This window comes from Amphiura filiformis, chromosome 12, assembly GCF_039555335.1.
Source record: "Amphiura filiformis chromosome 12, Afil_fr2py, whole genome shotgun sequence".
Classification (NCBI taxonomy): Eukaryota; Metazoa; Echinodermata; class Ophiuroidea; order Amphilepidida; family Amphiuridae; genus Amphiura; species Amphiura filiformis.
The window spans coordinates 17,434,229-17,655,077 of record NC_092639.1 but is presented as its reverse complement, the minus strand read 5'-3'; the positions used below and the strand labels follow the sequence as shown (position 1 = coordinate 17,655,077).

Below are 220,849 nucleotides of genomic sequence, written 5' to 3'. Positions count from 1 at the left end.
ATTTAAGTGAAGCCACAATACAGGGGAAGTATGAGTTTCAAAATTATTAATCCCTACCAATTACATTTGAAAAACTTACTCCTCCTGTGGAAAATATTTCCACAATCTTCCACAGGGGGGGAGTGGATTTTAGTTGGAATAGTCCAATATATTGCTATAATGTAAACTTCCTGATATCTTATATTGCTTCCTTTGTAAATAAAAAAGTGCATATTATTTGCTCAAGTATATTGAGATCAATTTATTATTTACAATATCGAATGATCATGTTTCCCCTACTACTTTTCTTCAAAATGCTCCGTTAACACATTATAATACGTTCCAGCTACGATGGCACCTTGTGACGTCACGCTGAACACATTCCATTCACTGTCAGAGGAGCATTGTGTATGTGTGTGACGGCAATGGAGCAAAGAAATCTGCAATCAATACAGCATTGATTTGCTAGGAATTGAACAGAGCACCTGTCTCATACATTTTTGAAAGTGACAGAGGTGTCATTGAAGTTGGGACAGATAATGGATTTCTTTGGACAGTATGTATAAGTTTGAGCTAACATCCTGGTTTTGTATTGTTTTATGAAAGGAACAAGGGCCATGGGCACAAAATGAATTGGGCAAAAAGTATACGAATCCGATTGTACAGAACTAAGGTTGGTCTTAACTCTAGAATTATGCAAAATTTTTGGGCCTCAACTGCTAAATTGTTGGGCTAAAGTATATAAAAGTGTACATATTTAGAATGGCAAAAACTTCACAAATCCATCTGTGAGGTCAAATTTGGGCAAAAATGGTCAGTTTTTAATTTTTTTTTAAATTTTGATCAACTTCACCAAAAATATTTGAAATTTGGCAAAAATCAGGGTTTTTTTATGATTTATGAGTAAAATTTATCATTTTTCAACCATTTTTTGGTAAAAACTTCTCAAAGTTGGTAAAAAAACAAAAACAAAACAGGTCCTACAGTTTGATCAGTTCCTAATCGGTGGGCCTTATAACATCGCGGATTAATATCAATATATTTTATTTTGAGAATTGTCTTGTGACATCTTACCAGAAGCACCATAAGTTATTATTTGAAGTCTTACACTTTGTCTACTTTATTAACACGCAAAATAAAGACCATACAGGTCAACTATGATCACTCTTAATGTCGGTCTACTTTTCGGCGCAGTGGCAAAAGCCTAACAATTCCCTCCGATAACGAGCTGATCAAAGTATAGATATTTTCCATGGTTAAGACCACCCTTAACATATCTTAGGGAAAACAAAGGAACAATGAGGTCCTAAATATATAAATGAAACTAGTTTATTAGTAAGCAGACCCCTCCCTCCCTGTAAAAGGTAATCTTGGAAAGTTGCAAATTCATCATTTTTGACATGGATATTTTACATTCCTTTTTACCCCCCACGAAACCAGTTTTATAGGATGTCATTGACCTTTTGACCTGTTTTTCCTTATTGTATCCACCTTTTTCATAATTTACCACTTCTCTGCCGTTGGCGGTGTTTGGCTCTGCTAACTCCAATTAGGCTGGAGTTAGCGAAGCAGAAAACTGAAAGCGAGGCCAAATATGTAAATTACATACTCCCAATTATGCAAAGTTAATTTGCCAAGTAACTATAAGGACTTGGTATATATGTAGTGCAAGTAAAATAGAAGTATATTATTTATATTATGTTTAGCATTTTGCTGATTTTAATCTGCATAATTAATTATATGCTATTTGAGTTCTTTTTATTATTTTTTTTCAAGAAATTAACCCTAATTAATTATACAGGTTAAAATTAGCAAAATGATAAATACATTGTACTTCTATTGTGCTTGTACAATGTACTACATTTGTACCCAGTCTCAGCTAGATAGTTACTTGGCTAATATACTTTGCATAATTGGGTGTATGTAATTTATATCTTTAATTAGCCTCACTTTCAGTTTTCCGCTCTGCTAACTCCGGCCTAATTGGAGTTAGCAGAGCCAAACGCCACCAACAGCAATGAAGTGGTCAATTACGAGAAAGGGGGATTGCCTGTGTGTTTATCATGGTTTAATAGTGATGTGAAATCTTATCATTGAATTTGTTAGGTATGTGTGTTAAGGGCTTTGGTATGAACGTTTGGACAGTATTTTTTCTGGGACATGAGAGCACATCAGACATTATCATCAAATTGCATTCTGAATATGAGAAATGTCCTGATGATATCAAATAATTTTGATTTTTTGAAATTCGCGATATAATACAAATTTTATGACAAATTATTTAAAAAATTTATTTTTAATTTTTTTAAATATTTAACAGTCCTTAAAGTAAACTTTATAAATCTAATGATATGTACTTAAAGTGTATATAGCTGGGATGAAAAGCCGATGATCTATTGAAAATTTTGACCTTTCATATTGAAGATATACATTTTGTCCAAAAAAAGACCTAATTTTTTTTGGTGTTTGGGAAAAAAAATCCATATCTTCAATACGAAAGGTCAAAATCATCGCAGCTACATACTCTTTAAGCACATATCATTAGTTTTATAAAGTTTACTTTGAGGACTGTTAAACATCAGTTTTTAATCATTTGCCATAAAATGTGTATTATATCGCAAATATCAAAAAGTCGAAATGATTTGATTCGAAGGACAGTCCTCATATTCAGAATTCAATTCAATATGTCTGATCATAGACTGTAAAAAGTTTTTACAGTCTATGGTCTGATATGCTCTCATGTCCCACAAAAGATACTGTGGAAAGTTCATACCAGAGCCCTTAAGAGAAGCTAAGAGACAAGGATAAGAAGTAATAAATAACTGAAATATACAAATAAATGCAAAAAAAAAGGAAATGTAGTTTGGTCAGTTTGTTTTATTACAAATATTGACAAATGCTATTGTCATAGAAATGCAAAAAAAAATGAAATTTAGTTTGGACAGTTTGTTTTAATACAAATGTTGACAAATGCTTTTGTAAAGCGTAGAATACAAATTCACCTGTTTCCTTACGATTTTCTTAGAACATTATTACAGCAATAACATAAACATTCGCCTAATGGCGATATGGGCTCCCTTAACATCACTGGAATTTTAGACACAAACTAAAAGTGCCCTCCCATAAAAATCCCACCAGCAAAGGAGGAGCTCACTATTTGTACATGCAAGTTACTCCAAGGCAAAGGAGCCCAGGTGCGCCATTCGTGCATTAGGCGAACATTTACATTATGTTAGAAATACAAAACAAAATGCTTTTCACAAAGATCTCATTTTTTCAGTTGTAGCAAATTTTATATTCTAAAGAAGTGCATCTGAGCATTACAAAATTGCACAAGGAAACTTATGCTTATAAAAAGTCCTCATTTGATGACATTTTCAAATACATACACACCCCTGAAAGGCAAGACAAGTAAATATCCATGGTCCTGGTTAGAAAGGAAACAGAGTTTTTAAAGTGGTTGATTTGATTTGACATAATAATGTCATTCTTAACTAAAAATATTTATCCGAGAGGGCACTCGGCATTCGTTACTCTGGTCTTAGGGAACGTTCACAAATACTTTGGTAGGGGGGGGGGTGGCTGGAAAATTTAGATTTTGGTATGTCAAAACTGTTTGACCCCCCTGTCTGTATGTCAAAAACTTTTAGGAACCCTCCCCCCTCTTCATGGACTGAAAACTTTTTTGACCCCCTTTTGTATCCACCGAAACTTTTTACCCCCCCCCCCCCCACACACACCCCCACCCCCCATACACACACATAATGAAGGTATATTTAAGTGGGAACTCAGTGGTGCAAGGCGAGGGAACTACTGTAGAGGGCAGATGTTGTGATCTTAACTAAAAAATTTGACAATGATGTTTTCTGCTTTTGCATCTGAACAAGTGCATGGTCTTTTTAAATATTGTTTACCTATCTCCCTATCTTGAACTACCACTACAAGTAATTAAATGTTGAAATGAGGGATTTTGTGTACATTTTTGATGACACATATAGTTTAATTAATGGTACTGCAAAGCATAATGGGATACTCCTTTCAACTGCTGTGCCTTCATACTGCTTCCTGTTCCTCAACTGAATTACAGCAATAGCGCCCTCATATTCATATAAAAGTTGTCCAGTGCAAGCTCTAATGTGGAGAATTATATTGAAAGGTTTCACAGAGTGAAGAGAGATGAAATCATCATAATTATCATATCTAAAAAAACACTGGATTAAAAACACAACCATTTGAAAATTGGTATAAAAAATAAAAAATATTATTAGTAAAGCCCATTTTTTGGAAGCTGAAGTGTATACGACGTAAATCTCTCAAAGTCTAAAATATCTAAAATCATTAAAAACTAAAACTACATTGCTAGCAACTGGCAAATATTAATGAGAGTACTAACTAAACAAACAAGTTTCAAGTGACTACTAGTATTTACAATAATATCACAATGTTGAAAAAAAAAATAGAAAATGTTGCCTTTCACATGATTTGGTGTCGCTTTAACGCCAGACTTCCTGTCTACAAGCTTTATGGCAATTATGCTCATGTGCGTATTTAATATAAATACTTTTATTAATATAGTCAAATCTAACTGGTAGGGGCAAGTTATACCTAGTGGGGTGAGGAGAGGAATCTGTAAATTTGACTAAAAAGATGTCTTTCATTTTTGCCCATAATTGGAAATTTCCCTGATTTCTTACTTTGATTGGTTGAGGGAATGTCCAAGATAGGGGAGTGGGACTTCTCCACTAGCTTCCACTGGTACCACTACTGCTAATGTAGTACTAGCAGAAACTCAAAGGGGGTATAAATGACAATATTCGGGGATGTGCTGCAAACATTGGTCACATTTTGGCCATATGGTACATCAATAACCCCTTTTGAAAGCCAATGTTGGGTTACTCCGTCATGTAATTATACACGAAATTAGGGTTAGGGTTAGTTTAGGGTTAGGATTAGGGTTAGGATTAGCTTACACAAAATAATTACATGAAGGATCGACCACTGTCGGTACATGGATGAGTCATTTTTTTCAAAATTGTCCAAATTTGACAAAAATTTTGCGAAAAATTGTAAAAACTTTAGTAATTTGCATAAAATTTGGCTGAAAATTTCAATAGTTAGCGATGGGTTCAAATTTCTTGGAAAATTGGTATATGAATAAGTCCCATTTTCAAATTCTCAGCGGCACATTACTACCCAAACAAAACTTTGAGTACACCCCCTCCTGCAGAAACCAATAAATTTGATTGAACCCTATTTTCCAGGCATGAGAATTTTCAGGCTTTTGCCTGAATTCAGGCAGTTTTGTTGTCCAAATTTATGCATTTTTATATTTTTTCAGCCTGTTTTGGACCTTTTAAGTACGAATTCATACGCCTTTTCAGGCAGCTTTCAAAAAAGTCATTCTCATGCCTGTATTTACCAAGTCTTATTTTTCTGTTAAAATACCATGTGTAGATAGAAAACATACAAGCCAAGCTTAGCCATCCAATGAGAGGAAGCAAGAGATAACCTGCTGTTTCATCTATCTCCCAGAATGTATACACTGTAGCACCTGCAGTTGCCAGGTAGGATAGGATCACAACACAAGCCTGCAAGGATGAGAAAAGAAAAGGAATATTTTAAAAGAGAACATAACAAATTGTAGGGTCTTTTTTCACACTTGTCTTGCAAAACAAAGTCCACAATTCTGGCTGATTATGCAGTGAGCATAAATACCATGACAAAACGGCCGGATGTTTCATGGAAATAAATTTCTACACATTCACACTGGACCACCTTAACCAGGGTATTAGCAAGGGGGATGGCTGGGGAGTCCATGGGCGGCATTTTTGGCTGCCTCACTTTTTGATAAATTTGTTATGTTTTTCTTTATTTCAATTTGAGTATATATTAGGCAAGAATTTGTAATGAATAAACTTTGATTTTGTAGGACAAATAGCTTCCATTGCTTAATCAGTTACTTTTTAGTATCACTTTCAGTGGCAGCACTAGAATTTTTTTTCGGGGGGAGGTGGCATGGGAGGGGCAAAGTGAATTTCAGGAGGGCCAAATTGCTGCAAAAAGTGGAAATATATGTAATTTTTGGGGTTTTGCCTCAAAAGTGGGGGGGGGGGGAGGGGGGTCAAGAGAAAAACATGGGGGGGCTATAGTGCAGCCACTGATTACTTTAGATTCACTTACCAATCCTAATTTATGATATCCAAAGAAGATTGGTCCCCATATCCAGTTGAATAGCAATGATAGCACATACAGTCCAAGAGGTAACATAGCACCATCAAAACCACCTGTAATGAAGCAAATGAAAATCCTGAGTAAATGTAAGAAAATACAGGGGACGGGAGGGTTGGGGGCAGGGGTGGTGTGAGGGCAGTAGTGAGGCTTTCCCAGGTGTGTGACCTGACCACCCAGGGCAAATAAATTGTGTTTGAAGAAAAATTTGAAAAGGAGGATGAACAAATTGAATAGGAAAATGAATAAGATATTTTTGAGGAAATTTACAAGATCTATGGCTATGTACACCCCTGAATGACATAGGCGTAGATCCCGGGGGGATGGGGGGATTTATCCCCCCCCCAATATTTTACCAGGGGGATGCTCCATACAATCATCCCCCCAATGTTGACGCCTGAATATGGGTTTCTGATCAAATTAACCTCATATTTGCCCATTTTAGCCCCAAAAGTGCAAATGTTCGCGCACTTCGCGAGCATTTATTCTGCTTTTGCACCATATTTCATCAGTTTAGCTTCAAAATAGCAAAATATTTCGCGCGCATTTGCACCATGAACTTATTCTGTCGCAAAAAAAGTACTGCATTCATTACATTTCCAAAATTTTTTCCAATCCCATGTCAAAAAGAAATCTACGCCACTGCTGAATGAGGGACAGCAATGATGATATGGGTGAGAGACTGTGTGTGTATTGCAACAGGCCCGGTCCATTGGCTCCAGAACCAGAGGATGCATGGGTGAGCCCCCTCTATAATTTAGGTGTGGGTCAGAAGCCAGAATGCCCTTCAGCCCTCCCCCCAATAATTCCAGGCGAGATAAAAAAATGGATCAGAAACCACAAAATGGATGTTTTTAACATATTTTTTGCCCCTCGGACAAACCCAGAACAGGTCATTAACAAAACACTCAGTAAGGGGCTTTGGGCCTTTGAAGCGGGGGGTGTGTGCAAGGGCAACCCCCTCCCTCGTGAGAAGTCTTGCCCCCCCCCTCTGAGAGGCCTTTTTTGTCATTTTTAGCCCATTTTTGTCAAAGTTTGCACCCTGGAAATTTGCCTTGCACCACACCCTCTGAAAAGTCCTTGGCTACACCACCGGATGACTGGCCTAGTTTTTTTGCTTCATGTGCTTACTACTTACCACCATGTCTCCAAACCAAATATGATGCGTAGCCCATACTAATATATAGATATGTCCACATAGGTCCTAATACCCAGCTTGGAGGTAGTATACAAGGTTTGCGTAACGACTGATACCACCCTGGACTGCTTGATTTACTTGGTATAAAAAAACTACTGAGAACTCCGCCAATATAGGGAAGACATATAGCTGCTATTATTTTGAGGTATTCTGTAAAATCAAGAGATGTCTCATCATCTGGGGAAAAACACAATAGACCATGATTAATAGAAGATTGAGCATACAGGTTATATGAAATATTAAATTTATACAAGGTACTGTTGGTCGAAGCAGCAAAAAAAAAAAATCGATTTTCTTTATCTAAATCAATATATATATTATTGAAAAATAACACTTAGGTGTCTTGCAAAAGTTCATTCTACAAATCATATATTTTGAAAACATGCTTAATTTATTGTTGTTAATGAGTTATGTATGTTTTACAAAAGTGTTGTTGTTTCAGCCCTCTTTACAACATAACTCAAGAACTACAGGACCTACAAAAGTATATCTGTGATATTTGAATTTTTCTACACGCTCGCTATGAATTGAGCAATGCAATTTTTACTAAAGCTCACTACCATTCGCAAGATGCTGTGAACTACATTTTTTGTTGCTGCTTCGACCAACAATACATTGTATACCCTTAATGCTAGAAGTAGTGGCACCAATTGGGTTTTTGTTTTTTATTTAACTCATGTGTGAACATTTTGGGTGGGGCACAAGTGGACCTTTTTTTGATCTTTGCTGGAGGAAACTTGTAGTCACCTGCTCCGCAGCCGATGGATGATGATGCACATTTATGTAATGGTGCGCAGGTTTTCAAAAGTGGAGGGAGGGGTAACTGGTCTTGATAAGTTGATTTCCTTGACTGCTCAAATTTTTTTGCTCACCTCACTCACTATAAATAATTGGTAGTCCCATACAGGAGTGTTGCAAGCGTAGGGCCTTTTTTAAACAAACATATACTCCAAGACACCATCATGAGAACTGAAAAACCCAGTGACAGCTCACAACCCAGTGACCGCTCACCCTGAAAAAAATTCTTGGGGTGAGCAGTCACTGGGTTTAGCAATTCTCATGATTTTGCATGGTGTCTTGGAGTATAGTTTGTTTGAAAAAAGGCCCTGTGGTAGTATCATGCATAGTTTTCCCCTGACTGGATGCATTTCGTCTGACTGACTGACACAAGTGGGGGCGCCTAAGAGTATCTAAGCATGCACATATATTGGGGGGCTTTGGGTATGAGCCCCAGGGGTAAAAGCAGGGGCGGTAAAAAGGAAGGGGCATCAAAAAGAATTATTCAAGAGAAAGGGGAGTAAAAATTGTCAAAAATGTTAAAAAATTGTGAAACAAATGGAATTATACACAAAAATGTGACACTTTTGCTGTTATAAGGGGGTACTACACACCTGGCCAATTTTATGCCTATTTTTGCATTTTTCTCAAAAATTATAGCACATTGGTGACAAGTAAGATATGTATATTATAGGGCAAGGACTACAACTATTGTACTGAAAATTTAACAACTCAAAGTAAGTAATTATTGATTTATTGATCAAATATTGGTTTTCCCTCATTTTTGACTGTAACCCAACAATTGTTGTCTGTGCTGAAATCAAATTTACAGTGCAGTAGATGTAGTCCTTGCCCCTATAATATACATATCTTACTTGTCCCCAATGTGCTATAATTTTTTAGAAAAATTTATGCAAAAATAGGCACAAATTTGGGCAGGGGTGTAGTACCCCCTTAAGTTAAAAAAAGAATGTCAATAAATGCAACAGGAAATACCTCATTCCCAATTAATCAATAATATTGATTGATTTACAGAATGGCAATTTGGTTATGGGATGGTTGCACAAAGTTTTCTTTGTTGATGAAACCTTGCTTCATGACTTGTTCATTTAAAACACTGCTAACAAACAAACAAATGGCAATAAATAGCTATAAATGTCACATACCTAAAATGTTTAAATGACACACGTCACTAGGGAACCCAACATGACAATAATCCCAACGCTGATATGAATCAGTTGTGTAGCACCATGGAGTGGAATGACCATCAGGATTACGGCAGTAATTATGCTCTCCGATACCGGTTGCCGGATACAGGGATGGAAGGCGAAGATGAAGATGAGGAGTCTGTGATGTCCATATTTGGCATGTCAAGCCTGAGATGGTTTGGGAAACAAATCCACGGTAGTCTTTACCGTCAACGTCTGTATAACACTCAACATCTGAAAACAAAGAAAATAATTTTAACTTTTTTTAAAACGAATATGCTTGGTCAGAATTTGGGAGGAGGCATTTAAGTGTATTAAACAAGAACACATTTGCTTAAAAAGTTACCTTTTTCAGAGTCTTGGTTAGCAGCGACGTAGCTTGCGACACCATCACGGGCGTCTTCATTCAGCGTGAGACGCCAGTGATGGTGTCGCAAGCTTACGCCGCTGCTAACCAAGACTCTGAACAGGGTAACTGTTTAAGCAAATCTCAAGAATGACAGAGTCCAATATCAGTATCCATGCTGCTAAGAACACATTTATTGATAAAAACTTAAAACTAAATCCTTATAAACACAAAGTGTTTGTTTTGGTCAAAAAGGTTTTTTTATTTGGGTTTTATCAAGGTCAAGGGCTTGTTTTAAATGTTGTAATGTAAAATGTTTTTAGCAAATGTTTAAAAATAGTTGCCAACATTATGTTTGGATGTTTTACTGCAATTTTTTTATGATTTTAAAATGTTATTAATCATTGGCGTAGGGGGGCACCGAACATGATTGGGGGGCACCGGGTCTGAGGGGGGGGGGCACAAGCCTTTTTTGGCAATTTTCCAATGGGATTTCTAAAAATTTCAGATCGATTGGGGGGGGAACATGCACGCTGTGCCCCTATGCTACTGTTATTAATAAATGTTCTATACCCTTTAATTTAATGTGTCCTGCTCCTGAATTTAACTAAATTTGAAGGACACTTCGATACAGTCCATTAAAAGTCCAAATTCAATAGAAAACAAAACAAAGTCTAGAAAACATTGATTTTTAAACAAATAAAAGTAATAAAACCAGACAGTTTCTAAAATAAATTTAACTTACCTGCGTATTCAAGCACTGGTTTACTGTCGGGCTGGTATGAAAGAAAACCTAAAGCCATGAATACTACAAAGGTTATTGGGTCCCTTGCACAAACTATCTCAATCAATGAGAACAGTAGTAGGCCCATGCAGAACAAAATACCGTGACGGCTTGCCATGATTCTTCTGACTTCGGATGTTGTGTCCCTTTTTTCCTTCAATTCAGGCTCTTTTTAAAGATTGACCCATGGCCTTCGTTTTCATTCACATTTCCTTCTAAAGCTGTTGAAAAGTGTTCGCAAGTTTTACGCTATAATTTTGTTATCATCAATCACAAATATTTTACGAACGTAGGTAGGCCCTGTTGCATGCACTTGTTGTTACGGACGCTTTAATAGGCGACAGGCTTTGTTGCAGACGAGCTTAATTTACCTACTCCAAATGAGCTTCTCTGATTGGCCAATGGGAAGTTCATGAGGTTTGGAGAGGGCCTGAGGGATGGAGAGAGTGGTGGGTGGATTCTTGGATTATCAGTTTTGCTCCATATACAAAATCTATCCTCTCAACAGGCTCCCAAAGTCCGTTTTGCAACTTACAAATTGGCCGATCAATATCTTATAAACCTATATCATCGAACTACAACAGAATTTTGAGCTGTTTTGTAGGCCTACTGAGCAAAGAATACAGGGTGTATCAAAATGATTGGTACTGATCAGTTTCTATGATTATGGGGATTATGGACTGGACAAGACTGCCACATCAAAATACAACATATTAAAAGATCCATCTCATTTGTAGATAAATATTATTAAGAGTCCTAAAACGGCAATTTGTGGTCATATCAAGATCTATAATTATATAAACTCTTTATGACCATGTTACTATTGAACAATTTAATTAACATCGGTATAATTTTGAGTTCAACAGAATGCGTTCATCATAACATATTTTTATCAAAATTAAACTATGACATAGTCTGCATTTTCAAAAGGTTTTAATCTTGATTTAAAAAAAGCTGCTGATTTACCTTTCAGCCTATTTTAGGCTATTCTTGCCACTGTGCACCCCAGGGCCCGCTGACTTTGGGGTCTAAGGTTTCTGCCGTTGTTTCTGCATGTACGCCCCCCTGGTCGCCTAAGATAACACTATCAGATTAAAACACAAACGATGTTTCAAAGATACCTTTTTCTGTAAACGCATAGCCTGGCCGCGATTATTTTTTACGTACATCATATTTGTAAATTTTGATTTTTTTTTCCGTTTTTCATAATCAAACACGGAATAAAGCAAAACACACTGAAAAAATAAGATTTTCTGAAAAATCAACTGATTTTACCACATATGTTACAAATCAAATACAAAAAACATAATCGCAGCCTGGCCTACACCTGACCAAGTCCCCGCTGATAAGGTTGCACATTGCCAATGATCATTTCAACGAATGTTATGAGAATTATGAATAATTGAATTATTTTAAAGATGAATGTGTTTTGCGAATTTCTTCAGCATTTCTTCACCCCATACTTCCCCAAATTTTCGACGCCATGAGTACCCGCAGATACACAGAGATTGCAGATCTGAGAGTCAGCAAAATAAGGTAAAAAACAAATTATTTTTTAAAATTTATTTCATTAATTTTTTTGAGAGGGGGGGGTTCTAGACTTCTCCGTAGTCCACTTGCCCATTTTACATACTCTGGCCATTACATTTAAGCATAAAACTCTGATTTATATTGATTTGTGTGCAACTGATAGATTTTCACATCTGTATCTGATCTTTTCAGTCACCGCACTCCCTCTGTTTGTTAATAGCTTCCCAAGTGGATTTTCGGGGTTCGCTATCAATAAACTCAGGTAGATTCCAAAATTAGAATTGTTCAGTATTAAAGTGAGCCATTATAATTATGCAAGATAATGTTGCATTCAGTTACTTTTATTGTCACTAATTATCTGATATTTTTAACTCTTTATGACCATTTTACTATTGAATACTTTAATTTTAATAAACATGAGTATAATTTTGAGTTCAACGAAATGGGTTCATCATGACTAATAATAACATATTTTTAATAAAATTCGACTCTGGCATAGTCTAGGGGGGTTCAGGAAAGCGGGAGGGAAACAGGTCACACCCTTATACCAGAATACTTTAAACTCATGAGCCTCCGGCACTATTGATTGCATTTGGATCACCCTGATCTGACCCTGATCATACTTCACTTTTAGCATTATGGACGTGTCAATCAAAAAAGATCATTCTAAAGTTTTATAGGGGTGAGCTGAAAAACAACAAACAGTAAAAGCGCCCAGGGAAAAGCGCACAAATTGACAATAGCCTATTTAGTGGTACAATTGTGCAATTCCTTTTACAGAACATTTCCTCATAAAATTTACATCCAGCAAAACTATCCCAGGAAATCGACTATATTTATTATGTGAACAATCGATATGGTTTACCACTTTTCCCTCCTTCAATTCTTTGGTATAGTTCGGGAAACCCTGCGGGGGATTTAACGCACAAAAGAATGTCTTGTTTAGTAGACAGAAGTCAAATTTTAGTACACAGGTGATAGAGAGCTGTGAACTTCTATCAGTGTTATGAGGCTATTCAGCTTAGCCCACGGCGAGATTCATGCTTGACTTCGCGTTTTGATTAGTAGACTAGATTCCAGTCGTCAACACTGGGAATGATAACGAACTCTGTGCGCAGGGCTGTGTGGTTACTCGTAAGTCTTGAAATAAGTCTATTCTAAATAAACTTCTCAACAGAAGTTTTCGGCAACCAGTTTCATCAGGTTTCATAAATAGGAAAGATGGCGGGTCTGAAGGAGTTCTGTATCTTGCTCCTTCCCGCAATAATTTTATACTCACAGACCGCATCTGCACAAATTTTAACGCCAACTTATTTCAATGTAGCTTACGGTAAAGATATTACGGCATCTGCAACATGCGGTGAAGGAATTCCCGAGCCCGAAAGAGGCGAAAGATATTGCAAATTGACAGGGAACACGGGTGATGTTTTCCGCCCGGCCGAGACCGACATTATCCAGGGACAATACTGTGACCAGTGCAACATTTACAACCCAAGTAAAGCTCATCCTATTGAGTTTGCTATTGATGGGACGGAGAAGTGGTGGCAAAGTCCTCCAATTTCACGTGGATTGGAGTACAATGAGGTCAACATTACCCTAGATTTAGGACAGGTAAGCAAATTTTATGAATGTAAAATGTGTCTAGATACAAAATTCCAAAACTTTCAATCATCATCATCATGATCACCTGGCACCCGGGCCTGCACCTAGATGTTGAAAACTATTAGGCAAAATAAAAAAATAAACATGTTTCACGTCCCCTCCCGCTTCCTTTTTTGAGGTTTCCTCAAATATTTTTTTATTTTTTGAAATTCAGTTATAACTTTTCAAAAAATATGTCTAGGAAGTTGGAATGCTTTCTATGCCTTGGAAAGATATGACAAACATTTTAGGAAGGTTTTGTGATCATTGGAGGGGGTGTATCTCTCAGAACAACAAATAAAAAAGGGCCTCCTTCTTTTTCCAGGCATTTATTGTATACGCTAAAACAGCTCTAAGTATGGGTATTTACACCAATTTTGCAATAAAAAATAGAAAATAAAAAGCCCCCTCCTCCTCCTTATTTTCGAAAACCCGGACGTGAAACATGTTTTATTTTTTACTTGGCCTTATACTTTTATTGTAGGACTCATAATTCTCAATCTCATATTCCATCCCTACAAAGGCTACAATGTTCGAAATACTTTTTTTGACATGTTTGAAAAGACATTTTTTTTATAACTTATTGTAAATGTAATTTCATGCCTGGGCAATGAAAATGGGCATCATAAAATAGGCCTATGACTGTAGTGTAGGCCTATGTCGCTCATTCTACAAAATCCGGTGCCAATAGCCTTTTTTCCGTTCTTTGGTTCACAAACACTTTGTCGAGCATTTAGGGCATCAAATATGTTGTTTTTCTGGTAGAACTCAACGAGATCTACACGGACATATATAATATAGTTTCCCATACTTTAAATGCTTTCTTCAGCCTGATTAACCCTTGCAAAGGCTCAAAAATCGCTCAAAATGCGTTTCCACTGCTCAAGTGTCACATCTAACCCTGAATATTTTCTTTGAATAAATGCGATTTCTTTACATATTTGTTGTTTTTTAATTAGATAACGTACCATCATATTGTTTATCAACATTATTTTTTAGTGAGTAAAACGCCTTTGTGTAATTCTAAAATAAATTGCACTTTCCACCAAAACGCTGTGAGCTACGTTACCCTTTTTAACACACGTTATTGGAAAGAAGTAAAACAGAGGTATCAATGTAATTTGCGGTTTTTGAAAGGAAACACTCATAGGTTTTTAAAAATCACAGTAAAAATCGTGATGCTGTAGCATTTTGGCATAGAAATGTTGTAAACATTGAAATTTCGACCGACCATGTTAAGATTGGTGAGCTACGTTACCAGGATTCTATAGTATGCACTTGTATTAGATGTACTTCCTAATAATATGTGAAAGCTACCAGTGGTCAAACCCCATTTATATTATAATTAACCGACATAACGTTCTAACGTTCGCAGATCACACAAAAAACATTAAAAACCAGTGAACTACGTTACATGTGAGCTACGTTACACACTCATTTACGCATCTTCAAAACTTCTATGAAATGGTGAAATCTGTTTTACATTTCACTCAAGTGATCTTTAGATTGCTTTTTATGACCTTGGATTGAGTAAAACCAGCCCATTTTGTAGTCGGTAACGTAGCTCACATTACATTGAGTTTTAGTGTTAAAAAACATCATGACTTCCTGAAAGAAAAATATGCAAGTGGTGTTGGCAATTTTTTACATCTGAAAGTAGTGATACAGACTCAGTACACCGGTCGATCTTACCGCTTCCGATGTTGATTAAGATACTTCTTGCATCGATCCCGAGATGCGGAAAAACCAATAGTCATTTTGTCCCACATAAATGAATAAATAACAAAACCCCGATCCCCGGTGGACTCACCCAAAAGGTGACGCCACACCATATGATCGCCCTTATTCTCCTTGGTCTCCGACTGACACAGACGCGCCTATCGATTGTTCATAGCACTGTGTATCAATTTCTCGACCGAGGCGAGATATACGGTTGTAGTTTCACACCTTAGGTAAAACCAAACCGGTATTGTTCGGCTGAGGATAGTTTTGACGGCATTTTCTGGCGAAAAAGTGACAAAAAACGATCCAAAACTTAGCTACATATCGTGCCTCCGTTTGTATACGGGACACACGAGCAATTCAAAATGGCCGCTCTTTGACGCCATTCATTTTGTTTCCCACGTAAAACAACCATTGCAGCCTGTAAGTTACAATAGATGTTTGTACATACACATTGTATTTCATGTACGGTAGGTTATTGTTGCTATGTTAGGGTGATTACTCTATCGTTATGTCTTCATTACCGTCCAATAAAGACGAGTTAATCAGATATTCATACGGTGGGGATTGGTAGGGACCCGTCGGACATTTTAGTAATAAAGTTAGCCAGTCCTTACTTTACCACTAACGTTAGCGACCAGCCTCCGTGCTCAGGTTTGCTTACTGGGCTTGAGTCGCTGCGTTTGGGGGGTAGTGCCCCTCCCTTTCTCCTCGCTCGCCTCGCCCTGTCGGGCTTGCCCTTCCCTGGTGACGGAGCGGGACCCACACCCGCTCTGTTTCACCCACAGGAGTGCTCACGATCTTCTAGATGTCTTTCTTTTGCTTAGGACTCTCCGAGTTCCAGCTTGACGATTGGGATAGGCTCCGTCCATCGCCATAAGACGAAGAAGAATTCTACCAAGGGCACTGGTAAGGTCGATACGTCAGTGGATTCTGCTGTGACAGCCCCTATGGGTCATGGCAGGTCTGCTTAAGGGGCTCCGGTCCCGGACAAGCAGGCGGTTCCTTCGGGGACTGCGAGCGCGTCCAAAGGCTCAGCAGCCAGCGAAAGCACTGACTATCCGTCGGAGCAAAGTAGCAGGCAGCAGAGCGGTAACCACCAGCGAAAACCCTAGCGGGTTTTGCAGCAGGAGGATACCAGTCGATATGGTAGATTCTGCTGTGACAGCCTCTATGGGTCATGGCAGGTCTGCTTAAGGGGGCTCCGGTCCCGGACAAGCAGGCGGTTCCTTCGGGACTGCTAAGCGCGTCCAAAGGCTCAGCAGCCAGCGAAAGCACTGACTATACGCCGGAGCAAAGTAGCAGGCAGCAGAGCGGTAACCACCAGCGAAAACCCTAGCGGGTTTTGTAGCAGGAGGATACCAGCCCTCTAGCTTAAAATCCTCACGGGTTTTTAGCAGGAGGACACCCGCCTGTTGCAGGCATGTCTCACGGGCTCAAACAGCCACAGTAGTAGCCAGCGACGGGCAGCATGCAAGGGTACCCGGGCTTGCCTGGGTTGAACCCTAGCATGCATGGGTTCAGCAGAGACGATACCGCTGCTAACGCTGTGGGTGTAGTCTTAGCAGAACCAACTGGGGTTGTCACACGGCAGCGTTCCATGGCGGGACCGCCGAGTGATACCCTGGGCCCTAGAATAGCTGCTGGCTGTCCACAGGGACTGGCTGGCGATTATTCAGGGGTTGGGCTCGCAGTCTCTCACGGGCAGCGACCCAGGTGCATTCGTGGCAGCTACAAAGACGAGCTACGGCTTGACTTCAGTGGTAGCCGCTATGCACCCGCCCATAGCTGCCGTGAGTGGTCCGCCACACACAGCGACCTTGGGCGAAGCTCTAGAGGGTACAGTGAGTAGCTTGAACAGCCTAGCTGATCAACAACCCACTTATGTCCTCGAGAGCCAGCGGAGCGTGGGTGATCCATTACCGTTAATGGGTCAATTACCCTCTCTTGATCGATCACTGTCAAATCAACAGGGCATAGCTCCATTGATTGACGCTGCCTATTCAGGTGGCGAGGTGATTGATCGGGGTATGCACGCTCAGCTACCCGTGGTACTAGGCAAGCTCCCTCTAGCCAAGGGACAGCCGGTATAGCGGGGTACCCATACACACGGCTTGATCCCCTTGCGGGGAACGCAGTGAGGCATGGGTACAGTGGTACACAGCCGGGAGCCCTCACGGGCACCTACGCTAGTACCGCGCCGGTACCACGCCAGCACACAGCTTGATCCCCCAAACAGGGAACGCAGTGTGGCGAGGGTACAGCGGTCCACAGTTGTGAACCCTCACGGGTACCCACGCTGATACCGCACCGGTACCGCAGCTCCCGCCTTAGTCGCCACAGTCTCTGTGGCAACAAGGGCGGGCGGTGCTGGTACTGCAGTACCATGGGGTTACCCTGGTGGCGGATCCTTTCAGGGTCAGCTGCCGGCGGGGTATGCCTCGTGGTACCCGCCGCAGGGTGTTTCTTCCACGGCCTAGCACCGTGGCAAGTGTCGCCAGCGATGGCCACGCAGTACCAACATCAGCTGTTGACCAGGCCAGCCGGCATGGGGCTAACCCAGATCTTGATCAGGGTAGGCCCCGTGCTGCTAGCGCTAGGACGACGGCTGCGAGAGCATGCGGACCCAGTGGTGCCATGGCGGATACCTCAGGGTCTTGCGGGAGTACTCCCTCTTCTGCTGGCAGGTAGTCGGCGAGCCACACAGTGGTTATGCCTTCTTACCCGCTTTCAGATGCCCGTCCTCAGTTACCGTCATCATCGGAGCATGATACGGATACTGTGGGCGAGGGAAAGGAGTCGGAAGCTGAGTACGGTAGTGACATCACTACAGTCTCCTTCCCCCGCTGCCCCGCGAGGGGAGCAACAGCACTGATCTTCCTCCGGACACCCCCTAAGGGGGAGCCCATGGAGGAGGACCAGGGGCTCCTTTCAGTAGGATGCTCAGCTGCTGCTTCCTCACAGGGGACGCCTGCACTCTCATTCCCGGCAAACCTCACGGGTAGATATCGTGGGGCTGTCGAGCTCAGTAGAGCTATGACGCCAAGCGTGCTTGCACGCTTCCTCTGCGCGTAACGCGGGAGGACCACGGACCTACCTGAGGGGATCCGAGAGGGACCCAGATGTCGCCAAGCGTATCACGCCAGACAACATCTGAGCTCTTCCGCGAGGTGAGCCTATTAGCGGTGCTAACAGCTAGCCTCAACGAGAGCTCCATGGGCCTAGCCCATAGGGTGTCCACTCAGCGCCCGGGGAGGGGCCTGCCACTCCAATCGCTCAACGCGATGGAAAGGCAGGGTCCTTTTTCTCTTTGGATGCTTCTGCGCCACGGTGGAGGACCGTGCAAAGAAGCTACCAACGGGAGCACTCTGAAGAGGTCGGAAACTGCCCTTACCATGGGTAGGAGCTCCGACTTCAGCAGGCCGTGCACCACCAACAGTACCCGAGCCCACTACCTCTGCAGCACCCATTTCTGGGAGGAGCAAGGGTAGCACAGGAACAGCTGGCAAGCCCCGAAGAAGAGCAAGCGCTCTTCCAAGGGAAGCTAGGCAGAGCATTCCTGGGGGCTCAGCGGTTTTTCCACAGGGGATCTCCCAGTGGACGACCGCTTATGGCTTTCACCCAGAGGTGGGAAACCATCTCTTTGAGCGCCTGGGTATGGTCAGTGGTGAGTGGGGTTACAGACTGGCAACCCAGTCTCCCCACATCTGCCTGCACATTTCAGAGGTCCACAGTAGTGCCGTCAGACGGCCCCAGCGTCGGGCACTACTGACAGGGATCACACAGCTTCTCTGAAGCGGGCGATTGTCCCGGTCTACCCCGTTCTACGGGTGATCTTGGAGCCATTGGCTCCAAGGAAGACCAAGACGGGCCCCATCCGGAACCGCAGGCTGTTGAACACGTTCTTCAGGCCCAAGAGGTTCAGTATGGGGACTCTCGCCGGTGCTAGCCTGCTCCATCAGGGGCATGGGAACAGCATCGCTAGATCTCTCGGACACCTATCTGCATATGCCAATCGCCTCTCAAGATCGGAGGCATCTGCGCTTCTAGGTACAGAATCAAAATTACCAGTTTTGATACCGCCATCCGCCTGCCCATCTCTCCCAGGGTGTTTAACACTCTTGGTCAGAGCGGTGGCAGCGTATCTGAAGCACAGGGGTGTCAACATCAGTTGCTACCTGGACGTTTGGCTCATATCACGGACGCACTCCACTGAAGACTACGGGTCTCATGGGGTTGATAGTCCGTAGGGTGCGGATCCTGGATTTTTTTTGATCAGCTCAAAAAGTCCAGCGTGGTCCCGACGCAGACACCACTATTTGTAGGGGCCCAGATCACCCTCACGGAGGGGTTCGCGGTGCTCTCACCCGAAGCGGGTGACGAACATGGTGCGGTGCCTGACTCTTGGCCGAGTCTCGGGCAAAACCCGCTGTGGCATGGATGAAGGTGGTAGGCCTAATGGCCAGTATGGTAGACCTCGTGACTGTACTGCCGCTTTCTCGTTAGGCTTACCCAACTACACCTTCTAGCCTGCTTGCAGGCCCAGTGTCACCCAATATCCCACGCGGTTCCGTTGTCGGAGATCGCGCGAGAGGAACTCTGGTGGTGGACCCATCAGCCCAATTTGACCCAGGGTGTCAGGTTTCCTGCACCCCGGTATGTCACGTAGTGACGACCATAGCGCCAAAAGCGGGGCTGGGGGTCCACATCCACGGAGACTCCGCCTCGGCCTATGGGGCCATAGAGACAGAGTTTCACATCAACCTCCCTCGCCACGAGGAGGTGATCGTGGAATCACATACCGTTGTCCTGACGGATAACACAACCGTGGTAGCCTACCCCAACAGACAAGGGGACTCCGGGCCACCACGATTGAGCCTGCATGCACAACACCTGATAGGGTGGTGCAAGTTCAGGCAGATTACGATGAGAGCGATACACATCGCTGGGCGTCCACCAGCATCCTCGCGCACAATCTGTCACGAGGAAGGGTGTCAGGACCAGCAGAATGGTCCCTTGCTCGCAGGTCGCTCAGACGATCTTCAAGGGATGTACCACCCTCGAAAGATCTGTTCGCATCTCATCGCAATCATCCACTGCCGGTGTACTGCTCAAGGGTCGCGGACCCCCAAGCATTCACCGTGGACGCTCTGTCCATAGACTGGGGAGGGGTGACAGCTTATGCAGTCCCTCCGATCTCACTACTCATGAGGGTGGTGGCCAAGATCGGGTGGGAAGACTGCATTGTCATTCTGCTAGCGGCAAGGCCGCTGGCACTCCCCGAGGTACCAGATCTACTCCGGATGCCCGGAGCGGAGGTACCCAGTCTATCACTAGAGCACCTGCAGTTAGCTGCATGACCCTTACCAGGGAACACGCAGCGGAGGGATACTTTTCATCAGAAGCTGTTTTTCTCATCGCCGGGGCTAGACGGAAGTCTACCCTCCGTACGTATAGCCAGAGTCTGGCTCCATACCACGCTTGGTGCAATGAGACAAATAGCTCTCCCGCTAGAGCCTCTGTGCTGCTAGTTCCGGAGTTTCTGACAGAAAAGTTCCAAGCAAGACTTCAGCGGGCCACTGGGGCCAACTATAAGTCAGCTGTCCTCTCCATTCACCGAGGTTTCGAGACGGGTCGACTATCATAGCGGATGGTTACCTTATTAGTCTACGCCTCGACGGTATGTTCAACGAGTGTCTACCAAAAAGGAAAGTGATCCTCCTAAGGGATCCCAACACAGTCTTAGATTACTTTAAGGGTCACCCTTTTGACCTTCCGTCCAAAAGCGGCGCTTAAATACGTAACTCTCAAGATGGCTTTCCGGTTTGGCGTTGGCTTCGGACGGCGGTGCTGAGTTGCACACGGTCTCGAGGTTAGCTTCCGTGTTCACAAACACTGGAGCGACACTGTTTCGGGCGCTCTGTTCTCGTGACTACTGAACGGCGCGGTGCATACCGACATTCGTCCCTCTCCAATCCCCAGGGTTGGGCAAGGTTCGCTGAAGCCAAAGATAGGCTGGGGTGTCCGATAAGGCGCTGCAGCACTATTTCTTCCGACACAAGCCTTGCGAGGGACTCACGACCGCATTCATCACCCTTACAGAGCCTTTCGGTCCAGCCGCTGTCGCGATGGCTGGTCCAGGTGTTGGTGGGGTCCGGGGATCGCGAAGGTTTCGCGTCCCGACCCACTCGACACGCAATGCTATCTCATCATCTTGGGTATACCGTTCGGTTGTCCCTTGAGGAGATCTAGCAGGCGGTGTCCCGAAGCCACCTTCGCCTTCTCTACGATACTTCCGCTTACGTTAGTAATCAGAGACGGGCGGAGGTTTACCGGGACATTGTTCGGCGATCATAATATTGGTGGTGTACGGGTACCAGGTTTTCAGACTATACAGAATACTCAGCATGGTAAGAACCAGTGTCGCTTATTCTTAACCACCAAACTTTTTAAGTAAGGAGGTTTATGTCTGTGATCGCTGGTCTTTTTTTGTTTCCCGACCGTTGGGGGAAAATATTTTCTGACCTCGCGAAAACCATCGTGACCCGCTCCCGATCCCTGATCAGATGCTGACCAATCTTGTACCTCCATCCGCCGGTTACTTGCTAGATCGATCTTTCAGATGTTGATGCAAGAAGTATCTTAATCAACATCGAACGGTAAGATCGACCGGTGTACTGAGTCTAGTCCCAAACAAAAATGTTTGGTAGACTCATAACCGTGCGATCTTACCTTTCCGATGTTGATTATCCCGACCTCGCCACCCCTACAAGTTTGGTCCGGTAGGGATCCCAAGTCGGATAAGGGATTTATCATATGGTGTGACGTCACCTTTTGGGTGAGTCCACCGGGGATCGGGGTTTTGTTATTTATTCATTTATGTGGGACAAAATGACTATTGGTTTTTTCCGCATCTCGGGATCGATGCAAGAAGTATCTTAATCAACATCGGAAAGGTAAGATCGCACCGGTTATGAGTCTACCAAACATTTTTGTTTGGGACTATTTACTCTTAATAAACAAAAAAGCAGGTATTTTTGAACAACTTTTATTTTTTCAATTTTTTTAGTGGATTGGCACCGGATTTTGTAGTATTAGCGATGTATGATGTGTATCAGTGGTATGAATGGGGGGGGTAGTCTGAATAATTCAGTCCCAGAACAAACTATTCACCTAATTGATAAGGGAGCTGGGAAGATTTGGTGCTATAAAAAGTATAAAATAACAAATTCAGGACCATTTTCTCAGAATATGTCCCATGAAGTTTATGAAGCAGGCCTCAAAATAACGGATGGCATCGAGGCGAGTTGACCGTTTATTTACAGGTTTGTTTACCTTTTGATGAGAGAAAAATGAACATAAAAATTAGACTGTCCGAGCACTTTGAATGGGAATTTTTTTGCACTTTTTGCATGTGTATGGAGCACAGTTTTGAAGTTGATGTAAATGTTCTATATTGTTTATCTTTTGTCCATAGTAGCCTACTTCCAAACTTACAATTTTGTGTTTTTGTTGATCGCAAAAATATCTTCACCCACCTGGAGTTTTCACAAAGTTGGCGCAGAAGGTGTTCGATCGTTGATTTGTTTCAATTGAGTCTTTTATTAGCAAGTATACAATCAGATGGGTACCAAAGTTGCAAAATTGTAAAGAAATTTTCTGATCTGCGTGAAGTGTGTAGGCCTAATATAGACATGCAAAATACAGTGTGCCAGTCCTAAATAAACATAGGCGCAGCGTGTACTATAGGTCTAGCAGCGAGTCTAGAAGAAATTGAACTGGATGACATTTCTTTAGGTTGTGGACTAAAAAGTAAAAAAAAACCAATACTTGTTGGTTCCCCCATCACACTGAAATTTTGTGAGAGAATTATTCCAAATTTTGGTGAATGAGCAGTATTGAGCAGTGGGTAGTTTCAAGTTTTCAAGTTTTTATTTGGAATTCACTTTTACATCAGCGGCACTCATCTATCTGATGGTGCATCCAAGACATTAAATATACAAACAAAGCTTAATAATTATCAACAATTATATAACAAAGTAAAAATATACTCAAGCAAAGGGTACATATAAATAATCTAAAGTGAGGAAGAGGGCTAAAGAAAGAGAACGGATGAAAGAAAGAAAGAAAGAAAGAAAGAAAGAAAGAAAGAAGAAAAACGAAAGAAAGAAATAACTTAATCAATTGTTACAAAAAAGACACGTACAGTGTCATACAGATATACTTATACTATATAATACATGTTTGTATGAGCTTCATAAATCAATACATTAATATGGGTTATAATTATGAGATCATAAGTCTTTCAACATATTACTCCTTTCTTTCCACTCATCAGTGAGAAACATTTTACTACATTTATCAAGTATAGACCCTAGATCATAGCTATCTTCAAGATGTTATCTAAGAGGAGATGGTGTCTAATATTTGCATCCCCAACCGAGAACATATGCCAAATTACTTCCCACCCTTTAGAACATAGATCTTTTCAAGTCTTTTGAAGTGGTCATTCCTTATGTAGTCCAAACTTGTACAATTGAATAGAAAGTGATCAACTGATTCCTCCTGGTTTAAATTGCATAACTTACAAAGACCCGTGTTTATATCTGACCATGACTTTTTCCTTCCTTCCAAATCTAAAGAATTAGAGCGGGCTTTGAATTTTAAGCTTGACCCATAAAAATTCAGTTTATCAAGTAGGTATGGTTCTAGTGATGGTCGCTCTTTGTACCTAACATAGTCGTCAAGAGAAGATTTATTCAAGGCTTTGATTCTCCAATTGTCATGATCAAGCTCTTTATTTACATTCTTAAAGGTGTTTGACCAATCTGCATTGCTTGATTGGTCGGTGAACCCGTAATTGTAAAACATACTCATATTACATTTTTCTAGAGAACTTTCCATATCACAAAGCCAGCCCCATTTCAATTTGTCTTTGACTTGGAAGATTGCTTTAAACAATAGTTTTGGTAACCTGTTTTCATCCATATCCTGAAGCCTCTTAAAGTACTTGGCACGAATATTATTTTGGATAGAGGCAATAGTTTGCATGAGTGAGGGTGGATAAATAACAGCACCATTGTCCCTTTGTGGTTTATGGTGCAGTCTAGGGAAGGATTTGGGGTTATGCATTCTGCTTCAATCCATTTCAGACAGAATTATTATTTTTATGTGGGTTTCTGCATTTCCACATTCTGGTTTATGGAGTCCACAGGGTTCAAATTTGGCTGTATCACATAGAAGTTTGCTCCATATTTTGAAGTAACTGTTACCCAACTTTGCATAAATATAGCACTTTTTGTAGTAGTGCTTTAGTATATCAATGGAAGTATCCAGATTATGATGAATTAGCCAAAAACTGCTACGCAAAAGTTTTAAACAAATTCGAACCCTGTCTGTGGTGGGTATGATTTTTGATGGTTTTCTGTTTTTACATTGAAATATTGATATCGCAATTTCAAACCAAACTAAGTGATTGAATTAGTTAATGGAATTTTCTCACTTTGTTTTTACCCATTAGTATTAAAGAAGGATAAATTATCAAAATTCAAAAGTAGAAATTCTGAAATTAGTATTCAACATTTTTAAAAAGGTTAATATTGGGGAATTTCCATAACCTGACCACCTTTTAGTTTTCTGACCAAGGTCTTAGCCAGCCATGCGTCCACCTGTCTTTAAGACGGGCTAATCTAATTTTAGACGCGTGGATTTAATGAATTTTACAGATGTGATAGCTCTAAAACAGATGATTTTAAGGTTATATGAACTTGAGGCTAATTCAGAGTGACATGTAAAGGCCAAATCAGGACATATTTGACCCCAGTGACCCTTCCATGGGTGTAGACAAGTTGTTTTAGATTTGAGGGTCAAATTTTGGTATCTGCTTGGACGGGTGGTTTCTGATTTCTGGCTAAGACTCTGTTTCTGACCATCATGTACCCTTGAAAACATTTATTCTAAAGTCCCATCAGAGCAAAGCTAAATTTATTGTTATCGCCCAGCATTCATTCCATGGTGTAAGAATCAAATACCACAGGGCTCACAGCAAAAGCTGATCAATCAGTAAAAGGTGGTCAGGTTATGGAATTTAAAATATTGATGTTCTTGTTGCCAAAACTTTTCAGCGTCAAGGCGCGCGGCGCATTGACTTTCCAGGCCGCTGTAAAGGATTCTCAAGTAGCCAAATTTTATAAGCTTCCAAAATAGTGCCCAATACCGGATATTTGGGCGGATTTACCCGAATTTAGAATGCAAAACACCCAATTGGGTGGAAAAGCAGTTGACTTTAAAACTTCCGGTACCGTACTTACTGGGAAGTTACTGACCGATCAATAAATGGTCACAAAACCCATTGTAATTTCAATTTGGAGCTTCAAAGACTCAAAACCTTTATAAATCGGCTAATTGAAAGGAAAAAAACATCAAATTACTGCCATGCCTGAGACTGGCAAAAGTAGCCCAATTTTAGACAAGTAGCGGCATGCTTTTTTGAGTAGCGGCAAGTGATCGCGAAGTAGCCCAATTGTGTGCCTAAGGCGCAATGTTGGCATCACTGGTAAGAAAACACTTGAAATGGGCAATAATGTTATATAATTCATATTCAGCATTTTTATTATTGGAAGACCTGTGAAAACCAAAAACCAATACCTTAGTCAAAAGTAGCCCAATTTTGACAAAGGGGTGAGCCTTTAGAATTGTACAAAATGCAAGAGCATGTAAAGGTGCCATGTGGCATAACTGATTATAAAATAGCCCCTTGAAGCAAGGTAGGTTATTAGACCAGCAAACTGGACTATTGTGTGGGTTTTTGTTGACCATTGTGTTTTGTGTGTACAGAGTGGAACCAATCTTTTGTTATAAATCCAGGTACTCCACAAGAGTCCACACTCAACACAAATGTTTTCTCCCAACTATTCTACAATTCAATAGACTGTCAAGTAGGGGTCCAACCAAGATGTATGTAGGCCTACCTATAGACAGAGTTGCTAGACCTGCAATTTGGTCACCAACAGGGTTGCCAAACCTGTGATTTGGTAGCCCAATTAGGTGGCTTATGGAGATTTTCCCCGCAACTTTTGACAATTTCCTGTCTTATACACATGTCACTTGTATGACCCACCCTAGGACCCCCGGGGGATGTGCGTCATGGTTGGGTCATTTACCAACCAAGTAGTGACACAGGGTACGGTCATTTACTCAATATAAAAGGTCTACAACATACCCCGAGGGTGCGCCAGTGTCAGTCACTTTACCTAGGTGCGTCAATGGTTAGGTGCATCAGTGTCAGTCAAAATACCTAATGGTGAGACAAATGTGCGTCATGAGGACAGTCATAATCCTTAACATGTGCGTCACAATTTTGACCAGGGGCTCAGTCATTGTCGGCAAATGTCAGTCATTGTTTAGACGCACATGTGGGTCATGGTATAGTTAAATCCCAGGCACCTATGTAAAGTGACTCACCACTCCCGGGGGTCATAGGGTGGGTCATACAAGTGACATGTGTATTATAGAAACGAATGGTTAAGAAAAAAGTTGGGTTCACGACTTTCAACATTAGCTCCCGCGACTTCCGATAGTGATACTTTTCTGTCCCATAGAAACAAATGGTTACGAGAAAAATTAGGCGACTTTCCAATTCAGGCTGAAATTTTTTGGTAACCCTACTGGATACAATTTTGCAACTTTTGGCCGATTTTGTTTTGAGCATAGAGCTTTTCAGTGAAGCAATTTAATGAAGTTTTTTGAGACAAATGCGGGATACAATTCACTGAAAATAATACTATTTTTAATCAAATTTGTCTCAAAATGCCCTCTAAATTTGAATTATAAAATTTTATTTTAGGTGAATTTTTGTCATCTGTAGAGAGCTTTGTCCATGATGTTCTGGTCCCACCCCAATATTTTTATCTTTGGTCACCCACATTCTAAAATGTTTAGGCCTATAATTTTTTATTCTATTGCAACAGTCCAGCAAGAAGGAGAAGCAGAGAAAATATTTCCCTAAATGCCCCCATGCCCTGGTTTACATAGATCATGCAGGCATGTACTTCTTCTTTTAGTCATGAGTAATGGTCTGTGGATCTGCCAGCTTCAGTTTCAGTTTTGGACCACAGACAATATTTGTCATATTTTAAACAGTGAGCTGAATCACCACAGATATTGGCATAGATTCATATTGGAACATATCAGTGGTATCAAGAGAAACTAGATGGGGCTGAACGTTCACTACTAGCTAGCTACTGACACAAACATTACACCGCAGGGCTAAAAAATACCTTTTTAAAAAAACAATTCTTACATTGCCCCTCCAGGCCTCAAAATACTAAAATAACCAAAGGCACCAAAGACAATTGCCTTTGGTGCCCCACTTCATGCAGGGTTCGGTTTTTGCTGGCAAAAACTTGTTTTTGACGTTGCTGGTGGTAAAAACCTGTTTTTGCCTGGTTTAAACCCATTTTGCAGATGCGAACCCATTTTGCAGATATTTTACATGATGTTTTTGCAGATATTTTACATGATGTTTTTGGATGGATTTTATTATGTAGGGCAGTAAGGGACATTTGTGTTCAAACTTCAAAGTAACTTTCAATTATGTAGTTGAGAATCAGTTTAAAAAATGATACACAACATTTTTGTTGGCAAATGGCAAGATGATACTTGAAGTACTTTAAAATGAAATACCAATCATCCTGGATGATGCTATTAAATTGCCTACATCATTTAAAAGTGGTATATCGGACTGGGTGTGGTCTTGGCTAAGTTTAGAACATGTACAAAACCAAGACTAGTTCAAGATGACGCCAGTGTAAACCAAAAGTCTAATTTTTCCCCTGCAGTAAAAGAAAACTGGGAAATTAACCTCAGCTATTTGGTAGTGGAACTGTGCTTCACTACACCTGAATTAAGACCTTTGTTTCAGAGTGAACAGTGGGTTTTTGTCAAGTTTTGACTCCTGAACTTGGCATGTGAACTTGGTGCACACCATGATTATACCAGCCCTGAGGACATGGATACAGACTGATATGCTATACCACTGCTGTATTACATGCATAGGTAGCAAGTCATGAGACTCAGTGCCTCCCTGTTTAAATCCATAATAACAGATTATGTTTGAAGGCAGTCATAGAGGTGCAGGACATGACTGTGGCATATTATACCAATGCCCTTTCCCTACACCATGTACACCACAGTGAAATAATTATGATAATCTTCTGGAGACTTTTCAAGTTCAACTTTGTGATGAGGTCAACTGGTATTACTTGTGTAGCTCCATGACTGGGACTTCAATGGTGTCATACATTCCTGGTATAACCTTTCTGATTGGTATCGGTGGAAAATATTATTGGTGTACATGTAGCTACATTGTATGGTGTACATTTATAACGAGCCAAAAGAGTGACAAAAATACCATGTTTATTTCTACAGTCTATGATGTTAGGTGGGAGGGGTTCAGTTCAACTGAAGCTAATAATACCATAAATTATAGGGCCCTAAGGGGCGCACCATTAGATTTCCAGGGGGGGCATGGGAGTTTTTTGAAAAAAAAAAAACTTTGCCCACTAGTGAGACGAAAAAAAAATTTTGCCTCACTGATAAGTAAAAAAAAAAAAAATGTCCCCCACTAAGGCTGGCATTTTCGGTCGGGTAAACGGGTACCACCGAGATTACATTACCCGGTAGGAAATACCTCCCCGGTACCAAATTCAAAAAAAAAAAAAAAAAAAAATTCAAGATATTTTGTTATTTTTAATATGAAAATTGATAATTTGTATTCATGTCATAGTCTATTAATGATTTCAAAATGCATTCAAATTCAATACATTTTGAAATCATTAATAGACTATGACATGAATACAAATTATCAATTTTCATATAAAAAATAACAAAATATCTTGAAATTTTTTTTTTTTTATTTTTTTTTTAGGTCAACCATGAATGATCCTGGCATTTAGGTCTAGGTCCAGAGACACTACAAAACCGAAAAAATAAAAAACTTAAAAAATTTTTTTTTTTTTTTTTGCAATTTCGGTACCGTTACCCGCCGAAAATTGCGGGTAGGTACCCGGGTACAAAATTACCCGAAAATGCCAGGCCTATCCCCCACCCAACTTTGTATAAAAATTTACATTAAAATTGAAAAAAAAATACTTTGCCGCCAAAGGTGGCGAAAAATAAAAAATTTGGTGCTCTCGGAGGCGAAAAAATTTTTTTTTTGCCTGACCCAAACTCCCATGTTCCCCTCTGAGAATCTAATGGTGCGTCCCTAAGTCTTGGTTTGTTTTTAGTTTGGTTTGTGGATAGAAGGGGGCAAACTAATATTTATAAATCATGATATCAAATTAATGTTTAGGGCCTATATTTTTATTTCTTGGCCTTTGTATAGAGGATACATTATTAGGATGTCTCGGACTCATAAGGCCTAAAAAAAAAAATTGTTGTGTTGCCCTCAACCGCCCGGCCCTAAATCCTGAAAAATCAGGGTCGGCATTTAAATTTTTTTTTTTTTTAATGATGATTTTTACAGATTTGTTCAAAAAATCTATGTTTTTCACTTAAAATTAATATTTTATTGAAAGACTAGTCTTTATTTGATGTCTAACAGGTATCCAGAAGTCAGAATTGACAAATATCCCCAAGTTGAAGAAGCATTATTTAATATTTGAGGAGATTTTTAAGAACTGAAGGTTTGAAAAAAAAAAAAGAAAAAAAAAAAAAAAGAAAAGAAATCCGACCGTCCGCCCCAGCTTTCCCATTTTCTCACTTGAGGGCAACACAACAATTTTTTTTTTTTTGGCCTAAGTAGGCCTACAGTGTACTGGCACAAACCACAACTTTTTCAAAGACCTTGCAAAATAAAATAGAAGTTCAAATGTTTGGTTTTTTTTCTGCCTAAAAAATTCTTGAATGAATCATATGTAATGAATTAAGTAAACCATTGAAAAAAACCCATGTTTTCCTTTGAATATCATTTGGCCAGATACGGCCAGACGCAGAGAGATTTGTGTAAAAGCATAGACAGACAATACAAGATAATGTTCTATGTTGCAAGATAGAGATCCGGATTTAGGAAGTTTGGACTTTGACTGTAAGGACTGGACTAATTTATTCCTTCTCCCAAAAATGATCAGTTCTTGTATTGTAACAATTTCTTTCAGAATATAGGATTAGGATAAATGTGATTGTGCATGTGCAAGCTCAAAAACACAAGTTTACAATGTATGTAGGCCAGGTCCGGATTTACCTTTTGGGGGGCCCTGGGCCAGGCGAAAATTTGGAGGCCCCAAACGCACTGTGAGGAAGGCATACAAAGGACGCAAGTGGCCAAGTTTGTAGATTTTACTAGGAAAAAATTTGAATTTTAGACTATTTTAGCCCAAAATGAAGCTGAATTTTGCTATGTAGCAGGCCAGTGTGTGCAAAATTTTTACAATTTTTACCCTGTTTTGGCCCCAAACATGGTGTTTTTTGGGCTAAAATGGAAGATGCACAGGGCAATTTTGGGGGCCCTGGGCCCGGGCCCATCTGGCCCTATGGTAAATCTGGCCCTGATGTAGGCCCATCCATCACTACCATCTTTGCACATTTGATCTTTGCATTATATATTAATACATTACATACATAAAAGTGGAAAGCAAATTATGCATTCCAATAAATAGGCCTAGTATGATATCTAGGGGCATACAATACACATATTTGGAACTTTTAATTTTGACCCATTAAATATTTTTTGGAATATTATCTTGAAGTAGGTTTTGAAACATTGAAGTTGATGTAGTGGTAGGATTTTTGTTTTGACATTTTAAATTGTTTAGTTCCAGTTTGGCTAATTTTTCCTTTTTTCAGCTTTTTCAATAAAATTTTCCAATTATACTGTCAAGCTGTGTGTGTGCAAACTAAAACACAATTGCAGTTTCTTTTGTGTTTACCAGGTCTTGCCTTAAAAATGACCTTGTCACTAAGTTGATGCAGAATAAATAAACAAAGCATAGATTTGTGGTTTCCACTTTTGGTGAACTTGGACTTGGTAGAAATAATTGAGCTGTAACATTTTTGAAGTGGCAAACAATTTAATTTCAATGGATTGTGACTTGTGAGAAAATTTTATTTTTACAAAAATGTGATTGCTGATGTAAAATATTTACTGGTTGAGATATTCAGCTGGTGGTGGAGTAACAACCCGGGGCGGGGGTCACTCCCATTGTGGCCTGTACACCATCCGCGATAATAAAAACGTGTAAAAAGGGTAGTTTTTCATGAGTAGGCATGATACGCGCGTATCGTGTTTAGGGTGTCAAAAACATGAAAAATTGGACAAAATGGTAGCAAAATTGCAATGGCAAATATGCGGGAATGAAATTTAGGATATGAAATTTGATGCAAGGAATGAAATTCCTGTTTAGGGTGTGAAAACAGATGCATGTTACCTGTTTAGGGTATCGTTTTAGCCAAGGGTTCAATCCTTGTTTAGGGTGCTTTTCAAATGTTGATTATCGCAGATGGTGTACAGGCCACAATGGGAGTGACCCCCCCGAGTAACAATTAGTAAATGCTAAGTGTCACAGGACAATGGCCTTCTTGCCATTTGCAATAATCGCAAATATAGATGCCACAAAAATATGTGCTGCACCATGAATAATAGGCCTAGGGTGAAGTATGTGATGTCATGCAGAATATAGTGACAATGTGGTGGGTTGTACCTACATTGTAAAGTGTACAAATCTAACTTTGCTAACACTATTTGTCAAGCAAGTGTGTTTGGCAATTTAGTTGAATTGACATTACCAAATTATTTTGACAACATTTTAAAACTTAAAGTGAATTCATAATAATTTGACAAGTTAGTTGAATTGATGTTTACACGCATTTACTTTGACATCAAATTATTCATTTAAGTGATAAATGATAGGTCCCTATTCTTTACAATATTAGTTAATTTTATGTTCTGCAAAGTTGCAACAAAACTCAATCCCTGTATACACCCTGTACACTACAGGCATAATAAATATTTCTTAGTATTAAAATCTGTTTTAGTGTTGATTTATATTATTGTCTCTGTGTATCCCCATATGTACAAAATGGATGCACAGATCAGATTAGGCCCAAACTAAAATTCTAAATCGGCCCCTCTAAAATAGCAATCGGAAGGTGTTTCATGACAGCATATTTAATGTAGGTGGTTTCATCGGCAGGTTTAAACTGGTGATCCTTGTTTGCCATCACTCAGTTTTAATTAATTTACCAAGGATGTAGGACATGTTATTTTGGGGATCAGGATCAGATTGGCCGATTTAGAATGGTTACTGGTCAGTGATGGGTTGATTCAGATCTAGGTTGGATCGGGATAGGGATGGGGCATGTACACCCAAACAAAAAGGAATAAAAAATATGAATGCGAAGAAAGCGATAACCTGAATCTTTTCCAATGTACTAATCGGGGCTAAGTTACTCTCCTTGGTCTCCGATCATGGAAGTCTCTTACTTCCAGCACAGAACCTGCTTCCATGCTCGAATTGAGTGCAAGGACTGACTTTTAGATGTGGATTTGACTTAGTGCAAGGTGTGGCAGCACCAACCAATTAACCATCACCATCCGCACACATGTGTTTCTGATATCATACTGAGTCTTCAAGTCCAATTAGCACAAATTTGAGAGCATTGAACTTCATGCACCTTTGGGCACCTTTCGATTGATAACATTGTATTTCTTGGAAATTATTTTTTTTTTTCTAATAAAATATTACAAACTACCGGAATCAGCTTTACCAATTGTGAAATTGGGAGACTAGAGTATTACTGTGAGTCTTTAAGTTTACTGTCTCCATGTTATATGTATAGGCACAATAATAAAACAGGAATCAAGTGGAATTTTAGGTCAGACATTTTCCCCTTATAGCCGAGTATTGGTCTATGTATTAGACATACATCTATCTACCTATTGCATCTAGGATTAGCTCAGGATTTGCCAGAAGTGGTGCAAAGCCTCCTATGAAGTTAAAGAAAAAAAGAGGCTTTTAGAGGGAAGTTTTAGTCCAACTTGACCATTTATTGAGATATTTGGCCGAAGCCTTTAGAGCCAAAAATCTCAAAAAATGGCCAAATTGCAACAATGAACAGAATCCTTAGAGGGAACACTGACCTACGTGCAAGACTTTTATACTAGTCTGGAATGGATCAACACCACTCATTGGCGTGGGGGGGGCATGTGGTCATTTGGGGGAAATTCGGGAGAAAACGCTAAGACCGCACCTTACACACCTAAATCAGACTCCATTCAGGGGAACTGAACAACCTGGCCCCCCACATTCAATATGCTGCGCACGCCACTGACACCACTTAAGAATGTTACCACAAATACTCAACTAATGATTGAACATTGTATACATATTCGTACCATCTTAGGCTATAGAAACATATAAGTTCGATCTTTCGATCGACCATCGATGCTTGGTCGATCCTTATTATTTATGAAATCAATTAATTTACTATTGTTAATTGTGATAAAATAGTAATTTGTGCCTGTAGGGATATTGGCCAATATAAATTTAGCGTTAATACTGATAAACTAGTTGATAGTTCATTAATAACAAACATCGAAGCAGCATCGTAGCTCGATCCAAAGATCGAACATATTTGTTTCTGGTGCCTTACCATATCTGAATTTTTTTTTGTTCATAGCTCTACCATGTTGCCTATATCATCCTCAAATCAGCCAACTCACCTCGTCCAGGCCAGTGGATCTTGGAGCGGTCAACCGATTACGGCCAGACCTACAAGGCGTGGCAATACTTTGCTGAGACGGCTAGCGATTGTAACGATGTATTTGGCATGGCTTCATTGGATGAGATCCAGAATGACGATGATGTCATTTGCACTGATGAATACTCTGATATTGTGCCCCTAGAAGATGGAGAGGTTAGTAACTATTCGGCAAATAAAATCCAATTTTTCATGCCAACAGTACTGTGTAGTGTTGGGCGACATGCACTTTGCTGGAGTCGACTAGTTGGTGTCTTAAAAGTAGTGACGTCGACCAAGTTGCTGACTTTTGGCAGATCAATTTCACAAATTGGGTTTCACACCAACACTCTTGAAAATAATAGATGAAAACAACGCTTATGCCGTGTAAACCAATTTGTCTCAAGCCTTGAGAACTATTACCCAATACTAAATAAGATGATTCTGGACTCTTTTCTTTAGTATTTTGTAATGGTATTGGACAAATTTACGGAATAATATAGACATGAAACCTGGAAAAAAGTGAACAAAAGTTGTCAATAGCAAAGAGTCAGAGTCAATAAAAGTTGTCAGTCCAAGTGAAGATTAGTGATACTAGTCGCAACTAGCGGCAGATACTAGTCGCTATTGTACGAGTAGCGATACTAGATTATTCTTTTACCCTGAGACTAGCGTTACTAGTTGCAACTCAGACTTAAGTCAACTAAGTTACTCAAGCCTACTATCAACAAAGAGTAACAGACTGTTTGCATTTTTCCTTTCAGATTGTGGTTTCCTTAGTGAACGGACGACCAGGTGCCAATAACTTCTCCTACTCCGAGACCCTTCAGGACTGGACAAAAGCTACCAACATCCGTCTGCGTCTTCTTAGGACCAACACCCTGCTCGGCCATCTTATGGCTATAGCCAGAGAGGATCCTACCGTTACTCGCAGGGTAAATATTGAAAATTAATTTTGTGAGTTCAAGGTGATCTTATGTGCACACAGGGATGGGTCAGGGGCCCCCTTAAGTCCGCCTCTGGCACAGACAAGCAATAGATGCTACTTCGGATTATTACAATTTATTTACAAGTCAATTTATGATAGACCAAGAATATGTGGAGGAAAGTTTGTACCCCTAACACCAGTAAATATCACAGATTTAATTTAATTCCGTAGATAATCGATTTGTTATCAATCAATATATGAATGGGTTTGTGTTCACAGTACTTCTACAGTATCAAGGATATTTCCATCGGTGGACGTTGTTTCTGTAACGGCCATGCCAGTTCCTGCGACACATTGGATTCACGTGGTCGTTTGCAGTGTACATGCGAGCATAACACCTGCGGAGCAGCCTGCGATACGTGTTGTCCTGGGTTTGTACAGAAGAAATGGAAACCCGCTACGCTACAAAGTTCCAATGAATGTGAACGTAAGTTATGAAAAAATATAAAAGAAAACCCCTAAACATAATAGGGTCGGTTGCTTTTTGTTCTTGATCTTAATTTGTTTTCACCTCCATCTTTCTCAGTCTTCTTACTTAATTATGAAATGTTTCAAGCCCAAGGCCCAAGAAAGGAAAATATACTAAGGATGAAAAAGCATCATGGGTCAGTCAGATGATGATTTTTTGTCATATTTTCTGACTGGTTACGGCAAAAACATTTTTATGTCTCACTCTCTTTTGTTGAAGTGGTTTTTTTTTTTTATCTTATTTATTTAAAATAATGCCAAATTGTGATGGAAACAAACCAAATATTTTTTTCCAATTCTTCATTCAACATATTACACATTAGCTGAAATACTTGCTGATATACGACTCTTTTTGCGTTCTTAAACAAAATTTAAAAATATCACAGATTAAGCTCAGTTTAAGCAACAAACAAAATTATTTTGCATTTTTGATTTGAAACACATACAAAATGTGTACCAAATTATGTACATATGTGGTGTGATCAAGCAAAATCAGTCTGAAGCCGGTCATACAATTTTCATTTTAATTTGGATTCTAACAGGCATTTGCAAAGCTACATTTGGCTGAAAACCCCATTTAAATTATTGTACAATCAGTTTCAAAGATATCAGTTAAAAAGTTTCCAAACAATAGGAAACAAATGGAAATATTTCCTTTGTTTGGCTATATCTTAAAATCAATATTTCCGACTTCCGACTGATTTTGCTTGATCATATTAAATTATATTGTATCACTAGTTATTTAAGGATGTCATATTTTTGAAATCCTGTTGGTATTCGATTAGGCCTATATTAGATCGATCAGTCAAGAAATATATTTCTATCGCTGTTTGAATGCTATATCAAATGATTGTCAAATTTTAAGTGTCATGTGTCAACTTTATCCTTCCAGCTTGTAACTGTTTTGGCCATTCCACGGAGTGCTACTATGATGAAGAAGTGGCCTACCAGAGGCGTTCCATTGACATTTACGGTGCTTACGAAGGTGGTGGCGTGTGTCAGAATTGCCAGCATAACACGGCGGGCATCAACTGCAACCAGTGCGAGAATGGCTACTACAGGCCTGATGGAAGGCAACTGGATTCTCCATATGTGTGCGAGAGTAAGTGTTTTCACTATGGACCATAATGACCTCTCCTCAATGGCATAGTTCAATAACGTCAATTAAACAATCATAGTGCAAAATTTGCAGAGTATGAGTTTTAGTACATAAATTTTCAAAGGTCATAGTAAAGTGGCAGTTGAAACTCTGGCGATAACAATTTTGCAATGCATGATGGGAAGTACTTAAATCATCCTCTGAGATTGTATGAAACAACCTCTTGTAGTAAATGGATTAGTTGATATCAGATTTCTGGTAAATGTGGCATTTAAGACAAATGACCTCTAAATCTAACCCCTAACCTTTAACCCCTAAATCCTGACCCTAATTAGCATATGGTGATGTTTAAATGTCACATCCATGGACGAAAGAGTAACAGACCGCGGACAACCAGTCAAAGTCCCCGTGCATTGTATGTTGTGAGTTCTCGCATATTCATGAGGGCCGATTGTTCGATCTTGCTGTGTCTGACAATCACACCATTGTTGTGTGCCTAACGCCATAGAGCGTTGCGTGCCTTTGCGATTACACAATAGGCCTTAAAAATATGCAGTAAGTGCACAGCAGTCTTGCCTGTCGCATTTCATGGACCAATCGGCCCTCATTATCGGGTGATGCTGAGACTTTTGATTGGTTGTACACGGTCTGTTATCTCTTTCGCCCCATGGTCACATCTACCAGATTTTAGTATAGTGTTTGTGGAAATTTTTATCATGCAGTATTAAAATTTGTCAAATCACAAGAGTGTTGCCATATATTGGCAGATGTTCGAAAAATGTTACAAAGATGGGAGAAATTGTTATGTAGTCTGAATTCTTTGATCATCTTCCAACAAGGTCCATGGATGTGACATCCCGCCTTGACTATTGCAATAGTCTGTTGGTGGGAATAAGTAAAAAACTGCAAAACAAACTCCAAAATGTCCAGCGAACATCAGCAAGGCTGATTTTCAAAAAACGCAAGTTTGACTCCATCACCCCAGAACTCATAAACGAACTCCACTGGCTTCCCATCAAACAACGCATTGACTTCAAAATTCTCTCTCTTGTTTATAAAGCACTTCACGGTCAAACTCCATCAGACATCATTGATATGCTTCAAATTCGTATTACGCAAAGGCAGCTTAGATCATCATGCTCAGATGGTACCTCTCTTTTTGAACCAAGAACGCAATGTGTTTCTTTTGGTGACCGAGCTTTTGCTGCCTATGCTCCCAGATTGTGGAACAAACTACCGGGTCAAATCAAAAATTGTACTGTTGAACAGTTTAAGAAGCTCCTGAAGAGCCACCTTTTTCAGGATGCTTATCAGCAGTAGTTCTTTTGAGCTAATGAGCGCCGTTGAACATTTTGTAATGATTTTGGCGCAAGGACATAAATGTAACTGATTGATTGATTGATTGAAGGTACTGTAAGATACAAAAATTTACGTCTTGTTTTAGAAAGTAATAGATTTAAATGAACTCATTCTTTTCAGGATGCCAATGTGATCCATTCTTCTCTACTGGCAATTGTGCTGACATCACTGGTGAATGCGAGTGTAGACCCGAGTATGCTGGACCTGGATGCAGTCAATGTAATGAAGGGTATTATGGATATCCAAGCTGTAGACGTAAGTGGAATTTATTATGAAGACATACAGTGTAGGTTTTTTATAGGTCTTGGGAATAGAAGGGTTTCATTTACACATCATAGGCAGGCCTTAAAATAAGCTAGGACTTTTTGAGGGCCATTCGGGTCCTTGATCTAAAATTTTTGTAGGCCCGAATATATAATCCACATTTAAGCTATAGAAGGGTGTACTTCAGGCCTTAATATAAGTGTGAATTTCTTAGGGCGATTCAGGCCCTTGCTCTTAAATTAATGAAGCCCTCGCAAATTTTTGAGTGCCGTGGCCACCTCGGGCCACCTTATTTCGAGCCCTGATCATATTCAATACCGTAAAGTTTGATATTTTTACGGTATTAATTTTGCATGATTTTAAATTCCCGCCGATTGCAAGCTGTCAAACTATAGTTAACCTGTAGGAATGTTAATATTTTTTTAAATTATGTGCAGATATCCTGATACAGTTACATCATGGAAATTATACAGATACACATATTTGCCCATTTATTCAACCTCATTTAAAATTTCTCATTGTGGACTTCCGACATATTTATTTGTTGTTTCTTGGCTTAGCTGAATGCTAATACTCTGTCATGTAAGACTATTTTTTCATTGCCAGCTGCATGTATTTATTGTTTCATATATATGCTAGTATTGGGGCCAAATGTATGCTGCACTTGGCAACAGTAGGACAGTTTAGGTTTGCTGCCAAGTTTGTTTACCCTGAGTGATGGGATCATGGCACTACTCCCTATTCCAGAAAAATACAGCACTAATTTTTTTGGGATTAAAAAAATATTATCCTGTTTTGCCAAATAAATAAATCCTTATCCTTTAGTTAGTCCTAACTAACAATAAAAGTCAATTTTTAATATTTGGCAAATTTTTAGAAATAAGGGCCAAAAACATGCGTTTTAGGGCATTTTTTTTTTTGCATGCTTTGCCAATCAAGCGCACAGACTTGTACTAAGACTAATTTCAGTTTATGCATTCTAATTTTTGGAAAAGACATGTTTCAATCTTATTATAACCAATCACTTAATTTAAAAAGTAACAAAAAAGTGAAAATTAGAGCAAAATTTCATCATATACTCAAGATTTTGAGTGCTTAGATGTCGGAAAACATGCCAAAAATGCATGTTTTCGGCTCTATTTTCAAGACTTTTTCTTTTATTTTCAATTATAATATATAACAAAATTAATGATAAGGATTGAGCTATGTTTCATTTGGCAAAACAGGATAATATTTTTTAATCCCAAAAAATTAGTTCTGTATTTTTCTGGAATGGGGAGTAATCCTCTACATTAAGTTTGATTTCACCCATATGATGAGACCTATTGCTGTGCCTGCCTGTCTCTGTGATTTCCTTGCCACTGATATAGTGGTATCTCATTCCACACAATGCAAGGAAGGAACTAATTGACCATATCCTCTCCTTCTTAATCTGTATACTCTTGTTAGTGTTATGGGAACTGTACACTATGAACAGGTGTCAAATCCATTAGTGAGGTAACACAAAAGTTATTCAATGAAAATAATTGCAACTTGAAAAGAATAGCATTATTTTGAGATAGTTTGCCATACTTCCCCATAATTATGTAAAAAATGTTTATAGTGGTATTGAGAGTGCAGGCCTTCGATTTATATTGCACAGTAAATTGTGGCTTCTTTTATTTAATTGTTGTTGTTGTTGTTGTTGTTGTTGTTGTTGTTGTTGTTTAATTGTTGTTGTTGTTATTCTTGTTCTTATTATTTTTATTAATTTTATTTTTTTGAATTTTTTTTGATGATTAAAAGTATAATTAAATTTTTTTTTTCACCAATTATTGTTTTCATTTTAATTTTAAGAATTTTTTAAATTATTTCCAGCATGTGACTGTAACTTCAATGGCACACTTAACAAGATCTGTCAAGTCAGCGGAGGGCAATGTCCATGCAAACCATCCTTCACAGGAAGGAACTGTGAACGCTGTGCATTGGGCTACTTCAACTTCCCAGCTTGTGAACGTAAGTTTACCCTGTGCAAAAGTGAACTTTAATTATCTTATATCAGAAATATATCAACCAAAGTTTACTAAAGTTACCTTTGTTTGTAGTATAACAAAAAGGCAACAAAATAGGGGAAAACTGGGGTGAAATTAAATATTAGATTAAATTTGTAAAACTTTTCAACTGAACTCTCGTTTTTTATTGGATGAAAAATTAATTCTTGTATTTAATTTTGGGCCCAATTTAGTACTTTGCAGCATCAATTTATCATGTTGTTTCTGTCCCTTCCTCTCCATTTCAGCATGTGCATGTGATGGTCTTGGCTCACGTGATACTATCTGTGAAGCCAGCACAGGACAGTGCCCATGTCATGATGTATACGACGGCAGGACTTGCAGTGAGTGTAAAGATGGTTATTATGGCTACCCAACATGCAATGGTAAGTGTTTTGTTTGCTTTGCTGCAAGACTTTTACGTATGACCAGGGCCAGTGTGGCTTTTAAACCCCTGCTATGAACTTTACAGGCAAAGAGTATTTGAACTGCAAAAGCGCCAAATTGACCTCAGGGAGTAGGTTATTGTGTGATTTCATTAGGCCATTCAATTAGTTTAAACATCAGGCAAAAACATGTATGACAGAGACATTTTACCAAATTTTGCACTTGCAAGAATCAAGTGGTTGAAATGTGCAAAGGTGGTTTTAAAATCAGTTTGTCCCAAATTAGTTGTTGATTTGCCTTTATTCAAATGTGTATATCCTTCACACTAGATTTGCTATGGCGAATTTGCTTTTTGCTGATTGCTGTGAACAAAAAACAATGAAAAGCGCTGCGCACAGGCACAACGCCTAGACCTTTATCCGTTGATCCGCAAGCCTTAGCACACTTTACACACTTGAAAGGCCACAACCAGTTGTATGCAAAGTCTGGAGGGTTTCTCAACAGATGAAAGAAACATTTTATGATATGTTGCATGATAATGATAATTTTATGATAATTTTGATCACAACTCAAATATTTGAAATTCTGAAAAAAGCTGAAAAGTGGTATAAGTTCAATTAAAGACCACCCAGTCTGAGCCTGGACCTGCAACAGGAAGTATAGGGTTGAAGGCTGCAGGAAAAGGAAAGAATCTGGGTCCCTAAATGTCTATTACAGAAGTGATTATGAAGGTTGATTGGTTTCAGTTTACATAATGACAGGTTATACTAACAAACTACCAGAAACATTTGTCATTGGGCAGGGAAAACCTCCTTTGTGATTGTTCCCCTGAACATGTTTAAAAGGAATTTTTGCTTTAAGGGGGTACTACACCCCTGCCCAATTATGCGCCTATTTTCAGTGCAGTAGTTGTAGTCCTTGCTTGTCACCATTGCCCTATAATAGGCATAAAATTGGCCAGGGGTGTAGTACCCCCTTAAACGTTTTCAGGTTGCAATGACACATACAAGGTTTTTCCTGCCTAACAACGTTGTAACAAGTATTTTATCAAACATATTACATAATTATGCAAAAAATGCCCAAGATTATGGTATTCCAAAACAAGAAAGACCTCAAACCGATCGATCAGTAAAACAGGTCTGTCACAATGGAATTCACTTGAATCAGAATGAAATATTAAGCAATCAAAAGCTATAAAAATCTTATGTAAACAATTCAAGAATAAATTAATTTAATAATAGGAAACATACTTCTGTACCTTTATACCTCTGTACCTCCGGATGCTGTTGATTGTTGATTTTAAATAGATAAGCAGGCTGACTTCGGATATTATAGGATAGGTATCCTCTGGCTACTTTTTTAAACATCTCATTTGCATATTTGTTATGATAATGAGCTAATTTGCATATTTTTTTTTTTCAAAAAATTTGTCAAAAATGTGGAGGCATATCAATACTTTGCATCATCTCAAACTAATATATATCTCCTAAGATGTGAAGAAATATTTCACAAAGAAAAAAAGATGTTCCTTGTGTTGAAGTCATGACAATATATTTAACACACAAGTAAGTTTTTAAGAAAAAAAATTTCTGCTAAACATTGTCTAACCTATTTCTCTTCTGCCCAGATTGTCGTTGTAATCCTATCGGAACAACTGAGGAGATTTGTGACAAAGATTTTGGCTCCTGTTTGTGTAAAGACAATTTTGGACAACCTCGCTGTGATCGATGCGCCAATGGATACTACAACTACCCTGTCTGTGAAGGTGAGCTACGGATTGAGGGCGCTTGCTATGGTTAATTCATAACCTTCATATGTATCATACCATATGTGCATCTAATGCTTATCAGATGATAAATGCACATGCATGCAAAGGTTTTTGATATCCATCAATAACCGTTGCATGTGACATAGCGAGGGATTAGGAGGAACAATGACTTTCATGTGCAAGCATCCTAATGGATGTAAAAGTTCACGCCCATGCAGCTACCATTTCTCGTTGCAGTGTTTGGTGATAAGCAGCGTTCGAAATTTTGGTTGTCCGGTTGCCCGGGACAACTAAAAAAGTCGCCGGACAACCAAAAATACTGATTCGGTTGTCCGCCGGACAACCATAAATCTAGCCAAAAGTCACATTTGTAGGCCTACGGACAACCAAAAACTTAGACGGACAACCAGAAATTGTAATCTGGTTGTCCGTGGGACAACCATTTATTTTTCCTAAATTCGAACACTGGTGATAAGCCTGTTCGAAATATGAAGAGCAGAATTAAATTGTTCCTTTTTACAAATATCAGATAAGAAGATATTGTTATTTTGTGAAGTAAGGGCTTGAACAGTGATGGTTGTTATGAAATAGGTTAATAACTTAATGCATCAGTTATATCCCTCTCACCTACACCACTCCAAATATTGCTTGGTTCTAAAAGCAAATTTTAAGATTTTTCACAATACCCTCCAAAAAACTGATGCAAAGTTATTAACCTATATAAACCCTAGTGTAAACATTTTAAATACTGGTGATGGGTGACTCCATTTGAAATCTACACCCCTCTGTGCAAGAGATTGAGGTCATGTCTTCGACAGGGGGTGTATGAATTTTAAATTGAACAGCCCAATCCTGAAATATAAAGGGTGTCATATTTTGTGAAAATATGCTTCAAACATTTGCCTATTTTTCTCACAGCATGTAACTGTGGACCAGGAAGCACCTCGGAATTCTGTTATGATAATGGACAGTGTCAGTGCTCTGCTAACTTTGCCGGACCTAAGTGTGATAGATGTGCTGCCGGTTATTACCGGTTCCCAGAATGTGTCCGTAAGTACACTTTAGATTTAGATATCTTAGTCACATTTGATATTTTCCAGGTGTAGATTAGGGTTAGGATTAGGGCTAGGATTTGGGTTAGGATTAGCGTACACGAACTAATTCCATGAAGGATCAACCAGAATTTTCAGGATGTGCATTATATAGTGGCATTCATCAAATTTGCTGATGTGTGTGCCCTGTTTATCGTGTGAACAGAACTAGGTCATGCTAGGGTTGCAAGACACTGCGCAGCTTGTTCAACAAACGAAGTGCTGATATTTCATGATGTGATTCTATTAGCTAATCAGGATTCCATTTTTACACAGTGCACTTGCTATATTGGCAAAAAGGTGTGAAGGAGCTCTGATAAAAAGAGCTTGATTTTGATCTAAATAATTTCCAACTTCACAATGAAAATAAGGCCCTGATTCATCTGTAGTGAATCACAGGGGTGTGGTACTTCAGGATTTTTCCTGATTTCAGGATTTTTTATGGCCAAAATTTAAACAATTTTATTGATTTTCAGTCCATTTTGTTGTATTTCAGCCCAATTTCAAACTTTTTTTCAGGATTTTCTGCTACTATCTAGATATTTCCCAAGCTTTGAGTCACACCCCTGGTCATTATCCTTATTTGTGGATAACTATTACACCATATTCTTACAGAAAGTACACAAAAAGAAAGTATCCCAGTAAAGAAGCATATATCAGATGTCTAAAACTCACCACTCTCTTTTTATGCAGCATGTCAATGCAACTTTGGTGGCGCTTTCAGCATCAGCTGCGACCAGTTGAGTGGTCAGTGCGACTGTCGTTCCAACTTCCAAGGTCGTATGTGCGAGCAGTGTGCGGAGGGTTTCTACAACTACCCAGCCTGTGAAGAGTGCAACTGTGACCCTGCTGGTGTGATTGATGTACCTGGACAACCTCTTGGTGGATGTGGGTCGGCGACTGCGGTAAGTAATGCGCAGACCTGTACCCGAGTCCACCTCATCTGAGCTAAGTCCATTTGTGTCCAAGCCAGGTGCAGGCTTGTACCCGAGTCCACCTCATCCTAGCTAAGTCCATTTGTGTCCAGCCAGGCGCAGACTTGTACCTGAGTCACCTCATCTGAGCTGAGTCCTTTTGTGTCCAAGCCAGGCGCAGACTTGCACCCGAGTCCACCTCATCTGAGCCATGTCCATTTGTGTCCAAGCCAAGCGCAGACTTGTACCCGAGTCACCTCATCTGAGCTGAGTCCTTTTGTGTCCAAGCCAGGCGCAGACTTGTACCCAAGTCCACCTCATCCGAGCCGAGTCCATTTGTGTCCAAGTCAAGTTTGAGTCTTTTTGTGTCCGAGTCAGGGACTTGAGTCCAGAGGTGCCAAGTCCAAGTTTGACAAAGAGTGGACTTGAGCCCAAGTCCGGACTCAATCGATACATAACTTCTTTCCACTTTAGATATGAACGCGATTGCATCAGATAGAAGGCTTAGATACAGTATCCCAGACTGAAGGATTAGGTCTGACCCAAGTCAAGACTCAGAACTACCTGTCTACACTAATAGGACGCAATGGCAAAGAAATGCCATGTTTGAGTGGTCACTGAGTGGCACAATGATTTGTGCGCTTGTATATAATCAGCTCCAGTAAAGTTCAAAGACAATCTTACAATATAGGCATACTTGTTAAAAACACCTTATGAATCCAAAAATTAGTACATTATTACCTTCACATGAAGTTTGTATGCTTCTTTTGAGATGGCCATATCTCTGTCTAATTATGATGGGATTTTCAACGAAATAAAGCTCAAAGAATGAAATTGAAAACTTCTTATTTTTATAAAGAATATAGGTGTGCGCGAGTGATAAGACCAAACAATTTAAAAGAGGAAAAGCAGTGAGTATTATTAGAAAACACAGTCATGATAAATATCTCTTGTTTTGTTTGCAGGGCGCATGTTTGTGTAAGGACAATGTAGGTGGTCGTACCTGTAATACCTGCGAAGCAACCTATTGGAATCTACAGATCAGTAACCCAGCTGGCTGTGAACGGTGCAATTGTAATCCAGACGGTACCATTGCTGGCAACAGTGTCTGCAATGAGGTAAGTATCTCTATAGTTTGATCCGCTCGTAATCGGCGGGAATTGTTAGGCTTTTACCACCACGCCGAAAAAGTAGACCCATGTTAAGAGAGATATACTTGACTTGTCTGGTTTATACTGTGCATGTTGAATAAAGTAGACAAGGTATAGGACTTAAATTAGTAATTTGTGACTTCTGGCGAGATGTGACAAGACAATTCTTGAGATAAAATATATTGATATTAATCTGCTATGTTATAAGGCCCGCCGATTACAAGCTGATCAAACAACAGTAGCTGGGTTTTGCAACTTCAGTAGTCTGCAATTTGTTACCAATTAGTTGTGACTATGATCATAGTATGAAAACTTCTTCAAGGTCAAATCTGAATCAAAGCGCAAGGTAACCTAAGTACCAAAAGGACTCGTATATGGTGAGGCCACAGGCTGAACCTTTTACAGGTTGCAAGACTGGAGGTAATGAAACTGGAAATGTGTCGAAAACAGAAGTTGATAGATCTTATAGAAAACAGAAGTTAATAGATCTTATAAAACATCCCAGCACCCATGTATTCTAACTATTTGTATTCTGTTACTTTTAACAGGCGACTGGTCAGTGCTACTGCAAGGGACTTGTAACAAGCCGTAAATGTGAGGAATGTAAAGATGGCACATACACACTGGATGCTGGCAATTCATTCGGATGCACAGGTAAGGTGTTGTCTAGATGTTGACTCAGTACCAATAAAGAGGAAAGGATTTGTTCTGTGATCATCAAAGAAATCCTGCGAAGTGGCCAAAACAAAGTAGCTTAAGGAATGGCATATTAACGTTTAGCGACATTTTCACATATTTTTTTGTGGGAGCTGAGAGTACACCAGACCTATCGAATTGCATTCTGAATACGAGGAATGTCCTTCTGATATCAAATAATTTTGATTTTTTGAAATTCGTGATATCATACAAATTTTATGACAAATTATTAAAATTTGATATTTTTAAAATTTTTGATATTTAACAGCCCTAAGTTTATAAATAAGTTTATAAATCTAATGATATGTACTGAAAGTGTATGTAGCTGGGATGAAAAGCCGACGATCAATTGAAATTTCGACCTTTCATATTATTGATATACAATTTTTTCTCAAAAAGACCTTATTTTTGTTTGTTTTTGGGAAAAAATTCCATATTTTCAATACGAGAGGTCAAAATTTTCAATTGATCGTTGGCTTTTCTTCCCAGCTACATACACTTTAAGTACATACCATTAGATTTATAAACTTATTTATTTACTTCGAGGACTGTTAAATATCAAAAATATCATTTTTTAATCATTTACCATAAAATGCGTATTATACCGCGAATTAAAAAAAAAAATCCAAAATTATTTGATATCAGAAGGATATCCTTCGTATTCAGAATGCAATTCGATATGCCTGATGTGCTCTCATGTCCCACAATTAATACTGTCCAAACGTTCATACCCCACCCCTTAAACTACAAGAAAAATATAAATCATGCATTTCACATAAAACAACAGGAAGTGCACACTGCTTAGATTTATTCATATTGTTTACGGAGACGAATCTTTTTTTTTTTAACCTAAAGCTGTTTTCCTAAAACAATAATGCTAGTTGATGTGGTTTCATTCTATTATCAGATTGTGGTTGTGATGTTGGTGGTGCTATCCATGGTATTTGCAACAAAGAGAATGGCCAGTGTATCTGCCGCCCTCGTGTGAGCGGAACCACCTGTGACGAGTAAGTGTTACTCATAAATATCCATCGCTATCAGGCCCCATTTTGCCTCATCAATTCTGAGATTTTAGTATCAGAAAAAAGGTTATATTTTTCTTAGTACCCCAGTAGTAAAATTTAACGTCCGAGATACTTTTTGTTTGGATGGTGTAAACAAAAATGTGGTACAACTGGTAACCATCACCAGAAGTATGTGTACTATGCTATGGGGCATTGTCAAACACATTTTTGCTTCTTATCAAAACTGCTGGTGCAAGATAATTCAAAATTTGGAAACAGAATAATTGTATGCCTGAATGCAAGATAGAAACTATGTTAATTAAATACTGTTAAAAAATACAGAGAGAAACTCGATCAGTCAATAGTGCAACAACAGAGCTCTACAGATAGAGGATACTTTTGCACTATTTACGGATCAAGTTAATTTTCTTGCCAATGTTTACATAGTGAAATTGCAGCGCAATAACAATGAAAAAATCTAAATTTTACCACACAAAACTGTGCAGTGTGATCACTGCCTGTTTCAGCGTTCGAAATAGGGCCGGTCAGCCGGCCATTGGCCTGTAACTTTTTGGCCTGGCCGGTAACTTTTCTGACTGGCATCTAGTTGCCGGCCCGGCTGGCCGGTAACTTTTTAAGGTCAAGCCCGGCTGGCCTGTAACTTTTTGAGGCATATTTCGAACACTGGCCTGTTTACCCAGAACAACAAGCTGGCTACATAGTTTACCCTACCCAGTGAGTATTGGGAAGTGCTTAATGCCACAGTTTAAAAAAGCAGATGTGGAAATGAGAGTATAAACTGACCAGCTTAAATACAGTTGTAGTCCTACTAATAACGCATGGCATATTGGAGGGTCTCTCGGGGAAAGTTAGCCCATATTTGCAAGACTATCCATGCTTTCAAGGTGAAATAAAGCTACTCATGTTACCCTCTGGCCTGCTGTCTGCAGTTTTCCTGGGAAACAGTGATTTTCAATGTGGGGCTTTAAATCATGCTCAGCCTAATGAGCATAATCAAAACTATATTTTAATGTGACTTGTTTTACATGTAAAATTGTTTACTTTTTTCAGACCTATGCCTATCCATTATTATCCATCATTGTTCCAATACATGTTCGAGATTGAGAGTGGTCGCACGCCATCAGGAGGTCCTCTACGTATCGGATATGATGACTTTGAGTTCCCAGATTTCTCTTACCTTGGCTATGCTGTCATGTCTAACATTCAGGTATGTAATAAAGAATCAATAAAACAAATTGTCATATCAGTGCAAGTTTTCGTAAGCGACTTTTTTAGTTATTATGCAATAGAAGGATTTTTGTGTTTTCAATTTGTTTATTTATTTACTGTTTTGTAATGGTGTAATTAATAAAATAGCTTAAATGATGTCTCCGGCTATCACAATATTATGGCTTATATGATAGAAAATTCATTATCAAGCACAAATCACGTGGTTTTATTTGAAAGAAACTCATATTGACTATCAAAACGAATTAATACAGTTGTCTCTCAAGACGCGATATTCAAAATTCCCGGGCGTCAAAATTGTCTGTTGTCAAAACTCAATGTTCTTGCACTGACACAACAGACAACAATTTTCTGACAATAATGACAAAATTAAGACTATTTGCCCCGCAAGCTTACCAACAAACCATCTTTGTACACATTTATACCCACTCTGCAAGATGAAGTTAGCACAGGTGATTCAATAGCAATGTTACTACTGAGTTTGTGATGAAACTAGGACCCGGTCAGACCTGCATGTTTTTACCAAGTAAAGATGATCGGAATATAGTCAGACCACGTTACGGGTAGCGTATGACCGCATGTGACCATGGTCAGATTATAGTCTGACCATCTTAAGCAATAATTAAATATACAATGGTGACATACATGTATCATGAGAAGTACAAAGTGTTTATGGAAAACAAGTTACTGCGGATATAGATGAGATTTGGGTTACTCCTTCGTGTAATTATACACAAAATTAGGGTTAGTTTAGGGTTAGGGTTAGGGTTAGGATTAGCTTACACGAAATAATTACATGGAGGATCGACCAGATTCGAGAGCTGCTCATGCATTTTAGGACACCAATTGTCATTTGTCATAGCTAATTTGCACTTTTAATATCACTATTGATTTTGATTTCAGCCTATTGTGGATGTCCCCATCACTGTTGATAGATCTGACATCTACCGTATCTTGATCCGTTACATGAACCCAGGAAGCTCCACTGGGCGCGGTAGAATGACTCTCATCCCATCAGGCTCAGGTAAGCAGTTGTGAAAGGGGGAAAAAGGATTATCATTATGCAAAATGGGCTATTCCATTTAAAGTCCACACTCCTCTGTGAAGGATTTTGGAAATATCATCCACAGGGGGAGTATGACTTTCAAATGGAATGAACACATTAGGCAGCTCCATTTGAATTTCATACACCCTCTGAGAAAGATTTTGGAAATATCATCCTCTGTGAAAGATTTTGGAAATATCATCCACAGGGGGAGTATGACTTTCAAATGGAATGAACACATTAGGCAGCTCCATTTGAATTTCATACACCCTCTGAGAAAGATTTTGGAAATATCATCCTCTGTGAAAGATTTTGGAAATATCATCCACAGGGGGAGTATGACTTTCAAATGGAATGAACACATTAGGCAGCTCCATTTAAATTTCATACACCCTTTGAGAAAGATTCAACCCGAATCTTCCAGAGAGGGAGGGTGAGTTTCAAAATAGAGTTGGTTAATGTGCTTATTCCATTTGAAATTCATACTCCCTCTGTAAAAGATATTTCCAACATTTTCCACAGGGGGAGTGTGGACTTTAAGTGGGATAGCCCAATGTATGCCCACAAAAAAATTGATGTGATATGTAAGTGGGTTAATGGATGCAACAATTTGCAGGAATGATTACTGCATGATGTGGTGACATACCGTAAAGATTCACCTAATGGCGCTATGGGGTCACTAGGCATAAGTGGAATTTTAGGCACAACCTAAAAGTACCCTCCCGTAAAAAATTTCCACCAGCAAATAAGGGCACGGAACCTTAATTCTTGTTGGGATTTCAGAGGAGGGAGCTCTCTATATGCACATGAAATGTACCTCAAGACAAAGGATCCCAAGTGCACCATCAGGCGAATCTGTACGGTATTGTGAATTCTGGGAAAAAAACACTTTAATCATCCAAAAGGAATTATGGTATAAAAAACCACAAGATGGTTGGATTTCCTGGTACAAACAAACGTATTAGGGAATGTTGTTTCATAGGATTTTGTCAACATTACAAAATATTTTTAAGGGCAATTACACCCCCAAATAATTAATTTACAAAGTTTTTTTCTCTAAGTCATCAAATTCTGCATTATTTTTTTCTTATCTAGGCAGAAGCAATCCCAGTGGTAAGATTTTTATGCTATATATATTTATGAATGTCTTGATTGTCATTGGTATATAGCAGACTAAAGGTAGCGGTGAATGGTGTCATGTTTATTATATGTAGAGATGGGTAATGTATCCAATCAATTAAGAGTGAAAGTCTTTTCGCTACTTGCATGGTTCCGCCATTATGCACTATATGCGGGGAGAACCTCGAACTGGCAGCATACATGAAAGGAAAAATTATGTACCTTAAACAGAATGTTATATGACTGGTTCAATTCTCATTCATGTATGCTGCCAGTTTGAGGCTCTCCCCACACATACTACATAATGGCGGAACCATGCAAGTAGCGAATACACCTGCTTTGGAAAAACACATCCTTAATCTCCCACACATGGAGTGTAGATTTCAAATGAGGTCGCCCATTCAGGTAACCCCATTTGAAATTTGCACTCCCTATGTGGACGATAAAAGGTTATGTGTTTCATAGGGGATGTATGGATTTCAACTTTTAACCCTTCATAACTCAAGTAACCGTTCGCAAAGTTACAAATACCCAATACTAGATGTAAATTTACAAAAGGTCTCTGTAGTAAATCCCTATTACTTACGAAGGATACTGTTCGTAAGTTAAGTTCAGTGAAATGGAACTTGCGACTCGTCGTAAGTTACGAACAATTTTGAGACTTCCGAAGCTTCGTAAAGTTGAGTAAAATAGACCCCTAAAATAGTTCATTGCCATTTATGTTTTACTTTTCCCCATACAAGGAGAAATGATTGAAATAACTGGGATTCACATATCAATATGCTTGCAAGTGTTACCTTGCCAAAATAAAATAAAGTGCTTAACCATGTTTACAGGCCTTTTAGTTTGGAGGATTGAATACCCGTGCAAATTTATTTTTAGAGAATCTTTGCACAGTTGATTCACAGATTCATAAGGCTTCTCCCAGTCATCTTTTCTCCACAAAGGTTTAACCTTCCTAAGTCTTGCAATGATATTTGCATATCAAATATACATATTTCATGTTTGTACCTTGTTTTTTTAAAAGCAAGAATAGAAGTGACCCCCCCCCCTTGGTCCGATTGGATAGGTTACCCATCTCTGATGTATGTCAATTAATGCATGCTGTGATGAATGTATTTAAGCAACAGTGACTATGTATTAGCATTATAATGATATCTTGCACTCATCATTTAGCATTATGATATTCTATAATGAATTTCCAAGGGTAAAATAAGCCGATGGACTTTGCTCAACTGGAATAGGTCAATGTGGCAAAGAACTAGAAATAAATGTTGCCTCGAACATGGTGCATCATGAATGACAATGCTGCATGAATGAATCAGCAGAATTTGTGTGCATGATAGGTTAGGCCTAGGATCATATATACATCTCACAGTATTAGTATGGGTTTGAAATAGTATCTTATTTCAAGTAAATGTAGTTACCAAGGTTCAATGTGTGGGGGTGTGCGTATGAGTTTGCCACCAAATGTGGACACACGTAATATTGTTAACCTTCCACCATGGACATGCGGTTTCAAATTGCTGCAATAGACTGCAAATGTATGCTAAATGCATTTGAGCGAAACTGTTCAAAACTGCAGACCATACGTGTCAAAAATACGATCAGCAGGTGATGGCTAAAATTCTGTTTCGTATCACACACAAAAAATCTGCCAGTCCACGGTTAGGCGAAGAAAACACCATACACACGTCCTCATTTTGATAATACACAATGTCTGCGGTTGCTGGAAAACACAAACAAGGGTGTGGGGTGTGTGTGTGCAAGTAAGAATAATACATATGTGGGGTGTTGGTGTGTGTGTACAATTTATTTGTTTGTTTGTAAACACTGGCAAACAAAGACATACTTGAGATATCTGTAACGGTGGCTCCACATGGGTAGTGAAAACTCCCAATGCTTATCGCTGGTTACACTTTGGTATTGAGTAATAGTGTTTTATGGTAATGATGCATACTATAGTCTTATCTTGTCTCACTCAAGTTGAGAGTAACGCCATGTTGGATTTTGCAGTGGAAGATTTGAATTGTGCACGCTAACCTAATCCTGCAGATCATATACACGTGCGTAGAAAGACTTTTGTCTGTACGCTAGCGAAGCAACCATGTAAACGCACTGACTTGAATCTGCCACTGCAAAATCCAACATGGCATTACTTTCAACTTGAGATGAGATACACTGTAGATAATGAGTATATTTGTTGTTCTGTAGGTGTTGCTTGTTAATTTGATGTATTTTGTGTGTTCATTTAGACAATGAGGCTTGCCACATGGCACTTCCTGATCTAGATCAATCAAATTTGATCTGTATCAATCCAAATCAACATAGTATTGCACTGCAAACTGGCCCTTGCATATTTGACTACATACCAGTGCATGCATATTTAGTGAAGTAGTACATCATGTTTCTTGGATCATGTTCATATGAATCTGGAAGCAGTGTGGATTTAGGAAGTGCCATTGAGAGGTCTGCAAACTACACCAGATTTCTATTACTGCTGACACCAGAGGTACACTGCTGCCCAGCCAATTTGTGCAGTACCAATCCAGTATAAAGTGTGTTTATATACATGTGGTTCTGATGTATGTACTCTAGTACCCACAGTGAATTAGCTGGGCAGCGGTGTACCGCTGGGCGGCAGCAATACTAGGAATCAGGTAATGTTTGAAAAGGCGCTGGTGTTGTCTTGAATAATTATATTGTATTGCATTACATTACAGGGTGTGTCAAATAAATGTCAAATAAATGTTAGAAAGTATATTGGATGTTGTGGGCAAATTAATCTTAACACTGACCTCTACTATGATGTGTTAATAGAATATTTGCAAATTCAATGATAACCATTCATAACCTCATTAATATACGCAGCAAGTGCGATCCAATCACAGATAATAACTTTTAAATACGCAGGCGCAAATGCAGGTCATTGAAAAAGTATAATGACCGGCGTCTCGCGGTAGCTAAAAATACGCTCTACAATGACCGCGTTATGTGACGTGTTACGCGCTCGAACAATTTACGCGGACGCTGGCCGCCGTACTTGGACATCCCATGATTGCGTGCTTGTGTGATTGGTCGCTAGCGGTATTTCCTTAATGGGCTATTTGATTTTATACAGGGAATATGACAGATAAAGTTAAAATTTTGTTCTGTTTTCATATTAAAAGAAGAAAATGTGACGTAAATTGAATTAAAAAATAGTGAAAAGTGACGGTTATGAATGAGGTTAATGACTTTGCATCAGTTATTTTTCGGGTATTGTGAAATATTTAAACATTGTGCTTTGGACCTCGGAATATCCCTCGGTTCCAAAGCACAATGTTTAGATATTTCACAATACCCTCAAAACAACTGATGCGATCATATCTTAATGTAAGGATGGATATAAAGAGAGGACTATCATATGAACTAACAAAACTAAACTGAGTTTGTATACAAACTGAGTTAATATTTAAGACTTCACAAACAAGTGAGTAAATGTGTGATACAACTAGTGAGAAGTTTATAAAGTGGGCTATTCCAGTTGAAATTCATACACCCTCTTGTGTGGGAGATAAAGGTCATGTCTTCTTTAGGGGGTATATAGATTTCAACTGGAATACCCAATTGGAGCATCCTGAAGTAAATAATACACAACATAAGACAAGTTCCATCCTCTTGTAACTTTGTCGGAATTTACAAAATTTACCTGCCCAACATTAGAGTTTCTAGGAATTGCCTGCCAGAGGGGCAAGGACTTTGAAAAAATTTCACCCAGCCCAACAGCAAAAGACTTGGAGGCAGTCAGGTATTAAGTAACCACTATAACATGTGTAAAGTGTTGTGAATAATTGTGATGAAGTTAAGTATTCCAAGGGCAAGGAAGATGAATGTGAATCAATCACATTGGATTGTCATGGTGGGGAACTAAAACTAGTGATATAATAAGTACACACTAATAGCAACGTTAACAATGACAGATCAACCTGCTTTGTGGCTCTCACTGGGACAGCTTACACTCCATACACACTAGGATCCACAACATGCTCATCTATCAGGACAAAGTCCTTTAACCCCAATACATTTGTTCATTCATTGAATGACCTTTGAAAATTTGGGCACAAAAAACTCATACTCTGCAACTTGAGGTTATATTTTGCACTGATTGTTTGAATTGAGGTTATTGAACTATGTCATTGGGATGAGGCTATTATGGTCCATAGTGATATCAAGTTGCACCTTGATAGCAATAGACATGTGTACACACAAATGACTTTTTGCGCCATAAATTCCTTTTCCCTGGCAGAGTTTGGTATGATTAAGGTAGGCATGGTTAGCACTGCATTTTACCCATGCATGCAACAGGAATAAGAGACAGGAATTGTCTGATTTGTACTGTATTCACACATCATATTCCAAAAAATGTGCTTATTTGGGGAGAAAGGAATTGTGGTGCAACATTTTATGACCATGGGTTTTTCATTAGGACAAATTACAGATTATCATACGCTGTCCGTATATAACCAAGAGGCACTGAGTACAGCAACAATCATGACAAAAACAGTGTTGCACTGACAAAATGAGATGTTGGACCTCTGGCTCCATCATTTGGCAGAATACAAACAGGCAGTTTACAATAATCTGTGATTTGTCCCTATGAAGAAACTTGCTGATATGTAACATCACTGCACATGCAGATGGCACAGCATCATCAAAATACACATCATTTGTAACGCACAGATTGTATATGTAGTAGTGATTTGTTAAACTGCAAATTCTGGCAAAATTACGGAACAAAAAGGTTAGAAACAGTCATGATCGTATTAGTGTCAAGCATCTCAATTTCTGAATTGGTGAAAGAATGATGGCTTGTTTAATTTGGATTAATTGGATTTTGCAATTTGACAAATCAGTAACATTTATTTTTATATGGGGTATAGATCTGCAATCATCCACAATGCATTGCTCCAATCATCCACAATGCATTGCTCCAGCTTTATTTGTGTTGATGTGGAATAGGAGCAAAGTAATGAATGATATATCAATATGTGGTTGTATCTGTGGTATAACTACTAGGTTTAGGTTGTGAGTTAATATAGATTAGGGATTTATATGTGTGAAGGGTTGAGTGATATCAAAATGTTATTTTCAAAATATATTTCCATGAGCGCACTTTATTTGGAAACATTTATATTATGCACTGACAGCTGTTTTTGGTCCACTGCTCGAAATCTGAATGGTCATGATAGCAAGCGAAATGAATTAAATCATTATCATTTTTCCATTCATTTCAATATTAAAGAGAGTACAAAAAACTCCACTGAAATTGAAAACAATGCAAAAATAGTTTGCCACTTTTAACTGTTTCACACATTTCAATTTTAGCGAAAAAGTTTTGTCTTGCTTGAACTCTAAACAAATACTGTTTTCTTTACTCAGCAGTAGGTGGTTAACTGTACAAATAAACTAATTCTTCCATGTATGATGTCTTTTGTAGGTTCTGAACAGAGCAGTGGCATCCAGTTTTACAGCGGTTACGATCCTCAACTCGTAACAGTAGAGGGCGGTAGTATCATCATGCCATTTGTACTTGACCCAGGTCAGTGGATTGTGAGAATTGAGGCACCAGAGGGCATATTGCTGGTAAGTTAAATATTTTCAAAATAGTACTTTTAGAATGCAGGCGACACACAAATATGATTTGAGCGGAAAACATAAAATAACATAATTTTAAATTGTTTATGTTTATTGTAAAGTACAGCACACATGGAGCCTGGCAGAAATTGAGTCAGAATTAATTTTATTTTTAAGTTACTATATCGTCAGGACTGGGATTTAGTTAAACATACACAAGAAAGATTTATCTCCCATACCTGTGAGCAAGTTTGGAAAAGCCTTTTTATTTAATTTGATGGTCTTTTTTGCAGGTTTTAATTTTTTTTAATGAAAAAAAATTGGCGGTGACAAAAAAAAGTAATAAAAAGTGGGCTAAAAACTCAATAAAAAAGTAAGAAAAGAAAATTTTGGTCCACATAGCTTGTTTTACTAAAAAAAAACCACATGTAATTTAGGGTTGTCAGAATTGGTAGTCATTTGTTCACCATAATTTGTTTTCCTTTAGGATTACTTGGTACTGCTCCCATCAGCGTATTATGAAGCTCCTGTTCTCCAAGTTAGAGTGAACGAACCATGTGTAGCTGGTGTATCCCAAGACATGTAAGTACACATCATATTATTATTATAATCTTTTGCAATGTCCTTTTTAAACATTAACCCTTGTGTATACGCGTGCGACATCAAGGGGTGTATAGGACCTTGTGCAAGTAATATGTGCCGGACGATTAGCTTAATTTGTAAAAGGAAATCTGCAGAACACAATTCCTTTTCCTGTTCGAAATGTACATCGTCATTGGGCGGGAAAAACCTCATATGTGCTTTTGGCCCTTGAACATGCATGGATAAAGCCTTTTAGGTATAGACTTTATATTGAAGAGGTTGCTTCATCCATGTTCAAGGGCAAAAAGTACATGCAGATACAGATTTAATCCAATAATTTGTAAGGCAATCCGATTTCTATGTTGATATCAGCAATAGAACTACAGAATAAAATGGCAATGTTTGTCCGCTACCTCAACTGAATTCAGTCATGTAGTCATACAAGTTAGTTCCAAGCATGACAATTTTATGTGCTTCCGTTACCATTTGGCCCCTGTACAAAGGTATAGGAAGAGTTGTTGAATACAATATCATTTGCAATATTCTTCTCATATCTCATATTAAATTTTGCTATGCTACCAACCAGTGTCCGAAATAAGGAAAATATAGAGGTTGTCCCGAGGACAACCAGAGCATAAATTCTGCTTGTCCTCAAAACATTTTGGTTGTCCCCAAGATGTGTCATATTTAAGAGGTAAAATATCCTGGTTGTCCAGAGGATAAGTACATATCTCAATATGGTTGTCCCCAGTGATTTTTGGACAAGAGGACAAGAGGATAAGTGCTTATTTCGAACACTGCTACCAACGATGTACTCGATATATAGTGATTTTTCATATTTTCGTAAAATGCTGGCGATGCCCATGCGTATTTGTACTGTCGATTGACTAACTCAACTAATTTAACGCTTTCAGGTGCAACTACTACGTGTTCCCAGAGATTGACATTTTCCCAACAATCCGTGGAGTGAATGGTTACTTTGACAACAATGGAGAGTCGGAACCAATCCAAGTCTACAATGATGCTAGTCTGCTGGATGATTTGGGCGTTCCTGATCTGGCCTTGCTCGATTATAATCAGGTATGAAGGATTCTTGGTGTGATGTGTGATCAGGCATGAGAATTTTCATTTTTTTTAGTCAAAAAATTTCTGCAAATTTATTTAATTTCCGCCGGTTTTTGGTACATTTTGCCCAATTTCACGCACATTTTCAGTTTTTTTTAGGAAAGTGCAGTCTCATGCCTGGTAATAGAGATTTGTAATAAATTGATAACTACCTTGACTATTGCACACAGGGTGGTATTATAGATGGGGTTTGGGATTAGGCTAAAATTTAAAAAAATGCTGTCTCAAAGCATCCATGCACGATCATTTTTCTTAGCGCATCCATTTCAGCTGAAACAGCAAATTCAGTGTTCTTGTTTGTTTGTTTTTGAAATACACTCTCCCTGTGGAAGACATGACCTTAATCTTCCACACAGGGGGTTTGAATTCCAAATGGGGTTACCTGAATGGGATGTCTTCCATAAGGGACGTATGGATTTCAACTAGAACAGCCTGTTATCTGCATTTTCTAAACAAATAAAACAATGCCGCCTTCATCTCCTTTCAGCCAAGTCTGTACTTCATCATCCCCATCAAAGACCTGACTGAATACATCTTCATTGTTGAATACTACGGCGGAGGTCCAGGTCAACAACAAGCGACCTTTGACCTTTGGGGACTTGACGATGTCACCAGGGGAACCCTCAATCTCTATGACTGTTCATATCTGTAAGTGATCATGAAATGCTCTCAGAGAAGTTTTGTGAAAATTGAATGAGAATTCTGCAACTTCTTTCTCCAATTTTGTTGCTCTCTTCGAAAGTTTAGTAGTATGACTGTTCATATCTGAAAGCCGGGTCTGAAAGTTATGAAATACTTGGAGAAGTTTTGGCGTAGACAAATTTTGTGAAAATTAAATATGATTTCTCCAACTTCTTTCTCCAATTTTGTTTCTCTCTTCAAATGTTAATTAGTCACGTTTTATAAACAAAAAGAATGTTGCAAGATGGTAATATGATACAGATTTTGGAGACGATGTACAAAATTACACTAATTAATTTCATGCAGTGAATTTGTGATTAGAAGTATATGGCATGTTCAGACTGCAGAATAAACCAGTTGTTCAGACTTACCTTTTCCAAACTATATCATTGTAATAACATAAATAAAATAGCTAATATTCCCATGTTTTCATGATGTTATTGTGTTTCATAGGTGCCGTTCTGTTGTGCTTGATTCATCTGGCCAGCCATTGGTGGTTGATGTAGACATCACTGATCCTACTGGGCAGATCGTACCAAGTGGAAGTCCATGGCCTCTTGGCATTGTAAGTTACCTTTTCCTGCTTATTATGTATTGCGTGATTAGAGAGTATGATGTGCGAAGTACCAAAACCCTTTTTCATGGGAAATGTCAGCCTTCATGATGTTGTAGGAGAGAGGAGGCACGTCCAAGAATTCCACATTGGAGTAACCTTATTTTTGTACAGGTATTATTCCCACTGACTCCACATTGTGCAGTTAGGAAAAGATCAATAATACTTAATTCTGTTACCTATTTCGCACAATGGTCGAGGTCCAATGATCTTTAACCTTTTTCCAACGCCCAAAGGCAATATGGAATCGGTACTTTTCGGTAGTCACAGGTGTTTCGCTGGCCCGGCCAATAAAACCATGCGACATGTATAATATGACTTCTGTTGATTATGTCAGGGTGATTGCATCGTCGCATCACATGGAATGCATGCATGCGCAGTTACTTCATTTCTTAGATTTGAAAGCATTGTGGTTAAGATGCAAACACTGTCATATTGTTTTGTTGCATTATTTCACAGAGCCAAATCATCGCCATACCTGTTGACCAGTGGTCTGAAGATCTCATCACACCAGCATTGAAATGTGTCCAAACTGCTACAGGAGAGTAAGTAATATAAGGCATTCCTCAAGATTCCATTCTAGGTTCCTTGTGTAATTAATTGATATCCTGCCACCAAAGACCAAAAAAGATACGATTTTGGCTACTTAACCCTGGAAAAAAAATTCATTTAATGGTTTTATTCATGCATTCTATCTTTATTCTGGTAATTTCACTGAAAAATTTGTTTTCATCAAGTGAGTATGTTCTTACATTGATATCGATGAGACTTTTTTTTAAAAACAAATACTGTAAAGCATGGTACTGTTGCGGCTTTTGAAGTTAACGTTTAGGAAAGAACCCATGTATCTGCGATAAAATCGGTAAAATTTTACATTTTCAAAAGCGCTTGATAGTAAGCACATATGCTAACTATCAAGTTTTTACGGTATATAGTGACATTTCCTTCCCTCAAAACTTGGTCTGTTAATGTTTTCATTCATGATTTCTTTGCAGTTGTGTACCATCTACCTTCCCACGCCCACCAGGCGCTGAGCGCATTGAGACAGGTGATGAGGGACCAAGACCACCGGGTGAAATCGGAGAAGAACCAGAGAAGCGTTTGCCACCAGAGATCCAGGATCCATCCACCTCTCTCATGTACCTCTCCATCTCCGAAGGATACGTAAGTACCCATGAGAATGATCAGTATAAGTTGTTGCATCAGCATGCTTTGTTTCTTGCATATGTACAACATGCATTCTGGGTTGCAGAATTATACAGATAAAATATCTGCTGGGGATCACTACTTGGACACTTCTGCAATGACCCCCGAGGGTTACCAGCACATAAATATACCTCCACTCCTCCTGCATGGCAGGTAGTACTGGAGTTACGTTGTACCACTTGCAATAATGTGTGCTGGACCAAAATGGCAGAAAACAAGTTGGTGACCTGACAGCATGTTTTGATGAATCTTATTCAGTAATGTCTCCTGCTAATACCATAGGGCTATTCCACTTAAAATCCACACTACCCCTGAGGAAGATTTGGAAATATCTTTCACAAGGGGAGTATGAATTTCAAATGGAATGAACACATTAGGCAGCTCCATTTGAATTTCATACACCTTCTGAGAAAGATTCTACCTTAATCTTTCACTGAAGGAAGGTGAGTTTCAAACAGAGCTGCTAATGTGTTCATACCATTTGAAATTCATTTTCCACAGGTATATAAAATATACTATGTATCAAAATGCAGAGATTAAAAAATGATAAATGAAAATTGCTGTATAGGCTATAAACAAAGGAGAAAGAACACTATGGGTTTCATAAAGTGATGTTTTCTATAATTATCTGATTAATTAATTGATTTATTCTATAATTGTATTTTGTTTTTGTGCAGCCCACATTGACCATTGAGAATGTAGAACCTTTGAGTGGTAGCTGGGTGTTCATTGTACACTATTATCAGCCTCGTACCACTGCTGTTGACGTCAACTTTGATATCCCAGGAGAATTTGATGGCATCGGTAAGTGGTATTAAAAGTAATGTGATATAATAATCAAGGTATGTGTATTGATTGAACTTACTCCCTCATAGCAGAGATGAAGTCGGGCATTTTTAAATTCAAGATGGCCATCAAACCAAATTTCTGAAATCCTTGTTATCACAAACATTGGTATTGCCACCATTTTCAGCCTTTATGTTACTGACAAGCGGGATAAAGCCTATATATTATAGGGCACAATAAATGAAAATGGTGGCCATTTTGAAATCCAATATGGCTGCCAAATAGCTGGTCGAAAAAAAAGGTGACAACATGAATTGAGTACCTTGATATGAATAATAAAAAAGCCTATTTATTCTAATACATTACCACAAGTAACCGTACTATTATTGCTGGATGCAAATATAAAATTTTTAAGACTAAACTGAAATGGAAAATATTGTTCTTTCTCTAGGTACCTTTACTGGACATTACTGCCCACATGTATCCGGCTGCAGAGCTATTGTGACAAGACCTGATGGTAGTACGACCTTTGACCTGAATGGCATCGGACAAGGAATCACATTTTCACTTCCTCCAGATAGTGATGGAGAGATTTGGATTGTAAGTTCATCTCAAAAATATAAAATAGTTGATCAAACCTATATCCATAAATAAATGTACAAACAAACAGTTAAATGTACAAAGGAAATAAGATATCAATTGATTTTTATGGTGATTGGTAGAAGGGCAGCGGACGGATCAATGCTTTGAAAAAGAATTAGTGGGTTTTTAGCGGGTTCGCCGTCAGACAATTTTAGAACTGTCAAACTTTCGCCAGGAGTAGCTCGACTGCTTCAGGACTAAGTACCTAACAATGAAACATGCAGGCCGCCCCTTGCATACTGAAGGCTTTGAAAAGAGCCATTCAAAACGTGTCTGAAGGCAAACCCTCTAAAAACCCACAAATTGTTATGAACTCCTGTCATAAAAGCCTATCCCACAATAAGCTTTGAAAAAGATTTAGAAATATGGATTAGACTGCCACTTTTTACAGATTTTTACTCTTTTCAGTCAAAAAATTTGAGTCTAGAATAACACATATTGTTGCCATTGGTTGGAAACCTGAAATATTTTCTGTGATGATGTGGGCAGGATATATTTGTAGCATCCTTTCAGTAGATTCTCATTATTGTTGTAACTTGTTTTGTCAATTGTAGGATTACATCCTGGCTGTCCCTGAGTCAAGCTACACCCCTACCATTCTGATTGAGGAGCCACAGGATAGAGCCAGAGACTTTATCACTCAATGCGGACAGGAAAGCTTCTATCTCGAGTAAGTATAATTACATGACCATAAAGGAGGTTGTCAAAACAAATTTGGGACCGATTAAGAGCAAGCATGCAGACTGTATGAATCTTGGAACCTTGCATTTACAATTCTATAACATTGTCGTTGGGCAGAAAAACTGCATATGTGTCATTTGCCCCTGAACATGTTTAAAGCAAAACTTCCTTTGTAACCTGTTGACAGTTTTGTTTTAAACATGTTCAGGGGCCACTAGCACATAGGAGGTTTTTTCCTGCCCTACGACGACATGTGAAATGTGTTGATTTTAATAAATAACTGTCTAATTCCCTATTGCAAATCCCACATAATGTTCACATTACTATGATGAAATTCATTCATTGGTTATAACATTGGGCTATTCCATTTAAAATCCTTACTACCCCTGTGGAAGATTTTGGAAATATCTTCCACAGGGGAGTATGAATTTCAAATGGAATGAGCACGATTAGGCAGCTCCATTTAAAACTCACCCTTCCTCTGTTGAAATCTTTGAATTGTTCTCAGAGGATGTATGAAATTCAAATGGAGCTGCTTAATGTGTTAATTCCATTTGAAATTCATACTCCCCCTGTAGAAGATATTTCCAAAATCTTACACAGGGGTAGTGTGGATTTTAAATGGAATAGCTCATTATAGTGCCTGGAAAGCAGTAAAAAACAAAATATGAAATAGTCTGCTGGCAACATAATAGTAACAACTTTCATTGACTTGGCATAATTTTGTTTGATTTCAAACAGTCCTGAGACTGTCAGTGAATTCTGCCAGGAAAATGTGTACTCTCTATCCGTGGACTACAACAATGGTGCTCAACCATGCGACTGTGATCTCCAAGGCTCCACTGGTCTGCAGTGTAATCAGTTTGGTGGCCAGTGTGAATGCCGCGCCAATATCGTAGGACGTCAGTGCAGCAGGTGCAAGATTGGATTCTACGATTTCCCAAGATGCCGTCGTAAGTTGAGATCAGTATTTCTGTTTATTGTGAGAATATTAATTAGTGGTTAATCTGAATGTAGACAAAGTGTAGACTTTGCTTAATTTTGCAGCAACTTTGCAATTTTTAAAGAGTATTTTGTGATCCTAGCATCCTCTTTTTATGGCATTTTTCAGTAGATATCCACAAAAAAAGCTTTTTCCCAAAATTGCAGTTGATTCCGATTTGCAAGTTATGCATGATCATATTTTTTACACTGCTCCATAGACAATGTGTTGTAATTTTGTTCAAATTTCACGATATTTTTGCTAAACGAATAAATCTGCAAGAAATTTCTTCTACATAAACATTATGTAGCCAGAGCTTTCCAGTGGTATAAAAATAATCATCTTTTTTTGAGAAAAGTGGGTGGCTGATGTTGTGGATCACGAAATGCCCATTTAAGGGCCTATGTACTCCTCAGTCATGATTGAACGGTGTGATTGTCATTTGTATGCTATAATGTAATAAGCTAGAATGGGGTATTCTATTTAAAAACTTACACCCCTATTTCTCTCATGTGGAATGTAGATTTCAAATGGAGTCACCCATTCAGGTAACCCCATTTGAAATTCACACTCCCTGTGTGGGAGGCTAAGGTCATGTCTTCCATAAGGGGTGTATGGATTTCAATTGGAATCCCCCAATACAGCATCGGCATTAATTGTGATGACTTGTTGCTAACTGACGCATGGGATGTGTCGGATTAATTTAACGACGACACAGTGGCTCAGTGGTTACGGCATTGGACTCATAATCTGAGAGCTTGCTCGACGTGTGTGGGTTGGAGTCCCTGTCCCACCACTGTGTTGCGCCCTTGGGCAAGGCGCTTTGCCTCGCTTGCCTCACCCCACCCAGATGCAATGGGAAGCTGTTAGGGGTAGTCACAGACGTTGCACTTATGAACCCTGTCTCACTTGTAGGCAGCAAACGTGGTTCCGACATATTCTAATGACGGCAGAATAAATGTAAAGCACTTTGAGGCTGTTTACGGCATAAAGCACTATATAAATATGATTTACTTCACCTTGAGTTTGGTAGTAACTTAGATGCATATTTTCTCTTCCTCCAGAATGCACATGTCGATCTGGTGTATGTAATGAAGTCACTGGTGAATGCATCTGCCCACAGAATGTGATTGGTTCAACCTGTGATCGTTGTGCACCTAATACCTATGGCTACAACCCATTGGTTGGCTGTGTGGTAAGTACAGAATGTGATTGGTTCAACCTGTGATCGTTGTGCACCTAATACCTATGGCTACAACCCATTTTCAGTTTCTTATAGTAGGGATGACCAATGAACCATCAACTTGATTAGAACACTCCCATAGACATGCAGGGAGCTCAACTGTGCACTGCTTGCACAGACATTTCTAAATTGATCTCATTCTTTTAATTTTCAAAATTTTTCTGTAAAAATTGGGGAAGTTACTGCCAATTATATTGTGTAACTATCTTGCAAATTACAGCAACGTAGGGTTATTTCGTTTTTCTGTATTAAAGTGCGAGTCAAAACTGGTCCATCGCCACAGTGCGCTTAATTGCCAGTGGCTGAGTTCAGCACTGCTCAAGAATGGCACAAAATATTCATGTCAATAATTTCAGGTGAAAAATGTGGCCTACTGAGCTGAAATTTGGCAGAGTTGCCAGTAATACCTCTGTCATACCCTCTGTAAAAAGGTTAAAATATTGAACAAGTAGATCTTGAGTTACAAATTAAATCACCAGCTTCCCTTTGGAATTCCCATACTCCTTTCGAATCATGCTAAGAAGACACCTTTCTGAACATAAATGTGAAGTTTCGTGCTCATTTGTTGTATTTTTCACCTGATTTCAACCCTAAACGTTTTGTTATATTTAGGCCCATACCATCTACAACTTGCTGCTGGCTATACCTTGTTTAGGACTTTCACCTGAATGTGCAACCATAACTGTTTCAAAATAGCCCGCGATAGTCATGCAGGTAACTCCGAGGTCAAGCATTGAATTGGTTTGAACAAAGATACTCATAATGTATTGAGTATCTTTGGTTTGAATGAGGAATACTACAGGAACCAGCGCCTTTTGTTAGAAGTCACACATGAGCATGATGATTAAAGTGGATAATCTCTATTGTTGTGAATGAGTCAATGACCTTCAAAACTTAAGATTTGGTTTACATACACCTACTAATTGGTCATATTAAACCCAATAACATTGAAATTCTTGGTTGTGAAAAAAAGTTCACCTTCTTAGTGCAATTTTGATTTTGTGCCATATCGGCTATCTTGGATGATTTTTGGCAAATGTCCTCTAAATGCATGATTTCAATGCCCCGGTTTGAAAAAATAAGTTATGCCACTGACTAGTTAAGTGCCATTTCATAAGAAACCCCTTTGATACTTTCACAATATGCTTGTTTCATGTTTGCAAATATGTTAAAATAAAGAAATATATAAAGGTAAATATATGCTTATGCCAATTTTTCTCCCAATTGCTATTTTTGGACCTTGTATTTTATTTTGTTCCAATGACCGGTCAGAATGGGACACTTTGATAATTCATAATTCGAAAAGTTTTTGACCGATTTTGACCATTTAACCACCAAAATACTTCTGTTGATGAGTTCTACCCAGAAAACAATATTTTGTAGCAATAGGGTCAACATGAATTTAAAAAGTATTTGCAAAGCTACATTTTGAATTTGGACAACCAGTTCAAAAGATGTGACAGTTAAAGAACTTCATAAACAATAGGAAACAAATACTTCCTTTGTTTCACAAAAGGAAATATTTCCTTTGTTTGGCTATATCTCAAAATCAATATTTCTGACTTTCGACTGCTTTGCTTGATCACATCACTAATGGAGTAGTCTTTTGGATGGTACACGGTCAAATAAGACATTTTTTAATCTTTCAGCGTAGCTCCATTTTTTTTTGTTAGCCACTCACGCTCAGTTCACCTTAATTTTGTGGGTGGTCTCTCTACAGGTGCAGAATATACATATACTGTCAGTCCAACATCCCTTATCTGGACTTCATTTATATGGATCTCTCTGTTATCCGTATGTGTGATCTTCATAGGAAAACATGTTTTTAATGCTTTGATAATCTTTTGTTGTTCCAAATTGACCATTTGATACTCTCAAATGCAGAATTGCACATAATTCACTTATCCGGATTTTCCACTTATCCGAACAATGCTTAGTCCTGTCATGGCTGGATAAAAAGTATTTGGCCACGTCTCAGGTCTTTTACCCTGAGGTAGAACATTAAACTACATCTATATAATTGTTATGGACTATTTTTAGGCTGCAGGGGTCACTGACTGTAAATATGTAAAGGCATGTTTTGTTGGGCTTTGCCACAGAATTAGAGAAGGAGAACCGGGACTCCCTATACCGCCACGTACCATCGCGCCGTCAGCTATGGGGAGAAACTTGGGGGTATTCGGTCCTTGCCGACGGTCTTGTGAGACGAACGAAAACAATTCTGTGTCTCATCTGAAGCATCTTGGTACTCGCGTACAGGTCGCATAAAGTGTGTCTCTCAAATGTGCCCATCATGCATGGCGCGCTTGCATGAAAACGAATGCCTCAAGCGCATTCCGAGGGAAACCGAATACCCCCAATTTTTACTCCATGCCTGTATCAAGATGGCGGTCGAGTCCTGGTTCTCTGATTTTAATTCTGTGGGCTTTGCTAACTGGGTATGGTAAGAGTTACACAATTGAATCTTGTTGATTTACAGGCTTGTGAATGTGACCCACGTGGTGTGGATAGACAAGACTTGACATGTGACCCAACAAGTGGACAGTGCAGGTATGTATGAAGTCTGCTATATAAACTTCCATCCAGAGAAATACAGCAGTGTTCTGATTGATTGCCCTGACGAATTCCCTGTTAATGAGCGATATATGCGGAGCTTTGTGTTCCCTTCAAGAGCACAATGCGCTGACCAACGCTTTGATGCGTAATCGGCCAATCAGATTATTGATTTGTTGTTATATGGTTGCCAGTGCAGGTATGTGTAAAGTCTGCTATATAAACTTCCAGAGAAATACAGCAGTGCTTTGATTGCCCCGACGAATTCCCTGTTAATGAGTGACATATGCGGAGCTTTGTGTTCCCTTCAAGAGCACAATGCGCCGACCAACGTGTAATCGGCCAATCAGATTATTGATTTGTTGTTATATGATTGCCAGTGCAGGTATGTGTAAAGTCTGGTATATAGACTAGCTTCCAGAGAAGTACAGCAGTCTCTTGTTCTGATTAATGCGGCGAACTCCCTGTTAATGAGCAACATACGCGCAGCTTTTTGTTCCCTTCAGGAGCGCCACTCTGAGCCGACCAACACTTTGACGCGTAATCGACCAATCAGATTATTGGTTTGTTGTTATGATTGTCAGATGATTGAATCTGCAAATCAGAACCCCATTATCATGTTTACGCTATGCACACTCTCAAAATGTAATAAAAATGTAAACAAGTGCTGTTCTTTCCTGCCAGCAAATATAGTTTCATGTTTTGCATTTATTTTTTGTTTTTGCAACAAAAGTAGTGGTTGATGAAATGGTATATTTGAGTTTCTCCAGTTGGATCCAGTGACATACACAGCACATTTTGTTTGTTATATAATACAGATGCAGCTCCAACATCGGTGGTCGTCAATGCAATCAATGCATACCAGGATATCAAGGATTCCCATTCTGTCAGCCATGTGACTGTGATTACGATGGCACCAGACCCGAGATCTGTGACCAGACAACTGGACGGTGCATGTGTAAGGTACGTCTGAAGTTGGAACACTAGTGCTTTAGATTAGAAATCGGTACTTTCCAGTGGGGTAGCTTTCCCACCCCCTCTAAAGAAAAAAAAATGGATTTACTCCCTCAACATGTTTGCCAGCGCTGATATACGCACTGACATCACTGCCTTGCCAAGGGGGAAAAATGGGTAAGGTTGCATTACAAATGTGTAATGCATTGACCCTTCACCATTTGATCAAATTAGGCAATTCCGTTTGATGTCCTACACCCCTATGGAAGATGTGATATTGATCTTCCACACAGGGAGTAGGGTGTGAATTTCAAATGGAGGACTGAATGGAGGACTCCCATTTGCAATCTACACCCCGTATATGTAGAAGATGAAGGTCATGCCTTCAATAAGGGGTGTATGAATTTCAAGTGGAACAGCAAATCTAGTCTACTAGGATAAAGATCATGCCTGTGTTCAATTGATAACTACTATAGCACAATATTTATGGACAATGCATTTTGTTAATTTGAACTTTCAGGAAAATGTGGTCGGTGAGAGATGCGATCAGTGTGGCGCTGGAACTTTCTATTTGAACCCTGAAAACGACAAAGGTTGTATCAGTTGTTTCTGCTTCGGAATCACCACAGACTGTAAGAAATACAACAGACGCCGGGGCAAGGTAGGTTCAAATTTATTTACTCCGATTTGATTTTTTTTTGCAATAGTCTGAATTATTATCAAAGTTACTGTACATCTGTTTAAAATAAGCTTTTGTTATAAACTGGTCAAATAAAACTATGAAATATTTGTAAAACTTTTATTGTGCATCATTAATTGAAAATAAATTAAGGACAAAGGTTAAGTGGACCGTGTATAAAACTACATAATTTCATGCGGAGTTCAAATTGCTTAGAGCATGAATTGATATCAGTAATATCATAGATGTTTCAGGTTGCATGTTGTCGTGGGAATAATGTTTGTAGTGTTATACAACGTTTTTATCCAATATATGTAGATCACCATGGCATCAGACAGCGGCAATAATAGAGTGAGTGCTTCAAAATGGCTGCCGGAATTCCCCCGCAGACCTACCTAAACGATAATTAAAGTTGTTTTATCCCTTCGTTAACTGATTTCTCTCTTTGACTTAACTGCTTAGTTTTTAATGTTTTATTCTTTATTTTTACTTAGAATGTTAATCAATCCCATACATGTAATGTTTTATAATCTGAAATGGATGAAATATTATGCATATGTGACATTCTTGTTTAGTGGCGGCACCATGGGGGGGGGGGCAAATGCCAGTCAGAACTCTTGCCCCCAGTAAAAACCCAAAATAGTTAGTGGGACACTCAAGGAGCGATATAAAAAGCATAGTTTGGGATTGGTTAACATCCATCAACATGTTATGTTTTACTGTAAAAACTCGATAGTTGTACTATCAAGCACTTCTGAAAACATGAAATTGTACCAAAGTCTGGTGCTTTACCGACTGAGGTAATGGGGTTGAAACACAAATTTGCAGATTTACTTGTTCGTATATATCGATGATTTGCTTGAAACCCTTGACACTTTTGTGAATGGGGCTTTTCATATTTTAAAAGTGCTTGATAGTAAGCACATATGCTAACAATCAAATTTTTACAGTAACAGAAACCCTTTGGCTTTTGCCAAATGCCTTTTTTCCCTGTTCAAATCATATAAATTTGAGCATTTTACTTTGAATAATCAGTATAACAGGGCTCCAATGATAGCATTTATGCCTGTCCAGTGAGCACTTGCCCAATCCTACCCAGGAAAATATGCATGAGGTGTTCAATGAAATTGCAACAGATAATAGATATAAATCAAATCTAATCAAATCAGAAGTGTCACTTGGACAGCAGCAAAGGGTTTCTTTTTTTTTTCCTTTTTTAGTACGTAGTTCTGCTTAGAAATGAACAAGTACCATTTTCCATTTTTCTGGACATCTGGACTAAATAAAAAAATGTTTATGCTTCACGTTTACAATTTGAATCACTCTATACTTTGATCAGCTCGTGATCGGGGGGAATTAGTGCTTTTACCACTACGCCGAAAAGTAGACCCATGTTAAGGGATCTAAAATGAAGCGTTTATTATGCGTTTCGACAGTATTTTTGTGGGACATGAGAGCACCTCAGACCTATCGAATTGCATTCTGAATCTGAAGCATGTCTTTCTGATATCAAATAATTTTCATTTTTTGAAAATCACAATATAATACAAATTTTATGACAAATTATAAAAATTTGATATTTTTCAAATTTTGATATATAACAGTCCTCGAGTAAATTATATAAATCTAATGATATATTCTTAAAGTGTATGTAGTAGGGAGGAAAAGCTGACGGTCAATTGAAAATTTTGACCTTTCATATTGAAGATATGGATTTTTCCCAAAAAGACCTAATTTTTTTGGTGTTTTGGGAAAAAAAATCCATATCTTCAATACTGAAAGGTCAAAATGTTCAATTGATCGTCGGCTTTTCATCCCACCTACATACACTTTAAGTATAAATCATCAGATTTATAAAGTTTACTTCAAGTACTGTTAAATATCAAAAATATCAATTTTAATGATTTGCCATAAAATGTGTATTAAATTGCGAATTTCAAAAATAAAAATTATTTGATATCAGAATGACTTTCTTCGTATTCAGAATGCAATTCGATATGTCTGATATGCTCTGATGTCCCAAAATAAATACTGTCCAAACGTTCATACCCCATCCCTTAAGATTGATATAGTTGATCTGCTGGTCTATATTTTGCGTGTCAAAGAAAGTAGACAAAATATATGACTTCAGTTAATAATTTGTAATACTTCTGGCGAGATGTGAAAAGAAAATTTTCCAAATAAAATTTATTAATATTAATCCGCGATGTTATAAGGCCTGCCGATTACGAGCTAATCAAACTATAGGAGCTGAATTTATACCAAAGTATATAAGTGACTTGTGACAAGTGCTTAAATACAAATGAGGTAGCAAGGTTTGACAAACTTATTGGTCAAAAATCAGCCATTCATCGCAAAGCTTCATTAGGTTGACAAAATTGAATCCTGCTGTATAATTCAGAAAGTGGAAAATGGTAGCTCATTAACAATCTTTTGAATTTTGAATTAATCAACATGGTTTAATTTGCATGAAATTTTAAGCTCCATCCATCCATCCATCCATCCATCGATCCGATCCAGTGAAACCTCCTCTGATTTAGATGTAGCAAAAGAAAACAGTCATGTACAACCATAGAGTTTGACTGGGAGAATGTGGACTCCATGTTTGAGTATCACCAATGAAAGGGAAAATGGTGGTGTGCATCTGGATTGTTTCACTGAGTGCACTGTAAATTAGATTCCTAGTGCATACTTGTTTGTGATTTGCACGTAGTACGCTGTGTCGCTTATGGGCTCTGAGCTCTAACACAAACATTTGTAAACGCTAGATTTGCAACTTTTTGGTCCATATTCATAGCAATCCAATATGGCAGATTTCCCATATCATGAAAGACACAAGCAATATTACAGAGTCCACACTCTCCTAGTTTATACTCTTTGTGTAAAACTGAAAGTATTTGAGGCGTGGTTTTGATTTAAAGGCTTGCCACTCAACTCAAGACTAGTGAAGGCTATTAAAGGATTGCCTTCCAGCTGATCCCATACTGGTTTGTTTTACATTCGAGAGATTCAATATATATATTTTGTCCATTTCAGAAAAATGTAAATCGACTTGAAACATCTCAAGTTTGTAATAAATGATAGCAGCTTTTCTGGACTAAATTCTGATTTGATTTAGTTACATATAAAACTAATGGGAAACATCAAAGAGTTTGATCCCCATGAATTGTTTGTATGATACCATTGCATGGTTTGCTGTGATATTTCTACTCATTTTAGGGCTTTGTCCATTGTATGTTTGGAACCAGATCAGGTTTGCTTTGAATCCTTCTGTATTTACAGTGTTAGATTCAGACCTACTTGTTTAGTAGAGACTGACTGGATAGAGACCCCAACTCCCTCTCTACTTTTGCCCAAGTAGAATTATAGAAGAATGAAAGAAGGTGAAGAGAAAACTTGTTTTCCCCACCCGGGATTTGATCCACCGACCCCTCAGGTGCCAAGCAGCAGAATGGCTATAGCAAGCCACGTGTATGACAGTTGCCCGGTCAATATTTGTGTGCATATATGTAACTTGGCAGGATTGCGCAATTGGACGATTAGGGATGCAAGGTCTTGCAGTCGCATGGTGCTGTATTGTTTTGTATGATCTAGTAGCGTTAGGGTTAGAGCATAGGGGTGTAGTGTCTGCTATTTGGTGGATAACGATTATAGTCCCTGCGTTGGATCTCTATCTAGTGTCACTGAGCGCATTACACATGCTCGCTTAGATGTTGCTTAACATGTACATGCTGCATTAGGTTCATTTCTTGGGCCAATTAGGATGAGAGATTTGCAATTTAGTAGGGTTTAGTACTCAGCAAAATATTTTCTTTCATAGTGTGTAGCGTATAGACTTGGTACAGGGGGTACTGCAAGTCCGCCGCCATATTTGTAAGAACAGTGTAATCAGCAATTCCATAACAGTATGAAATCCACAGAGTCCCACAAATTATTTCAAAGAAATTAGACTGTTTGTTGAACTTGTTCATTCATATCAATGTGCTGTTTTCTGATGAAAACCACACAGTCCCACAAATTATTTCAAAGAAATTAGACGGTTTGTTGAACTTGTTCATTCATATCAATGTGCTGTTTTCTGATGAAAACCACACAGTCCCACAAATTATTTCAAAGAAATTAGACGGTTTGTTGAACTTGTTCATTCATATCAATGTGCTGTTTTCTGATAGTAAAATGGTTCTTGCAACTAAGCAATTGAGGAAATTCCAGTCTTATAGCATATAATGTACCGTATTCATTCCCAAAGTCATTTTGGGTGGGCGCTTATTTTTACCTTGTTTACCTAATTTTTTTTTTCGTAAGGGCGTTTATTAGAGACAAATTTTCGTATGTTATAAAAGGGTCCCGAGATGTTCTAGTAGCTTTTCTGATGTAGAAAATGTATTGCAACTTTATGCAGGACTTATAGTCCTGCAGCTATTTCACTGTATCGACATCTATCTGTCACTTCAACATTAATGGTACCCTTTAGCAAATTGAAAATACCCTGGGTGGGCGCTTATTGGGGCATGGGCACTTATTGGAATGAATACGGTACCTGAAATCTCTTGGCTATTTTGTCCAACTGTGAGAACTCCCCTAGTTAACATAATAAGTGTATAAGACATACAAGTTTTGTAGTGCCCATACCACCACATCCTCATTTTGAATGTTTTCATGTTTTGTTTTTAATTGATGCATGCTGATAATTGTTTTGTATTTTATCCTTTCCCACTTATTGACATATTGTTCTATTTTGTTTTAAGTTGATAATTTCTTGTCACAATTTCTTCCATGTTTCATAATATTCCAATCCTCATAATTTTGTTGATATGTAATGTATTTCCTTTTTTTAGTTGAGGTCATAATTTCTTACTACCACAATTCCTACTTATTTCATGTTCCAATCCCCATAATTTTGTTTTTTGATTCGTTGAACTCATAATATCTTGTTACTGTTTCCTTCTTATTTCAAATCCCAATAATTTTGTTGATTTGTAATGTTTTTTCCCTGTTTTGTTCGATATGTTAAGCTCATAATTTCTTATTTCAAAATGTAGCAATCCCCTTAATATTTTGTATAATTATAATATTCCCTTTTCTTTGATTAGTGTAATTTGTGTGTCTCTTTAGTAAAGGAATGCTAACCATGTCCTAGTTCAAGTGCAACCCTTTAAGTCCCATATTTATTAATCATGTGCTCATGTTTGGACTTGACACAAAGATCTGCAATGTTATCCCTTAAAATTCCATTTCCCACCCCCCACCCCCCAAAAAAATATACTCTTTTTTTTTCAATGCAATATTTTTCAGTATGCATATTACTTACAGTTTCAGTTATAAGATAGAGAAAGTACACAACAATATAACACAATATTTATTAAACATTTCATTGGAAAAATTTAAACAAATTGTTTTTACAGTTAACAAATTACAAAAAAGCCATTCCTTAAAAGTATCTAGAGCAGAAAAGAGGGTTTTTTTTATCCAAAAGATAAAGTGCAATGAATTCATGCTTAATAGCTACCTTGTACATATTACACTGGAGTATGACTTAAATTATATAGAATAATACATGAGGGAGCTGTTACGAGGCACACAATACCCCTTGTGAATTCAGGTATTTATAACCATGCTAATCTATCAGGGTTGCCAAACCCGCGATTTGGTAGCCCAATTGGGCGACTTTTGAAGAATTTTCCCGCGACCTTCGACAATTTCCTGTCCCATAGAAACCGATGGTTTAAAAAAAAATTGGGCGACTTTTCAACATTGGCTCCCACGACTTCCGATAGTTTCCTGCCCCACAGAAACCAATGGTAAAGAGACAAATTGGGCGACTTTTCGATTATTTGACCCGTGATTTGGGCTGAAATCTTTTGGCAACCCTGTAATCTATGTATTTTGATCTGCACCAACAGATTGACATGATGGATAACTTTGGAGTGACCAATGTAGCCGATCCTTATATGCAAGAGTCTACCAATGCAATCAGCCTGTATGTACAAGGCGCTGGTGACGATCCTCAGACTCCCATCTACTGGACTCTGCCTAAGAAATACAAGGGCAATAAGGTATTGTTGATTTACTGTGAGGATTTACTTCCGATTCCAGAAAATGAGGGAATTAAGTTTATAAAATACATTTAGATTTTTGTAATTTTTTAAATATTGTACAATTTGGAATAGTGTCACAATTTTAATGTGTATTTTTACATGGATTTTTCCTATTAACCCTAACACTGGAGACTGCTTTTTGCTATCGGAAAAATCCTGAATGTCTCTATATTAATGCATTTTTTTTTTTTTTTCTTTCTACAGTTGGCTTCATATGGTGGTAAATTTGATTATACAGTAACCAATAACGGTCTGCCAGGCGAGCCAAGCCAGCCAATCAGACGACCTGACATTGTCATATCGGTAAGTACATTGGGAACCAATCAAACATGGCAAATTACTCTTGTACAGTTAATTCTTGGATACGACATGTTAGGCTTGGGCGACCAAGTCGCCAATAGTTGTTAGTCGCGACTATTACTGGTAGTCGCAACTACGACTATTGAAAACCAAAAGTCGACTAACACAACTAATACTCACATAAAAACTGCAAAAATGTGATAAAAATGTTAATCATTGTCCTACCAATAGTAACACTAACTAACAAATAATCATAATGTCCATAAATCATCATTAAATTGGTGTTTTTGACTTGTTATCATAAATTTGCACCAATCTTTCACCCAATTTTTCGGTCCAATTTTGACCACAGATAGTCGCGATTATAGTCATAGTCGTGACTATTTGCTGTCGACTAGGAAAAAAAGTGATAGTCGCCCAACTCTACGACAGGTACAGTTGAAAGCACCATGGTTGTAAACTATGCATGACATAAAAAATCCAACAAATCACTCCATGCAATGTTTTTATTGAAAAAAGAAAAGTGTTCAGTGCTTATCTCATTCATGTTTTGCTTGCATTGTTCATTGTAGGGTAACAACATCACCATTATGTACACACACGATGTGCAACCAACACCAGGACAGAGATTGCCCGTATCAGTCGACCTTGTGGAGGTAGGTGAATTTTACTAAGTTGTGAGAAAAAAAATAACTTTCATTTTCCCCTAAAAATAAGTTAGTAAATGCACCTTTACCAAACAATAGCCAACAAACACAAAATGGTTATGGAATTTTCATGGGAATGGTGTGGAAAAGTTGTGGTATTTTATTTTCTGGTTATTGTAGGAACCACTTTTTGTCAAAATTCACTTGTGTAGTGTGAAAAGTGACATGATGGACACATACCCATGGCAGGTTCCTTACCACAAGATGTCATAGTTAGCCGAACCCAATTTGATTTATCACTTGTGAAAACAAGGAGACAATTATTGTCTCGCTATTGTCTGGTTCAAGTTATTATTGTGCAGTGCATATAGTGAAGGACATAAATGTGGTTCTGCAGTGAGCTAAGCCCTAAATGAATCTCAGTCGTGGTGCACTGCTCCGTATATAGACTTTCAGGCTCTGCTGGGGGCCGGCTAAAGTGTGGGTGGAGTCTGAGTATGGGCCACGCATCCTGGTATTGGTGATTCTGCTAAATAATGGGAGCCTGCTAAATAACAGGATAGAGCTGCTAAATAATGGGATAGAGCCCGCTAACTTTTGTGGGATGGAGCCCGCTATATAACGGGGTGGAGCCCGTTCAATTATGGGATGAAGCCCGCTAAAAAAACGGGATGAAGCCCACTAAATAACAGGGGAAGCCTGCTAAATAATGGGAGGGAGCCTGCTAAATATTTGGATGGAGTCCGCTATATAACAGGATAGAGCCCGCTAAATAACGGGATGGAGCCCGCTAAATTATGGGATGGAGCCTGCTAAATAACGGGATGATGCCCGCTAAATAACCAGATGAAACCCGCTAAATAACCGGATGAAGCTTGCTAAATAACGGGATCCCATAATCCCGCAAAATAGTTGGGGTTGTGCAAGAAAAATATATAAATAAACAGACGTGTTTACTTGTATTTTACTTGCTTATAAAGTGTCATTAATGTTGCATTTTTTCTGCAGACCAACTTCCAGTACAGTTTCAGCGCTAGACAAGTGATGCGTGATGATTTCATGATGGTCATCTCCAACATTGACTCATTCCAAATCAGAGCACAATACCTGGATACTATATTGGATGCAATGTGAGTAAAAATATGGAGCCAAATTCAGCAACTTTGGCAATGTTGTATTGGTTAATAATTTATCCTTATTATTACTCACTGAATATTGTAAAATTTGAGACGATTTGATGCAGGAATTTGTCGTTCTAAGTTTTCGTGATATTACTGTCAATTTGCCACTGTTAATGCATACCCTGCAAAGAGGCAAACCAGTTTAATGCTCTACGTGCTAGCCATTCGCTTCAACAGAAAAAGTTGAAGTTTTGAAATATTTTCTCAAAATATCAAGATCTATCTTAAGAACTACTGAACCAATACTAGGCTTGTTTGTACTCATTTTAATGTATTTTTCATGCTGATTCCAAATATGGTCATGAAAATTTACATTTCTGAAATTTTTGAATTAAAAAAAAAATTGAAACATGTCGTCTGCAGTCGACACCCGCATGAAGAGAGTTAAGCATGGTTTATAAACTGTTTTCCATTAAATTCAGGTTTACTGAATGCTTTTCACCCTAGCAGGGCGTGAGACTATGCAAGACGCAAATAATATGTGAGGATCACAAATAAAGAATGTTGTCTTTGGTGGCTGAGACACTTGAGATAGGAAGTAAAAGATTTGCAACAATCTGCTCTAGTACCGTGTGGCACAGTTGGATAAGCTCAAGACAAGAAGTCTTTTATGCCTGAGATTGTCCACTTGTTTGTAAAACTTCTGAAGTTTATAAAAAGGGAAAATGGTTTGTTTTTGTTGGGAAAAATGAGTTGCTTATAATATTTGAAATAATTGTGTGTTTTTTTTTGGTATCCAGCCTTGAAGATGTATCGATAGAGATAGCTCGCAGGGACGGAACTGGCCAGCGTGCTTATGATGTAGAACGCTGCACATGTCCCCAACAATATGTTGGTCTCTCATGTGAGGTAAGTGTTTTGATTAATTGAATACAATTTTTTTCTCTTAAATGATACTTTTTTTTATTTATGGTTGAATTTGTTCCTAAATTAGCTTTCATATAGATTTTATTGAATCAAATATCCAAGATTAAAAGACCAACATAAAACAAAATACAAACACGATATGGAGGAAAAGGCTGTAAGATCAAAAAGGCCCGAAAGTTAGCCTTGGTCGTGTTTGCTCATGTTACGGCGCTATATAAAAGCTGGTTGTTGTTGTTGTTGTTGTTGTTGTTGTTGTTGTTGTTGTTGTTTGTTTGTTGTTGTTGTTGTTGTTGTTGTTGTTGTTGTTGTTGTTGTTGTTGTTGTTGTTTGCTACAAAAACACATCCCTGTCATTTTTTTTACCTTTGCTAATATTAGTAGAGTCTGTTAATATGGAAAGTTCAGACCACTATGAAACAAAATAAAGGCAAATTAGAAAAACAGGAAATTTCTCAAAATATTATATTGTTTTCCTGTCTGTATCTAATGCTGGTTTCATACTTTTTGCTGCTTGCCGCTGAGTGGTGTGACTCTTCATCATGCCGCTTGTACTCTTATGCAAGCGGAGGGGCAGCGGCAGGACTATGAAAGCCAATGTTGCAGCTCAGCACCGTCAAAAATTGTTTTCTGTTCACGCTGTCAGAGTGGTGCCACTACCGAATTGACTTAAATTCAACTCGTAGCGATTGACGCTTTGGACAAAGCGGTGGAGTGATCAATACATCGGCTTGCCGCTGATAATCACTTGCATCTCTGATGGGTTTGCGCAGTGAAGAAAAATTGTTGTTAGAGCGGCAAGTGGCAGGGAAGTATGAAACCAGTATTCTTGACAAAAAAGTGCTGATGAATATTACTGTGATTCTGTGATTATTGACTGAGTCTGAGGTAGGGAATTTGTAGCAGAATACAAGCAGAATTCGAAATAATGTATGAAGCAAAGGTTTTAATATAGTAACCTCTGATTTTGACTGTTTTCTTTATATTTTTTTTATCAGCAATGTTCTGATGGTTATTATCGTGGTGGACCAGGCCCATATCTTGGCAAGTGTATCCCATGTTATTGTAACAACCATGCCGACAGGTGCGACCCTATATCAGGACAATGTATTGTAAGTATTATTACGTTACCCTCTTACAAAATTTCAGAACACTTTATTGACTATGTAACATGTGACTTTATAAAATTAATAGTTAGACGTTGAAATGTTACCTGTGGACTGACTGCAAGGTATCTGTCATGAGTTCGTGGGATGTGATTCTTCAAAAAATTTTGTGGCCAAAACAGCTTGTTTCTGGATATTTTAGCGCAATTCCATGCTGTTTTTTTAGGATCAAAGTAATTTGCAATGAAGGGGCTAGTGGACGATTTCACTGCCATTACAATTCCAGTTGAATCTTACAAGTTACATTCAACCCAGCGGCTGAAAATGGTTGGATCTGGAATTATGTCCATTTCAGTGAATTTACTGTACATTTATAGCAAGAAAGCTCATTTTTAAGTTATTGTAAGCGTAAGAAACTCATTTGAGCATGTGACTAATAACAGAACACCTTGGTTATATTTCCAGGACTGCAGAGATGGCACTACAGGCACCCACTGTGACCAGTGTGATATCGGATACTTTGGCGATGCTACACGTGGAACCACAATAGACTGTCAACAATGTGCCTGTCCTTATCCTGAAAATGGACGAAAGTAAGTACACCACCTTGTCATTTTGTGGTTTGGGTCATCTTGCTTTGTTACATATCCATGGTAACTTTGCTGTCACCAACATGTCCAATGTTGGTGATACCTTTTATCTTATTTTATTGATTATTGATGCAACTGAAGGTGTGTCTATATGTTAATACACACATATTTGAATGATTCATTAGAAATTGAGTCGGCTTGAACCATTGATTAACCGCAATTCTTATTGGGAGTGGTCTAGTTCATAGACACATAATCTGATTGGAGAATTGTATGATTTTGGGTATCGTCTATCAAGGTGTAGATGACCTTGCATCATCCCAAGTATTGATATCGCGCAATACACTTTTAGAAAAGTGCGTATGTAGCACATTGTATGCATAGATCTAGTGTGTAAGACTAGCACATGCTTGCAGTACGCGCAACTGTAAACATGAAGTTGTGAATAAGTTGTGTTCATTTTAGAATAAGGGAGGTAATTTTACGGTAACTTAATTTTTGCTCAATAAAATAGTTTATAGTTAATAAAATAGTATTTAACAGACTAAGAATGAGAAAAAATGATATGAATTTTTATTTATTCTCTGATTAAACATGGGAGCAAAGGTTTTTATTATTGGCTAACTGCATGTAGTGTATGCCCTTCAAAGCTCCACCTTTTTCTTGTGAAATGATTCATGACTTGCTAGTTGTAATCGACAGCAAGGCTTAGACTTTAAGGCCTAAAAAAAATTGTCTGCTTGGCGTAACATTAAAAAAAAATTTAGGTAGGTAGGTCGGGATTCTTTTTTTTTTTTTTTTTTTTTTTTTACATTTTAAGCTGTAAATTTCGTTTGATAAAGGCTTTGGAACTTTTTTTTTTTTTTTTTTTTTTAATGAATTTATTTATATTTATTTTTTTAAATTTTATTATTTTTTTGTGCAAAAAAAAAAAAAAGTTAGGGTCGGGCCTAATTTTAGGGTAGGTTGGGTTACGCCAATCAAACAATTTTTTTAGGCCTAAGCTGCTGTATGTAATCAGCAACAGAGTTTTGTGATTTACAAGTTGCCAACATCGTGTTTAATGTTTTTGGTGATTAGAATATTTTGATGTTTTTCCATCAATCTACTGCTTGTAATAATTGTCCATGTTGTGTTACTCTACAGCTTTGCTTCAACTTGTACCATTTCACCGATTGGTCAGCTGACTTGCTTCTGTTTGGTAGGACATGAAGGTGAAAGATGCGACAGGTATGTGAACTGTACAATTTTATGCAATTTCAGTTCATCTTGAAGCCAATTATAATAATCTTACTATAAATAGGGGAATGTTGTATGTATCTATCTATCTATCTATCTATGTATGTATCGTGTATAAAGGCTCCGTCAGTTTCAATCCAAATGTCGCCAAATTCATACGGGAGATCGAGGAACTTACCGAGACGGTTATGCTAAAATTTGGTTGAAAATGATCAAGAATTGGCTGCAAAAACAGTGAAAATATGGGTAAAACGGGTTTTTGTTATGAAAATCGGTTACCAGCCTACGCGTCACTGCAGCTGGCCGGCAGCGCGCGGCGCCAGCGTCGTATATGCGCGATACGCATATCTTGTGAACGGCGCAGAGCCACACGACTTTCATGCGAGCCAGAGACCAGTGGACATGATAATATGGAAAGAAGGAAAAATAAAGGATAAAAAGGTACATGGACGGGTCACGGATACCGGGTGAACACGTCCGAGACACGCTTATGAGAGGACGTAATAAATACGGGACAAGATGTGTGTTGTATAAACAACATGAAGCGGTACTTTAAAGAAAAAGAAAATTAAAATGGGGACAAAAAGGTACGAGTAATTAGGCCAACGGGTTAAAGTAACTAAATGAAACGGGGAAGAAACAAAGAAGGAAAAAAACTAATCAAAAAAAAAAAAAAAAAAAGAAGCTAAAATAATGAGAACAGAATTAAGTAAAAACATGGCAACGGGAAATCACAAACAGCAAATAAAAAAAAAGATGCTAAAAGGGAAATGTAAGAAAGAACAGATTTAGAAAATAATGATTCAATGATTCCACCTGTTCAGTATTTCCTCCTGTTATAGTGAACGCTCCCATTTACTCATCTAGCGGGGACCCGCGCGAAGCGCGGGTATCCCGCTAGTAATAATAAAACAACATTTATCCACGCTTTCTGAATACTCAGATTCCTCAAAGCGTGCCACGGGTCGATATGCTGCCAAGCCCCAAAGGGCAGCGCAAGTTGACCTCAATGCTGAGTGTGACAGACAATGACATGTCTGATGCGGTAAACGTCCTCTGTTGAAACACTATAATAAACTGCGGTGTTTTCTTTATGTAAGACATGCGGAGTTAGACTAGGGTAAAGTCTTAATTGAGGGATTATACAGAATTAAGCTTATGGTCCCTCAATGAAGTTTTCACCTAGACTAGTTTTAGATTGATGGATAGGCTTTTACGACGGGAGTTCATAACAATAAGTTTTTTTAGTGGGTTCACCGTCGGACAAGTTTAAAACTGTCAAGTTTTCGTCAGGAGTAGCTCTGACTTCTTCAGGACAAAGTGCCTAAGAATGAGACATGTAGGCAACACCTTGACTACTGATGGCTCTGAAAAGAGCCGTTCACTGAAGACTGTCCCTTCTCAACAGAGAACAAGCAGACCTCGCCTATCAGCTAATGTATACTAGTTTTGGTGATTTTCTTACATGAAGGAGTCACCTAAATTACATGCATGTGATTATCTTTCGAAAATAATGCTGCTAAGTTTGAGTGGGAGATGCCAGTTTCATTATAAAGTATTTTTATGGTGCAGATTTTTACAGACCAGAGTTAAAATGAGGTAAAATAAAAGACATAGATATGATTTGATGTAGGATATCGTAACAGAAAATAATTGTGATTTTGGTATAACTTCCTCAGGTGTGCTGAAGGTTTCTTCGGCGACCCCAGTCAGCTTGGTGGCTACTGCAGGAAATGTGACTGTAACTTCAATAGCAACCCATCAGTCCCTGGCTCAGAATGCGATCCTCTGTTTGGCAACTGCTTGAAGTGTGCTCCTGGAACTGCTGGAGATAGCTGTGAACACTGCGCTGAGTGGTGGTGGGGCGACTCCATCCGTCGCAAGGATTGTCAACGTAAGCCTGACTTAAAGTTTTTTCTATACAAAAGTAGTTTCAAAACTTTCAACGGAAACTTAATGAAGGAAAATTTTCATTTACCTTGCAAATATTTTAGGTAATGACTTGTTACCATCATCAGACAGTAGTGACTGGTTGATTGTCTTCTCCACACCTGAATGGTTTAGGTGTTTCAATGGGAAGACTTTTTAAAATTGCCGTAGAAAAGTTTTTTCTGTTTATTGATTCAAAAACTGACCCGTCAGTGATGTCAATACTTTGAGGCATCTGTGTCACACACGCATCTATATGCATCTTTGAATGCCATCGCTTTGAGTGAACAATCATTGTTTGAAGATGGGCCAAATTAATGCGCATAAATATACAGGAAATCTTGTGAAAGATAGAAAATAAGTGAAAAACATGCAGATTCCAATGCATAAAATGAATAATAGCAATTTGATTTAAAATGGGACCAACTCACCAAATTAAAGCATAATTACAGCACCATTTGAAAATTGATAAATAGCCCTGTAAAAATTTTAATTCTTTGAGACCCGACTTGCAACCGATGTGATAGTAAGGAGAATTACATGATAAGTTTTTCAATCTAAAACAGAGTTTTTGTTGTTGTTAACAACAGCTGTTAATCCATGTTAATGTTTTTTGATCTATCCTACAGCTTGTAATTGTGACCAGTGTGGCAGCGACTACTGCGAGAAGAGTGACGGCTCATGCGAGTGTAAAGATGGCGTCGTAGGATCCAAATGCGACAGATGCGCTGTGAGTATCAGGGATAGAAAATCGGGTTTAGTTCCATAAAATGAAAGAGAGGATGAAGAAGAGATGTTGAAGAATCTAGAAGTTGTTGAATGTTGTAAATGCATTAGAAATCTCTGCAAAAATAGGTGGCATGTCATTAAGATCAATTCAGTATGTATTATCTTTTGAATATCACTTTTTACTGTCATACATTCATAAATGTGATGCGATCAAGCAAAATCAGTCGCAACATGGAACTATTGATTTTGAGATATAGCCAAACAAATGAAATATTTCCTTTTGTTTCCTCTTGTTTTGAAAACTAATTTAACTTACCCACTTCTAGCACTTAGCAGTTGATATATGTTATATGGTATATTTTTTACAATTGAAACATGCTACCAATGTCAACAAGTCCTAGTTGACAAAGTGGAATTTATTTAGGGATTCAATCATGTTTCACCGTTGTTCATCACCGTTTAACAACGTTGCGGCCGCGTCGTCTGCGTGGTTTACTTCGCGAGGGCAGCTTCAGCTGCCCGAGGGAAGTAAACCACGCAGACGCTACCGGACGCGAAGTTGTTAAACGGTGATGAACAACGGTGAAACATGATTGAATCCTTTCAACAACGAAAAGAAGCTAAAGATCGTATAATTCACGATTATTTCACGAGGAATGTCAGTTAATCATTGTCACTCATCTTTACAAAAACCTCGATGATTTCTCTGTTGATATCAGCAATAAAACCATCGCCTACAGAATAAAACGGCCCGTAAAACGGCAATGTTTAGCCGCTACCTAAAATCAACTTGCAAGCTTGCACACGCACAAAAAGTTCCAGACATGACGAATTTTACGGCGCTCTCAGTAACGCGTGAGTCTCGCTCGCGTTCGCATATACTCTACAGTAAAAGTGTGGATTCATCATGGATTAACAACGGTTGGCTCCTGTACAAAGGTATAGGAGGAGTTGTTGAATCATAGTTCAAGCCAAATGATGCAAAACTCAAGATTTCATTTTGTTGACAAAATTCATTTTGTTTCTCTCTCCCCCCCTGACAGCCAACCTACTATGGCTTTGACAGTTGTCAAGGCTGTACCGCCTGTGAGTGCAGCTTTGCCTCGTACAGCCCACAGTGTGATCCCAACAGTGGCCAGTGTGCGTGCAAACCGGGTGTGGATGGTCTCAAGTGTGACATGTGCGCATTTGGATACTGGAACTGGACTCCTGAAGGTTGCGAACGTAAGTATGCTAGAATTTGTTAGACACACTTCAAATGAATGCATTGGAATTCAGTTGTAATATATCAGTAGTGTATGGTGTTTATGAGATGCGCATTGTGACACAGAAGTATTTTAAATATGTTCAACCTGCTGCCTGTGGTTTTGGATAATTTAGTAGACCTGAAAGCAGCAGACAACATATACAGCATAGAAGCAAGCACTCAACAGGACTAAGTCACTTGAAAGAACCACACACAGACCTGCCAACTGTCCCTCATTTTGAGGGACTGTCCCTCATTTGGGGTTTACCAAAGTGAAAATGAGGGACAATCCTGTTTTCTGACAATTTCAGTGATGGCAAATTTAAATGTAACAACAGCAGAAAATGATGAAAATGTAACTTTAAAATTTGCTATAGCATTCTCATTAATCTATTGTGATAAATTCAGACCTACAAAACCTCTGAATTCTGAAGTATTCCACACCTCAAGTCTTTGAATTTGTCGGTACCTGGTTTGTGTACATGTACAAGGTTTTGGTCTCAATGCTCCTCATTCTGACTTCGGTAGGTGGGCAGGTCTGCACACATGATCTGATTGTCTTCCCTGGCTTGTCTCCAGAAGGGAGTGTTGGGAGTAGCCACCAAGACAAAATGGGCTATTCTATTTAAAATCCACACTCCCCCTGTGGAAGAATTTGGAAATACCATCCACATGGGGAGTATGAATTTCAAATGGAATTAGCACATTAGGCAGCTCCATTTGAATTTCATATACACCCTCTGAGAAAGATTCAACCTGAATCTTACACAGAAGGAGGATAAGTCTCAAATGGAGCTGCCTAATGTGCTAATTCCATATGAAATTCATACTCCCCTTGTGGCAAATATTTCCAAAATCTTCCACAGGGGGAGTGTGCAATAGTCCAATTAGATGAAAAGTGTGTTGAAGCGATTTCTTCATGTTTGAATACTCATACAGAGTTCAAAATCAGTGTATGATAATATTTTGTGAATAAATTGTTAAATCATTTGTTGAAAAATAATTCACCCCTTCCTACAGGTTTGCTAAACTATAGTGCAGTTCTCTTTCTGTCCAATTCATTGTAGTTTTAACATTGTAAGATGTTTTCTTCTTTCCTCCATGAAATCCAATCATCATTAAGATGGCAACACATATCCGGGTAATTTAATGAAATCAATGTGTTTTGATAATACTGTGTTTTGAGTTTAACAGCACAAGATTATATCATGTCTGCAAGAAGGTTTGAAAAAAATGGCTGCCGGGTGACAAGCTGCACGTAGCACATGATTTTTAATTAGTATGTTTCATTATGTTCAAATTAATGGAAGCATGGAATTTTTTTGTATAAATTATGATATTTGATAACTTCTGCAATAAGGAAAGTACCATAGCATGTTTCTTTATTTGGTAAGTTTAAGTGCCATTTCTAATGCAAAATATTGTTCCTATAAAACAGTACCCCTCACCCTTAACATAATTAAATGTTTGCTAAATTGTATTGATGAAAGGTGTTTTATATTTTGCTCTTGTCTCTTATCAAAGAATTGTTATATTTATTTTTGTTTACTGCACATATTTCTAAACTGGGTTTGCAAAATATGAAATCAGGAAATAAATACATTTTAAAGAGGAAGCCCCACCAGAGCAGTTCTTCTGGGGTGAACCAAACCTGACTGGTTATCAAATTAATCAGTGACAAGGTTATTTTTGAATTTGACAGGTGCTAATTGATGTTTAATGTTATTGCATCAATAAGCACCTGCCAAATTCCGAGATGACCTTGTCACTGATTAATTTGATAACCAAGCAGGTTTGGTTCACCCCAGAAGAACTGCTCTGGTGGGGCTTCCTCTTTAATTATATTAAAAGATTAGGACTAATTTGCTTGTAATTCTGTGAACATTGATGCTAAAGAGCTGTTGCCTGATGTTTTATTCTGTGTGTTATTTTGTTAATTATATTTATTACTTTTTCTTATTTTATGCCAACAATTTGTTTTTGATTTCGTTCACCACATGTGTCAAGAGAATTACCAGAATCATTTCAGTCAATTACAGCTGGATGCAAACACGTTGACTTTAAAGAGTACTCTTCCATTGATATTTTATTGAAATTGACTTATCAAATTGAATATCTAACAAGTATCCAGTAGTCAACATTTGCAAATGTCCCTAAGGCTGCGATCACATAGAAGTATACTGTATACAGAATTCGCTATACGATATACACTCATTCGATCAGGCTGAGTTCACATAGGAGTGTACTATGTGAACTCGGCCTGATCGAATGAGCGTATATCGTATAGCGAATACCGTATACAGTATACTTCTATGTGATCGCAGCCTAATGGAACTATGGAAGAAGCATTAGGCTATATAATATTTGAGGGGATTTTTAAAAACTGAATGTTAAAAATTTAAAAAAAAAACAGAAATCGAACTGACCGACCCTACTTTTCCATTTTCCTCACACAACAATATATGATTAACCCTGACCAGTTATATTTGAAAAACATACTCCAACTGTGGAAGATACTTCCAAAATCTTCGACAGGGGTAGTGTGAATTTCCAGTGAAATAGCCAAATGTATGACAATCTAGTACAGCCATACCCCCTCATTATCCAGTCAGATTCCTTGGTAACATATGTGTGTATATCCATTGCCTTACAGGTTGCAATTGTGAGCCACATCTACGCTGTGACATGTTAACAGGTGAATGCATCTGTCCACCTGGTGCTACCGGACCTCAATGTGACCAGTGCGCTGACCGCTACGTCCTCACCGAGGATGGATGCCAACGTAAGTCAAATGTTGGAATGGGATATATTTTAATGAAGGCAAGGTGGCCTAATGGTCTATGGTGCTGGACTGTTAGGCAGAGTTGTGCGCAAGAGGTCTGTGGTTCGAAACACATCATGCCCGGTCCTTTGTTGCTCACTTGAGGCAAAATCAACTGTAAAATTAAAATTTATACACAGCTAACATTATTCACTTACATGAGCTTTCATCACAACAGCTTTATGTCTTAATCAAACTTATGTTGCTGATTTTGTTGGTCATATTAAGAAATGGTGCAGGCGATGGCATGTGATAATTATAGGTTAATAAATGCGTATCACTTGTTGGGAGTGAAATTGTACAAAATCATGCACGTGTGCTGAGATGTTGATGCGTCTAATACACAAGAAAAAATGCCGTGATTTTTATAACAAAATTGTCACTAAAAACTTGGAAAATGCAGGCAAATATAAATGCAACAACCCGCAAGGAAAATGAACGCGTCCGAAAGCACTGCGCATACTACGCTGAGTCGCACCCGATGCAATTGTACAACATTTATGCACAGCTAGTAATTTACTAACGGAGGCTCTGATTGGTTCGCGCTATCTAGGAGTGTATGAAAATGAGTCGAGTCATTATAGTGGTGCAGGTTTATGGTGCAAGTCTTTGCCTCTATTGAGTCAGATGGGTAGTTCCAAATGTTTTTTGCATCTCAAGGGTACTTAACGTCTAAAGTACCTTTAAACCGTATCTTAAATATAGTGTTAGTTTTGCAAATCCTGTCTTTTCTCTGATTTGTGATTGTCATAATTGGTAGGTGTTAAGTAACTGGACCTAAATACAATTTTGGACTGGAGAGTAACTCTGGTACATGTATCTAGTCACTTTGCAACAATCTTGTATGAGCTTGCAGTGAGAGTATAGAGGCCGTCAGCGTGACGTCATATGCCTCCATCTTGTGGGTACACACTGCGATGGTCGTTCGATCTCCATGCGCGAAGAGCAACGTCACTGCATCGACGCATGATAACAGCTGCGTGGCAAGCTGCGCCCTGCGCGTAGTGTCCGATGCATGAACACGCACATCATTTGTACCCACTATAGTATAAAAGTCTTTACTTTCACTTTTCAAACAGCCTGTGATGAGTGCGTGCATGAGCTGTTAGACACCTTGGATGATATGACTGAACAGATTGAGGGCGCCACCGTCAACATCACCGAAATCAGCGTCGGCTACTTGGCCTTTGTAAGACTCAACAGACTCAATGATTCTATTGAAGCGTTACAGGTGAGTTAGACACTTTCAAGCTATATTTCGTTGTTGGGCAGAAAAACCTCCTATGTTCTTTTGGACCCTGAACATGTTTAAATCAAAACTGCCAACAGTTTACATAGGAGATTTTGCTTTAAACATGTTCAGTGACCAATGACACATACAAGGTTTTTCCTGTCCAATGACAATTTGCGATGTTGTTGTCTTTGGGAGAGTTTTGATTAGAGGTTAATGACTACGCATCAGTTGTTTTGAGGGTATTGTGAAATATCTGAACATAGTGCTTTGGAACCGAGGAATATCAACCACTCGGGATATTCTGAGGTCCAAAGAACTATGTTTATATATTTCACGATACCCAAAAAATAACCAATGCAAAGTCATTAAATGGATTCAAATGCATAACATGTCACACAACACGGTCTTTGTACTGCATACTTTTAGCTCTATATATTACGTGACACGGTCATTATACTTTTTCAATAACCTGCATTTATGAGGGGGTATCCAAAAGTTTTTGACATCACCCAGAAGTGAAAGAGCTATACCGATGAAAATTTGTCAGTGTAATCACTGGTCCTTATGTACATTATGGTCCAAAAATGGTCTTATAAGTATGTTTACTTTCTTCACAGGTGGCGCTAGATGGGAAGTAGGCTCATAACCTTTTCATGATAAGATCCTCCACTTGTTTTTTCACTGTGGCCGCATCATCCATAAGTGATGGACGTCCACTTCTTGGCTCATCTGTGAGGGACATGTGGCCAGTTTGGAAATTCCTTTTTCAAAAAGCAATAGTGCCATATGATGGGCAATCATCACCGTAGATTGCTTTCATTTCATCATAGATTTTCTGAGCATGTAGCCTAACCCTTCAAATGCAGGAACTTAATCACGCTGCGTGCCTCAATTTTCACCATCTTGCAGGTTATGCGCCTACTGCCCATCTAGCTCCACCTGTAAAAAAAATAAACATACTTATGAGACCATTTTTGGACCATAATGTACATAAGGACCAGTGATTACACTGACAAAATTTCATCGGTATAGCTCTTTCACTTCTGAGTGATGTATCAGTGTATTTAAAAGTTATTAAAAGTGTGATTGGATTAAATGTATCACATTTATTCATGAGGCTATGAATTAACATATGATATATCATAACCAATATAAACATGTTTGAATTTCTCTTCATACAGCCACAACTGGAGTTCATGATTGACAATAACTTGGCCCTGGCAACCAACATATCAGGAATGGAGATGTCATTGGAAGACCTGACTAATCTGGCTAATGAGGTGGAAATCAGGGTGAGTGTGCTTGATAACCAGGGTTATTAGTAGTGATAACTAGGGTTAAGTCATGATAATCTGGATTAGGAGATGTCATTGGGAAGACTTGACAATTCTGGCTAATGAGGTGGAAATCAGGGTGAGTGTGCTTGATAACCAGGGTTATTAGTAGTGATAACTAGGGTTAAGTCATGATAATCTGGATTAGGAGATGTCATTGGGAAGACTTGACAATTCTGGCTAATGAGGTGGAAATCAGGGTGAGTGTGCTTGATAACCAGGTTATTAGTAGTGATAACTAGGGTTAAGTCATGATAATCTGGTTTAGGAGATGTCATTGGGAAGACTTGACAATTCTGGCTAAGGCAATGAAAAATAAACTCCTGTTTTGCTTTCAAATATGGGCGGTCGGGCAGGCATTGTTTTTTTAGCCAATGATTCTAAAGATTACCAATATCTGATTTGGTTGATTTTACATGCATACAGCAAATATTAAAAAAATCTTAAAAACAGAAAATATGGGTCAGTTGGGCCTGTAGAACAGTGTTTTGGGTTTTTATTTCTTCTTTGCCTAATAAAATGAAAATTAAGGTTAGTGTTTATGATATGATAATCAGGGTTAGCCATGATTATCAGGATTAGCGATGATAGTAAGGTGTAACAATAATGGGCAATATGATTAGCAGTTTTGGCTGCAGCATATGTGATGTGATGAAGCAAAATCAGTCAGAAGTCGAAAATATTGATTTTGAGATATAACCAAACAAAGGAAGTATTTCCTTTTGTTTCCTATTTTAGAAACGTTTTTACTGCTCATATCTTTCGAACTGGTTGTCCAAATACAATGGGGATTCCGCAAAATGTAGCTTTGCAAATCCTATAAGAATCTGAAAATTGACTTCAGACCGTTTTTGCTTGATCACACCACATATTAGTTGATTTTTAGTTGCTGCTTGTTAGCTTGTTATAATTTGCTTTGTTTTTGCTTAGCCATTGTTAACCACTTCTTTGACTACCACCTGTTTTTAAAAAAGTACAAGGCTTACACAGAGATTGAGCTTGTAGGGCATATTGTAAATAAAATATGTGCTCCTATGATATCTAATAAAACTGCCTTATCACTTACATTTCGTTTGGTGTAGCAAATAATTTGCTGACTTAGCTTAAGGGCCTTGATAGTAACGTTTACAAACGTGGGACCTGAGTGCACGTCAAGACACACCAAAGTCATTCTGAATATGAGGAATGTCCTTCTGATATCAAATAATTTTGATTTTTTGAAATTTGGGATATAATACAAATTTTATGGCAAATTATTAAATTGATAATTTTTTATTTTTGATAACAGTCCTTGAAGTAAACTCTATAAATCTAAGGATATGTACTTGAAGTGTATGTAGCTGAGAGGAAAAGCTGTTCATCATATGAAAATTTTGACTTTTCATATTGAAGATATACATTTTTTTTGTCTTTTGGGGAAAAAATTTCAAAAATATAAATTTTGAATATTTTGAATAAAATTTGTATTTTTATCGCAAATTAAAAAAAAAATCAAATGCAAACTCCCTAATGCATGTAATTGTATCAAAGTTTTTGTCACATATTATGTGATTTTGTTTGAACTAAAGTCCCTGCTTTTGCTCATGTTAACCGCACACTAATCCAACAAGATGCAAAGTGTACATGTTGTTTGTGCCACGCCCAAATGCATGCACATCATTTTATATTAATCCATGATGATACGAGCATGGTACACCTACCCTAACTGCGTGGGGAAATGGCATATGGAAATTGTACAGAAAATGGTATACATTTGTGGGAATTGTGTAGAAAATTATTACTAGGATGCCAGTTTTCAGGTAATTGCCTGATTTCCTACTTTTTGTTACTCCAACTTTCTGCACTTTTTATTTATTTTCAGCCAATTTTGAGGATTTTATAGTCCCAATTCATGCCCTTTTACTGGCTTTTTATTTATTTTCAGCCAATTTTGAGCTTTTATAGTCCCAATTCATGCCCTTTTTCGGGCTTTTCCTGCAAAGTCATGCGCAGTCGTGTCGAGTTTTGACAATATCAGAAGAAAAGTGACACAAGCGTAAATCTGTCAACTTCTTTTTAAAACAGGACAATTTAAACTACACTTTACATTGCCTGTGATCAAAATTTTTATTTTGTTTTTCATGAGCAAATTGGCAGTATGTAATATTTTCACCTCATAGAGTTTGCTCATATTTTTCATGAAATAAGTGAATTGGAGTGAAAACCCCAAATTGTTTGGACCAAATCAGGCATCTTTTTGCGCTGCGAAAATTGTTGGCCCTGGTAATGAGTATTGCCTATTATGTACTGAAAAAAGTAACGTCACCTTGTAGCATACAAAGTTATTTTTAGTTGCTCATGCTATTTTCTGTGTTTAGTTTGCATAACGGAATTGGCTCTTCCAGATGAAATCCATACCCCACTTATGGAAGACATGACCTAATCTACTTAATGCGAATTTCAAAATGGGTGACCTGAATGGATGACTCCATTTGAAATCTACATCCCTGTGTGAGAGATTAAGGTCATGTCTTCCATAAATGTACTGATTTCAGATAGAATAACCCAATGCTGTTCTCACCTGCTTAATGCTTTGATTTGCTTTTTATTTTTGCTGTGTTAATTTTACACCCCAACAGGAAAATGAAAATATTACCAAGGTAACCAACATAATCCATAACTGCACCATTTTATTGTAACTCATTGTGTAGGTGAAGGGATGTTGTTTCTATACATTACTTTCGGAAGTTTCTTTTGAGGCCTCCAAAATATGTCTCACCAAAGCTTGCGAAGATTCTAAACTCGCCATTAACTCGGCTTCGGAATTCTAATTTTTCTCTCCCTTTGCACGGATCCGCCATCTTGCTACCAAAACGAAGTTCTCCCTGCAAATGCATGAGCAAAAAGTGCATTTGTATTTCTCACGATTTCTAGCAACGCATGAAGGCTTTAAAAATTATGCGTATGTGGTAAATAAAGCATGTGTTTGGCGTAGCACATAGCACCCACTTTTGGGTAAAACCTCGTTTTGAGATGACCGTGCGATCGGCGAATTCTATTGTAATCCATCACCTAACCTTAACTCTTGTGAAAATGTGATCTTTGTCAATCAGTAAAGAAATTCTTTATGTTGCTGCATTTCAAGTGAAAAAAGTGCTTTCATATTGTGCTATATCAGCTGAAATCCATACAGCCCCTATGGAAGATGTGATTTTAATCTCCCACACAGGTGGTGTAGACTTCTAATTGAAGTAACTCTGAAATTCACACTGCCTGTTTGGAAGATTAAGATCATGTCCTCCATAGGGGTGTAAGGATTTCAACTGGAATAGCCCATTATTTCATACTCATCTACTCTCTGTTGTTGCTCTTACACATCGTTGTGATTTCCGCATATTGCTGTATAGTATAAAACTATCAACCACATCCCTTTGTCAGGGCTTGAAATAAGCAGGAGCATTTTATTCTGATGTCAGAGGGTGATGTTACTGATTTTTTAACACTGAAAAGCTGTTTTTGGTTTGTTTGTTTTTTTTCCCTTTGCCCAGTGGCGTAGATTTCTTTTTGACATGGGGGGGATGGGTTGAAAAAATTTATTGAAGTATAGTGAATTTAGCACCTTGTGGTGATATAATAAGTTTACAGTACAATTGCATGCGAAACATGTTGCCATTTTGAAGCTAAACTGTTGAAATATGGTACCAAAATGGAATAAATTCGCACAAAGCGCGAACAAATTTGCACTTTTGGGGCTAAAATGACCAAATATGAGGTTAGAATCTCACATACAGGTGTCAACATTGGGGGAATGATTGTATGGACCATCCCCCTGGCAAAATATTGGTTATCCCCACCCCCAATCCCCAGGATCTCGCCTATGCTTTGCCTCTCTTCATGTGTGCTGAATCATGTAAAGCACTTCATGTGTCAGATAGGGATAGTAATCCATTGGTCTGCAATAGGCTATTCCTTTTGAAATACATACACCCCTATGGACGGCATGACTTTAATTTCCCACACGTGTGCAGGCGGTGATGGAAGCGATATAGCCAATTTTGAGGTCGCCATTGGATTAACACATAATCGTGAAATCTTCACAAACAATTCTAAATTTGTTATGTGGTGTCAAAGCAAAATTATCTTACTCTAAAACCGTCGGGGTTCGACAAAAGTACCCCACTGCAAGTATGTTAATTTTCCATTTGTAATTGCTAACCGTGTATTTTGAATGGGGCTGTCAGCCCTGTATCTTCGCCAGCCTTGTACGTCACGTGTTGCGCTTCCTATGCCGCCTGCACGGGTGCAGAAGTGGAGTCACCCAGTCGGGTAACCCCTTTTGAAATTCACACTCCCTGCGTGGAAGATTAAGGTCATGTCTTCCATAGGGGGTGTATGGAATTCAACTGGAATCGGTCAACATGCAAAAATCACAATGATGTATTGCGTGACATGTACATTTTGGTTATGGGTTTAGTGACATTTTCATTTAAATTGATACTGTTCATCAGTTGATGCATTTGAATATGTCTAGTTATTGTATGTATGAATGAATAAAAATGTTAATTCATATAAGATAAGAATGTGTCAAAAACTGCCAATGAAAGTCCTCTTTCTACATATTTTCTCCATTAGCTGACCAGATTATTAATTTTCTAAGCAAACTATCATTGTTTTCAGTGCTGTTTAGTATTATTACCCTTTTTCAGAACTTATTCTAATTTTAGTACTTAAGGGCTGGGGTATGAACATTTGGACAGTATTTATTGTGGGACATTAGAGCACATCAGACATATCGTATTGCATTCTGAATACGAAGAATGTCATTCTGATATCAAATAATTTTGATTTTTTGAAATTCGCAATTTAATACACATTTTATGGCAAATCATTAAAAATTGATATTTTTATATTTAACAGTACTTGAAGTAAACTTTATAAATCTGATGATTTATACTCAAAGTGTATGTAGGTGGGATGAAAAGCCGACGGTCAATTGAAAATTTTGACCTTTCATATTGAAGATATGGATTTTTTTCCCCAAAACACCAAAAAAAATTAGGTCTTTTGGGGAAAAAAATCCATATCTTCAATATGAAAGGTCAAAATTTTCAATTGACCGTCAGCTTTTCCTCCCTGCTACATACACTTCAGAATGCAATTCGATAGGTCTGAAGTGCTTTCATGTCCCACAAAAAATACTGTCGAAACGCAATAAACGCTCATTTTAGATCCCTTAAAGCAATGCAGAATAATATAGTTCTCCAAGATTTTTCTCTTCATTCCCCCCCCATTAAAATATGTATTCAGTTCTAATTGTATATAAAGAGCAGTGCACATTTAAAAAACATGAGCAGAAATTTTCAAGAACATATTTTGTTCATTTCAGTCCGAAGATGTCTTGCAGGCGGCCGGTGAAACATCACAGGAAGCCGAGGCGACTAAAGTGAGAGCAGAAGACTTGGAAGGCAAAATAAATGCCACATTGCAGGATGTCAGAGGTAAGCTTATCTTAAGCCTTGTCTTTTGAAAATTCAAAGGTGTGGTGCAAATTGCACTCCCAAGATTTTTTGGTGTGTTAGTAGGAGTGCAATTTGAGTCACACTCATGGATTACTTTCTACATTTAAGTGCATCTGAAATTGTCCTCGTCATGTTACGCATGCGATATTGTGCAATGTCATGGTGCTCACTTATAATAATCGGCTGCTTAAAAAAGGACAGTATCTGAAGACAATGTCACATAGCCAACATTAGACTGATATACAGAAAAAATGTGTTTCGCACAGTTCTGCTTAGCCAACAGAGAAGCTTACACACTTCTTAAAATGAGCTAAATAGAATGAAGGCCATTTGGTCTGAGTAACTGCCTTATTTCAAGCCCTGCTTATTCAAAATTTGAATAGCCAATGAATTGTACTTAAATAAATTGGAAGTGATATTAATGTATTTAACATCTGTCTGGGTTCTGTAAATGTCTTTTGTAGATGCCATCAGCGCCCTCGTTAACGGCTCCGACTCGTCAAACATCACAGCAGGACAAATTGCCGAGCTGATTGAAGAAGCCAGAAAAATTGTTGAAGAGATCGCAGCTAGGAACTTCAGTGCTAATGAGGAAATGGCCGATACTGAGCTGGGATTAGCCAAAGATGGTAGGAGTAGGCCAGCTTTGGGCTAAATAGTGTTGAATTTTTAGGCCTAAATTTGGCCAAGAGAGGAGAAATCTGTTAATATATTGTAATCATATGATGCATCTGAAATAGTGGGCTAGGCCAGTATTGGGCCAAAGATTGTAAAATATTATATCAGAGATAGTAAAACCTTCATTGGAGACCGATATCAAATGGTACAAGTTCTCATTGATCAAATACAGACCTGAAACTTTTCCTCTTTTTAGCTGATTTACTCTTTTTTTATTCCAGAAATTTACACATTATTTGTTATTTTCAGCCCAATTTGAGCTTTTATTTGCACTATTTTCCTCTTTTTTAAAAGCATTTTTCTCTTCTTTCACAAATGATCAGTTTCAGGTCTGCAAATAATCACCCATGTATTTTGTACAAATTTAACTTTTTTTCTCTTCTTTGCAGTTCTTGAGCGTGCCATGGCTTTGCGTAATGCCTCCCACGCCATCCTGGAGCGTGCACAAAATGTATCGCAGAATGTGGACGATTTCATGGACAGACTCAACGACCTCGTCAATCAGAGCATCGTAGCTAATAATATGACTGATGAAGCTAATGAGATAATAGACAGAAACAAACCACCAAAATTCCAGGTAATTCAATCTGTGTGTTTACACTGAGTAGGCCTACTCTGTATTTTTACCGGTATTACCTGGTAACCCACAATCTGATTAAGGCAACAACCAGCACGCTTTGACTGATGCTTAAAATAAGGGTTGTGGTGTGTACCGAAGTACTGAAAATATTCTCCTGACCTGTAAGCTGCTTTTAAGGCCAAGATGTGATACATAAAATGTACATAAAAGAAGTTCAACACCACATGGTCTACCTCATGAGGTGGATCACGGTTGCCGGGTGTCCACACCGCATCACTCTGAACCGATCTGTTTCCACTGAGCACATTAACCGGTAACACTCTAAACTAAACCACATTACTCGCCAACCGTTCCCTAGTAGAAACATGCAGATTGTCATGAATACGTGCATCACTGTCAAATATGATAAATAATGAGAACTGTGACATAATGTTGGTTGGATCAGCGGATCAACTGGCCCAATTTATTCATGATAAAACAACTGTACAGATACAAGACATTTATTCTCATCCATCAAGTCTTCTACTCTGAAGATTGCATTTTCTTCTTTCTCTATCGCTGGTAATGGTAGACGTGACAAGGCATCTGCTAGCTTGTTCTGCTTTGCTGGGATGTACTTAATGTCATATGTGAATGCTGAAAGCGTAATAGCCCATCGTTGCAAACGTTGTGCAGCTAATGTTGGTATAGTCGTCTTTGGTCCTAGTATTCGTTCCAAAGGCTTGTAATCAGTGAGAATTGTTAGCTTTCTTCCGTAAAGGTACATTTTGAACTTCTTGAGTTCAAACATAATATTGCTAAGGCTTCTTTGTCAAGTTGAGTGTAACCCTTCTCATACTTGTCCAGACTTTGTTATGCATATGCGATAGGTCGTCGCGTGATACGTCTCCGTAAACATACATGATCACCGCTCCAACACCATATGGTGAGCGTCTGCTGCTAACTCTAACGGCAATTGTGGATCATAGTGTGTCAGAAATAATGCATAATTTCCAGTTGTGTATATATGCTTAATTCAGGCTAGGCTATAGCACCATAGATGCTCTACTTTTCTGTTTTGATCTAAATAGGAAATAATGCTTGTGGCTGGCAACTACTCTGCTACCTGATATGGCATTGAGAAGTCAGAAGTTGTTTGATGAAGTCTCCCTTTTTCTTTTCCCAGGAATTCAATCCTTAACCTTATATTTACTACTATCTCCTCACCTTTTTGTTCTGTTTTGATCTACATAGGCTATAATGGATCTTGTGGCTGGCAACTTCTCTGCTGCGGAGATGAGGTTGACAACGCAAACCAGGCTGATAGAGTTAGCGAAGCTGCATTAGACGCTGCCAACAAAGCTTTAGAGGTAAGTTGCAAAAATGAGATTCTTTCAACATATTATGCTCAGGGAGCTGAAAAATGAGATTCCTTCAACATAATTTATTATGCTGCGGGAGCTTAAAAATGAGATTCCTTCAACATTTTATGCTCCGGGAGCTTAAAAATGAGATTCCTTCAACATATTATGCTCCGCGAGCTTAAAAATGAGATCCCTTCAATATATTATGCTCCGGGACCTTCAAAATGAGATTCCTTCAACATACTATGCTCCGGGAGCTTTACAAAACAAATGCCATGAATAGCACCACTTAAGAGGTTAGAAAACAAGCTATGTTCCAAGAGTACTACATGTTGATGATATCTCAAGGTATGTTTGAGACCAATTGATTTTTATTTGGGTGCGCCATCGGATGATATCACATTACCGGTGCAGCCGGTCAATGTGTGAAAACTACAGTACTGGTGCAGCCAGTCATTGTGTGAAATTGGGCAAGCATTCGTCAGGACAGGAATTACCACAATGTTTTCTTTTCTTGATTGCAGGGTTCCCAACTGAATGCATCCATGCTGCAGGCAGCCATCGACAAACTGGAACCACGTATACCACTCCTACAAGGCCAAGCTGAAGATTTGCGTCCATTGGTTGACATGGCCAAGGAATACGCGTCAAATCTGACCAAGCAAGCAGAATATCTAGATGGGTAGGTCAAAATATCACCAATTAATATATATAGATTGTTATTTGAGTTGAGAAGTAATAAAGGCACCCAGAAAGCAAAAATATAAAATGTGGAGACTTCAGTCAGCAGGGATGCAAATTGTGCGGGAGCGGGGAGCACCGCTCCTAGGAAATGAAATTCAAAAATGAGGAAATAATGCCTTGAGAAGAAAAAAGAAGAGGAAAAAGGAGGGAGAGAGGAAAAGAAAAGAGGAGAGGAAGGGGAAAAGAGGAGAGAAAAGGAAGAGGAGTGAGATGACGTAGAGGTACTGAATGGGGGAGAAGAAATCTGTAAAGACACTGGTTGTGCAAAACCATAGAGCACTAAACACGTTGTGCTCCCTCTGACAAAAAATGAAAGAGGAAATGGGGGGGGGGTAAAGGAAAAGAAAAGGGGAAGGAGCCTCTGTCCAACCAAAATTGACCCCAAACTTGTGTAAAATACCAATTTTTTTTGCACGCCATGGTCACACAGGCTTTTTGTCCTCGTAAAGCCTTTTTGAAAGCTCGAAGACTATAGAGTCGCTCTTAAAATACATACTATGTTAACATTCTCATATTTTGAAGTGCAGAATAACACTATTTCATGCATGGTATGATTGAGGAAATCTTGAGCCTAAAAACTTTGCTCCTGAGGAAGAAATCACAATTTGCACCCCTGCTTCAGTGCTTCACTGTAGAAAGCTGATATTGTACTGCCCAAATCAACTGAAATTTTGGAAATAAGCCTTTTTCGTGAATATACAAGTCTGTAACGAGAGTCATTCAAAAAGTTACACGTCCATCACATCTCTGTGATGTTACGTGTCAGGATATTGAAATTGCCCATGATTATACTCATAAATCTTGGCTACAAAATAAAAGTCTGGCACATAAGATGAGAGAGATGTGACGATAGAGGCAGCGTTCGAAATAGGGCCGGTCAGCCGGCCATTGGCCTGTAACTTTTTGGCCTGGCCGGTAACTTTTCTGACTGGCATCTAGTTGCCGGCCTGGCTGGCCGGTAACTTTTTAAGGTCCGGCTGGCCTGTAACTTTTTGAGGCATATTTCGAACACTGGATGGAGGTAGAAGTTTTTGAGTGACCCTCGTCTATAAAACAAGACTGTTAAAAGATGATGGTGAAATCAGGAAATGCCCATTTATAACTGATAATGCAGTTAAAGCAGTCCATGCATTGAAAGATATCTTTGATGCTATCAAATACAGTTTATATGACTGAATATTTAACTTTTGATTTATTCTCCTAGATTGTTGCGTGATACTCGTGAGTTAGCAGCCAATGCCGTGAAAGCAGCCAACGCATACAAAGACATCGTAGACGCTATCAATGCAGCTGAAGCAGCAGCCAAGGCAGCTCTTAATGCCAGCAGAGAAGCTGAAGATGGGGTAAGAGGATAATGAGATTTATTTGGGGCTCTTTTAAAAGAGCCTGGGCCATCTTACGTAATAATTGTATAAAGTTAGTCGACGATCTCTTATTTTATCCTTTACATGTTTAATACCCGGCTCTTCATTCTGTAATTTTACGTATATTATAGTTTGTTTGTTTTCTGTGTACAGTCCTACTCGATCTGTCGGACACCCGCTGCGCTACCTGCTCGATCGTAAATCGTTCACTATGCGTATACGCCCTCACTCAACCCAGTGACTTTAACGTAGCGCTATTGCGCCTGGGTCACCATCCGCAGCATCCCGCCCGGCCGGGTGTCTAGAGTTCGATTTTGGGCTCTCACTGATACTGTTTTAGTTGTTTAATTTTCTCTTGTTCCTTTTACATCTTTATGTTTTTCTATATTTTGTAATACCTTTGTAAAATTGTACAAGAATGCACCGTCATGTAGACGAGTGCCGCTGTTTCACAAGCGTTGTTCAAATAAAATTATTATTATTATAATGAGTTATTGATTTTTGTGATAAAATAATCTTCCTAGGAGCAAAGCTTCTTTATATGCTTATTAAATGTGGGTCAATCATTCAGTATCCCGGCATTGTTCTGCTTTGATGCCTAATGTAGTTTATACATATATAGTAAAGTTATCAAACTGCCTGCAAAATATTTTGTTATCCATTCGATCTGCATTACTGTGCAAATGCAGTTATGGAGAGGACTCCATTTTTGTCTCGCCTGATAAGGCAGAAGACTATATAATCACTTTTCCGTATGTGGGGGTGTGTGTGTGTGTGTATGTGACAAATTTGGTTAAAGTTTTGGTTAAAGTTTGCCTTCCGCCTATTTTCTCGGAGATAAGGAGTCGCACGTTCCTCAAACTTGGTGGGTTGGTGCATCTTGACCCCAGACAGAACCGGTTTGTATTGGTTAGTGGGTCAAGGTCACTGAGGTCATCTAGGGGTCATCTGAGGTCAAATTAGTAAAAACTGTCGTATGGCCATGAAACTTGGTGGGTGCAGTCAACATTTAAAGCCAAATTTTTGGAAGGTCATTTCAAGGTCACCTGGGGTTATCTGAGGTCAAATTAGTAAAAACTGTCGTATGGCCATGAAACTTGGTGGGTGCAGTCAAGATTTGAAGCCAAATTTTGGAAGGTCATTTCAAGGTCACCAGGGGTCATCTGAGGTCAAATTAGTAAAAACTGTCGTATGGGCATGAAACTTGGAGGGTACAGTCAACATTTAAAGCCTAATTTTTGGAAGGTCATTTCAAGGTCACCAGAGGTCATCTGAGGTCACATTAGTAAAAACCATCGTATGGGCATAAAACTTGGTGGGTACAGTCAACATTTAAAGCCAAATTTTTGGAAGGTCATTTCAAGGTCACCAGGGGTCATCTGAGGCCAAATTAGTAAAAACTGTTGTATGGGCATGAAACTTGGTGGGTACAGTCAACATTTAAATCCAATTTTTGGAAGGTCATATCAAGGTCACCAGAGGTCATCTGAGGTCAAATTAGTAAAAATTGTTGTATGGGCATGAAACTTGGTGGGTACAATCAACATCTAAAGCCAAATTTTTGGAAGGTCATTTCAAGGTCACCAGGGGTCATCTGAGGCCAAATTAGTAAAAACTGTTGTATGGGCATGAAACTTGGTGGGTACAGTCAACATTTAAAGCCAATTTTTGGAAGGTCATTTCAGGGTCACCAGGGGTCATCTGAGGTCAAATTAGTAAAAACTGTTGTATGGGCGCTTGATGCAGGAATTCCAAATAATTATAATTAACATTCACTTTTTTCCATATCGCCAATAACACTTCCATTACAAGGTTCTTCGCATAAGCAGGCAATTACAAAAGCAAGCGGTCGCAAAAGCAGGCGAGACTCGTGGTTCGAGAACCGCCTTGTGGAATTACACGCCAATCTTGTCCAAGGACCAAGACCACGGCCACGCTTTCCTTTTCAATGCAAATAGAGCACTGACATTAATTATGTCATATACATATGAAATTTGCACAATTCTTAAGTTTTCTTTATATGAGTTTTGTATGTAACAAAGTGGTTTTCCGATAAATTATTAAGGTTGATGAAGTAGCTAGTTTGTTTAATTTTAATCGCGAAAGCCCGAGTTAAAAAATCGACTATGAACATTGCATTTTTAACAGGACTTTGACCGGGGACTTCGTCCCTAACACACACTGTCAATCATATCAATCCAATTTAACCACAAACACAAAAGCCTGTACGTACAAGACGCGCTCATGCTCCTAGTACACAAAGTGCCACATAGTTGTGTACTATGTAGTTATCAATGGTAACGGCACGTGCCTGGAGGATTTAAACCATAACGAGATCTGGGCGACCAATCACAAGCCAGATCCATTTAAAGATGCATTACATCATGACCAAACTGACGCTGTTGTTGCTGATTGTCCTCTATATATGCAGGATTTTGACTAATACTCACACGATGGTTTGAAAATCTCCAAGATTTCAGCATAGACCATTGTTTAGTAAATTTTATACAATAGGGAGCTTGGAGAAAATATTTGTCCACTTATGTAACCACCGCATATTGTTATCTTATTTTTGTATTTCAGGCAAGTAGTTTTGGTGAGCGTCCAGCTAAATCACTCAAGAGAAGCAATCGACTCGGCAAGAAGGCTGCCAGAGCTCTTGCGGGAGTGCAAGGTAAAGACAACATTCCATTGTCTTAGGTCACTATTTCTTTTGCTATGGTTGAATATACCAGTGCATAATTAGTAAAAATACACTTTTTGTGTGCTTGATTAACAGCCTATAAAAGAAATGTCAAAAATACACTCGATCTTGTGACCTCTGTCAATCTTGATCAATCTTGGGGTGACCTTGAGTAGATGGAAAGATATTTTGCAGGTCATGTTTAATCTCCCCCACAGGGAGTGTATATTACAAATGGAGTCACCCGTTCAGGTAACCCCAATTCACACTCCCTGTGTGGAAGACACAGGGAGAGTATGGATTTCAACTCGAATAGACCTGTGTTGGGCGCTCCCATACAAAATCACCCCATTTTTGACATGACCCCCTTTTTTCTGAAAATGTCTACACCGATAGACCCCTAGTTTCGTACGCTGGTGGGCACAGGTACGTTACTTTCATATTCGAGTGCCTCCCCCGGGAGAAGAGCCCATTAGAAATTTACAGTGCTATTTCACCCGATTCTTCATTCTCTTCAACAGATCTGGAAGAAACCCTTGGCGATGTCAAGGACAGCGTAGACCAGGTCAGAACTGATCTAGATGGAGCCGATCGACGCTGAACGGAATACTGTGATGGCATCAATGAAATCCCTGACGACAGCAGCAAGTGTACCGTCACCGTTTGTGAGGATGGCGCTCCTCCTGAATGTCAACCTGGATTTACTGGTGATGAATGCTCTTCCGGTAAGTATCCATATCATAACTTAAATCAGTTGAATACAAGAAGGGTTGTAAGTGCATAGTAATAATGAAGCACTTTACAACCCTCTTGTATGTCAGTAAGTGTATCAAGAACCAGGCGAATCCCAGGAATGTGTGCACGGTTGTTTGATGTATATAGAATTGGCTTCATTATTAACTAAATGCAAACTATAGATGGCGCTATTTATCCTAAATCATATTTCTTTATTTGCAAGGGGTAGGTGATTAATACAGCTGGAATAGGCGAAACAAGCAACAAGGAAATTTTGTGAATATATTTTATCAAACAATAAAAGGAATTATTTGTAGTAAAAGCTTGAAAGAGTAATTTCCAGTCACTAAATAGTGCCACCAATTTTGTCATTAATAGATACATTTTATATCCGAAAAAGCTTTAAAAATGCTATAAAAGTGAATAATTTTGTAAAAGAGGGGAAATTAAAGTTGAGAATGACTCAAAGGCATCTGTATACATTAGTATGATATCACTTTTAGCTGCTTAAGCCTAAAATTTGGTTGTACATGTTTTGTTTGAAAAACTAATAAATGATCCCATCAAACAACCGTGGTGAAGGGTATCATAAATCTGTCTGTCTGTGCAGCAGACATTCAAGATACAGTTGGAAAATGAGGTTCTTCCCCCATATATAGGTAGTGTATGTACGCCATCTCATGGTTCGGAACTCGCTTAGAGCTCTTGGTCCTGTGTACAGTATAGTTAACCATGTGCAAGTTATAGAGCTATTTGAATAAGAGAAGGGGGACCATCCCCGGCTCTGATATCTGAAATCAATCCTAAGTTGTCGGAGCAAGGAGGTCACATGTACCTTACAAATCATCTCTACTAGCACAAAAACCCAACAAACATCCATACATTATATATATTGTATGTTTGTGTTTGTTTGTTTGTTTTTTATTTGGCAAGATCATTAGAATACAAAAACAAATTATAGAGACAGAAAAATCATTACAAAGTACAACAATGTGACAAATTATTTAAAGCATAAATTAATCAGCCACAAAGCCATTTAGGATCAGGACATACAGACAAAAAAATGACAAGCCGGGATAACCCATTAAGCCTGCAGAAAAGGCAAGCTTATTTCCAATGGTGTCCCAAGAAAAGATCAGAGAACAAAAGGGAAACAAAAAAATGCCTACACAGTGAAATCAGACATCTCTTGACTGAGAGAGTTGCTGGCCAGATGTTGTTTGACACTTTGTTTAAATGCAGACTTGGTAGGCAATCCCTTGATGTTTGATGGGAGTTCATTCCAGTCCAAAATGGCTTTGTAGTAGAATGTGTTTGAGGCAATACCTTTTATACATTGTATAAACTGTTATACAATGTGTAAACTGTGCACAAAAAGTATAGTTACATATAAATAAGAGGCAATTTCTTGATGAAATTAATATTAAATGACAAAATGAGAGTTTACCTACATACCTTACTCAATTTCATATGACTTGATTTGAGCAATGTATGGCAATGGGCTCTTCTGTTTAAAATCCACACTATCCCTGTGGAAGATTTTGGGAATATCTACCACAGGGGGAGTATGAATAACAAATGGAATTAGCATACTGGGTAACTCTATTTGAATTTCATACACCCTCTGAGAAAGATTCAACCTGAATTTTCCACAGAGGGAGGGCGAGTTTCAAAAAGAGTTGGTTAATGTGCTAATTCCATTTGAAATTCATACTCCCCATGTGGAAGATGTTTCCAAAATCTTCCACAGGGGTAGTGTGGATTTTAAATGGAATGGCACAACATACATGGTAAAATTACAAATTGAGGTCTTAGAAAACTTGAATTATATTTTGCCTTGCAGCTTTGCTTGGCCAACAAGCCCAGGATGCAGTGGACACCGCTATGGATGCAGACAATTCAGCCCAGAGGGCGCAAGACATCGCTGACTGGGTTATGGGACAGTTGGGTGGTCTAGAAGACAAAGCACAACAGCTGCCGGAGGATGTCAACGAGGCCAACAAAGCTCTGGATGTTGCTGATGATGCAAGTAAGTTATTTTGAGGAATTGGCAATTTAATCTTGAATTTGGTCATTAAGGGGTGGGGTATGAACGTTTGGACAGTATTTATTGTGGGACATTAGAATTAGAGCACATCAGACATATCGAATTGCATTCTGAATACGAAGAATGTCCTTCTGATATCAAATAATTTTGATCTTTTGAATTCGCAATGTAATACACATTTTATGGCAAATCATTAAAAATGGATATTTTTGATATTTAACAGTACTCGAAGTAAACTTTATAAATGTGATGATTTCTACCTAAAGTGTATGTAGGTGGGATGAAAAGCTGACGATCAATTGAAAATTTTGACCTTTAAGTATTGAAGATATGGATTTTTTCCCAAAACACCAAAAAAAATTAGGTCTTTTGGGAAAAAATTCATATCTTCAATATGAAAGGTCAAAATTTTCAATTGATCGTCGGCTTTTCCTCCCAGCTACATACACTTTAAGACTATATCATTAAATTTATAAAATTTACTTCGAGGACTGTTATATATCAAAAATGTGAAAAATATCAATTTTAATAATTTGTCATAAAATTTGTATTATATCGTAAATTTCAAAAAATCAAAATTATTTGATATCAGCAGGACATTCTTCGATATTCTGAATGCAATTGATATGTCTGATGTGCTCTCATGTCCCACAAAAATACTGTCGAAACGCTCAAAACGCTCATTCCAGATCCCTTAAAGCACTGGATACTATAGAGGTTCTTGTTGCTACAATTAATGATAGTAATGGAACCAGCAAGTTGATGAAGAGTGGTCTAAAAAGCAATGAAAGCTTACTAAAAAAAATTCCAGGTTAGTCCACCAAGTCAAATTAAGATGGAAGTAGAAGCCACTAGCTTCATTGAGTAAAATCGAGTATACCCTTTCAGAAGCAAGGTTGCATTTTTATCCATGTATGGGCTTATAATTAAACAAAAGAGTAATCCCCTCAATAATTAAATTTGTCGTGTACTTTCTTAACGTGCATCTTTTTAATATCCCTCACTGTTTTTGTGTTCTGCAGTCACTCGTGCACGTGGTCACATTGACACCTTCCTTGACTTGGACAAGTCCCTGACAGCCAAACACAATGAACTAGCCAATATGACATACACAATGAACTACAATCTGGATGAGATCAAAGAGAAGATCAACCGGGCTAGGACTGCTGCAGCAGGGGTGAGTAGTCAGAGATTTTATACTATGAGATAAGACACTCTGTACAAACTGCATATACCATGCTATACCGCAGTTGAAGACAGGCAATTCGCAAGCGTCGTTGCCGGCAAAGTCTTACTACGATCGTGTAATGAGAAGAGACCATAGAGTCCTACATAGAGGTCTGAGGAAGAGACGGTCCTAATCGTAATTTATTAATTTATCGGAAAATCACATTTTTGTACCGCTCACAAAACAAAGAGTATAAGTCCACCCACCGCTGTTAATCATTAACAAAACAAGCTCTGGAAATGACGTAATCTTAATTATAAATGCGGAAATCACAATTATATATGTACTGTCTGCTGTACTCCTGTCTTCCAACAAGTGCCGGAGGAAAATTTTTGTGCTTTTGAGAGCAGGCTGCAGCAAAAATAACAATGCACGAATATACCTTTCAGGGTTGTGACCAGCCTAAATTTAGTGCCAGGTAATTTACTTACAACGAAACGCCCATCTGGGACATGTGTTAGTACACCACCTATTGATACAACAATGGCTGCCGTGACCGATTGAGTGAACGTTACAGCGTTGGTGTATGTCGCTGCATATTGCAGGTGTATATGCATGCGGACATGAAAAATAGCAGATTTTGGCCTAGATTTTTGATATTTACTAAATTCTGTACATAATCATACAATATTTTGGTTGGAAGGAAGGAAGCTTATTTTGATTGAGCGCTGACCGGCGTAGTCACAACCCCGATTCCTTTTTGCGTATAGGTCAATGTAGGGAAGCTTTAAATTGTGAATTTAAAAACATGTGAAACTGTTAGATTAAGCTGAAAAGGTGCTATTCCATTTAAAGTTCACACTTACCCTGTGGACAATTTTGGAAATGTCTTCTACAGAGGGAGTATGAATTTCAAATGGAATAAGCACATTAACCAACTCTTTATTTTGAAACTCATCCTCCCTCTGTGGAAGATTCAGATTGAATGTTCCTCAGATGGTGTATGAAATTCAAATGGAGCTGCCTAGTGTGTTTATTCCATTTGAAAGTCTTACTCCCCCTGTGAATGATATTTGCAAAATCTGTCACAGAGGAAGTGTGGACTTTAAATGGAATAGCCCAATCAGGGAACCTGTCATCAAATACCAGTGTTGCCAGTCTTCTATTCAGGAAATTTCCTGATTTCAGGAAATTTTACTCAGATGATCCTGTACAAATGTGCAGGCAAAGTATATTTTTTAGGAAATTTTTGCCATTTCAGGATTTTTAGACAATAATGACTGGCATCTCTGAAATACAATCATTGTGCACTGTCAGTTGATGCTGCAAAGTTGTTTTAGGGCAAAATCCTTCTTTGGGCAATAAAAGCTCATAATTTTTTCTCCATACCAGGTAAAAGTTGCCATGAAGTTTGTGACTGACAGCTCTGTGCAGCTACGCCGTCCTGAAAATTACGAAGATCCATCAACACGTAACGTGATTGAATTGTACTTCAACACTCGACACGACAATGCTCTTCTCTACTTTGCTGGAGGACCAAATCCAACGGTAAGTTAATGTGTTCTTTTTAGAATCCCGCCAAGAATTTTTTGGGGGAAGTGGTCATCAAAATGCTAGGCATGAGTGTGTTTTTACCAATAAACGAGGACACACACACATGACATTTCGCATTTAAAGCATGGACCACTCTGCTAAGGGGACCGTCCTAGATTTCGGAGGTCTGCAAATGACCACGATTGCAGGTATAATGCATTTGCGATATACGTCCTCTATCTAATTTAATTCTCTATTTAATATTCAGTCCTTGGTTGCTAGGTAAAATTGCATCTTATACACATACACACAAAATGGCGGAAAACATCCTCGCTTTTTTGATTGAATGTGGATTCAGGCGTCCCAATATTTGTCCACGTTTTGAGGGGTGTGTGTGCATACCTACCTTCCCTTGCCCACCAATCAATGTAGGGGAGAAGATATGGTGAAAATGAGCACATCGTGCATTACAACATTGTATGGGGGTAGAAGGGGACCATTTCAAATTAGGCTTTTATAATGTTCAAACATTTTTCTGAGATTGTAGTCACATTCTTAAACACGACAGACAATGGGCTATTCTAATTGAAATCCATACACCCCCTATGGAAGACATGACCTTAATCGTCCACACAGGGGGTGTAGATTTCAAATAGGGTTACCTGAATGGGTGACTCCATTTGAAATCTACACTCCTGTGTGAGATTAAGGTCATGCCTTCCATAGGGGGTGTATGCATTGCAAATGGAATAGCTCAATTCTCTTATTCTAATTGAATGGGCTATTCTAATTGAAATCCATACGCCCTGTATGGAAGACATGACCATAATCGTCCACACAGGGAGTGTGAATTTCAAATGGGGTTACCTGAATGGGTGACTCCATTTGAAATCTACACTCCCTGTGTGAGATTAAGGTCATGCCTTCCATAGGGGGTGTATGCATTGCAAATGGAACAGCCCAATTCTCTTATTATATTAAAGGGAGAACAAGACACTGATGAAACCCATCTATGTTTGTTTGTTTATTTATTTAGGATCATTACATGGCTATTGAGATCAAGGAAGGCAAGCCGGTGCTGAGGTACAATCTTGGTCAGGAACACGGTGAGGCCATTGTCGAGGAGGATGTCAGCGATGGACAGTGGCATAGGATAGTTGCTGAGAGGTAAGGCTTCAAAAGTACTGATGAAGTCAGATACACGTCTGACGAAAGCTCAACCACTCACACAAGGATTGGATAAGGCCAAAATAAAAAGATTGATTGTTTGCTTGTCCTCCACCGACCGACCCTAATCTGGAAAAAGTTACTGTACAAATGAACACCGACCCTAATTTTGGAAATTCCGGAAACAGGTTTTTTTTTTCTTTCAACATTTTTGACATCCTGAAAAGTTTTTCTTTACAGTTTTTACATCGTTTCTAAACTGTTTAAACAGTAGAGAAATAGAAATATCCCAATTCACAACTATTTGGGCTATTTATTAAGCTAATTAAAGGCATACAGTCATGTTTTGGCTATGACCTTTAAAAAATATTAGATTCCAATTCTGAAAAAGTTGTGGAGGACAAACAAACTATCTTTTTTTTTTGGCCTAACGCATGGCGTATTCGTAGAAACACTAACTTATTGAAATTAAAATTTGCATTGAGAAAGCCTATATTCTTAATTCAAATAGAACTAACTGATTGGCATAACCTGACTGAGACTTTTCAAAACACCTACAAAAATCTTTTTATTACAGAAAAACAAAAACAAGTATTTGTCCTCAATGACTATATTTTGTCAAACATAAAGATATTTTTTGTTTTAGTTTTATTTTGAAAATCCAGTGCTGATATAAATTTGTATTTTTGGTATGTTCTTAAAAAATGACAGCACAAACAATGATCCTTTTAGAGAAATACGCCAGTAAAAAGGAATAAAAAAGATATTCAGTTGACCGAACTGATTCTTTTTGGACCTGTTACGTCAATCAATTTTTTGGTCTAAATGTAGGGTAAGCAGCACCAGGAAAATGCATGATTTTTGAGAGATTTGTCCATAATATTAATTTTTTATAATAATAATTTGTTATAATTTAAGAACTACAATCTATTTTCTATACCATTTTCTGCATGGATTGTATTGCCGATCGGCATGATTTCTTTCAATTTTGGAAAATAAATACTTTAAAAATGGATATTTTGGAAATTTTGCGGCCGAACTTGAAATTCACGATTATACCCAAAATTCATGAATTCTCCCGGTGCTTAATGAAGGGTTTCTGTGTAACTGTGTAGCTTGAATTTACATTTTTTCCAGCCGTGAATCCCCAAATGTCCAAAAAAATCAATGTATGGTGACCCAAGAGTGTTTTTTGTATCTAGCTTAGTATTTGTCAGCAATATTTAAAGCAACTTTTTTCTGACGGACTGCAAAGAAATAGTCCCCACATGATTTCATACACCATCCATTAGTGGTATATAAACTGGCCTCAAAAAGAAACTTATAATTTTTCACAAGGTCATATCTTAAAATCCTCTCATAAAATGAACAAAAATTGCACACAGGATTACTTCAATACTCTACTCTAAATACATGTCAGTAACCAAGCAGTTGTCCAACTGACACAACAGCAAAATACACTGACATGGAACACCTTCCTGGACCAACATTCACATCCCAACAGATTTCTTTTGTTGGGTTCCAATTATTCGTCTGTACATGAACAAAAATTACACACAGAATAACTACTCTAAACACATGTCAGTAACCAAGCAGTTGTCCAACTGACACAACAGTAAAATGCACTGACACGGAACAGCTTCCGGGACCACATTCACAGGATTTTAAGATATGACCTTGTGAAAAATTATAAGTTTCTTTTTGAGGCCAGTTTATATATATAACAATTAGCATGAAGTTCAAAGGTGAAAACTTGCTTTGCTATCAGTATGATGGGGGTTCATTGGTAATTGAACTGATTGGGAAAAATAATGCTATTTTTATTTGCCATTTGCAGGAATGCAGCCACTGGCAGAATCGTAGTGTTCAGTGAAGGCAGGAGACTCCTGGTGGCGGCAGTCTGAGTTCAGGCTCAACTTTGACCTTTAACGAGGATGCCCAGTTCTTCTTGGGTGGAGTGCCTCCGACGGTTGAGGTATGTTGTGAAGGATTCCCCTCCATCACCTCAAAAACATCCAAACTTTTTAATGTCTGTACTGATCTTAAAGCCACAACTTAAAAATGAAGCATGAAGGTCAAACTAGCCATGTATAATCAGGGTTATAACCCAAAAACTTAGGTTGAGTCAAGTCACTGAACAAATTCAATGGGGTCGAGTCACCAAATATCACCTCAAGTCACATGTCATGACATTGGGCCATTCCAGTTGAAATCCACACTACCCCTGTGGAAGATTTTGGAAATATCTTTCACAGGGGGAGTAAGTTTTTCAAATGTAATTGTTCAGAGTTAATCATTTTGAAACCCATACTCCCCCTGTATTAGGGTTTTACCTATCTTTCACAACTGGAGTGAGTATTTCAAATGGAAGTTACCCAATTGTCTATTCTATTCGAAATTCATACTCCCTCTGTGGAAGACTTTAGCTAAATCTTCCACGGGGGTAGTGTGGATTTTAAATGGAATAGCATATTTGACATGTTACAACTGTGTATAATCCTGATTGATCCTACAGTATTTCCCACAGACCCTTCACACTGCCCGCTGTTTGACGCTGTTTACAGCGTAAATGGAAAGGCTTTGCCCTTTTTACATGATCAGGACAAGGCGGTTGGCCAGTGCAAAATGTCTTTGCGAAATACTGAAGATTACACCCGCTGCAGTCACTCCCATTTCCATGGGAATGACAATTTGTCAGCTCTCAGGTGAATGATTTAGCAGGGATGTGAGAGTTCTGCGTTTTCGCGAATTTCCGCGTTTTTAGCATGCCTGCGTCACATTTTTATTTTTCCCAAACTCAAAATCCGCGTTTTGCTTTTCCCCAATGATTTATACATTATACGTTGTCCGTCCGTCTGTCTTCCATTAATTTAATGTATGAGACTAACTTACGTTGCGTGTATTAAACCTGCATATGAGACTAATTTGCGAAAGACGACCGCATGTATAGAGATCCGTGGTAGGATGTGTAGCATTGTGTAGTATCATATCATATGGCAGCGGTCATCGAACGTTGCCGTTGGGATCGATGTTTTGTTTACGTACGACGCCATTGCAGAATTGTTTCATGTGGGTTGTCGAATTGTACCATTTTCGTAATCGTAACCATCCATCTAAAGTGTGACAACATGTTTACTAAAAAGCACAAGGAATTAAGAGAGGATATATCATGGCTACCAGGATTGTAATTTTGTCGCGCAATACTCGCATATGTGCAATGAAATATAGCTTTTAATCTTCTAATATTTATGATGAAATACGCACAAATACAGATGGTAGTAGGTAAGCTTTCTATGCGTGCTTCGAACACACTAATGGATACTTGGGTTTTTTTTCGCGTTTTTTGGAAAGCTCCACTCACACCCCTGATTTAGGTTTGTTAAAACGCTTATCTTTGGAGTCAAATTCCAAGCTCTCCCAAATGTTGCGCAGAAGTATTGTAAAATGTATTGTGCATGTTGGCTGGCTGTAAAGCTTTCCTTAAAAGCGTTTTACAGCCAGCATGCACAACCCACAGACTGTTTGGTTATTCCGTTTGAAATCCATACACCCCTATCGGCAGTGCACATAGTCATGACTTGTGACTCGAGGTAAAATGAGGCGACCGACTCGAGTGATGTTCAGCGGACTCTACCCCATTGACTTTGTACAGTGACTTGACTTGACAGAACGCCAAACCTTATTATGTGCCCATAACTGTTGAAAAACAAAAACTTTGTAATTAATATTTGTTTATGTCTTTGCAGCTACCATCTTCCATCGAGTCATTCAGTTTTGAAGGATGCATTGATGAATTAGTGTATGACAACCAGCCGATAGGCTTATGGAACTTCCTGGAAGGTACCAATGTCAATCAAGGCTGTCTCAGGTAAGGCCATGGGGCTATTCCATTTGAAATTAGAGGCCCCCATGTGGAAAATTTTGTTGAAGTTTTCCACAAAGGAGTATGGTTTTCAAATAGAATCGACAATTGGGTCGCATCCATTTGAAATACTCACTCCAGTTGTGGAAGATGTAGGTGAACTAATGGGTTGGAGGAGTCACACCTCTTGGTGACAGTGTCTTGATGCTAATTCTGACTCTTCCTGGCTAGCCCATTGGGTCTATTTAATTTTTGTTTCCTTGAGTATGGTTTTCAAATAGAATAGACAATTGGGTCGCATCCATTTGAAATACTCCAGTTGTGGAAGATGTAGGTAAACTAATGGGTTGGAGGAGTCACACCTCTTGGTGACAGTGTCTTGATGCTTCTGACTCTTCCTGGCTAGCCCATTGGGTCTATTTAATTTTTGTTTCCTTATGTATATCATAATACTAATCACAGAGTGTCCGTCTGTCCGTCCGCTGCTATCGCTGTTTCAGGCGATGCGCTATCGCGTTAAGGCGGTGCGATATCGCGTGCTTTCATGATGCGCTATCGTGTGCTCATGGTGTGCTATCGCGGAGTATCAACGGGGGTGTGCGCAGAGTACCGCATCGCGCATCGGAGAGCATTAAAGTGTGACTAACATCGGACCAATAGGCCTATTTTAAAGACATGATTAACATAAAAATCATCAGTTATGGTAAGGCCTATAACCCGATTGCGTTCACATTTCTCCCGATTGAATTGACGGCATACATCCAGACACTACTAGAATTTCGGGGTATTTTTGGGTCCTCCGATGTGGTAGGACAGAGCTTGGAAGAGGCGAACTTTTCAGATTATGGGTTCCGAAGTAAGCATCACAGCTACAAAACAGAGTTGATAGTTGTGTCTTAATCATTGAGAGATGTATATCGTAGTAGTTTGAAAGGTCAGGACAAGTATTATGGGTAACGGGTGTTGGGTAATTAGAGATAGGCCTATCACGAGAACCGCCCAACCCGAGAACCGCGAAATCTAGTATTGTATAATTTTACTTTGCTTTTTGATGTATTTTAGCCTAATGATAAATTTTTTGTTTTCTTTGAAGGAATGTGACGACTTTAGGTACACCACCGGAGGAAGGCTGGTACTTTGACGGCTCCGGATATGTCATCATGCCGGATATAGGGTCGGATCAATCTCAGGTCAACATACTGGAATTTAAGACGTTCAGTCAGAACGGTTTGCTCTACTTTGTACCAGGACCGAACGGGGTAAATTATATTTCAGTTTTTTTGTTTTAATTATTGTATGGTTTGCTGTAGTCATAGGCAAAGCCCAACGATTTGGGCGCGGTTTCTACTCCCTATTCCAGGAAAAATGCAGCACTAATATTTTGGGATTAAAAAATATTATCACATTCTGCCAAATGAAACATAGCCCAATCCTAATACTTTAGTTAGTCGTAACTGGCAATTAAAGAAAAAAAATCACTATTTTACTAATTTCTTGAAAAAAGAGCCAAAAACATGCATTTTCGGCATATTTTCTGACAATCGAGTCACAAAAATCAAAGACTTGAAACAAGTCTAAGCATTCAAAATCTTGAGTATATGCCAAAATTTTGCTATAATTTTCACTTTTTTGTGTTTATTTAATTAAATTATCGGTTAGGCCAAAAAAAAAAAAAGGTTTGTCTCAAAGCTGACGAGAAATTTAAAAACAAATGCGAAATGCGATTTTTTTTATTTTTTTTTTTTTCCGACTTTTTTTCATGGTTTTTTGTAGGAAAAAACGAGATCCAAAATTTTGAAAAGCGAGAAAAGCGAGATTTTCCCCGAAAATAATAATAAAAAAAAAAAAATATAGCCTACCTGGCCCTCTGTTGATCAGATTAGGTCAGTTTAGATTGTCATGTAATTTGTGAACAACTCACTGAACTGCCGGCCCGGGCGTGAGTCGAAGAAAAGTTACAAAAATTTGACCATGAATTATGTTTTATAGTCAAAATATTCCACTAATTCGATTAATATAATGATATTTGGCCTAAACTTGAACTCATTTGAAATGAAATGTCAGTTTTATTGAGTTTTTACACTCATCCATGTGCTTGCAATGCTGTTGAATTCTGCACTTTGGCGATGTTGGAACTGCATTTTATTGAATTCGGCGAACTTTTATGGCATAAAGCAACAATTTTATAAGCGAGAATAAGTTTAGAATCACGGCTAGAAAATTTTGAGAAAAAAGTCTGATTTTCGCCGATTTTTTCTGGAAAAAACTATAAAAAAAAAAAAAATTTGAAATAAAAAAAAAAAATTCCGCATTTGTTTTTTTCCAAATCGTGAGATTTTACAAATGCGCATGCAAGCTTTGAGACTAACCTTTTTTTTTTTTGGCCTTATCAGAATGAAAATGTCTTTTCCAAAAATTAACTGCATAAACTGAAATTAGTCTTGGTACAAGTCTTTGGGCTTGATTGTCACAGCATACGAAAAACACCCTAAAAATGCATGTTTTTGGCCCTTATTTCCAAAAATTGACCAAATATTAACATTTTACTTTTATTGCCAGTTAGGACAAACTAAAGCATTAGGATTTAGCTATGTTTCATTTGGCAGAACTTGATAATATTTTTTGAATCCCAAAAAATTAATGTAACTGAACAATGAAGTAGCAAACACTCCATCTTTGAGATATGGTGACAAATCTAAGTTTATTTACAAAAATATAGTGGCCTACCAGATTCATTATCATGATCGAGATAATGAAAAGTTTGCGCGTCCAGGGACTCCTTATTTTTTTATTTTGCCCATTTTGGACTCCTTAAATCTCAAGTTGAAAGTGACCAAAGGGTCCGATAAAAACAGTATGGGCTCCTTAATTTCACGATGCACGGAGGCATAAATCATCAATTAAAAATAAAATAATAAAAAGATCAGTAAATCTTTTGAATCACCATAGGCCAACAACACTAATAATTTACCGAAGTTTAGAATTTCGGACAGATGGGCTCCTTAAATTCTCATCGGACCCCTTAAATGTTGGTTTTGCAGGTACCAAAGGGTCCAGAAAAATTAAATTGGACCCCTTGATTTTTTGTGCTCGCGCTACCCCTGCCCTCTAGACTGTATATAATCTGGTATAGCCAACTGCAAACCCTGATTTCATTGTGTGCATTAATGCATGGCTTGTTTTGTATCGCAGGTTGATTATATAGCCTTAGAGTTGCGGAATGGCAAGCTATACTACACATGGGATCTGGGCAAAGGTAGAGGCATCATAGAGAGCACGGGCATGTACAATGATGGCGAATGGACCCGGGTTAAGATCGCAAGAGGAGGAGTAAAAGGAAATATGGTTATTAGCAGAGGAACAGTGTAAGTAATACAAATTGGGCTATTCCATCTTATATCCTTACACCCTGTGGAAGACATGACCTCAATCTTCATACAGGGAGTGTGAATTTCGAATGGGTGACTCCATTTGAAATCAGCACCCCCTGTAAGAAAATGAGCATTTTGGATCATTGTGGCTGTATGGAAATGAAATGTCAGTAGTATTTTTGATTTGATTTGTTCGAATTCTGATAACCCTGGATAACCCAAGAAAGCTTCTATTGAAGCTTATTTCCATTGGGGTCCATTTGAACACCGGGACGGGTTGGGAACAATCAGGGGTTAACACCCTACTCTTTTCGAAACTGGCTGCAAAATACATGTACAGGTATGGCTCTCTGCACACGGGACCGACGGCTTAACGTCCCCTCCGAAGGACGGAGTACTTTCATGATTCATTTACCCAATTCTAAATGAACCACGGGGAGAGCGGAAGTCGGAATTTAATCTACAGAAGTTGCCGATTAATTTCAGAATTTTTTTCCAAGTCAATATCCCAGCAAATCGCCACCGCCTGGAATTGAACCCGGGACCTCATGCACTAAAGGCAAGTATCCTAACCATTGCGCCATGCTCTCCCTCAATGGTGCTTCTATATATACTTTAAGAACAATAGTCATGCTGGCAGGCTATCGCCAATAAGTATATATGGATTAGTGTAGATTGATAATCATTTACACACGAGAACACAAGTACGAACAACCACACAAATATGGGGCCATGATGCAACGTAAGGTCAGGGGTCAAGGTTTTTGTGCCCAAATACAACTTGTATTTTCATACTTCTTCTTTTGTGCCATTGGTTTGTGTGGCTAAAACAAAAACAAAAACCGGGAATTTAGTGCCACCCCCTGCGGTCGATCCAAAGATAAAATTTGGTTCTGGTGCCTTATAATGAAAGACAGAGATAAAAATATTTTATCGCGTCTGATGTCACTGTCAATTACAATCCTTGATTGGTTTACACAGGTTGATATCGTGTAAAAGGAGGGCAGATTAATCTGGTGCCGATCAGAGAAAAGGAATAGCAGAAAATGGCGAAAAATTACATACTTTTACAAGGCAAAAAGCATTTTTCTAGGCATTCTTGACATGGTGTCTTTGCAAAAGAAAGTTTCCTACTATAAATACCTAACTTTTTATATAGTTTGTATGCTTGAAGGTGCAAAGTTAACAATAAAGCGCCCGCTTATACCGCCACGTTCAGCAAGTCATCATCATGACACTTGTAAACAAACCGTACTCGAGTTTGATTGACAGATGACGTCAGACGCGATAAATTCTTTTTATCTCTGTCTTTCATTATAGTACCTTATATTTATTATTTCAGTGACGAAGTAGAGCCAAAAATAGTAGGCATGTCTCCAGATGGTGCCACAGGAATGTCAAGGGGACCGGAACAGTTCTATGGTGGAATGACTGGCATTCCTAGCGGAGATTTCAGGGATGTCACCAGACAAGGCTTCCGTGGCTGTATCAGGAAAGTCTTGTATGCCAGTGCTACTATTGATTTTACCCAGAATATTGGTACCATTGGAACATCACCAAAATGTGTACCCACAGTAAGTAAACTCCAGTTCAATGAGAAAGAAAAGAGCAAGGTACACCACAGTGGCATAGCTGGGATTTTTTCCAGGGGGGCAAGCCTGTATGGGGCGGGGGCCCAAATCCAGCAAACAAAAATGTTGCCGCCCCTTCCTCAAAATGGTTGACCCAATTTTTTTCCGGTGCTTTGAAAAAGTGAAGAGAAAAAAAAAAAGGAATACAAGGGATAGCGAACTTCCATTTTTTAACAAAATTTTAAAATTGTTCAAATTCTATCCGCACCTTATATCGTTGGCCTATGGATTCTCTCTTTTTTCCATCTCTCTCACTCCTTTATTATTTTTCCCTGCGCTGGGGGGCCTAAATATGCATTGCCCCCCCAGCAGCTACGCCACTGGTACACCAACCTGTGGGGAAACAAGTAAAATGCAGACTAGACAGTATGCAGGGGGAAAAGAAGCAAAATGCACGTATGTGACCGTACATGTCGAAACGCTTGTAAAGTCGACCCCTGGTCAAATTTGTTTTCTTCCGTGTTTAGAAAATATATCTCATAAGCTTTACAATGATATATCCAGAAGCGGAGTTATAACTTGTTAAACTTTGCTCCTTTAGTAAAAGGGTACATTATTTTGGCACTACATTATTTCTTTTTTTCCACATTGCTGGTATTAAATATCAAATGGTTATAATTGGCGGTCACTTCAAATCATCCCCAACTGAAAGAGGTTCAGGAACGTCCTCTCATTGTTAAATGTTGGTTAACCCACCACTTGAACAGGATTTAGCCAAAGCAAACAAAGACTTACTAATGCTATACATAAGTATAAGCTTATTATCTTAGCTCTTCAACAATAGGATTAAAGATTGGTGTTTGACTGGACTAAAATGAGATGCATGTCTGACAAATATTAGGGACATGTAAATACAACCTCTATGCATATTTTGCACTGTAACTCGAAATACAATTTGCCAACTTTACGAGCGGTTTGAGATGGATGGTCACATATATGCACAGTGATGCACATAGAATATCTGGTAGAAATATATTATCGATTTGACGTCATCAAACATTGGTTAGAAGTTAAACATTACTGGAAATAGAATATGAATAGATTACATAATGTAGATATGTTACATTGCGCCTTCTTACATCATTCTTGTTCCATACACACCTGCACGCACTCTTAGATCGTCAGACAAATGTCTATTAAAAATTCCACGATCTAATTATTCTCTGGGAGACCGTGCTTTTTCTACTGTTGCACCAAAACTTTGGAACTCGCTTCCTATAATCTGAGACAATCAATTTCTGTTGATCAGTTCAAATCTGGACTCAAGACTTTCTTATTCAATGCTGCGTATAATGTCAGTGTTTGATTTATCATGCTTTTATACTGCTCTGTATTTTTGTTTTACATGTATTAAGGATTCTTTGGTTTCATGTTGATTGTATTTTGTATGAAATTGTATTGAGCTAACAATTTGGATAGCTGATTTGTTTTAATCAGCTATACTTTTTTGTTAACTCTGTTTTCATGTTTACTTGTATGTGTATCTTGGTTTTTGCGCCTTGGATTAGATTTAATTTTCTAGATAAATGGCGCATTATAAATGCTTATTTATTATTATTATTATTATTATTATTATATTTTATGTTGAATAAAAAGTCTGTAGGTCACTTAGAGTTACTGATCCTGGATGCGATGGTTTATTGTGGCGTGTATAGGGTGTGCACTTGAAATCCGTGATTGTTGCTAAATGGTTTTTATAGTGTGTCTTGAGCCCCAGTGACCAGCTAATTCAATTAAAGTGTTTTGAGGCTTATGGGGTTGTGCCTGTGCATATAGCGCACTAGAAAACACAGCGCTTTTTTTTGTGTGTGGACCTGTGCCTAACTTTGCCTTCAATATTTACATTGCTATCAACAGACAAGTTGCATAACTGTTTATGTATGTATCCTTGTTCCATACAGTCCATTACAGACATTGCCTTTGGCCGTAGCGGTGGCTACATGTCATGGACTCCTGTGGATATCGACAGGAACAAGAATATCGTATTCCAGTTCCGCACAGAGGAACCAGAAGGTTTGATTCTTTACACAGCCAATGACGATGGAGTAAGTAGCGAGACATTGATTATTCATTTACTCATTCATATTCATGATGTGAAAGAGCCAATAAGACTACTATTAGGAGCTAGCAGTGGGCTACTGTCGATTTTTTTAAATAAGCATATGTCCCTATTAACCGTAACTGCCCATGGTTTTTGGCTATCAGAAGGGAAAGAACCTCTGACCCCTCGCATGCCACCCAGAATATCACTGGCCTCTAGCCACGAGTGTTACACTGGCCCGGCCTGTGATTGTCTGGGTATATATGACTTGGGCTGATTGGGTCATCGCAGAATGATAGCATATTTTTGGAATTAGCAATACAGGCTTTGTCTCTGCAATATGTTAATATTAGCTTTATATAATTTAAGATGCAAATGCTGATAAATGTGACATGTTCTCTTAAAATTGAGCATAAAGTCAAACTTATAAAAGATATTCCAGAATTGAAGTCCTTATTTTATAATCTTTAAAAGCATAGAAAACATGTTAGTGTAAATTTGTTTGATAAATTCCTTCATTAATTTATTGAATTTTGACATTTTTAAAGGACTGTATTTTCTATACCTTCGTGGTGACTAGTCACTCATTGTGGGAGCGGATCCCAAAAATATGATAAAATTAAATCTGTTGATAATAAATTTTGCCGCATTTCTATCCAAACAGAGTGCTTATCTTGCGGCGGCCATTGTTGGTGGTGAAGTACACGTTGTAGCGGACAGTGGAAATGATCGTATTGAAGTGCGGTCTCAAATGAGTAACTACAATGATGGCGAGCTACACACAGCCACAATCAACAAAAACGTCAGGAAGTAAGTCTATAGAGAGCAATTATATTCATAATTTTGTGGGAAGAAATGCAATAGCGATGTAATTATAGGATTTGTTTTAGGATTCCGTAAAACTGGGATTTTAAGAGGTCTTAGCATATTGTATGTGGTATAAAACCGGTGTTTTGGGTTATATATAATATAAAAATATATAGCAACCCGAAAAACAATACTTGCTATATTACGCCCCCACTATTTATAGTGGCTGAGCACTTTCGACTACTTTTGGAGTAGAGGCTGTGCTGGAATGGCTAGGTTTGTCATGGTTTTGACACCACAGAATGTATATACATGTATATGCATTTGTGTTGAGTTGAAACCTTGACAAGTTATCCGTCTGATGATCGGTATACCCAATGATAGTAAGTGAGGGTATGCTGTGAAACTAGTATTAACGGTTGCCTTTTCCAGAGCTCTATACTTTGAATTTGTAATATAAAAATATATAAAATTTATTGTTCAGGTTATTATATCAAAATAGTCATGATAGTAGAATACACATACACTTGATGTAATAATTAATAGAGATGCAATTCAGATGTTATTTCAGTTAACATGCACTCACTGCATTTGTTTATTTTGCATGAAGTCATAACACCCACAGCAGCTGAAGGAAATATCCCATCAGGGAAAAATAACCAGAGGCACCAAAGACAATTGCCCTAGGTGCCCCATGTCTTTGCCTTGGTGCCCCTCAAAATGTGTAACTTTAGGATGTATTCTTTAGCATGTGATTGCCTTGGTGCCCTAGCAGGAGCAGAATTGCCTTGCTGCCCTCGCAAATGCCAAAATGAACTTTTTCCCTGGTCCCATCATGCATTACAGTGTATCTGCTTGCTCCATAGTAGATGTATACAAAAAATAAGTAAGAGCTGCTTAGATATAGCAATGGATAGTTTCACAATACACTACAGGTCATATTTTTTCAAGCAAAAGTCTAAGCACCCCTGATTTAAGCGAATAATTGAAAATATAGGTGTAGGATTTCTGTATTATATTTTCTATGGCAAGTGCAGTTCTATTATAATACCGCAAGGCGCAATGGGATATACCTTTCAGCTGTTGTGGATAACACCAAAATATACTGCACCAATAAAGTATCCTTACACTTGAAAAAATAATCACAATTTCCAAACTGAACAATATTCGGGTAAATTTGTTTTTTTAATAGATGCACTATCTAATCCTGCACATTATGACACCACATTGAATCAAATGTGACTTCAAGATGCTAAGTTACAAGCATTTGATTAGACGAAGGTCCCGTTTTAAAAGTGACAAACTGGCCTATTCAAAACTCCACACACTAGACATCTGGTTTGAGAGTGGTGAATGCGTTTGGCTTTAATTTAAAACAAAAGGAACAAAAGAAACCTTCTAGGGAGGTCACACTTTAGCCTAATTTGTGTCGTCACAGCACAGAAATTTGACTCGGAGCCCAAAAGTGCTGATTTTGAAATGATCAGAATTACTGATTTTATTCATTCTAAATGACTCTTCTTTCCTATTTTAACTCACCAATGTACAAACATGTTAAATCTTGTTTTTTACAGTCATGGAAAGTTTTGAAATGTATTTTTTTCTGCAATGGCTTTTGACACATTTTTGCTTCTGTTGTGTTTTGTTTGGTGAAATGTCATATCCGCAGAAAAAATTCTTGGTTAGTTGTTGGGAAATCAAGTTACCCTACAGTGAGGAACATATGCAATGAATTTCTTGCATGCTTTATCCTAATATTGAATACAATTGCTTTCCTGGGATATAACTTTCTTATTTCTACAATAAATGGCTCAAAAGTTATAACAAATTGAAAATGGTACCTTTTTTGGTCGATTTCGCTATAAAAACGTGTGTGTTTTCTATGGGGAAAATCCTACCAAAATTGAAATTTTCATTTTTTTCATTTGGAAAATCAAGTTACCCTACAATGAGGAAAGTATGCAATCAATTTCTTAGGTGGTATTTCTAGATATTGAATAAAAATGCTTTCTTTGGACATAACTTTCTTTTTCTATGATAAACCGTTCGAAGTTATAACAAATTGAATATTGTGTTTTTTTATCAATTTGCCTCTAAAAACGTGTGTTTTCTATGGGGAATATCTCTATGGCATGCTACTTTTCGACGGTCCTCGATCTTTGCCATTTTGCCCATTTTCCAGGTCTTTTATTTCAGAAACTGCATAATATATCATGTCTGTTATTATTTTAATTCTTTAATATTAATGGATACAGTATAATTATACTGAATTTGGATCTTTGAAACTCATATTTAAGTTTTTATTCTATATCAAAGTTGCCACTTCGTTAAATTTGGGTGTTTTTCACCGATTTGGGCTGAAAATCGGCATTTTTGGGAACCTTAAAACTGTAATAACTTAAAAACGCTTTGACCGATTTTCACCATTTAAATTGCTATAAGTTTAGTTTTGTAAGCACTTTCATAAAAGCTTTAAACCAAGGAGATAAAGCATTGATTACAAAATAGTGTGACCCCCCTACTTAAACAAAAGAAATGACAAATAAAATGAAAGTTTTGAAAAGTACAGAGAAGTAAAAACTGAAAAAAAACCTGCTATAAATAACGCTGCATTAAAGAAACTGTGTTGTCTCTTTGTTGCGCTTGTTGGAATCTTTTTGCTCCTTGTATATAGGCCAGTTTGTCACTTTTAAAACTAGACCTTCGTCTATTCAATTGCTTATACCTTTACTTCTTGCGGTCACATTGGATTCCATATGGTGTCATAATGTTCAGGATTAAATAGTGCATCTATTAAAAAAAAGTTTTCCCCAATATTGTTCAGTTTTGAAATTGTGATTATTTTTCTAAGTGTAAGGATACTTTATTGGCGCAGTATAGTTGCATTTGTTGATAGAATACAATAGTATAGTTGCTTGCATGTGTTAATGTTTGCCTCGCTTGCTTGCTTATTTATTTTACACTTTGTTTGCTGCAGCACAACACAGAATAGTAGCAGGTAATAATAATAGGCAATTCCAGTCATAATCCATACGCCCCCTGTAGAAAACATGACCTTAATCTTCAACACAGGGAGTGTGAATTTCAAATGGAGCTACTTGAATGGGTGACTCCATATACAATCTACATCCCCTGTGTGGGAGATTAAGGTCATGTCTTCCATAGGGTGTATGGATTTCAACAGGAATAGCTTAGTGCTTGAAGAAACTTGTTTTGGAGTTTAGTTTTGGTTATATCATACTACGCAGTCGCTAGCAGGGTAACGGTTTGTGCTAGCTCTCGAAAAAGCTGCTAGCTTATGTGGAGTCGCTAGCATGCCTAGGGTCAAACTGCTATGAGTTGAACTTGAAGCAACTTGATTGCAAGTCACTCAGTATTTCGCTCCAGTGTTTGGTGTCCATTGATATGCCTCTGGACCGCTGTGACTGCTATAATTAAAGACAGAATTATAAAGACTAGTTTGCATCTGACGTCACTGTCAATCAAACTCCCTACGACTCTTGATTGGTTAATAGTGCGTAAATTTGGTGCCGATTGGAGAAAAGGAAATTGCAGAAAATGGCGAAAATTTGCATACTATTACATACTATTAGTAGACAAAAAGCATTTTCTAGGCATTGTTGATATGGTGCCTTCAGGAAAGAAAGTTTTTTTTTACTATGAAGACCTAACTTTTGAGATGGTTTGTATATTTGAAGGTGCAAAATTAACCACAAGACACTCCGTTTTTCCACTGCGTTCAGTAACTCAACATAACAACACTTGTAAACAAACTGCCGGAGTTTGATTGACAGATGATGTCAGATGCAAAGTCTTTTTAATTTTGTCCTTGAGTATCATACTGGTCATTGATCATTTGCCCATGGTCCCTAAATGTGTCTTGATTTGAACTTCTAAATACATCACACGTAATATACAGTTTGTCCTTTTTGAAGTATGAAGTAAAATATGCAGTTTCGGCACCATGATGTCAAAAGGAATTAACATGCTGCTAGGCGCACACAAATGCATGAGTATCTTAATATGTGACGCACAATCGCTTACGCAAAATGTGCGTACCTGGACAAACTACAAATGGTGGACAAGCATTTCCACTCATTTGTACCCCTTTTGAGGGAAAATACAGCTTATTTGCCAATGTCAACATGGGGTCATCAGCAGAAATATTTTCCTGAAATATTAAACTCACACCTGCATATTTCACAATATGTGACCGTTCACGGCGAATAAGCCGTAAATTCCTCCCCCGGTCAATTTTGTTTTATTTCGTGTTTAAAAATAAACATCATAAACTTTAAAATGGTATATCATTTGACTTCAAACGATATCCTGAAGCGGGGTTATGGTTTGTTAAACTTTGCTCCTGCAACAAAATTATAGCTTTTTTTGTTTCTACGTGTGTCTCTTTTTCCACATTGCTGGCAATAAATATCAAACAGTCATAATTGGCGGTCATTTCAAATCATCCCCAAGTCAACGAGGTTTAAGAAAGTTCTTTCATTGTTAATTGTTGGTTATGCATACCTATACAAAATACAATGCCTGGTAACCCACCACTTGAACAGGATTTAGCAAAAGCAAACAAAGACCAGAGCTATTAAAAGTTCTATAGCCATCTAAGGTAGAAGCTTATTATCCACTTCAACAATAGGATAATTGATTAGTGTTTCACTATCAAAATGAGATTGATGTCGGGCCAGCTTAAGTTACCGATGAATACGACCTTCGTACACATTTTACACCGTAACTCAGAATACAATTTAGGGAATTTACGGCTCATTTGTGCTGCCGGGTCACATATGACAGTAATGGAAAGAAAAGTGCAAATGCATGTCATTTTTTAGCACACAGATTTGACCAGGTAAATGCCAATATCTTACACAATCTAGGATGTATTAAGAACTTAAAATCAAGATGCATAATTGGATTTGGGCAGTTGATGAATTGAGCAGTTGATCTGAGATCTAGGTCAAGTAATGCTCATCACTCCAAAACAAGCTTAATCCCTTGCTTGCCATATTAATGTATCATCCATAATAGTTCATACATACCTGTTACAACTTACTCCACACTAAAAAACCCATTTCATGATAGCATCAATATAGTTGTATGAATTAAGAATTACCGTACAGTAAGTTAAATTTTACAATCCATGTTTTCTCGTTTCTTTTCCCTTTCGTTTGTTGTACTTTATAATCGTTTTTCTTGCTTACAGGGAATCCGGAAGTACCCTTTCATTATTTTCATAGATGTACAATTAGTGTTCTTTCTTAAACCTCTCTTGTAACTGCAAGTACTGTATTTGACCTAATTGGTGCCACAAGCGCATAAGTTAGTCAGTCATTTTCAGGGGGCACTTATTAAAGCGATGAAATGAAAGTAACAAATTTGCAAATTTACATGTGTAAACATTCAATATACAGTATTTGAAGTAAAAATTATATAATACTGGAAGATTTAGATGGTAGAAAATTTAGACACAGGATTTATACAGGTGAATTTGAGAAACGGGCACTTGGACAGTTGTCGCTGAAAAATTCTATGGGGGGGCTTATTAGGGAGGGGTGCTTATTAGGTTGAATACGGTAATAGTTTGTGCAGTTTTTACATTCTTAACACCTCTGGAAATTTTTACTCCAAATTAGCCTAGGCAAAGCCCGGAAAGGCAATGCAAGATATGAATCGAGGTAAAAGAGATGCATATGCACATATGCAGAAATATGAATCTGAAAATTGGTGATTTGGGGATAATGGGTACAGTACTTGTTGAAGTGATGAATTAACAACCCAGTGTCAACATGAAGTGTTATCATGTGTTCAATATTAACTTACGCACAATGTTTTGTTTTTTATTTGAAAACTGATCATGATTTTAAGATATGTATTTTCATACTGCGGGACCTGACATGTTTGCTGACTAAGCAATTGTAAATTTTAATACATTAAATACCAGAGTTATTTAATTGTAGCCCTGGCAGAGAACAGCACATTTTTGGAGTTAGTTGGTTTTGCTATTTATAGTTTGTTTCTCTGCTGATTATTTTTCTATGAGTGGTACAAAATAAGATTATGTGGATATTAAAAGTGCTACCTTTGGGCAATTCAAGAATTTCAAGTTTACATAAATTAAAAACTGGTCAAATTTTGTCCAAACCCATGGTCCAAAATATTCCTCAGTCAGACAAATCCAGAAAATTCTTTCAGAGTTTACGTTACGAGCAAATGATAATGCTCTGATTTTGATGCAAATGGTCTCAAATTACTTTAACTGTCTTAGCAATTTGAATGAAGAACAGTTTGCACTTCCTAAAATATGTTGTTGCCTAGGTAACATAGTACAAAAAGTCCATGTCAAGACTGAGTAGACAATAACATGTATTTTCTTATTGCCATGGTTACAAGTCAATTTAGGTAGCGCAAAGGTCGTAAGATGTAAAAACATTTTCATTTCTTACATTTTACAGGGGTGTGATTTTTCCGGATTTTTTTTTTTGTCGCTTTTGGAGTGGCCCTGGACCAAGAGCTAAATGCTTAACAGAGATGTCACATTTCCGGAATTTTCAGTTTCCGGATATGAGAAAATCTCCAATTTTAAAATGAAAATTCCTTAGAACCCTGACTGGATGATTTATAGACACACTGTACTGTGCAAAAATGGTGATGCAATTTCTCATGTGTATGTGAATGATATGATACTGGAAGTATGCATTCACAGATAATAAATGTTTTTATACTATAAAGTGAAGTATTTTAACAGTTTCTCATTTTTGCATTTTACCCCATGAAATTGCATCTCCAGTGGTGCTCAAGTGTGTAAAACCCCTCTGGCTTCGGGGGGCTTCGCCCCTCTACCCCCACCGGGCGTTGCCCCTGGACCCACCAGGGGCCCTTGCGGGCCCCTGCACCCCGGCCAACAGGTGAGAGCTTGGCTCGCTCCGCAATTTCATTGCCTTGGGGTTTTTTCTTAAAGCACCAATCACACCCCTGATTTTAAGTACAGTACCCTTTTCAATAAAATGATTTAACTATTCTACAGCATGTCTGAGTTAATTGATCAAATAACAGGTGATATGCAGCATCATATTACTATTGGCAAAGCCAACACAAGAAATTTCTATACGTCTTCACCTACTAACATTTTTTGTTGTGTGGTTTGCAGAGAGCTAATAATCCCCACCCTCAATTTAATACTTGGACTCAGGTGCAGTATTTGGGCTCAGGTGCATTACTTGGGCTCAGGTGCATTACTTGGGCTCAGGTGCATTACTTGGGCTCAGGTGCATTACTTGGGCTCAGGTGCAATACTTAATCATATTTTAAGTTTACACAAATTGTGATATGCACTTGCAACATTTTGAACTAATTTGATACTAATATTTCACATTTATTTTACCTTGCATTAATACGAGCCTCCCTCCATGTTCTTGTTGATTGTTTTATTTTATCATTGTGTGCAATATGAATAACACTTTCTCTAATAAATCACATTTCTTAATAAACATTTAATTGTTTACACTATTGTGCATTGACCATGATATTTCTTGAATTTAAGTGAATAAGCAGCTCATATATTTTTAGAAATATCTGCTATCACCCCAATTTTCAGCTGGGCCTTTAAAAAGAACTGTAGAATATCGAAGAGAATAAGCTCCAAAAATAAACAGTAATAGTATTTTTTTTAATGGATGAAAAATGTTGAAGACCTGAGTAACAGAAAGAATTAGTTTCAGAAAGTTTTAACTTTTTAAACATTTTTTAACAGTTTCAACATTTTTTTTTGAAAATTAAAATTTTCAAAAAAAATGTTGTTTAAATATGCATTATTTATCATTTCTCCCAAGGATTATCATAAAACTCATTTGATGCTTTTCAAATTGTATGTACCTCACACACAGAACATACATACATACATCATTATTTTATTTCATTCAAATCAACATACAAAATATATATAAAAGACACAAAATTTGAATGAGGAGATGCTCAAAAGCCCAAAGGCCTGAAGCGAGCGCCCTCTTGCACTACCCTAAGTTACAACATACAAATTTAATACACAAACTTTACAAATAAAAGAAAAAAGAAAGAGGAGAAGAACATGCAAAGAAAGAACCAATATTAATATTTATAACATTTCAATAAATAGACATTCCACAGTTCACACAAGAAATTGATAGTTGGGGTGGAGATGGGTCATTAAATAATGCCTAAATGTTGGTGCACTCTTAACCCCCTTGATACTGCTGTCATCTAACAGCATTTCTGATTGAGTAATAACTTCAAATGCTCATTTCAATTGCCAATTATGACTAGGCTTTAAACTATTTCTGGTCAAACTTTCATTTGCAGATGATCTTATTAATACCCTCTTTGATTGGTTCAAAATTGGACAGAATATGCAAGAATTAATTTTCACATAATACTACAAATTCGAACTTTTGTTTGAATTAGATAGCTACATGTTGTTCTTTAAGTAAATGTGGTTTGTACTGTGCACCCAGTGCAGTCTGAAAATAATAAATCACACAACACACCATTCAAATGTTTGCTTGTTTCTGCTCCTCATCCAATAGACTTACACTCACCATTGACGATGTGGACGAACAAGAGGGACAATTCAGGGACAAGAAGTTGCGTACAGACAGCGTGCTTCTACCTGGGAAGTCTCCCACCAGATGCTAACATCCAGGCGGGAGTCCTGCCGACGACGGCACCATTCGTTGGTTGTATTATCAACTTGGCCTTTGACGGAGAGTGAGTATAGTACTCAATGATATCTCTGAGGGATTATTAGTGCTTTCCAAAATTCATTTGTTTTTGCATTTTTGGAAACAAGCGTAGATATGCTAATATGCTATTCCATTTAAAATCCATACTTCCCCTGTGGAAGATTTTGGGAACACCTTCAACAAGGGGAGCAAGTTTTTCAAATGTAATTGGTCAAAGTTAATCATTTTGAAACCCACACTCCTCCTGTATTGTGGTTTTACCTATATCTTCCACAACTGGAGTGAGTATTTCAAACGGAATCTACCCACTTATCTATTCTATTTGAAACTCATACTCCCTCTGTGGAAGGCTTTAGCTAAATCTGCCACAGAGGTAGTATGGATTTTAAATGGATGAGCCAATGAAGGGAACATAGCAAACACATGAAAGCAATCTGATGAAGACAAAATGTGTCATCAAAATGAAGTACTGTACTGACGCGAGTAGAGTCCCACCTTCGAGTAAAGTCCCACCCCCAAATTTTCAGAAATTAAAAAAAAAAAAAAAATTTGTATGCAAATTGAAATCATTAATAGAGTATGACATGAGTACAAATTTATTCAAAACACATAGGCCTACAATATTTTTTTTTTTTTTTGAATTTGAGTATAGTCCCATCCCCTAATTTTGAAAAATGTTCACCCAAAAACGGGGTGGGACTATACTCGCGTCAGTACGGTATGTCCATAGTTTTGTTATTGGGTGAATAAGGCCGATGGATTCAATGAATTCAGAAACCTACGTTCACCAGCTGTTGAGGCTTGGGCCTAGGCACTTATGTAAAAAGTTCATTGGAGTAACTAACTACCTAGGGTGGGGGTGCGAGTTAGTTCAATTTCGACAGGTGTTATTTTGATTTGTAATGAATCGTTCTTGGAACCTTCATCGGGTCACCCAATTACAGTGCTTGTATTGCTCTGTTTGTACTATTAAAGTAGGTAATGGGGATACGCATCCTGCAAAGAACAAATAAACACAATGGGTAACGATTGCTCGCTACAAGAGGAAACTGAATATAATTAATAAGAAAGAAAGAACAGTTTACCAACCCAAATCGTTACAATTAAACAAGACAACAATAAACACAAATCCCAACCGCATACTACCCAACTTGAAAAAAAGCAAGGGAATATGCCGGCATGGGATTCGAACCCACAACCTTTCGATCTCTAGACGGGACACTCCATCCATTTGGCGACCAGAAACGGTGGTTAAAACTGGGTCTATATGTGAGCAGTCGAGGTGTACAATACTAGGCCTGTTATCGACTATCGTTTGTGTCGATATGACCCTAAATCCGACATGACAAAATAAATTGTCCTTTTTCGACACTTTACGACACATATCAAAAAGGGCAAAAAATGAAATCTCCATGCTACTTTGTCTGAATAAGCTTACAGTACGATCATGTTTTCATCGGAAAGTCAAAAATTACCTCCCGAAGTTGACCCGAACCCGGAAGTAGTATAAACCAGGAAGTATGTTTACACCGGAAGTTGGCAATCGTAACTCATATCAGCATGATTTTAAGCTTATCTGTCAAGTTTTTTTATGGATTTTTAAATCTCATTACGGGTTTCGACATGTGTCGAGTTGTCGTTTTTTTCCCCGACGAAGTATTGAATTAGAAATCATGTGTCATAACAGGCCTATACAATACACGCCAACAAATATTACGCAAGTTTGTACTATGTTGTGTTTCTTGTTTGCAGGTTGTTGAGTATGATATCAAATTTGAGGGAAGAAAGCAATGCCATTACCAATACCTGTCCAATGGATATCATCAGTACAACACCTTCTGGTCTCAATGTGACAGGTAAGTAATAACTCGTCATTAAGGGATGGGGTATGAACGTTTGAACAGTATTTATTGTGGGACAAGAGAGGACATCAGACATATCGAATTGCATTCTGAATACGAAGAATGTCCTTCTGATATCAAATGATTTTGATTTTTTGAAATTTGCAATGTAATACACATTTTATGGCAAATGATTAAAAATTGATATTTTGATATTCAACAATACTCAAGTAAACTTTAAATCTGATGATTTATACATAAAGTGTATGTAGGTGGGATGAAAAGCCGACGATCAATAGAAAATGTTGACCTTTCGTATTGAAGATATGGATTTTTTTCCCAAAACACCAAAAAAAAAGATCTTTTTGGGAAAAAAATCCACATCTTCAATATGAAAGGTCAAAATTTTCAATTGATCAAAATTGATGATTAAAACCATGTTTTTGTGTGAAGATCACATGTCCGGAGATCTGTAAAGAAGAGGTCCGGATAAGGGAGATTGGATTTTATTTGACTGAGATAAGGCCAAAAAATGGTTTGTCTCAAAGCTCAGCATGCGATTTGTAAAATCTTGCAATTTGAAAAAAAAAAAAAAAGAAATGCAGAATTTAAATTTCAAAAAAAAATTATATTTTCAGATTTTTTTTCTCAAAATACCAAAAATTACCAAGTTGGGAATTTTTTTTTTTTAAATCGCATTTTGAATTTTTTTTTTTCAAACCACTTGTGGGCTTTGAGACAAAATTTTTTTTGTTGCCTAATTGGTGTATTCTACAGGTGGATTAACAGCCACACTACCAGCAGAGATGATGACTACAAAAGCACCCATGCAGAAATGTGAACTACCCTTGAATCCTAGCGAAGGCGAGAAGGATCCAGCTGACGAGGGCGCCTCCCAGTTTGGCATTACATCAAACAGCCATTTTGCATATCCTACTTTGCCAGATGAGTTTACAAAAAGGTGAGACTGAATAGGGGATACCTAAGGCCCGGCAAAAAACGCGATCTCGCTTTTCACGCCGTGATTCTCGCTATTAACCAATTATCTCGCTTTAAAAAAAAGTTTCCAAGCAGTGCACTTACTATAAAAATGTTGCTTTATGCCATAAAAGTTCGCCAAATTCCATTAAAATGCAGTTCCAACTTCGCCAAAGTGCAGAATTCAGCAGCATTGCAATCACAAGGTCGAGTGAAAAACCCATGCTTTACTCAATAAAAACTGACATTTCATTTCAAATGAGTTCAAGTTTAGGCCAAATATCATTATATTTATTGAATTACTGGAATATTTTGACTATAAAACATAATTCAAGGTCAATTTTTTGTCACTTTTTTGCCGTCTGACGACAAGGTAGTAAAGGAAGCACATCCTCACTGTTGTCATTGGCGAATCTGAACAACAGAGGGCTTTTTTATGGAATTTTTTTTTTCGGATTTTCGATTTTCGGGCGCTTTTAAAGCTTCTTGTGCCATTTTCCGGGGAAATCTCGCTTTCTCGCATTTCAATACTTTGGATCTCGTTTTTTACTTCAAAAAATTGCGTTTTTTGCCGGGGCTTAGGGATACCATATTGTCTGTAATAAATGTCCTAGGGGCATTGCATTTTTCCGAAAGGGGGGCGTTTATTAGAAGTGAATTTTCAATGAAAAAAACTATAAAATCTGGTTCAATTTCCTGATGGTGCTCCTGTAGAAATAGGGATTTATGACTATACTAATACTACTACCATGGCGGCGCCCACAGAATCGCATGGAAAATGACATTTTTGTGGTAAATACAACAAAATTACATCCGTGCATCGTCAACTCAACAGATCACTGCGGGCCTATAATTTTAACCATGTCCAGCATATAAAGCAGTCAATATTTTTTATATACCGAATAAAATGGATTTTTGTCATGTGATTGGTTAAAAGAATATATTACACTGTTCTGTTCAAGAAGAAAAATTTTGATTTTGATTTTTCAGTGGTACCATATCTCTGGACGTAAGAACAGGCGCATTCAGTGGACTTCTATTCTACGTGTCTGATAAAAGACAGTTTGACAAGGAGTTTGCATACCTCATGGACGGCAAAATTGTCTTTGGATTTGATTACGGCAGCGGTCCTGTTAGTATGACATCCGACATAACCATTAATGATGGGGAATGGCACAGTGTAAGTACGAAATTCAGCAACAGATCAAAATCAGAACCTATAAAATGTATAACTACCTGCCGATTGGCCAAAAAGAAGTTTTCATTATCAATTGGCCCAATCAGCAAGAAGGTTAGAACAATTTCACCACACAAAAAAATTGGGGTGAATTATTTGCAAAGCTCCATTCTGATTGGTGATTAAAGTGAAGATATCATGTAATTGACCAATCAGAGGCAATGTTAGATCGGCAGGTAGTGCTCAGGGGGTTAAATGGAAGTTCTTCTGTGCTAATTGAATTTTACTCCAGCATGTTTGGTTTTGCATTTCCTTTTTGTGAATCATTACATTGGGGTATTCCATTGGAAATCCACACTACCCCTGTGGAAACATGAGACTAAGTGAACTTTCAAATCCTTGAAAGGATACTTAATAAAAAGATGTTTATTTAATCAATATTTAATAGTTGAACTATGATAATCTCTATTCAAACCTGTGTAAGGCAGGAAACTAATTGTCCCATTACTCAGAATTTAACAATTTTGCAAAAATATCAAGGTATCAAAGTTGTCCATATCTTGAAAAGTATTGATGCTATTTATATAATTTTGGTATCATTTAAAAAGCTTAATGTCTAGTGCTTACATTTGTATTCAAATCATGAAATGTCAAAAATGTGACTTGTTCCTGGTTTTGTCAGAGCGGGGTCACATTTGTGACGTGTCATGTCAAAAGGAGACACTTTTGGGCAGGTTATCAATTTTGAGGTTTTTGCATCTTAAATATAGAGATATTTTGCTCCACAACACCCTTTTCCCGAATGAAATCGGACATTACTAAGCAAAGATATTGAGTTTGTAAGTTGTGGTATTATAAAATTGCAAATTGAGATACTGGCCTTTGAAAATATTGTTGACAATGTTGAGCGTAGGAATTACCTTGAAGAATGTCTCAAAAAATAAAAGATGCCAGTTATTCCGGTCTGAAACTATCAGACAATATTTTGAACATTAATTACATCACAAATTAAATAAACCCAAACTGTGAAAAAATCACCCCCGGTCATATTTTTGGCTATTTCTCCATTTACGATCCTGCCCAAAAGTGTATCCTTTTGACATGACACATCACATTTGTGACAATACCTTACCAATCATTATATTTTGTTTCTCTATCCCCCCAATAGTTGGAGCTAGAGCGTTTGAAGAGGGTCGGCATCATCAGAGTAGATGGGGTGGATGTCGCCAAGGGTGAGTTGGGAGGAAGTAGTGAATATCTGAGAACAAGCGACCCGCTGTATATAGGTGGCGTACCTGCTGACTACGCAACAAAGGGCGTTGAGGTGAGTGGATTGATTTACTTGATTGGTTAGTCTAGAGTCAGAAGTTTTTCGTTTTACAGAAAATGGAAGAAAATCACGGAATCTGAGGTACAACACAGAAAATGACATTTTTGTTTGATGTGACAAAAATTGTTAAAAGAAATTAATGTTAAAACCTATCATGAGATGTGTATGTCAATTTTTATGATGAAAATACTGTTTATTAATACCAAAATAAAGGCATATTACCTAGACATGAACCCCCTATATCCCTCCAAACATTGTAATAGTCAGCCTATTATCGTGAGAATATTCCAATCAGAGTATATTGATCACAATATTGAACACTTTATTAAGCCTATTAAGGTTACACGAAGAAACGATAAAAAAAGCGATAAAAGACGTATAAAGTTGTTCTCTAAAACCGCGTTTTCTCAGCAATCAAATATCGCAGTGAGTCAAATGTTGGTGCATGGATGTATCTTAACATTATTTTTGTGTGTTTATACAAATTTTTAGAATCCGTTTGAAAATCCTTCGTTTAAATCATTTTTACGCACCATGTTCACAAGATCAAAAATACGTTCCATGCAGTTTATTTCAAATATTCGCTCCGTATAAAACCACACCGAGTGATTGTTTTCTCCTTTTTTGTATTGTACTACAAATCGACCAAAGAAATAATGCTGCCATGGGGAAGAACCAAATACAGTACCGATTAAATTTTATTAGCCCGTTTTGGGAACAATTTTCGAGAATCTTGTACCACAAAACACTGTTATGTTACATTATCGATATCTGGATTGTGGAACGTTAATTTTGATTTCTAACTGCCTACATTATTTCTCAAAAGTATGTCGATTCCTTTACCATTTGAATTTCACTCCAAATTTAAGCTACTTTTGCAAAAATCGAGGTTTTTCGCCATCGATACCTCCGACATTTACAGCGGTGATGAGATTGTTTATCATAAGAGCCTGGTATGCACTATTCCATAATAGTCAGTTTGAGATCAATCGATTTCACAGGTAACTCAGTAGCTCAATCGGTTAGCGCGCCGATCTCACGTTCGACTATATAATACTACAGTTTTGAGCTGGACAACTTTCGTACGTGTTCGAGTCCCTACGTGGTCCATTCCATCTATTTTATTTTATTTTTCTCTCACTTTTTCTTTTTTTTTTTCTTGTTCGCTTTCTTTCTTTCTGACTGCAGCGATTGATTGTTTTTGCCCGTTTTTTTTTTTATTATATAATTCAGGAATTTTTAGGCTATACTAGTCTAATAGGCGCGCCTATGAATATATTTTTTCAAATTAGATTAACAAAATATTGGTTGTTGGTTTTTTTACTGGTTGTTGGTTCGGTTACTATTGTTGTAGGCCTATATATATTGCATAATCAGGGTATAAATAGGCATACTAGGCCTATTATAGCCTATAGAAGCATTGATTTATTTCACGACAGATATCATCCAGGATAATTTTAAAAATTAAAAATTTAGAAAATCCAAAGGAAAATTGCCGAAAACGGCTGCCCACAATCACCCCCCCATCAGCCCATATGGTCCTATCATGGTCCTATCATGGTCGCCCCTTCCCTATCCCTGCAACATATAGGATAACTCACGAGCCGTGGTTTGTCCGTTCAGATTGACACACTCTTGTACGCGTGAGTTCATTCTTTTCTGCATGGCTGTTTCCATTATTAACTTACGCCCCTCTGGAATCAAGCCTTGAAAACCAATTGTATTTAACCTTAAGCTTTATTCATGACACTGATTTACAAATTTTACAACACTTCAGACTCTATAGCTTATGTACAAGCTTGGAATGAACTGCACTGATATGTAGGAATCAAGTTGTACTACATGTATGTCCCTTTTAAAATTTTGTGATTCTGAAAAGTATTTTTGGAGCTTTATCAAAATTATAGCATTCAGTAATTTTTATTAGGACACTGTACGCTTAAGGGATGGGGTATGAACGTTTGGACAGTATTTATTGTGGGACATTAGAGCACATCAGACATATCAAATTGCATTCTGAATACGAAGAATGACCTTCTGATATCAAATAATTTTTATTTTTTGAAATTCGAAATGTAATACACATTTTATGACAAATCATTAAAATTTGATATTTTTCACATTTTTGATATATAACAGTCCTCGAAGTAAATTTTATAAATCTAATGATATATTCTATTAAGTGCATGTAGCTGGAAGGAAAAGCCGACGATCAATTGAAAATTTTGACCTTTCATATTGAAGATATGGATTTTTTCCCCAAAAGACCTAAAAATTTTTTGTGTTTTGGGAAAAAAATCCATATCTTCAATACGAAAGTCAAAATTTTCAATTGATCGTCGGCTTTTCATCCCACCTACATACACTTAAAGTATAAATCATCAGATTTATAAAGTTTACTTAGAGTACTGTTAAATATCAAAAATATCAATTTTTAATGATTTGCCATAAAATGTGTATTACATTGCGAATTTTAAAAAATCAAAAATATTTGATATCATCAGGACATTCTTCGTATTCAGAATGCAATTCGCTATGTCTGATGTGCTCTAATATCCCACAATAAATACTGTCCAAACATTCATACCCCACCCCTTAAACATACTGTAAATGCTCTAAACAGGGTGCATGCAGATCCTTGAAAAGCCAAAAAAGTGATTGAAAGTACTTGAAAATCAAATTCCCTTTTTAAGGCTTTGAAAACGCGTGAAGGAATTTTGGTGGTCAAAAAGTGTACGAAATCCTGAACTGTACAGTGTGCAAATAATATTAGCCTTCACAGAAATTTAATGAATTTCAGCATTATATAATTCTTGGTTTGTGTAGGGTCTTTACCAAAAGTTCGCCCTGACAAGTGAATTCTTGGCCTATTTGAGACAGATCATTCCCTACTAGATGCAGTAATGTACCTGGGATTCATAGAACATACGCACCAAACACAGTTTTCACTTACAAACCAATTCTTTAATACTCGTTTATTATTCACAATACTGCAAAATAGCTATTTAGTCGGATTTTAGTGATTTAGTGCATTCAGTGGTAGAACAAATTGTAATTACCAAGGGTACAAACCGCCATTTTGTCTGTCTGATTGTTTACACGACTTCTGCGCAAGTCCAGAGATGAGCTAAATTTAGATCGCTTTAAATTAAGGGCGCACCACACATAAATGCTTAAAAGCCTAAATTGGCACCAACATTTTGAAAGTTCAGAAACCATTTCTTAACATGTCTACAAGTGCTAAAACCCAGGTGCAGTATGAATACCTTCACCTGTTTTTGTATGTGTAAGGTACTTTAAAAAATTAGTTTTTTGGTCCTTGAAAGTCCTCCCCAAGACAACAATTTTATTTTTTGTCCTTTTGTGCAAGTTTTTGTGTCTTCCAAGTGTGATGATTTTGTGGATGTACTAATGACGTTGTCATCTTTTTTTTTTTTTTTGGATCAGACGGGAAAATCTCACAGCCTTCTGGGATGTATAAAGAATGTGGCCCTGAATGGACAGATAGTAGGAGATCCAGATACTCAGCTTGATGTAGAGCCGTGCAGTGGCATCAAAGAACCTGGTGTGTTCTTAGGACCTGCAGGAGGACATGTTGTTCTAGGTAAGTGTACATGCGTGTATCTCACAGGGGGAGGTACTCAAGTTTGATTTGGGTTGGGACACGACTCGAAAAATCTTAAGGTGCACCTATGTGCAAATTTTTCAAGAAAATTTGACCCATTTTTATTCCTGGTGGACAGATTTTTGCATATAGGGTATAATCTTCTTCCACGGTAAACCAAACAGCTTCCGTGGTAAACCTTATAGCGCCATCACTTGATGAAAGTACGTTATTAGTAGGCGTGAGTTAAAAGCTATCTGGGCTAGAACTATTGCGACTGTAGGGGTGAGCTTGCCTACAGGTAAAAAAAATACTTGTGGCGGTTATAGGCCTATTACACGTTTAGTTAAGGGCAACGGGGTGGAAAGGAGGTAGGCCTACTACGGGATGTGCGACAGATTCGGGGTGCATTTTGGTTTATTGATGGCCCTCAATTTCATGAAAATTTGGTTTAAGAAAGATTGTTTTTATTAATTTTTTTAAATTAATTTGTTTCCCAAATTTTTATCGGAAAGTGTGCCATTTTTTTTTTTTTTTTCCATGGCGTGCGATATTAATAAATAGGCCTATTAATATAATTTTTAAATGCTATTTTATTATTTTGTTATTATTTGAAAATCTAAAATAGTATAAAATCGTATAGCATATGATGCCTTAAATTAAAGTTTAAAACGTTCTTCCAATATTAATAACTATTATTAAATAATTCCTAACATCTCGGACAACACGCCCCCCCTCCCCGGCCCAATACACACACCCCACACCCCTACACCAACAGCCACATGGCGAAAAGTCTATACCTTGCACATCGTGCACGCGCGCGTGCACCATCCAGCATTGTCCCGCTAAAATACACTACCCTATTACGAGCAATGGAATAGCCCGTCAATCATGCACAGTGGTTGCTCCTGGAAGGAAGATTATACCCGATGTGACGCGGTTGCTCATGGAAGACAAGAAGGATTATACCCCTTTTCGATTTTTGACCAAATTTAACAAGAGTTTGTGAAAATTGAAATTTGGGCTCCATTTAGGTGAAAGTCTAGTATTTGAGTATTTTTTTACGCCTCCACCAGCAAGTCGTGTAACAGGATAGTGGCACTCTCATTACCAAACCATTCAAACATATATATGGTACTTGAAATCAAAATCGAAAGTTATACCAGCATAATAATATTAATACAAATTGTAACACCTAAGACTCGTTCTCACAAAATGAGCGGAAAGTCGCCAGGGACAAAATAGAGATATGTTTCATTGAACTTGTCATAAAGGAACAAAAAAACAAAGGAATTCTGTATTGAAATATTGACTCTTAAACACTAAGTGAGGGAGCAATAAGCCCAATCGGCATTGGAAGTTTGCAATGCATTGTAGGACAGTTTTTGCAGTTTTAGGACACTTTGTCCTTTGACCTTTCAGAAAATTCAGGAATATTGGGTTTTTGTATGTACAAAATATAATCCAAAATGTTTTACAATATTTAAAACAAATATAAAAAATATTAGTGTTTTATAAATTAATTATTTGGTATTTTTAATGATCACAATTGTGACAATAATAAGAAAATTAATAATAATTACGTACATTTTCCCGATATGTCAGAGGTCAAAGTGTCCTAAAACTGCTCTCAAAAACCGGAAGTTAGAATGGCGATTGGGCTTATTGCAACCCTCGCAAGTTGTATATGTGACCCGTTCCGACAAAACCAAGAACAATTTGCATTTTGGACATTTCATGATTTGAATAAAAATGTAAGCATGGGACAATAAGCTTTAAAATGATACCAAAATTATATACATAACATCAATACTTTTCAAGATATGGATAATTTTGTAAATGATACCTTGATATTTTTCGTAAAATGATATTCCGAATAATGCGCTAATTAGTTCCCTGCTTTACACAGGATTGAATAAAGATTATCGTAGCTCAACTGTCAATTAGTGATTAAATAAACCTCTTTTCAGTAAGTACTTTCAAGGATTTGACAGTTCACTCAATCCCAAGGTCAAATACCATGAAATTAAGAATTCCAAAATTTGATTTGTTTTATGGGAATGTCATCTTTAAAGGCCTATAACTCAAAAACATGCCTGATGACTTGTTCCGGGTTTTGTTGGCGCTGGTCACATATTAATTTAAAGCATTTGATCTGGAGGTTAAGGGATCTAAAATGAGCGTTTATTGCATTTCGACAGTATTTTTTGTGGCACATGAGAGCACCTCAGACCTATCGAATTGCATTCTGAATACAAGCATTTTATATCAAATAATTTTAATTTTTGAAAATCAAATTATAAAAATTTGATATTTTTCAAATTTTTGATATATAACAGTCCTCGAAGTAAATTATATAAATCTAACGACATATTCTTAAAGTGTATGTAGCAGGGAGGAAAAGCCGACGGTCAATTGAAAATTTTGACCTTCCATATTGAAGATATGGATTTTTTTCCCAAAAAGACCTAATTTTTTTTTGGTGTTTTGGGGAAAAAATCCATATCTTCAATACGAAAGGTCAAAATTTTCAATTGATCAGATTTATAAAGTTTACTTCAAGTACTGTTAAATATCAAAAATATCAATTTTTAATGATTTGCCATAAAATGTGTATTGAATTGTAAATTTCAAAAATCAAAATTATTTGATATCAGAATGACATTCTTCGTATTCAGAATGCAATTCGATATGTCTGATGTGCTCTAATGTCCCACAATAAATACTGTCCAAACGCTCATACCCCAGCCCTTAAGAATCAGGACATAACTTAAAATGACAAAGTTGCACATTTGCTCTAATTTTGGTGGAAATTGTTTGCATTGCTTACAAGTGGTGTAATCAATGGGGTATTGTTTCAAAAAGAGTTACAGACTCCTGTACTTGATGTTCATTTTGTGAATGCTGATATATTCTAGTGATGTTTTATTCTGTTTAATTTCTTGAATGTTTAACACATTGGTGATGTGTGCGTTTAAATTAACACACATCAATGTGACAGAAACTATGCATTATTATGACATATTATTGTTAAAGAATGAATGTTTATTAGGGTCGTCTTCAGATTTTGATACTGTTGTTTAGCGTTGAAGAATGGAAAATTGAAGGTTGAAAATGACTTGCGTGTAGGCCTACATGTCTTCCGCAATTGTAAAGCGTTTAACGGATCATGCGTGCGTTAAATCCCTAATACACTCTCTGGATATATGCTTATTAATTTTGTTCACAGATCCAAATTACGGTGTTGGTGCAAAGAAGGAAGTGCGGCTGTCAATCAAGCCTAGGACATCATCTGGCGTTATCTTCTCTGTAGCGGACACGCCGCAGGGTGATTTCCTTTCTCTTGAGATGGTGAATGGAACGGTGAGTAGGGGTCAAAGGTCATCGACATACGAATCGAAGAAAACAAAATACAGCAAAATTTTTAAATACGCGATATAATACAAATTTTATGACAAGTTATTAAAATTTGATATTTTTTAAATTTTTGATATAAAACAGTCCTCGAAGTAAACTTTTTAAATCTCATGACATGTTCTTAAAGTGTATGTAGCATTTTTTCCCAAAAGACCTAATTTGTTTTGGTGTATTTTAGGGAAAACTCCATATCTTCAATACGAAAGGTCAAAATTTTCAATTGTCGGCTTTTCATCCCAGCTTCATACACTTTGAGTACATATCATTAGATTTATAAAGTTTACTTTGAGGACTGTCAAATATCAAACATCAATTCTTAAGCATTTACCGTAAAATGTGTATTATATCGCAAAAAAAAATCAAAATTATTTGATATCAGATCAGAAGGACATTCGTATTAAATAATAATAATAAGAAGAAAATACATTTATAGAGCGCTTTAAACGTAGTTTCAAAGCGCTGTACATTAAAATATAAATATAAATATCAATCAGTATTCAGAATAAGGGTGTGAATTCGAGTCCCGCGAGAATACTATTACCCGGCAGGTTAAAATTTGTTTTTTTTTTTCTGGTTTTCTAGTGTCCCTGGACTTAGACCTAAATGCATGGATCATTCATGGTTGACCTAAAAAAAAATTGCACAATGTTTTGTGTTTTTAATATGAAAATTGATAACTTGTATTCATGTCATACTCTATTAATGATATCAAAATGCATTCAAATTCAATGCATTTTGATATCATTAATAGATATTAATAGATATTGATTTGCCCATCAGAAAAATTACTAATGGATCTTGTATCGTTTTGTTGTAGTTGTATCTACGCAGTGACAATGGTGGTGGTGAATTTGAGGCTAAATACAAACCCGATGAAGGTGCGTTCTTCATGTGCGACAGCAACTGGCATGACATTGTTGGTAAGTTTAGAAGCAAAATATTCATGACCATGGCTTAAAATGTGTTTTTTATTGAGTGAATTCCATCCTATATTCTGTAAAAATTACAACTTGGAAACCTGGTCATATGATTTTTGGAAAAACAGTGACCCAATTGATACACTTGAAAGTACTTGAAACGGTTTTGCAAATGCAAATTTTAGGATATGGATTCTGTTACGTCAAACTCTGGCATTGAATTTGTGCATAATAGAAAATGTGCCAGCATTTCAAAATATTTTCTCAGGTTACCAACAATACAAATTCTGAGCTATTCCAGAAATTAATGCCCCCCCCCCCAAGAAGACATGCAAGTTTATACCATATATTTTTGGGAATTCACAGACCAAAATTTTATTCAAAAAAAATGGGAATTCCCATTTTGACAATAAATGTCCCTAATGAAGACAGGCAAATCTTTGCCAAAATTTTCTGGAATTCCCAACCAAGCCTAAAATAAAAAGGTGTCTTTTTCTTGGGAATTGTCTGCTTTAGGGTTGCGAAAATAATGACCTTTTTTTTGGGGGGGGGGGGAATTCCCAGAGTAAAAAATGGTCACAAATTTTGGGAATCCTGTGTCTTCATTGGAGGGGCGGGGGGGGGGGGTGCCTTTAATTTCTGGATAGCCCAATATACCCAATCTCAATTGAACTCTTCAAATACATGCTTAGTTACTAAAAACATAAAATAGTTACTATATTTGAATTTTAAACATAACACATCACATCAACTATGTAATCCCCAGATAGATGGATGTAATGTGATAGGGTAAAGCCAGGTGCATAATCAGAGGAGAAATGTGTCCCAGTTTGATCACTCTACCCTACCACACTGGTCACACCCGTGGGTAAAGCCTCAAGTGGCTTACACAGTCATGCATTAGTCCCAGGCATATGAATTGTCTTTTTTAAAAGGAATTCCTGTGGTGTTTTTTTGCCCAAATTTCCATATTTTTATTTCTGTTTAGCCCGTTTGGAGCATTTTTTCCCATATTTTACGACTTTTTCCCTTTTTTTTTAGATTTTCCTTTTTTTCATTGAAATGTATTCTCATGCATTAGTCCATGTATTATTTGGAACATTGTGTGATATAGCTTTTGTTTTAACTTGTTACAGCCATCAAGGATGATTTCAGTCTTCAGCTAATTGTTGACGGAGAAGAAGGTGATATAGGTGTAGGATCAACCAGAGCCTTAGCTGCCAACACCAATCATCCACTGTACCTCGGTGGTCTGCCAGGTAAACATATGGGAGGGAGCCATTAAGTGATTTGCTCATCCGGATGATCGTAAAAATCATCAAAATTCAGATTTTGGTACCTTTGTCATTGTCATAGATATGCTAACATAGCCTGCTAGTGGTTCAGCTGAAAGCCGTGTATGAAAGACAAAATTAGACATTTTACATGAATCTGTAATTTATATACTGACAGTATATACATTAATTTTAATGGAACTTCAACTTTGTCAATAATGCTGTTTCCTTGTTTTTTCCAAAAAATTTTCATTTCAGAATGAATCTGTAATTTATATACTGACAGTATGTAAATTAGCTACATGTATTTGAATGTGGCTTCAACTTTGTCAATACTGCCATTTACTTTGGTTTTTGCAAAAAATTTCATTTCAAAAATACCAAATGAACATTCGTATGACTTACCCTTCACTTTCAAGCAGTTTATAAATTTTTTTTTTTTTTACATTTGCGTTGGGATCACTGAATGGGACTTTAATAGCAGGGGTGTGATTTCTTACAATTTGCCTTGGATTTCAGGATGTACAAAAGTATAGGAGAGTGTGTTTTCAGGATTTTTTATCAACATTTTCAGGATTTTTTTTGATAAGTGCAATCACACCACTTAGAAACATGGTTTAAACTGTTAATATTGGCGTCTTATTAGGTCAAGAAAATAAATTGTTTGCTTGCCCTCCAGTGGGATTTTTAGGGTGGGTTGGTCGGTCAGAATTTTTTTTTAAATGACTCACTACTGTATTATACAATAGGCCTGTAGGCAATGAGCATTGGTTTACTTATTATGATTGAAATATTAGTCAAACACGCATGTGGTGTTTATAGCTCGAAAAGTACAATGGCATGCAGGAAGGTCATAACACAACGAAAGGACCACCTCAGTCACAGTCGACATAGTGTCAACATATGCGCAGGAATTAAATAGCGATTTTCTTTGTTTGGCACATATCTGTCAGACTGAAAACTAACATTTTGTGGAAATACAATACAATTCTATTTCATATGGGAACGTTACAATATTGCTATAAGTACTTAACCCTAACCCGCCAGGGGTTTTTGGCGGCGGGAAGGGAAAGAAGGAAGGAATAAAGAGAAAACAAAGAAAGAAGCTGTTTGCTCTGGGTGGAATTTGAACCCGAGACCCCTCGCATGCCAAGCACTGGGTCGGCGACACTTTGCCACAGGTCTTGGGCTTCACTGGCCAGCGAAACCGTGCCTATATATCACTTAGGGCGATTGCGTCATCACACCACGTGGGATGCATGCACGAACAGCGCATATATCGAGTAGTATTTTGTAGTACTCGGGCGTGTTAGGGTTAATCCAAAACTTAATTATTTGTTTAGAGTATTATGTATGGGAAACTTGGAATGTCTGTAAACCAAAAACATACATTTTTGCAATCGGTATTCTGCCTTTAACACTGATACACTTTCATTTTGTTCTCTCCCCCTTCCCAGATGGCGTATCACACCGTGGTGTTCGCACTGACGAGCAGTTTGTGGGCTGCATCCGTGACATCATGCTTGGCGAGGACCTCGTCGACTTCAAGCAAGTCAGTTCCACCGAAGGTGATGTGGACTTACAGGCTTGTCCTACCCACTAGAAAACTATGGATTCTCCCATTACTAAACACAATATTATGGCAATAGTTAAGAGTGACGGATATTATTAGTTGTACTAATTCAAAGATTTTTCTCAGTCTATCAACATATTTATGCTCGATTTTAAAAGAAGATTTATGAATATTGTGGAAGGTTTAACGGTTGAGAAATAAATACAGGAAATATGCTAGATTTGAAACAAGAAGCACTTCAGAGATACACATGAAAAGATACTTTAACAATGAAGATAATGAGATAAGATAATGAGAAGATAATGAGATAAGATAATGAGAAGATAATGAGATAAGTGCTATATATAAGAAGCCCAAAAAAACCATCCTGTATTAAAATTGACGAAATAGTTGAGCGATATGAATAAATATGAAACAAAATCCAAGGCAACATGTGCAGGAAGGTGAATAGATATCCACAGAATTAGTATCCCCATTTTAAGTTAAAAGAATGTTGTTAAAATGGGACATTATTTGGCTATTCCGGTTTAAACTCATACACCCCCTATAGAAGACATGACCTTAACCGCCCACAGAGGGAGTGTGAATTTCAAATGGGGTTACCTGAATGGGTTACTCCATTGGAAATCTACACTCCCTGTGTGGAAGATTAAGGTTGTGTCTTCCATAGGGGGTGTATGGATTTCAACTGGAATAGCCCATTTGGTCCTAGTTTTCTGTACGAGTATATAAACATTACAAGGTTGCCATCCCTCCCCACTCTTACCTGTTGCCATATTGAGTTTTATTAGTTACTAACATAATGTCATCACATGTTATAAGAGAAGAAGACTTGCTTGAATTCAGTTATTATTAATTTTAGTCTTAAAAGTAAATTTACGTGAAAATAACGCCGGAGTTTAAACAAAGGACCTCAACCTTTGTCCCAGTATTGATGTAATTATCCGATTTTCGGATGCAACGATCGATTAGCTGGTCGATCAATTTATGGATAGCCCAAGTATTGATTTCTAGCAAGTCTTGTTTTTCCACAAAACATGTATGACATGTAGGACAGAGCTTAAATATCTGGTTTTTTAAACTTAAATAGGAATTGAGAAGAGCTGTGCTCTGATTAATTCCTTCATTACCCACTACTAGAAAAGTAGAGCCGACTATGGAATTTTCACACCAATATTTAACGCAGACAGTTTTTAAAACACAATTTTTAAAAGTATTTTTCTTAAATTTATTACAATCATGTTTCAACCCGTAAAGTTAAATTCACAGGGTAATCTTTATTTATTTGAAATAAAATTACCAACATATTTTTCTACATTTTGATAAATATTTGTATTTTGACAATATTTGCACATGTATGTTCACTGATATTTTTTCATAAATGATGACCTTTCAACTTGGTAATAATTGAGTTTTAAGCTGAATTTATACTCGAAAGCGATTGTCATGCATGCTCAGTGTCAAGCCGATCAATCAATTCAAATCGCTGAGGCAAAAACAATGTCGCTTTTGCGAGTTGAAGAAATCCCAACACTTCCCAAAAATGTCGCTTGACATGTGACACTGACGTGAATGTATCAACCAATCATTTCCAACCAACTGGATCTATATTATTTTGTTAATTAATTTCTCTTTCTGGATTATTAACTTTCGGTGGTGAATTAATTCAAAGCAATAAATGTTCTAAAAATGTATTTTGTGACATTTAGAACATTTTAATTGTCCTCTGCAATCCCTATCACTGTGATAAGTGTAAATGCAAAAGCAATGCATCGCTTTCCAAAAGCGGTGCATCGCAGTCGCTCAGTCATCGAGTATAAATTCAGCTTTATATTAGTTATGCAAATTATTATTTAACCTATGCAAATTTCCGCATCAGGTTATTATTAAATGCAAATCATTCATATCTCTTACTTATTGTTAAAGCAAATAAATCATTTACATCTGTAATTTTTTACAAAATTTAAACATCAAACAACGTCTGTTACAAAATGGATATCATTTCAAGCGAGTTTGCAAAAAGAAATGTTCACAATAGTTCCCCATGGTGCAACTTCAGATAGATTTACAACATGTATCTGTCCGAACCCATTGTACATCCACAACCCAATGTAATTTCTGTGGTGTTTGGAAGACTTACTATGGCTCTAGGCACTTCATAAGTGTTTGTGACATTGGGTCAGAATTAATAAAAGCTTAAATTTCATTTTTATACAAACTATTTCTGTTTGCAAATTTGCTGAAATGAGATTTAACATTATAGAAAGTAGAAAGCATAAAAAAAACACTAACACGGGGTCAGCCAGGAATCAAAAATACACGCACACCCAAATATACACCCCACCCCACCCCATAATAATGAAATGAACACACACACAAACATCAAAACAAAACAATCAAGCACACTCACCCCCACCCCCCTCCCCACACACACACCACATCTACTTTTACATCTATCAATTTTTCCGCCTTTCTTAAATTTCCCTTTTCTTTTTCTTCGACTCATTTCTTACTCTATTCTCTTCACTCAACTATTTTCTTTCTTCACATGCTCACTCTCTGTTTTCATAAGCACACAATATACACTTCTTTTTACACAATAAAATAGAACTAGAATCCAGTCCGTCAGTCAAATCAATTTTGCATCTCATTTTTTCCACCTCTTTCTTGAATTTCTTGTTTTGCTTTCGCCTCCCCTCTTTATCAAGATCTTATTCTATTTTATTCTCTTTTCCTGCTATTTTCTTTCTTCACTTACTCACTCTCTGTTTTCATAAGCACACAATATACACTTCTTTTTACACATTAAAAATAGAACGAGAATCCAGTTTAAGTCAGTCATATCAATTTTTTCTAATATGCACTTTTTACAATACGTCAATAAATAAATCAACTTCATACATTTTTATGCGTTTTTAATAATATTATTTTGTCATACAAAAAACATCTTTTCAAAATGTGTCATTAATATGTATTTAAAGTACTCTTAAATACGCAGCTTTTTTTCTTACGTACGTAAGCATTTTAATGTAGTGAAGTAGTGTTTTTTTAAAGCAGTACTTATCCATGTATGTATTGGTGCTAATGGAGAGATTCACGCTCATTTAAATAAACAGTACAACCCCATTTGAAGCCTCCAGGTTTAATTCTTTTGTGTAGTTTACTTACTGTCGCTGATTCTTGAACACAACATATATATATATATATGAAGAGCTTTGTTTCAAAACCCCTTACATCCACTTGCCCAATTTTGAGAACACATCAAAAAATCAGCAAAACAATCATTGATATAAGGTGTTTTTCAACAAAAGCCATTTTTGGCAGGATGCTCACCCTACCCAAGCATCCTGCCAAAAACTGCTTTTGTTGCAAACCCCATACATCAATGATTTTTTGATGATTTTTGATGTGTTCTCAAAATGGGCAAGTGGATGTAAGGGGTTTTAAACAAAGCTCTTCATATACAAAGAGTGCGTCCAGAAGCATTCCATACGCATTATGACATGCACTGTGCATGACTCCAAAAAATAAAGTAATCACGGTGCGCAATAGAGGGTACCAAAGCCAAATTAGGCTATTCCATTTGAAATTCAAACTCCACCTGTGGAAGATTTGGAAATATCTCCCACAGGATTTTTAAATGGAATGAACACATGTACAGTAGCTCCATTTGAAATTCAGCCTCCCTCTGTAGAAGCATGGAAGAAAGAGATAAGAAGGAACCACAACGACTTGATCGGCCAAGTTGTAATCCACTTATCTATTGGCGCATGAAAAGAAAAGCTATCAATGGTACTTCCTTTCATGTATGATCCATTTAACGTAATCGATACTTGGCGAAATCATTACTGGAAAAAAATTATAACAAACTCATCCATGAACAAACTTTACAAACAAACGCTACCCGGAAGTAAGATTCTGGAATTTTACTGATGTTCTGAGCATGCATAGTAGCTTTGTTTTGGGGTCTACAGTCGAACTGTTTTCTTGATCGTGTTGTGTAGAAAATGTACTTTAAAATATCGAAAAGTTCATCAAAATCTGCAGTTTTTTTCCTGAGTTTCATCTTTATTAAATAAGGCAAGATTTTGGTGACTTTATTAAGTAAATTTTCGATGAAAAATAGATGTTAAATGGTTCCTTCTTATCTCTTTCTTCCATGGTAGAAGATTCAGGTTGAATCTTTCTCAGAGGGTGTATGAAATTCAAATGGAGCGCCTAATAATAATAATAACTTAATAATAAGATGAGGAACCGCAAACTTTTACTTATGATATGGCATCTTTTCTTGCTCATATTTCTTATTCTTCCATCTTGTATAAATAACGATAACAATGAATAAGATGAATAACATAGCGATGATACAAATTAGAATTAGCCACCAGATGTCTATAGGTAGGTGTGACAATGGACCAGTCTGTTTGTCATTTGATGGAACGTTTCCTTTAGCCACCTCTGTAAACAAAACAGAAAGGATTGTTAGGAAAGTCTAATGGTTATCGATAGGGCCCAAAAAAAAAAGTTGTTTGTTTGTCCTCCACCGCCCGCTCCTCAGATGAAGGCCTGACCAATATTTTTTTTTTCTATTTTTTAAATTTTTTTTTTATAAAAATAAGTAAAATTCAATTTTTTTTCCAGATTTGGAGTATCTCTGGACCTCTTTCATGGTTGAAAATAAAAAAGTCCACCAAATCATTAAAAGACTATGACATGAACACAAATTATAACTTTAACTGCATATTTTTTTAAGTCACCATGAATGATTGTAGCATTTAGCTCTAGCAAGGTCCAGAAATACAACAAATCCGAAAAAAAAAAAAAAAAAAATAAAAAAAAAAAAAAAAATCCGCCCGCCCGCACGTCCTTCTTTCAAAGCTGTGGAGGACAAACAAACAATTAATTTTTTTTGGCCTAGGCATAGTTTCAAAATGAATCCCCTCCCACTTTCTTAAACAAACAATACCAATATCGGAATGTGTGTGTGCAACAAATTCTTACAGATTTTATTCGTTCAGGAATTTTTTTTTTTTAATTTGTATTTACGTTCTGTTAACAAAACTACAACAGAGTGGCACATGGAGCCTATGTAATACACATAATCAACTGAAATTTTAAGCTTTATTTCATGGATATCTACTGAAACATACCATAATTAGAATCACAAAGTAACTCCTTTATTAGGTAGTAATCATAATATCAAGTAATAAGTAGTATTTTTCTAACGTCTTTTCTCATTGGCTATGTGGTTCTTATCTACTTATTTTCCCATGTTAAAAATTACTTGTTTATACACCACTTATTTGAGTAACTATTTACATGTCACTTCATATCATGGAGTGAATATTTATTTTTCATACATCTTATTTCAGAACTTGTATATCGTTATGAATTCGGCAGACAGCCGAATACGGATTCGGCTTTTGGTAAATTCCCCGATAAATTCATGTTACGCATGCTTTATTTTTGAATTGGAGAACAAGGAATCAACGCTTTACATAATAGAGGGCAGCATATCAGTTTTTGATAACAGTGTTAGCTAACTGCGCATCGCAGTACGGTCAACGTTATATATGCTGCCCTCGATAGGTAAAGCATTGGTCCCTTGTTTTCCAATTCAAAAATAATGCATGCGTAAAATGAATTTACCAAAAGCTGAATCCAGATTCGGCCGTCTGCCGAATTCCTAACGATATAAAATGCTACTGATCTGAACTCACCTTCTGTGCATGTGTTTCCACGGTACCCATCATTACACACGCATAGATTTTTGCTTCTGATTGATATACATTGTTTGGTTCCGACTTCCATGCATGTATCATCATCTGAGGCAAGACCACAGTAGTCCACTATAAATAGAATGAGGCAGACTCTTCATTACCCCTTTATCCAACTAATGTTTCCTTAGTTACTAGTACCCTCAAGGCCATGAAGTGAAAAAACAGTATTTGGGTCTGAAGACAGTCGCCTTAAGGGTATACGATCTATTGTTGGTCAAAGCAGCAGAAAAAGAATTCAAATATCACAGATATACTTTTGTAGGTCCTGTGGTTCTTGAGTTATGTTGTAAAGAGGGCTGAAACAACAACACTTTTGTAAAACGTACATAACTCATTAACAACAATAAATTAAGCAAGTTTTCAAAGTATATAAGTTGTAGAATGAACTTTTGCAAAATACCAAAGTGTTATTTTTCAATAATATATTGATTCAGATAATGAAAATCATTTTTTTTTGGCTGCTTCGACCAACAATACCTCGTATACCCTTACATGTAAGTCACAGCTCACTTCCCCGGTTGACAAGAGGCGATATTTTTTTAAAGCCCTCGGAAATAAATATTTTAAGGATTGGTGCATGTACCTAGGAGTAGTACATGTATTTATGTAGTAATCATGGGCATCAATCAGGTGCCGGGCAGGGGGGGGGGGGGGCAAAGGGGTGGGTGTCCCCCACCTTTTGGCAAAATTACCATTCTTCATTCTTTTCAGCCACACAATTTTGGGGGGTTGACTGCCCACATTTTAAGCCTGATTGGCATGTAATGATAGTAGTTAGTGTTCAAGAAAAGAAAACTTGATCATAACCTTACCTAACTCACAGTTGATACCTATTCTTCCCTCTACACATGTACATTCATATTTTCCAGTACCTTCAGTACATGTTCCTCCTTCCATACATGGGTTAGAAGCACACTCAATTCCATCTGTAACATGACATTTAAGGTTAACAACTATTTTTTAAACTGTTGCGATTTAGTAGTTCGCAGCATCTTGCGAATGGTAGTGAGCTTTGGCAAAAATTGCATTGATCATTTCATAGCGAGTGTGTAGAAGAATTCAAATATCACAGATATACTCTTGTAGGTCCTGTTGTAAAGAGGACTGAAACAACAAAACTTTTGTAAAATGTTTTAATTAAATATGCATTTAATGAATAAAATGAGTGAATAACAAATATAAAATGTCAAAATTACCTTGTAATTCACAGAAGTCACCATGGAATCCGGTGTTACAATCGCATGCTATTCCATCGTCAGTAGCACGGCATAAACCATTGTTGCCACATGGGTTGTTTAAACACCTGTCAGCGACTAAAAATATGAAAATTAATGTAGCGATTCATCGGGATTGTTATTTTCAAAAAATTTCATCATGTGTGACAATTTATTTTTGTTACAAAATCAGTAGAAATTATGGTGAACTGACATTTCATCCATTTTGAGTCCAGAGAGCGAGCATACACTAGGACCCACAACATGCTCATCTATGAAGGCACAGTTCTTTAACCCCAATACATTTGCACATTCATTGAACGACCTTTGAAAATTTGTGTACAAAAACTCATACTCTGAAACTTGAGGTCAAATTTTGCACTATGATTGTTTAATTGAGGTTATTAAACTATGCCATTGGGATGAGGCCATTGTGGTCCATAGTGATATGAAGAAATGGATAAAGAAAGCCAGATCAGGAGAGGAAGTAGCGATATCACATGAACTGAGATGAGGGTGCCTACAATCTTAGCAATGCTCTGTTTACAAAGCAATGTTTAGACTGGCAACACTGGTTTTTTCCACAGCAACTTTGAAGAATTTCGATCGATCAACATGGGTGGAATGTCAGTTAGTGAGTTTAATAACCATTTATTTAGGCCTATTTATTTATTTATAACATTTAACCCAAAGCCAGGTAGCTCCAATATTCAAAAGACAATAATTTGAATAAATTATGTTAAAATCAAAACTTTACTAGAAAATACATACAACCAAGACAGAATAAAATAAAACATAAATTATGGAGAACTGGTTAATTCTACTGATTAAGTATTTAATTGAAATGTTTTCGTCCAAGCTACAAAAATCAAAATAAAACAAAATCATGTGCAATCAGCACCAAAATTAGATTTACAAAGCATTTTCTTCAACTATTTTACCAAAGTACTTGGAAAATGTGAAAATTGTGTTCCCCCAGGGGGGTACTCAGATAAGGTATCTGACAGTAAAGGCTAACATTTTATATGGAAAAGAAACACAAACAAATTTTTATTGAAATGTTACAATATATATGGTCTTTTAGCTCTACGAGAACTACCTGCCGATTGGCCAAAAAGAGAAGTTTTCATTATCAATTGGTCCAATCAGCAACATTGTTAGAATAATTTCACTACGCAAAAAGATAGGGTGAATTATTTGCAAAGCTCCTTTCTGATTGGTGATTAAAGTGAAGATATCATGTAGTTGACCAATCAGAGACAATGTTAGATCGGCGGTTAACTTACTTTGTGAGCATGTGAAGCCAGAGTAGCCATCTTTACAAACACATAATTTGTCGTCATCCAGGGCGATGCATCTCATTGTTCCTTCTTCATTGCATGCATTATCTTGTACTAGACAGTAATTCACTATGAGGAATTCAAAACAAATGGAATAAATTTTCACAAAGAAAGTACTTTTTGAGGGTTGGGAACCAGGAAGTCTTAAGAATCCTTGATGAGTTACACCTTTCTGGCTCTCAGCCCTCATTTTCAATTATATTCTCAATTTTATTGTTCTTACTATAGAAAATGCAGATGAAGAGATCATTTTGGAGCACTTGTATGAACAGTACAATCACTTATAGGCCTATTTGATGCCAAATTTATCTAAAAATAAATAAAATGTATTTAAAAAAATGCACTGATATTTAGAGTGCATTATTTTGTTTTTGATCTGTTTGTGCCGAAGTGGGTCATAACTTTTTTCAACCCAAGATTGGAAAAATTCATTGTGGCCACTGACATATTTGGAATTGGACTTTTGTGGTCTGCTATTTTATGCTTAGTATTGTTCGTATAATTCTTAAGATAAATCATATATTGTAAATTAAGTTTGGTAGTTTTTAAATCTGTAAAGCGCATTGAGGAATCTGAGATTCACAATGCGCTATATAAATACTGTTTTATTATTATTATTATTATTATTATCTTACTTTTCTCACAGTTTGTCCCATATCTTTCCTCTGGACATATACAATCATAGCTGCCAACACGATCATGACATGTACCTTGCCTGCAAGGGTTGGAAGCACACTCATTCACCTCTGCAAAGATAAACAGGGTTAGATTTAAGTTGATATTATGTGACCTGCTACCATGAAGAAGAGTGCAAAGTCACAAATTGGTAGTTTTTTTTTTGGTGTTCTTTGTTTCTTACGCACCTGTTCAAGCCAGTAGTATGTCCTTTGTGAATGGGGGCACTATTCACAAAGGACATACAGCTCAACTTACCATACTTTGCCTAACCAGACAGTCCATTCCAAAATTGTTACTACACCTTTACATTTCATCGAATCTCTTTTTGATGTCTGTCATTTTGAACATCATACTTGAAAGATGTATGCTATGTAGAAACTTTATTTTGCAATTTCATAATTTGCATATTATTAGCATATTTGCAAGAAAAAACATGAAAATCAATAAATGCCTATATTTTTCACAATTTCAATATTTTATTAGAAATTAAGCATGTAGACCGTTTGTTATGACTTGATGAATGAAACTGTTAGACAGATTTTGATATTTTTGCTTATTTTTCCTTTTTTTTTTTTTTTTTTGTGTAAAAATCACAATTTTTTGGATGACCTATATTTTCTTTGAATATTTATCAAATTTCTTAATTTAGGTATAATACAGTGCAGAAAAAGATGTCAAAAAAATCTGTTAAAACAGATTTCGAATAAATTGTTCCATTTTCATTTTTGGGTTAAATACTCAATTTTCATAAAATGAAAACATGTCCATTGCACTTTTTCCTCGAGATGTACTATAATATCAAGGTTACGGATATATTATAATCCCTTCTTATCTTCACTGATCCATCAGATACCTATTGTTATGAATGATCAATGAAAAGGTTCAGAACTGGGCTACTAATGGTCTTGTCAAGTATCTATAGTTATTTTCATGAATGTGTCAACTCAAAAATCATTCAAGGTCGAATGCAGGCAAAGTACGGTAAGTTGAGCTGTACTACTGGCTTGTACAGGTGTGCGGCAAACAAGGAACATCAACTCAGTCGCCCAGGATGTTTCAAAACTACCAACTTGCCACTTTACACTCATTTCATGGTAGCAGTCCAGAAAAACAAATGGGCTATTCCAGTTTTAATCCATACACCCCCTATGGAAGACATGATCTAAATCTTCCACACAGGGAGTGTGAATTTCAAATGGGATTACCTGAATCTATATGGATGACTCTATTTGAAATCTACACCTGTGTGGGAGATTAAGGTCATGTCTTCCATAGGGGTTTCTGTTTCTGTTTCTGTTACGGTAACTTCCCTTGGGAAACTCAGTATCACAGACAAAGCTGCATCTACACTAAGCTGGTTAGACCAGTTACATTGATGAGAAACGTTTTACGTCTAGGTTAATCAGTCATGCTGGCTGACCATGTATAGACGTCAGAATTACTCTTGGACCTATCATCAATTGATTAAAGTGGATGCAGCGACAGAGGTGGGGGTTCGAACTCACATCCTTGTGATCACGAGTCCGGTGCTCTATCCACTACACCACAAGGCCCAAGGGGTGTATGGATTTCAACTGGAATAGTGCAATTTAAGATTAATGTGAGAAGTTAAGGGCTCAGATGTACAGTATGTTTGTACAGTATTTTTTGTGGGACCTGGGAACACATCAGACACACTAAATTGCATTCTGAATACGAGGAATATCCTTCTGATAGCCAATAATTATGATTTTTTTTTTTAATTTGCGATATAATACAAATTATTTTTGACATTTAACAGTCCTCAAGGTAAAACTTATTAATCTAATGATATGTACTTAAACTTAGTGTATGTAGCTGGCAGGAAAAGCTGTCATTTGAAAATTTTGACCTTTTGTATTGAAGATATAAATTGTTTCCCCAAAAGACCTAAAATTTTTAGTTGCTTTTCGGGAAAAATCTTCAATATGAAATGTCAAAATTTTCATATGATAGACAGCTTTACCTCCCAGCTACATACACTTTAAGTACATATCATTAGATAACTGTTAAATGTCAAAAATATAAAAAATATCAATTTTGCCATAAAATTTGTATTATATCATGAATTTCACAAAATTAAAAATTATTTGATATCAGAAGGACATTTCTTGTATTCAGAATGTAATTTGGATGTGTCTGATGTGCTCTCAGGCCCCACAAAATATGCTATGTAAAGGTGGGTGACCGACCCCTTTAAAAGTGAGCAGTGCGGGTCAGAAATAAGTGACAGAATGACCCTATGAAGAGACATGTTTTAATACAATGATATTACAATTCAAATTGACTTTTTGATAATCGTAACCCTACCTTCTCTGCATGTACTACCCCTGTATCCTGGGACACATCTACAGCTCCATTCCCCTCGGCTGCTTATAACACATGACCCTCCGTTAAAGCAAACATCTTCACAGACAGCTGCAAATATGATGTAATAATCACTTGCTCAGTATAAAGTGGCTGTTCCAGAATTTTTTTGGGGTGGGGTGAAATCAAGGCAATCAAGACTTGAAAGGCAAAATAAATCAATTTTGCATAAAATGGCAGCATTTTTTTTTTGTAATTTGGGGTTTTAAAGACTGACAAGGCCTTAAAAGTTGGGGAGGCAAGAACATGGGGAAAAATGCCCCTTGACCCCCCCCCCCCACTGAGTATAAAGCATACAGTGTGTAAAGGTGGGAATTGTTTGGTACTAAGTTTAAAATGCTTTTGGCAATACCCAGGATTAGAGCTATTTTTGCGATTTATGTAAGAGAAAAACTAAGCAAGGCATGTCAATGGGAGCCAAAATAGGCCCAGCTGTTTCAACTTTTGGCATCAAAATTTGTTGATTTTGCCCCTCCCCCCAAAAAATTCACTTTTCCCCATGCCCCCCCCAAAAAAAAAAAAAAATCCTGTTGCTGTCACTGCTTATAATAAACCATTAGCTGCCTACACCATTAGCTAACTATCCCCATGGTATCCTCCTCAATGTCACAATTCATTCTGGACAGAAACCTAGGTACGGAAAGCATAATTGTTCAATTTCATTGTTGAACAAATGTTTACCTGTCCCCACTTTCCCACTTTTCTTATTATCTTGGGGTTTTTTTCTCTGACTCTGTCCTCTCTTTTGTTATTCTTTTGGGTTTTTTTTTCTCTCAGTTTCAAGTATGCCCAGTAAACATACTATAAAGGGTTTTTTTTAATCTTGTACTTGTAATTGAATGAATATATCCCATCAAATAATCAGGGTTGTTGATTTTTTTATTTTATATAAATTTAAAAAAAAAAAAAAAAAAAATCGGATTTTTTTATATTTAAATCAATTTTTTTTTTTTATTCCAAGAACTGCTATACCCCATGATAAAGTCAAAAGAGTACCAGTGGAATGCTAGTCATAATGCACAATCCTACCAGGTATTTACAAAAAATCAAAACATGTTTTTACATGTAAAAATTTCAAAGAAAACAATTTGGTAAAATCATTGGGAACAAACCTGTTGAATTCTGCACCTTGAAGATGAATTTTTAGCAATAGATAAAGTGACATCATAGAGGTATTCAAATTGTATCCAAAAGTTTTAGAAGCATTACGAATGAAGTAAAATAGTCAATTTAAGCAAGAAATTAACTTACATTTATCAAAAATGGTAAAAAATGGAAAAAGTTGATTTAAATCAGTGATTTAAATAAAAAAATCAAGTGATTTAAATCGCGATTTAAATCAGTGATTTAAATCGGCGTGATTTAAATCAAACAACCCTGCAAATAATGCCAAAAACCTTAAGAAAAAAAACAAGAAGCACTTACATATTTGACATCTGATGCCAGAGTAGCCAGGCTGACAATTACACATTGGCTGAAAATTAACAAGTTGACAATCTCCATTGTTGCCACTACAATCGTAATCAGTGCATCGATCTGAGAACAAATGTATATTATATCTGTAGCTCTTTCGAAATAGTACGGTAATATAAAATATTCTAAGAAACATCAAAACTGCTAAGTATTCGCTACTTGCACGGTTCCGCCATTATGCACTATGTGCGGGAGAGCCTCGAACTGGCAGCATACATGAATGGGAATTGAACTAGTCATAACGTTCTGTGTAAGGTTACATAATTCTTCCTTTCATGTATGCTGCCAGTTCGAGGCTCTCCCTGCACATAGTGCATAATGGCGGAACCATGCAAGTAGCGAATAAGGAGGGAATTCTCCATCACTAGGGACCACAAGATCCATCAAGGTGAGCCATGAGGACAATATTTGGATTGTTAAGGGAACAAATTAAATGTTCAATGACATCCTATAAACCAAAGTCCTTCCATTTAGGGAGGAGTCCAATTATCTTTTGGGTTTGAATTTTCAACATTTCACACTTTAATATATAAAAACAGGGAAAATCTGTTCCAACTGACCAGCGGGGAACCAAAACTTTAATATGTCAGAGGAAGGGAGGGAGGTTTAGGACATCATCCAACAAGGGAGGTTTAGGACATCATCCAACTTTTGGTTTGTTCCCTTTGATAACCATGGAAAATGGATCCTACTATCTTCCTACAATCTGATGAAATCCATAAAATTAACCTTACCTTTTAAGCTATATGCATATTAGTTATTAACTGTTACAGGCTGTATATTAAATGTTGTGTACCCCAGGGTGGGGAATTCTCAAAATCGTCTGCATGATTAGTTTGTTTCTAGGCCACAAGAAAAATGCAAAAACATTGATTATTTCACTCTATTGTTTAATTGTTTTCATTTGAAACGATTGTTAGCAGATCTTACCATTTTGACAGTTGTTTCCATAGTAACCATCTCTCTCTTGACATTCACACCTGTACCCTGTGCCCGGAATGGACTCGTCCAATATGCATTCACCGCCATTCAAACATGGATTTATGTCACATGGTCCTATTATATGATGGACAGATTTGATGTCAAATAACTTATTTTGTAGTGTAAAAATGTATCAAAATTTACATTTTACCTTAAAAGCCTGTTTGGAAATTAAATATTTCATGTATTTAATGAATTTCAGGATGGTCAAACAACTGAAAATTTGCATAAAATTGGGTACGTTCCCTGATTGTTTTATTTTGACAGGGGGAATTTGTACTGCATTTCAAGGGAGGTTGGGGCCTGGCCACCTCCCTCAGATAATGGGGACAGGGGGTGTTGACGATTTTGTCAAAAATGTTGAAAAAATTATTCTCTCCAATGGGGAATCCTTTCAAAAACCTGGAATTGCCCCTGCCCCCGGGCAGATCCAGGGGGCTGGACCCTCACCGTAAAAAAGTTTTGTAATCCAAAGGGACCCCCTCAGGATCACCCCACCACAATGGGGCACAATGGCCAGTAGATTCACATTTTTTAAAGCCAGAACTTATCACAAGCAGGTCCCCCCTTTCAAAAAGCTGGATCCGCCTCGGGGTGGGGGTTACTCTATAGAAGAGGGTAAGCACATAATGTGTCGCCGGTATTGGTCGCATTTTCATCTCTTAAAATAACAATGGGTCATTTGTTATGATGTTACTATGTGGACTTTATGATGGGTCGTTATTTTTGTCGACTTGACTGAACAAATGAGTCGTTTTTTGCTTCTTTTCGGTTACTATAGCACTATGGCAAATCGGCATTACTTGGTGGCTCTTATGTGAATGGGTCATATTATTTTTGGAGGTTACTATAAGAAAACCATATTATAGTTTGTTTAATTTGCTACTAAAAATAGTCGCGATTTTACCCACTGGCGGCACACTAACAAGTTTTGGATCAAGTACCCCCTCCCCATCCAGTCATCCACCTCTCACCCCTTTTCCCTCCCCAGCAAAAAGATCTGTACTTGTTATTACCAGTTTCACATCTTGACCCTCGATATCCATCTTTACAAATACAAAATGGTCCTATTCTCGATTCCTTACATTCACCGCCTCCATTGCAGGAAAATGAAGCACTATCGCAGGTTACTAGGAAGAGAAAGGTTTCAAAATATCAGTGGCAAAATTTAGTAAAATAAATATTTAAACAGTTTATCTGGACTTACTGCTTATGCTGGCTACAGTATCGCGTCTCATCAAGACGCATCATCAGGCCTAATGGGCTTCCGCTGAAATGTTGACCGTGACACAGTTGGACTGACATCACGGAAAGTCGCTGAGGAACTCTTTTGGTGGCTGCGTCGTATAGGCCCTTGATACCCCGAGTTGATACCCTGGTTATAGCTTAGTCGCTCTCCTGGTTGAGAGTGAAGGTTTCTCACGCTACAACCTGTCAAGGGCCTACGACGCAGTCATCAAAAAAGTTCCTCGACGACTCTCCCATGATGTCAGTCCAACTGTGTCAGGAGTCAACATTTCAGCACAAGCCAATTAGGCTTGGTGATGCGTCTCCGATGAGGCGTGATATTGTAGCTAGCATAAGTGGTAAGTCCAGATGAATGTTTAACTTTTCTTATTTCTCACAAACTTGAAATTGCTTACCGAGAGGAAGCTTTCATCCAGTAATCTCTTGGACATCTTCAGTCCCAATATATTATTCTTCAGATGAAGTTTAAATTTTTATTTTACTATAATCTATGATTCAAAATATTCATAAATATATTTGTATAGTTGCATTACAAAAATCTTGAACGTTTTTAAAAGCATTTTTCAAAATGTGAAAATCCTAAAAACGTTTTAAATCGTTTATGTCAAAATAAAATTAACACAAAAGCATTTTGATAGTGTTGACAAAATGTTATATACATGTAAAATATGTTTAAAAAACATCAAGGTTTGATTGAAGACGGATTATAAACATATTTAAAAATAATATTAGTTTAGTTTGAACATGTTTTAGGAATGTTCTTTAAAGAAACGTTTTAAACTGTCATATAACCCAACATTTTTAAACATTTTCTGGCAATGTTACGGAAAATATTTGTGTGTGCTGGACATTTCTGAACTGTGTGGTATCTGATAAAGTTTTAATTTAAATTCAATTCATGTTTAACTGCAAAGGCTGCAATGCACGACTACAAGAATTAGGCTGTTACGTAAAAGAGCTGCAAAGCAAAGAAAATTGCTAAAACGGAGATACATTGCAGTACTAGTATTTTGCCGACTATCTTTGGAGTAAAGAAATTTAATTTGCAAGAAATTGTTACTTCACTAAGTTTCTTATAATAATAAACAGACAACAATTTTATGAACCAACATTATTTAATATAATCAGCTTTAAACTTCTCAGCACAGAAGATCAGTGGTACTGACCGCAACGTTGGTTTGCTCTAAGGGGCTATCATTTTCTTCGGAAGGGGGGGGGGGGGGGCCCAAATTTACGAAAAGTCGGCGTCAGTAAAATTGCGACCCCCCCACTATTTCGGCAACAAAAATTTGATGACCCCTCACCACCTTACCCCTAAACAGGCTAAAATTGTATTTGAAATAGGCCTTTTTGAATATGATAAACACCCTATCTGTGGTCATCAAAAATATTATGACTATGACCCCCCTTATTTTTCTTTCCAAAAATTTATTAACACCCCCTCGGTAAATTTGGGACCCCCCCTCCGAAGAAAATGATAACCCCTAAGGTATATTTACACTCTGGTTGACTAGATTCTCTCGAAAATGAATGATAGCCAGTGAAAAAGTTCCACTGACCATTCAGGATTCGAACCTGACACCTTTGGTTCAGTGGCTTATCTTACCCCCATGATTTCAGAAGTTAATTCCAAATCAAATCCCGAGCTGACCCGGTCCAAACCATTAATGGTCAGTGGATTTTTTTCTTCTCTGGCTATTGATGTTGTGTGGTGATAAGGTTAAATCTATGAACAAATTTTAATCTTTCCCCAGAGCAGCCAGCGCACATAAACTAGTCCATCTGGCCGGATTCGAACCGGCGCGGCGATCTTCGTAATACTAGCATGACGCTCTAACCAACGGAGTCACAGAGGCACGCTGGAGAAGAGCGGAAGATATAAATCTATAGGTATTAGGTTCGAATCAACCTAAATCTATGTTACCCATTGTAACCCACACGTTTAAACCACTTTTCATTAACATTGTTTATCTTTACCTATTTCACAATATGTTCCAGACCATCCCGTTGTGCAATTACATGTCACCTGGTTGCCTTTTTGCTGACATTCGCCGTCATTTTGACATAGGTTTGGGTTACACATATCTTATGCAGTTGATTAAAAAAGATGCAAAGCCTTCAGTTAGATTATTTCAGTAAAGTTAAGTAAGGAAGCAAATAAAAAGATCGATGGGCCATTCCCAGTGAACTGCTCCAAACAGTGTCGCAGGTGTTGGAGTGTGAAAATATCGCCAAAACAATTAAAGCTCCAGACCTTCATCGTAAATGGTTGCAGCTAAGTAAAATGTGCAATTAAAATGTGCGTAACTGCGCCTTTGTTAAAGAAAAAATAACCAATGATGATCGTAGGTAGCCCAAAACGCGCGTCGCAGCAATAAAATCTGTCTTTGCCCAATTACCCGGGCCAATTATCTGATTATCGGCGGGAATCATTAAGCTTTTATCACAACGCCGAGTAAAGTAGACAGAGTACAGGACTTCAATTAATAATTTGTAATACTTCTGGCGAGATATCACAAGACAATTCTTCAAATGAAATGTGTTGATATCAATCCGCGATGTTATAAGGCCCGCCGATTACAAGCTGATCAAACTGTACTACTCAATTAGAGTAAGGTATTATAAGAAAAGTAATCACGGTAATCAAGATGTTTATCCCTCTCCCTCCCTTACAAAACTTTCGTTCATAGGGCTTCATCGATCTTTTGGTTTGTGCCCTAAATGTGTTGAAGAAAAATATGCAGAATGAGAAGAAGAAGGAGAAGAAAAAGCACCACAACAAGAAAAAAAAAAGTATACCAATCCAAAAAAGAATACTAAAGCGGAAAGAAAAGAAAACATGCATCACCAACAGCAGCACACGAACATAGAAATCACACTAAATGGCATATATTGTTTACCATACCTTTGCAAATGAAGTAAAGTTAGTGGTTCTTTGAAATAGCCCATGAAGTTGGTCCCCGCATGAAGGGAATAGTTTGGTAAGGTTTTGGTAGTTCGCAGGGGTTGCTGTAAAATAGACCTTATCATATGCAGGAACAAACATTGACATCATACATTACAAACAATCTTGCACAGTACCATACATAAAATGGCAATACATGAAAAAGCAAACGGAATGCTTATGTTTCTGCTACCATGCATTTCCCCCTACACCAGTTATATAACGATAAAAATCTTTCTCTCTCCATCCCTCTCCCTCTCTCATCTCTCAAACTGGAATAATGGTGTTAAGGTTAGCAACTATTTTAAACTGTTGCGATTTGTTAGTTCACAGCATCTTGCGAGCTTTGGCAACAATTGAATACATGAATACAAAACCCACCCAAGTCCATGGGAAGTGATTTTGAGAGAAAAACCTGTGTATCATTTTAATTCCTTCAGTTAGATTTACCTGGTCAATATGGTAAGTTTCACGTGCAAATGAGTGGATTAACCTGTATTAGGTATGACGATTAGCATTTCAGGGACTTCGTGGGGTTCATTTTAAATTTTGGACTTGGGTGGTTTTTTTAATCATATACAAAGACAACAATGTTAGAATGAGATTACCACTAGTAAGATAATACAAAATAAAGCACACAGGTATGTATAATGTTGATAAGCATTCTGCCATGTAATATAAACCACACACTTTCCTTTATTAAACCCATTTTGTTTCTTCAAAAGTCACTCTCTAGCAATGAATGTGTTACAAGTGGACTTTTATACATACTTGATTTCAATCAATGTGTTACAAGACTCAAATCATGGAATTGGGTGGTTCTTTCATACATGCTATTTTTCACATGTTCAATAGACACAGAGGATTAATTTGAGTTGTTCTTTCATACATATGACTGGCCTATGTATAGCAACAATTTCCCATGCTTAACTCAATTTAGCCAACGTATGGACTTAGGTGGGATTTGTATTCATATATTCAATTGCATTGATCATTTCATAGCAAGTGTGTATATAGAAGAATTCAAACATCACAGATATACTTTTGTACATAGGTCTTGTGGTTCTTGAGTTATGTTGTAAAGAGGGCTGAAACAACAACACTTTTGTAAAACGTACTCATTCACAACAACAAAGTTTTCAAAGTATATTTCTCTCTAAACTGCTTTAACCCCATGAGAACTACCTGCAATGAATCAAGGAGGGTATTTATAAGATCATCTGTAAATGCAATTTTGACCATATTTAATTTAAAGCCTAGTCATAATTGGGAATTGAAATGAGCATTTCAAGTTATCAACCAATCAGAAATGCTGTTACATGACTATTAGTGTACAGGGGGTTAAACGCATCAATGATTGGATCGCTTGGAACTTGCAAGTAGCATACATCTCCCGATAAAGAACTCATTCAAGTTCTTCTGCAAGCGTTAAATTTTGTTTTGTTCAACTAGCATCCAAAGACTTTTTGCTACCAATACCTTGTATATTACATATTTCTGAGTCGTCCTCTTTGAACCACCCATCGCTGCATGTACATACAAACGAGTCGTCACTGACGGTGCATTCTCCATTTTCGCACGGGTTATCATCACACGGGTCTGCCAAAAATTAGAAAAAAACAAGGATTAAAAAAAAAAAAGCCGGAAAAAACGCCACAGCCAGTTAGATAATTTAGTGGTTAATAAAACACCATTGATTATATAATCCAAAATTAGTAATAATGTGACCGGGTCGGTTCTTTTACCAGTTTAATCCGGCAAGGTCCGCAGAGCTAGCACAGTGATTGCTCGCGGGCAACTCAACCCAATCCTCCACGTGGTGTCGGATGGGTCACTCTAACTTGGGCAATGGGGAACAGGATTGGATGCGAGGATTTCAGCTAACCGGAGGATCGTGTTGAGTTTTGGCCACGGCCTAGCTATTTCCTCGGCTGACTCAGCCTGGTGTGGCTCTGAGAAGATACCGTTTGGTTTGTTAAAATGCAAGGAAAAGAATCACCGTATGAGTAACTACATAGGAGACATGTACAACGTCTGCAACGTGGCACCACGCCGTCTGGACAATGGAAATAACTAAGGTGCAGTGAAGCATAGAACGTATTGAAGTGGAATAAAGCTATCTAGAGTTGACAAGATATCTAGCTAATGGTGCATATGACCGTGGTAGTCGAAAGCAAGGAGTTTATAAGCTTTTATATAGGAAGGAGAGGAAATAGATTATGTAACGCTTATTGTTCCTTTGTGCCAATTGGAGTTCCCGACACGCTATTCATCGAGAGGTACCTTTTGTTCGAGACAAAGGGCTTCCGCCATTAAATCGGTAACTGACCTGACCAGCGTATTAACGCTATAATAGGCAGGCTACTGTCAATAAGTGATGAAACGAAAGTCACGTAAAAGCGCCTATACGAACGAGAGGTACCTTTTGTACTAGTCCATCCCAAGGGTGTGCGTGAGTTGTCGTATGCACACAAAACAGAGGTTCACCTACAATACAAACCTATTGCAGCGCCCAAATTGGTTTGGGCGCTCATTTGATTATACTCAGTGAACACGCTTTGCTCTACCATTTCGCTACGGACAGTTCAGCAGCATAGGCAAAGTGTGCGCTCTGTGTGGCGGATATAAGAATCTACACAAGTAAGTTGTCTACATTGTTTGCCAATAGGTCTACATATAAGGATTTGAAGTAATTATGATATCACTCCTACTGTAGTATTTTTAAGGACATTAGCCGTGGTCCACATCGTGTTTTATTATGTATAGGCCTACCATAGTATTTTACATGAGCATCGCGTATATACAGTGATATAAGAGTCTACCCTGGACCTCAAATGTGATATGTTTGCTGATAACTCGAGAAGCATATAGCCATACTATTTCTGAATGAATCAATAAAGCAAAGCAAATCATACTTGTAGGCCTATAATACTATATTAAATATAATTGCGGACCAACCGATACAGCTCAATACGCCCAATGTATGAATAAAAGCACCTAACAATAAAGTCGCCCAATTGAACAGTTGTAGGTGTCGATCGCACGACTTCATTAATATTGATTGGCAACATTTTCCAATATGTCAGCGCTCAAATCGGACACAATAGAACAATAGACTCTTCAGTGCGTTGGTCGAAAGCGCCATACACTTTACAAAAACGAAACGAAACTTTTACCAGTTTAATATAAAATCGAGTTTGAAAATGGCAACAAATTTGATTGACTACTCGACTTACCATCTGGACAAGCTAAACCATCTAAGAATGTTCCATCTGGACAACTGCAGACAAATGAGATGCCCGATACGCCCTGAAAACATCCGCCATTGCCACACGGATTGGGTTGGCAAGGGTTGACATCAATATTTGCTGACGAAATAATGAAATGAAAAATGGTTGGTTTTTGGCCATTTTAGTAAAGTATGAGAGTACAAAACGGTCTGACTCTAATGGGGTGGAAATTTACAAACAGATTTATGCAGTATGCTTCGACTATATCTATAAATACGTATTTATAAATACGCACGTAACAGCTTGTTGACAGTAAGTCTCAAAGTGACCTTCTACACAGCGGGTGGTGTTCATGTACATTTGAATGCAAAGGCGAAACAACACGAGACTACTGTGCAGCAAAATTGTCTATTTTGTTCAACTTTGGGAATTATATTGTGAACGTTTCCGTCGATAAATATTTTTTCCGTTAGCAATACTTTCAAAATGTTGTTTTTGATAACATATATTACAAATTCGGGATCCCCCATGTGTAATGCAATGTTAATGAATCACTTACTATCGCAATTTGTCCCAGTGTAGCCATCAGCACAGTTGCAGCTTCCTCCTACACATACACCGCCATTTTCACAAACGATTCCATTGCATATATTTGGTGGAACTGAAATACATTTTTTGTAACATTGTTATGTGTTAAGGTGTAGGGTTTTTGTCGTATGGTTGTTTTAAGATATTGAGCATACTTTGCCAGCAAACGCTACCGTTTTGCTTGATAAACTACAAGAATAGTTTGATTCGCTCCATTTTCACCAAATAAATACTTTCTTCATATAATTATACACTACTAGATTTCGCGGTTCTCGGGTTGGGCGGTTCTCGTGATAGGCCTATCTCTAATTACCTAACGCCCGTTACCTACTTACTTGTCCTGACCACATCGGAGGTCCCGAAATTTTAGTAGTGTCTGGATGTAAGCCGTCAATTCAATCGGGAGAAATGTGAACGCAAACGGGTATGTTAATCATGTCTTTAAAATAGGCCTATTGGTCCGATGAGATGCACCTGTTAGTCACTGTAATGCTTTCCGATGCTCGCCCTGCGCCCGTCGGTACTCCGCAGCACTACGCGATAGCGCACCGCGCACACGCAATACGCACCGCGCGCTCGCGTTATACGCACCGCGAGCACGCGTTAGCGAGCCACGCGCACGCGATAGCGCGCGGACAGAGGACGGACACGCCATAATTAGTATTAAGATTTATTCTTCTGTAAATGCTGAACTTCTGTACTGCAGTATATAAACATCTCAAAAAAGGTAACTAACCCCCTTGAATAATGACCATCTTACTATAAATAGGGGAATGTTGTGTGTATGTATCTATGTATGTATGTGGCATATGTAAAAGGCTCCGTCAGTTTCGATCCAAATGTCGCCAAATTCATACGGGAGATCGAGGAATATACGGGAAATTGCCTCGACTTTATTTGGTTGAAATCGGTCAAGAATTGGCTGCAAAAACAGTGAAAATATGGGTAAAAACGGGTTTTTGTTATGAAAATCAGTTGTCAGCCTGCGCGTCACTGCATCTGGCAGGCAGCGCGTCGGCGGGCGAGCGTAATGCGCACTACGCCAATGCGCGAGTAAACGACGCAGAGCCACACGACTTGCGAGCCAGAGACCAGTGGACATGACAATACGGAATGAAGGAAAAATAAAGGACAAAAAGGTACATGGACGGGTCACGGGATTATGATAACGAAACAAAGAAGGAAAGAAACTAATCAGGAAATGTAAGAAAAAAGAAGCTAAAATAATGAGAATAGGATTAAATAAATAACATGGAAACGGGAAATCACAAGCAGCAAATAAAAAAAAAAGCTAAAAGGAAATGTAAGAAAGAACAGATTTAGAAAATAATGAGAACGGGGTTAAATAAATAAATAACACGGAAACGGAAAATCACAAGCTAAGCAGAAGAAACTAAAAAGAAAATGTAAGAAGAGACAGATTTTATTTAGATAAATAAAATGTCCCTTTTCAATGATTCTACCTGTTCAGTAATTCTTCCTGTTATAGTGAACGCTCCCATTTACTCATCTAGCAGGGACCCGCGCGAAGCGCGGGTGTCCCGCTAGTTATTCAAAAAACGGGTGATTGTATTACAAATCTGTAAAATGCGTTGGTAGCAGAATTTATTTCTGCACATTTTGACACCTCATTTGTAGCAATTGACTAAATATTGACGTCACAGCGTACATTTAAATCAATGTAACCCAAGATTTGAAAAATTGCAGTAAATTCCATTGATTTGTATTCAGTATAATGGAAGGAAATCTGTGTAAATGATATCTGAGTGTTTTTGTATTGTTGTAAGCAACGTGGTAAGTGCAACTTTCAAATCTGGACCTCACTACATTAAATTGGCCGGTGTTTTATTGTTTTCTGGGCTATCGTATCAAATGAGGAGTCAAAATGCGCAGAAATAAATTCTGCTTCCAACGCATTTTACAGATTTGTAATACAATAGCCCGTTTTTGAAAAATGGCCATTATTTAAGGGGGGTTAGTTACTGTTTTGAGATGTTTATGAATAATTAACCACGCATGTTGACGTACTTTCACATTATTAGCCACAGTGTAGCCATTGTCACAGCTGCAAGATCCTTCTACACATTCACCACCATTTTCACAAACTATTCCGTTGCATGGGTGTGGTGGTGGAACTGAAAATACATTTGTATTGTAACAAACATTTATCAATACGAATTCAACAACTCTTCCTATACCTTTGTACAGGAGCCAACCGTTGTTAAACCGTGATGAACCCACACTTTTACTGTAGCGTATACGCGAACGCGAGCGAGACTACGCGTTACGTGAGAGCGCGTAAAATTCGTCATGCCTGGAACCTTTGTGCGTATGCCAGCTTACAAGTTGAATTCAGTATTTTTCAGGTAGCGGCTGAACATTGCCGTTTTATTCTGTAGTTTTATTGCTGATATCAAAAGAGAAATCATCGAAGTTTTTGTAGGCTGAGTGGCAATGATTAACTGACATTCCTCGTAAAATAATCGTGAATTATACGATATTTAGCTTCTTTTCGTTGTTGAAAGGGATTCAATCATGTTTCACCGTTGTGAACAACGGTGAAACATGATTGAATCCCTAAATATAAATTTGAGTAGCTTGTTCAAATTCTTTTGATATAAAATGCTGAATTTCTGTACTGCAGTATGTATGAATAATTAACCACTGACGTACTTTCACAATTAGCTCCAGTGTAGCCATTATCACAGCTGCAAGATCCTTCTACACATTCACCACCATTTTCACAAACAATTCCATTACATGGGTTTGGTGGTGGAACTGCAAATACATTTGTAACAAACATTTATCAATACGAAATATAAATTTGAGTACTGTAGCTTGTTCAAATTCTTTTTCTGCTTAAACTTGGAAGATAATAATAATTATAATAATTGAGAACATTTCTCAAGCGCAAAGTACAAATGTTTTTAAGCGCTAACTATAACTTATAGTACAACTTAAACTACTACAAAATGACATGAACATGATAAGCAAGAAATGCAGAGTCAAGAAAGATTTGAGCTTAGTTTTGAATTGATCAGTGGAGACAGCAGAACGAATGGTGAAAGGGATACTGTTCCAGAGCAAGGGTGCCGCCACTGCCAAGGCCCGGTCGCCATAGGAAGATGTTTTGACTAGCGGTCCAGGTTTTTAAAGCGAGCTGGTGAGCGGAAAGAAGAGAGCTGTTAGTGGATAATGATATGAGGTTGCAGATGAAGTTGGGTACATGTCTATCATGTCTTTTAAGAGCTAATGTTAGCAGCAGAATCTTGAAATGAATTCTTTTCTCAACAGTCAACCAATGAAGTTCGTCTAAAATAGGAGAAATGTGTTCATAGCGGTTAGTACATGTGATGAGACGGGCGGCAGAATTAAATTCTCTGAAGTGATGACAGGAGATTGTCAGGTAAACCATACAAAAGAGAGTTATTGCAGTCCAAATGAGATGAAACAAAAAAAGTGAACGAGGCGCTCAGTTGATTGACGATCTAAATACTTGCGAATACAGCTGATCTTATATATAAATACCAAAAGAAGCTTTCCGGCATATATTGCGATGACATTGTTAATCATAATTGAAAGCTATATGCCAATATGTTGACTACTCAGTGCCAGAAGTGGGCAAGTGCAATAGTTACTGAGTAATTTAAGTTGATTATTTATCTCTGTTTACAAAATTAAGAGATATTTAATGAGACATTTGGGGAAAATCCCTCTCATGCATCAAGTTGATCAAAACATAATTGAATTTTGGATTGTTGGAAAATACCCTGCTCTCTACAATGTTCAGTGTATTACACCATTAGGGGAATCTCCAATATTGTAAAGTGGATATGACATCATATGGGGAATACCCACAGGAAGTGTTGTGATGTGACAGAATGGTCTGTTAATAGATCATGGTGGTTTTTTTTGATGAGTACAAAAGGGGAAAGCAACTGAGTTTGCTCTTTTCAGAATATGAAGAGAGATCGTAGACTCACTAAAATGTGTTGGCCGACGTTGTGCTTCAAAGGGAGATATATTTGAACCAGTTTGCATAGTCAATAATGTGCTATTTTAATACAGCAACGAAGGAGATTTTGAGTGTATGAAAGACTTGCTGGAGTCTGGTTTATAAAACAACACATCTGTCAATAAAGTGGAACAGTACAGAAAGAAGCTTGTTTCCTGGAGAAAAAGAGTGATTGGTGAAAGAAACTCCATTTTTGGAGATTGCCATCTGCGCAATGAGTTAAGTGTTAAGGGTCTATGTAGGAGAGAAACAGGCAATATGACAAAATCTGGGAACATAAAGGTTGGTCAAATCGGTTGATACTTGGTAACATTGATGTACTGGATGACACATTTTCACATGCCAATTTAGACCCACCTGACCCCACTGGGTAGGGAGATATGAGTACCTCCCCATCCAATTTGGGGCTTTTTTTTACACAGGAACATTGCTGTGAAAACGGTTGAAAATGTCCGTGAAGTTATTTATTCTCGATTGAATTTTATTGTGAAATATTTGTACAGAGCATTGTTTATCTGTAATATAGAACTTAGAATTGCAATAATTGGGATCTTTACCATCTGGACAAGCTAAATCATCTAAGAAACTTCCATCTGGACAACTGCAGACAAATGAGCTGCCAGATACGCCCTGAAAACATCCGCCATTACCACACGGATTGGGTTGACACGGGTCGACATCAATATTTGCTGGCAAAATAATGAAATGAAACATTTCAGTAAGGTATGACGGCCTGACTCTAATGGGCTGGAAACCATACACAGTTATACAGTGAGTGAGATTTAGTCTGTCCCTAGCTTTTTTTCTTCCTTTTTGTCGAGAATCCTAGATTAATTAACGGTACTCTTTATACAACATAGTAGTTAAAACATATGAGTTAGAAACAAAATGTCTTTTTCTTACTTTCTGGTATACCCCAGTGTAATCATTGTCGCAGCTGCAAGTACCTTCTGAGCACACACCACCATTTTGGCAAACTATTTCATCGCATGGATTTGGAGGAACTGAAAAGAACATTTTATAACAAGTCTCTGTCATAAGATATTTATGTTGTATTCAATCTCATTTGAAGGCGGGAATGAATTGGTCATTCGATCGCATTGTAGTCGTAGTGTGGGCCAACTCCAGGTGCGTAAATCCATAATACAAGGGATCAAAAATTCAGTTTCATATGTCGTGCGCGGATCCTACTGTTATACAGCGATCAATAGGTGCGTATCGCTAGTATCGGTCCAGTTCCAAGGCGGCGGAGACTACCAACATCTGATTAGCTCACAAGAGGGTGAAATTTGGTGGTCTCAGAGCCTTATGTCTACATCACTACAGCATGCTTTTGATTATGACTATAAACCTAAATATGCATATGTGCATATATTTGATACTTTTTGGAGGAGAAATATAGTCATGTTGCATGAACCACGTGACGCCGTACAAAACTGTCAATTTCAACGTCCGCCGTGCGTTATTCCGTGCGTTTGTATCAGAGATGCAAATCGCAATCTCTTTTGCTATACGGCCGATCTCACACGCTTTTCAATGGACAATCGCTACATTTAATATGAAACGATCGGCATGAAGACTAAACGATCGGCATGAAATTCAACATTTATTAAGTCACTGTTGGATGTGTAAGGACACTACCTCAAGAGATATAGCCGGCCGGCCACATACAATAACAATGGAGCTTTATATAAACTTTGCTTTGTTCTTCCTTTTGTCGAGAATCCTAGATTAATTAACGGTAATCTTTATACAACATAGTAGTTAAAATATTTGAGTAAGAAACAAAATGTCTTTCTCTTACCTTCACAATATATCCCAGTGTAATCATTGTCGCAGCTGCAAGTACCTTCTGAGCACACACCACCATTTTGGCAAACAATATCATCGCATGGATTTGGAGGAACTGAAAAGAACATTTTATAACAAGCCTCTGTCATAAGACATTTATGTTGTATTCAATCTCATTTGAAGGCGGGAACGGATTGGTCATTCGATTGCATTGTAGTTGTAGTGTGGGCCAACTTCAGGTGCGTAAATCCATAATGCAAGGGATCAAAAATTCAAAATACTTTGTCCTGCGCGGATCCTAGTCAAGTCATTAGTCGAGTCATTTCTGGCAATAGCTCAAGTCGAGTCGAGTCAAATGACAACAGTTAAAACATTTGAATAAGAAACGAAGTTTCTTTTTCTTACTTTCACAAAGTGTTCCTGTATATCCAGGTATACAACTGCAAACGCCATCTGAGCAGGCGCCGTTATTTTGACATGTCACTCCATAACATGGACCGGGCGGAACTGAAAATATTATGTGCATCACGAGTTTTATTCAGTCATTTACATTTGCATGTCTGTCCAAAAATATTGCAACTGCTGTTGTATAATTCTATGGGTTGTAATGGGATTGGTAAAAAGTTCAGGGCCAGTTTTACGAAGACTAATGATCGGCCTGAAATTTGACATTTAAGTCACTGTTGAATGTGTATGTTTGTAAGGACACTACCCCGTAAACGACAGATAACACCAAAAAATATGAAGAAATTATTTCCAAACCGTGTTAAGTCTGCAAACCACTATGCTTCTCATTTTCAAGAACGCTGGTTAACAATAAGCAGACCATTGTCTCATTTCGTAAACAAAAGCCCACACAGAATTGTAACCTAGCGTTCGCTTTATAATCGTTCACCCAACTGAAACTATAATACCAGCTCATTGCACAGGTAAATCAGAAACATGTGTTGTGTGGATTTAACCAGAGAAGATCTGATTTAATCAGTTGAGCTGTTTTCAATGAGTGTTATCTTGGATTAACAGCTTTTAATGGGGTTTAAGTCCTGCAAAGGTCGTGGTGAATTCTACTGTAGACATGACTGCATCATGAAACAAAGTTTCTTTTTCTTACTTTCACAAAGTGTTCCTGTATATCCAGGTATACAACTGCAAACTCCATCTGAGCAGGCGCCGTTATTTTGACAGAACACTCCATAACATGGACCGGGCGGATCTAAAAATTTACATACATTATGTGCATTACTGACAAGTCTTATTAAATCATTTACATATTTATGTCTGCCCAAAAATTTTGCAACTGCTCTAGTATAATTTGTTTGTTTGTTTTGTCCGTTTTACCATGATTTGTCAATTTTACAAGAAATTTAACAAAGATATATTTTTTCCTTTGTATATTATTCACCTTTTTTCAATCACTTCAATTCTATTTATGAAATCCCTTTTATCATTTTCTACTCCGATTCCGTGAAATTCGTCCATTTCCCGTGTTGCGGAAAACTTATGGCTTTATTGTATGAATTTAAATAGGATTGGTAAAAAAGTTGAGGACCACTTTTACGAAGACTAAACGATCGATATTCACTATGGATAAACCTTTGATATCATATCTGTCATTGCACTTGCAGTTGACATGGTTGAGTAACAAGCAGACATCCCGGCAGCGGGGACCCAATGAGCTGTTACATCCCAGGCTAAGTCCCGGCTAGGTCCCCGCTATTGCCCGGGTCCCGGGACGGGGACTGCAATTGACAGGTGCATTAAATAGCCTATAACATGTACAATAATAAATGAACCTTTATACTTTTTCTGCTTTCTTCCTTTTGTCGACGATTTTATTCAACACATTAGTTAATGCATTTGAGTAAACCAAATGACTTTCCCTTACTTTCACAAAGTGTTCCTGTATATCCATTTATACAACTGCAAACTCCAGATGAGCAGGCGCCGCCATTTTGACATATCACTCCATAACATGGACCGGGCGGAACTGAAAATACATTATGTGCATCATATTCAATTCATAAAAAGATATACTAATACTAATAGTTCCCAGGTAACACTGTACCAGATTACTATTGCTACCGGCCAGAGGTACACTGCTGCACAGCTACTTTGTGAATTGTGACTACTCTATGGCACAGTGTCATCGCCCCGATATCTCCATGGTAGAAATCGCCATGGTAGGTTGAATCCACAGCCACGAAAGGTCATTTTATTTCGACCTTATGAGACGCATATAATTAGCCAAGTGACCTGACTAAGGCTACTGACAATAGCCGGGGTAATTGATTTCTCGCTGTGTGAGTAAGCTTGTATACGACATTGCGGTTAATGGTCATACATACTGCCTCCACTCTGAGACGAATATACCTATGCGCGCTGTAGTCCATACAGGACCAACGCAATATAAAATTAGCGATTTTGGTCAGATTTTGAGTTCAAGACTCACGGCCGTTTCTCAAAGCGCAAACTAGCGACTATCATATCTGTTCAACACGTATTTTCAAGTGTATGAGACCAGATCTGGTTTCTTGAGACGAAATCATTTACGGGAGATATTCATCATTTTCTAACCCGGTATCCGAAGATTTTCGTCTGATATCAAAATCGTGCATAGCAATTCACGTGTATCGATCCCGTGTATTCATTTTAGTGTCTCTGCTGCACCAAATAATTATTAGCCAGGCGATGTCGGTGTGTATGGTATCAGTGCATCACCAGTCAGATACCAATTTCGATGTGTGTACTCTACAGTACCCACACAGGTACTCTGGAGTACCAATGAAGTACTAGTAGCTGCGCGACAGAAATAAGAATTTGGTAGTGTATTTTTGACTCTCTCAAAATCCTATAGTTGCTAGTGTGTAATGTTGCTTTTCAATTAAACTGTATAAACAAATACCGTTTATATTAACAGGTCTGCAGAAAGCAAAGATAACCTTTCTTTTCATAATACCGTATAAGTATTATATAAGCATAGCAGGATTTACTTACTCTCACAAAATGTTCCAGTGTAGCCATTTACGCAATTGCATATTCCTCCCGAACACAGACCAAAATTTTGACAAACTACCAAACTGCATGGGTCTGGCGACACTGAAAAACGAAGAAATAAATTTTACACATAGTAATAAATTGCAGTTCTAAAGTTTTCTGGTGTACAATAATACAGGTACTTCAAGTTATATGTAAAACATATTTTGATAAACTGCGTTAACATCATACAGTAATAACGCACTTTTTTCCAACATGTTTGTTGTGGGTGGGTGGGTGTGTGTGCGGGGTTGTTTGTATAGACGAATCCAATTTTACGCATTCCTACACCTCAATGGCAGCCATAGCTGGGTCCCCGTCGGCTCCTAAAATGTGAAATGATGCGGCCTTGGAGGGTATTTTAAACTGCATTATATCACCCGTGTTACACGTAGACAAAAGAATGATGACAGTTTACAACACAAAAGAATCTAACATCGAATTTTAAGCGGCTTTAATCCACCCAAATGGGCAGTCACAACGCCAGTAATGGACGACCAAATCCCGACCATGACTTGGCTCGTTGGATTCGTCTTTAAATTAATTTTAATTTACTTACTCTCACAGTACACGCCAGTGTATCCATTGGCACAAGAACAACTCCCTTCTAAACAAGTACCACCATTAAAACAAACTATGAGGTTGCACGGATCGGGAACTGAAAAATATTTATTTCGAATTTGTGATAATAAGCTATATCTATACATACATACATACATGTATAATACTCCCACCCGTACCTATAAGTTACGTAATAATCGGATCAATTACCATAGCAATAGGTGAAAACAATTTTTGAATATACCGCGCTGCACTGATACGTTCACGCGGTAATTCTGCATTGAACCATATCATGCTGATCACTTGCACCTGTAAGACTAGTATCTTTGAAAAGACCAGTATTGTATTCAATCTATGATTGCAGACATACACAGGTGATGAGTGTAACCTGCTTGTAGTGCAGCGCGATATGTTCAAAATCGTTTTCACCTATTGCTATGGTAATTAATCCGATTAATTACGTAACATTCGCCAGCGTATTATGTGATGTTATGTTATGTTGCGTTGCGTTGTATTTTGTGCCTAATAATCACTGTGATAAAATAACTAAATCTTCACTTACTCTGGCAATGAATCCCACTGTATCCATTGATACAAGTGCACACACCTGTCATCGAAGAGCAAATTCCACCGTTTTGGCAATCCACTCCACTACACGCATTCGGCGGACCTGAAAATGGATTTAAGACATAACGAATTTGAATCCTTTGCGTATTGAGTGATCTTCGCGTATTGTGTGACCTCTACGTATTGAATGGTCAAACGGAAAAAACACGGAAAGCCACAAAGTGATCTTTTTCACAACTGCACTGTAAGCAAGATGTCTGGACCAAAAAAAAAAAAAAGCCGAGAAGAAAAAAGAAGCAGCAAGAAAATACAGAGTTTGAAGATCCCCTTTTGTTGAAAGCGACAAGTGAGACCGGCAAATAATAATAATAATAAAAGATCTTTTAGACGTGGCGCTCTGAGAGTCGGTAAATAAATCTTCGCACATATCTATAGCTGAGCATTCAATGTTTTTAGTGAATATTTTATAATTATTGTATGCTGTTACTATCAAGATCCGGTATAAAAGGTTTTCCATCAAGAAAGGTTGGCGCACGGTCCGTGTGCATGGAGGTCTACATTAGTGTTTGGTCTTGGGTCTTTTATTGTGTTTATGGTATCTTGTTAGCAGTCAAGCTAGCTCAATCGATAAGGCGTTCGACTATGGTGTGAGAGGTCGCGGGTTCGAACCCTGTCGGTGCCTAGTACGCTCTCGTGGAAAGAAAAATTGAGTTGGCTTGAAATTCCCCTGGACAAGGAACTTACTGCTAATTGTCTCGTTGTAACCTGTACGAAACTCGGGGAGCTGATCCTGGTTGCGAAGGTTATTTGTGGAATGTCTAGGTTGTGCGCTCTTGAAGCAGCAAAGTCCCTGAATTGTTGTTAAATGGTTTATGGAATGATGTGGGTCCATAGTGGTCAGCGACAACTTGTAAAGTGTACTGAAGCTTGTGGATCAACGTCTAGGCGTTGTGCCTGTGCGTAGCGCACTATAAATCACTGTGCTTGTTTTCTTGTTATGCTTGGAGAAGGTGGGGTGTATCGGAGTGAGTAGGTGGGGTGAGTAGGTGGGGTGTACTTGCTTAGGTGCCGATTGGGGTGCGCGAATATGTGGGGTTACCGGGTTATATGATGGTATGGTTCTGTGTTGTCTGATTTAGGAGTCGGGTGGGCATGTGGTATATGGGTAGGCATACGGTATGTGGGTGGGGGTGTATATGTGTTTCTACCTACTTTCACAATAGGTGCCAGTATATCCACTATTACAATGACATCTGCCAGCCAGACATAAGCCATTATTTAGACAAGTAACGGCGGCACAAGTGTTATTGCTCACAGAATCTGAAACATAGACACATTAGTTACGGCAAACTAGCAAGCATTTTTAAAAGTAAGCAAGATCAGGCCAGTATTTTATCAGTTGATTAGGGGGCAGTGATAGTGTGACGTGTAAAACGCACACGTTATTGTGTGTCAGTGTAGTAAAAGATCAGTACCGACTATTTTTCGGAAAATAGTTGTGGATTTAATCAAAATTCACGTTCGATTTTCAAATTATGTAATATAATTTTGCCAGTTTTCTCATTATTCATCATCGTCACGGTACGTGAAGGCAGAATGGTTGTTCTTCCAATTGTTGGTGCCTTTTTTTTTGAAAAGCGCGCCTCTTCCAACGACTCTTCGGATGAGCACACTATGCGTTATATTTCAATGTCTGGTCATTGTAAGTTGATCCAATGGTGTGTTTGGAAGATGCAAGCATTCACAAATAACAAAAACAGATGGAGAACAGACGAAGGACAATTATTTTGAAATTAATTTTCAAATTATGTAATATAATTTTGCCAGTTTTCTCATTATTCATCATCGTCACGGTACGTGAAGGCAGAATGGTTGTTCTTCCAATTGTTGGTGCCTTTTTTTTTTTTTTTTTTTTTTTGAAAAGCGCGCCTCTTCCAACGACTCTTCGGATGAGCACACTATGCGTTATATTTAAATGTCTGGTCATTGTAAGTTGATCCAATGGTGTGTTTGGAAGATGCAAGCATTCACAAATAACAAAAACAGATGGAGAACAGACGAAGGACAATTATTTTGATACACCCTGTATGCACCGACGGTTCACGATGTTCCGATTGATCCACAAGATTCAAGTTATTCATCAATCATGTACAGATCGCGATACTGTCAGCCCAAACATCAAGGGCGCACATCACTAAATGAGCCATAAATATACGATTTCGGTACCATTGTAGTTATCCTTTACCACGTTATATTTTAAATATGCCAAAATATCAGATTTGAAAAATATTTTCCAAATTCATCTAAAAAGATCGTACATTATGGCTTTAAGAGGCTTAAACAGAGCGGATCCATCCAGATGTTTGAAAGGAGGGCTTACTCATGCATATTGTTAAAAGAAATTATACTTCAAAATGTAATTTCATTTTGTGAAAAAGTTATCATACGGGCAAATACTTCGTTAAAATTACAATATTTGTAACCAAATTTGATTAGTTTATGCCATATCAAAAGAAAAGAAACTTTTCACTTAGGCGTTTCATGGAAAATTATCGCGTCATTTTGTACAGGACCTTGTGTAGAAAACGATTTTTCGTAGCAATAATGGGTTTTTGTCGGCACTATTTGCATTTTTATTTTCACATTACTCACAACAACGAAGAATGTAAATATAGGCTAACCCTATTTTTCATTTCAGGTTTGGTGTTCGCACACAAAAGAGGAATATACATTAATAAATGCTTTTATTTTTCAAAACCCTTAACCTGCCAAAGCAAGCGCAAGCGAATACAGCTTTAAAGCGAGCATGCTCATGATGAACGCACAGACCCACAGTCTGTGAAAGCAAGGTTTGAGAAATTCGTCTTCAGAGTCTATATCATAACGATGTCCAAAGTATTTGTATATTCATTGATTTTCCGCGTTTTTATTGAACATTTGAAATATTGTCTAATCTATGTTTACACACACATCCGACACGCACGCACCCCAACACCCGCACCCCTAAAGTATAGAATACGTAGTACCTTCACATGTTGATCCTGTGTGTGTCGTAGGACAATCACAGTAGTATTCACCATCTAAACTCTCAAAACATGTCCCACCATTCTGACAGGGGGATGAACTACATACGTCGGTTGCTACTGGAATGAAGAAAAAAACATTTTATTGATCATACTTTTATACATGAGTTACATGTGCCTTCTTTTCTTTCCTCTCCTTTCCTCAAATCTCCTTGACACAAATCTCGACACCTCACTCTACCTTTAACATGATACCATTGGCGGCGGAAACGAGGAAAGGGACTTCTTTCTAAAATTCCAAATAGAAGAAACAAAATAACAATAATTTGCCCTGTGTATCTTCCTTTTAGTGTTTTGGGCCAAAATAGGGTAACATTCAAATAACAGATTTTGCTTTCATTTTTGGTTCAAATAGTCTGAAAATGAAATTTTTTTCGCGCGCAAATTTCTCAGTAATGCTGGAACAAAATATGCTCGTCCGCTCTAGAATATTAATAGGGAGTTTTCGATTTCCACGACGGATGGTTCTGCGACGGTAAAACACCAAACGTTGTTGTCGTCGCCACTACGGTTGTCAGACGTGTTGTAGAATTTGGACGACGACGTATTACAAAGTCGACAACGACAACATTTGCTGTTTTACCGTCGCAGAACCATCCGTCGTGGAAATCGAAAACTCCCTAATGCTTCCGCTGCCACTACATAATACTATCGATCATATCTCAAACTTGGAATATGGCAGTGCATTTAATTAATTTGGTTGTACCTCGCATTATAATAATCTTTGAATGTAAAACGATAATGGCGACCTAAAACAATCTCACTGTGTTATTCCAGTTGAAATCCATACACCCTATGGAGGACATGACCTTAATCTCCCACACAGGGGGTGTAGATTTTAAATGGAGTTACCATTCAGGTAGCCGCATCTGAACTTCATACTCCCTATGTGCAAGGTTATGGTGTATAAATTTCAACTGAAATAGCCCATTACAGCCGAGAAATACCCAGCAAACACAAAAACGTTTTTAAAACGTTTTAAATAAGTTATATTTTGGTTTTTGGTTCAGGTAAAAACGTTTTAATAACATTAAAATGTCGGGTTATATAAAGGTCATGATAACGTTTTAAAACGTTTTGTATGAAAACACACTACAACAATATTTTTAAATGTTTTCAAAAATGTTATTGTAAACTATATTTTGCAAACATTTTTGCCAAATATTTTGTCAACACTTAAATAACATTATGTTAAAATATTTGAACCCAGCAAACACAGAAATGTTTTTAAAATGTTTTTTTTCAAAACATTTTAATAACATTTAAATGTCGGGTTATATAAAGGTCATGAAAACGTTTTTAAAACGTTATTGCAAATATTTTGGGCAAACATTTTTCGCAAAATATTTTAGCAACCCCAAAATAACATTATGTTTAGAATGTTTTGTATCAAGTTTTCAAGAATGTTTTTGGAATGTTATCAAAACGTTTTTATTCCCTTTATATAACCCGACATTTAAACGTTTTCTGTAAAACATTTGTGTTTGCTGAGCAGTAGATTATCAAAAAATGTTTTTTAAGGTTATGAAACCGTTTTATACTTTTAATATACCCTTTATATAACCCGACATTTAAACGTTTTCTGACAACCTTTTATAACCTTTTGCGAATCATGTCGAAAACGTTTTGTGTTTGCTGGGACGAACAGACTGACCCGGGAGACTGACTCATTCTGACTTACTCACTCTGCTTTAGTACTCTTCTAGCAGAGCATCGGACCAATAAACTAAAGGTCCCGAGCTCAAACTATATAGTAAAGTGGAATTTGTCCTGTTGATTATGATATGAAGTAAGAAATTTAAAAATTATTTTCAGTCAAATTTTCAGAGATCCGGCGAGCCGTGGCGGCGAGGACCAAAAAAATCTGTCACATTTTCTGAAGTCACGTAAAGCACTTAAATGGAATCAGCCAAATTCGTTGTCTTTTTCAGGTAAATAGAACAATTTTGATATAATGTCATATTCCGATATTAAGTCCCCAAGAACTTCACGTTAAGGCTACATGCTCTTTTTGGTTGAAATTTTTGAAAAATCATAGTCAGGAAATTAATTATGCATCTGGTAGCTTAGATCATAACTTTCATTATACTTAGTTGCAATTATCCCAGATAATTCTTGATTTGTTTTTACAGAGTCTTGAATTGTCGATATTTTTGATCAAAAAACATGACTCGGTGTATTTTGAAACTCGAGGCATTAACTCTTCTCAAATTGGCCCCAAATCATAATTTATTATATGCACGTGTAGCAAACACCAATGGGAATAATTGGACGTTGTTTGCGGAGCCTAAATTTGGTTTGATTTTATTTCACAATAATTCTAAGGTGAGAATTTTGACCTGACATTTACTTTTTGGATTTCCAATTTAAATTCATTGATATGTGATATTTTGAATAAATAAAGAGTACGCTTACCTTTCTGCAACACTTCCCGGTATCATTGAGCATCAGCTGATAGCCAACATTTTAGCTGAAAACAGTCCCTTCCTATCATTTTTGAACAAAATATGGTTCAAAAGTGCGTACACTACGCGTATATACTGGCACAGTTTAACAGCGAGGTAATGAAGAGAGCTATTTACGGTGGGGTATCTATTGTAAGCTATTAGGGTATAGGCCTATAGTATATCTTCCCGCAAGTGACAAGATGTGTCAAGCATGTGCATACACAAGGGCGGTATATTCAAACGGTATTGTCTGGATCATTGAGTATCGATTGCGCACGTACACGGATGTGTGTGGTCACTCCCCAGGTTTTGACATGAGTTACAAATGACGTCGTGAATGACCCAGCGTTTTCATTTTATTATTACAAAATTAATCGTCGTTTATCACGAGTCCTAAGAGTCGTACCAGTTCAATTCATCAAAATTAATTTGTATTAAATGAAAAACAAACAGACAAGTAAAGTCATATGTCTTTCTATGACTGTATTCCTACCAAAATCTGATTTTCAATACACTAGAAACGTGTTGATATGTATATCTTTGAAAATCGCCGAATGTTAACCACAGTCACCGTGGCACGGTAGGCATCTTTAGCATTCATAGTGCATTGGTGGCAGTGGTTCGAACCCTGGTGAACATTTTAGTATTTTTTATTCTTTTTACTAATGCGCTGTGACGTTTTTTAAACACGCCCCTGAATGAAATTGATGGGCAAGTACCCTTAAACAGCCAAAACAGGAGGAGTTTATTTTTTTAACTAACCTTGTTATTTCGGCTTAAAATGGATATAAACATTTCTGATAATTATTATTTCGCGTTATTACGTGTTATCCAATGGTGACGTGCGATATCGCACCAGACTCCTCCAGTTTGGGATTTACAGATCTAGGAATATCCTGTTAACCCTGGACACTATTGGTCATCTAACAGCATTTCTGATTGGTTGATAACTTGAAATGCTCATTTCAATTACCAATCATGACCGGGCTTTAAACTTTTTATGGTAAATTGCAGATGATCTTATTAATACCCTCCTTGATTGGTTCAAAATGAGACACAATATTCATTTTGGCCAATCGGCAGGTAGTTCTCATGGGGTTAAACATGTTAAACAATTGTACCTGTATTTTGGCAAACTTCACCGGAGAATCCACTCGGGCATTGGCAGGAAAAACTCGTTAATGAAATTTGCGTGCAGGTTCCTCCAGACATGCACGGATTAGTAGTACATATATTAGCCGGAGCTGCAAAATGTAAGATTGATTATCGTAAATTGTAAATTGTCCGGGGGAGGGGAATTGGGGGGGCACATTTGTTTTTTAAATGACACGCTCTAAAAATGTTTTGGAAAACAATATTATCTAGAATATTTAAAGTTTGCAAACATGGCATGTGCAAATAGGGGGGGGGCAAGATTGTTTGGCTGTCCGAGAGGGGTGGCAAGCAATTTTTTGGCAAGCAGGGCCAATTTTGGCACGCCATTTGAAATTTTACCAAACCGGGTGTTTCATAATTATTGCAAAGCTCCCCCCAATATAAGACAGCTTTCGTACACTTTTCGAATTTTGAAAATATTTGAAAATTGACTGCTTCGTTCGTACTCCGCCTGTGTATGTGTGCAATCGTAAACATTTGAAATGAGCGTTTAATATTACTCAATGAGGACGAAGTCCAATGAAGAAGAAAAAAAGCATTATTTCAATTTACACCAAACGAAAGTATTCGGTCGTTTTGGACATTTGTAACCTTAAACCATTTAAGTTGTCATTTAAACTGATCGTGTACACACTTCGAACAAGTGAATTATACAATGTTATTAAATAATTAAAATGATTTATGGATATCGAGTTCAGAACTCAACCATCGGGCGCAATTATTGGGTCACGAAATAGCGTGTCTTCATGGACCCGTCGCTCAACCAACGCTCATTATGGCTTTGAGATGACATTTAAATTGAAATATATTTGTAGCCTATTTAGTGTATAAGTAGGGATGACCACTGTTAATACAGTTTCCACTAGAACGATTTTTCATTTACTGTGTGCGTGCACTCACACACGTATTGTCTATGGAGAAAGTGATCGATACAAGAAATCCCAGGCCTGTTAAATGGCGTACATACTTGTTTTGATCCAAATGTAGGCCTATATCAGGGTGTTTCAAGAAATTCCTGATTCAACCAGAAAACATTAACCAAACTTTTTCCTGTTTGGTCAGTAAATAGAGAGGACCTTCCTTCATGAAGAGATTAACTTTTTTTAATGAAAAATTTAATGAGATGAGAACTACACATACTGCAGTTACTGTCCGTTTTCCTATACACAATACACAGTGCTCTCACCATTGACGCGTGACCCCTACAAATGATCTACGTTGGAAGAATGGGCACTTGGCTAGTTAACATCACTGTGTGAAAAATAACCAGTCAATATGTTAGGTATTCTCCAAACTTCTAGCAAATATATTTCTCTAACATGACCTAAAATTACAGCTAGGTTAGATGTTCAGAAATAGTCGCACTTTTGTAAAATATGAGTGAGGGCAAGGCATAGCTAGCCAACTCCCCGTGTTAATTGAATGGAGATATAACCGAAAATATTGGTATCGGACCGATCACTTCTGAAGGATGCCACACAAAAACGGTACAAGCTACATTTTAACTATTCTCTGGCAATCATCATGATGAGTTTCTGATATAGTATGCCGAAATTGGGTACTGTAGGTGATTGACAAATGGTCGCACTTTTCTGATAAATAAGTGACAGTGAACATGAAATATCAGCGCCCATAAACCCAAGTTAGTAGCTAGTTAGTGGAGGCCGTCACGTGACTGATTATTGATTATTGAAGTGCCTTATTAATAGATACGCACGATTTAGGGCAAGAAAAACAAACCGGGATACTTTTGGAGACATCATCATCATCATCATCATCATCATCATCATCATCATCATCATCATCGACATCATCATCATCATCACTTTCTACATTTTTTCTAAACAACATAGGGCCTACCGTTTTAATAAGATTTTTTTCTTGAAATGCATGTAACTATAATTATTGTTTAGAGTGTGATGAAATAAAACATCACGATTTTCATCACAAAACAAAGTAATAGGCCTACAAAGGAAATACATTTTTCAAGAGTGATTGAATAAAACATCACGATTTTCATCACGGAACAAAGTAATACATAAGACATTGTTTGTTTGATTGCAATCAACCGCGACAGTTCGTCTCACACACATAACAATGCACTGCGATCAAATAGGTTGATGACAACATTTGATTGAATGGACTGCACTGCGCCATGATTACGTGCACCGGTTCAAATCCTTTGTTTGGAGCCAATCAATAATTTCACGTACAGCCTCTATGCAAATTAGAGTTTACACACGCTGCAGCTGGGGTAATCGACCGAAGCTTGTTGCCGTTAGTGATCGAATGCATGAGCTTATTTGCTTTACTGAATCGATTTACTGGATTAATTTCCTGTTAACTGGGTTTAATGCCACAAAGGTCGAATCGCCTTTGCCATGGACCATGACTGCATCATGAACAGGTTGAAGTGACACCATTCCGTGCATCAGGTGTTCAAACGCAATTATCTCCGAATTTGGAGTGAATCAGACAAGCAAACTTACATACTCATAAAATTTAACTATTTTTGAAGACAAAATGTGCAGGATGTTAAGAAATTTAAGAATGTTTAAGCCTACCGCGGCCCATCTCAAATCTTTTACTTCCCCGTGCACTACTCACTACCTAGTCTGTGTTACAGACCGTGTACCTATATCCATAGGGAGAGAAACTACTGGGAACCACACACTCTCGGAAACCATAGTGGGCACATGCACACACAGTGTATTGCTCAATGTAGTAAAGATAACCTTTGAGTTGGAGCAGATTTCTCAAAATTGGTAGTGATTAATGTTACCAAACTTATGCCATGATGAAATATAATAATTTTTGAAGATAAAATGTGCTGACCTTAAAAGATTGAACAATGTTTAAGACTACCGCTATTCATTTGAAATAATGCACTTATTGTTCATCTCCTCCGGAGATATTTTCCATGGCGGCCATCTATGATCATGCTTGAGGTTTCACCAAACAAACCATGGGTTTTGAGGTTTTATATTTTTTGTTGTATGTCAACAAAATCGATTAAATTTTCAGGATGATCTTATTTTCATGTTGTTATAAGCAAATATAATGTTCCAGATAACGCTAGTTAATAAATACATTAAGAAAAAGTACCTTAAAGTTGCACTTTCTGATAGTATTCCTTTTTGGACTTTAACTTTTTAACATCATTCTAGCAGCCCTATATAAAACCGCGACACTCGAAAGGCCATATCTCTGGAATGAAACGTCCGATTAAGATTATTTAAACGCCAAAATGTTTCTTTCATCAATTCCAAGCCAATAAGTTAGGTCTGAATCAATTTAAAAGTACTTCAATTTTTAGTGGACATGCCTAGTATTAGTACTGCAAAATCAATTGCAGAGTAATCTTTCCGTATACAGCCACTATGAACACGCTCAGTGAGCCAGATTATCCGGTATTTAGCGAATAAGTACATATTACACGGTATTTGTCGCCACTATAAACATACCAATACCGGTTATTGCCACATATATTATACGGAATTGATATCCTTCGATGGATATTGCAGTATAATCTTTCCGTTTACAACCACTATAATAAACAGACAGGACGCCGAGATACCATTATTCATGGAAGTGGAACAGGGTTATTTGACTCCCCGAGCTCAGATTTGTCACTGTTATAACACATCACATACAAAGTTGATACGGTACTGTAGCAATAAGACAAAAAATGAGGCCGGTATCGTTGCGACGACAAACTATTTGAAAATGGCACCATATTGTATATCCCATATTCCATTGCGGTGACCTCGAACACGCTGAGGTCAACCACCTGTTTTTTGAGAAGAAAAGTGGAGATAGGCCTATATCATATGTACGTTGATTAAATCGTTTCAACGAATTGTCCGATAAAACAATGACAATGACAATGCCGATATTGTATCAGGTTTAGTTTCAATCTCTTTATAATGAAATTAAATTATCAGTTTCGTGACCAATAAAAACTGTCTAAGCAAGTATCCTTACACATGGAAAAATAATCACAATTTCAAAACTGAACTATATTGGGGTAAATTTGTTTTTTTAATAGATGCACTATCTAATCCGGCACATTTTGACACCCCATTGAATCCAATGTGACTTAAAGAAGCAAAGTTACAAGCATTTGATTAGACGAAGGTCCACTTTTAAAAGTGACACACTGGCCTATTCAAAACTCCACGGCTAGACATTTGGTTTGAGAGTGGTAAATGGCTAATTTGTGTGTGCCTGTAATTTAAAACAAAAGGAACAAAAGAAAACTGAAACAAAAGAACTGACAAATAAACTGCAAGTTCTGAAATGTACAGAGAAGGAAAAACTGAAATAAACACTGCTTTAAATAGAGTTTCATTGAAGAAACTGTGTTATCTCTTTGTTGCGCTTGTTGGAATCTTTTTGCGCCTTGTATAGGCCAATGTGTCACTTTTAAAACTGGACCTTCGTCTATTCAATTGCTTGTAACTCTACTTCTTGAGGTCACATTGGATTCATATATATGTGGTGTCATAATGTGCAGGATTAGATAGTGCATCTATTACAAAAACAAATTTACCCCAATATAGTTCAGTTTTGAAATTGTGGTTATTTTTCCAAGTGTAAGGATACTTTCTTGGCGCAGTATATATTAAATGTTGTATGCAGAATAGTATAAAATCTGTGATTTGACTATATACAAGTTTACGCACGGGTCAACACTAATAGCTACTAATACAATTATTTGTAATTTGAATTTCAAGTTCAGTAAGAAATCACAATACGTTATAGTATACAGCAAATAGTTTACAAAATAGACAGAAAAGCGGTGGCCTTGAGTGTATTCTGTCTAAGCGTCACACTGTATAATATGGTATAAGGCCAAGTAAAATAAAAAACATGTTTCACGTCTGGGTTTTTGAAAAAAAAGGAAGAAGAGGGGGCTTTTTATTTTTTATTTTTTATCACAAAATGAGTGTAAATACCCATAATTAGAGCTGTTTTAGCGTATACAATAATGCCTGTAAAAAAGGAGGAAGCCTCTTTTTATTTGTTGTTCTGAGAGGCCCCTCTAACTATCACAAAACCTTGTACAAGTGTTTCTTGTATATTAGCAAAGCTATAGAAAGCATCTCTACTTCCTAGACATATTTTTTGAAAAGTTATAACTGAATTTCAAAAAATAAAAATAAAATTGAAGAAACCTCAAAAAAGGAAGCTTGAGGGGACGTGAAACATGTTTATTTTTTATTCGGCCTAATACAGATATATGTGACCTCTAACGCGTTGAATCACTTTATTTGCCTTTAGTCCGCAATACTCCGCATTCGTTTCTTTTTTGCATGGTGCCAACTTGAGATCTATTATTTGAACCCGACTCACACCCAAAAATGTCACTTCTATTCATCTTGCCCCCAAAAGACTCTAAACAATTAAGTCACTCCAGTAGGCATTCCAATCTCAGGCAATCTGTACTTTAACATTTACACCAACGTGTTGAAGCAAAGAATTGAAGTCTTTTTAATATGAATATCATTATCAATTATCAGCTACCACAGAGGACACACAAAATTAGATAATGGTGAACAATCAATTCAAATTCGTTAACCTTTTACTAATTAGCAGAATGATTTGTCACTGATTTTATTCTCTTCCACTTATAAGCATATTTTGCTGTTCAGAGTCCTTACAATATAAATCCATCAAACGTTCTTTAACAACTATATTAAGGGCGTAAACCACCAAATAACTTCTCCATTGAAAAGCACGTAGAAATCCACTTTTTTAAGCGGCGTTTTCTACCAGGCGTGACAATTTTTTTCACTTTTTAACGTCATCCCTGTATTAATTAAGGACTGAAATTTCATTTAAGCTTCAATTTTGGGGAACTTTATAGATTCAGTTTCTTATTAAAAAATGTTGAAAAGCGACGCCGCTATTTCAACGCCAAAACTAGCATTAAAACTTGTTCCGTTAGCAGTAATTCGGACAGGGCCTACTTTTCTTGTGAAATCGATTTGTATAATTTCTTATCTATTTTAGTCATAAATAGGTTAGCATCTTTCATTTAAATCAGAACATGCCAACCTCACGAAGAACATGGTCCCTAAGGACACCGCATTGTCTCCAGTAGCCATATACTTTTAACCGGAACTCATCACCATTGCACCTTTCGCGCAGTGATTTGGTGTCATGCGCCCTTAATCTGTATTTGCCATTGAAACAACACAAGAAGTTACCATTAAATCTTATAGCAACATCTTAAGGGTCTAGAAGGTGATCTATTAAAGGATCTTTTTGTCATATTGTGATACTAACTGCACTCATAGAAATTGTTCGTTGGCATTACTCAGTAAGTTGATGTAAGTCGTTGCGTCAACTTTCCGAGTAATGCCAACGCGTACAATTTTGAGTAACGCTGACTCGATATCATTATGTTGGTCGCACTCATTTGCACTTACTTTATTGAGTTGTCACAACTCAGAAAATGAAACTAGCCTAGGTTAGCATAATTTTCTAGAGGTGTGCTATAGTATACAAAATTTTGCACTGATTACAAAAATAAATTTTTTAATACTGCTAATTGTGCAGAAAATGGTCCAATAACGTGAATTAAGTAACAAAGTACCAAATTGGAATAACTCAAAACAATAAGTACTAGTAACTTAATATGAACGAGTTACATCAACTTACATGTTGAGTTACAATAACTCAACTAATTGGTTCTTTGAACCTTGTTTATTTTCTAAGTTCCCTGAACTTGAATTCAGAAGTTGGCATTACTTAAAAAGTTGACGCAACGACTTACATCAACTTTTAAGTAATGCCAACAAAGTTGATTAGTTGACGGAACTTTTTTTTTTTTTTAGCATTTTTTAAGTTCGGATAACTAAAATGAATTTTGTTTTGGCAACTTTTACACTATTTTTGAGTTGTCCAAACTTACTCCTTTTGAATTGCGCCAACAAGGCGAACATCTCATTTCTATGAGTGTGGTAATAAGAATTTTTAGAGAAAAGGAGGGCCATATGAATTCGAAAGGAAATTCTTTTAGGTCTATTCAAACCCAACTACCATAGATCATAAACACACACAAATAAATGTTATTTTGCTTGTTTACTTATCGTCGCTGGGCGGTAAAAAAATTGTACTTTCAAAGGTCAAATGCAAAACCTCATATATATGAGTGGGTCCCAAGAATTTCTGGGATAATCGCAACTAAGTACAGAACAGCAGCTAACCTCCTATGTAAAAAGCGGGCCCCATTATCAAAACCTTATTATGTGCAATTCTGGTAAAATTCTTTTCTTGTGAGCCAATTTTTAATTTCATCCCTTTTACAGAAAATGTCCCCTTTTGATACTTCCCTGTTACCTGTAAACCGTAGAGTGTTTGTAGATAACAAAATAACCAACGGTATTTCTGGTAATTTTGAGCGGTTTTTTTGTGCCTCATGAAAAATGACTAAATCATTACATATCGACTGCTCAGTGCCAGAAGTGGGTAAGTGCAATAGCTGCTTTGTGAACATTTGGCAATTTAAACACAGTATATTGTATTCATCTACACATGGCAGCTACACTTGGCAGCTATTACACTTACCCACTTCTGGCACTGAGCAGTCGATATGTAATGAACTAGTCATTTTTCATGAGGCACAAAAACCGCTCAAAATTACCAGAAATACCGTTGGTTATTTTGTTATCTACAAACACTATACGGTTTACAGGTAACAGGGAAGTATCAAAAGGGGTAGGGACATTTTTATATTGTACTCATCTACACATGGCAGCTACACTTGGCAGCTATTGCACCTACCCACTTCTGGCACTATAAGAAGTCGATATGAGGCTTTGCATTAGAACTTGGAAATTACATGCGAGTGTTTTCCCGCCCATCGACAAATTGGTACAAGGTACAAACTATAGACGAATCCAATTTCACGCATTCCTACACCTTAATGGCAGCCATAGCCGCGACGGGGACCCAGCTATGCCTAAAATGTGAAATGATGCGGCCTTGAAGGGTATTTTAAACTGCATTCTATCACCCGTGTTACACGTAGACAAAAGAATCTAACATCGAATTTTAAGCGGCTTTAATCCACCCAACTGGGCAGTCACGACACCAGTTTGGTGCTGCGGGGACCCAATAATGGCCGACCAAATCCTGACCATGACTTGGCTCGTTGGATTCGTACGTCTATAGGCCAATTTGGCGTTGTAAGTTTTTACAAATTGGAAATTGGGACACTTTGCCCTACGACCTATCGGGAAAATTGTTTTTGTGCGTACAAAATATTATCAAAAATGTTTTACTAGGATAAATATTGTTCATAAAACATGATTATTTCACGAAATAATTACTTAAAATATTGTTTATGATAATGTTAATTATTACAATAATAAATTAATAAATAATAATTACAGCAATTAATTTGCCGATATGTCAGAGGTCAAAGTGCCCCAAAACTGCTCTCAAACACCGGAAGTTACAATACCGATTGGGCTTATTCTTACCTGCTGGTGATACTGTTTCACTCGTTATTCCAAAGTAAAAGTTTTCTATGCTACCGTCAGTAACTTTCACCGTAGCTCTGTGAACACAAGATTGAGAAATTATTATCTTGCCCATTTCTGGCATAATCAGCATAGCTTATTTTACAGTTTAAAAGAGGAACAATAGATCTGTTCGGGAACTTGTACTTCCGAGTTCAGTGGCCATTGTGTTTTCTTTCTTCGCGACTCCCTACCATGTATTGACGATGATTTGAGCGGATAACACTTTGTCATCATTGATCAATGAGCAGCAACCAAACTGAACAAGATGGTAATAGAATCATATGCATTGTTTTTGGTTATTGATATTGCTCCTGGAGCATAGTTTGATTGATGACCTCAAAGTGGTATATTCATGCATGGCATTATTCCGCGAATAAATACAAAAAAGTATACTATAAAACTTAGAAGGAATATTAATATTTGCCGTAGGAGTAGTGATGTAATGGAATTAATTACTATAGCAATGGGTCTACACTATTTTTGAATTTATTGCCCTGCACTAGACATTACACCGTTCCTCTGCGTTGTACCATTGTTTATCAAAGAACAGGAATAAAGACTTGGATCGTAATTTCATAGAAATTACACAACACGCTGATCACTCGCTAAGATAAGTGCCCGGATTAGTGTCTTTCAAAAGAGCGGTATCGTATTTAATCTATGATTGCGCTCATATACAAGTGATGAGTGCAGCTTGCTTAGAGTGCAGGGCAATGCATTCGAGAATAGTGTAGACCCATTAATTCTGTTCTTCTACGGCAAATTGCTAGATACAATTAAGGGTATACGATGTATTGTTGGTCGAAGCAGCAAAAAAATGTTATTGCTCAATTCATAGCGAGCGTGTAGAAGAATTCAAATATCACAGATATACTTTTGTAGGTCCTGTGGTATCCAGAGTTATGTTGTAAAGAGGGCTGAAACAATAACACTTTTGTAAAACGTACATAACTCATTAACAACAATAAAGTAAGCAAGTTTTCAAAGTATATGATTTGTAGAATGAACTTTTGCAAAACACCAAAGTGTTATTTTTCAATAATATATTGATTCAGATAATGAAAATCGACTTTTTGGCTGCTTCGACCAACAATACCTCGTATAACCTTAAGGGTAGACGAGGTGTTGTTGGTCGAAGCAACCATAAAAATCGATTTTCAGTCTCTAGATCAATAAATTATTGACAAATAACACATTGATGTTTTGCAAAAGTTCATTCTACAAACTATATAATTTGAAAACTTGCTTAATTTATTGTTGTTAATGAGTTATGTACATTTTACAAAAGTGTTGTTGTTTTAGCCCTCTTTACAACATAACTCAAGAACCACAGGACCTACAAAATTATTTATGTGATATTTGAATTCTTCTACACGCTCTGCAAGGAAATGAGCAATGTAATTTTTGCCAAAGCTCATTACCATTCGCAAGATGTTGTGAACTACCAAATCGCAACACTTTAAAATAGTGTATTACCTTAAGGCGGCAATTTAGTAGATCCAAATTATTAAAAAATCTATACGGATGAACTTATAGGTGATTTCGTTACAGTTAAAATAATGTTTATACTTCTTGATTGGGCCAATGCTATATCGTTATCATTGAGCAATTTAAACTGGTCAATGATTCAATATACGAAATACCGTAGAATTCTAGAAGCATATATGCCTCTAAACGAGGGGTTTTTTTAACGAAAGATATGAAAGGCCAATACCCTTCTCAAAAACATTGCAATAGATTGGTCTTACAAATATACATGTTTGTACAGCCGCCTTTATCAGTAATATAGTTGTTCAAACTCCAAATAAAACCTCGTTTAGAGGCATATATGTGCTTGTAGACGGAATTTTACGGTAGTTGAAATGGATCCAGATAAAAAATGGGAATACGATTGTATTGGTAAACCATTTTTTTTTCTAGTTTCGAAATCAAAATCTACTGGAAGTAGGTAAGTTTAATACGTCTATGGGATTTTTGAAGGAAGAAAGTCTGTATACTAACCTGAACTCAAAGCTGATATCAGTAATAGTCCTTGCAAAAAACTGATAATATCGAACTTCTGTTGTTCCACTGGTATAATCAAATATGGCATTTGTTTTAGCTGATCCACAATTTGAACTAAAACCTGATTCGTCTTCGGTCCATACACCGATTGGATTATTGTTGTCAACATTGTTGACATCGAACGCTTGGATCATTAGTGTCGTTATCCGTCCGCTGCCAGTATTGTATGGTGTTAAGGTAACTACAGGATGAACAGGAAAAGACAGTGTGTTATTTGAATATTATCATACGTCGTATATGTCCCATTCCCACAAAACCGAGCTACATGTTGTCAGACTTTACTTTGAGATAGAGGCCTTACTTAGTAAATACAAATACACACCATACAATTGTTTTTGTAAATATTCAGAAATTTTAATTAATTTTTTAGCTGAACACGGAAACCGCTCTACTTACAAACAACATATATTATATAAAATGCAGCATGTACGCATTTTATTAAAATGCTGAGTGTACACATTTTTATATAAGAATCATGTTTGCGCAATAATACGTAAAATTACACATTTTAGTAATAATATTTATTTATTTGTATTTAAACTTTCTTTATACAGGGTAGCTCCTTCAGTGTAAAAGCACTGCTATTCTTGGAGGCCCTGTGACATACAGGGTGTAATTTACTTAAATACAGGTATTACACAAATATTACAAAAAAAAAGTATAAATATGCCATTAAAAAGAATCATAAAAAATTGTATAAAAGTGAAAATCAATGAACAGTGTGGTTTGTGAGAGCTCTTGATTTAAATTCACTTAGGCTCAAGGAAATATAATTAGTGCGAGTGTCAACATCAACAGAACTATTCCACAGATTTGCTGCTCTCGCCTGAAACAATCTCTTACCAGAGTTATTGTTAAATTGTGGAACAACAAGTGAGTTGGAGCATGGAGGTATATAAATAAATGGAGAATGATCCAGCCAAGCCTCTTTTGTACTACGTTGGTTATGACCAATTATTGTTGAATGGGCATTTTCAGGTTTATATTGATTATGCTAAGTTGATTACATTGTGAAGTCTGTTTCACTGGCCATTGATTTCAATGGGGTAAAATGAAGTTTATACTTATTGGAAAGTGCTCATGTTTCATAAAATTTTGATATCAAAATCTCATTTTCGCCAAAAATTGAGTGCTTAAATTCTGAGACTAGTAGGCCTATACCTAGGTTTAGGTATACTAGTCTCAGTTAAATTGCATCAAGAAATCAGTCTTTTGATAAAAGAAACACCGTTGTCATCTTGTGACTTCCTACATTTTGGTCATGAAAAATTGAATTATGACATTTTTTCCCAAAAACTTATGACCCCCCCGTATATTTGAAACCCCTCCCTCCAAAGAAAATGATAGCCCCCTAATAATATTAATATAATCATTTAGGCCTAAATACTGATAATTATTTATTATAAAATGAGAAGTTTAATGATGATGATTTAGGCGGCCTATACGATTTCATGACAATACAGATTTAAAAGTTTAAAAAGCAATAATATGACATATCCGTCATGGCACTCAATCAATTTGACCCGAAGCTTCAACCCAAATCACGGTTATCATACACTAAACTATGAGAAACTGTTTAAACAAAGTATGTAGGGCCTATACATTCCGTATAGGGCCTAACAATTCTCTCTAGAAAAGATTGTCTGATCATCACTTTTGCTTGAATTCCGAAGTACTTCCGGTAAATTTTGCTCGCTCGTAACTCAAATGGCCCAAATTGGCCCAACATAATCTTTTCACAATCGGAAGGTAAAAACGTTTTGCTTTCATTTGCACTATATTTGAACTCCCTCAGACCCCCTTAAAAGCTTAATATATGAACATGAAAACTAAGTATATTTGTCAAGTTACGGCACAACTAGTGTAGAAAACAGTTTCATAACTTGAGAACAGAACATCCAAATTTCTTCGGGTTTTCGCACAATCATACATTGAAACTATAAGCTATCAAAACTGGTGACTTTGAACATCTGATTGACTAGCTGACGTCATTATACAGTCTCTTTTACAAGGCTTCCGGTACGGGTCAATGTAGGTCAATTCCTATGAGGAAATTTTGGGAGTGACAATCAATGAACCATGGTAGAGGCTCATAACCATCGTGGAGATCAATAGCTTGGCTGAAGTGGCTGGTCAATTCAAGTTTGGTGACTCATTGAATAGAGGTAACGGGATAATCTCCACTTAGGAGATTAGAATTCTGGCGATCATTCTCCATTTATTTATATACCTCCATGGTTGGAGGAAGTACCTCTTGTGTCATGGTCATGTGTGGATTTAGTAAACGAAAATTTGGAACAAAGATAATCAGGAGCTCTTCCAGTAAGGCATTTATATAACATGATTATTCCACCTATTATCTTGTTTGAGCCACTTGAGAGAAGACATCATTGAATCAATATTAGTTCTGATATCAGCAGAAAGAATAATTTTGGCAAGGTTGTTCAAGAAAATTTGTAACTTGCTTGACAGAGTAAGTGAACAGTTGGATCAAACATGACTGCAGTAATCAAAATGTGGCATGACTAGAGAATCAGCAAGTTTTTTGAGAATATAATTTGGAAGATAATATTTAACACGACGTATAACACCACAACGTTTAGAGATATTGGAAGCAATTTTAATGTGATAAGATATATGATGTGATGATGTGAACAAGTCATGTGACTATCAAAAATAATTCCAAGATATTTGAAGTTATCAACTCTCTTAATAGTCTCACCCTTATAAATTAAAGAAATATTTTGGTACTTACTAAGATTTTGAGGGGTACCAAAAAGCATCAATTTAGTTTTGCTGATATTCAAAGTGAGGTGGTTCTTTTTAAACCAGCTAGCAATTTTACACATGTTAAAATTGAGACTGTTTTGAAGATACAAAGGATCTGATGAGCTAACAAGCAATGAAGTATCATCATCATACATTACTGTTTTACATATAACACTATCAGGCAGATCATTTACAAAAATAATAAATAACAAAGAACCTAATATAGACCCTTGTGGAATTCCAATGTTAATTGGTTTTAAATCTGATAAGAAACTACCTACTTTTACTGATTGCATTCTACTAAGATTTGAACCAGGTCAATAATAATAATAATAATAATAATAATAAAAAAAAAAAAAAAAAAAAAAAGGGACAAGTTTTGAATGTATTGCCCTGGACTAGACGTATGATGTACCATGATGCAGTCATGTCTACAGTAGAATTCACCGCGACCTTTCCAGGACTTAAACCCCATTAAAAGCTAACACTCATTGAAAACAGCTCAACTGATTAAATCAGATCTTCTCTGGTTGTGCACATGTGTCTGTTTTATATGGTCTATTGCCATTTGGTCTAATACCATTTGGTCTAATTCCCGTTTAGTCTATATTCAATTGGTCTATTACCAGAAAGGCTAATTGCCAGTTAGTCTAATAATCATATAGTCTAATGTCCATTTAGTCTAATATTGTTTGGTCTAATAACCGGTATGTCTACTAACCATATACTCTAATAACCATTTGGTCTAATATTTCATTAATAACCATTTGGTCTAATAACCGTTTGGTCTAATAACCGTTAGGTCTAATACTCGTATGGTCTAATAACCAGTTAGTCTAATACCATTTCGTCTATTTATTAATAAACTTAATGCTTGTAAGACTAAATGGTGTGTAGACCAAATGGGTATTAGACCAAATAACTATTAGACCTATTGGTTATAGACCAAATGAGTATTAGACTAAATGGTTGTTAGACTAAATGGTTTTAGACTTATTGGTTATTAGACTAAATGGTTATCGGATCGAATGGTTATCGGACCAAATGAATAAAGGACCAAATGATTATTGGACGTAGTGGATATATATATATATACCTGATGGGTTTAGACGAAATGGATGTAGACAAAATGGATATTAGACCAAATGGTATTAGACCAAATGGCAAATCCCCGTTTTATATGTGCGGTATCGCAATGAGCTGGTATTTATAGCTTCAGTTGGGTAACCGATTATAAAGGAAACGCAAGGAAACAATGGTATGTGGACCTTTGTTCACGAAATGAGACAATGGCCTGCTTTTTGTTAACCAGCATTCTTGAAAATGAGCAACATAATGATTGTTGACTTAACACGGTTTGGAAATAATTTCTTCATATTTTTGGTGTTATCTGTCGTTTACATATCATTCCTAAAACACCAAAGTACGAATATTTCCAAACATCTAAATTAGCTAAAAATTTAGGACATGTTACAAAACTATATTTTCTAGAATTTTAGAAGAGTACTTTTAATATTGCCCGGTTATTTTTCACACAGCGTCGTCAACTAGGCAATGTACTATTACCTATAACATACACTAAAACACCAAAGTACGCATATTTCCAAACATCTAAATTAGCTAAAAATTTAGGACATGTTACAAAACTATATTTTCTAGAATTTTAGAAGAGTACTTTTAATATCGGCCGGTTATTTTTCACACAGCGACGTTAACTAGGCAAATCCCCATACTTCTAACGTAGGCTATTTGTAGAGGTCACGCGTCAATGGGAAGAGCACTGTGTATTGTGTATAGGAAAACGGACAGTAACTGCAGTATGCCTCTGCATTGCACCATTGATTATCAAAGAACAGGTATACTGGATCGTAATTCTATGGACTTTCACATCATGCAGAGTCCGTGTATGTTTCACTCGCACCTGTACGATTTAGTGTCTTTGAAAAGAGCGGTATTGTATTCAATCTATGATTGCACACATACATGACATGTGATAAGTGCAGCCTATTAAGTTATAGTGCAGGGCAATACAATCAAAAAAGTGTTTTCACCGATGGTAATTAATCCTGTTACATCAATACTTTTACGGCGAATAGTGAATTAAATAATAAGGATTACGTAATATCACCTGTTATCGCTTCATCGGGTGTATACGTTGTTACTGAAGATATTAGCGTAAAATAGATTCCCGGTACAAAAGGCGGCGGAGCAGCAAAAAAGAACATGTTGTTATTTGCGTTCACATGGTTTATTACAGCTGTTTCCATAAGATAATCACACACAGGTAGGTCTGACGATTGTCCAGAAACATTGGTCAGTTCATATGAAACCAGTGCTAAAAATAACATTAACAATTCTTTCTTGTATTCCATGTTGAAAAATATCGTAGAATCACACTACGAGTTTCTATAAAATATACACCCTCTCTTATGTTCACTTTCTACATTCAGTATTATATCTGTCCTATTTGGCAGGGTAAGGAATAGTTAGCAATACCTACAATTGCAACTTTATGTAAGAGCAAGATTCCACATGGATTTCCAGCAGAGAGCTTTATTTTTTTGCAGTAAAAAACAGGTAATAAGCAAGTCGTAGGACACAACATGCAAGATGTATTGTCAATGTGAAAAGGTAACATTCACTCCTACATTCTCTTGGTCAGGCTGACGTCACAAAGGGGAAATAGCCTTGTAAAACCAGTGTGCGTATGTGCAGTTCCCCTTTCTCGAGCTGGTTGCTATGCGCGAGCTTGTGCAAAGGGGACGAAGGGGACAATGTTCCCGGATGTCCGACCGAGTGAATGATTCTAATCAGAATAGAAGGCTTAATGTTTGTAAATTTAATCCGTACACCTGTCAGATACCAGTATATGTTGTGTTGACATATTCCTAATATAATCCAAGTTGTTCTTTTGCGTTGGCCTGGCCAGCGAAAGTGTGCCTATATGTCACTTAGGGCGATTGTGTCATCACACCATGTGCTATTCGTTCCAGAAGATGTAGAATGATAAATAGCAAGATTCAAATCTTACGTCTTCATAATTCTTCGTTGTGCATTACACAAGTCAGTAGTTATTGCACTTCCCACATGGTCAAATAATTGCCACACTATAGGTATATAGCTAGCAATAACTGTAATTACAGTTTCTGTTAGTCCAATGTATACATGTCAGAAGATTCCAGATAGAATTCCGTATAATTATCCGATAATTGATAATTAGTCGTTAATATGTTGGTAATCGAAGTCAGAAGTTACAAGTAAATTGGCAAAGGTAATATTAGTCATGCAACGTCTTTCCCATCGCAACATAGTATCAAAAGAAGGTACCAATTTACACGCCAAATAAGCAATATCGTTTAGCTTCTTTTTAGTCCAGTCTGTATTCTTAATCAAGTTCCCTACTGTGTCCGTTTTTACCCAACTGGAATAATATAATACATGGTAATCGCTGAACTGGTAAATAATATCCAGTCAACAATCACTAGGATCCACAACATGCTCATCCATCAGGGCATAGTTCTTTAACCCCAATACATTTGTACATTCATTGAATGACCTTTGAAAATTTGGGTACAAAAACTCATATTCTGCAACTTGAGGTCAAATTTTACACTATGATTGTTTAATTGAGGTTACTGTGCTATGCCACTGGGATGAGGCCATTGTGGTTCATAGTGAATGGTCACACGTCTGTCATTTTATTGTGTAGTGTTGTCACGGTTGATAAAGTATATATTTTTTGGCTGTCGTCATCTAATCTTGTTGATTATGTGAAATGGCGTTGAACTTTGTAAAACTGACATGCTTTGGCGGCAAACTGTAAAAAAAGATAATGATAAGCACAATATAGTAAATGGGAGAGACTATCATGAAGTTATAGTCAGTCAAACGTATAGAATAACAGTTTAGGTTGCAATAAAAAGATTATTTCTCTTCACATGGGACTGCTTGTTGACTTGATATGTATGAAGTGATCTAAGCTTCAAATAAACATCTCAAAAAAAGTAACTAACCCCCTTAAATAATGACCATTATTCAAACACGGGTGATTGTATTACAAATCTGTAAAATGCGTTGGAAGTAGAATTTATTTCTGCGCATTTTGACACCTCATAGCAATTATCTATTGACGTGACAGCGTACATTTAAATCAACGTAACTCAAGTTTTGAACGTTGCAGTAAATTCTATTGATTTGTATTCAGTATAGTGCAACTTTCAAATCTGGACCTCAATACATTAAACTGACCGGTGTTTTATTGTTTTCTGGGCTATCGTATCAAATGAGATGTAAGAATGCGCAGAAATAAATTCTGCTTCCAACGCATTTTACAGATTTGTAATACAATAGCCCGTTTGTGAATAATGGCCATTATTTAAGGGGGTTAGTTACTTTTTTTGAGATGTTTGTGGTCGTTTCTTGGTAGCATACGTGCTTTACCCAATATGGTCGGACAATTTGCTTGAAGATGTGCCTTTTATCAGAATTCTGTGCTTATGTTCATACAAATCTACAATGCATAGACGCTGCATTGTAACTTTCCAATGTCTTAATAATGCATGTCGATACATCTAACAATAGATAATTATTATTTGTGTTAGAAAGTTGTATTTGATATTCTAGTAACCAGCGATCAAATGAGACCAAAATTTATTTTATTTATTTTTATTAATTAGTCGAAACACAATAGCCTGTTTCTCGGAAGTTCAAAACGAACTACATTATCGCAGTATACGCGGATAATGAATGGTCTTAGACAATAATCATATATCCCTGTTCAATGGCAACCGAGATAGTCAGAAACCAATCATTCCAAAAAAGCTGCCTTAAATAAAGTATTTCACTAAAAGCAGCTATTCCCGTAGCTATTAGTGTTATTCGCAGATACGACTTTGCGCATTAAAAAAGTAATAATAACAAATTGCCATATAATTTTAATGAATAGTATTAGACAGACACCAGCAATTTCAAGGATAGGTCCTTTACTCTGCGGGTCAGCAAATTTAAATAGGATTGTACTATGCCTTAAATTCGACAAGTGTCTGAACTATTGTTACAATCTGTTGTAATATTCTCCGGTGACGGTTATAGGTGATACCAGGGCTGGTATTACAAGTTCGGTACATATGAGTCATCTTGTGTAGATTATCAGACCAAAGCCATGTACTCGAAAAAAAACCCAACCTTGCAGAATGTGCAGAATTTTAATTGAATATTAATGCTCTGTGTGTTGGCCATAGGCTTCAACATAAAGATCCAAATTTGAGAAATTTTCTCAAAATATCAAGAGCTATCTCAAGAACCACTGAACCAATACTAGGCTTATTTTTACTCTATTTGATGCATTTTTCATGCTGATTCCAATGGTCATGAAAATGTACAATTTTGACATTTTTTAATTTTTCAAAAATATTTGAAACTTGTCGTCTGCAGTCAAGATTTTGAATAAAACGATGGAACCGGCGTTTTATTATTACAATGGAAATATTAGTCGAACACGTATGCACAGTACGTACACGGCGTGCGGGATACACATACACACACACCCCGAGGATCGTACCGTATTACAACCGCGGGAGTAACATGCATGGGCGCTAGTAGTAAATTCCAATTTTGTATGCTTGACCTCACTTGTTCGGCTCAAAATTAAAGGGGACATATCTGACAGTAAAAGCTAACATTTTATGGAAAATAAATACTAATCTATTTTTACAGAAATGTTATAATATGGCTTTAAAGTTACAAGAGTCGAATGACATATTAAATAGTTTGATCGTCGTCACAGTATTTGCAATCTGACCTTTTTGTGTATTAATGGGTAGTCAAGTCTGCAGAATGTAACAACACCCACTAATACCCACACCCACACACCCCTACCGAGTCCCTGATACAATACAATCAATTAACATTCAAGCCAGCAGCCGCCCACCTATCCCACCATAAAACTTACACACAGTAATAAACAGAAAAACATACAGACAGACATCATGTACGCCTCCATATCATACACACTCACCCCAGTTTCACTGCACACACCCCACGCCAGGGTTTTCTTTAAGCATTTTGCTGAAGGGGTATTTTCAAAATTTTTTGACCCTTCCAATCATGAATTTTTCCTCTGAAGGAGTCAAAAACATTGCCCAAGGGGTATTTTTATAATTTTATTTTTGAAGACATTTTCAACAATGAGCCATAGGCGTAGATCCGGATTGAGGTGGTGGGGGATCTCCCCAATATTTTGCCAGGGGATGGTCCATACAATCATCCCCCAATGTTGACGTCTATATGTGGGTTTCTGACCAAATTAACCTCATATTTAGCCATTTTAGCCCCAAAAGTGCAAATTTTTGCGCGCTTCTCGCGAATTTATTCCACTTTTGCACCATATTTCAACAGTTCAGCTGCAAAATGGCAAAATTTGTTGTACCATAAACTTAATATTCTTTCTCCAAAAGGTGCTGGATTCACTCTACTTCAAGACACCCCCCCCCCGAGTCAAAAAGAAATCTACGCCACTGTTTGGAGCAGTGGCGGATCTAGAGCTGTCAGAATGGGGTGGGGCAATTTTAGAAGAAAATAATAATATTTAAAGATGCCCCCTGAGAAGTAAGAAACTTTTGCAAAATGAAGACCTAATTGAAGCAATTTGGTGGATCATTTTGGCAATATTAATGTGTAAAATTTTAGTTTAAGAAAAGCCGAACATTTGTGAAATGAGCAGTCCATGGAGTCTTTCGTGGACGGCAAGTTTTCCCTATTATGGTATATAGGTCTGTAAATTGTGTTAAACATAAATTGGCAAATGTCGAAAGCAGAAGTGAAAGTGACCATTTGTTTATCAACTACGCAGGGTGATGTCCCCCCCCCCTTAGAACTTGGAAAATTCGGTCCATAAAGCCTTTCGTTGTCCTACATATCGGGAGTATAGGTCCTAAATGCCAAAAGCCGAGAATAAATACACAATATCAGGTGTTTCTCTATTCAATTCTTGCAATATCTGAACGCGTACGTTTGCAAGATTTTGTACGCATTGGACTTTGGAACTAGGGATTTGAAGGAGTCAGAAAAGTGCCTGAACGCGTAAATACGCGTGTTTTGTGCGTTAAAGAAAACCCTGAGTCCCCACCCACTACCGAGTCCCTGATACAATACAATCAATTAACATTCAAGCCAGCAGCCGCCCACCTATCCCACCATAAAACTTACACACAATAATAAACAGAAAAACATACAAACAGACATCACGTACGCCTCGATATCATCACATACTCATCCCCCGGCTCATCCCACTCCACACACCCCACCCGCACCCCCTACACACACCCCTATCCACCCCACTGCAAACATCTCACGCACCACCTGCTATACAAGCACATACGTAAACACGCAGATAAGATATATGCCGAAGTAGACGTTCCATGCTAAAGAATTTACTAATCCGGCAAGAGAGAAGCAAACGAGTGTGTTAGCAACGTGCCGGATGCCGTGATAACGACTTCGTGGGTCTTTTTTTTTTAACGCAATAGATCAAGTTTTCTTCAATTCCACTATACCGAAGTTGCAAAAACTATTGAGGGCGATGTTACACCCTGCTAAAACGATTCTTATAAATGTAATATTAAATAAAATTTTCAGTGAATAGTTGACCTTTTAAAGTGGTCATTTGCAAGAAACCGCGTGATTTGTGGATCAAACATCTACTTAAACTGTGTAAAGGAAACCTGGAAAGGAAACAGTTAAAGGGTGTCTCCGGTAATCACAACATTATGCATTTATGTTAGAAACATAATTATCAAGCACGAATCACATGGTTTTATTTAAAACAAACTCATATTGATTGCCGCGCTGAAATTATCTAATCAGTGCAATGACGTCATGGTTATTTGTGCTCAATTGTTGTCAGCCTTCATTATATTACTGGGACGTCATTGCACTGGACAATTTCGGCGCCCGGGAATTTTGAATATCGCGTGTTGAGAGATGGCTGTATTAATTTGTTTTTGTGGGCAATATGAGTTTGTTTCAAATAAAACCACGTGTTTCGTGCTTGATAATTAATTTTCTAACATACAAGGCATAATATTGTGATTGCCGGAGACATCCTTTAAACGGCTGGATGGAAGCCCAGGGAAAGAAGGTTGCGAGAAATGAGAATGCGATGAAATTGAACGCTAAAAATAGATTTGGTAAAACTTGAAAATATTTTTTTTTACATATTAAGATCACATTTTCGTAATTTATCTGTCCGTATGTGTATATTCAACACAGCATATTTTTATGGTGTTCTTCAAAACTAGCAATAACGTGCATCACGTGCATCGCATCAAAAGCTAGTTAATGTTTCCGGTGGCAATTTTGGCGGGATATCCCGCAAAACTTTAAAGTAACATTTTTCAACAATTAAATAATGTATCATAGTCAGAAAAATGAAGTGAAAGCTAGGCCATAATTCCTTTCTAATAAACCTTAAATCATAATGTATTTCATCCTCGTGTATAAAACATTCACAAACAACCTAATTTTGACTTGATTTTGTTCGGTACGATCTTTTCTGCGATAATTTGTATTGAGAATTTCACATGAAGCAACAAGTTGCCTTAGAAAACAATTGTCAACTGTGCACAAATGTAAAATCGTATCCCAGTTCGTCACGGCATGGCAAAGTACTAGTTTGGCTTCGTGGTTTTGAATTATTGCAATTAAAAATCGCTTTGGCCATAAAAAAAAAAAGCCCAGAGGATGAAAGTACTACCCAACACTCCACTGGGTTAACTTGCGGTTAGCATAGCTGTGTGAGTGTACATGACACCACTGCTCACCCACTGCATAGCCGTGACGTGCATGGTTTAATTTGAATTTGGACAGATATATTTACAATAAAAACACATTCAAAATGCTGGTCGATTTCACATTTTATTTTATCTACAGAAGGTGTGAATTATCCTTTATGCATACATTACTTTTGTTCTGAAATCGACCAAGTAATAATGACGCACACACAATTCTAAAACAACATCTTTTGCACAGAATTCAATGGGATTTGAAAAGTTGGCAGTTGAGTTGAGTTGATAACAATTTTGCAGTGCATGATGGGACTTCCTTAAATCATCCTCTGAAAAAAACATTCTAGTAGAAATGGTAGTTAGATTTCTGCTAAGCTGTATTGACTCATACATTGCGCAAGAACAGAGAATGACATTGGTAATTCCAGAACATAACCGCATACTCGGGGAGCTAGAGGCACCTCGTGTGCATCCCCCCAGGACTAAACCAAACCAACTTTTTTAGGCTCCTGAGATGACCCCAAATAACATAATCAGGATGTTCCCAAAAATATAAACTGGCCCCAAGTGGGTTTTTCCAAGATGGCGTCCAAAATGGCCCCCAAATGCAGGTAATCAATATAAATGACCATATATGAATACTTTTACTGAATCAAACTAACTTTTCTAGCTTAATTAAAGAGCCAAACATAAACTCAAGTTGATATAAAGGATAAAACGTCCCAAAAGTCAGTGTATTTTCAAAATGGCGCCCAAAATGACCGCCAAATGCAGGTAATCACTATAAATGACCATATATAAATACTATTTCTGAATCAAACTAACCTTTTTAGCTTAATTAAAGAGCCCAGCATAAACTCAAGTTGATATAAAAAGAATTCCCAACAGTCAGTATATTTTCAAAATGGCGCCCAAAATGGCCGCCAAATACTGAAAAAAGACTATAAATTATCATATAACGGGATTTTTCTGAACCAAACTATAACTTTTTGGCTTGATTTAGGGCCTAATATACTTCTAAGATAATATAAAGGGAAAACGCATCCCAATCATCAGTGTCCTTCTGCTACTAAAGTGGCCGCCGAAATTGGTACCAATACTAAAAATGACTAAAAATTCTCAAATATTAATGCTTATTCAGTCAAATATAAAGTACAACTTGAGACATCTATGACCCTGAATGAAAAAAAAAACAATTCAAATATATAACAAATATTGTTTCCTCCCTATTACATCACTGATGATATAAATAAATAAATAAATAAATAAATAAATAAATAAATAAATAAATAAATAAATAAATGGGAGTTTCCTATAGCGGATGTGTTCTTTTCTCACTATTGTACAGGTTTAAAGCATCAGCAATGACATAAGTAAATAAATGGATATTTTCTAAAGCGAGTGTCCACCGCTTTCTACTCACAAACATTTAAACCTGTTAAAATGAATATATAGCAAGTATTCTTTTCTCACTATTGAAGAGGTTAACATAAATAATGACATAGTGCCCATTATAGTTTCCGAGAGTGTGTGGTTCCTAGTAGTTTCTCTCCCTATGGATAATACAGTTACACGGTCTGACCATGCCCCCCCCGAGCCAGCACCAAGCAGGGCGCAGCACGACGGAGGAGACCAGCGCGCCGGGCCGCCGCCCTGCCATCCTAGTCACATCAGGATTCTAAGACAAATCCCTGCCAAGGGCGAGACCAAGGAGTCCAACACCATCCGCCTCCGGGAGCCCTACACCAAGGAATTGGAGGTCAGGATGACTGCCAGCAGAATCTCCGCGGCCGGAAACCGCGATGGATTGGCATCCAGCTGCCCCAAAAAAACCACGTCCCATGCAGAGGCCCACGTCTCGATCTTCAGTAGGTCCCTGCCGAGAGATGCATCAGCAGCTTGTCTGTCCTCTCTAGACTCGATAAATGTCATCAGGGCAACACCGTCGGCATACAAGATGGAACCATTTGTCAGCCTCCAAGAGACGCCACCAATGAACATTACAAACAGGAGAGAACCAAGGACGGACCCCCGCGGGACACCAGCCCCAATCCACACCAGACTGGACGACCTGCCATTCAACACTACCTTCACGGAGCGGCCCGAGAGGCAGTCAGTCAACCATGCCAACAGCCCTCCAGAAAAGCCAAGAGCAGAGAGCCTCCCAGGAGTCCAGGTGCCAAACTCGGTCGAATGCTTTGCCGACGTCCAGGCAGACAACACAAGTCTCTCCCCTGCTGCCCAAGGCGCTGGTGAGACGCTAGGAAACATAAGTGAGGGTTTCTGATGTCAAGTGGCCAGCTCTGAAACCAAACTGCCGTCTGGACATCAGCCTCCGATCGCCGAGATGTCTCCACACAGCCCTGTTGACCAACTTCTCCAAGATCCCGGAGAGAACAGGGAGGAGAGAAACATGGGACCACACCGGCAACCCCCCCCACCGGGCCGACATGCGTCCTCCGCCTAAACAGAGCTCGAAGAGCCGCGCAAGAGGAGTGGCCAGCCCAGCAGCCGCAACTCTCAGAACCAGAGTGGGAATCCCATCAGGCCCTGACGCCCCGCCCGGTCAGCCGTCCCCTTACCCTCCCAGGCCAGAAAGCCACACTGGAGCACCCGGCGGCCGCCCTCGGAGGAAGGCGAGGGAACTGCTTGCCACCCTCAGCCTCAGCAATGGCTGACCCGTCACCGGCTTTACACGTTCGTGGGTAGAAAGCGTGGACACCTGCTATAGAAAATGTCCATTTATTTATTTATGTCATTATTTATGTTAGCATCTTCAATAGTGAGAAAAGAATACTTGCTATATTTTCATTTTAACAGGTTTAAATGTTTGTGAGTAAAAAGTTATTGTTTGGTTCAGAAAAATCCCGTTATATGATAACTTAGTCTTTTTTCAGTATTTGGCGGCCATTTTGGGCGCCATTTTGAAAATATACTGACTGTTGGGAATTCTTTTTCTTTATATCAACTTGAGTTTATGCTGGGCTCTTTAATTAAGGTGAAAAGGTTAGCTTGATTCAGAAATAGTATGTATAATGGTCATTTATAGAGATTACCTGCATTTGGCGGCCATTTTGGGCGCCATTTTGAAAATACACTGACTTTTGGGACGTTTTATCTTTTATATCTACTTGAGTTTATGTTGGGCTCTTTAATTAAGCTAGAAAAGTTAGTTTGATTCAGAAAAAGTATTCATATATGGTCATTTATAGTAATTACCTGCATTTGGGGGCCATTTTAGACGCCATCTTGGAAAAACCCACTTGGGGCCAGTTTATATTTTTGGGAACATCCTGATTATGTTTTGGGGTCATCTCAGAAACCTAAAAAAGTTGGTTTGGTTTAGTCCTGGGGGATGCACAGGAGGTGCCTCTAGCTCCCCGAGTAGCACATTCAATATTATTTCTGTTTTCACTCGTATTCCCAATTTCGTCATAGCATACCACCCAGTTTGGGTTCTTGGGTTCAAAATATGCGAATTAAAAATCGTTTCTTTCAAGTGATTCAGCTGTATGAAATTATAGTTATAAAAGTAATGTAATGATTTGAACTAAATGATAACATTAATTTTGTCTTTTCAATGAAAAAACAATCGGGTTTAAAATCGGGATTCCCTAATTTTCTAGAACCTATAATTTATAAATACAACTAGTCCTGTGCAGGATATGAATAGCCAATGCGGGTTTTTGGAGAAGTTGTAAAATCATTCATCCCATCGCTCTTCCGGTTGTTTGCGTTCACTTGGTCAATTTTTCCAGATAATTTTTACAAGATCATGATCTGAAAAAGTCGCGAGGTACAATACTGCATCATCATCATTAGCATGGCCAAAACTAGAACAAACATATTGGTGTTATATAATAGACAGGTCTGATAGGTTCAGAAGCGTTAATGTCACTGCAACAGCAGTCTACTCTACACGTCCACACTCACCCCACCAGAGTATTTTATGAGAATAAATCGACGATAATGGAGTCTACAAATGAGCCAAACACACCACGGAAGAACAAAATTAAAATCTTAATTCGTGCTCTGTGTGTACGGGTGTTGTTCCTGATACACACATTATTATGTATATGGCAAGTTGTTGATGTGAAGCGAGACGATGGTGATTATAATCTTTATTGGTGCCTCCTGTTGACACAAGTGTTAGTTTTCTGCGAAGGAGTAGTGACTCTTAGACTCCGCAAGAATGGAGAATGGGATTGGTAAGTCCAGATCATAACATCTCATTCAATATTTGATCTATCATCTATTTTTGTCTGTACTAAAGGGAGTGCGATTCACACACGCCGTGTTCGTACGCACATTTCAAAATTATTCAAAAACTACTCTCCAAAACGAAGAAAGCTCGCATGTTAGGAACTATTTTAAACTGCTGCAATTTGGAAGTTCACAGCATCTTGCGAATGGTAGTGAGCTTTGGCAAAAATTGCATTGATCATTTCATAGCGAGTGTGTAGAAGAATTCAAATATCACATATATAGTTTTGTAGGACCTGGGTTCTTGAGTTATGTTGTAAAGAGGGCTGAAACAACATCACTTTTGTAAAACGTACATAACTCATTAGCAACAATAAATCAAGCAAGTTTTCAAGGTATATGATTGGTAGAATGAACTATTGCAAAGCATCAAAGTGTTATTTTTCAATAATATATTGATTAAGATAATAAAAATCGATTTTTTGACTGCTTCGACCAACAATATACCCTTAATTTTTAAACAATATTCAATATTTATCACGTACGACATGAACGTGCGGAGTGCGGACGAAGCAGAAAATCACAAAATGTGTCCGTAATATAATATTAAATGTAAACAAGGATATTGAACATACGTAGCGAAGTGTATTAGAAATAATCCATTTTGTTTCTAAGAAATTATTATCATAAAGCTACAGTGAGGTGTGCAAAATTGACTTCATTTATACGTGCGGTGCACAGTGTCATCGACCCTATATCTTCATGGCAGGAATCGCCATGGTAGGTTGAATCCACAGCCACGATTAGCCATTTGGTTCAAACCTTTAAAGCTCTTTAGAACTAATAATTAGTCGAGGGACATAACTAAGGCTACTCACAATAGCCGGGTAATTGATCTTGGTTGTGGGTGAATAAGCTTGTATACCCCATTGAGGTCAATGGTCATCGACTTTTATACTGCCTACAGTGAGTGCAGCTGTACTACACGCTGTAGTCCACACAGGGTATTACAGGACCAACGCAATATAAAATGGTCAGATTTTGACTTCAAAGCGCACGGCCAATTTTCAAAGCGCATTCTAGCGACTATCATATCTGTTCAACACGTATTTTCGTGTGTATGAGACCACATTTGCGGGAGATATTCATCAATTTCTAACCCAGTATTCGAAGATTTTCGTCTGATATCAAAATCGTGCATAGCAATTCACGTGTATCGATCCCGTGTATTCATTTTAGTGTCCCTGCTCCACCAAATAATTATTAGCCAGGCGGTGTCGGTGTGCGGTGCATATGCGATTGTCCATTGAATTGTATATCCCCCATACGTAGCGAAGTGTATTAGAAATAATCCATTTTGTTTCTAAGAAATTATTACCATAAAGCTACGGTAAGGTGTGCAAAAATAGAGAGCTTGCGAAATGGCGTTACTTTAACTTTAACTTTAACGTCTACAGGATTATAGAGGATTATGTATTCAAAACCAAGGTGGTTTTGAATACATAATCCTCTAGAATCCTCTAGACGTTAAAGTTAAAGTTAAAGTTAAAGTAACGCCATTTCGCAAGCTCTCTATTGACTTCATTTATACGTGCGGTGCATATATGCGATTGTCCATTGTATTGTATATCCCCCGTGTAAATAAAAGAGCTTGCGATTTACATTTTGATACAACCTCCTCACCTAACACCCACACGACGTCTAAATGATCTTTTACTGCAACTTGACTATTTTCCCCACGAAAAATTTTAATTTTGATAATAACGTCATTGTATTTGCACGTCTTTACTCTTTTTTACTGTATATTTACTTTTTTTTAAATTGCAACCATAATATGATTCGCGAAACACTGACATACAATTAGAGCTGTTTAGTTTTTATAATATCTTATAAAGAATGAGAACAAACGATATGAATTTTTATTTTTACTATTCTCTACCGTGTGATAGACGACTGGCGGATCCGGTATTTTGAGTATAGTAGTGGATGCCGCGCCGGCGCAACCGGTATCCCCTGCGATAACATTGGACATGCATGTCGTCTATCACACGGTAGACTGAGGATAGTAAAAACAAAAATTCATTCAAACTATTCAAAAAACAAAAATTCATATCGTTTTTTCTCATTCTTTATAAAATATTATTTCAAGAACTAAACACTATTTTATTTAGCCGCAAAAACAAAGTTGCCGTCATAAAAACACCACTTGTTCTGAAATGAATGAGACTTGTTTACCGTTTTAGTTGCGCGTACTGCGATCTAGTTCGCGTATTACGCTCTAGAATGGGCTACATACTCGCGCCTCGCAAGCGTGCGGAAAGCAATAAAATTCAGCGCTTACAAGCTAAACCACAGCCAATTCCTACCGTCCTCACTTGAAGGTATGCGCAAAACATACTTGGCGCATGTGTGTAAATTTTGAGCACATTTGAAGGTGTAAAATGAACAGATTTGAGATTTGTGACCGAATCAATCGTCGCCATTTTACCCTACCCAGGCACCCATGCACACCGACATCGCCCTCTTAATAATTACATTATACAGCAGAGACACTGAAATGAATACCCGGGATCGATACACGTGAATGTGCTATGCACGATTTGATATTCAGACGATAAATCTTTGGATACCGGAGTAGAAAATGATGAATATCTCCCGTAATTGATTTAGTCTAAAGAAGCCAGATTTGGTTCCTTGCACTTGAATATATGTGTTCAACGGATATCATAGTCGTTAGCTAGCGTCTTGAGAAAGAAGCGTGCGTCTTGAACTCAAAAACTGACAAAAATATTCTGATTTTATATGTGCCGAACTATAGCGCAGCGTAGCTAGCTGCAGTCACTTGTACAAGCAGTCTAAAAGCATATGACCATTGACCTCATCAATGGCGTATACATGCACACTCACACAGAGAGAGGTCAATTACCAGGCTATTGTCAGTAGCCTCAGTCGGATATCTCTTGGCTCATTATGCGTCTCAAAGGTTGGAACAAAATGGCCATGCGTGTCTGTGGATTCAACCTACCATGGCGATTTCTGCCATGAAGATATCGGGGCGATGACACTGTGCCATGGCCATGACTATCCGCCATGTTTGATTAGCTGCGACAGAGGGACGTGGGACTAACCGGGTAAAGCCCTATTACCATCTCTGAAAGAGGAACCCATCAAGGTCCGACTTATTCTTCATCAACATTAAACTTGCAGAGAAGGATGAGCTGAAAATACTAGGTATCGCTGTTGATAGGACACAGTTCGGCATGTTTGAAATAAAGTTGATTATCAAATCATGCCGAAATCTTGTAAAGTGTGATGAGACCGTAGGAAGTATATCTTATACTTTTATCAAATGAATATTCATTATAAGGTCAATACTATTTGATCATTTTCTACAATTACAGGTTTAGTCCATGTATGTTCTTGTACCTGGTAGGTGTTATACCCTGCATGTGGCTTCTGGAGCTAGAATTATTGGCTGAACGTCAGGCCGTGATGACATCTCTCTCTGGCATGATGGGTAGAAATGTAACATGAGACTTTAACATGTTTAGGAAGAACAACATAACAGAAACATTGCTTGGATTCGGAACCTCAGTAAGTCATTCGAAAGTTTTGATTAGATAGGTTCACCTATTGAACTAATGATGCCAATTGCAAAGGGTCAGAATGGAGAGTGACTTCCTCTTTCTCTCGCGTTTTTCCTCTTTCTGGTGCGTTAACCGCTGCAGCAAAAGTAGAACAATGTGATGTGATCAAGCAAAATCAGTCGGAAGTCGGACATATTAATTTTGAGATATAGCCAAACAAAGAAAGTATTTCCTTTTGTTTCTTATTGTTTTGGAAACTCTTAACTGCTCACATCTTTTGAACTGGTTGTCCAAAATGAAATGCAACGGGGTTTTCTGTAAAATATAGCTTTGCAAATGCTGTTCTCAATCCTATAATAAACTTAAAACTGAATATGTCCGACTTCAGACGGATTTTGCTTGATCACACCACACATCTACCACAGAAGATGAAGAAGAAGAAGGAAAAGAAGAAGAAGAAGAAGAAGAAGAAAAGAAGAAAAAGAAGAAAAGAAAAGAACAAGAAGAAGAAGAAGGAAAAGAAGAAAAATAAAAGAAGAAGAAGAAGAAGAAAAAAAAAAAAAAAGAAACGCACGCAAATACTTGCCCTGTTTAAATAGCGCAACATTTTCAGTTTCGCAGACTTTGCGTCTTTAATTCTCCATCTGGGCTGTAATTTTCAGCTCATGTGTATGATTATCTTTGTTCAGGCTTTGTTCTTCCTCAATCTTCTTCTTACCTTTCTAACAGATAAAGATAGATCCGGATGTATTTAACGTTTGGCGTTCATCTTCACTTCAACAATCATTTCTAATCCTCATCATCATTGGTCGATGATTGCTACCACGTGGTACGTTACGTCATCGGGAATTATCTAATCTGCTATTGGTGCATATCGCCATGGCAGCGGACATCTTGGAATTCATTACAGAGAGCTTGGAAACAGACGAAATACGTTGTGACACAAATTTAACAATAGTAGTATTGGCCATTTGGACATGGAGTCTCATGCAATTCCCATTTCATTCTTTTTCAAAAGAAATAGATGAAATAGCTGTTGATTTGGAACCAGAAAAGAGAATCGGAAAGAAGAAGAAAACATGGTTTATGCGATGCGTCAGAAGTCCAGATGTATGGGGTAGCATTTGTACATGTGCCATGCAAGATGGTCCTTTTCTTCTTGCAAGAATTTATTGGAGCGTACGCTACGGAGTGTCCCATCAATCACAAGTTTTCTTTATGGCCAAAAATATCCTAGTATTACTGTTGCAATTTTACCGTCTTTGGGCGCTTTTAGACAAGTGTGAAGACACCAAGGGGAGAGTCAAAAGCTTACGTAAACGTTTGACGGTAGGAAGGTCCAAGGGAAATTTTGTTATTGATACGGATGGAAATTCCAACAGTGGAAGAACTTTAGAAAGAGATGATAAATTCAAGGCGTGTAATTTCAACGGGGATTCTGGATCAGTAAATGATCATGTGCGGAGTAGACCTATCATCTTGGAAGTTCCAGAAATCGTTATTGATGAATCGTTTCTATAGTATAGTTTAGGATAAGGATAATCTGAGCGTAGTGTTGTAGGCACGACCCAAGTGCAATATATCCATGGTCAAGTGTAATTATCGTGACGGATGCATTATAATCAAAAATGATTAGAAACTAATCAAATTTGATTAGACTGCCGTATCGATAGGTGACTTACTAGAATCTAATCAAAATGATACGGAGAGTCTAATCAAATATTTGATGAGGGAACTAATCATTTTTTACAAGTTATCTAATCAAAATGATTAGATAACTATTCAAATTTGATTTGATCCTTATCAAAATAATACGTAATATATCAAAAATGAATAGTTTACTAGTTGCAGTTGATTAGAATCCATTCAATTTATTTGAATCTATTTGACTAGAATCTGGTTAAAATTCTAGTCATGTTAATTTGGGGAAATGCGTCATCTCTTGTCCGCTTCACGCTAAGAGAGGAACACTATACGACTCAACACTGTGGTGTTAAATAGCCATCGAGTGTATTTGATAGCATGGTGACACGTATTACAGAAATTATCTATAAAATTACGGTCTTAAAAGAGGATGGCAGAAAATTATAATGTATTTGCTTGAAAATATAAAATCTATGGTGTTAAATAGCGTTTGCCCTGTGTTCTTCACCCGTGGTTTTGTTTCCTATTATTTCAACTGAGATTCTAACGTACTTTCAAAACATAATGAACACAAAAATACAGATGCTAGATTAATATATCAATAAAAGTGGATTTCTTACTAGTGCCTATGTCCCCACCGTACTGTACAAATGTGTAATGGCGGCCGACCAAGACCCCGGATACAGCAGCGTGCGTACTTTTGACCAATGAAATCCCTCATTATCGTTGACGTCATTTTGATGAGTGTGTCGATTCAAAGTTTTCTGCGATGTTGATACTAAATCGCATCAAACGATATGATTCGATTTAAAAATGATAAGGGATCTATTCAAATTGATGAGTTTCTATTTAAAAAAAAATGAATAGACTTTCTATTCAAAAAAATGAATAGGCTGTCATTAGAGTGTAGTACGAAATTGATTATCCATCATATGCTTCGAGTGCATCAGTTATAATAATATATTATTAATAATTATAGTTCATCATTTACGTTGTAAATATGTCTTAGAATGCTTGTTACCGACCTGATTTGCCTCAACTTTGTTTTGAATCTGAAAGTGTCTACCTTGCTTTTTATAACAATGCCTCAATATCATTTTTTCTACAAAATCAATAATAATTAATTTACAAAATCAATTAAATACATGCCATCTCTCAAGCTTCACTATTAAAAAAAAAAGAGAAATTTAATTTCCAAATGATTGTATCACTGAGTTATTAGAATGAATAGTACTGCTGCTAAGCTGAATCATTGTGCAGTTTGTGATAAAAGCACGAGATTGTCCACATATGAAGTACATGGTCAAAAGTTTATTTTAATAAAATGCTCCGATCTTGTCGACAGAGTTACAGAGTTATTTTACAAAAACCCAATTTGTGGGTAAAAACGGCATTTTGGTTGTACAGGGGTAAAAATTTCAACTTGCTCCAATTTCCTCAACATTTTTCGTTTAGCTGACAGGAATCATAAAAAGAATACTTTTGCCTATCTACTGTGTTAACCTACTGAGATAGAGATTTAAAATGTCAAAGGCCATTGGCTGGCCATAAAGCCCTGTTGATTGTCGATTTCCATTGTAAGTAAGAAGTATTAAAAGAGAACATTTTAGATGGCAATTACTAATACCGTTCCTTGATTCGCATGTCAAAACAATTTACAACCAATTTCACCTAAATCGGAGCCAGTTGAAATTCGTACCCATATATTACCGAAATGTGCCGTTTTTACTCAAAATGTTGTTTTTGTAGAATAACCATGTAACGATAAGTCGTAGATAGCACAAACTATACATTTTTGAAATCCTTGTGATCAGACAACTAATATGATGTATCTGTCGATAAGATTTGAATATTTTCAATTTGTTTACCCCTAAGTGACCCTTCGTGACCTTTAGCGGGCACTATGGGTCAAATCTAAAATGCCTCTACATCAACTTTGGACCATTTACTTCATTTGTGGAAACTCTCATACTTTATCACGAAGTGCACAATGGTAGTAAATTTTGGAGCGTAGCTTAACTAGAAGGGAAATAGCTCCACCCTAATTCTACTGAAGTACCGCGTAAGAACACAGTGGCGTAAGAATAAGGCTATATGTCATCTGGGAGCTTACAAATGTGTGCATGCCTTTTTGATATTTAGATTACATTATAAGTTTTATTTTGTTGTTGTTTTATTCCATGTAATTTTGCATTGTTTTTATAGAAATTTTATTTGTTTTAGGCCTAATGTATTTGTACCAATTTTATGCGCAAACTCCTTTGCAACATAGTCTTGCATAGACTTGCAATGCCAACCAGGTTTCCGCAACAATGAGGGGTATGTTTTGTTCTTAAAAGGAAGGAAGGAAGCACTAAAAGACCGGATTTTTTTAATTCTACAATTTTTCAACAAGAAAGTTCCGATTTGTGCATTTTCCAAATTGTTAGTATTTTAAAATTTTACAAATAAAAAATTTAAATTGTCACCTTTGGATGTGCCCTTTCTTGCTTCATTTTAACCATAAATTAACACACAAATATCGTTGATACATAACTAAGTGCTAAAAATAGAGATGGTTAAAGGAACACCCCGGCAATCACAACATTTTGCCTTATACCGTAGAAACCCGTCTATAAGGAACAGAAGCGACTGTGATGATAGCATATTTCACGCTAGCGCCCTCCACAATATTATATCATTATGGAATTTGAGCAAATCATTTACCGACACAAGCAGGTATACAATGTATTATTTTATCTTTATTTCGCATCTCACGAGCATAGCTCACTTGGCAAGGCATAAGACTTTGGTTCTTTAGATCGGAAGATGGTGAGTTCGAGCCTCATCACGGTCACACAAACTTTTATAAACAAAATATTGTTCAAACTTTTCATTTATATTTTCTTGCATTTTCTAAAGACTCCTTTCGTGATCATTTTTTTTTCATATTTAGTTTAATTTATTCTATTGTTTTTCTTTTATTGTTTCTTTTCTTTGTCTTTTTTTTCTTGTTTAATTTTATTTTTTCTTTGATTCATATAATATTGACAGGATAAGGAGAGGAGGGATCTAAAGACTCATTCAGTGATTTGCTCATCCGGACGATCGTATTATTCATCTAAATTCACCTTTGTCATTGTCATAGATGTGGTAACATAGCCTGCTAGTGGTTCAGCAGAAAACCGTGTGACACATAATATACATTTGGCTACATTTTATTATACGATAAATACGAATTTATTAAACATGGTAACAAATATTCTCTAGCAGATCGGTTATACGATGGAACTGGTAGGCATAGGCCTATTATAAATTCGGGATATTAAATATCTTCCTGACGAGACAGATCTGCGCATGTGGTCAAAGACGATTCCTTACTAGCCACAGACCGTCCGCTGGAATTAGTTGAATCGCTATGGCTGTTGGTCGGACCTCTCATCTCTCCACATCGATTGTGACCTATCCCCGACATTGCCCTTATGAACTCACATCCTCCTGTTTTATTCCAATACCCTGGCGAAGTTACGTAATAATCGGATTAACTACCATAGCAATAGGTGAAAACAATTTTTGAATATACCGCGTTATACACTGATACGTTCAGGCGGTACCTCTTCATTGAACCATATCATGCTGCACCTGTAAGATCTTTGAAAAGACCAGTATTGTATTCAATCTATGATTGCAGACACACACAGTACAGGTGATGAGTGTAACCTGCTTGTAGCGCAGCGCGATATGTTCAAAATTGTTTTCACCTATTGCTATGGTAATTAATCCGATTAATTACGCAACTTCACCAGCGTATAATGGCCGAATAAATTCTGACCATCACTTGGCTTGTTGGATTCGTCTATACTACAATTCGCTGTCGAAGTGACGTAATAATCGCAATAACTACCATCAAGCAGATTGCACTAATCACCCGCGTATGTCACCAAACATAGATTGAATACCACTCTTTTCATAAATACTAATCTTACATGGCGAGTGATTAGCATTTCTTTGACAACTATGGTTTAATGCATAGGTGCCACGTGAACGATGAAGTGCAGGGCTATATATTCGAAATTGTATTCATCAATTGCTATGGTAGTTAATCCGATTAATTACGTCACATCGACAGCGAATAGCCTATAGTATGGGTTCAAGTGGAACAAAAAATAGTGTATGTCCCCGGGGTATGTCCATTGCTAGCTATGGTAATTAATCATGTTAGTGTTTACATCACTACTTCGGTGA

General features: G+C 37.5%; 3 protein-coding genes across 3 annotated transcripts; 1 reads left to right on the top strand and 2 right to left on the bottom strand.

Annotated features, from left to right (window-relative positions):
• Positions 1-3,707: 3,707 nt before the first annotated feature.
• LOC140165883 (uncharacterized) lies at positions 3,708-10,863 on the bottom strand. Its single transcript, XM_072189226.1, has 5 exons — positions 10,482-10,863; positions 9,349-9,624; positions 7,346-7,582; positions 6,160-6,263; positions 3,708-5,567 (listed from the first exon to the last, which is right to left on the bottom strand). The coding sequence occupies exons 1-5, from the start codon at positions 10,636-10,638 to the stop codon at positions 5,304-5,306; spliced, it is 1,038 nt and encodes a 345-aa protein (XP_072045327.1). The 5' UTR covers positions 10,639-10,863; the 3' UTR covers positions 3,708-5,303.
• A 2,396-nt stretch (positions 10,864-13,259) lies between these two features.
• Positions 13,260-147,607, top strand: LOC140166676 (laminin subunit alpha-like). Its single transcript, XM_072190174.1, is given in 80 exon segments — positions 13,260-13,661; positions 34,092-34,328; positions 34,916-35,086; positions 35,359-35,566; positions 36,500-36,709; positions 38,186-38,320; positions 40,187-40,324; positions 40,608-40,745; positions 42,374-42,511; positions 43,433-43,564; positions 44,299-44,510; positions 45,485-45,637; positions 46,219-46,324; positions 47,274-47,373; positions 48,442-48,598; positions 49,522-49,642; positions 50,759-50,776; positions 56,262-56,407; positions 56,886-56,980; positions 57,895-58,060; positions 58,593-58,753; positions 59,240-59,351; positions 59,859-59,944; positions 60,395-60,563; positions 61,283-61,409; positions 61,843-61,991; positions 62,588-62,703; positions 63,456-63,667; positions 64,761-64,891; positions 67,419-67,489; positions 68,311-68,455; positions 68,967-69,107; positions 69,444-69,476; positions 75,029-75,181; positions 75,428-75,526; positions 76,096-76,179; positions 77,179-77,300; positions 78,092-78,200; positions 79,213-79,326; positions 79,786-79,913; positions 81,057-81,140; positions 82,829-83,043; positions 83,708-83,808; positions 84,851-85,031; positions 87,707-87,835; positions 88,954-89,105; positions 90,290-90,400; positions 93,061-93,081; positions 95,808-95,919; positions 96,405-96,569; positions 97,008-97,195; positions 97,732-97,918; positions 98,432-98,547; positions 99,066-99,223; positions 100,490-100,628; positions 103,233-103,323; positions 103,854-104,057; positions 105,911-106,096; positions 107,137-107,291; positions 108,675-108,830; positions 109,852-109,982; positions 111,820-111,833; positions 111,866-111,957; positions 113,729-113,850; positions 114,938-115,103; positions 117,037-117,209; positions 118,558-118,789; positions 120,748-120,891; positions 121,552-121,697; positions 130,265-130,340; positions 130,342-130,445; positions 132,173-132,276; positions 133,039-133,222; positions 134,230-134,419; positions 135,585-135,740; positions 139,194-139,350; positions 142,580-142,713; positions 143,585-143,687; positions 144,821-144,943; positions 146,416-147,607. Coding segments are annotated over 80 exon segments (11,181 nt in total). The 5' UTR covers positions 13,260-13,271; the 3' UTR covers positions 146,562-147,607.
• A 2,386-nt stretch (positions 147,608-149,993) lies between these two features.
• LOC140166675 (uncharacterized) lies at positions 149,994-200,816 on the bottom strand. Its single transcript, XM_072190172.1, has 29 exons — positions 200,537-200,816; positions 195,577-195,820; positions 193,534-193,610; positions 185,008-185,130; positions 181,383-181,499; positions 178,352-178,459; positions 177,788-177,886; positions 177,190-177,291; positions 176,081-176,182; positions 175,307-175,408; positions 174,601-174,702; positions 174,209-174,310; positions 173,308-173,408; positions 172,962-173,151; positions 171,063-171,167; positions 168,361-168,462; positions 167,808-167,939; positions 166,051-166,170; positions 163,605-163,712; positions 161,396-161,509; positions 160,329-160,454; positions 159,351-159,461; positions 157,869-157,976; positions 155,498-155,608; positions 154,809-154,931; positions 153,505-153,621; positions 153,121-153,234; positions 152,249-152,377; positions 149,994-150,986 (listed from the first exon to the last, which is right to left on the bottom strand). Exons 1-29 carry the CDS (start codon positions 200,778-200,780, stop codon positions 150,796-150,798), a joined length of 3,624 nt encoding a protein of 1,207 aa, XP_072046273.1. The 5' UTR covers positions 200,781-200,816; the 3' UTR covers positions 149,994-150,795.
• Between the last annotated feature and the right edge of the window lie 20,033 nt (positions 200,817-220,849).

Bases quoted from the DNA above. Each gene is read 5' to 3' on its own strand.
- LOC140165883 (XM_072189226.1), bottom strand. From the start codon at position 10,638: ATGGCAAGCCGTCACGGTATTTTGTTCTGCATGGGCCTACTACTGTTC. The intron at 7,583-9,348 runs GTATGTGACATT...GTTTTTCCCCAG, and splicing joins GTGTCATTTAAACATTTTAG to ATGATGAGACATCTCTTGAT. The intron at 5,568-6,159 runs GTAAGTGAATCT...TCATCCTTGCAG, and splicing joins GATATCATAAATTAGGATTG to GCTTGTGTTGTGATCCTATC.
- LOC140166675 (XM_072190172.1), bottom strand. From the start codon at position 200,780: ATGGAATACAAGAAAGAATTGTTAATGTTATTTTTAGCACTGGTTTCA. The intron at 163,713-166,050 runs GTATTGGTAGCA...CAACTGCATAAG, and splicing joins AGAAATATGTAATATACAAG to ATATGTGTAACCCAAACCTA. The intron at 153,235-153,504 runs GTAATTTTGACA...GTCATGTTACAG, and splicing joins TGACTTCTGTGAATTACAAG to ATGGAATTGAGTGTGCTTCT.